The sequence below is a fragment of the Acipenser ruthenus genome, chromosome 6 (assembly GCF_902713425.1).
Source record: "Acipenser ruthenus chromosome 6, fAciRut3.2 maternal haplotype, whole genome shotgun sequence".
NCBI lineage: Eukaryota > Metazoa > Chordata > Actinopteri > Acipenseriformes > Acipenseridae > Acipenser > Acipenser ruthenus.
The window spans coordinates 55,394,709-55,608,075 of NC_081194.1; the positions used below are offsets into that span (position 1 = coordinate 55,394,709).

The following is a 213,367-nucleotide window of genomic DNA, read 5'->3' on the forward strand; positions in this document are numbered from 1 at the left end:
TGCACACCACTAGTGGTAAATAATATCTTGTTTTAAGAGGCTTAGTTGGCAGTCCTAGTAAATAATCATATAAAAAGAAACAGCAGCAGAAAAATATACAACCCAAGAGTATCCCATTTTAATGATTATGTTCTCCCTTTACATTTTTCTCTCTATACTGTATTTGGCTCTATCTGCTATAGAGTTTGCTATAATAGGCAAATACTTGTTTTACCACTTTCTGTTCAACAACAGGAAATGTTAAAACTATTTAGAACTGCTGTCTGAAAGTTGTAACTGAATATTTGATATTGGAGATGTGTTTTGTTTTATTTAAGTAGTATAGTATCATCTTGTTTAGTTTCCTTTGTTGTATTTAATTACACTTTTAGTAGAATAGGCTTTTTTTAGACTGTAATTGGTACTTAAAGGCTAACTGATATTATGACCAGGCCACGTGGACCCCAGCTGTTTATTGTTCAAAGAAAAGCTTTTGAAGCGGTTTGGTTCATGTTTTGTTTTCATATGAATGTGTGGTAAGTCTTCGGGGGAAAACCGTAAACATCAGAACACGATTACTGTTAACAGTGTGTTGGGTCACAGCCAGGACAGAGCAAATTCAATGTGAAAAGGCCAGAAGGTGTTTAAATGGTTCTGGAAGCATATGTGCTTCAGGAAGTTATGCAGGAAAGTCTGTTTTCCACAATGGTTGACAGAGTCATCATCATTATTATTATTATTATTATTATTATTATTATTATTATTATTATTATTATTATTATTATTATTATTATTATTTATTTATTTATTTCGTAGCAGACGCCCTTATCCAGGGCAACTCACAATTGTTACAAGATACCACATTATTTTTACATACAATTACCCAGTATGCAGTTGGGTTTTTACTGGAGCAATCTAGGTAAAGTACCTTGCTCAAGGGTACAGCAGCAGTATCCCTCACCTATGTTTGAACCCATGACCCTCCTGTCAAGAGTCCAGAGCCCTAACCACTACTCCACACTGCTGAATTTCCTTACAAAATCATCAGTAATTTTAATTTTACTATATAATAAAAAGTCTTTCAGGTCTGCTGTCTGGCACCGTGGTTAAGGAAATTGCCATTGGGTTTATGGTATTTGGATGAAAGACTTTGCACATCTTTCTTGACATTTTCTATGAGGAAAGAATGAAAGGTAATATGACACACAAAGAACAACATTTCTCCATCCAGGGGAGCAACCACTAAGAAAAGGTATGAAAACCAAAATTCAGGGTACATGGAAGCTGCTAGAGACTGGAAAATACTGGCAGATGTTGGACAACAGCTTATTTTCCCACCTGAGATTTGCCACCACTAACCTTCAACCTGAAATTGTCTTGTGGTGTGGATCAGCACAACTTGGTCACCATGTAGAGTTTACAGTGTCATGGGAGGATACTGTGGATGAGTCGTATGAAAGGAAGAAATTTTCAGTACGCTCAACTGACAGCTGAAGTGGAACAGCGAGGATGGAGAGTCCAGGTTTACCCAGTGGAGGTGGGTTGTCAAGGATTTGTGGCACACTCCATAACCCGGTTTCTCGGATTCAATGGTCAAGAGTTGTGATGCATAGTGAAGAACTTTTCTGAAGCAACCAAGAGGAAGAGAGGAGCAGCAACTGGCTCTGGTTGAGACAAAAAGATTCTGGTTGGGGACCTCAAGCATAGTAGAAAGAAAGCAACGTCGCTGTAAAGGAAGGTAAGTAAGCTGGTCTTAGCTGAGTGGGGGACGGAGGGGGGTGATGCTGGGACACAAGAATCACTGTCGAGCCCTCTTAAGGTGGGCTAGTTGACGAAACACCAAGGATGGAAGGTGCCCACTTGAAAACCCCAGAGAAATACCCTACTCAGTTCAGAAGGTTGTCATGCTGATGCGCTAGGGAGGCTGCACCGTGGTTGATCCCTGGAGCCAGCATTGCAGCCGTTATGTGTGCTGATGCACCAGGGAGGCAAAATAGGCTGACCCCTGGAGCCAGCATTACACTTCAGCCACCAACACCAGGCAGAAGGCTATCTACATCATCAGATAGAAGGAAACACAGGTGGATCACATTAGTAAAATATACAGTATACAATAAAATAAGCTACGTCTTAGTTGGTGCTTATCTTGGTGAGAGCGGAGTCCAATATCAGCATGAAGTTTTAACATCTACTGTCATGTAATGGAAATCTAAAATGATAATAAAAAAGAAGCAGCCCTTGATGTGTTTTGTATTCCGTGTGGAGTATTTGGTATGTTCAACTTCAGCAACAATAGCTGGCGTGTAGGCACTTTATCATACAAAGACCTCTTAAGTAGCTTTTCAGGGGTCATACATGTTCAGCCTGCAGAGCCAGGATATTTGGTGAAGGCTAGGAAAACAAACAAGCCTGCTGTTTTTATATAAAAAGGGAAGTATTTGCAGTACCTTTTTATCTCTGGGCAAAGTATTCAAAGTAAAATGACTAAAAATTGATCCTCACAGAGAGACACGTCTTGGTACTGTTAATAAATAAGGCTTAGTGTCTGGTAGTGAAAGGGGTTAGTGGTTCAAAAATCTGAGATACAGTTTAGAATGATGGAATAGAATTCACTGTAAGGCAGAGTATAAAAATGTTACTATTTAAATTGACATTTCATTTTTCTCCTATGGTGCATCCCAAACGCAGCGTGCAGAAACTTATGGTAGCTGTTAGTGAGAAAACATGATAAAATACAATTTATTTGCTATTGATATAAATACGTCTATGGCACTACCATAAAATTACTTGGTAGGAATAGTTCATTGTAGCACAACATTTCGATTTAATCCAGGCCGATGTCTAAAATACTGTCAAGTGTTAGTGACCAAACACATATTTTACTGTCATTGTGCAAGGTCGTTTAACGTACCTTTACTCCACTTAAATTAACATAGCATTTGTCTCACTGTTAAGCAGGTTTGAAGGCCTAAAGCTCAGCTCACATATCCATAACACTAAAAGTATAAGAGATTTACAGCACTAATGAGATTAGTAAGCAGGTCAAAGAAAAACATGTTTAATTACTAATGCTCAAAGCTGTCAAGCAAGCTAATCCTATTTTAGCATTTACTGGAGAAGTTTCAGTCCATTTGAAAATGCAAATTTAGCACATGTGTTTGCAGTGTCCTCTAAGCTGGCAGAGTGATGTGGAGACTGAAGTATTGTCCTAATCCTTGCTAACTTCCCATTCAGTTAAGGGACACTGCTTTGCTACACATATATGAACCATATTTCTAGATGGTAACATTGTGGTGTACTCTGTGACATGCAGAGTTTGTGATATGTAATTGAATGGTATCTTGAGAATATACACCCTACTCTGGAGGTTGCTTTCAGTTTCATTGCCTTTAGTCTTGTCTTTCAGAATGCGCTACGCTGTTATGATGACAGATTTGGTATTGGGGAAAGAACACTCAAGTTTGAAAAGATGATGCATCCTGCAAATTACATTGATCATTCTAGCATTTATTTTTTCCACGATTCCAACCATTTGTTGTTCCTCAACTTGGCAGGTGAATGAAGAAGGGGTTTAGAACATTCCCTTTGGAATTAATTAAATGAGGGAAATGTATTATAAGAAAATCATACATACAGATGCACACAAAATATATCAACAATATATCACTGTGAATTTAAAAAGTTAAAGATTGCTAAAGTAGTGACAGTGTGAGCCTCCTTACATTGCCCAGCAAGCATGCCTCAAACATGCCGTGGAGGGACTGGCCTCTCAGTTCAGTCACCATGGCCATCAAATCCTTGGCCTCCATTAGTAACTTCCAATTTTATCCAATACAGTGTATAACACTGTAGTCGTAAGCCATACATAAGAGAGCAAGTTATTGTCCACATTACAATGAGAATACAAGTGTTAGTGTAATGGCATTATGGGGCAAATGAGAGCCATGACCCTATTGCCTTATAACCTGTGATGCAGTGTAAAGGGCCACCTTAACGACTGAGGGGAAAGAGAGTAGAATTACAGCAAGAAAACGCTACAGAAGGTTGCACGTATAAAATATTTTATTATAAATAATATTTGACATCTTTACAAATACTCTCATTTGTGCTTAGTTAAAATTTGGATACAGCAAATATATTAATACAATAACATGTGCATAAATCACACTGTGTTTATATATATATATATATATATATATATATATATATATATATATATATATATATATATATATATATATATATATATATAGACACTGTACATAACATTCCAAAACAGTACATACAGTACATCGCTACCTGGCAGCTTTGGCTGACCACAAAAATAGTTTCTAATCATTTTTCATCATTCTTCATGCTCACGCAAATGTATTGAAGAAGTGCAACCGAAATCTGGTGTTCATTAGATGGAGAGGGAGCAGTGCTCATTACAGGGAGAGTCTGCTTCACAAAGCAAACGGTGCCAAAGGGATGTATAGTATCATACAGCTCATGCATGGTGACTAAATGCTGGTTACATGAGATTTTTTAATAGAACTGTAAAAACCTTTCTTACTGCAAGGCTCTGATAGAATAGCTATACTGAAAGATAACAAACTACTTTCCTTTAGCAGCAAGATACAGTATGTTTGTTCTTCTATTCAACAGATTGCAACCTATTATAAAGAATAAATTAATACTGGCCTAATAACTATTAACCATTCTCCAAACTGATTATACCAAATGTTTTATCATAATGTAAACATTACTGACAGTTTTTAAATTAACACAATTTTTCTTAACACTATTCTGATTTTTAAAATCAAGAACATTTTGAGAGTAAAATACACTGTAAAACATTCCTGCGTACATATGGATTTCTTAGAAATTATAAGCAATTCCATTAGAACAAAATCATGATGTACTAACTTTTTAACTACCTGTTCCTGGTGCAAAGGTACTAAACAGTTTTAACATCTAATAATCTTGTCTCTTTATTTACAACTTCTGGCACAAGAAGTAAAATCAACTTCGGACAACCTATGAAAAAAATAAGTAAAAAGCGGTTTACTTAAACTTGATTATCATCAATCTACAGGACCAAGTCATGATTTGAGCTCTGTGTTATAAGATATTCTTGGTGCATGTAATTAGATTAACCACCACTATAAGCTTTCAGTGGAACCAGTATTACATTTAGTAACAATTAGAACCACCCTTTTCACAAGAACCAATCAGGGGAGTTTAGAATGATGAGCCAAAGAAAAAAGTTTTATAGTTGTTACTGGCCACTTGTGCCTATTTTGTGGCTCTCTGATTTGGCCGGGTAATTTAGATAATACCCAAACAAAATGTCATTGCTATATTATGCAGATATAAAATAGCAAATGAGAGAGAATTAGTTATTACCGTAAAACTTCAAATAATCGCCTGTCTCCAATACGCGCCGGGTCTGCTGGGAAATATTGTACATAAAGTCTGGGTCTCTATTAAGCACCGGGTCTCTGTCATTGCCATTGAATCTGAGGAACATGAGGAGGAGCTTGAGCGTAATCAACTGCTAATAAGTGACAGCGATGAAAGTGACTCTCAGGATTAATAAATAATAATAATAGAAAATGTAATTTAAGGTAGGCCTAGCTGTAATGCATATTTGTTTAATGCAGTTATTATGTTATTAAAAGTTTTGATCATTTTAAGCATGCTGAAAGTAGGCCAGATACAAACCTTTTGGTGTATTTAACGTGTTTTGTTGTATTAACAAAGTTTGAGATTAAACAATAAATTATTTTTGATAATGATACTTATTGCTTTTAGTGTTCATTTTTAAAAACATTTTAGAAGTTTGTTCATTTCTGCGTGTTCATTTTCCAGCGTTTTGCATACCATATCCTTGTTAACCAGTGCATATAAATAGACTGTAATAATACTTTCGCTTTATACTTGAGGGTGTACAATACAATGTAATTTTGTTATAAAACACAACTGTTATTTAGTTCCCACCGACACACAACCTTTTAACAAAGTTGCTGGAATGTTTAAATTGAGTTACGAAGTTGCTACAAGGTTGTGTGTTAGCGGCTTCTCAATGACCTCATGAAGCATGTGAAGCTAGAGATCTAATATAAACGGAGGCGTCAAATAATCGCCGGTCTCCAATACACGCCGGGTATGCTGGCAAGTATTGTAAATAAATGCCGGAGGCGTTTAATTGAAGTTTTACGGTAGTTAAATTAGTGAGATCAGATATAATATTCATGAACAAAACTGCCACGATTCCACCCGTGTACCAGGCAACAGCATTCCATCTCCTGCAGTGACTTTCAAAGAGAGAGCTTTAGCCCTTTTAAGTGCAGCAAACACAACGTCAAGACAAAAATCAACAGGGCATACTCAACAAAGACCAAGTCTCTTTCATGTCCTGTAAGGGAACTGAAATAAACGAATGTTTGAAGTCTAGCTTTAGAAGGTTAAAACTCACTTGCTATGACCTAAAATAAGTGTACTGTGCCAAAAAGAAAATACATTTTAATTAGGGCCAAAATATAAAACATTTGATACCAAACTGTTTCCTACAAGACAAAAGAACTGTTCTGCTGTAATTGTGTTTACACTGAATAAATAAAAGATAAGCTTACATTTATAAGTTCTAATTATTTCTGTAGTTTCAAACTGTTACGCCTGTACTTATAACAAAACCTATTCTAGTATGTTCATTTTAATTTGGTTGATTAGTGTCATTAGTCCTGGTTAAGTGTTCCACACTGAATTATACGTGATGTATAATTTTATCCTTCTAGAAGAATGGTTAAATCAATTATCTTCAAATTATAAACAACACAATTCTGTCTACTGTGCTTCAGTTTCACCACCAGGCTCAATTTCAAATTCTTGGTCAAATGTAAAGCATTATGAAATGTGATATATAGTCATAGATACATTTGTAGTTGCAGCAGATTTTACTCAACAGACAGATGTAATAATAGTCTTTGTGTTTTCTGTTTTATATTGCTGGTACCTAAATGTTAATAGCACTATGGCTATTAACTGAAGAGTAATACAACATATATATATATATATATATATATATATATATATATATATATATATATATATATATATATATATATATATAATGTATTTTGAAAAAGGTCTTCTCTGATAGTGAATAGTTAGTCTTGTATCGTACATTTATTTTCATAATCTGTAATTTCTTATCTGGGTAATTTAAGGAGGTTGCAATACATACAATGTTAATTTAGACATGAAAATCTTTATATATATATATATATATATATATATATATATATATATATATATATATATATATATATATATATCTTCGTAGATACTTAAGGGAAGAAAAATAAAAAAAGCAGGAATGAATATACAGTACATCAACATCTATTTAAAAACAGCCATACATGCAGATGAAGGATGTGCATTGGCCTTAAGTAAGGAAGCATGCGATCAGTATGGGAAAATGCTGATGAGATAAGGTTTGACGGAATACCGTTGATCATCATTAATCCACATTTAATTTTGAGACCTGAGGTCAGGTGGATAAGTATCCTCACCACAGCAGAGAAAGCTAATTGTTCCAACTCAAAACATTTCTAAAATATAAGGACTCATTTAGTTAAGATTTCTAGTGCAAAATCACATCCAGGTTCTCGTTCTGATCACAACCTAGCAGAATTCAGCTGTCAGAAACAATACATGTCCGACCAGGCTCATACTGAAAAAACATAGAGGATCTGAAAGGACTAAGACATCCCTAGAACAGGACATAATCAGCAAAGAAAAACACTGATGTGATGATATGACAGTAGTTACATTTTGCTTGTGCAGTGTTGTGGTGCTTGTGTGATAATCTAGAGAAGTTAATAAGTAACCACTCCTGGGGATCAGGGGCCAGTTTCATAAAAGCAATTTGCGACAATTTGCAATCGTAAGCAACTTGCAAATAAAAAAATTGGGTTTCATAAAGCAGCTGCAAGTAGCAATTTTCAGGGACATAACTAATCTTAGGGTGGTTAGACGTATTTTAGATTTAAACAGAAACAAGATCAAGAAATGTGCCATAGATGGATCTCAAATTACAATTATGTGCACCATGCAGAAAAGGTTTTAATTCTGTTCATTTTCAAGCCATCTCATATGCCAAAATGTCTGTGTTAGATACTGTCATTTGATACCCTGGGTATGCAAACAGTAGTTTCATTTGGGCAAATTGTGATATTTGCAGATCGCTTTGCCAGTGGAGATATTGGTGATGAGATACTGGAAGACAGTCAGTAAGATAATAATAAAATAATAATAATAATAATAATAATAATAATAATAATAATAATAATAATAATAATAATAATAATAATAATAATAATAATAGTGCAGTTTATTAACAAGTGTGTAACATAACTATCTATTTTCATTATTGTTTACTTAGATGGATAACAAAAGACACTTTGGGTTAAAGGCAGCAGGAAGAGCTATCTGCTTTTCTTTTTTTTCTTTTTTTGCTCTCAATACCGCAACAGCTACTTCACCAGTTATATTTAGACAATCTTTCCTCCTCATTTGAGGTATTTTTCATCTCCCTTCTTTTCCCTTATTTAAATTCCGTACTTGCTAGATCTCTCCATTTTTTTTCTTATTTCAGATACTGTTCTCTACACCCTTAAAGCATTTACTACATCCGTGATTATCTGCCAGTTTGTTTGTTTTTTCTTGTCTTTGATAGTTAAACTTCCAAACAACTTGCCAAATGGAACAGATTTGTTTTGGCCAACCAATTCTATAATTGTGTCAATTTCTTCTTTGGAAAAATGTGTTCGCTGAAAAATCGGTCACTGGTGGATTACCGAGTTACTGATTTTTTTTAGCACAGACCGCTAAAGAGTGATTTATAAGTGCTTTATAAAACGTACTGTATAAAGTCGTACCTCTGTGTCCTTTCAACCGAAGGACTTTTATGGAACGGGCCCCTGGTGAATAGAACGTGAACTATGAAACACGTATCTACCTTGATCCATGCAGGATCATTAGACCATACTCAGTATTATGGTCTTGAGCACTTGTTCATTTCATTTATTGTTTTTGTTGCCATCAAATAAAAAAAATGTGGATGACATCCCTGTTTATCCAAAAAGGAGTGAAACATGATCTTATTTTCTAGATGTTTTGATCTAAAGTAAAGCAAATGGGGCTATTTTTTAATTGAAATGATTCTAAATGGGTTATCTGTTAGAAATAGAGTCTAGTTAATAAATATATAATTCTGCTCTCTTGCATTTTTAAACTACAAAAAAAGACCTGTTAGATCTCAGATATACAGCAAAAGTACACAGGAAATCAAACAGAAATACATTATACTGTACTCTCATATAATTCCAGACGCAATAATAAACAACTACTACAGCATATGCTGTCTACCATACAGTACCAGAAGCAAAAACAGCTCTGTGCCCAGTTCACCATTGTTACTAATAAATTGTTTGATTCAATGGCTTTAGTCTTTTCTCATACAATATTTAAATAAACCTTAGAGAAGCTATATTAACTTTTTGTTCCCTGTACTATTAGAAATACCCATTGTAAAATGTGGTTTTATTACATAGTCCATGCACCTCTTCCAAGGCATACATTGAAGTCCAATTACCAAACCATGTACAAATCATTAAAAAATGTCATCCTTGTCTGATTCGGGGGATCCTGGTCTTGATATTTCAAACAGATGCTGGGGTGAATTTAGTGATTTCCTAGATTTTAGTATTCTAAGAATTTCAGCAAGTTGGTTTTCTAAGGAGGCCATCCTGTTGTTTAGGGCTTTGATGTCCTCCTTCAGTTCATGCTTTAGCTCTGAGATTGAAGCCTGAATGGTTTGCTCAGGAATCGGTAAAAACGTGTGTTTAGCATCCACCTGAACAGGACTTCGGTCTTGGGGGCTCCGAACCTCTCCGACGTTGTCCAACCGCAAGTCACTTTTTGTAATGCCGCTGTCACAGGAATCAGTTTTCTTTAAGGAAGTCTCCTCGGGAACCTTAGTTCTTTCTGGTAGCGTCTCCATGGATTCTGCTTTTGAGACTTTGTTCCAGTTGTCTGCTTTCCCGACAGGGTCTTTGAATCTGTTCCAGCCTTTTCCTTTGGTGCTCTCAGCTGATTTGCTGCCTGCATAGTTTGACACTGTGGGGGCTTGCAGTTTTGCCCGGTCAGACTCTCTTGAAGTGGACGCATTAACCGATACTGAAGGGACCGGGGTGGCGGGACTCTCTGTAACCGTGACGATGCTGGTGGTGGCAATCATGTCCTGCCGTGTGTGCTCCACCTGGACTGACCCCTTTTCCACGTCAGGCTCATCCTGGTCCTTGACTCGTTCAGCAGCCAGCCGGGCCTCCTTCTGTTGTCTGAACCTCTGAAAGAGCCGCCGCACAGGGTGGTCCAGCGGGAGGTTCAGCGGGGCTTCATTCTTCCTCCTCAGTCGATCTTCTTCCTCACGCTTCACATCGCTAATTTTCCGGAACACAATCTGAAGGAAACACAAAAGGAAAATTGCTGTAAAGGCTAGTTTCTAATAAAAATATATATATATATATATATATATATTTTTGCGGTAATAAAAGTTGCAATTTAGCATTCAGCATTCATTGAGTGAAGAACAGTTGTGTATTAAATGTTCTGAGTGTCTTAACAGATATGAATTTCAATTGTTGGCCAATACACACTTGAAGCAATTCTTAAATAGCTTTACAGATTATTTAATTTAGTTTAATCAGCATGACATTTTACACATTTAGACAACTACATGAAACATACTTGGTGCCACTGTATTTTGTAGGTTTACATTTTAGTATTTAGGACAAACATTTCCTTGGTCTAACAACAATAAACATGCTTGGAAAGCCAGGATGACAACACTGAATTTCTTCAGCACTGTGGGTAGTTGGCTTTACCTGTCTAAAGTACCAGTAATGTGATATCTGTATAATGTGAAATAATGTATAATGTGTATAATGTAGTATCTTGTAACAATTGTAAGTCGCCCTGGATAAGGGTGTCTGCTAAGAAATAAATAATAATAATAATGAATCAGGCCTTGGAAATTCTGGCATGTGATTGGTTAAAACCTCATCACATGACCAAAAATAGATAGTAAATATTGGCGCCGGGACAAATATCTGAATATTCTAATGAACATTTTTTGACGTGTATTCAGATACAAAAATCAGATGTTCGTATTTGCTAGAAATGACAAAAATGCACTTATTTACCACCTCAGCAGAAGCTGCGCAACAGTTTCAAAAATGGCAAATGAAAAAGAGCTCAGTGTGATATGTGAGATTAATATATAAAAAAAATTAATAAATACATTTAAACAAACAAGATTATGCACGCGCACGCACAGCGAATAATAATTTCCTCACATTACATTTCTTTGAAACGGACCATATGAAATTGTTATTCTAATATTTTATACTAAATATTGTAATATGAATATGTTATAAGACATAGTTAAGCAATCAGCCTTAAATCTATATAGTTTTAAATACTTTCATATTTTACACTGATTAAAGATGGACATACTAATAAGTGTGTTGTGTTAAAGCAAATGGGCTTTTTTAAAAAAAAAATACATAATTGAAAAATGAAACGTAATATGAGGAAATGGCCGTTTTTATACTGTTTTGATGTCTAAAAACTACATTTTGTTTATACTGAAAGTTCACAGTTAAACCAAGATGATGAAAAAATTAATAGCGTAAGAAATTACACAGACAAAATTCGATGAGAGGCTGACGCATTCACATATCTCAAAATAATGCAAAATCCAGCATGATAAGGGGAGATGAAGAAAACTGACTTTTCCTGCATTTTTTAAACGCTAGCCTGTGAACGTGAGAGTTTATCTGTACAGTTTTTTTTTTTTTTAAACACTTGCCCACAGGACTACTGAGACACAGACATCAACTAGTCCTCATCAGTTTTAATTCGGGAAAACAGGTGAGCGTCAGTTTCATATAAAATCCATATAAACACTGAATGGGATTAATTTCCTTGTTGGAACAGGAATTAAAATGATGACATTGGAGGATGTGGTGTATTGCTGTATGCTTTTTGATGTGCATTTACTCTGCTAATTAATTACAATTTAGGAGTGTAGAATTAAGTATGAGTTAGGAAGATGTCCAGAATTATACAATATATTTTGATGCATCCACAATGCTGTACTGTACGTCAAAACAAGCAAACATCTATTTTCAGCATTGCAAAACTAATGATGTGTGGCACTGCAAGCTTTCTCAGTGGTAGAATGTATTACAGTCTGAAGCAGGGGTTATAATGAAAGGGCAAAACATCAAGAAACCTTTGGCCCACAGCTCCTGTACAACACAGTCAATTTATATGCAGTACAGTATGTTGTTTTTGTTAGTGCTTGATAGCATTACCTACAGCTCTGCATCCCTTGTGGGGTCTTAAGTGCTCTTGTCAACAGAATACATGTATATTCATTCTCCAGCTTGCTGTCTGCTTCTAATTGTATATCTGCTGGTGTAAGAATGACTTACCTCCTTACTTTTATCTCTTAAGATGGCACAGCAAGGAAAACCACTTTAATTACAAACAAACCTCCATTCATTATACTCATGTCTGCTTTTGAAAACCCCTCTGATGGTTAAAGATCATTATTATCTTAGTGAATTAGGGGGGAGATTTAACAGCTTGATTTGCTTGAGGTTCTCATACCAACAAACAGTTTGATAATTAAAGAAAGACTAATTGAAATTTCACAGGGTATTACAAGCTTTATTCCACAAGAAGAAAAAAAAGAAATATTATTAAAATGGTTATTAAAGTTTTTTTTTTTTTTTTCTGAGCTTACAATACAAATTGAGATACAGCATTGAAATCACAAATGTATTTTTTCTTAAACGTTTATTAGCATTTCCACTAGCGTTTTTGGAAGCCTGATAGTTGCTACAGTAATGAACCCACTTCCTTCCCCTGAGAAACTGCTGCAACTAAAAAGGCCAACCTCCTCCGCCACAGAAAAGAAGGTTCTCAAGGCACAACGACATCAAAGAACTGTGAGAAGCCAACATCACAGACTGCTTTATAAAATACCCTGGGATTTGTAATTTAGGTTGTCTTTGTGTTTGTCATCAGTGTTGCCTGGTGGTGTCAAAAACTATCAGGTATCAAGCTTCATTGTGGCTTGTCTGATTGTGAAGACTGTGGGGCTTGATTACAGTATGTCTGAACTGAGTCATTCACCCAGGGATCAAGCACTGTACTGTATGTCTGATGTGACTGCTCTCGGGAGAACACATTACACTTGGTTAGGAAATTAAATTAATAATGGGATGTGGCTTGGTTTCATGAATATTGCTGAAGCAGAGATTAGCCCGTGCACATCTAACATATATAATTAGTTTACCCAGAAATAGAAAACATTAACATAATGTTTGTGGAATGAGTTTAAATTCTGGAGATTAATTTGTGGTTATATTTTTATGTTGTGAATAAAGCTTTGTGGTACAGTTTTTTTTTTCTCCTAAAAATTTACTGAATAGCCCAATTCCTCCGAGTTCTACTTTATTTTTAAACAGATAAATCATATGTGACATTTCTGACTAGCACTGCAATAAGAATGTATATATCATTATAAAAAAAAAAATGTGGCTAGGTACCATACAACTTTAGGCCAATGATTTTTGTTGAGGCCACATGTTTACAAGATAATATGATTGTTTCAAATATGATATACCCCCAAATTATGTATATTTTCTGACTGCATTTATGTGCTACTCATTAAATGAAGGCTGTAAGTTTTGCCTTAGAGCCATACCAACTCTTAATGTTTTGTAATGATGTTTCAGTGATGTAGTACAAGTAGCAATATTTAATGTGTTAAATTGATACAGCAGCTTTTCAGCCTGTAAAGCCTCTTTCATTAGCAGAGTCTTACAATAGCTAAGAAAAGCATTTTCTTGGCAGCAGGCAACAGGATACATCCCAGACTGTTATCGATTCCTTACATAAGAAAAAAAAAATCTCAAGATGCAACACAAAACTGTCTCGCAGTGACAAGGGGAGTGCTATCAAGGTCATGCACATCATGCCAGTGGCAACGATGGGTCCCAAGCTGTCCCGTTAATGCCCTCCCAGCCTGGAGTGAGCAATCTGCTGCCTCAGCTTTCCTTATAGTCTTCACACGTTCTGTCCTTTTGACTGCTGATTGTGTGTCAAGTTGGGTTAAATGGTGTGCTTTTTTTTAAACCTGACTCAGGTGACTGCCTAGAATATTGCTACAAACATAACACTTTTTTTATATAAAGGCACCAAATACCTCATCATTTTAAAATTACTTTGGTCATACTGACTTGACAGCCTGTTAAAAATAAAAGGCTGGAAGCAAGAACAAAAATCTAGTCTTTGTTCCTATTTTTTCACTTTAGTGCAGAGATAATAGCTGATGCATTGAAAGCTGCAATATACCACAATAACGTTCAACCTTACTCTGACTGTGTTATTGACTGTTTATGACGTTAGTCCTCAAAGGTTGAGTCCTCCCTCTTGAAATTTGCTTGCTACAATGACAGTCCCAATCTGCAGCAGGAGGTGGTTTATCTTTTTTTTATAAATGTGTTATTTTTATACCAATAATATAGTGTACGGGAAATTATTTTAGAGCTCGTAATTTCAACATCACACTTATAAGGCCACAATTTTCCTAAATATGAGCAGTCAATGTAAATAGAAGCATATGTATTTAACCAGGTTTTACGAGACTTACCTGGTGGCTTTGGCATATACATACATATAAACATTCATTCATACAAAACATCTATACATACATTACAATAGTAACAGTAATAATAAGGTAAGTAAATGTTAATAAAAAGCAGTCAGTGGAATAAATATGAGACATTATATTATTTATACATGTCCCATTGTCACTGTTTATGTACAGTATCTAAGTGTTTGTATATATATGCACCACACATTCTTTTATATACTGTAAAAGTTAGAAAGTAATTATCTCCTGGGAGGAAAAGAAAAAAAACACAGAGCTCTCAAGCTTAGCGTGACTGAAGCTGCCAGTCAGTTCTGACTCTGGGGAGAACACAGCTGTGGAGTCTCAGGTTGTGACGAGGCCTGCAGCTCCTCTCTCATCAACCTCCCCTTGAACAGACTGGGGGAGGTGGCTGCAGTACACACAGTGCATCCCAAGAAAAAAAACAACCTTTTAGATACATGTAAACCATCACATACTCGCACATAAACTGTGGTTGTTATTGCCGTGGATAAAATCACCTTACATATTAACACATACCTTAAATGCTAATCTCAACAAACAAACAGTATATTCTACATGTAATAAATCTGTATTTCACACTTCAGTTTTACTTACAGCACATATAAGAAAAACACTTGTTATACAACTGTGAACCACTTTAGAACATTCTTTGTGCACTTATTGAGAGTATCAGACTATCTGTATTTGCTTGTCCATCAGTGTTTACATACGTTTGCATCTCGCACTTGCATCTTTGATCTTATCCAATGGTGATAAAACCTGCAACATTCTTACAACAGCCAATATGTCTTTATAGTATCAAGAACCATCTAGTGAACACCTTACTCTTCATTAAAGCAATCCTAAAGGAAACTAACCCCACAGTAGGTGTCAACTACTGTAGATGGCACTGGTGATTACTAACATAAAGAGCTAGCCTGTGTTAAAAAGTCTGTGGCTAGTAACTAGAACTGAAGAGCAGCTTCTGAACCCAGACCAAAGTACCTTAACACAGACTCAAATATATTTGAGCAATTACAATATGAACCACTCTGAACAACTTCAAACATCATAATAAGTTATGGGGACATTAAAAATATATATATATATATATGAAAATATAATTTGAAGTTACTTGCAGTACTCTTTAATGATTGACTGTTTAACTTTGTAATTAGAATTTGTAATTTCTTAAGATGCTTTTTCATTGCCCCCCTAAGAATAGCACACAAGACATGAGAGTAACATTGAATCTGAATGGATTGGCCCTTGAAGATTTGAGTTGCCGATCCCTACTGTATATACAAGAGTTGGATACGATGGTGAATAAATTGTACAGGAGCGATACAGTACTGAACTATACCTGTCTCTAACTCCTTAGGGAAGTTGATAGTCTGTTTTGAAGCAGGCACGAACTGAACATTTGAGACAGTTCCTCATATAATATATATATATATATATATATATATATATATATATATATATATATATATATATATATATATATGTGCAGCATACCTCCATCAAAAACATGATACATTAGACTTCAATAGAGTCTCCTTTCAGAAAACTTTGATTTCTAATTAGGAGCATACTCGGATGAAGACCTTCACTGGAATCTCTAATGCACATTACACTTTTCTCTTTGCATACAAGAGTGCATCATAAGCAAAATACACATTTGGCTCTCATCCTGCATATACAAAGTAAAAGCCATATCCCATCTGCTTGAGGGCTTAACAACCACATTGCTCGGGATGCTGACAGTCAGCATGCTTATAAGTTATTGTAAAGACAATGCTGCCACTAAAATCAGGTAAATCAAGTATGGTAAACATGGCATAAACATGGTGGACCATGGTAAGTTTACTATGGTAAATGTTTTATAACTAAAAACCTGTTGGCGTTAGAATTTTTGTATTACAGGTAATAAAGTTACAGTATTTTCTGACATGTTTAATGTTGTTAAAAATACAACAAATCTTTTGGTAAAGCCTTGAAGCATCACTGTAAATGTGAACCTTAACATAGCATTATTTCATTTAATACAATATATGTCATGGCAACTCAGTTAATTTTACAATTAAAATTGAAAATATAAATTAAAATAATGATTCAGTTACATGCCCTGTATACTGTACTTGGTGTTTTGCAAATTATATACAGATATTTAGTTGTATAGCTTTCCTCCTAAAGCGATTTCAAATATGTATTGCACAAGCCTCTGCATGTGTGTGTGTGTGTGTTTGGTGGCTGGCTGCTATATAATTTGTGATTTTCTATTGCAGCATCATGCTGCAGATAAATACATTATTGTAACACTATATTTCAAACCATGTGTGTTAATGTGAAACTGCAGTTTCTACAGTTGCTAATTCAGCTATCCTAATTCATATAACACTGAATATTTAACCTGTTTTTATTTGCAGCTGCATTCCATACTGTACAAAAAGTCATTAAACCTAATACCAGCTCAACCTGCAAATTAAAGACTAGTGGTGTTAATGAGAAGGCAGCTTATGCACAGTCCGTATCATTTCTATTGAAGCTTTTAAAAAACAACAAAAAACGTATCTCTGTGTACAGGCATTTCATCGTGGTTAGGCTTATGTCACTGTGCAATGTTTTATTTTATAATCTGTGCTAAATTGTTCAGCGCTTTGAGATGCGTGCATTTAGGCACTATACAAAATAAAGATTATTATTATTATATTATTATTAATTCCAGTAATTCAATTATTCCTTGTATTAACAGTGAACCACCAAGTGTGGCCCTGGGGGTACTGTTTAACTCAAACTGCTCCAGTTATGCAGGCATTACTATGTTAACAAAATAAAGTTATTTGGGTATTGCTTCTAGATACTGACCAGGGAAAAGTAACTATTAAAAATGCTATTGCACTACAGAAGCGCTTCCGATCAGCTCAGGAACATTCTGTTTTATTTACTCACTCAAAGCAATTTCATGATCACAGGTCATAGAAAAATTATAAAAACTATGTATTTGTAGTTTTGAATAAAAACTTTATTCAAGCAGTTGTTTTAAAGAATGTTTTGTGAAGTGCTGTTTTTAAAGCACTTTTTGATTATTAACTTTGTAGTTCAAAATATTTTTCATCTTCAGTTTTAGAGACTTTGTTCTTGACGAACAGTTTAACCTAAGAGAATGTTTATAAAGACTCTTGAAAAAACTTTCCTTATAACAGTCTTTAATATTTTCAGTTCCTTAGACGAGAGGTTTCTTCATTTTACTCTTGTCATAAAAAAAAGCTGTAACGGTATGTGCAACCTACTAAAAATAAGTGTGGTCCTCTTTAGAAACACACCGCTTCCGTCTGGTGACGTGTTTTGTCCTTGTTAGAAAGTTGAAATCTTGCGAAATGTCATAGCCAATCAGGTTTAATGTAGGAGTTTTTAAAACACAGATACACAAGGTAACCAAACGGCTTATCTGAGGATTATTTTACAGCGATCAACTTTTTTTTTTTTAAATATAACCCTTAGAATCACACATTAAAACTCATCTTTCTTCAAATGGGATTTGTTATATACATATGTGTAGACGATCAGAATATCAAAGCGTTAGCTGGATATTCTGATCGTTCCTGTTCTTACATAATTACTGGAGTGTTTTCTCTTAGATTATATTAACAATGTGATGTTATGTGTGTGAAAGGATAGCGTCACAGTCAAGGCTGGTAAATGCCAGGAAGCAGACCCAGAGACAGAAGCAGCAGTTTAACGGTACTGTGGCACACTTTTATTTACCAAATGAACAAAGGAAAAAGCAAAAGGCCAAAACACTTCAGGCTTTGCATTCACCTTCATCGACTAATACACAATTTAGCCCCAGTACAACATAGCACAACACACAGCACACAGCACACAGCACACAGGTTACTCACCCAAACAAAGGATTTATAGCTGCTTACATACAGCCGTGGCTGGAGCCTAACTAACCATCAATTTTTCACTCCAGCCACATTATCATGTGGAGTTTGCAGGAAGAGATGAACTCCTTCTCTGCCAACTAAACACAAGCCATGTGCAGGGCCTCTGCCCTGTCACAGCGTGTTTGTAAAATGCTTTAACATTTGTATTTAATAAATGTAAAAGTGGCATTTTCATCACTGCACGCGGGAACACAAACATTAGTTACCATCAGTTCCAATCAGAAAAAGTGGAGGTCATTTTACAGTTTTCTGCTATTAAAAAAAACAAAAAAAAACACACTTTCAAGTAAAGGCCTTGGCCTTGATGAATCTGGCCCAGCATCTTGTGAGTTAATGGGAAAGCAATGCTGTGAGAGACATTAAGGAGCTAGAGAATTGACTGTCCAGGCAAAGCTTTCTGTGACTGATGACTCAGTGAACACACAATCTAGTGAGACACAGAAGGTATCTTTTACCAGCTGGCTGCTCGAGAGAATGAAGACTTGACAGTTTTTTTTTTCCCCCAGTGCTTTAGCTGCATGTGTTGTACAGGTCTATCCCTACAGGCATGCCTGAAAGCTGACAGCTGTCACCCACCATAGTTATACACAGCTGAATCAATTAAATAAACTGTGCACACTTCCACAGACAATATCCAATTAGACCAGCCTTTGCTTTAAGGAGCACAATACACTCCCCTTCAATCAGGTCCAAGGTGAGGGGCAGACCTTTCAAATGGGGCAATCAATTTTCCTTACTTTTAAAAGAATGCAAAACAATAATTGACTGAAGTGGAGAGATACTGTCTTAAGTAAATACCGGTTAACATTATAAGCAAACACAAAATAATAATTTGTTATAATTTAGATTTGACCTTTGCAAATTGACTTAAGGGGAAAATCTGTATAGTACTGTACATATACAGTACATACAAGACAATAACAAATAGCCTAATTATGAAGGCCCACATCTTTTTTTTTTTTTTAAACGTACATGAGCCTACAAAGACCTGGCAAGCTAGTTAATGTTGGGGTGTCGGATCAAACTCTATATGCCTAATTTTAATATTAAAGTGCAGTCTTCAAATATGATGCTCGATCAAAATATTCACAAAGAATATCAAACAGTTGATACTGAAAAATGTTAATATTGAGGCTGACTGTAGTTATTTCCATAATAGTGTCTAATATAAAAAAAATAGAAATTGGAGTTTTTGTGGGAGGATAAAACAATGTGGCAGTGAAATGGTTCATTTCTGCTGGCTACTCCCTGTTACGGAACCTTTGGCATGCAGTTTTTATAGAACCCAGCAAATATAAAGTAACCACCTCAAATGTTTTATAAAATAACTGTCATGAAAGGATCATTTTTGTCTTGTACAACAACCATGGTTGAATAATACAGCCAATAAATAGTATAAATCCACTAATTTGAAGTGTTAGGTCTTCATCATTAGGAATGAAAAAAATGTCCTTGACCATAGTATGTCGACCATCTTAGGTAACAGGTAAAAGTGAAAAAAGATTGGCAAACTCACACAAGTTTAAATATATTACTATCAGTGATTATTTCATGCTTATAAATCTATTTTTAATCAACCACCATTTGATAAGCAAAGGTACAGATGATCACTAGTTTTAAGGACAAGAATCTGAACTTGTTAAACAATATAGTAATTGTACAGTGGATTGTAACATTTGTTGGAAATGTCAGTTTTATTGGCATTCAACTACTGTACCTTAACCTGAATTTGAGGAATGTTAAACCCTCATTTTCTGTTGGGTTTAGCATGAGTCCAATGCACCACAACACTGAGGGATGATTAAAATACAAAAAGCATCAAACCTGATAGCATCAGAATATCTCTTCCGCATCTGCCAAGTGTTATCTCAGCAGCAACACTTAATCTTGTTTACTATATCAACCAATTAGTAAGGTAATCAATGACATAATTAGGTTGACCTTACGGTAGATTTGTTGGTTTGGTGTTGTTTTCTCAATATATGTCACACTTCACTGTACTGTGTACCACAAGCACAGAACCAGACAGAAAATGTCAAGGCATTAAAATCACAAATACATAAAAATAGCACCAAAAACTGAATAACTCAATCCATTGTTCCACTTCAGCAAAGTATATGGTGTTCATCACCCGTTAAATTCAACTACAATTAGGCCTATACATTCTTAATAGCATTCTGTATTACAGAAAAGTCAGGTAGCACTCAGGTAAACTTCGTTTTTTGTGCTTGACTGCAGCTTTATTTCAAAAGCTGCATTTTGCAAGCAGTACATTCAATACCTGATGGAAATCTAGTTTTTAACAGAGAAAAGAGGGGAATCACACTGCGTACTGAATAATGTGATCAACAGTAAAAAGGATTGTTAATCTGATGTTACGACAACTCTAAATGTAGTTTGACCGTTTGTAAGGCCCCAATTATTTTAGACCTGCTGTACATCATTATGTTGTGTATTAATCCCAAAATTACCAGGTTACTCCAATTTTATCAGTGCTTCTACTGTGTCTGGACTTCTTAATGTAGATGCCTAAATTATCTAAGCCACTTGAAGCAGAAGGAAATAGGCCAATTGAATCAACCTAGTGAGTCAAGTGAGGGTAAACATCCATCATCAGCCCTGAACTGTTTGGAAATTCGAGATGTTTGAGTTGGTTCCTTAAGCCTATGACAGACAGGCAAGGTGCGGCACTCGAAGCATTTTGCCGCCTGTATCGCTAACATTGCTTTCGTGTGGTGTTGCACAGATCACAGCAGGACGATACAAGCTAGTCCCACGATGATGCTGAGCGGTACCGCTCAAACCAAAACCAGAGCGATTTTTTCTGGCTACCGCGTGGTACCATCGTTTAACCAATTACAAGTGCAGACAACACGTGCTTGCCGGGAAAAATCATGAATGAAACGGTTGTCTACGGAGCCAAGCACCCTGAAGTGTTTGATCCCTCCCATATTTCATACAAGGACAGGCAAGTCAGTATTTTATACATCACCCCTGATAAGCATCCTTCCTGATTTTTTTAATTATTTCTGTAGTTCACTACTATTTTTTACTAAATAACTAGCTGTAAAAGGATACATTTTCTAACACTTTAGTAGTAGGCTACTTGCTGTCAGCAACATATTGTATGTTTCTTTGCTAAGCTGATTGCTCATTTCATACACCTGCATATAGATGACAGAAAAACAATGTTGAAAAACAAACCAGTGTTTTTATTTAGTAGATTATATGGGGGGCATTACAGCCAAAAGTTTTGCATCATGCCCTGTAGAATTATTAATGTTACTTTGACATACTGAAATGACATATCGCTTTGTAGTTTTCCATAAATTGAAAAATGTGATAGTTTGAAATCTAACATGAAATACTGTCTTACTACTGTAGTTTCCGGTAGACTTTTGAGATACCATTTTGTAGTTTCTTAGATTGCACAATTTTAAATAGAATATCGAAATTATGTTCATATAGGTTTTTTTTTTTTTTTAATTATGTCTGCATATATTCTACTAGGTGATGCAAAACTTTTGGCCATATATGTAAATTATATTTGAGTACACAGCCTACGGTGTGGTAGTGCATACTGTAGTGCATACTGTAGTGCATACTGTTCCTGTGTGTCCAGGTGCATACTCGTGGTTCTCTTGGGCTTTAGTGTAAAGTAGCTAGGTGAAAATACTGACCACATATTGACTTGGGCTGATACCACGGTTCTGCATAAAAGATGAAAGACAACTGAAGATCAGTGGTTACAGACAAACCACTCTTGACTTCAGGCTGTAAAAAATATCAGTTTTCAGAAAGGATTGAGATTAGATTAGTCAGGCGTTTAGTCTGTGCCTGTCTACTCATGTTTTTTTTGTTTTACATCGCTGATCTTCTTAATCACCAGTTGCCAAAATCCTCTCATGTTCCTCAAGACAATACCTCTCTTTACTGGTGGAGCAATGAGCCTTGGACTAAATGAGCCTTGGGGATTTCCACTACACTTACTCATCAACATACGCTAAGCATAGCATTGCTCAATAATGTGATACAGCACATAACAAAAGCACCCCACTGCTTTGACATAAACAGCTGACATAAGTAGAGTTTTAGCCAAAGCCAAAAAACACAGCAGGATACCTTATACTGTAAATTGTGAGATCACGTGTGGTTACAAAATCCCACATGAAGCAAGGGCATAGGATCTGTATAAGATGTGTGGCACCTTTTAACAATTTACATAGCAAACAGCCCCCTCATAGGCATAAACTAAAAAACATGCACAGCCATGTGACGCAAGTGACTTCAGCCCAAGAACGGCTCCCTAGTGTATGCCAGTGCATAAGCACCTATTGACCTGGAGAAGGACATTCGGTTCATTAAAATGTTTTTTCTTTTCTTTGACAAGAATAAGAGCAATTTACAGTGCTATCCCAGTTTGGCATTTGACAGTCTTCTTCCATTCTACAGCAGTGGATCATAAGGGCTTTATTTTGATTTATGCAGTATATCTAAACATTTCACCATAGAATTTGACACAAATTAGATTCAAAGCTTACTTCTGCTACAGTTCAATCTCATCTGCGTTTCCTTTTATAGGAACTTTAATGACAACATTAGAAAATGGATCACAGATTTCCTTTAACCTGAATGGTCAACATGAGGTCCCTAATCTGTGGTAAATGACTTTGAATTATATCTTTCAAACTATGTTTAATCTCTGTTCCAAATCAATCTGCCAGAAAATATGTAAATACAGTATTGATTTATGTAATTTTTTCTGCTTATTGAAAGGAACTCGCCGTTCTAGTACATGCCCTCTGAATGTCTTTCAATATAGACTAAAGTCTGCTTCCTCGCTGTTCTGTATGTTCAGTCTATTTAAATTTAGTATAGCAAATAAATAAAACAATTCAGAATAGTGTTTGCTGTCATCAGCAATATACAGTAGCAACCACATCAGCAATAACAACTAGTCTCTGGTTTGAAGGACAAGTTGTAGAAATCAAAACAACTGGATGTAGACTGACTACTTTCAACAAATTTATTTCAGCATATCATAACACCACAGGCACCATGTTCGTTTCACTAACAAAGCTAAAAAGTTACTAAACAAACAGCACGATCAGCATTAATATTAGACTACTAGTTATTTTTTATTACTAAAATTATTATTATTTTCTTTTTTTTTGCTTTCGCTAATATATAAAAACTTACACAAATACAGGAACCTGCACCCAAAAAAAACAGATCACAAAACATGTTCAACTTTGTGTCGAGGTGCCTGAACTGGTTTTTTGTTTAGTATTATATTATTTTTATTAGAAATACTCACAACACAACATCATCCACCGCTGGTAATTTAAAGTTTGACACAGCACATGACCCTGAGATTAACAACCTCGAAAAAAATATAGTAAAATACAGGTGAACTCAATACAATAATCCATCGCGTATCTGACTGCGGTGGGACCAGAGTAAAGACGGATATGTAAAAAGATGGATAAATGAATCCTGTTTTAAAAAACATTACACACAGCTGTAACAATTACTACATTCACACAATTATTGTTTTGAGATTCAGTTTTTAAGGGACCTCTCCCTTGTTTAGAAAGATACAGGGTAACAGGGTATTAATGCTTGTGACTGAGTGGACGTCTGCAGGGTGGGTGCGTGCATTCGCTGTTGAGTGAGAGGCAGGAGATCGAGACGGAGGTTGAAGTTGATACACCCCGTAGGTGAACAGGATTTATTTACATATCAGCACACTGAACAGCTCACGTGACACTACCAGCAATTGCAGCGCACGGATCACATACAACACAGTGTACAAAAACTTTGGTAGGATCTACAATCTCTGAACTAATCTTCTCTGTTCAATAATAAACTAACGCAGCTGAACAGATTGATCATGGCTGATAAACGGTTAGGGCAGATATGTGACTGGCGGATATGCGGTGGATTACTGTATTGTAAACGCCTCAGAATTAACCATTTCAACTGGGATAATGATGCCTGAAGGCTACCAGATCATTGAATTCTGAGAAAACCGCATTACTCATGGAATATTGAGGAAAGCATTTCTATTCATTAGCAACTAAAACTAGTGTTGCAAAAAGTCACGAAAGAAAACCTCAGAAAAAACTTTAAATGTTAATTTATTTTAACGCAGCCATTTTCTCATGGCAATAGAACCCAAAGAAGAGGTAAGGTCCATCTTGTTATGTTAAATGCCCTTGCCTTCAACTCAGGACATTTAACTGCACAAGGCTGGTCTTAACAGATGGTAAAGCCCTCTTTTTCAGGTACTATTGTTTAATTAATGCACCTGGTAATGGGATTCCTTTGCAGCACCTGAACTAGTGCCCATTGCTCCTTTCAGTGTGTGTTGTATTGCCTTTGAAAACCACTCAGCAAAACGGACACTGTTTACAACTAACTCATCCAACGGACAGTAAAGTATTTCAATGGGCTCAGACTTATTTGGCAGTGTTGTGCAGAAAGTAAAAGGCATTTACAACAGTAATACAGTAACTTGAGTAGACAGTACACCATTAGTTTTCTTGCCTCTATAGTTTTTGAGAATTTTTTGTTAACACAGCAGACATGCTATCTCTAAATTACACTCGTTGTGCTAAATAACTCTACCCAAATATGAAAAGCCCTGCAGCATCTAAAAAACAGGACACTTCCAATGTAATGCAGATTGGCATGACCATCTTGTAATATATTTAACACTGAATATATTAAATATATATCAGATATGTCAAACGATTAAAACAATTAATCACAATTAAATCTTGAGATTAAAAAATAATCAGTTAATCTTGGTTTTAATCGCATAGTTAATTGATACAATTACTTCATCCATCTCATTTAAGTTTCTGGATTCTCTTTATAGTTTTGTATATATACAATCATGCATTGTTGTTAAATTGTTTGAACCAACTGCTAAATCCAATGGAGTCAGTGTATTACTCATCTTACTGCATTTACAATTATCAGTTTCCTTTACTCATGAACTGATGTTTTCCGTTGCCATTTAAATAATAATGATAGTAATTATTATTATTATTATTATTATTATTATTATTATTATTATTATTATTATTATTACACTATGTAACACATTTTTTGTTCCTGGGTAGTAAGTGTTATTTCCCAATTGCTTATGCCTCAAAAGTATAGAAAATGGCTATTATTCCCCACAAACTTTGCTTTTGTGACCAGGACAGTGATATTTTGAAATGTACCTATTTCCAATGAGAAAACGGGCAAATTTGTGTCTTTTCGTTCACATAAAGTCAGAAAAAAACAACATATGAATCCAAATTAACATGTATTTATACTAAAGTAATACAAAAATGACTACAAAAGATTTAGAAGTGAGTAGTTTTTCGAGATTTACGATTATACTGTAAATCACTTTCACGAATCAGCCCCCAAATGTAGTCTCCCATCATGTTCTCGTTATACTGTCCTTGGTAGCGGCGTTCAAAGTCCAGTATATCCTGGTGGAAGCGCTCGCCTTGCTCCTCCGAGTACGCTCCCATGTTCTGTTGTGCCATAGTTCTTCACCAGACTCTCAACCAGCTCCACATAGTTTTCGGCCTTGTGATTGCCCAGGAAACCCCGAACCACTGCGACAAAGCTGTTCCAAGCCACTTTCTCCTTACTAGTGAGCTTCTTGGGGAATTCATTGCACTCCAGGATCTTCTTTATCTGTGGTCCAACGAAGACACCGGCTTTGACCTTTGCCTCAGACAGCTTAGGGAAGAAGTCTTGAAGGTACTTGAAGGCTGCCGACTCCTTATCTAGAGCTCTGACAAATTGTTTCATAAGGCCCAATTTGATGTGCAGTGGTGGCATCAGCACCTTCCGTGGGTCCACCAGTGGCTCCCACTTGACGTTGTTCCTCCCCACAGAGAACTCGGTCCGCTGTGGCCAGTCCCGCCTGTGGTAGTGCGCCTTGGTGTCCCTGTCCCAAAGGCCATATCCTTGATGCTCATCTTGATATATTCAAGGAGAACATGGGAGCGTACTCGAAGGAGCAAGGCGAGCGCTTCCACCAGGATATGCTGGACTTTGAACGCCACTACCAAGGACAGTATAACAAGAACATGATGGGTGACTACATTTGGAGGCTGATTCGTGAAAGTGATTTACAGTATAATCGTAAATCTCGAAAAACTACTCACTTCTAAATCTTTTGTAGTCATTTTTATATTACTTTAGTATAAATAAATGTTAATTTGGATTCATATGTTGTTTTTTTCTGACTTTATGTGAACGAAAAGACACAAATTCGCCCGTTTTCTCATTGGAAATAGGTACATTTCAAAATATCACTGTCCTGGTCACAAAAGCAAAGTTTGTGGGGAATAATAGCCATTTTCTATACTTTTGAGGCATAAGCAATTAGGAAATAACACTTACTACCCAGGAACAAAAAAAAAAAAAAAAATTGTTACACGGTGTTATTATTATTATTATTATTATTATTATTATTATTATTATTATTATTAATAATAATAACTTGAAATTACCTAAATAAAACAAAACATTCAATTAGTAATGGTTATATCCTCCATAATAGTAAATAATATTGTTTAAAAATAAATGTGGTTGTTGAACTAAAATAAAGCTGCAATATGAATGGGTCTGCAGTCAGTAGCTATGCAACAGCACTGGTTATAGTATCGTGCTTAGATTGATTCATGGGTTTGCAGCGATCCTGATTTTCTAAAAGAGTACTATACTGTACTGTTGTTGTATTGTAGTTGTCTGTGTATTTTGAGAAGTGAAAGCATGTTTAGCATGCAGGTGGTACAGCAGACTAGATGCACTTCTGCGATACTGGAACTCAAGACAAGAGTGCGAATCACATGCGATTAATTGACAGCCCTGGTATATATACAAGTGCTCTAAAATGAGGAGAACATTCTAAGTATATACTGTATACAGTATAATGACTTGGATTCAACTAATGGCTGGGATTCAAAGTCAACTCGTTGTGCTTTTGTCAAACTATACAAACTGGGATATATGCATGACGCGGAATCTCTGAGTTTTAGAAAAGCGCATACCTATTTGTGAAAACAGAAACTATTACTTTCTCCAAATGATTTTCTCTTGGTGAAGTGTAATAGCCACTGTAACTGGGGCTCCTAGCACAATGTTAATTTATTTTAACTAGTGCCGTGTTATTTATAGCTGTACAGTTCATGGAGGATACAAAGCAGCTTTCATAATAAAACCCTCATAACTTCCCAATTTGCTGACTGAAAATCACACAACTATTTTGAAGCAAGTGCAAATGAACAGGCAGTGGAATAAAACATGTAGCGGTATCAACCAGCTACTGGAGAACCTCCGTTCTGCTCCATCTCTCACTGCCTTCCGCTGCCTCCTCAAGACATCTGTCTCCACTTGTAGATTTCTTGGTCTACCTCTCCCACTATGTACTGTATTCACCTGACTTAAGCACCATGTTACTCGATCCTCAGCTGATGCATTATCCTTACACTATTGCACTACTGTTGTGTCACTGTAGAGATACACTGTTGTAATCCTAACGTGATGCATCTTATTTCATATTGTATTTTAGTAGTATAATTTACACTTACTGTAAACTATACTGTATTTAAATACTGATTTTGCATCGTAACCCTGTACTGCCCTGTAACGCTTGTAATTATTACCTGTTTTATTTTCGCACTTTTGGGTTTATATTCATGGCAAACTTGTCAAGCTTAAATTTGAAAGCTGTACCTTTCATTCAGTACAGAAACATTCACCCATCTGGCCTAACATGAAACAAAGATGAGGCTAACAAGGAGACTTGTATCACACTCACCTATAAAAGTGACTGTGCATGGGGCTTATTGTGCAGTTACCAAGATATTTTTATATAGTGACAAGCCCAATGAGCAGTTCTCATTTGGTCACATGAGATACTTTCCAGAGACAGCTATGTAGAACGACGTTCCTCCCACGGGTCTGAGTCCGCTACAGCGGCCCTTATTATCAAGGGGCCAGTAGCTCAACCACATCCATTGTCTCTTTGGTGAAAATTGGCGTAAGATGTGATTCATATGGCAGTGGGATTCAGTTTTCCTGAGCTGTTGTGGGGTTGCTCCGTTGAGGGAACATAATTAGACATTAAAAATTGAGGAGAAACAAAAGTAAAATAATTGGGAAATTAAGGAAGAATAGGAAGAGAAAGATCATTGTTTAGGGAGGAGGTGTGTGTGTGACATGCATATGGCCCACAACTCCTAATTACTAAAGATGCTCAATTATGAAATCAATAAGCACTACTTGAAACGTATATAGAAATATATATATATATATATATATATATATATATATATATATATATATATATATATATATATATATATATATACACACACACATTACAATTGATAAACACAGGGTTGTTGTGTACAGTATGTGTGCGTTGGGGTGTGAGGTTTCAAGAAGTTTTATTGCATTATTTTTAGGGAATTAAATAAATCTGTCATCTATTGTGAATTTTGTTTCCTGTCATTCTCACTCTGATTTTCTACATCAAGGTACCTTTTATACGTACATCTAATTGAAATGATGTAACTATTATGTTGAGTCATCAATGACTAAGCAAATACAAGTGTGTTGATTTTGTGTATTAAAAACGACATGGCTGGCTTACTGTATCTCAGGATTTAGACAATTACCTTCATCTCAGTTCAAGTGTGGGATAAGCCGTTATGGCTCTGAGCACCTCAGTAATGAGTAACACAATTACTGAAACTGCAGCTGGGAAACAGTCAACACTTCAGCAAATTTCAAATACTGCACATGTTCTTTAATTTACTTGAAGTCTGTAATTTCAGCAATGAATCACCTGATGAGATGGCAATAAACATTTCTTAATATATAACGAACAGAGACATTATTATTATTATTATTATTATTATTATTATTATTATTATTATTATTATTATTATTATTATTATTATTACTACATAATGGTGCATAATCAAGCATTTATACAAGTCAACTTAACTATACATTCATGTTTATAAAGAGATAGAAGTAAATACTGAGTAGTGCATAGACTGCTTACTAAAGAGCAAAAACATTTTGCCGCTTTTCAGTTCTATATGAAGTCGTTAAGGAGGTTGTCTACTTCATCGGTAAGGTTCTTTTGAACGTGCAGAACTGCCAAGTGATTTAGTCATTCTTTGCTCAAATAGTGGTTCGTAAGTCTTGGCAGGCCGACTAGCAACACGGTCTGTGAAAGGCTTGTGCGAATGACTAGGGCTCAGAACTTTCACTTTTAACAAAGGAGAAATAACGCTGATTTCTCTGTTAAACTAAACTGATGTGAAATGTTATTCCATAGGTACACTGTTTCTTATGTACTATACCATAATGAGGTGGAATTTTAAAAACACATCCTGTATAAAGATATCGTTCCCATTAAAAGGCACGTCAAATTCATATGAGCTCAAACATTGGTGTTGCTGGGCCCACATTGGAACATGGACTTCACAGGCCCATATAACCCAGCGTTTATGCCTTTTTCTTATTAAAAATTAAATGTCTCCCTCTTTCCCTCACACAAAAACAGGGCAGACTGTCTAACAAATCTCCACAGTATAGTAATAGCTCCACAGTATCTCAGCTGCCCAGACACTGCATTTGTAAAGACCACAGTCAAGAAACCCTGCCATTACAATGATTAACACACATGTTTATTGCACATCCAAGCAGAATGGGATGTTGTGGCTTCAGCTTAAATTGACTATTTGTGAAAGCAGCTGATATCAGGCTGATGCAGTCTGAAAATTAAGAGCCTATAATTCATCAAATACAGAGGTTTACAGGACAGGCATTCATGCCGGAGGTTAAACCTCTGGAAAGGGTAATGATACCAGTGATTTATACTAAAGTATATAAGTGGCACTGAAAAACCAGCATACTTCTCCTGGCAATAAATATGCAATATGACATACAAACAGTGGCTAGCTCTTTTATGTTGCAAGAATAGGGAAGTATACCTGTAACCGAAGCACAGTCCACTTGACTGATGCTAATGCACAGCTTCAATTTGCAGGCACAGGTGGTGCGTAACCAGTTTTAAACACTGCACATGCAACCAATTATAATTCTCTTTTGTAAAATCAATTGTTTGTTCTAAATTACAATTCAAAATGGTTGATGCAATCCAAGCAGATTCCTCAGTACTGTCAAAAACCCAGTTGTGGCTCATTCCAGAAGCGTACAGTTTGAGTTAATCAGCCTCTCACTTCCCCCTAATACCACTTATTGACTATGGCTTATACTTTCTCAGACATAAGGGCTGGGACCAAATCAAAACTTTGACAACCCGCTAATTGCACTTAACAAAACTGTATTTAATAGTGTTTTCTTTTTATGAGTAGAAGAAATAAGATACTTACAGAAAAAAAGAAAACGCTATTAAAAACAGGAATCTAAGGTGCATACTGAATTATGTAGGTTAATTATGTATTTCCTTATATAAAATTGTCAATTTATATATTTTATATATATAGTCATGATATATATATATATATATACACACACACACATTCCCATATAATGTTGTACTGAAAATGCCGCTATAGTGATGTGCAATATGAAAAATACATTTCATCTAAGGAGCAAAATATGAAACAGTTATAATTCCACCTTTTTTTTTTACTAAATAAAAATGTCATTCCTTACCATTGCATCAAAGTGGAAGGGCCCAAAATCTCAAAAGTATCAATTTTGTTTATCAAAAATGTTTCAGTATGTCCCTGGGTGTTATCTATGGAGTGCCAACATTTAAGACAAGTAAACTGTGATTCTAGGAAAACACAGAACCTTCAAATGTAAAATGTAAACAATATAAATTTGTCCTGAAGCAAAAAGTAACCATTTACAAGACAGGCATGCTTAATTAACTGTCACAGCACACCTCAACAGCACTTGCTTTATTTTTCTTGGTACACCATCCAATGGGTATTTCATTGTTATTGATTTTGAAAGTAGCGACCACAATACAATAATGCAAATGATCACACCAGCTTCCACATTTATGCACTGAAAACTGACAGTGGCAATAAAAAGAGACTTTGCTACCTGTGACTTGAGTAATAATGAAAGGAATATCAGTACTAAAAAAGGCTTTCTTATTACCATTTCTTAATATGTTTCTCATAAGCAGGGTTCGATTTGTCAAATTTCCAGTGGGGGGGACAAAATACACAAACAACAAAACATCATGGCAAGCCTTGATACATGTGTAATACACAATTTAAACAGTAAAGAGAATCACTAGGCTACTTATTTATTGTACCGAATCAACTGCTAAAATCTTTAAGAATCACACATTTGCCAAATCTGCCATCATGCAGATAAATGCAGTTATTTTTAATGGATAGGGTCATACTTGCCAACATTTGGAAACTGTTCAGCGGGACGCTGATCATATATATTATCATATAATATATGTATCCCCCAACTCAACACCACACGGCCATCATGACAGTAAAAATAGACATAATGAAGCGTTCTTTATATAAGTTAGTGATCAGCAGATGTGTCAGCCAAGAGCACAGCGTGTGGTTTTCACTAACTGCTGTGCAGAATAAATGATTTTTTTTCTACGGATAAATATCGGGACTTTCTTCCTATGCATCGGGACACAGGACATTTGCTAGGAGACCGAGATTTTTTTGAAGTCAGTTTGTATAAAAATGATGCAGCATAAATTTATCATTTTAAATCGGTTTAAAATTTTCAAAAGAAATCATTGTTAATTCAAAATCTTTTATCAGGGGGGATAAATGTATCCCTCCCTGGGATGACAACTGAAAGTGCAGAGCCAGGGATAAAAAAAAAGCAGAGCCAGGGAAATCCCTCCCATCCCTTCCATCAAATCGTACCCTGCTTATAAGTGAATCATTGTCATTATATTGACCTTATTGATTTTCAAGACTTTTTCCTGGTACAAAGCCACACATTTACTTATTGTGTTATAGGTATTAGGACGTGAGCCTTGTACTCCTGTTTTAGCTGTAACACAAATTGAACGGGGAGAGTTTTACACCTGACTTGAGAATTTTGTTAAGCAAATGAGATTTAAGATAATGTTTTACACCCTTGGTAATGGCTTTGAAAAGAATTGTTACCTCTTGGATTTCCCAGAACTCTGATGCATTTGCACAACTAAAACTGAAACCAGTGCTACTAAATATTCAATCCACTTCTTTACTTCAGAATATCTGGGGTAACAGTAATCTAGTGGAAAAACTATTTATCAAGTAAATATTCTCCAAGGCGCCAACATTCTCTTTGTAAGCCACACAAAAGCATTTTGAGACATTGTGCTTCCGAAAGCATGTCATTGTATTGCACAGTACTGCAGTTTACACTGTTGACTGATCACAATTTATTTGGTAGTCACAAAGAAACTAACATCCACTGGGTGTAGATATCACTAAAGCTGACAGCTAAGCAGACACAAATACCACAGGGACTACGTGACCTTACATCAACTCTCAGGAAAACTATCAACACTTTAAAAAACAGTTTTCCAAAGGAGATGGTTTCCAGTAGCATGCGCCTTCAGTGCAGATCTTGTGCCAACTTTCCCTTTATCAGCCTGACCAAAACACAAAGCTCTGCAGTTGTGAGAAACCATATCCTTACACACTAAGAAAAAGAGCAATCCTGCAACTTATAGGATATTTGATGTTAATCGGTTGAAACAAATTGGATGCATGATATGGGTCCAAAAAATGTGGGTCATCAGCTGAAATCCAGTCTGGTCAAAAGTGAAAGCCATTTCCTTATACCTGTGTTTAGGGATCGCAACCTAGCTTTTACAAATCTCCTATAAGATTGCATGAGCATTGTATCTGAATTATCATCATCATACAGCGTCCCCAACAGTGATGTCGCTACCTGCCCAGCATCCTTAAAGAATGACACCATCACAGCTATTTGATTAATAGTAAAGTTTGAAAAACAGCTTTGCTATAGCCTTATAAGCTAAACCTATAAGATTGATTATTGAGCGGTTAAATATATGGATGAAATATCAGCATAACAGAGGGTTTGTTTTCCCAAAGAAACCATGACAGACCCAATTGCCCAGTGGTCTGGATAGAGAAGAACATTGGTACCGATATGGTACTGTGGTACTATGCAACTGACTTCCAATGTCAGTTGGTTCATACCAAAACATGAAAATGTAACCAGTGCAGTATCATTCTACCAATGTCTCATATCATTCAAATCGGGGTTGTTTCTCTTAGCACAAATATATTGTATTGCTATTCCTGTGGCACTACACTGAAGTGATTTGTGTAATGTCCAGTAGGTGTGTTTGAAGTCCTGCCCCAACCATATTACATTGTACAGTGCATCTCAGCATCCTGTGAATTTGATATAAATTATTAAGCACACTGTGACAGGATTGACCGAGGTTTGAGACTCAGAGACAGTATAAAGTTCAAAAATAAAGTTTTTAATAAACAAAAATACAAAATAAACCAGCACGAGGGCCAAACAAAGAGATTTAAACACAAAATACAAACACAAAACAAAAACTTACAAAATAAAGTTTCCAGGCTGGGCGTTGCCTTCACTGGAACCAAAAACTTACAAAGACACAGCACAAACAAAACACTCCTCTTCTGGAACTCTCTTTCTCCTACTCTCTCTCTTAGCCAGGGCCTCTCCCCTGGCTTTTATTCCCTGTGGCTGGAGCCCAATTAATCAATAATTTCTAATTAGTCAATTAGGGCTCCAGCCACATTCTCACATGTTTTCCTGGCAGGGAGGAATTTTAACCCCCTCCCTGCCAGTCCCAACCATGATCATAAAGACGGGGCAGTACCCCATCACATATCCCCCCCCTTGTGCCAAGCACAACATGGCCTAAATGGCCACCTCCCCCCTCAGTCTCAGTCCCGGAAGAGGGGGAAGCACAGTGTCCATGAGGGTGGCCATGGTGGGACGTCCGGCACCACCCAATTCTTCATGGCCAGCAGCTCCCTCTTCCGGGGCTCCAGCCACACACCATCTTGCCGCGAAAGTGCAGCTGGGGGAGCTGGTCTCCTGACCTCCCTCCCCCTCTTCATGGTCAGCAACTCCCCTCCGTGGGGCTCCGGCCACAGTGTAGCGACCCCAGGCGAAGCAGGATCCCCGAAGACCCCAAGAGACGGCAGCAGCAGCGGACCCTCGGGAGGCGACGGCAGCAGCAGCGGACCCTCGGGAGGCGACGGCAGCAGCAGCGGACCCTCGGGAGGCGACGGCAGCAGCAGCGGACCCTCGGGAGGCGGAGACGGGAACGGCGGCCCGGCTCCCTCTGCTGGCGGAGACGGGAACGGCGGCCCGGCTCCCTCTGCTGGCGGAGACGGGAACGGCGGCCCGGCTCCCTCTGCTGGCGGAGACGGGAACGGCGGCCCGGCTCCCTCTGCTGGCGGAGACGGGAACGGCGGCCCGGCTCCCTCTGCTGGCGGAGACGGGAACGGCGGCCCGGCTCCCTCTGCTGGCGGAGACGGGAACGGCGGCCCGGCTCCCTCTGCTGGCGGAGACGGGAACGGCGGCCCGGCTCCCTCTGCTGGCGGAGACGGGAACGGCGGCCCGGCTCCCTCTGCTGGCGGAGGCGGGAACGGCGGCCCGGCTCCCTCTGCTGGCGGAGGCGGGAACGGCGGCTCGTCTCCCTCTGCTGGCGGAGGCGGGAACGGCGGCTCGTCTCCCTCTGCTGGCGGAGGCGGGAACGGCGGCTCGTCTCCCTCTGCTGGCGGAGGCGGGAACGGCGGCTCGTCTCCCTCTGCTGGCGGAGGCGGGAACGGCGGCTCGTCTCCCTCTGCTGGCGGAGGCGGAAACGGCGGCTCGTCTCCCTCTGCTGGCGGAGGCGGGAACGGCAACTCGTCTCCCTCTGCTGGCGGAGGCGGGAACGGCAACTCGTCTCCCTCTGCTACAGGTCCCTTCAGCCCTAGGCCTGTGGGCTTCCCCTTCTCGGGCCGTGGACGCACCGACTCCTCCCGCTCGGGCCGTGGACGCACCGACTCCTCCCGCTCGGGCCGTGGACGCACCGACTCCTCCCGCTCGGGCTCCTCCCCCTCGGGCTGTGGACGTTCGGGCTCCTCCCTCTCGGGCTGTGGACGTTCGGGCTCCTCCCTCTCGGGCTGTGGACGTTCGGGCTCCTCCCTCTCGGGCTGTGGACGTTCGGGCTCCCCCTCTCTGGGCGACGGCAGCGGCCCCCATTCTGGCTCTCGGGACGGCAGCTCCTCCCCTTCTGGCTCTCGGGACGGCGGCTCCTCCCCTTCTGGCTCTCGGGACGGCGGCTCCTCCCCTTCTGGCTCTCGGGACGGCGGCTCCTCCCCTTCTGGCTCTCGGGACGGCGGCTCCTCCCCTTCTGGCTCTCGGGACGGCGGCTCCTCCCCTTCTGGCTCTCGGGACGGCGGCTCACCCCTCTCTGGCTCTCGGGACGACGGCTCCTCCCCTTCTGGCTCTCGGGACGGCGGCTCACCCCTCTCTGGCTCTCGGGACGACGGCTCACCCCTCTCTGGCTCTCGGGACGACGGCTCACCCCTCTCTGGCTCTCGGGACGACGGCTCACCCCTCTCTGGCTCTCGGGACGACGGCTCACCCCTCTCTGGCTCTCGGGACGACGGCTCACCCCTCTCTGGCTCTCGGGACGACGGCTCACCCCTCTCTGGCTCTCGGGACGACGGCTCACCCCTCTCTGGCTCTCGGGACGATGGCTCACCCCTCTCTGGCTCTCGGGACGACGGCTCCACCTTCTTTATTGGAATGATTGGGGCGTCTCCCATATCTACCGCCAGGTAATTAACGACCATCAGGGCCAGCTCTGCGAAGGACGCCGGGTGATGCTGTTCCTCCCACTTTTCCCACCTCCCCCCATCTCGACGCCACAGCGTGTTGATAACTATGGGGAGGTCGTGGAAGAGGTCCGCCTCAGGGTGCATCAACCAGTCCCATATTTCCTGGGATGGTGGTGAAGGCGGTGATGTAGGAAGTGGTGGGGTGGCTGCTGAGGACGGGGTTTGCAGCTGCTCCTGGTCCCGATTGTGGGGGCATCCTGCCCAGTTGTGGCCATCCACCTCACAGCGCCCACACCAGTCAGCTGGTGGCCCATCTGGACAGGACCTCCACCGGTGATCCACCTTCCCGCACCAAGAGCACCAGGGGAAAAGACTGGCTGGGTCCTCCAGCTGGGGTGGCTGTTGTTGCAGCAGCCTACATTTCTTCGGCTGCTGCTTCTCCTGCCTTTGCCGCTGTCTGCTCTTCCCCATTTTCCCAAAAAAAAAAAAACTCCCAAAATTCAAGAAAAAAAATAAATAAATTACTGCTCTGAGCCTCCAGGTGGCGCTCTCCCGTTTCTGACACCAACTGTGACAGGATTGACCGAGGTTTGAGACTCAGAGACAGTATAAAGTTCAAAAATAAAGTTTTTAATAAACAAAAATACAAAATAAACCAGCACGAGGGCCAAACAAAGAGATTTAAACACAAAATACAAACACAAAACAAAAACTTACAAAATAAAGTTTCCAGGCTGGGCGTTGCCTTCACTGGAACCAAAAACTTACAAAGACACAGCACAAACAAAACACTCCTCTTCTGGAACTCTCTTTCTCCTACTCTCTCTCTTAGCCAGGGCCTCTCCCCTGGCTTTTATTCCCTGTGGCTGGAGCCCAATTAATCAATAATTTCTAATTAGTCAATTAGGGCTCCAGCCACATTCTCACATGTTTTCCTGGCAGGGAGGAATTTTAACCCCCTCCCTGCCAGTCCCAACCATGATCATAAAGACGGGGCAGTACCCCGTCACACACACATTACAACTAAAGGCTTCAAGTAGAATGTAAAGCAAATAAAAAGTAGAAAAAACACTGTTAAAGTACACTGTTAAATTCATTTGACTGTGAGTAAGGCTGAGCTTTGCTTTAAAAAGTACAATCCATTCACTGTATACTTATTATTCCTAATTTTCCATAATGTTTTGCTTTCATTTAAACAGGCTTTTTAATAAATGTTAATTTATTAACAGCTTACACTGTACTTTAAACATGTTCAATTGAATGTTTTAACACAACTTTTACTGTCATCTTGTCCTCCGAATGATAATAAAAAAGACTACAATTAAGAATAGGGGTGGTGAAGAACAGAGGTAAACGACAGCTTTTGTTACCTTTGAATGCTCCTTTTTAACAACACGATGTTCAGTACACATCAACTTGTATTACACAGATAATAATTAGTGTTGTTATGCATTTTAATTACAAAGCAGAAGTAACAAGGACAGTGGTGAAATTAAACTAGATTAATGGCTGTGCTGCATTTGTTTCTGCTCTGACTAAGAAAAAGGGAATATGGAAAAAAAAGACAAAGTTAATCTTTATAATCCAGTTTTGTTTTTTCTTAGTAGGCTAAACCCCGCAATAATGGTGTAGAGTTTAGCAGTATGCCAGAATACATGATGACCTTCCTAATGTAATGTATACGTATGATGAAAAGGATACCTTATTAAGTTAGATTTCAGGTTTAATCAGGGTGTATGAGATACAGTAGAGTAGGTATTGAAAAGACTTGCAGATTAAAGCCGTGGTTAACACCCATTTAACACTAAACAAAAGGAACACCAAAAAGCATGTCAACAGGATAGTTACATTTCCCTGTACTATGAGGTATAGTTTCTGTGGAAACTGGTGATTGACAGTTGTTATAATGCCAATTGTATTCCAAGCAGTCAGCAGGTGGTGTAATAAGGGTAGACTAGATGCTCATGGCTAAAGCCCCTTTCACACTGGCACTCCTACCTGGGTCACAATCACGTGTCGTGTGAAACCCTGTACCTGGGTCCTACCCACCTCAGGATGTGGGTCGACACACTTGGACCTGGTTCGAGTGAGACAAATTGCATGATAGTTGTTCGTAAGCCGACAAAATAAACAATAGCCACGCCTGCATCAGGGTTTCACTTCCACAGCATTTCTGTTTAGCCATATTTTTGTTGATTGAGACACACCGTGAGCCAGATTGCAGCAGGGATGAAGAAACATTTGCTCTAATCAACATTTGGACCAACGATTCAATCCAGAGAAGCTTGGATGGAAGCGTCCGTAACAAGCTGCTTCCGGGGCATTGCTACGCATGTTGTGTATTTGCTACTGTCACCCAGGTCAACCCTGCTTTTTCAAAAGCAGTATGAAATCGCTTATCCGGCGCGCATGACACCTGGTCGTGACCCGGGTAGCGCGTGAAAGGCGCTTAAGATGCAAGTCTTGCAAATAGAATTTATCAACACTACTCCTTCTGAAATGGTTATGGCAGTCACTGGACTGTAAACATATTTGAAAGAGAAGAGGCAATCATTTAATTATATCATTTTTTCATTTTTTTATTAAATATCTGAATCTGAAGTGACTTGCCACTTTTTATCATGTTTAAAAACTCATTCAATGCATAACTACTGCCTCTTAATATAACTGCTAAAAACTACTCCTTACCAATTACCATCATTTGCATCTGAATGGGTTATTTTTGATTTAAGGGAAATTAAACCTTCGAGTTCCACAGTGCCATTCACGCAATTTTGATTTGCAATTCTAATGCTAAAACTAAGTGGTGTCTATTAATCAAGCACACACATGTACTTTAAAGAAGTGGTGATAAGAGCAGGACCTTCATTAAAGACACCTGCAGAAAGTAACCAGATGTACTAAACCGCTAACTGCTGGAAGTTTTTATTAGATTTTTGTTAAGTGACTTTATTGTCTGTGGCAACTGCTCTCAACAATTATTTTAGATTTGTCATTACTGCATAATCATGCAAAAAGACACCTGTGCTGTTTATATGCAAGTTAAGTAAACTGTAATACCTCGTTTCTAGAGTGCGCTTGAATTGGTCTCAATTCTCCCAGAAAAAGGTGAAAAAGGTGACGTTTCCATGCTTTTCCGAGTTACTCGAGCTGTCACGTGAGTTGGGCAGGAAATACTATCGATTTCCCCCAGAAATACTTGCGAGTTAAAGGTCAAGAATCGTCACCGATTTTTTAAAAGATAAATCTATCTAGATATTCTTTCGCATTTGTTTCACTTAGTACATATACATCTGGCAGACTGGTATGCAGAATAGGGAAAGAAGTGCTGGACAAGGGAAATAATGTGTCAGATGTCAAAGTGGATATGAGAATGGCAGTGATGAAGAAACATTAAAATTAGACCGGACATTTCCATCAAAGGATTTAAAAAATCTGGAATTGATGATGCAATCAGAAACCCAGAGGCAATGTAAACTGTGCCTGCAACTGACATGACTGTTCTTTTTTATGTTAAGCATTTTTCTTTTACAAGGGTTTAACCAAGTAACAGCCAAACTTGTTTATGCCAGACTTGTTAGAAAGTCTGTAACATCATGTTTGATTGTGTTTGTCGATACATTGTAGATATACGACTATTACTTAAGACAGTACCCACCGTGCAGCTTTCGCAAAGTCCATAAACAAAATAAAAGGTTGAAATAAATGAATTCTGCACAATATAAATTGGAGCTGATTTTGCCAGTGCTTGCTAGACTATTAACCAGTTTTGGCTTTATTGTTAAAGTTTTCAAAACGTGGCAATACTGCCCTACAATTACTACATGATGCTGTGATCATTCCACTGTGTTATGTTGTGAACCACAGCTAAGTTTTAGAACTGAGAGATAGCAAATGCTTATCATAAAAGTTTACTGGTTGTTAAAATTAAGGGCCATATAAGAACGATAAATACTGTAACTGATTAGAAGGCCTTCTTTGTTGTTCTCCAAGTTGCTGCAGTTACATTGTAGATGCTATACTGTAAATGAGTTACTGTTTTAGCAGACAGATTCCATTAAGTAAGCATTTAATTTAATGTTTTTGGAATGAAAAGTATAAATTCAAAACTGTGTTGCGTTTTTCTTTGTGAACTTGCCAATTGAAAAGCGCCGATTCAAAAACAGTCAAAATCCCCCAAGGTAGCAAATCTGCCGAATTTAATACCAGCCAAAATGTCCCGTTATACCGTATGTTCCCCGTCCCTACAACATTTTTGATTGACACTTAGTGATGTAATTTCCTCCTAGCCCTAATTCAGACTTTAGAATTCAGGCCAGCCTAAGGACTGAAATCAGACCAGATAATTCAGGCTCCTGCCCGAATTGGGAGCCAACTCGAGTAATTTAAAAAATATACATATGTTAACGGAGGTGGGGGGAGCAACTCAAGCACGTACCCAAGTTATGTGGTTCATGGAAATGTGGTATAATATAGTAATTAGTTCAAGGTATTGGACAAAATACATACAATAGATAAAATCTCAAGCACTGTAAGTTCCAGAGTACAAACACAGACCAGAGGTAATTGAAGCAAATTACGAGTTGTTTGTGGACACTGCTGTGTGTGTCGACTATGGACCCTTAAGTCACCATTTTAAACAAACCCAAAGCTACAGAACTGGAGCAGGTGCTTTTTAAAAGCTGTAAAGAATTTCAAGATTATTTCCAAGAGGTTCCAAGGCAAGTTTCTACTGACCCATTTTTGTTGAAAGACTGGAAAAAACGAAAACAATACAAAACAGACAGAAGAAAGCATACCTCTAAAAAAATTATGAAGCAATTCCCATAAGATACACAGAGAAATGCTAATGGAACTGACTGAGTGATCAAATTGGTGTACCATTTAAGGAATTATTTCTTTTTTTTATGCAGTAAATGGCGTGCATTGTCTGTCAAATTCGCTTTGCACTTGAAATAAATAAATGAGCATGGCTCTTGGGTATCTTTGGCATGTTTTCCTCCTCAAAATGTTAAATATAGGAACCAATGACAGCAGCACAACATTTGATCCAAAACTGCTGACAGCTATTTTATTTTGAGAGGATACAAATAATCTGCAGTGCCAGCGCTTGTTTCCTAACTCTCAATGCTGAAGACAAACAAGCCCGGTAACCATAAACCCTCATTTCCAAGGCTGAGGGCAATGAGTTTAGTTTCTTAGATGTGTTATCATTCTTATAAATGTATAATAATAAGCCCCTTTCACACTGGCATGCTCTACCCGGGTCAGAAACTACCCGGGAGGGACCCGGTGTCATGCGGGTTGGCTATGTGATTTAACACTGCTTGTGATAAAGCAGGGTTCACCTGGGTGACAGACGCAAGTGCATGATGTGCGTATCAATGCCCAGGAAGCAGCTTGTTACTGACACTTCCATCCAAGCTTGCCTGGATTGAACCGTCGGCTGATTAAAGCAAAAGTTTCTACATTATTAATAAATAATAATGATAATAATAATAATACATCCCTGCTGCAATCTGGCTCCTGCTGTGTCTCATTCAACAAAAATATGGTTAAACAGAACCATATATATATATATATATATATATATATATATATATATACAGTGCCTTGCAAAAGTATTCAGACCCCTGACCAATTCTCTCATATTACTGAATTACAAATGGTACACTGAAATTTCGTTCTGTTTGATATTTTATTTTAAAACACTGAAACTCAAAATCAATTATTGTCAAGTATTCAACCCCTGTGCTGTGGAAGCTCCCAGTTTACAGGAGGGTGACAACGGGTTCTCAAGATGAAGTACACCATGGTACCTTGACCAGGTTCAATAATGCTGTGAAAGCATGAGTAACATAGTGTAACATAGGCCAAAGTGGAAGGGGCACTCACCCGCCTGGCCAGCGTGGTGAGTTATTGCCAACCCCCCCATGATGAAAGCACAGACAAAAATGTGGCCCTCATTCCCCAGAGGCAGGTTCAATCCCATGTCGGGGACACTGCTGCTGTACCCTTGAGCAAGGTACTTTACCTAGATTGCTCCAGTAAAAACCCAACCGTATAAATGGGTAATTGTATGTAAAAATAATGTGATATCTTGTAACAATTGTAAGTCGCCCTGGATAGGGCGTCTGCTAAGAAATAAATAAATAAATAAATAAATAAATAAATAAATAAATAAATAATAATAATAATAATAATAATAATAATAATAATAATAATAATAATAATAACAACAACAATAAGAGGGTGCTAAGAATCACAGGGTTACGATTTTAGACTGCCACAGAACACTGACCCTGGCCACGTACAACTGCAGATCTCTTTCAGGTGAAGCAAGACTTCATGATTTGGAAGAAGAACTTGGAAGAATCAAGTGGGACATCGTAGGACTAAGCGAAGTACAGCGATAAGACGAAGGACTACTCAAGAGTGGGCATCTTCTCTTCTACCGAGGCACTACAGATGGACGAACAGGAGGCATTGGATTCACTGTCTACAAGAGAATCAAGAATAACGTAGTAGAGATTGACAGTGCATCAGAGAGAAGTATGAACTTCAGGTCATCCAAGTATATGCACCAACAACAAGCTATTCATATGAAGAAGTCGAAGTACAAGAACTACATGAAAATGGGATGAGCCACTATAAGTTCATCATCAATGACTTCAACGCCAAAATAGGAGCCCAGCAAGAAGAAGAGAATTCAGTCAGCAAATTTGGACATGGTGACAGGAACGAGAGGGGCGGCAGACTAGTTGAATTTGCAGAGAACAAGAACTTATTCATCATGAACACCTTCTTCCAGAAGAAACCCATCAGGAAATGGACATTGAGAGGACCCAACCGAGTGAAGAATGAAATTGACTACATACTCGCCAACAAGAAACACACCATACAAGATGTCTCAGTATTAAACAATTTTAACACCGGAAGTGACCACAGACTTGTAAGATACAAAATACACCTAAACACAGCACTGGAGAGAGCAAAACTCCTGATGACAAAATCCAACACAATCAACATAGAAATGCTCCAGAAGCAAAGCCTGGTGTTTCACCTCGAACTGAAGAATAGATTCAGCGTTTTTCAAGATCTGCAAAAAGCTGAAGCAATCAAGGTAAACAAAATCTATGAGGAGGTGACGCAAGTAACTGCAGAAACAGCAAAAAACATCACTGGAACACAGAGTACAAAATGCGACCAGAAGATCATGCAAGAGACAATGGGGAAGGGAAATATAACAACCAGTATCTCTGAAGTCAAAGATTGAATATATTGAGCTCTCCAAGACAGTAAGAAAGCACATTACTGAGGATATACGGTCGTTCACCTGTAGGTTGGTAGAGAAAACTACTGAAAACAACTGAAGCATGAAGAAAGCAAAACAAAAGACTAATTGTTGGGAAAAAACAGATTTTAGCAATCAAATAAGAGGACGGGACTGTCATCAAGAACCACACATTGATTTTGAAGAGAGTCGAAGACTTTTACAGAAAGTTATATCAAGATGAAAAGAGCAACGTAGCAGATGACGAAGAAGAGACGGAAAACACGCAACCCGAGGAAGAAGTACCAGACGTTCCACCGGAAGAAGTGAAACATGCTCTCAAACATTGTATTAAGCAAAAGAAAGTGCCAAACGACTGGAACAACACATCGGTGATACTTTTATATAAGAAAGGAGATAAAGAACACCTCAAGAACTACAGACCTATTAGCTTACTTCCTATAAATTTGACTCGGCACAATCAAATGAGCAAGCAGGATTCAGGAGTGGATTTAACACAATGGATCATCTTCATGTTGTACAGCAAGTGATTCAAACCAGTAACGAGTACGAAATACCACTTTGCTTGGGATTCATCTACTATGAAAAAGCCTTTGACTTTTTACACAGACTATTTACACAAGATCTGTGTTAAGCTCTCTGAAAAAACAAGGAATTGAGAAAACGTACAGAGACTTGATCCGCATCATATACAAGAATGCAACATCATAAAAACATAAAAACAGTGACAGAGTCAAGATTGAAAAAGGAGTTTGTCAAGGAGATACAATTTCCCCAAAGCTCTTCACCTCCACCCTAGAAGACATTTGCAAAACACTGGATTGGGAAAATAAGGGGCTGAAGATCAATGGAGCCTACTTGAATCACCTACGACATCCTCATATTTACAACGTGCCCAGAAGAATTACAAACAGAAATACACAAGGCTAGCATCAAAGTGGGTTTGAAAATGAACCTGAAGAAGACTCCAGTCATGTTCAATAAATATATCACTCCACAGGCAATTGAAGTAAATGGGATCAAGATTGAAGAAGTCAATAACTATGTATACTTAAGAACCAAATGTGCAAAATAAACAGAAGAGCAAAGAAGCACTTGAGTGCCTTTGGAAGATTAAGCATGGTTCTGAAAGGGAAACTACCCTTATGCCAATGCGTGCTGCCAGTGCTAACTTATGGATGCGAGACCTGGACCCTCAATGCAAAAATGACTCAAAAATTACAAACGACTCAACGGAGTATGGAAAAATGCATGCTGGGAATAACAAGAAGAGACAGGAAAAGGAAGGAATGGATAAGAGTGCAAACAAAAATTCTGCAATGTTATCATAAGAGCGAAAAAACTGAAATGGCAGTGGGCCGGACATATAGCAAGAAGAAAAGGCCATCGCTGGACAAAGGATATACTAGACTGGATCACAAAAGATATAAAGCAACCAAGAAGAAGACCTCCAGGAAGATTGCAAGATGAAATTAGGAAACACGCTGGAGCAATGTGGATGAGGGACGCAGCAGACAGGATTTTGTGGAAGAATCTTGGGGAGGCCTTCATCCAGCAGTGGATTGAAAAAGGCTGAAGATGATGATGATATATATATACAGTGCCTTGCGAAAGTATTCGGCCCCCTTGAACTTTGCGACCTTTTGCCACATTTCAGGCTTCAAACATAAAGATATGAAACTGTAATTTTTTGTGAAGAATCAACAACAAGTGGGACACAATCATGAAGTGGAACGAAATTTTTTGGATATTTCAAACTTTTTTAACAAATAAAAAACTGAAAAATTGGGCGTGCAAAATTATTCAGCCCCTTTACTTTCAGTGCAGCAAACTCTCTCCAGAAGTTCAGTGAGGATCTCTGAATGATCCAATGTTGACCTAAATGACTAATGATGATAAATAGAATCCACCTGTGTGTAATCAAGTCTCCGTATAAATGCACCTGCACTGTGATAGTCTCAGAGGTCCGTTTAAAGCGCAGAGAGCATCATGAAGAACAAGGAACACACCAGGCAGGTCCGAGATACTGTTGTGGAGAAGTTTAAAGCCGGATTTGGATACAAAAAGATTTCCCAAGCTTTAAACATCCCAAGGAGCACTGTGCAAGCGATAATATTGAAATGGAAGGAGTATCAGACCACTACAAATCTACCAAGACCTGGCCGTCCCTCTAAACTTTCAGCTCATACAAGGAGAAGACTGATCAGAGATGCAGCCAAGAGGCCCATGATCACTCTGGATGAACTGCAGAGATCTACAGCTGAGGTGGGAGACTCTGTCCATAGGACAACAATCAGTCGTATACTGCACAAATCTGGCCTTTATGGAAGAGTGGCAAGAAGAAAGCCATTTCTTAAAGATATCCATAAAAAGTGTCGTTTACAGTTTGCCACAAGCCACCTGGGAGACACACTAAACATGTGGAAGAAGGTGCTCTGGTCAGATGAAACCAAAATCGAACTTTTTGGCAACAATGCAAAACGTTATGTTTGGCGTAAAAGCAACACAGCTCATCACCCTGAACACACCATCCCCACTGTCAAACATGGTGGTGGCAGCATCATGGTTTGGGCCTGCTTTTCTTCAGCAGGGACAGGGAAGATGGATGGAGCCAAATACAGGACCATTCTGGAAGAAAACCTGATGGAGTCTGCAAAAGACCTGAGACTGGGACGGAGATTTGTCTTCCAACAAGACAATGATCCAAAACATAAAGCAAAATCTACAATGGAATGGTTCACAAATAAACATATCCAGGTGTTAGAATGGCCAAGTCAAAGTCCAGACCTGAATCCAATCGAGAATCTGTGGAACTGAAAACTGCTGTTCACAAATGCTCTCCATCCAACCTCACTGAGCTCGAGCTGTTTTGCAAGGAGGAATGGGCAAAAATTTCAGTCTCTCGATGTGCAAAACTGATAGAGACATACCCCAAGCGACTTACAGCTGTAATCGCAGCAAAAGGTGGCGCTACAAAGTATTAACTTAAGGGGGCTGAATAATTTTGCACGCCCAATTTTTCAGTTTTTTATTTGTTAAAAAAGTTTGAAATATCCAATAAATTTCGTTCCACTTCATGATTGTGTCCCACTTGTTGTTGATTCTTCACAAAAAATTACAGTTTCATATCTTTATGTTTGAAGCCTGAAATGTGGCAAAAGGTCGCAAAGTTCAAGGGGGCCGAATACTTTCGCAAGGCACTGTACATACATACATACATACATACATACATACATACATACATACATACACACACACACACATCAGGGATGGAAATAAGACTCCTACTGTTTTACTTACTCAATGTGAAACTTGTTGCTGGTGCTGAGCAATAATTCTGTCAAGAATTGGATGTATCTTCGCCAAGCACACACGCATGTCATGGTCAATGTCCATCCTGGCTCAGTACTTTGTTTTCATCGATGTCATGGCTGGAAATCCAGTTTCGCACAAGTAGGTTGTACTGAATGGGACCAACACTTTCAGTGCTGCAGAAGAAGCAGGGCTGTATTCATCGGAGCACTCACACCAAAATGTCTCCAGCGGCATTTCACTGAACTTGGTTCTGAGGGAGCTGTCTGAGGAAATGTCAATGAGCTCTTCTAACAGCTTTGATGGAACAGAAGGTGGCAGTTTAGCGTCAATATTATCAAAAATGGGGTTTGTAGCCCACAGGTGTGTAGTGGCTTGTTCCGTTGTGAGTTCAGGAAATTAAATTTTAAATTTAAATTTGTTGAGTAGACGAGACGAGACAGATGCGTCAATTCTTCCATACTGGGCAATAAAATGAGTGCTCCCACCTTGCATAGTTTTATTCAGCTTATTCATTTCACTGAATATGTCTACGAGGCAGACCTGGGATAAATATAGTTATAAATATGGTTTGCGTAACTATTATTTGAAACTAATTAAATACATATTGGAGAAAGTAACTATTATTTGAAAATAATTAAATACAAATTGTAAATTACTATTGTTATTATTATTTATTTCTTAGCAGACGCCCTTATCCAGGGTGACTTACAATTGTTACAAGATATCACATTATACATTATTTCACATTATACAGATATCACATTATTTTTACATACAATTACCCATTTATACAGTTGGGTTTTTACTGGAGCAATCTAGGTAAAGTACCTTGCTCAAGGGTACAACAGCAGTGTCCCCCACTGGGGATTGAACCCACAACCCTCCGGTCAGGAGTCCAGAGCCCTAACCACTAAATAATTGAAAACAATTAAATACAGATTGCAGAAAGTAACTATTTGAAAATATTTAAATATAGTTTGTGGAAAGGATTTATTATTTGACAATATATAAATATGAGTAAAGTAGTTGAAATACATTGAAATTTAAACTCTTCATAAATATGTAACTGTAACATACAGCAGCCTAATTATTATCCTGCATTCTAAGCAGGTTAAGCCTTGTCCTATTTAACCACTCAATTATCTTTTGGAAACGGCTCTATTTCAATAAGATTTAATTTGATAAATTTATTGAAACATTTGAATGTTTTATTTCGGTGGGTAAATATCTGAAAACAATGAAATATCTTTAACCACTCACTGGTTTAATGGCATGTTTTGAAGTTATTGAATTGAACATGTTTAGAATTTTCCTCGTTAGAAATCCTTCTTAACCACCATGTGGTAATTGTAGGACTTGGTACATAATTATACATTTAGGGTAATAATTGGGTTTTAGTTTTTGGTTATTCATTAACTATTTGGGAATAGTTGAAGATATTTTAATTTTTTCTCAAATAACTTACATATATTTAAATATTTTCAAATAGTATTTGTTTTCTGCAAAAAAAAAAAATATATATATAAAAATATATCTCCACTTCCAGTCAAATAAAACCAAAATTCAAGTAGCTGTCTCCGTATTTCCTTAATTTTGCAGGGTTAATAACGGCTTTATGTTTTTCTTTTACTCACAACACCACCTCCTCTCTGTTCTTCGGCTCTTACGGTTGAACTTGTTGAAGGAAGTTCTGTATCATCATTCTGTGGGGTTTGTTGTTTTGATGCTGATGGTCGAATTAAAATGTATCCATATCTGGTATTTATTGTGTGTGTTTCCAATGATTTTTCCTCTGCTTTGTAATCTGTCATGCTCCCCCTGAAATAGCTCTATTGTGTGGTCCAGTGGTTAAAGAAAAGGGCTTGTAACCAGGAGGTCCCTGGTTCAAATCCCACCTCATCCACTGACTCATTGTGTGACCTTGAGCAAGTCACTTAACCTCCTTGTGCTCCGTTTTTCGGGTGAAACATAATTGTAAGTGACTCTGCAGCTGATGCATAGTTCACACACCCTAGTCTCTGTAAGTCACCTTGGATAAAGGCGTCTGCTAAATAAACAAATAATAATATGTTACCCGAGAACGTGTTATGTAACCTGAGAACGTGTTAATTTCTGCGCATTCTTAGGACATGCTGAAGCTAATATGTTTCAGCATGTAATAAGCATGCAGGAAAAATAACACATTCTCTGGTTTATTTTTGGAGGACCCCTTGAATCCTCCTCAAGGCCCCCTTGAGGGCTGCGGACTCCCAGTTGAGAACCTCTGATTTAAAGGACAGATCTCAAACCCCAGTGCACTAGAGCGGATATTTTGAAAAGAGCTTTGAAACAGACTTTAAAGTTATAAATGTAAAATGTTGTCAGGATGTTAACAATAGAAAGAAAAATCACAGGTACATTATTTAAACAGCTGTACCTTAACATCATTAAAAAAATGAATTCCCAATGTTCATATGTGTATAAATCTAACATTTCATACAAAGAAACTGGGCCTGAAGACTGACCCACAAGTAACCCATTCAGTTTCTTATCAATCAGTACAGTTCAAGTACTTTGCTGAAAATAAGTTTCCAATATTTTTGTTACAGTTTTATGTCATGTAAACATGAAAAAGTCAGAAATGACTTTTAAAACAGTCTTTAAGTAGCTCATGAGTTTAAGCTTTGAGAACAGTTAACATATTGGTAAAGTATAACACAAATTAAGAATATGACGTATACAATATGTGGACTTACAGTATATTGTACCTCTGTTTTAACTAGAGTGGCCAAAAAAAATAAAATCTTTGGAACAAACAATCTGCCTTTTTCTGCGTGTCTTGTGCTGCATTTTAGTCAATTTAAAGCCTGTTTAGAATCCAGCTGTGATGTTAAGAGTATGTGCATTCAAGGCAGAAGGGAAGTGTAGAATTCCACTTTCCATCAATTCAGCTCAACCGCGAGCTCGACAGGGAACCTTTCTCACTGTCTGCCTTCCATTCTCCAGCTGCTGTGATGAACATGTGGGATCTAATTTCAATTGTCATGGGTATTTTTCATATAGGAATATGTAATTGTCACATACTGTACAGTAGACTGCACCAGTATAAAAACCCACTGTTGGTTTCTTTCCATACTTCCCCTATAAGTTGGAGTAATCAAACTCATGACTGGTCACATTATGGGAGGCCTTTTCTAAAACCATAAGTAGCTTCAAATTAGTTTGTTTTTTTTACTATCCCCTTACCTTTATGATGTTTTCAGTTATTGTGAGTGGTTATTTACTCAATTATTTATTTTATTTTTTAAAAATATATTTAACCCAAGCTGTTTTTTTCATTTTTAGTTACTTGTCATACTGTATGTAACACAGGCTTGATCAGCCAAAGTCTTTAATGAAGAACAAGCCCGTGAACCACTGTACATTTTAGTGAAAACTGCTTTAAATCGAGTTTCCTTTTGATAGCAATATTCTGCTGTGCATTAGAGGGTTCAGGCACTTACTAACATAAATACAGTTTGGTGGAACTAGAACTGAAGAGCAGCTTCAAACTCAAAGTACTGTTACAAAAAAACAATATTTGAGTAAATACAATGCCATTTTTATATTGACTATCGAATGTAAGCAAGGAGAGCAAATTAAATCCTTTAGGTGTAGCAAAGTAGCAAAGTAGTAATATATAATGAATTACTTTTTAATTTGAACTAACCCTATCTCTCAAGAATTATTTTCCTTCCAATAGGCATGACAAACTTAAATTTGTTCTCCCAGTAGATCTGCCAATTATTTTCAAAGCATCTGCAAGTACACAACTGTGAGCTGGTAGCTCAAATAACTGGGGTATTCTGACCAATCCTGCACAAATGAGTCCCGGATACCGTCATTTGATGAAACCGAAAGGAATGTTTATTTACAATAAATAAACAAATGGCTTAATAATAATAATAATAATAATAATAATAATAATAATAATAATAATAATAATAATAAAACCTAACCCAATTTCAGGAATTAGCTAAACTCACTTCTTGAGCCCTCAGTATTCTGTTCACTAATAAAAATCAAAACACTACAAGGACTGGAAACATAAAAGTTTGTTTGGGAAATCTCTCTAAATGAACAGGAAGTAATTTCCAGATATCTTAAAATGAATTTGAGATATCTTTAAATAGACAGGAAATCATTTTGAGATATCTTAAATTGAATTTCAGATATCTGTAAATTATTTAAAGATATCTCAAAAACAAATTTATTTTAGACATCTTAAAATAATTTAAAGATATCTCAAAATGAATTTGAGATAGCTCTAAGTGATAATTTGGCTTGCCATACCTGATAGATATTACACTTAACGAGGCTTGATGATGTTAACGTAGTGGGAGTATTGTGAAAGAATTTTTAAGAAACACAATCCCTCAATGTATTCATTCCATCTGACTTTAGGACAAGCAATCATATCTGTCAACTGTTTTGAACTGTTTGTACTGTTATTGCTTGTTATTCTAAAATATCAGCCTAGAGAAACCTGAAATCCGATTCGCTGACATGTTATAGTATTTTTTTTTTCATATATATCTCTTATACATGTATATGTGTATGCGTGTTTGTGTGTAATTATATGATAAATAGTGTCAATGCACAAGTGCCTCAGAAATAAAACATGTTACAACCAGCCAGGTCCCCAGAAGATACACAATATTTCATCTACATTGATCTAACATATGAATATAACTCCAGAAAACAAAACTGAAAAAATAAATAGAAATTATTTTCTTGGAAATCAAAAATACAGATTTCTTTGAAATCAGCTGCATTTCATCATGGGAGCACACAAAGGCATGAGCTACTTTCAGCACCCTGAACTGGGCTTTTAAAAATAAAAATCAATATCTCTCCTGCAGTTGCAAGGAAAAGATTTATAGCCCACCTTGCAATTATATTTGCGGGAAGTCCAATCAGTATTTTACGCTCGGGTGCACGTTTTCTACTGCCTGACATTTCCCTCTTTGACAGCTACATGGCTCACAGGGTCCTGTATCTGCCATGTGAAAGAGAGCAGGAACATTTTTCAAACCAGTCACTTTCACATCGCCTGAATAATTAAGCCTTGTTTAATTTAATATAAAATATAAGCTGCAATCTATTTTTTATCACGTACTGTATAACATTATGAATGTAATATTAATATGACAATGGAATATCTTACAGTGACCAATTGCATTGCATTGAGCAATAAGAAAATATATATATTTTAGGTGCTATATTTAGTTCAGCTATGGATTTATATGCACCCATGTCAAAGCCTGTGGTTTTACTGAATCAGACTTTGGCTTGCTGAACTCTGATCTGCTAATTCCTTTTTAGTTTCCTGGAAAGGTTTATTGTAATTGGTGGTCCCATAACATTTTCACAACAGATAAAAACAAATTGAAAAATATAAGGTTTTGGGGAGACAAAATAGTGGTCTATTTTAATGATCTTTGACCTCCTTCCATCAAATTTCTACTGTATTTGGTGTTTTAAGAGTGTCAATAAACTAGGCAGAAGAAACCAGCAGGATTAATATAGATATAGAATATTTCATACCAGAAGGCTGATTGTAGGTGTTCAAATGGTAGATGCTTACTTATTCTAGACTATAGGAGGCTGTGTGGTCCAGTGGTTAAAGAAAAGGGCTTGTAACCAGGAGGTCCCCGGTTCAAATCCCACCTCAGCCACTGTGTGACCCTGAGCAAGTCACTGTGTGACCCTGAGCAAGTCACTTAACCTCCTTGTGCTCCGTCTTTCGGGTGAGACGTAGTTGTAAGTGACTCTGCAGCTGATGCATAGTTCACACACCCTAGCCTCTGTAAGTTGCCTTGGATAAAGGCGTCTGCTAAATAAACAAATAATAATACAAATGAATGCTGTTTCACCGGTAGCAGTCTCAAAAGGTATGACTTTGTGGGCCATTCTGGAGAACCTCTCCACCACCAACTTGGTTATACACCCCCTGGAATTTATGCCAATTTTATGGCTCACTCATGCACCAAATGAATCCCCCGTTGTACACAAAAATTGCACATACATACGCATGCAATCATGCATACACAAACACAAATATCTACTGAAGAATGCACACCCACGCACAAATACTGTAGCACAGCATACAATGCAAAAACAATGAATTTAGGAAAATGGATCAAAGCCTACTATGTATAGTAATGTAACAGCTTAGAAAAGAGCACAGGGATTCCAAAATCAACTGAAAAAAGAAACCCTAATGCCCTGAATTGTTCCATGCGTTCCTTTCTAATTTAAATAAAGATGTGGCTTCACACATATCTTAGCTAACTATCACGATTACACTTTATTACAAGCTGTAACCAAGAGGTCCCCGGTTCAAATCCCACCTCAGCCACTGACTCATTGTGTGACCCTGAGCAAGTCACTTAACCTCCTTGTGCTCCGTCTTTCGGGTGAGACATAATTGTAAGTGACTCTGCAGCTGATGCATAGTTCACACACCTTAGTCTCTGTAAGTCGCCTTGGATAAAGGCGTCTGCTAAATAAACAAATAATAACTACATAAAAAAGCTTTACACTATAAGGTAAACTTTCCATAAGTAACTATCAGTGTAACTAACACATTTTGTCTGCCAACACAAAGGAAACGTGGAGTGCATGGGACACAGAGTCTGCACTGACTGTTTGTAAAGGGAATGCAGTGCAACATGCTAACTATTTTGCTGTGATATGAATGCTTTGAACTTCAGGATCAAAGTGGCTGGAGCTCATCTTCCTTGGGGATGGGGGATTTATAATGCTGTCATCAACATAACCAGTGCAATTTGCTGTTACAAGAGCAGGCATATTGTGCATTTTAAAACACACACGTGTATCTTTTTTCTTTCATTTACGAGTGAACAGTGTGCACTAAAATGTCGTTGAGACGTGAAAAAAAAAAATCTACATGGGATATTAGTGTATGATCATCTACTGTGCAATATTGTCTGTTTATTTCATTGAGATTGATTATTACACTCCTTTAAATGAGGATTCAGGCCACTGTCCTTTGTTTGTTTGTATACTGTATATATTTATATAAAACATTCTTCCTATCATATACCAGGGAGGTCACTTTACATACATCACTGACCAATAAACATTGGGACACATGGGACGAAACCTTTATACACTAAGCACAATTTTATTGTGAACGGAAAAATAGCCAAATACAGTTATAAAATGTGTAAGAAACAACTTAAAAAGGAGTTTAAAATTGGAGGTTATTAACTCAATTGCCTCTGTATAAAAGGGGGAGGCGGATTACCAGAGTGGAGAGAGAGGGGAGCTGATACTGTAAGAGGTCTTGTGAGGCTACAACTAACGTTCCATTACCAGAGGTCACAGCCACATTGCTTTCAACTCAGTCTTTCTTTTTGGGAGCAAGTTTCTGAAGGTGTTTTGAAGTACCTCTGGAAAACACGCAATGCAGCTGCTCTTTCACAATTTTACCCATTGAAAAGAAATCCTAGGATTTCTACTCAAATGCATATCTTACAACACAGCAAGGATTATTTCACATTTCATTCTGTCCAGCTTTGCATCAATAATTCTGCAAGAAGCACTTTCAGCTCCCTTTGTTATAGCAAGAAGTTTATAATGAGAGAGCATTTCTGTAATGTTATGATTTAGATCTGTTACCAAAAAAACCTTTTCATTGCCGAAGACGAAAGGCTAGAACTCTTGGCATTTCATAGTGTCTTCCAAAGTACCAATCATGAGAAACCTTGACAGGCATTTTTTTGTATTAATATTTTAATGTGATTTCATTAGGAAATGCAAAAAAAAAAAAAAAAATTAACATACCATATAAAGTGTAGAGTGTATCGTGCCATACAAGCGGAGGTGAAGCAATGAAAAGTGGATGCAATGATAGGAAAAACCTCAAAGGTTTTTTAAACAGATACAAGCACAATGCCAGAGGCCTTTTCTTTAGAAGTTGACATGGAAGTGTTCCAGTTGAACCCATTGTAGTAATAGGACAACATGATGATATAACGTGAGTCCCAGGGAAAATCCAGCATGTACTTAAACCTCCAGTTGAGTTCCTGGTATAATTCATTATTAAGAGTGCCAAGTGACAATAAGAAATAAAGCTCTCTGTCTCAAATGTGGTAGTGAATCCATTTCCATAATGTAATAAAACATGATGTTTTTTTGCCTGCTGCAGGCTTTTCATTCCCCCTGTTTTCAATTGACTTTATTGGTTTCCATTTATTTCGGTCTCCAGCTGTTAAGAGAGCTCATGTAGAAAGCTGAGTAATAAAGACTTGCTCACCAGCAGTGAAACCAATGCTGATTGTTTTACATTGCTCTATCCATCACTATGCATTAGGATGCCTTTTGGTGAAATACATTAACATCAGCATACCATAACTTAATACAGCGGTTCACAACCTGGAGACTGTGTCAAACTTTCTAGGGGGGCACAGGGAGCGTTCTAATAATACAGTAATTATAGTAAAAATAAAACATTTCTAAATAAAATGTTACACATAAATCAAAATGTGAATTTTACAAACTTGCAAATGTTTTGTATTATTAGTATTTGTTATGTTTATACCTAGATACCAGCAGTTAAGTCTGGAACACAGCGCTTAATAAAACAAAGACCAAACGACAGACGATTTTGTGTTTAAGAATCAGTGATCAAGATTGGTTCATCTCAACATGACTTGGAGATGACGAGTGTCTTCTCTGACAGTATTTCAACATGGCAATAAATCATATATACCAGGCATCCAGTTCCTTCGAAATTGACTCAGGGGCGTACCCACGTTCCACCCAAATCTGCGCCTATGTGAATGCCAAGTTTAAGTAAATGTATAATTTATTCTTTTTTTTTTTTTTTTCAAACAGTGCACCCCGAAGGCGAGAGCTCAAGTTTAGGACAAACAGGCTATAGAGAAAATGTCGCAGGCTTTAGCCAATCAACGCAAAGTAGTCATTGTGATGCAGTGTTTGGGTGGGATCTTCCTCTTACACAACAAATCATGTGCAAGCTGCGTTTGATTTACAGCTTGTGAGGCAGTTGGCGCAGATCTGTTAAGTCCCAGACGTTTCCATATTTCAACTTTATTTAAAATGTGCCGTTTTGTTAAGCAAACTTGCAGGCTAATTAGTAGTAGTGCAGCGGTCAATATGCCAAAACAAATTAGTTTTTTTTTTTTTTTTTAAAGACAACACACAGATAATGAAGCCACAAAAGCAACTCGCATATCATACTCTTCCTCAGAATCTGCAAATTATTCATTTAAATCTATTTCAGCAGTGGAAATGGCAACATGTGAAAATAAATGTCAGAAGAGAAAATTGCCAAATCGACTGGATGATTTGTTTGTTACTTTAGGAAAGTCAACCAGGGAGCACTCTAATGAAGATTTGAGAGCAATGTGGAATCATATTTTACTAGATTGTTAACTTTGCAAATTGAACAGCCACTTTCAAAATGACACATATGAAAACCACATCTGCATGCTTGCCAACATCGGACACATTCGGCAATAGAGAAAGTCTACTACTGGCATGTACTTTGTTGTACAACGTTAATATGGATGAAGCTGACGTCTTTAGTCTTCATTCAACAAATAAAGCGCAAATCGACTGTGGGGAAAAATGATCCAACACTGATTTCAGTTTGAGATGATTGCCACTTGATTATCTTTCCAAATATGCACACACTTTTAAGGCTCTTCTCCACTATTAACAGGACTGACAAGTCGCTTGACCATGCTGTCTCTCCTGTTGTTTGGAAGAGACCTGTGCGATTTTCTGGGCTATGACTCTATAATTGCAATATTCAGCAGCAAGCCTTGGCGACTTACCCTGTTACTAACTAGGCAATGGTAAGTCATTTACTAGCTAATAGTTTTATTTAATAACTGCTTAATGTAATATGACTGTTTTCTCGCTGGTTTGGTGATGCTGCCCGTTTGGTTTTTTAAAGCACATTCACTGTGGATATATGTAAATGTATTTTTGTGTCTACTTCAAACATTTTACATGGATTTACAGGGGAAATATTTGATGTATTCAGGGTTTTAATGGATTTAAATAATTTCTGCAAATTATTTCCTGTGACGTCAGACCTTTAGTCATTGCTCGTCCATCCTAAATTGGGGCCCAGCCAGATTTCCAAGCCTAGCTATGCCACTGAATGGACTCCCATACATTATCTTTCATCTGTATATTGATAATTGCGATGAGCATAAAGCTAAGGATATTTTCCACGGCAAGTATAATTCTTTCCTCCATCATTTTGGATACTGCTTCTCCCTAGTGGACTGTGCATTGAAGCTGTTCTGATTGCTCAACTCCTTAGTTGTCATGTGACAAAATTACAAAAAATAGGATTCAATCCTATTTATTTTGCGTCATTCCACTGTCACCCTGGTGTCGCCCCCACGTCGCCTGTGGTGTGAAAAATACTTACCAAAAGTATAGGTTCTATTTATTTTGTCGCATTGCTGCACATTTTCGCTTGTCATATCGCATCTGGTGTGTAGCGACCTTAATATATACTGTAAGTTTGGCATAATTCAAAGTGATTGGTTGATTTCTGGTGTTTAACTTATAATTCTGGCTATTGTGATGGGGGAGGTATGCTAAAGTGAGGCATGGTTCAAAAAAGGTTGAGAACAGATTTGAAATAATCTCTATCAGATTTACAGCAACCTTAATGTTACAGATGTACTTACTATATAGAGTGGAAAGAAGAACATTACACAACTACAACAATGAATGATGCCTGGATACCAAAAGTCATAAACAAACTAAATAAAACTAGTAGGGATAGCAGTTTGCTAAAAGTTCAATCAGGAACCTGCAAAATTGCATGTGTGACTTGTCACTTTCATGGTCAGCACCACATAAACACAACCCAGGCAGTACATTCTGAATACAAAATCCTTTGTGGTAATTGATAGCATCTGGAAGCGTGGCTGGCAAGCGCGCAGCACCAGAAAGGGGTCTGGTGAATAAAAGCTGATCTGGAGGGCTGCAGACTGGGACAGCTTGGCTTGGCCAGCACAGGTGCTTAAATGAGGTGCACCAGCCTGTTTTAATGACGGATTATGTAAAGTATTGCCATGCAACTCTCTAATTAAGCAACGACTCACTGACAGCTTTCAGCTTTGGTTTTTTGGAGAAAAAAAAGTTGCAATTAAAAAGCAACAGAACTAAATGAAAACACGACGTGGCTGATTACGTGTCACAGCAGATTAAAGGGTTTCTAAAATCAAACCTTTCAACAAGCTTTGCACCCTATCACGTTGGGAGCTGGTTTAAAGAACATGGACTTACAACAGCTTTAAAGAACAATGCTGAGAGAGGGAAAACCTTGAGATGGGAATGAGAGAGGACTGGTGTGTTGAGTTACAAATACAAGGGCCTCCCAACAGTTTCCCTATGTCTATGTATATGACCTTTCATAAATATTGCAATCTATACAAACCTGCTCAACTAGAAAGACTTTTATGCTTAATGGTTCTATGGGATACAATAAAAGGTACATAAATTAAGTAAATTGTATTTGTAATAGGATTAATTCACTATAAACCACAGTCATCCTTGCTTAAGACTATGTATTATGAGCTTTTTAGCTGGAGAGAAGCCCTTTTGTTTTTCTGAAATCACGTTTCCATTTGTGCACATTTTTCCATATCACACATGCAATGTTGCGTTTTTGTTTTGACTTCTACTTAATTATTTTATATTCTACATTTTTATTGAACATAAGAGTTGGAGTCCATCATGGAAGATCAAATCAAAACCCCTCATCTTTCCAGTTCACAACAATATTCCAGAGTTTCCTCCATTCAAATCTCTGCATTCATGTTTTAATAATAACCACATTTCAATGTTGGTTTGCTTCAACACGTGCTTAAGCCGTTTTTTCTTCATAACAATGGAATGGCCCTGGTGTAATCCCCAGGATGTCTGCAGACAGACAACCATCTGTATTCAAGTCTAAGAATCTTTATCACCCCTCTTACCAGAGAGGTGTAACGTAGTGTCTTTTGGAAGAGCTTTGAAGTAGGATCTTTGGTTTACAGACAATTTGTCCCTCGGCCTTGTAGACAGCAGACAGCAGTTAAAAAAAAAAAATCTAACTTTATATAAGCCCAATTAGTAAGGAGTTTTATATTCAAACATGCTATAAATTTTCTCCCACATGGACACCCCACTGAAAGCTAGAATGTACTATAGATGGTTGATTAAACTCAAATACAGTGCTGCCCAAAGGGATTTCATTAAATAGGTTTCCATTGGAACTCTAATTAAGCTTCTAATTTTTAACTCTGGAGACCATTTTGGATATCTAAAATCATTCAGCCCAGGCCACTGAAATCGTGTTATGCCCTGCAGGGACATTTTACATAATGTTAACATTTTAAAAGAAAAATGGATGAGGAGTAAAATGTGGTTGATGATGACATGCAATGCTATCTGAGTAACAACAACTGATATAACTTTTAAATATGATAAAGGGCCCTATTTTAATGATTGAAAAACAAGAGATGCACACATTTTAACTAACTGAATATTATTGAGTCTTCAGTGCAGACCTTTTGCTTCCAGGACTACAAGTACACTTGAATTCTGTCATAACAAATTTCTCAAGCAACACGGTACCTACTGACCATTCACACCATATTACTTACTGAGTAGCATTTTTTACATATCTCTACACAGCATTTTAACACACTGTACTGTCCTGCTTTCAAGAAGAGTGAGGCAAAATAGTAAACATCTATACATTCCAGTCGTTCTATTAAGATTAAGAATTGTTTCTGGCAAAGACTGATTTTAGAGCATGGAAACTGTACCTTTAAAGATGCACAGCAAGAAAGCACAGAATGCAGTGTTCAAGGCTGGAGGAACAATGGGATGCAGTACACATGAAAGATGATGAACCAGTCCCTTTCAGTTCAGTGAGACTGCTACAGTATCTCTGGCATACCATCTGCCCCCAATTACATACATCCCCTGTGTTATGTATGGGTTATATTTCATTACAACAGTTAATGTTGCATTCTGGTTAAAACAAGGGAACTTGGGATAGGTAGCGTGAAGTGGGAAGGAACTGGACTTTACATGAGAGTGGGCAAGTCACTGTGCTGAGAGGGATAATCAGCACCTTTGAAATGTTCTTGTACCCTTCTCCTGCTGTGTACCACTCTACCACTTCATCCCTGACTTGTTTTGAAAGCTCCTTGGTCTTCATGTTTGCTTTGTTGGATCACTATGTGAGTTGCAGCTTGAAAGTCTTTATATGCCTGAGGGAAAGTACCTACATGTTAAACCACGTTGAGTACACACAGGCTGAAACCATTTCACTCATCCTACTTCAAAACTCCCCCCCCCTTTGAACCCAAGCCCTCCCCCCAATAGTCCCCTTATGTCCCTTGGGTGGGCTATTTCAGCGGGTGGTGGTGGGCGGGGTTGATGTCGGATCCCCCAAGCTTTCTTCAATAGCGGGGGGCCTAGGACCTTCCAAGCACGCGAACACTGGCAGGGAACCTGGACCCTCCAGCAGGAGCAGCGCTCGTGGCACCTCTGTAAGTTTTGTTTTGTGTTTATTGTCTGAGTGTTTGAAACCTTTTTGTTTGGCCCTCGTGCCGGTTTATTTTGTATTTTTGTATATTAAAAGCTTTATTTTTGAACTTTTCACACTGACTCTGAGTCTCAACCTCTGTCATCCTGTCACACTTACTTATTTATATTCTATATGCATTTTTTAACTTTATCAGTGTGCAGTAGTTTGTGTAGATTCTACATGTAAAGTCTAATTTGAAAGCGTCATGGAGTGTGTGGCGGAGTGTCCCGCCCCTATTTATTATTATTTGTGTTAGTGTTTGCGGCGCGGGTAAAAGCGCCGCGTCTTTTATTATTATATTTAAAAACCCTGTGAGGATGCATGACTGATCAGCTACTGATTATTTAACTAGCTGACAGTCATGCATCCTTACCAGACGCGTGCAGACTCTGGCAGAGGGGTAATAAGATAATTAACAACTAGTTAAACCCTCGGCCAGAGTATAAGAACTGGCAGCTGTCCGTTCTGCAGGGGAAGTGTAGAGAGGAGAGTACGGGAGAGCGGAGAGAGAGAGCGCGAGAGCATATAAAATTAACAATTGCTATATTTAAAAATATATACTTGTTTCTATTTGTTTGGTCATCGCACCTTTTTGTTTTGTGTTTTGTGTTTTGTTTAAATCTTTTGTTTCTGTTTATTTACTTAATAAATCCACGCTGAGTGCAATAGCATTCAGCTTCACCCGCCCATCCACTGTTTTGGTTTGAGTTACTTCCTGGTCCGTGACATCATCAACCTCACCACTGCGAGCCAGACTGTCACAAGTGCCAACAAAATGTGAAAACTTTGCAGGGGGGTGAATACTTCTGCAAACTGCTGTAAATAAAAAGAGTGTGTGCAAATCTGACACTGTAAATTCAATTAGAGAAGTATTACAAAAAACCATGATGTATAGTATGAACACAATAGTGTAATAATAAGAAATGGCAATTAATAGTTTGATCAGGCCCAGCGTTATGGGTGGGCCTTAGGGGGCCTGGCCCGTCCAGTTTAGATTCTAAATTGATTCAGTACCGTCAGCTTCCAGTTCTAGCCGTAGATTCCCGCTGGAATGTCTCAGCACCAACTGTGAATCAAATTTAAAATCAATCCGCGCAAGTGCCGGCTTTTTCTTTTTGACTTGCTGTATTTTTAAGCGCAGTTCACTATTGGACAGTACATACTAAACAAAGACACAATTGGTCCAACAAAGCAAGACGCGGACAGTTCAGTAATATTGCTCCATTCATATGTAGATTCAAGAGAGAAAGGTTTTGGCTGAAAGTAGAAACATTGTGAGTTAGGAGGCATTTTAGAGTGGTATTTAATGACAGATTGTATTGGTAGTTCAGGCTCCATCGTACACAGACTGTCCAGTAACTGCTCCGTTCATTCCTTAAGCAATGTCCAGATTATAAATAGTGGTTTAAAACCCTAACAAGTTAATAAAACATTTAAATCGATTTACTAATTAAAAATGCATTGTATTTCTCTTTATATGTATGTCATCCTTGTTTTTTATCTAAATAAATGCTCGGGACTATTTTCTTAGAACGTCTTTACTCAGCGGAAAGGTACCCGATGAATCAGTACAAGTTCAAGGTAAATTTAGGTTTTAAGGTTTTTCTTTTCTTTTTTTTTCTTTTTTTTTTAAAGAAAACAATGGTTAAATAATGTTCTAATAGAGATAGAGAACTCTCGATGATGGCTCTACCGTGTGAACTTGACTTTCGTTAGCGAACTCGCCTTCAGCTCGGGACGCATAACTCCCGTCACGGTCAATTATCACACATAGAGCCATCATCAACGGGCACTATCACTTAAATAAACAAAAAAAACATTTTCAATGAATCAGGATAAATCAGGCAGCAACGTCACAGCGTGCGTCTCTTCCAATTAAAGCAACAGTAGCATAATATTGCGCAAACCACCAAATTATAATTTTTTGCTGTAGTGTATTCAGAATAAAATAACACCTATCATATAGCAACCTAAACATTCTACATCTGTTTAATTCTAACAATAATATTTATAAAATAATCTTAATAGTGTAAATATTGTAACCTGGCCAAAACAACAGAAAATACATTCCAACATTACAATAGTTTAACATTACTAATTACAACTAGGCATCAAGTACTGACATCAGATTAATCTGAGTCAAGTTATTTTGTTTATTCAATAACCTGTACATATTTCAAAACAAGGATACCTGGTTGTACTTTTAATGGTCAGTGCAAATGTTGACTCCATCCATTCAAAGAAAGTCAACAGTAGATGTTTTACATTGAACTGCAGTCCAGAGTTAAAAAAATAACTCCTTTCCAACTCCCAAGTATCTTGCCTTTTCTTATTAGTCACTGCGTTGTTCTGCTTAACATTTAGTATGTCTTTATATTCATCATAACGTTAAATTACCTTTATAATTTTAATGTTACCCAAGTTTGGATTACTTATTTTAGCACTTGCTATATACATTATTTTATTTCAGTTCACGCATTCAAAGTTGGCTGGTGCCATGCTCCTGGAAGCAGTTTCACGACAGTCATTACACAGAGGAACTCAAACAGGGATCTGGTAACATTAGCTAAAAACAAGGCAATAAAATTGGCAACAATTTTCAAACAGAATACAATTACTGTAGAATGTTGCTATACAAGCATTGCATAATTAATTAGGGTCCTTACGTTTAATATGCAAATAACAACTGGTTTAAGACTGACATAACATGTGTTACGCGTCAGCATTAAAAATAAATAAAATAAAGATGGGTTTCTACTAGTAGCTAATGTATAAGGCGTTGCTGTGACCATATGGAAACAGCTCGGTTACGGGTTTGCTTGTGAAAAAATATTATTTGTACACATAGATTTTAAAATCTTAATAGTATTTTAATTTAATGACAAGCACACAAATGTGTGCATGTTAAATGGATTAAGTAACATATATTGAAAGGCTTCCTTTAGCCACTTTCTTTTGAGACGTGGGCTCTCTTTGGTTACCATATATAGTTAGAGACATAGTGACATACTGAAAATAAAAAAATACTGAAAAACAGTAGCTCAGGGGCCAGTAGTTAAAATTCTAAACGTAGAGCCCTGGACATGCTAAAATATTTTTTTTAGAAACAATAAATAATGTATTTACTGTATGTGGAATAACTTCTTGTGTCCTCAAAATACATGTAAAAATGTAAGTCTGACATATGGACAAACATATAAACAAATGTACAGACAAACAAATTCCCACTGATACTCACAAAAATGCATACTAAATGTATTACCAAGTTTTTATCACAACTCAAAAAAGGGGTTTTCTATACACATGCAAACATGTAATTGTGACCGCATCCACAATATCCCTGTTGTCAGGCATTTCAAGTCCTGGCACATCAGCACAAGCAGACAATGATACTTCTTTGACAATTTTAGTTTTATTTGTCCTTCCTTAGTTAAAATCTTTTTTCTGAGGTAGCACATACATCCATTAAGAAATGATAAGTCATGCTCAGATTAACTTTAAATTTATTTTTTTTTTTAAAACAGACCTTTTTTCAGGAATAAATGGCTTTCGTAATGGAGTTGGCAGTGAGTTTGCTTCAGATCAATATTGCAGCATATAGTATGAGACCTTCAAATAATTAAATGTATTATTTGTATTAAAATTAATTTAAATTATCTTAAATGCCTGGGAACTAAATGGTACAGTGGATAATACTCTAGCCTTTCACCTCAGGAGACCACAGTTTAAATTCAGCGCAGGTCAAGAGTGAAATAACTGGTGGTCTTAACCCTTTGTAGTCCATTGTTTATGAGCAATGGTGGGAGGTGGGAGTGGGAGGTGGGGGGGGGGTAAGTGTATATTGTCACTGCTGGTGCTATCCCACCTCTGTGGATATACTGTGCCTTTCATGAGCACTAAAATTTGTCATAAAAAATGTAACAAAATAAAACACTCAAAAGTTTCTAAAGCATTGGTTTGATCTGTCTGGAAAGTAACATAATTCAGTATTTCAAGAAATATTTCTCTCATTGAGTCAGAAAGAGGTCAACCCCTTTGGGTTCAAATCTGCTCTTCAGACTCGCGCATTCAATATGAATGCTGTGGAGACCAGTGTGATGCCCTTTCTAACCCAGAGGGCAATCATTACAAATCTCTTCCAAGTGGAAAAGCAGATGTCTAGAGAAAATCTGTACCAGGACAAAAAATACAGAGATTTAACAACTGGCAAAACTGGACAATTTGGAATGTGGAAGCAAACATTTGTCTTCTGGTCCTTTTTAAAGATTATTTATGAGTGCTTAAATGATCCAGATTGTATATAATTCTCTAAGTCGTTCCAGCCAATAGCCACTTATTTGTAGTGCAGCAACAGCACAAATCAGACCCCTGCAGTTTGACCTAACCACAGATGGGCCATTTCTTGAAAATGACACAATGACAATGACTTCAACAGATTTCAGGCGAGGTTGCAGCAGTGCAGGATTTTGTCAAGCTGGACCACATACAATTGGGGGTTTCATTATAGGTGTGTTTTATGATGGTACCATTATTCATGATAGTGGAAACAGGTGAAAACGAAGAGTATTAAAGCATAGTGAGAGAATGGTACACATGGTAGAACCTTTGTAAACTGCAAAAGTAATAATGCAAATTTACCATGGTGAACATTTACAGGGGAGGCCCCGCATGTGCTAAAGCACACCTCATATGCCATGTCGGGCCAGGCTAGATGGCAGGCTGATATCATACTATAAGTAGCGCCTCTCGCAGCTCAGCTTGTTATACAGCTAAGCATTCGGCTACATTACAGCTGTGACAGATAAAAACAAATACAATGTGGTCATTTCAGCTGGATTAATTTATGTGACATCATGCAGGAATACAAAAACAATGATCTATTAGGGCAATTCAAACCAAAACTTTGTTCTGTACAAAGTCAATTAAATAAGTCTTAAGACTTCATGTGAAGGTTCCAATGGGGCCTCCAGAGTCTGAAGCCATGGCAATAGAAATACATAATGCACTTGTGAATCCTCCTTTGAAAGACTTATCAGCGGAAACCACTTCTGTAAAGGTCTTGCTCGAGGCTGAGGCTGCATTACCTGCAAGTGGCTTGTGACAGAACTGGCACGAGTGACTCCACTAGTTCATTTGTGAAAAGAGATATGAACAATCTAACAATGGTCAATGTGTTAGAAATACTATACTTAGCAGCATAACAGCATATTCCCCCCACTCTAATGACATGAACAACACAGAATCATGAAAATGTTACCATCACCCACAGTATATTGAATCCTAACATTATCCATTTATGTCTGGATCCATCAAAATTAACTTCTGCTAAAAAATACCTATATTATTATCAGGTCAAGATAGCTAAAAGTGTGACATTCATATGAACATGCATTCATCCATCTCTTGGGATATTCATCCACTGCAGGTGGATAGTAATTGATCACTTTCATAGCTTTTACCTGCAGTGCAAGAATTTCTTTCTGAAAGGAATAATGCTTTTGTGCACGACTTCTTTAAATGGAATACATGAGGTGTTTTTTTATTTAAAGGATGGCTCTCCTTTTAGAGTAAAATTGTACAACTTTTACATAATGTTACGTTGGTTGACTGACAGTAGACTTTTTAAACATGGTACATGGGAAGACAATCTGGCAACCTATTCCCTTGACTGTACAAAAGCTAGCATGTGTATAATTATGCAAACACAATTTGGCGCATTGCATGTACAAGGCATCTCGGAGGCGGAGTCAAGAATTTTATTAAACACAATGCTGACTAATGTTAGTAAAAGGCATTGGAACACCTAGATGTGTCAATAAAATTCCACTCAAGTGATTTCAGTGAGTCTGCGATGAGTTGACGCTGTGGTGCATAGTTTTGGAATTTTCACTGTATTAGCTGGAACTGCAATCCCATTGTTATCATTAATTGCATTTTTTTTATCACTGATTTGTACATGACAACTAATCCTCCTCAAGACCTGCCTGTTTCGACTGCACTTGATCTACCCCTTCTACTATGCACTGGACTTGCTTGACCTTGACCTATCACAGTAGGCTGTGTGGTCCAGTGGTTAAAGAAAAGGGCTTGTAACCAAGAGGTCCCCGGTTCAAATCCCACCTAAGCCACTGACTCATTGTGTGACCCTGAGCAAGTCACTTAACCTCCTTGTGCTCCGTCTTTCGGGTGAGACATAATTGTAAGTGACTCTGCAGCTGATGCATAGTTCACACACCTTAGTCTCTGTAAGTCGCCTTGGATAAAGGTGTCTGCTAAATAAACAAATAATAACTACATACAAAAGCTTTACACTATAAGGTAAACTTTCCATAAGTAACTATCAGTGTAACTAACACATTTTGTCTGCCACCACAAAGGAAACGTGGAGTGCATGGGACACAGAGTCTGCACTGACTGTTTGTAAAGGGAATGCAACATGCTAACTATTTTGCTGTGATGTAAGTCGCCTTGGATAAAGGCGTCTGCTAAATAAACAAATAATAATCCTAACTTCTTGCATCCTTATTGTATTTTAGTAGTATTATTTGCACTTCATGTAAACTACATTGTATTGAGATATTAAGCTGGCATTGTAACCCTGTACTGCCCTGTAACACCTGTAAATAATAATAATAATAATAATAATAATAATAATAATAAAATTATTCTCTACTCCCTGAGGTAAAATGTACCTCTCGTCTATGTCTCTTCTGAGGAATTCTTGCTGATTTCTTTGTTTTCTCATTTAAATATGATACATATCTCAAATGTTTCTCCTAAAACCATTAATTGAGCAACATAAATTAGACATATTTCAAATGAGAGGTACAGTATTTCAGAAACATGAGCAACAAAATAGAAATACATTCAGCTACAGGAACACATGCAAAGCAAAAACGATACAAAAGACACATTTTGAGTTTAAATTACAAAAATGTACCAGAAGACGTTTTGAACGCCATACAAAAATCAACAAATGGTTCAAGGCAGTTTATTTTATTAATATTAACATCTTCAGATAAATATGTTGCCCATAAACTGGAATACTGTACACACTCAAAATCTCTCAGTACACTCAAAATGGGTAAATGATGTTTGACTTTTCTGTGTGACTTTTTCACATCTGTCCAAAATACCAAAGGCTTTGCCACTCAATGCGGTAACTTTCAATTGTATTCCTCTTATCTGATTAGCTGCATTAAGCTGTGGCTGACTGAGTGGATGGAGGTGAACAATGCTGAGATCACACCAATTGGATGAGTGATAGACTACAATGAAACCTGCTATATTAGTATAGTTCTCCAATAAAGACCTACAGTAGAGGCCAGAAACACCTGTAATAATCTTAGGCCACATTTTTCACTGTGCTGTAATGATAATTGGCTTATTTCATTTTGAACGGTAATACGGTTTAATCACATTTTCTGTGATAAACCTGTTTCATATCGTCCTCATTTATTTTTCCTGTTGTACCCTTCAAGTGGGATATATAACATAACATATATAACATGTGCATATTTCAACAAATCTAGGTTCTTTTTTGAGAGCTTTTCCGATAAAGCGGGTTGTAACCTATTATTGACATCTGCCCACTCAATCAGGCACAGTGTGGATGCAGTTGATCAGATTCAGAGTAAACTGAAGGTTAACACATGACGTGGAAAAGACTCTGAAGACTGTACCATGAGCAGCTTTTATGTTTCAGTGAAGAGCACAAATACAGGCCAGAGGACGGGGGAGGGGGGTATTTATACATTCTCAGGCACCTGTTGAAATAAGCCCTAAATAGTTAAAAGCCATAGCTATACATTTGTAGTTCTAGGTCGTTGGAAAATACACCAGGGGTGTGCAATTCATATCACCCGACGCCCGGAACAAGAAGATTTGTGTGAGGGACAGCAAGTTTTACCGTTATACTTTTTTTCTTCTTTTGTCACAAGGTCCTGAAAATTCTAAACTGCGGAAGTCTCGAACATACAAATATATATTTTTTTAAATGCATAACTCTAAACCTCAAAGCAAAAATATATAGAGTACATAAATACACATATAATTTTAATTCACAAACAGTACCACACGTATTTAAATGAATGCAACAATACTATTCGATTGCCTGTGTCTGCAGTAGGAGCCCAATACAAATTACAAAAACCTTTAAACTATTTTATATGTAACAGTTTAGCAATGTATTTATTTTTTTTAAAAGCTACTTAATGTCGGGTGGTTGGCAGTAGGTTTTTAAAGCTATAGATTTTCTTCGTTTGAGCACCTTGCTATCAAACTCCCCTCTCCCACGTCCCTCAGCCTTGCTGTTATCTATCGTCCACCAAAGAACAACTCTGCTTTCATTGTTGAGTTTGTGGAATTCCTCTCCCTAATTTGCACTTCAACTGACAAAATTCTACTCCTAGGTGACTTCAACACCCATGTCGACTTGCCTTCTTCCCCCCTAGTGACCGACTTTGTCACACTCCTGGACTGTCTTGGGCTCTCTCAATCTGTCAACATCCCCACTTACACCCGTGGACACAACCTGGATCTGCTCATCACCAGGGGTCTTGACATCTCCATTCTCTCCGTCTCAGATATCTCTCTCTCTCTGACCATTTCTTAATCACTGCCAATATTAATATTCCTTCACCTTTAGCTACTACTGATACTGTTATTTCCCAAGAAACTTCTAAATCATATCACACTCTCAGAATGTATCTCTTCTTCCCCTCTGACTGGTACTCTACCATCTTCGGTTGACGATGCGGTGACCCTCTACAACACCACCCTTACTCACATCATTGACACAGTTGCCCTGCTTACAACCAGAACAGTGAAGAAACATCGCAACTGCCCATGGTATGCCTTCGAACTTCGACTGCTTAAGTCTACCTGCCGGAAGTTTGAGCGCAAGTGGAGGTTGTCCGGACTAACGGTTCACAGAGAGATCTGGATCGATCACCTCAGTGGCTACAGGTGTGCGCTCCTGCTGCCCTGGTGAAATACTTCTCAGAAATCATATCCATGGGACATGGTAAACCCAATATTCTCTTTAAAACCATTGACCAAATCCTGCATCCAGCTGCTGATAAATCCATCTCCCATTCATCATCCTCTCTTACCAGTCATGATTTCTCCTCTTACTTTCAGAACAAAATTGACACCATCTATTCTATGCTCTCCTGCCACAAACCCAGTATAGTACTCGACCACCTTGACTCCCCTCCGTTTGCCCCTCCTGCTCTCTTCTCCTTCTCTCCTCTCTGCCGATATCTCCAACTCTGTCCCTGGACTCTGGCTTGGTTCCTGTTTATGGAAGCAGTGCTGATGCAAACCTGGTCACTTGCAGTGTCCCTCAAGGGTCTGTTCTTGGGCCTCTTCTCTTCAACATCTACATGCTTCCCTTGGGTCACCTCATCGCCAACATAGCCTCATGTTTCACTCCTATGCAGATGACATCCAGCTCTACTTAAAACTAGACCCTGGCTGTCCCTCTGCCATGGTCCGGCTCTCAGCTTGCATCCAAGTCATCGAGGCCTGGATGTCTGCCAATTTTCTTCAGCTCAACACTAACAAATCTGAACAACTTCTAGTAGGATTGAAAACTCAGCTCAAGAATCTCAATATTGCTGCCTTGAACCTCGGATACTGTCTGCTGCTGCCTTCCCCCACTGTATGAAGCCTTGGTGTACTTTTGGATAGTAACCTCTCCTTTGATGCCCAAATCTCCTCTGTATTCAAATCCTCCTTCTACCACCTCCCACAAGCGTCATCGCCGTTCTTCTGGGTAATGTAGTTTAGAAACCAATCCTTTAACCCTTCCACTTCGGTGAACATTCTACCTGTTTCAGGTCTGACGGACATAACTTGACTTTCGGCTTGTGTATCAGGATAAATATCCACAGAAAGTATACCGTATTATACCTTTCTAAAACAGCTGGGAATTTGAAGATTATTAAGAGAATAATATTTTCACTCTATGATGAAATATACCCTACGATTACCTTGTTTGAATGTAAAAAATACGTTTTAAAATGTACTCTTTAAAATTTATTTTTCTTTAGAAATATAATTTAGTGATCCTAAAAACTGTAAAATTATCAGTGGTAGCCACAACTCTCAGGAAGTAGGATCAGAAAGAATTTTAAAATACCCCGTCTGGTTATCATTTTAGACCAAATTGTTTGACGGATGAGTAATGTGAAGTAGTTCATCATCAGATACATCTGTCAACTCAACAACATCTTCTGTAAAAAAATAATAATAATATATTTTCAGGTCAGTAAGCATTCTTGTATGTATGTAAAGCAATTTAGTGTGCTCTGCTGCACTTTAAAATCATGGTATACATGGTAATCAAAACCGAAACCTATAATATACAAAGGGATGCAATACATATTTAGAGAAGTAATGTTGAAAATTTTACCAGTTAATTTGCAAAAAAAATTCTCCTGTGGTTTGACTTAAGCATTCCTAATAGAATTGCAGCTTGCATTTGGCTATTGACCATCTGTCTTTGGCATATGTGCAATGCCATTGGCATTACAAATACAGTGAGTAGGCTCTTTAGGACTTGTAATATAAGTCAGTGTGATTGAAAGTATTAGTAGGTTATTGGCAGGTCACAGCTATCATAGCGAGCTTATTCTATCTGCAATATATCCCTTATTAACTGGCAGCATAGACATACAGTACAATCGTATCTTGCATGTTGCCACAAATTTTATTATTTCCCTAGTTGTTTTCTTGAAACAATATTTTCTAAATTTATGACAGCCACCTAGCCAGCTCCAGAATACTGTATAACAATAAAGTACTATTTTGATATTTTAATGGGTTAATTAAAGACATTCACTGCATATTTGCAGCATATTTATACAAACATTAAAGTTGTTAAGACTAATTGTATACTGCCATAAACTGCAACAGTTGTGCACGTCAACTTGCAATGCAGGTTTCATGTGTGCAGTTTTGAAAGAAGCACGTTTTAAAAAATGATATCTGGCACCAAAATAGCTAATGAATGTTACACTTGCATCTGACCTCAGCAATGTACTTGGGGTCAAAGCATGTTGAACATAAGAGGAAGCAGTTGGTTGTTTAATGATAGGAAATAAGGAGTGGAATTGTACTTAGGAAGTGTAAGTATAACAAACTAGGTGAAAGTAAGGCATGCAGTGAGCTTTCTTGAACCTCGTATGCCTGTATTCCCTAGGAGGCCATAACTATTTCTCATGATATTAAGAGAGTTTATCATTTAAACATAAACTCAGTTTAGAGGAAACCCTTTGATATATTAAGTCAAATCAATCTAGAGCAGAGGAGATGAAGAATCCAGGTGTTGTCTAAGAATGTGACATTTTGATGCATGGTGTAATCAGAATGCTACAGATATATAGTGTGTTGGGTCACCCAGTTTTCCTCGCAGACTTACTTGCTGATGCAGGTAAAAGAAAAAAAAAAAGCAAAGTAATGTATCTTCCGTACTAGGTTTTGCACAAAGGAATGACATTACAGAAACCAAACATGGTCCCTTGAGAAAGATATGTTAACCATAATGCAACCTTGGGATGTCAGATCTTTAATGCAAAGTATATTATACATAATGCCCACCCCCCCCAGAGCCAGACTGCTGCTGCACACATACCAATGCACAACAAGTGTGGGCTTTGGATAATGAAGATATCTACTGCTGCCAGGCCACTGTGATGTTACACTGCAGGCTCAATATTTCTGAAGGTTTTAAAAAAAAATCAGAACTTCATGAACAGGCTCTGCAGCTATATTATGAAAAGAGGCTTGTTGTATTACAACTTAAATTGTCCATTGCACAGTAGCTCAGAATTAGCTTGAAGCATACAGATTCGGAAGGGTCTTACCAGATTGTAAAGCCCTCATGAGGGTTCTATTGGCATTAGAAAATGGATATGTTAAAAAAAAAAAAGCATTTAAAGTTTTTCTGTTTGTTTTTGTCGTGATTTTATGCAGCACTAGTTTTTGTCACTCCTGAATGCAAACGTTTTCACCAATATTCCATGAGTAATGCAGTTTACTCTGAATTCCATCTGTGGTCTGGTAGCCTTCAGGCCTCATTATCCCAGCGGTGGACTATGTAATGTCATGCGTATTTCCAATAGCCTAAATAATACCTCAATACTAAAAAAAAAAAAATTCTACTTGCACAAAAGCGAACATGGTATGTCATTTTTTTTTTTTTTTTAATGAATTATGATTTGAATGTATTTGTGTAGTTTCAGTATTTAAATTACCGTTAGGGCCTAACACTTATTAGCGAAAAGTTTTAGTAATTAACAATATCTATTATTATATATATAAAGTTTATTCAAAGCCTCCTTCTCGATTTTTTATTGAACTGTATTTGGTATACTAAATTTAAATTGACAGATTGAACGTATAGGACAGCAAGGAAGCAGACTTAGACTTCATTGACAGACAACATTCAGAGGGTGTGTACATGAATACTGTATTCATTTGTAGTTTTTTGACTGCACTATTTTTGTTTGTTCAAATTTAAATGATACACAAATCTGTTGTATTTATTCTCATTTCTGGTCTACTACTCCAACCCTTCCTTATTTGCATTCATCTCCTTTACAGGGCAATATTTTGCAGAATAAACACAAATAGTACTGTTATACTGCCAGACATTTCATATACATGTATTAACACGTCTCTACACTGTAGACAGGCCTTTCCAAGACACCCATTAAAGGTACGCTAGCCAATCAAGGAACTGAATATCCAAACTCACATCAGCAATTTCAAGAAGAACTAATGATTCTGCCACCTGTGCCATCAAAGAAAACAAGGGATATCCACATCTGCACAGACTTTCCATCAAGAGGACAAATAAAAAAAACAACAAGTTAAGAAACCTGAAATTGAATTATTCTCCCCACACTGAGACACATTGTACACATTGAACTTTAAGTGGTAAACCTCTACTGAAAAAAAACATATTGGATTCAATGAAATGCAGATAAGGCTCCACAGTAACAGGCATACCAAATTGCTTTTTGCCTCCAACCAGGACAGCATCTTCTTAACACAGCTTATGTTATTAAAAAAAAAAAAAAAAATCATTGCTTCCAGTTCCTTCGCTGCATCCAATTACGTACTGAAATAATACAATCAATTCAACTGCCTGAAAGTGATATGGAAAAGAGAAGATAGACCTACCCTTTTTCTCAGGTTGTAGGTAAGCAGCAGGTTTCTGGAGAAATGGTTGGAGAAGGCTGTATAGAACTCAAGAACTTTTTGTAAGGCATCCCGTTTAATGACGTGCAGGTCGCAGTATGTGAGGGCTCTGACGTTGGCACAGGCCTGCGCCAAGGTGACTTCCTTCCAGAATACATCCCCAAACACGTCTCCCTTTCCTACAGAGAGAAGAACACATTGTTGTTATCACTTTTCATTTTCAAAATGAATCCTTGTGGATTCTCGCTAGAATCCCCATTAATGAAGCTAAACAATTAAATTAATATTTTACAACTAGTAGCATAATAGGAATAACCAAATCATGTTATATACTGTACTGTTAGACAAAATGTAACAATAACCAGTTCAACTTTTAATGTGGAAAGAAATGAAGTCATCACTATATATTGGAAATTGGCATTATGATGGTACTTGATGATATGTTATTATAAGTCCTACACAATATGATTGAATGAACATCAATTATACTGTAGTTACCAAGTAATTGCAGAATAGCAGAACAAGCAAAGAACAATCTGCCCACTATCAAATTTGTAGACAATTACTTTTTGATTATTTAAGTGCATGATTTGTTGTAAATATTTCAACTTGCATTGTATCTGCATTTTCCCCTGCTAGTACCTTTTTGTCAATCAGTAAAACATTATTTTAAATGTTTTATATGGTTTTTAAAATTCACAGAGGCTGCATATTGGGTCCATTTCTGTTGTGTACTGAAGGTTAATTATACATTTTCAGAAGAAAAAAAAAGTCATTGAATTTCAATACTCAGAATATTAAAAATAAACTCTCAGTACAGCTCTTCTAAATTAAGAAATCATTTCGAGTCCAATGCTTTTTTTGCTGGGAAAATGCAGGAGCCAGCTCTCACAGAAAATCAATATGGCTTCTGGAGAAAAGTCATGTGGATTACAAGAACAGTATTCATTACTGGTCATTATTGCATAGTTGAGCTTTTCATTGTGTTGGTAAAGATTTCAAAGGGATTTGCACTGCTCTTCCTGTCATTGTTAAGTAGAACTTGTCCTTGTTAAAGGTGCTGTTGCTAAGGTTTTAAAAGTAATGTTCTTACCTCTTATCACTGAATGCTACACTGCTCATCTCTGTATCTATACTAAGAGCCTAACCTGGATGTGGCTGAATTATGTGTGGTATGGCATTTCCTGACTCTTGTGGCTTGTGTAAATGGTAGTAATACTAGTATTTGTTATGTAAGCAATAACCTACCACATATCTTACCTCTCGCCAGGGTGCGTTGTGAGGAACGAGGCCCCACGCAGAGTGCCTTCAACTACACTCTGTCGTGGGTGAGTGTGCTTATAAATTTGGTCCATGTTTATTTTGCAAAAAGGAAAACAAAAACTATAATTTTTAAAACTTTAAATGAATTTGTATTGAATGTATCCTTCCACAAAAACGGATTACTGCTGAATTAACTGTTCATTTATTTTTGTGGCTACGCATTTGTATTTACTTATTTATGTATGTTTACACTGCTGCTGGAATGTATTGTTTTTCTGTAAATAAAACTACACAAAATGCACAGTAAAACTGCTTACCTACAAGTTTTTATAAACCCCAAGCCTTTGTGTTTGTCCTCACCATCAGTTAGGCTCAGGGACAGGCAGGCTTACTTGCTTGCTTGCTGGGTGTCACTCAACACAAACAAAACTGTTTACTGCACTTTAATACACACTGATGTCTGCAATGACTGTACTTTTGTTTACTTTATTACTTCTTGCACTGACTTTAAAATCATGCTCTACACCAGCCAGCGGCAACGCCAGGGGGAGGCGAAGGGTGACAGGTGGCACCCCTTAAATATGTCAACAAGGTGCAACATACTGGTTAAGAATTATCATACAAGTCTTTTTTTTTTTAATTTAGTCTTTGCCAGTTATTTTTTAATATTTTCTCCCAATTTGGAATGGCCAATTATTTTTTAGTCTCAGCTCACCGCTACCACCCCTCCACTGACTCGGGAGGGCGAAGACGAACACACTCTGTCCTCTGAAGCGTGTGCCGTCAGCTGACCACATTTTTATCACACTGCGGACTCACCATGCAGCCACCCAAGAGCTACAGCATCAGAGGACAACGCAGCTCTCAGGCAGCTTACAGGCAAGCCCGCAGGCGCCCGTCCAGACTACAGGGGTCGCTGGTGCGCGGTGAGCCAAGGACACCATGGCCGACCTAACCCTCCCTTCCCCCAGGCGCTCGGCCAATTGAGCGCCGCCCCCTGGAAGGTCCCATCCTCGGTCGGCAAAGGAATAGCCTGGACTCGAACTCACAATGTCCAGACTATAGGGCACATCCTGCACGCCACACAGAGCGTCTTTACTGGATGCGCCACTTGGGAGCTCAGAATTATCATACAAGTCTGAAAGACATAATAAAAGCAAAAGGAGGACACACAAAATATTAAAGCAGTGGTGCCTACACTTTTGTCATGAATAAATCCATCCATCCTTCCATTATCTGTAACTGCTTAATCCTATAGAGGGTCGTGGTGAGCCAGAGCCTAACCTGGCAGACACAGGGTGCAAGGCAGGACTACACCCTGGATGGGATGCCAGTCCATCGCAAGGTAACTAAGGGTCAATTTAGAGAGGCCAATCCATCTAGCGCATGTCTTTGAACTCTGAGAGGAAACCGGAGTACTGGGAGAAAACCCATGCGCACACGGGGAGAACATGCAAACTCGACAGACAGACCCCCGAGGCTGGAATCGAACCCAGGACCCTGGAGCTGTGAGGCAGCAGCGCTAACCACCGCATCACCGTGCCACCCCGTCATGAATAAATATTTTTTTACAAGGATTGTTTGTTAAACTACCAGAAATTGTGTAGTTTGGTCTTTCTCATATTAATGAGTGGCTAATGTTAACAAAATGCTTCTATTTAACATGTTTTCTTGAATTATCTTAAAGTGTAGGGTGTCAGTACTTTTTTTTAGCTACATCACTTTAGAATCTGTCAGTTTCTTTTGGCTTCACATTGCATGACAGGCGCTAATTTCTAGGTGATAAACATATCCTATGGTATTCAACATTATACAATAATGATACTTATGTATGGAATATAAAAGTATTAGTATTATGTACTGTATCCCATTATCAAATTGACTGTTTTACTCAGTGGTCCGCTGTATAATTCAGCTGTCTTCAGAGCAGCTTGTCATTTGAGATCCACTGCTTCAGCAATATGGAGTCTCAGAAAGATGAATTTGTATCCCCTGATGGAATCAAACAACTCTTAGTCTCTGTGTAGGTGTGTTCTTTATTACAGTATTTTCAGAAATAAAATGAAAGCTGACACAAGTGGCAGCAATTAATGAGGTTACTACTGGAGTTTCATCCTAGAAGTCAAGGTTAGGCCATATTTCTTCTAGGTTTTAATCAGCTGTCAACCAATCAGTGACATTTGACTTTTGTGTGGGAGGCTATTTGTGGTAGCAGGTCAAGCTAATTCGGTATAAAATCTCATGGTGAAAGGAGTATATGCTACAAACTGCACATTGGAAACCCCTTATAAATGCAGGAACAATGTGCCCTATCCACAAAATATTTATTCATTAAAAGAATGTTGCTGCAAAACATTATTGATCCAGAAAAAAACATTCTTAAAAAAAAAAAAACACACACATTAGTAGAACATAGGGAAAGATGTGGGCTGGGATTGGACAGCCAACCATGCGTACACTTCACATAATCAAGCCAAGTGGATAAGCTATGGTTCCTTGGCTACCCTGTTAGCCGTACATTATGTTGATGAAGCACATTGAACAACAGCGGTTCTCTTTCTTCCACATTATACTACAAAGTGTATGCCTTAACGTTGCACAGTTAATCTAGTGGCTAGGCTAGGATTGGATCCTTAGATCTCCTTCAGGTTCAGTTGCTAGACTTTGCTATCATTAATAATTTTACCATATTCACTTTTAAAAAAAAAAGACAAATACTGAACATTTTTGGGAGAAAACATTGAGCGCTTTTACTATTTTCATTTGGAAAGCGACCAAAAAAACATTTTAGCATTTTAAAAAGCATTTTATTCTAACACAGGCATGGGGAAGAACCAAAAACAGACAATAGGTCCTCAGGGACACATAACATTTTAAATTTCCCTTTGTCAGCTTTCAAAAGCGAACAAAATCATCTTGAAATTACTTAGGTGGCCATAAACACTATTCATCAATTAAAAAGGCAAGTGCCATTTCAAAGCATCTGTCTGATATTTACTCTTAATGTGTGACTGCACGTACCAATTAACTCCCACTTAACCATGCACATTAAATATACAGTATAAAAAGGAATTTGCAGATGCTTTAATAAGCAAAGAACTAAAAGCGATTCAACAGAAGGAAGAGGGGACCAGATATAATATTGTTGATGCTAAAAAGAGGGAAAAAAATAAAACATTTTTTGGGTTAGGACTTCTTTAAACAGACAAACCAAGCATCCATGGTTGTTAGAAGAGATTCATTTCAACAGACATCATAGACAGTCCTCATGTCTCCACCAGGGCTTCAGGGTCAAGCAACCCAATTAAGAGAATTAATTTGTATTGAACTATTAAGGACAAATCAGGTAAATGCTACAAAGCCATATACACCTCAAAAAGCTATTGTGCAATTCAAGCAGCACAGAGATGTATTCACTACATTGAATCAAAATACTCTTCTTAATGGTAAATCAATGTTTGAATCGTGGTCTGAATCAAAGCCACCACCCTCAACTGATATCATGTCAAGTTAGAAAGGTGGACTGTGAAAGGAAAACATAATAGCCATCAGCCAGATCGCCAATAAGGCAATTCACTTTTGAGTACACTGTATGATACTGATGTAGGCTCACAGGGTCACACATGTATAACAGAAAAATTTCTGTCTGGTTGATGTACTTTTAACTTATCTGTAGCAATCCATTTTTACAACAATTATTTTATACTGATCCATCCATAATCAAAATGGCTATACAAAGCTTTCTAAAGAAACTGTTACTGGTGGCTCTTTAGGGGGGGGGGGGGGGGGGGTCATTTTTTTTTACAAAGGTGTGTTACCATAACAAATATGACAGTAATCATGTGTTGAAAAATTAAAAATTAATACATGCATGTCAACCATTTTTTATACAAAACAGGTGACAGCCATTATCTAAACTGCACTGGTGTGCCTCTATCTCTTATCCTGGTCCTGTTTCATGATGCTGAACTCCAAAGGCAGGATATCCTCTGGAGACTGGCAGTGCTCTGATTGATTCATCCAAACATCTACTGTAATAATCCATTGTGTGACTGGGAAGTCTTAAACTAAATTAAGGGGGACTGTGTTTGTGAAGCTATGGTGAGAAACTGACTCTATGCTCTAATGAAAATAAAAAGCGTTCATCAGGAGTCTGAGGACTTTAGGCAACTCAATCTGGCAGGTAATGCGTACTGTTGAAGATTTTTTTTTTTCTTTACCGGATTGTATTGAGTGCCAAACACCAAGCCACTGTTAAAGGGAGTTTCAATACCTGTAACTTTATTGGCGCAATAACCAGTATATAGTATTTTGCCTTCGTCAACATAAAAAAACATTTTTTTCTTTAAGGTTGGTTCAATGTGCATTTAATCAGAAGAATGGTAATACACAATATGGCCCATTCCTGTCTGATTCTATTTTTTGCTCATGAGTTAAAGACAAATGTCAGTCAGGGACAATTACATCAGTGGGTTATTTTGGAAGATGCAGTATTTAAAAGAGGACGACAATATTATAATAAGATAAGTCTATGATGCGTTAAGTGTCTTTGAATACACAGAAAATTGTTCCATGGTAGCCTCAATTGTGGACAGCAAGCACCATAAATCAGCCCATTTATAGCATAGGAAATCTTACACTATTTTTTGCTTTCCAAAAATACAATTTAGTCAATGCTGAGTGCTTTAAGACCTTAATGCACTGTAGACAATATTTCCAAAAGGCACCAAGGCAATTACATTCATGAATCAATAGTCATGGGTCATTCACTGGTAATTATTTTTATTCCACAGTAGCACCAAATTTAATTCATGGTATATAGCATATTTTATCTGTTGCATTCACATTCAAATCAACCTCATATGGTTTAAACCCAATTCACCTTGGCAGTTTTGATTCTGGCCAGGATTAATAGTAAACAGAATAATAACAACAAATATATAATAATTAAAGCGACGATCTTTTGAATATTATATTGTTTGTTTCCCACTTAAAAATGATACCTGTATTTTGAATAATTACGAATTACATTTACCACAGATTATGCAAAGGAATGTTAGGTATCTGTGTCGGGGTACACACCACCCTTGTGTGTATGTTGTGTTACTTTGTATTGTATTATGATTTAAATGTATTGTTTAGTGTGTAAAAACACAATGTTTTGTTTATTATTTTACAGCATGGGTGGGATTAAAATTCCCCATCCATGCGACACTCGTGCAGAATGTGACTGTCTCCAGATTGATTAATTTATTACTAATCTGGAGACAGTCACATGTATATTTATGTGGGATACAGCGCCTCCACAGACTCAGGAACAGTACTGCGGGTGAATTATTTTTGAAGAAATTATTTTTTATGTGTTTTTTTTTTTTTAAAGGAGTGGAGAGAATGGAAGAGGAGTGGTACTACTGTGGGAAGGAGAACTACCACTGGTGGAAGGACTGCCCAGAAGTCCAAGAATGGTGTGGGCTGTGTGAGCATATCGGCCATTTATGGCAGAAGTGCCCACAGCCCAATGGGTTCTCCTGGGAGCCAGAGGAGGAGGTCTCTGTTCTGGAGGAAGCACGTCCGTGGTGCCTGCACTGCGCAGAGGTGGGACACTACACCGGAGACTGCCCCTTTCGGAAGGAGAGAGAAGTGCAACCTGCCCAGAGAAAGAAGGGGAGGAGCGGCGGTTCACAGAAGAAGGGGAAGAAGCAGGTGCCAGCTCCAGAACCCAAAACGGGGGAGAATCCAGTGCCCACGAGAGGGGGGCCCCCCGAGCATCCAGTGCCCACTAGAGGGGGGGGGGGGGGCAAGCGTCCAGTGTCCACGAGGGAGGAACCCAATTGTCCAGTGCCCACGAGGGAGGAGCCTGAGCATCCAACGCCCACAAGGGTGGAGAACGAGGAGTGAATGTCCTGGCGGAAGATGTGGGCCTGGATGATGGACCCTGGGGTGCTAGGCCCTCCCAGTGATGATCAACCTGTTGTGGGCCAGAGATGGAAAGCTGTGGGAAGACTGGGAGCGACAACATCGCCCAGCGTCCCTCCCAGACATAGCAGCCATGGTGTTCAATTACCTGGCTGCAGATATGGGAGTCGACCTACTGCTCCAACCTCCACAGGCAGTAGGCACGTCCACGCCAGGGCCCAGAGGAGAACCGCACCTGTCCCAAGCGACTGAGGGAGAGCCGCACATGTTCCCAGCAACCAAGGGAGAGCTACACCAGACCCCAGTGACCAAGGGAGAGCTACACCAGTCCCCAGTGACCGAAGGAGAGCTGCACCAGACCCCAGTGATAGAGGGAGACTACCTGCTGCTCCCGCCTCCACCGTCAGGGAAAGACTACCCGCTGCTAACAAATAAGGTAACTACCCGCCCAGTAACAAATAAGGTAACATGCACACTCTGTTTATTTATAGAAAATAACTTGTTATGGATTTCACACAATGCACTATGGAAAGCGCATTATAAATGCAGATGCTGTATTTGTTATAGGGAGCTCTGAGAGTGGAGGTTGGAGATAGGAGTGGTAGATTAGAACAGCAACAAGGAGGAGGGTCTCAGGCAATGAAATAATGCAGACCCTTTTACTGGAATCAACCTATATATAAATCCTAAGGGAAGAGCTTGGACACATTCCAGGAGCTGAGAAACATCCATCAGATATCAAATTCAAAGCTACAAGTACGAATGGGAAAGGGGGAAAAACACTCATGTTCACTACAGAAAAGACCTGGAACAACTTAAAGGGTACATCAGCACTACATGAAAAATAAAGCATAAAACTATCATTTATGCTTAAAAAAAACACCAGACCTTTTATGCTATTGAGAAACGTCTCATTTAACAAAACCACTTTATCATATTCAACATGCAACAAAACCACAGTTACCAACTGTCACAGGATGATACAAGTGGAAGGGCTGTCAGGCGGCAAGGTAGGGTGAAAGCGCTACAGTGCATATTTATTAAACAAAACAAACACAACAAAATAAACAGTTTAAACAAAAACAGATCTCGCACACACAGGATCCGAGATCTACACTCTCCAGAACCCTAACACCAACTAAACCTGTGCTCTCAGTGCTCCCTTATATACACACACCTGTGCAGCAATTTACACCCACTTAATCAATTAAACCCTCCACCACATTCTCACATGTTTTTAAAGTGCTAGTGAATTAACCCTTTAATTACCCACCACTACTACAAAACACACATATACAAAAATACACTATATCCATAGGGCAGTACCCTCATTCTGCCACATTCCTCCCCACTTATGTGCGTAACACATACAGGCCCTCAACGGGCCACCTCCCCCCCACCATTTCACAGGATTTGGGAGGGAGGGTGGGAGGAAATGTTGGGGACCAGCCAACCCCCGTCAAATACTAAACGGGCAGGGCCAGTCCTCTCCCCTTGTGAACCCTGCCGTCTGGAATCCGCTGGCGGGTGGCCCAAGGCGCTCTTGTATGCATTCCTGTCATTTCTCGAGAAAGTCAGGAGAGACAAGGTGACAGTTCTCCTGGTGGCCCCCAGATGACCCAGGAGAATCCGGTTTTCAAACCTTTGCCAGCTGCTGCGAGGCCAGCCCTGGGAGATCCCACTGCGCATGGATCTCTTCAGTCAGACTCCAACTGTGGTCTGGCTCCTGAATGGGACCATCTGTCCACCTTAGGGCTCTCAGACGCAGTCGTCAGTACACTGCAGAACGCTAGGGCCTCCTCCACAAGAGCATTGTACGTCTGTAAGTGGAAATATTTTCAAAATTGGTGCAGGACCAGAGGTCATGACCCCATTCATTGCCCTACAGCAACTGTTAGAGGCAGGTAGATCCCCTTCTACGTTGAAAGTGTACCTAGCAGCCATATCTGCATGCCATGTCCCCGGGTGCTTATATACTAGCAACCTGTTTTCTGAAGGGTGCTCTACAGTTACGTCCTTCTAAGAGTCTAGACGTGGTATTGGAGGCTCTCACTAAATGCCCCGTTTGAGCCCATACATCCCATAGAATTGAAAAATCTCTCCATGGAGACAGCCTTTCTATTGGCTGTCACCTCCGCTAAGAGGGTTACTGAGCTACAGGCTCTGTCAGTGCACAGTTCCTGTAAGCGTATTTGGGACAATGGAAACAGGGTATCGTTGCGCATGGACCCTGCTTTCCTCCCTAAGGTGATTACAGCTTTTCACTTGAATCAGTCAGTGGAACTGGAGGCTTTCCATCCCCCTCCTTTAGTGGCGGTGACGGACCGGAGATTGAATTCCCTCTGCCCTATTCGGGCACTGACAGGTTATGTGGATAGGATGAGAGCACTGCATCGGTCTTACCATGGTGAAAGGACCCTCGGTCAAGCCCTCTCCAAGCAGCAACTGTCCCATTGGATTGTGTCTCAACTGCGTACAATAATGCCAGCTTACCCCCACCTGGCTTCATGGCCCTCTTTAAATACAGATGAGTCCTATGATCCTAATAAGCTTAGAAATAGGCACGTGGTCTATTTTATCACATGGGGCTACCAGATCCCTGATAGTATACAAACCATTCATATTCCTGATAGAAGCCTGGAATACTAATCACTATTATCAACTTGCACCTTGTTGCTTCACAATTAGGCTACTTGAGACAATACCCAAACTCAGAAAACACGAGCAAAGACTCAACACATTATTAGTACATTGTACCTCACCTCAGTAAAACCACAAGCTGTCTCTGCAAGGCATAATTCTCTCCTCTCAAGTGAAAGACTGTAAGCTATTCAAACATGTTTTTATTACATTTCATATTTTTAATATATATTTTAAAAAATGTAAACACTTGGGAAATGACAGCTGAACCCCCAGCTATTTCTGATAGGAGTTAATAACAATATATGAAATAATACCAGAATATAATTCACATTAATCATTTAACCCCCTTTTGAATTTCTTTAATTGTATTTTACAAATCCGTAAAAGGCACTTGTCAGTAAATGGCACTTCAGTGCCGCAGCAGTGGGTGTTATTTTATGATAGTAAAGAAAGGGTTATACTAATATTTCAGATGTCAGTAAAAAAATAACCGTACCATTAATTAAACGAGCATTGCATCAAAAAGGATGCTTACAACGACTGTGTAAGATTGTAGAATGATATTATTAGACACATTCCAAATTTTTTCTTACCTAATTCAGTCCCTCCAGGATTATGTGAAAGAAAGCTAAATTATACGATATTTGTTACATGTTTTAGGTGTCAAAAATGAGAAATTATGCGACAATGTATGCAACATTAATTTATGGAATGTTTAAAGCATCTCTGTGCTGGCACTGTGCGTAAAAATTGAAATCAATAAAATAAATAAATAAATAAATAAATAAATCTCTAGCATAGTGCCCAATACAGAACAGCTTCACTTTGTTCTTACTGGTTGCATTGGAAGTCTTTATTTGTTTGGACAGTCAGCACTCGGATATCCGTTACCCAGATACACGTCAGTCGCATTTTACCGTCCTGGTATTAAGAATAAAATCAATCACCATTATAATGCACCTACCCGTCACACGTGATTTCCGACTCTGTCACCAGTTTTCTGATACAAAGCCCATCTCTTCAATGTTACAGTGTACTTGTTTATCCATCACAGCCCGCGTTTTCTTTTTTGTTTGTTTTCTTGCAATTTCACCTGACTAAAATGCAGCAAAAACAAAGCGAACGAGACAAGCTACTGTAATGTAAAAGTTAATCATTGAACAGGTTTAGATACTGTGATGCATTTTTTTTTTTTTTTAATTCTGTGCTCTTTAGGTGCTTTTGTGCATTTTCATTTGCAAGGGAACTGTGACATTAGGGCCTTATTTCAGCACTATAGTCTGCAACTTTGAATACTGACTTTGGATACTGTTTTAATTCTAGAAACCTGATATTTTTTAATCTTTTGCTAAGTATTGTCTTTTACGTTTTACGCATTTCTGTGCATGGGTAACTTTTTTATTTCATTTTGCTGTTGGGTCGTTAATGGGGAATTTTACATACTGCTACAATACGTACTTGATTTAAAAGTATGTACTGTATTACAGTCCACATGTCCACAGTCGTCTCTTTTGGAAAGTGATATTTTCAGAATCATATCTGAATTAAAATTCTTCTGTTGAAAATATAGTACTGTACCAGTAAAACCAACTACAGTACATCTAAATGGAAGCCTACTTATTTTAAAACACAGTCATTTCAGTTATGTATTTGACATTGTATCTATTTTGTGTTCCCTGAAAAAACAGATAAGGGTTGGAACGGGCCAAAATGAAATAATCAGATATGTGTCACACTCGTTTAACCGGTCGGATATTTGAGTTCTGACTGTATCTCTTTATTTGCAGCTTCATTATTTTTATGTGTACCAGCGATCGGGAATTATTTACCAAAAGAAAAAAAAAGAGCATTTCTTGTATTGTAAACTTGTTTGGCAGAAGTTTACAGTATTTGTGAACGCCAAGCACAGACGTGTTTTGTAGCCGAATGGCATTTATCAGTACTTTCTCTAACTGAAAATGTATCCATTTCAATAACTGCTACAGGCTTTCATATCAGTAACAGCTCACACAGTTCGGGTGCAATACAGTGTTTGTCATAGCAACAGGACATGAGTGGAGCACTGGGGAAGTGAGGATTGGGGTTCTTAAACCTATGAGGATCAGTGTCTTGCAAATGTTAAAATACAGTTTTCATACAGATACAAAATCTGAATAATTACAATTTTCAAAATGATGCGCAGGACAACAAATTGTATTTCTTGCTGGTACTTGTATTGTAACACTTGAAATGTATTTGCTTACGATTGTAAGTCGCCCTGGATAAGGGCGTCTGCTAAGAAATAAATAATAATAATAATAATAATAAATTATGCAAGGGAGTATTAATGATGTGATTTTTGTATGCAATCGCATAATCCTGGAGGGACTGCTAAATGTGGCCATCCAGGTTGACAGCACATGTAACTGGAGCGCTACTTGTACCCTCGGCTTTATGTTGCGAACTCCAGAGATGGTTAAATGTAATTATTTGTTACGTGTTTCCAATAAGATTGCATCAAATTGTGCCAATAGGCTATTGCTATGATTTCCATTCAAGTACTGTTAATATGTGTTTTGGTTACCCTTCCTCACTCAGCAATCTAGTATCATTAGCTTAACTGTAATGACTCAAGTTACAACAAAATATATCTGGTCAAAGAGAAGTCATATTTACTATAACTGTAATAAGAGAAGTACCTTTGTATTAAAAAACTTCTCAACAGCGGGATTGAATGCCATAATCTTAAGACTGTAAACTAAGGCTTTAATGACTGTGTTACATGTAGACTTCGGCTTGCTGACAGTGTAGGATTGTGGTTCAATTTCTTATAATTACAACATGCAGTCTCTTATTGTCATTATAAATGATTGTCAATAAATTATAATTAAGACTCGAATGACTCATAATTGAAACTTAACCAGATTCCATTTGTTTGATTCCAAAGCACAATCTTACACGTATTAAACTTCTGTTGTATTTAGTCATGTAAGGTGATCACTAGCATCAAACAGATTTAAGAGAATGGCCAAGTTAACTGTTTCTATTGGGAGCTGATGGTATATGACTCCTTCAGGCGGTTGATAAGAGGTTTGGATGTGTTCAGAATCGCAACTCGGGTCGTCTATATAACTACCCTTCTACTTATACTGAAACATATAGTTTAAAACAAGATGTGGCACCTTTTATCTGTTCTTATGGAATTGGCCATAAACCAATTTCCATGAAGACAGGTCATTATGTTTATCACCCAGCTATCATCTTATGATAAAATAGGTTAAATATTGGTCAGTACACATATATTCATCTGTCAAAACCATGTCTTGAAATTATCTTTCGTACATAGTTTACTGAGCACATAATTCAGCCTCACACAGCTCCCAATTATTCTCCACTAAGAGCTCTAAAACTCTCTCACTCCAGTGGCTGATCTATTTGGTGTTTTTATTATGGTTTCATTGGCCCTTGCATGATTTGTTTTAAAGTTGTTCGATAACTATTTCTTGAGACGAGGCTTGCAACGGGATTACAGAAGATAAGAGAGTATGTATATCTCAGTAAGATGATGATTCTTCCATTTGACTCTTGAATTTGGTGCATTTGTAGCCATGGAATGGTGTTCATCACACCAAACTGGCACTGGCCTATCCCCTTCAGTCGCTGTAAACATATCCAATTACTGTGTTCAAAATTCTAACCTGACATTGTGAACTAATTAGATGGGACTATAGACTTCGAGCCAGGAGAGTATGGTTCCAAATCCATGCTCTGCCACTCATTTATTGAGTCTCTTTTCACAATAAGACACACAGCAAAAATCCATTTATAGCAACAAAAACATTTAAAATTATAGCAAATAATAGAATAGTTTAGCTGTTGTAGCTTCTAGCTTTGGCATGAGAAGACTAGTATTCACACATTAAAGCTGGATCAAAATGATCGCATTATAACTCCCTTTACAACGTTGTTTTTATGAACTTATTTCCATAGATACCTGCCAGCATGTTTTTTTTTTTAAGCAACATACACGCTTACAAGAGTATGACCACTATTAACACATGTTGGGACAGTTGGGATGCAAGGGGTCTCAAGAATACGAAGACGAAACACACTTAAGCAATGGGAATAAAAAGATCAGGTTTGAACAACCCAAACTTACCCAAAATGGCTACAACTTCATCATCTTGTATTACTTCCAAGGACCCCGATACCACAAAGCAGAGGCTGTCTACACTTTCGCCTGCATGGTAAATCAGGTCCCCAGGGGCACAATGGATGGTCTGGAACTCCATGGCCAAAGCTCGTAAGCAGCCGTCACTTGCCAGTCTGAAAGCCGGGTGTTCTTTAAAGACTTTGCGGTTCAGGTGCACACAGATGTCCGCTCTCATGTCCTTTGGGCAGATCTGTAAAACCTAAAAGAAAACCAGAGACGATGAACTAAATGGAATATGACTTATATTCCACAAGTTGATTTTAGCCCATACCAGTGTTATTCCATAGCCATTTCTACGGTATATTAAGGCTGTTCATTCAGCACTTTTTCCAAATGTATATATACAGAATAAAATACTCTGTCCAGTTAATTTAGATCATTCTCCTGTATTAATCATTTTGACATTTACAACCAATTATAAGTCACAGCTGCAGCCTATACTATCAGGCTAACTTTACTTTAAAAAGAAAGAATGAATTGGTCTGCAAAGTCCTTTTAAGAGGGGAAAAAGCAGTTACTCACATTCATTAAAAGAAGACAGATACCGATGATGCAATTAGGGCATGCTTGGCAAATCTCTGTGACGTTCTAAATGATCAATCCATTGTTAACTTATTACGTATAGTCTTTGTTTTATTCCAGTTTTGTTATGAATTAAGTTTTATATTATTATACATCATTGGCTTTATTAGCAAGTGTCAAAAAAAGTTTGGTTTAGGCCCACAGTTACAGACTATATTTATGGGCCCGGTTTAATATCTGACAGCCCAAGTTTAATTTCAGGCAGACCTTCACGGGGACCCGGCGCTACTTTGATTAGAAAGCGCCAAGGGTATTTACAGAGCAAAACACAAAGATAAAAAAGCATTATATATATATATATATATATATATATATATATATATATATATATATATATATATATAATATCTGATGCGCTGGGGAGGCCAAATCAAGGCTGATCCTCAGAGTCAGCATTGCATGATAATATAAATATAAGTTTCTATAAAATAATGTTAATTAAAACAGATTTAAAGATATAAGTAAAAATGATGTCACAATATATAAAACACTATTACATCATGTAAGAATAAATCATGGATTTGAATATAAACAATAACAAGCAGTTTGTCATGCCGTCAAAAACCTATAAATACCGCCAATGTTTTGAATCAAACACATGCTCCGTTGAGAAATATATGTACAACATATTGAAACGTTGGGAAGCTGGCTCTTTATATATAGTCACCTCCAAAATTATTGGCACCCTTGATAAAGATGAGCAAAAAACACCCTTGTTTTCAGTACTTTGTGCACCCTCCCCTTGCAAGGATAACGGCACTGAGTCTTTTTCTATAATATTTAATGAGATTGGAGAACACATTGGGAGGGATCTTAGACCATTCCTCCATACAGAATCTTTCCAGATCCTTGATATCCTTCGGTCTGCGCTTATGGACTGCCCTCTTCAATTGAAACCACAGGATTTCAATGGTGTTCAAGTCCGGAGACTGAGATGGCCATTGCAAAATTATGTGTGCTTGGTGTCATTGTCTTGCTGGAAGATCCACTTGCAGCCAAGTTTCAGCCTCCTGGCAGAGGCAACCAGGTTTTTGGCTAAATGTCCTGGTACTGGGTAGAGTTCATGATGCCGTTGACCTTAACAAGGGCCCCAGGACCAGTGGAAGCAAAACAGCCCCATAACATCAAAGATCCACCACCATATTTTACAGTAGGTATGACGTTCGTTTCTGCACACGCATTCTTCTTTCGACGCCAAACCCACCACTGGTGTGCGTGGCCAAAGAGTTGAAATGTATTAACTTTACTGGAACAGGATATACTAACCTGACTACACAATCTAACTCACTGGTCTGCAGTAATGGCAGAGGGATTGAGATTATGAGGCCAACTACTCTTGCCTTGTTATAAAAAAAAGTCTTCTTTCTACCTATGCAGGTTACAAGACTAGCTCACTGGATCTGGCCTAGGTCAAAAACACTTAACCCACTAATTTCAGAGTTATTTTGAGTCTTTTCCTATCTTACAGACAAAACATGTGTCACAGATGAAATGTAACAGAGTATCCATTTAGGTAGCTCATTAATCCACAGGTTCTCTCCACAATAGGAGCTGATCTAAGATTTTTTTTTTTTTTTTAATTAACATGTATATTAACTCAAGCTATTCTGGGAGTATGAATACAGTACCTGCCTTGAAAGTAATTGCTGTTTCTCAATCAGGACAAGCAATTCCACCCCCCAAAACATTACATTAGAAATATAAAGTGGTTAAAGCTAATGAAATTTCCATTTTTAAGTTAAATAAATCTCTCAGTTTGAATGCCTTACGTCCAGGTAGTTTTGCACTCAGTTGTTTGCTGTTTTTTTTTTCAAAACTGTGAGACCTTGTGGCAAAGTGCCCCCCTGTGTATGTTATATGTTACGTGTTGTGTGTAAATGTTGGTGTATAGTCCTTGGTACACGGGATATAAACGGGTCTGCGTAACACGAGTGTTTAAAATGTATATTTGTATTTAGGCACGAGGATGGCACCGCACTTCACGTGCAAGTTAAATGTAATATGTGAGCACGGGGAATTGCACTTTATTGATTCACGTGCAGTTGTACCGCGACTCCAATTGAATGATTGATTAGCATTCGAGTCTCGGTACAACTGCATAAAAGCAGCATGTTTTCACTCACTCGGGGTTGGGTGTTCGGTGAGTGGAGAACGGGAGAGAGAGAAGGAGAAAGTAAAACCAAGTAAAGTAAATAATAAGTATCTGCTCACCGTGTTTGTTTGTCTGTCTAGTCCGTTTTGTTTATCTGTTTTATTTTGGCGTATAGTGCCGTGCCCTGTGTTTTCTGTTTGTTCAACCCTTTTATTTTCTGTTCTGTGTTAATTATTAAATGCTGAGTGCGATCACGCGCTCAGCTTCATCAAAACCCCAAGTCTCTGTTTATTTCCTGCTTCTGGTCTGACGCCACCCACTCCGGCCGTCTTTGTGACAGACCTCCATAGTGTATGAAGCACAACATGATTTTTTTTTTCCATTAATACAAATTTTGACAAAACTTTACAGGTCATTAGACATGCTCTACTGATCCAACCAACTCTCTTACTTCCCAAATCACCCCGAGACATATTTATTGTGTGACATATACTCTAACCCATACATTATTTCATTTACATAAGTGTGTGGTAAAATATACTGTACAGTATGCGTTGTCTTGCTGCCCTTAACCTAATGGTCAGACTCTAGGTCAAGGGTGTCAAACATATGGCCTGTGAGCCAGATCTGGCCCCCAGAGCAATGTCATCCAGCCCACATATGGAATATCGCAGGATATCATTTTTTTATTCAATAGGATACCAGACCTGTCAACCAGTGTTTTTTTTTTTTTTTTTTACAATGCTCCTGGACAACTCCTGGGACAGATTTTGCTCAAAACTACTGTTAAACCCCTTTATGTCAGCAAACCTTTAATTTCTGCAAAAGTCATGTACAGTATGTGATTACTGCAACCCCCGTCTGTATCTAGCAGGGTTTAGGACCCAGGGGACCCCTGTGGCAGGCATGCATCAGTGCACTAGACAAGCTCACATACTTGACCATCTACGATGGCTTTGCGTGCGATAAGCCCTGCTCGTCCAGTAAAAAAAAAAACTCACCGAAGCAACGCTGGAAAAGGGCATATTTTCTGTAAACTATGCAGGACTGATTTTAATGGTGGGAGTAAGAATGAGGTTTCTGGAGATCACATCTATTGTTGCCAAAGGAAAAACGGAGATCAAGAAAGTGACATATGCACAGACCTTTACATCTGTAGTAGACATGCTCCCAGACTCACAAATTGCAAAGCATTCTGCAGGAAAGTCTAAAAGTCACACAAATAGTGACAGCCGTTTCTTTTACATATTCAGCATCAACATTGCTTTAAAAATTTAGATTGATTGATAATGTGTTTATTTACAATACTAGTGCATTCATTTAAAACAGAAGATAGTTAACAATGAAATGTTTCTGACAGTGGTATTATTGATCCGCCACATAATGCAGTGTAATGAATAGCGTTGCAATCGACTTTTTTTTTTTTTTTTTTAATGATGACATTGAATTGAGGTTTTTTTTTTTCTTGTTATAAAGTAGGTGCCATTGCTCGTCCTTTAGGTGTGTTGTGTGATGAAAGTAACAATGTCAACTGTTATGTATGCTTTGCTGTCGTGTAAAATCAACTACAATGGACCTGTTTATAAAGTATTGTGGCTGCTGCCAAATCAGCCACCTACAACTACACAATAAGAACCACAGGGACCAAGAGAGAAAATGATTGTGAAGCACATCATGGTTGTTTTTTCTGTTTTGATATTTTTCCTTTTTAAACGCAATTAGAAAGAGACCGTATCACAGTCTATCATTCAGTAATAAAGTGGAGTAGTTGTATGCCTTTGTCTTATGTAGGTATTCACTTCAATTCAGGCCACTAAGATTTCAGTTTTATAAAAGCGCCCTTATTTTGAAAAACCCAATGTTGACATGTATGAGATACAGGTTTAAAAAATTCACAAAATATAAATAGATACAGATCCATTTTTTACTTAACACTCCCCAAAAGATAAATACAAAGAATATTAGTGACTGTTGCTGCTGCTTCCTGATACCTGGGACCTTTGCTTGAACCAGCGCATCAACACCTGGAGCAAATGACTGGGCTGAGGATATCTGGAGTATTGAGTTAAGCAAGTTGAGAACAAAATTTTGATTTGTTGATATTCATGACAAAGAAAGCTTCCTGCTCCTCAGGACACTATTTAATCAGCTTTTAGCAGCACTTATTCAAAAACCCCCCAAAAAATGTTTTTGAATAAACAGCTATTTCATGGGCAATCACATAGCTCGCCTTAACAGCAGCATCTCTTACAGATACATTACAAACATTTGTAAACATCGATTGCTGCTTTTTCAATGACTGTGCTAATTCAGAGAATTTATCTTCACATAACTTTCCTGTATATTTATCATATTTCTTGCCATGGTTTGCTTCATAGTGTCTTTTAATGTTGTATTATTTCACAACGGCTACATGCTGCTAACAAATTAAGCACTTTGGCTTTCCATTCATGTCCACTAAGAAACACAAAGTTCCCCATTTCTTTTGAAATACATGGCACTCGTGGTACACCTTTCTCTTCACGGATGAAGGCATGAGGAAACTTGTCACTATAGAACTTAGAAATCAGCACTAAAAACCCTTTTCTGGTATCACTGATGGCATAACTCGAACCTGACGCACTGCCGTCTCACCCACGTGGTTGGCGATTGACAGCAATTACAGCAACATGACAATTTGTGTTTCTCATGTGAAGGAACTCGCTGGAGACATGTTTGCCAACCATATGAAACTAGTTTGACACCCCTGCTCTAGGTTGTGAAAGGCATACTATGTTTAATTCATGCATCTGTACTATGTATCTGAATCCAAAAACACTGCTGCTGATTAAGTCTGTATTTTATTAACGGCCAGTATCAGCATTATTCAGGTTTCAGATTTTACTAAGAGAGCAAGAGCTGTTGTTTTGCAGTAAAATCCGCAGCACATCAGCTTTATTCAAGCTTTATCACTGCACTAGAAAAAGCAGTGCAATGTAGCGGGAAAAGGGTCTTATGTTTTATTTAGTCTTTTTCAATGCTGCCAATATACATAAACAATCTGACAGTGCCCTTCCATCCCATTAACCTTAAATTCTGAAACCAAGCATTCTGCAGTTGCTTTGATCACAAGTTTTATTTTTGAGAATCTGGTTCTTTATATATATATATATATATATATATATATATATATATATATATATATATATATATATATATATATATATATATATACACATACATACAATCAGGCCATTAAAACAAAGAAAGACCAAAGCACTTGTCATATAAAAGAGGCTTGGAGAGAATAGACTCCCTCGCTAGTAAAACATCCTTGACCTCAGATTGTATTTACTTGAAAGACTTGTATCTCCGCTCATCCAGTCCATGTGCCCCATAGTTATCCCTTAATTATTTAGAGGCCTGCTCTTTTTTGTTTGCCAAGACCTTTTCGTAGGACATTATTGTTCTTTAAATAAGTTCTTATTAATTTAAATTGAAACTGAGAATTTAAGTAATACTTCAGTGTTTTATCCAGGAATTCGAACCAGATTTTTTCCAATCCAGTTCGGCTCCAAACCGAACCGGAATTTTCGGCTCCAGTTCAAAAAGTTCAGAACAGCTGATTTTGTTCTGTTCCGGATCGAACAAAATGAAATACCGGTTAATAGCAGTTTTAGCCAAGTAGGCCATTGTATTGGTGTTCATAGGTCTTAATTTTCTCCAATTAAACAAAAAAGAATGAAATACAGTAAACTCCAGATAACTCGCCACTCAAAGGGAAAACGGTGTGACAAGTTATCCGTCTGTATAAATAAATGCACTCACATCCTGTCTATTGAAACAACTTAAAAGAAAATGACAGCAGTCTGCTTCTTTCTTTTCTCCGTTGCAACTTTCTTTTGCCTTGGTTCGAGTTTACTTTTTTTTTTTTTTAAACAATTCAAAACAGCGACATTTCCCAACAATCTCGGTGGGTTAGCGTCCTTACATTCAACATAATAACTTAATGTGATGTTTGTCTGAAATAAACTCTGCAGCACTTGCATTTTTTCTCTGTTCTGTTCCACCTTTCAACTTTGTGGTGTTTTTAATCAAATAATCTCAAGTCAACGGTAAAATGTTTTAACTCTTAATATCCAGGAACATAACTAGCAAACCTCTGATTATTAACAAAGTGCTTGACTCACACATACTTGTACAGCTTGTTTTCTGTGTACCTAACTTAATAATAAGTTAATAACAGTACCTGTTTACTTTGAGTGAATACAAGACTTATCACATAACGTGGATCCAGCATGTAGCTGACCACAAGGCGGAAGCCTGAACTGAAGGCAAATACAGTGCTATTTGATTCGCTGGCTGCTCTGAAAAAGCAATCTAAATGTAATGTTGAATTTCATTAGCTGGCTGTGAAATAATGCTTTGTTGTTGACCACTAAGGTGTAGACCACGGGAAGAGCGCTTTTTTCAAATTATTGTATGTTTGAAAACAATGGAAAGAGACAGAGAGAACAGGCTGAAAGGGATCGGGGGAAAAAAACCCTTATTAACCGACAAACAAAATCTTGAATATTGTTTTCGTTCCAGAACGTAATAAATTTATTTAGTTTAGTTTTTTGTTTCTGTTCCATCAAAACATTCTTTTTTTTTTTTTTGTTCCGGTTCCTGTTCTGTTTCAAATCCCTGGTTGTATCCACTCATTTTGCCTTCCATATTTAATAAGGCAACTAGAAAGTGTCTACATGAAGCAAAATATAGAGAAAGCTTTTTCAATGAAACTAATTGGGACCATGAGGTTAAAAACAATTGGCTTGGATAACTGAATTAAAATCGAAGTCTAATCAAGGTTTTACAGTGAAGTATATTATAGATCAGTATTATGTCCATTCTTTACACTACATTAGTAGGCCAAAGTGCCTCTTCATGATTGAGTTTGGGTGTACTAATGAGTGTAACACCAGGAAGGGAACTGAACAGCATGTAAAATTCACACTTAATTTTCAAGCTTAATTCAGCATCATAAAAAGGCACATTATTTACAGAATTACCGGTAGTCAAATACCCCACAAGACAGAAGTCAAGGTTAATCTAGAGCAGGGGAGTCAAACTCAATTTGATTCGCAGGCCTGATCCGATACCCTGGCGCTTGGCGCGGGTCGAGTGACAGTTATAAAAATACATAGACAAACCCAAAACCTCAAAATGATTGTATTTAATAGAAATTATCATACATAGCATATTTACATTCCCCTAAATAGCACATATTGATTACGTTTACTCACTGTCAGCTCTTAGAACACAAACATGCCTCCACCGAGTTCCTTCAGATGAGCAACACAAATTGTCATGATTGCTGCTAATCGCCGACCACGAGGGTGAGACGGCAGTGCGTCAGCTGGTTTGAGTTACGACACCAGTGATACCAGAAAAGTGTTTTTAGTGCTGATTTCTAAGTTCTATAAGGTGGACCAAGAGTGCCGTATGTTTCAAGAGAAATGGGGAATTTCGTATTTCTTTGTGGACATGAATGGAAAGCCAACGTGCTTAATTTGTTAGCAACATGTGTTTGTTGTGAAATAATACAACATTAAAAGACACTATGAAGCAAACCATGGCAAGAAATATGATAAATATATAGGAAAATTACATGAAGATAAATACTCAATTAGCACAGTCATTGAAAAAACAGCAATCGATGTTTACGAATGCTTGTAGCATAAGTGATGCTGCTGTTAAGGCAAGCTATGTGATTGCTCATAAAATAGGTGTTTCTTCAAAACCATTTTCTGATAGAGTTTTCTGATATTTTGCTTTTTTCTGTATCCCATTGAATTAAAAAATGATATTCTGCGATATTTCGTGGGCCTGATGACAGCGTTCCAGGGATGTTTGATGGCCCTGTTCTAGAGTAAATAGTCTTACAAAAACTTCAGCTTATGCCTTTGCACACACCACAATATTATTAATTACATTAGCCATCTGTGACGGGGTGCCCGCCCCCTTTTATATATCAATATTATTTTAATTTGTATTATCATTATTATTATTATAGATGTTTGTATGCGGGCGGACGGGAACCGTCCGTCATTATTATTTATTATTTGAGACCAGCGAAAAGCCGGCCGTATAATGTGTAGTTGGCGTAGATGGGGTTAAATTCCCATCCCTGTAAATCTCGTGCGAATGTGGCTGGAGTCTTAATAAAATAATTATTTGATTAAAAGGTAATTAAGGCTCCAGCCACAGAATATAAAGGGACCCACTCCGGGCTCATTGAAGGGAGAGCTTAGGAGAAAGCAAGAAAGACAGAGAGAGAGAGAGAGAGAGAGAGAGAGCGAGAGAGAGAGAGAGAGAGAGAGAGAGAGAGAGAGAGAGAGAGAGAGAGAGAGAGAAAATGAAAATGAAAATATGCGAATGCTACCACGACTACAAGGTTGAAAGGTACTCATTTTAGTAACGTTTGGTATTGTTTGTTTTGCTTTGGCCAATGTGCCCTTTTCTTTGTGTTTTGTAAACGTGTTTGTTTTATTATTTAATTAATATACGGCTGTGGCCGTTTCATCCCCGTACGTTTGGTTGTTTTGTACTGCTTCCTAGACGCTGACATCACCACCCATGCCCCTCAGAGCCATCCTTGCCACACCATCCAATTATTATTATATTCTGTTAAGATATTCTGTTAAGCAAATTTTGCAGAGGACTAACATTAATATCCAGGTGATGCCTTTAGGTGACTAAGATCTACCATGCAAAAATCAGCATGCAAGGTAATAAATGTATAGCTTACAGTTTGCGATACCTTTTCAGTATCTATGCCTCTGGACATGGACCAGGTGGAGGCAATGTAGTCCATGACTCGCTCGCTCAGACCTTTGGGGACCTGGTAGAGTTTCAGGAAGTCACGCACGCTGTTCAGCATCTCGTGGTACCTGTTGGTGTTGGCATACATTTGCTGGAAGATTGTGGTCACGTTACCAAAGATGGTTGCATACAGGAGAGCTGAAGAGAAAAAAAATGGAATGATTAATGTTTGGTCAGTGTTAGTGGTCATTTGGGATTCCAATGGGGTCCAATAACAAGGTCTGCTTACAGAGACTAAAGTCTACAATGGCTGGGCTAAAAGAAAACAGAATATTATTAATTATTCAGTGGACACTACAGTCCTGCAAAACATGTTACCATTTTATTAACACCATGTTATCAGTGGTGTAGTCAAGGGTATACGAAGGTAAACAGCGTTTACCCACTTTTAATTCGACCAATATAGCGTTTATCCACTTCTCATATAAGGGATACAGAGTTTACTCATTTCTGCTCTCCTGGGTTAAAGACAGGATGTTTCAACGGTGAGCGTCTGTGTTGTGTTGCTGTGTGTGAGACAGTCAGAACTGTGGCGTGAGCAGGGGGGCGTGGTCACTGGACCGCGTGTTCTGTATGTTTGTGTGAGTGTTCTGTGATTGGTTGTTTATGTACTATTAATGTTCTGTTGTTAGGCACACTGGACCTGCAGGGCAGTGCTAGTAGCCTTCAACCTAGCCCGCGAAAGAACGCTTACGAACTGTGAAGCGCACCGTCGGGTCTGTGACTGTACACATGTGAACGGCACCTGAGAGGGGAAATAACTGTATGGGGGGCTCTGGTTGGCTGATAACAATGTATGTGTTCATATTTATCTTTTCAATCTATCAGTTCAACTCCACTCCATGGCTCAAACTGACTCTCACTATTATTCCCTATTGTTAATGCAGTGTCTTATGACATTACTACAGAACGCAGCCTGTGAATGCAACTAAAACTGTGATGTTTGAAGGTGGTGCCATTTCATACATACTAGAGTCTATTCAATTGATCTAATCAGTATCGAATCATAGTACTGCAAATGTTTAAATAGTAATTAATTTTAAAGACACCAATACTCACATGGTTAGAGATTTAAACATCAGCAATATTTTGGTCCACTACCGTTTAGATCAATTGAATAGACCCAATGTGTAAAACATGATAGTAAAGCAAAGAGAGGCATGGCAAAAGTATAGTGGATCACATTACAGCAACATAAAGTATGTGGAATTATCACTGTGCTGTCAATCATAATTTTAAAGAATTAATGTTACTTTATGACTGAAAAGTGTTTGTTGCTAGTTTTATTTTCCTTTCACAATAAAATGGTGTGAAGATTTAAGCCTAAAGGGGCCATGAAACAAATGCCTCAGGGCCAAATGTATGTAGCACACCCCAGTGTGTTTAATATTTACAAAGGGTATTAGTTGAGTAAAAGAAAAAAATAGAACAAGGTAACTTTCATTAAAATATCAAACAATACCAAATATGCCTCAGTTAATTATTATAAAGGCAAAACTTTCAAAGTCCTGGTATTTTTATGTAAAATGTCCCATTTTACTGAATGTTTTGGTGGTGGAATGTTTTGGTGTTATATACAACATATACTGTATAATTTATCTATTAATCTATAATCACTTGCCCTGAATAATTAATTAAAAGAACATTAACATGAGTCAAAAGCCCCAATATTTACCTACAAAAATTAATGTTAGCATTTCAGACATTAGCATTTGAAGTTTAATCAGTGTCTTTTTTTTATTGGCAATCCCTACGGTTTCTCTGATAAGTACAGGCTTAGCACATTTTAGTAACGTGGTATTTTTTTAATCATGCTGTTCTTCTTAGTAGGATTAATGCATGCCCAAAATAAAATTGTGCTTATTAATTTAAAAAAAAAGAAGTTTTCAGGAATAAATTTAAATATTATTTTGGGAATGCACTTTTATTTCGAACAAGCATCTCACGAAGTAAAACTGTAAAATAACCAGACTCCAAAATTAAGCCATAGCATAATATTACATTTACAAAGACAGAAATAAAAACACAAACTTTACCAGAATGTATGCTTACTGGCACTGTAGGTCTAAACAACATTGAGGAGGTGATAAGAACCATCAACCAAAATTTTTTCACAGTAAAAAATACCTTATTTCACAGCCTAAAATAGATATTTCAAGATAGTTCCATGTACATTGTCACATTAAAAATGTATAATTTTCTCTAGAGTTATTATCCAATAAATGTTCCTAAATATTAAATGCTTACCTGCCTGAAAAACAGTAAATGCTAAATGGTTATTTTTTTTTATATCCACATTTTAAAATATATTGTATTTTCCCCAGCAGTGAATTATCAAACAAAATAAAAACATAAATAAATGTAAAAAATAAAAACAGGACACATGAACTGTTCCCTTTTTGTACTGGACAGAGCGATCTTTAGCAGAAATATTTCCCCTCTTAGATGCAGGAGGTGTCTTTTTCATTGAAGCAAACTAAACCAGCTTCCAGGTTAATAAATTCAGCGTAAGGTTTGCTGTATTTATTTTAAGCGATAAAAATGTGTATATTTACACTATTCTTTCAGAAATTGGAATTTTCACGGAAAATCATAAAATTTGTGTTAACCGTGAAAAGCTTTAGCCATGGGTGATCATATGTATGCCTATGCACTCAGCAGTAGCATCAGACATCGGGATTGTAAGGTAGGTTCTTATATGATATAATTAGCGCTTTGCTTTTATGTAGGATGCAGAGTATAACCGTAACTAAACATTGTGTGCGATACATGCAGCTTTTCCCCCAATGTGCACGTTTCTTTTGTCAAGTAATTTTTTTAAAAGTTTTAAAAGCTGGTTCCCCCAGCTCTGGCGCCCCAGACACCATGTACAAATATTAGCCAGAATCTGTCACGTGTGGCAGCCTACAGCCAGTCATGTTAGTGCTTATGTCTCTGAACACCAGCAGACAGCACACAAAGAGGACAGTGATGGCAATGGAAATCAATTTAAGAAGACATAATTTACAGCATTTTGTTTTTGTTTGACAGACACTTTGAGACCCAGAATTCCTTATGGCACAGGCTGTTCTGTGAAGCTTTTGTCTCCACTCCTCTGTCAGGAGAGTAAAGGGTTTGGAGCCACTGGGAAATTGGTACCACAATATTATATTCTGACATACTAATGGTACCATAATGTTATGAATCAATAGACACTGTTAATCCATTACAATACCAGGTACAATATCAGGACATGCAGGCTACCTGACAGGACATGTACGCTAAGGTAAATACACTGTCATCATTTTAGAATTGTATCCCATTGACTTTCAAACTTATTTTTTTAAACAGAGTATAGTACCTCAGCTTCAACAATCAATACATTTCTAATTTGAGATGGTAAACTATTAGAAAGCACTAACTATAACTGAAATTCTCTGCTATGAAAAAATTTTGGGCTGTGAGTCTCGTAAGGGCTTCTATTTACAAAATAGAAGCAAACTAAAAACATAACAAGGGTCATGTGTGCAGAACAAGGGTACAATCCAAATAAAAGCAGAAAAGAGGCAGTTATCGTGTTTAAGTAGTAATTGCTTTAGAGTTGTTTTTCTTATTTGCCTCCTGTGGTTTGTCGAAGATTTCCTGCAGTGAGGCCTGAAGTTGCACCATTTTTCTACCTCCAGGATCAGAATCACACTGTCAAATAATTGTTACAAAATGAGAATTGAGATGACATTTGCCACGTATGCCCTCGGTCAAATTCACATTGTTATTCAAGGCTGTCAGCAAAATATTTACTTGTATGTGTCTAAATCATTCTAACAGAGCAAACATCTCACTATATTATTATTATTATTATTATTATTTATTTCTTAGCAGACGCCCTTATCCAGGGCGACTTACAATTGTTACAAGTTATCACATTATACATTATTTCACATTATACAGATATCACATTATTTGTACATACAATTACCCATTTATACAGTTGGGTTTTTACTGGAGCAATCTAGGTAAAGTACCTTGCTCAAGGGTACAACAGCAGTGTCCCCCACTGGGGATTGAACCCACAACCCTCCGGTCAAGAGTCCAGAGCCCTAACCACTACTCCACACTGCTGCTATCTGCTATTAGATATTAGACTGAACCAGCAGGCCCTTTATAAAGAGGTGGTGCTCTAGAGTAGTTTTTATATAAAGCTGGCCTAATAGCTCTCTGTTTATAACTCTTAATGATTTTTGCTATAAAGGGTACATTATTACTGGTAGCTAGCTAAATAATTCTATACATCTTACTTGTTGTGCACTTCATGCTTCATGCTTCCATACCAGTTGTTTTAAAATAAAATATATGTGTGTTATATGGGGTTTACCAAGGAGAGAATATATTTTAAAGTTAGCACAGCAACTTCGCAAGAAGCATTTGGAACAGAGGGAGACTGCCAAGCGTGTACCCACAGCTGAAGCTGGCAACCCCGCTGAGAGCCGCAAGAGACGCCAATGCCAGGTTGGCAAGTGCAATAAAAATAAAACTTCTGTCAGCTGTGCCCTGTGCAGAAAGGCGGCGTGGAGAAGCGCATTATCTGTGTTGATTGTGAACCGCCTTAGACTCAAGGTAAAGGAATACCCTCTGATAATAAACCGATTGCTGTTGAAAAGTTAAAAATGTATTACTATCGTTTCAGTTTTATAAATATGTATGTTGTAAACCGATGTCTGTTCAGATGTTAATTTATTTACATTTTCTTGTTTTGATTTGTAAAATAAATGCTCATATACATTACATAACATGCTTCGGTTGTTCAGATGTTTATGTGACATACGCAATAAAAAAATAAAAATAATAATTACATCCGACTTTCTCCTTTCGTTATACTATTTACAGTGTTTTGAATACAGCCGTCAGAAAGACTGCTGCGGGGCTTCTAGGTATGAGTATATCTCCGGTCCTTCTAGTGTTAAGGCAAAAGTGTGTCTGTGTGGGGAGGGGGGGCACTGACTCAGGCAGGGGAGAAATTACAGGAATTACTGCAGAGGGAGTATTTTTAACATTAGATAGATAGATTACGTTTACAATGAGGCATGTAGAGCACAACACACAGTCACATTAAAGATTCAAAAAGTGCAGTTAACACTTTAATGACTGGTGAAATACAATTCAAAGCTGCTGCAGTAAGTCCGCTCTTTTGTCATTTCAAATCTTTTCACAAAACAAATATTAAACTATAAAGCTGCAGTGTCCAGTGCAAAGCCACATCATGAAAACACACATTTATTTGTGGGTGAAAAAATGTTCAATACAAAAAAATAGTGCCTGAGTTACAAGCTCTTGCCATGTCTAAAATAATTAATTAAAAAAAATCAAAAATATGGATTGTGGCGTAACAGGAAAGCGTAATCAATCGGACTGCCAAGTCTGTATCATCCGATCCAAAACTTCCGAACTTCACGTCTTCATCATCTGAACCGAAGATAAGCCTAACCCTGAATCATTCAAAGCACAGAGCAACTACTTCTAGGCAGTTTTTTCTATTCACGTGAGCCGCGATATTTCCCCATAGGAATTATTTGCGCATGGTTATTAAAAACCAGAAATGAATGGTGAAAATTTTACTTTCAGTTAAAAGTTGGGGTGGGGCGATCATTCAAACTGGGGCGTTGACTCGGCAAAATCCTGTAATTCCCTACATTCTCTTTGCAATACTCAAGCATTTGCATACCAATGTTCTCTAAACCGCACTAAAATCCTACAGTTCTCTCATTGATTTGGAGCTGAATTTACAAATATATTCAGAATGTATTTGTTAACATATACTGTTGCCAACATCCTTTGGATGTAATTACCTGTCAAACAGCATGCAAAGCATTGCAGTAGAAGAAGCCAATTAAGTCAAAAGTTTCACATCAGCATGTCCTCGCACCTTGCTGAGAAATACATACAGAGCAATAATAAATTATCTTCTGTTCACCTAAAGACAAGCAGAGTATTATTATTACTTATTACACAGAGGGCTCATCCATCAGCACAGATGGAATTGTAGGGCTGTAGGGTTTCTTTCCCCAGGCAATATGGAATAAAAACCATAGGACTCCAATTTGTATAATAAACTTCCTGTTGTAATCTCATGTCTTTACCCTTTGTCAGATGTTGCCAGGTAGCTGCTGATTATGGATGGAGAGAGCACACTGTTTCAGACCAGTGCTTTCTACTGAGGAGCTGGAGAGCTAAGACTTTAGAGTCGAAGTTCAAGTGTTGAACCAGTTCCAGACAGCCCTTATCATATTCAAAGGCAATGCAATGGTTCTGTACGAATGTTATCATAGCTACAATACTAGTATGAGCCATATCAATGATATTGCAATGCTTTATTAATAAACACATCGTCATCGCCATCGTTTCAGGGCCAATGTGCAATATTTAGCCTGCTGGAAATGTTATGTTGTGACATCATATTGGCTAGACAGAACCAATGTTGTACACTCTAGTTAATTTCTTCTGTTTGCTTTGCTTTTGTTGTAGATTGGGTCAAAACTGATTTTGATAACAAAGACAAAAGGCATATAAATGTCAGATTTCCTGTTATAACATACATCAAAAATGATTGCAAATAAGTAACAAACTTGCACATAGCAAGATTGACAATAGCATTATCTTTAAAGGTTCCGTGAACAGCTCCCAGCTCAGGCTGCTGTTTGCCTTAAATGGCATAGCTAGCATAAGCTTTTACAACGCACTTTCTGACCTGATTTAAAACAAGCAAAACATAGCAGCAAACTTATCAATCCATTTTGGTAACCTTGGTAAACTATAGTAAATGTATTGTATAACCGTGGGAAAAGCATGGGAAAACTGCACAATTACCACAGTACCCTTTTAAAAGAACAGCTACATCCTTTACAAAATAGCTGTAAATATAACAAATAAACTGTCCTTACTGTATTCAAGCCTCAGTGGTTTCCAGTAAAAAGTATTATTGATTTTGAAATCCTCCCCCACACCTCAGGGTTGTCATGGGTCGGTGCATGCAAGTCTCAATGACTTGGTGTCCAGGTATTCGCTCCACTATTTTTTGGGATCAATAGATGCCTATTTCTTTATCTGTTCAATACTAACCTTAAAAAGCCCTGAAAATGTTCTAAAAAAATTTTAAATGCTTTTAAAGTAAGTGAATGACCACAGGAGCTCCCCTGAAATAAAGGACTCTGTCTTATCCAAGTACATTTTCCCTCACTCTCTATGCTGAAACAAAATTCTTTGTTCTACCTTTCAAGATTAGGAATATTTAGTTTCAGATGACAGTTGTAATAGCTTGGTTCATGAAAACCACTTTAGAAATTCAAATTGTATTGCATTGAACCAATTTCTGCCACTTACTTTTTCCTTAAAAATGTTTTTACACATATTGTACATCTTCATAAATCACCTAATGCACAGCATCTATCATTATGTTACTATGGCAACCACTTTAGTTTATGCTTTATATTAGTTTTTTTTTAACTGATCTGAAGGTGACTCAGTTACTTTGCAGACTAGAAATATACCAGGATTGCTAAGTTATTTACACCACATTTACCTAGATGTTCTTGTATTCTACATGAAAAACAATTGAAATAGCGCTCTGATAGATGAAAAAGACCCAAAAAGGAATTCAATCGACTGTATGACCTGGTCGCACAGCTTTAGTACTGTAACTCACATGTTATTTAACAGATGGCTGATTTTATAAATAAAATACAATCTAATATTCACAGACATGTTTAAACAGTTGTTTAGGAAGTAAGCAACAGCCAAAAATGTTTCATCAATAGCAAGCGTTATTTCATTTTTCAAAGCAGACTTAACCTAAAGCTTTGAGATCCTATTGTTCAATCTTGTTATTTTTCGTGTCTCCATGTAGCAGTTAAAGACTTACGTAATATCTTAAAATATATTTTATTCTTGTGGAACTCAATAGACTGAAGTGAATCAACGTTTTTATAAAGCTGTCCAATAACATACATCTTTGACATTTATACAATAATAAACCTGTCAAACAACACCTTCAAATTTATTGGTATGACATTTCTCTTTAAATACAACAAAACACCTGTCCGTCTAAATTATTATGGTATATTAAATTGGCCAAAAAATTATTTTTTTTTGCTTCTGTGCGCTTAGATTTAGTGATTCCCTAATTAAAGACCAACATTCCCTTATTAAGCTGTCCTGAAAATGGTCTTTCATTTAAGTTAAATAACCACATTTTAGGGACAAGTGGTATGAAGCTAAAAGTAATTTAGGAGTAAAAGTATTTTTTACATTGTTAAATACAACAAGTCATTCCTTTTCATTGCAGCAAAGTGTTCCATAGCATAAGCACCAGTCTAATGAAAATCCCTGCCCAAGGATATCAGGATGGACATTCTTAAAAACACATACTAGAGGTCAGTCCAAGGCGAGAGCCTTGCAGACATTAGCTCTAGGTACATTGTATTTATAAAAATAATTAGAATGAACAAGAGGAGGCCAAAACGAATGGCTTATTGATCCCAGCGCAGCATCCAAACAGCTCTTGAGAGGATGCCAAGTTAATATATGGGTGTTCATTTTAGTAAGAGAGTTTAATAATTACTGACTACATAAATAAGCCAATTACTGTTTAAATGTGCCAGTTACTGCTGAAGTTTAATTGACCTGTTTTATTTTGCCTGCAGATACACTACTAAAGATTTAAACTACTAGCATACTCAGCTCCAATAAGCACTCCAAGACAAGCCCTGCAGCAAATATTTAAAATGAAAAAAATATCTTCATGGGATTTTTTGTCTGTAAAAGGTTGCAATATTCTATACAAAGAAATGAAACACAAAAGCATTAACCCTTGTGTATATCCTGTGTCTGTTCTACCAGACTGATATTATTTTAATAAAAAATATTAAAATATTTTATTATTTTATCTCTAGGCTGCCATACTGTTGGGGAAAGGTTTCCAGTGGATACTCTTCTTTGTTTATGGTGGAAGGATGCTATTCAACATTCAAAAATGCTTATTGTCCAGTCGTCTACAAAGAAAGCTGGGTCTTTTAATATATTTTTTTGACTCTAAAAGGTTATTATTACATTAATTGAATGCCTAATGAATAAGTACCAGCTACTGTGGTAACAGTAGTACATCTATTATTATTATTTGTTTATTTAGCAGACACCTTTATCCAAGGCGACTTACAGAGACTAGGGTGTGTGAACTATGCATCAGCTGCAGAGTCACTTACAATTACGTTTCACTCGAAAGACAGAGCACAAGGAGGTTAAGTGACTTGCTCAGGGTCACACAATGAGTCAGTGGCTGAGGTGGGATTTTAACCAGGGATCTCCTGGTTACAAGCCGTTCTCTTTAACCACTGGACCACACAGCCACACAGCCTATTACTCAAGAGATCCTAGAAGGTGGAGCTATATATTGACACAAAGGTCATTCAAGGTGATTTTGTTTTATGTTACTGCTGCTTCATTGAACAAGATCTGTACTTGTATTTAAAATGCCAAAGTGTGGGGTAGTATGATCATGCTTTGAGCCGTTTTTGGACCTTTTGAGTTTATATGGCTGAAAAATGTGTTCCGCCTGAGCTAAAAATGTTTAAGAAGGTTCATAATATTCCTTGTGTCCCTGAATGTTTAGTTTTTTTACCTCTTTTTTTCCTCTAAGAACTTCTATAACTTTCTGAATTTCAGAAAGGTCATTCCTTTTAGTGATAAATCTAGTGTAAACAGGCCCAGGACCATATATCATCCTCCTCCTCTCTGGCTGTGTTCTGTAAAGGTTTTTTTTGCAAGATGTAAGTGGTATAATCTAACCAGAATATGTTATTCGAAAAGCTCAGTGAGTTTCCATTGCAGAATGCCAAGTTTTATGTGCAAGGCCAGGATCCTAACAGCATGAAGCAAAGAGCTCTTCTACTAAATGTGACATGCTGGAAAACTGTCTCTCTCTCAATTCAAGGGAAACAAATTTTATTTACTGGTGTTTTTCACTACAGCCTTTTTAGACGCTCCTCTCAAGCAAAGTTTATTTGCAGTACAATGACTACAAAAGAGCAGAGAAAATGAAAACCATAGTATTCTATATTTACAAAACACACTATGACACATTTCAACAGGAATACAAAGATGTGTATTTAATAAATATTTGTGAAGGACATTTCAACTTTAACTACAGCTCTGGTTAAAATAAACTGTGTGTAAACTGTGTTGTCTACCACCAACTGCAAATGAATGGTTTCTGAACGTGAAATACACCCACCCCTCGTTATATCGCTCCTCACTATACTGCAGAATTGGATATATCGCGGTCCTGGAGTTGGCTCCCCATTTTTGCAGTCTAACTGCGCATGCCTTAGCTGCACTATACATAGACAATTTCATTTAGAATTACTGTTCGTATTATTTTGTACTGCACATCACATCATGTGTTACTTTTTATACGAAAAATTAGAAAAAGCGTGTTGTGTAGAGGACTTATATTGGACCCTGATGCCCCCGATAAAAACGAGGGAGTGGTTGTACAGTATTTGTTATTAGCCCATTTGTGCGCAACGATAACCTGTTCCCATTGTCCCAAATACGCATACAGGAACTGTGCAAAGACAAAGCCTGTAGCTCACTGATCCGCTTAGCAGAGGTGATGGCTAATAGAAAGGCTGCCCTCATAGAGTTATATTTCAGCTCTATGGAATGTATAGACTGAAACAGGGCCTTAGTGAGAGCCACCAATACCACGTCTAGACTGCATTCGGGGAGGATGATTACGCACTGAAGCGTCAATTTGTTCCATGCTATATCTTAATTTTAAATCCTTTTATCTATGCTAGTGAAAATCATTCCCATTGTATAACCCGTTAAATAATAATAATAATAATAATAATAATAATAATAATAATAATAATAATAATAATAATAATCTACTTACACCCAATCATCATCATGGCCACTGCAAAGATTTTCTCTCCATCGGTGGTTGGGGCGATGTTTCCAAATCCAATACTAGTGAGGCTGGTCATTGTAAAATACAATGAAGAGATGTATACTGAGTCTTTGTTTGGTCCACCTTCCCATTTTCCACTCCCCGATATGTTAAATCTATATGGCATCCCAATAGACTCTCCCAGCATATAAAGCCAACTTTCAGTCCGTAGTGAATTGGTTTCCTCATTGATGACCTCGTAGTCCCCAATGCTGTACCAGATACAGGCCAGCCAATGAGCAGCCAGTCCGAACACACACACCAGCAGCACCAAAACTGCAGCTCCATATTCAATATAGTGATCCAACTTGCGAGCCACTCGGCCCAATCGCAGGAGCCTGACAACCTTTAGGGAGCTGAAGAGGCTACTGATTCCCTGTGAGGGAGCAGAAAGACACAGAACATTATATTTTCTAACATTCATAGAAAAACCATGGACATTCCCGAATTAACTATTACAGTACTTCTAGTGTAGTTCTGCCATGTCAGTGAAATTAATCCAAGCACACACTATATAGCATGGATTTCTTTATGAACTAAAACTTTAAAACAGAAGGGATCACTTAAGGCCATTGATACAGTCTTAAAAATCTAACCAGTTTAGTTAATTGAGTGGTGCGAGTCTGCCACAGATAAGCTAACCATATTCAGTCCACGTTCTCTTCGACTCCTGTAGAACTTATTCTGTAGACTGTACCCAAAATGACGACAGGAACAAGGATATGCACATTACAGTAACAGGGATGTGTGTCAGCATAGCTGGAGGGAGGAACCACAACTTAATGTAAGATTTAGCAATACAAGTGGACAAGCACCAAAGAAAAAAAAATACACCGACAATACATACTGTCTTGTTTGAAAATCAGTAAACAAAGAAAAACACATCACTCACCAATGCATTTAACAACAAAACCTTGAAAGCAGTATTGTTTACTGAATATAATAGAACAGTCTGAGATTAGTGAGCACCTATATTTTCAGAATAAAATGTCTTACCTGTTTCCTTCTAGTACTGTATGTGTGTACTCAATGATTCTCCATTGCTGTTAGACCACTATTTGCCATGTTTACTGACTATTCCATCAAAAATTGCTTCTCAAAAGATTGTGGGGAAGGGAAAGCATGTTCTTTTTTCACGGTGCACTGAAACCCACTGATTAAGATATGTGCACTGAAGCCTATGCAACTCTGAATGCTTCACCACCTGAATGTTTTTCCACAATCTGCCTTGTTTTTTCAGAAGAATTTTTTTGCAGGAGTAGTTTGTACGCATGGCAAATGATGAGCTAAGCAAAAACAACAATAATAGGCAATCATCCATAACTCACATTATAAGATATTAAACAGGTAAGATATTAAATATTAGGGAAATTAAAGTGTCCCTTTGGGTAATTTCAGAATAATCCTGTGTCTTACTGTAACGCTTACTGTATGTTACAATGACAGGCAATTTTTTCTGGCATACCTTTAGTGAAAATGGACCATTGGATTGTTAAATTAATTAGTGTCTGTGTATCCAGTTCGTATTTACTGAATTGGTGATAAATATACTTTCTATAATTTTTTTGTCTTAGAACAGCAAATGCAAATCAAGATTCACATCTGAGCTTTTGACAGCTAAACTCTAGATTTTTTAAAATTAAAACTGTGAGGCCTACTTGAGTGACAGCTCGATGGTTCCAGTTCTTCCAAGTCCGAAAGGTAAACAGATGGAGGAGAAGCCATGCAAACAAAACAGAAATCAAAAGGAAACATAAAACAGTAACAATGATCAAATAAAAGTCAAAAGAAAAAATTAGAAAACAATAATGAAAATTAAAACTAAAACCAATAAGCAATCAAACATGAAAAATCCATCAGCTAAATTTGAATAATAAGAAAAAAAAACAGGAAAAAGGATTCAAAAGATTTAATAAAACGGAATGCTGAAATTAAATCCTTCAAAATTATGTCCATGGTGGATAATGTAGCAAATTTTCTGAGACATTTTATTAAAAAATGTTGATGGAATACTCCCTTTATCCCAGGGGTTTTCAACCGGGGTACGCGTACCCCAGGGGTACTTCTCAGGGTTATAGGGGGTATGCGGTATGCCTTAGAAATGAAAAATAAAAATAAAAATAAAAATAAAAGAAAATAATGATCTTGAATTGATTGTTTTAATGGTATTATATATTACCTCTAAACCACTGTGCATAAATATTTCATTTTTGTTTAGCAGCTCAAAGGTTAGTAGAGTATAGTTTCAAAATAATCATCCAGCTGTACGAGCGTTTGACTTTGATTGAGTGGATTTCCACTGATATTAGGGTGGGTTTCTGGCGATTCTGCCTATGGAGAGTGCTCTGTGCTGCATGAACTTTGCAGTTTAAACATAAGACTATAGACACAATACTCATACTTTGACATTCTATTTTATTTATTAGGCACAGATGCATTTTAGTAACAGTAATAGCAAAAATGGATACATTTCTTACTTGCAAAAGAAAAAAAAGGAAGAAAACACAAGAGTTTTCAGAAAGTGCAAAGCGACAAAAAGTTATACCGAATCCCTTTGGATAATTTTTATGTTGGCTTTGATAAAAATGTTATCATTTAGTTATCAGGGAGCCCGGCAGAAAAGAAAAGATCTGCCCGTAGATGCTCCTGTGCCTTTAACAATAAGGATTGATTGTGCTTCTAGCAGACTAGGGGCCAGACCAAATCAAAGTTAGCACTTTGCGAACGAGGACGCGAAAGCATTCGCGGTAACAAAACACAAGAAATATTCCAAGCGAAATCTCGCGGAACCAAAACAAGCATTTTTTGCCCTTCAAAAAACAGCTATCACTTGTTGACTACAAGTGGGTTGAGAAGGGGGAGTGGTTTGCTATCGCCCGACCAAATCTTCTCAATTCCAGCTATAAATTACCGGATTTTATAGTTAACTTCGAACTTGTCGAAAGCTATCGCATATTAAGCAAATAGTAAAAAAAATAACACTAAGCATCCTGATATTTGAAAAAAAAAAAACCAAAAAACAGCACATGCCTCAAGACGCCCCACTGACCTCATATATCGAACACTTGCACACAACACTGAATAATTTAAAATGAATAATTTACAGTATCAAATATTAGTATATGTATTATTGCTGTTGTGTTTGTTGCATGCTTAAACAAAACACGCACAAGACTTCTTTAGCCTACTTTTTTTTGTGCCACAGTTCGAGTTAAATGTTTAATAAAGCAATACGTATTATTTCTTTAATACATACAAACAATAAACTCTTTTCTACTCACAGAGAGGTTTGCTTGAAGCAGTGTCTCTTTCAGTGATGGTAAAGCTTTTTAGATATATTATCTTTTATTTCTTATCTTTGTAGTAAGCTACAACTTCAGACAGTACACTTTTTATAAATTCATGGACATATTCACACATCATCTGTGACCTCACTACCTCTGTTCAAATTATTAATTTCTTAAAAGGTACAGTGCTTCGAACTTCGATCAAACTCAACGCTACCAAATGTAAACAAACTAGAATACTAATAAAGAACATATGAATACTTTAACCACTTTAAAGATATTAACTTTTAGTTTTAAACATGGTTACTCTCATAATGTACTTTAACATGTTGGCCTACACAGAAACATGAAGCCCAAATTCTCGGCATGTCAGAACAAGTCCACCGTTCCAGTACACGGGAGCACATTTTGGCTATACCGTGTCAGCATGCCAAGCGGTCCCCTCGAAACGTATAAATCCGTGTAGATAACAAAATTACGTAATACCTATAAAGGTCATCTCAGAAGCATCAAAATGAAGTTTTTAAATTTGCTTTGGGTTTTCGACAGAAAATAATAATAATAATAATTCAAAAAAGCCTCTATCACTCCCCTCCTCAAAAAAACTACCCTCGACCCCACCTCCCTCCACAGCTACCGTCCTGTCTCCCTCCTACCCTTCCTCTCCAAAACCCTTGAGCGGACTGTACACCGCCAGCTCGCTGCTTTCCTGTCCAACCACTCTCTGCTTGACCCTCTCCAATCTGGCTTCCGCTCTGCTCACTCCACTGAAACCGCCCTCCTGTCTGTCACCAACTCACTTAAGTGTGCCCGAGCTGCCTCTCTCTCCTCTGTCCTAATTCTCCTCGACCTCTCTGCTGCCTTTGACATCTCTTCATCTCTTGCTGACCTGGGGATCTCTGGCACTGCTCTGGCCTGGTTCTCCTCCTACCTCTCCAACCGCACTTACCAGGTAACCTGGCGTGGAGCAACCTCCACACCTCACCCTCTCTTAACTGGAGTCCCCCAAGGGTCAGTCTTGGGTCCTCTCCTGTTCTCTCTACACCCGCTCCCTGGGCCCCCTCATCGCATCCTATGGTTTCTCATACCATTTCTATGCTGATGATGCTCAGATTTTTCTCTCCTTCCCTACCTCTGACTCCACCATCTCCTCCCGTATCTCTACCTGTCTGTCTGCTATTTCCTCCTGGATGCACTCGCATCACCTCAAACTCAACCTCTCTAAATCTGACCTCCTTTTCTTTCCCTCCTCCTCCCCCTCCTCTGATCTCTCTATCTCTGTTCCTCTGGAATCTACCACACTCTCTCCCTTTTCCTCAGCTAAGAACCTTGGAGTCACCCTGGACCCCTGTCTCTCTTATTCCCAGCACATCTCCACTCTGGTACGCACTTGCCGATTCTTCCTGAGCAACATCCGAAGAATCCGACCCTTCCTCACCAACTATGCTACCCAGCTCCTGGTCCAGGCCCTGGTACTCTCCCGTCTAGACTACTGCAACTCCCTCCTGGCTGGCCTCCCTGCATCCGCCACCCGTCCGCTCCAGCTCACCCAGAACACTGCTGCCCGCCTGGTGTTCTCTCTGCCTCGCTTCGCCCACGCTACTCCACTACTCCGCTCGCTCCACTGGCTCCCGATCACCGCTCGCATCCAGTTCAAGACTCTTGTACTAGCCTACAGATGCCTTGACCAGACTGCACCCAGCTACCTCCAGACCCTCATCTCTCCCTACACCCCCACTCGACCTCTCCGCTCCGCCTGCACTAGAAGACTAGCTCTACCTCCGCTATGCTCCCCTGCCTCCAGAGCCCGCTCCTTCTCCACCCTTGCTCCGCAGTGGTGGAATGACCTTCCTACAGATGTCAGGACTGCCCAGTCCCTGACCACATTCCGGCGCCTCCTTAAGACTCACCTCTTCAAACAGCACCTGTAGAACTCCTCTGTTTGTATCCTGGGACACTATCACCCTTCATGTAAATGTGCTTTATTTTGCTCTTATCTGCCCCCTATTTCACTGCATTTAATCCTGTACTTCAGAATACTGTAATCTGCCAAGTGTTTAACCTGTAGTACTTTGTATTTAATCACATCCTGATGTAACTATCACTATTTAATCATATCCTGATGTAACTATCACTATTATCTGCTGTATTATTGAATTGTGGTTTGTCACACTTGTACTTTGCTTGAACAAAAGTTATTTTATTTCTTGCTCTTATTGTATTACTTGTATTGTAACACTTGAAATGTATTTGCTTACGATTGTAAGTCGCCCTGGATAAGGGCGTCTGCTAAGAAATAAATAATAATAATAATAATAATAATAATAATAATAATATTTGTGGTTTGTCACACTTGTACTTTGCTTGAACAAAAGTTATTTTATTTCTTGCTCTTATTGTATTACTTGTATTGTAACACTTGAAATGTATTTGCTTACGATTGTAAGTCGCCCTGGATAAGGGCGTCTGCTAAGAAATAAATAATAATAATAATAATAATAATAATAATAATAATAATAATAATAATAATAATAATAATAATACACGACTACCCAACTCTGCCAGTTTAAAAAAATCTGCTATCAACTTTTTTTTTTCATTATTATTATTATTACTACTAGTCGTATTTGATTGAAATAGCATTCATTCACTGATATTCAAATGAAACAGTAGTACAACACAGACTTTTATTTGGGTTTTTTTCGGGCCTGGCTGTCTTCGCCTTCCTTTTCGCATGTTACCGCCTTGTTTTCACCCCTTCACATGGCTAGTTTTGGTTTTGGAAACTAGCAATATTATCGCATAAACACTCAAGACCGATAGTGGTTTGATTTGGTCCGGCCTAGATCAGTAGCACGTTGCTGGGTGAAAAAAAAAATCTTGGAACCACATGACAGCTGTGTTACGTCTTGACACAACATTTAACCAATCAGAGAGTTGAAGGGGCGAGTGTTCTGTGTTAAGCACTTCGAGAGGCTAAAACGTTAAAAATGATATTTTCAAAGCAAAAATTGTGACAATGAATGCAGGGGGTCAAAATAAGCCGGCGATCGGCTCAATCCACCGCCTAATACTATACTTGCGCCAACTTGTGAGAGATATTGGGGCTTCATTTATAGAGGCTTTAAGAAGAAAGGCACGATGGGGATATCAGCTGTTGTCAGCTGACATACAAATGCTTAAGTGCAGAGGTGCTGGATCATTACACTGCGGTTTCATGCAACAGTTATGAAGGTGACCAAACGTGTGTGAGTACTGTTGTGTAAAAAAATTGTTAAAATGAACAGTTGCATTAAAAAAAATGTAGAATAGCAAAAAACAAAAAGTAGACGTGCATTAACAAAATGAGCTGAAAACTTCAAGAAAATAATTTAAATGAAGCAATAAGCTCTATAATTAAGCTAAAAAGGAAGTGAAAAAGTTACTGTTTTTTTTATTTTTGTGAACTCCGATAACCCTATGTTATCTTTCCCCAGTCAAATCGTAGAGTGCCTAAATAATCACGGTAATTTACCATAATAAAAAACAGTAATGAAAAAGAAAATGCAGAACATAAAAAAACAGATATAGTCAACGAAAGACAACACGTTATTCAAATTATTTGTCATATTATATATTTAAGTTTATTTTTCCGTTAAAAGTGCTCCCGGCTACAAGATTCTGCCGCCGGGGTGTACAGAATTCCTGGGGAGAACCCTGAGTTATTATAGTTTTATCTTGAGGTTAATGTTTTTGATATTGTAAACATTTTAAATGGCACACATAATTGTGCTAAGATGCGAAGTAAATGGTAACGTGATACTATTTGGGATTATATTATAACTTTGCCGAATAGAAAGCGAATACGTGTGTTTCCAAAGAGATTCCCAAATACTGTCTTTGGATTCTGTGCATCTAGAGACTGTTTGGTATTCTGTCCTAAACCAGCAGTCTGTCAGTCACAAACTGTTGTGACATAAATGATATTTAAAATAAAACAAGAACAAATACATTTGTTAATCAGCTTATTCTGCCTTTTATTGCAACTGTAGTACCATTCAGTTGAGTGAAAATTGTAAAGGGGTACTTGAGCGCCAGACAGAAGGGATACAGTTTTAAAAAAGGTTAAAAACCACTGCCTTACCTGATCATTTCATTCTAGGCCCAATTGTCATTTTTTTTTTGTTTTTACATCAGGAGAAAATCAATATAACATCAACTTAACTATTCTTAAATGTACCTAGATTGTGTCTGCTAGTTTTATCTGGCAAATTTCTGCCCAAGAAAACAATTCAGTTTTTCCCAATTTTTTGTCTGTACAATGTTGACACAAATTTTATTTATATTTTAACTGTAGAAACCTTTCTTTGTAAATTACCATTATTCACAAATAAGTCAATGCTGAAGAGTCAATGCCTAATTTCTAAGGTTATACTCTCTGTGTGTCTCCAATTGGTAATATCAAAGGAAACAGTTAAAAGAGCATCTTTTACCTGTCAAGTGTGACATAAAAAATAGAATAATTGAAAATACCTTTAATAGTCTACGGGTCACCGCTAATCATGTTGAATTGTTCTTGACAAGCATGGCAAATAATCTGTCTCTTGGTGTAAGGTAGTATGTGCACTGTTAGTTAATATACAGCTCACTGTGACTTGACAGTCCATTCTCACTTAATGTGACTGCTGATATTTGTTTTAATGGACCCTAGTAAATTAACTGAAGGATTCAATAAGGAGACTTGGTGGCTGACCACAGTTTGATCTGAGGTTTTCGTGAAGTCAGCTCACTCACCTTTGGTCAATACAGTAAGCCTTCCTTAGAAAGCATGTTCCAGTATTAGCCTTTATTCAGGTCAGGCCTTAGACCCAGATAACAGGGAGGTTGAATAATCACTCATCCCGGAGGATTCCCTTCATTTATCATTGCAAGGAGGGACATCACCTGACCCCCATAAGACTGAGAATGCCTCTATAAAAATATGGATAACTTCCCCTAAATTGCTCGCCATATCTCTGAAGAAACTGGGTTTCTGATGGGAGGCTGTTTCCATGGAACTCGGTGAAGCCAACACATGGTATAAATAGATACCCGACACAGATTGCCTGTTCTTGTGTGATGCACGTGAAATGCTTTATGGTGCATCATGACTTGGTTAATCAAATCCTTCTATCTCTGTTGGTCACTTGTTTCAGCAAACCCCACAAAAGTGAACCACTCATTCTGATTGTCTTGGAGGTGCTCAGTGGTTAGCGATCAGTGATCACAGCTACAGGCACCACCTCTAAATGCCGGTTTACAGGTGCATGCACACCTAATGTACCCTAGCGTAATCTCCCTAGTTTTGAATTCTAGTGCCTTGATATATGTCTATAGACCTACACAATGCTTTTATCAGGTCTACCGTATTAGATAATGAGACACATTTCATGGGAATGTTTTTTTAAATTTTGACACTGGTATTTAAATGCAGATGAAAATGCCACAGATGGTCAAGTGTTTATAAGTAATTACATTCCTTACACATTCAGTGACATACCGTATGCAGCATTTTAGCCTTTAAATGCCATGCCAAGTCTTGTCTTACTGTCATAATTAACTCATAGTAGAAACCTTAATTATATAAGTGATTTGGGTTCTAATCTGTAACACTTCATTTACCAAAAAGGCTTTGCAAACATGCCCTATTATATGCGCTACACAGAAACAGCTTTCAGACAACAATCCGTTTTAGATCCATGAGCAACTGGTCTGTTACGAAACGATCGTAAATTTCTCAGTCATGTGCTACTGCAGCCTTACCAGGGTATGATGTGCTCAGAGGAATGATGTGTGACACCTGCACATTTCAAGCCTTATTCTACCAAACACAAATTGATTTTAAATGAAAATATGGCAGCATGCAACCTTGGATTTAATAACATGGGAACTGTATTGAATGGGCAAGTTATCAAGTAATTCTTACCGAGTTGCTCTTTTTAACAAATTATCGTCAATACTGCTGGGTTGTAACTCCCCTTCATCACTGCCACAGGTGATTGAAGAAAGACACTATATATTTAAATAAGAATTACCTGCAGCATCTGTCGGGGGATTTATTAAATAACGCTTCTAGTGATTTTCAATCAAAAATAACACTTTTTAAAAGTTAAACATTTGCTACTATTATTTTTGTTCCCAATTTTTTCCATTAACCAGCATCCTGAACTATAGCTCACTACTGTATGTTGGATTCCAGAACTGGATTGATAGCAAAATGCTATACAGTAATCCCTTTCTGCTGTGTATTGAGATTGTTTTTACAAGCAATAACATGATAGCAACACTGACAACAAAAAAAGGAGTTCGCTATTCCAAGGTGAAGAGAATTGCGTTACACTGAGCCAGTGTTGGACAATAACTGCTCTGCTTGTGTACAGCCTGATTTAACAAGATGTGAATCCCTCTTCGGCTGGCTCCCTGAAGGCAAAGCAGCAATTTAGAGTTAGCCCGCCCCTTCCCTCTCTGGCAGAACTCCCCGCTGGCCTACACCGAAGGCTTGAAAATGACAAATTAGTGAGAATGGCTTACAGTCAGGTCCAACACTAGGAGTGTAGACAGACTTCCAGAGACGGAGGCAGCTAGACTAGACATGAAGGGGGATCGAGCCCAATTATCAAAAACATATCAATTCTAAACCTCAGCCCCCTGTTTCTGTACATGGCAAGCCAACAGATTTTACCAGAACAGGATGTCTGGTTCCGGTACTAACCTCGTCCACGTTTTCAAAGGCGTTGATGACATCGTAGGGCAAGCAGGAAAGCAGGTCTATCACAAACCACGTCTTCAGGTAATTCATGCGGATAAGCTTTGGGTCTGAAATAACCTCCCCTGCTGGTCCGACAAATGTGGTGTGGAAATTGAGCACGATGTCCACCAGGAATATTACATCCACAATGCTGTCGACAACCAGCCACGTGACATTGTTCTGCTTGGTTTTAAAAGAAACGTTGTAAGGGACCATGATAGCAGTGTAGAAGGTTAAAATAAGGATGACCCAGTCCCAGGTGGTCTTAAAGGCGCAGTAATGAAGAATGATATGAGGGGGAGTCTTTGGTGTTTCTTGCTTGTACTGTGGAAGAATCTCAGAGCCAAGTTGCAACACCTGAGAAAGATTGTAAAGAAACAAATTATATTAAGAGCAAACATTTATATTTTTTAGCAATATATGAATTGTCGTGCTTATTAAAGGTGCTGGATTGAACAAAATTATCTACAGAGCAACATGGACAGCAGCAATGCTAGGGTAGAGCAGTGCTGTCTCCATGCCCATCATGTTGTCATTCACAACACATTCAGGTAACCTTTTTTAGACCTGTCAATTTAAGAGATATAAGTACTGTCAAACTGTCCTGGAGAACTTGGGAGTCATAAGGTTACGCTAATCATGAATCAACCACAGGCCCCCCAATTGCCGCCAATTACATATTATTGAATGGCTTATTCAGCATAGCCACCCCAGAAACTTAGCACTATATATATATATATATATATATATATATATATATATATATATATATATATATATATATACAGACGTGCTCAAATTTGTTGGTACCCCTCCACAAAAAACGAAGAATGCACAATTTTCTCTGAAATAACTTGAAACTGACAAAAGTAATTGGCATCCGCCATTGTTTATTCCATATTTAATAGACTTTGCTTTAGATTTTTTATTCAACATAATATTGTAAATAAGAAAACAAATGAAAATGGCATGGACAAAAATGATGGGACCACTAACCTAATATTTTGTTGCACAACCTTTAGAGGCAATCACTGCAATCAAACGTTTTCTGTAGCTCTCAATGAGACTTCTGCACCTGTTAACAGGTAGTCTGGCCCACTCTTCCTGAGCAAACTGCTCCAGCTGTCTCAGGTTTGATGGGTGCCTTCTCCAGACTGCAAGTTTCAGCTCTTTCCATAGATGTTCGATAGGATTCAGATCAGGACTCATAGAAGGCCACTTCAGAATAGTCCAATGTTTTGTTCTTATCCATTCTTGGGTGCTTTTAGCTGTGTGTTTTGGGTCATTATCCTGTTGGAGGACCCATGACCTGCGACTGAGACAGAGCTTTCTGACACTGGGCAGTACGTTTCGCTCCAGAATGCCTTGATAGTCTTGATATTTCATTGTGCCCTGCACAGATTCAAGGCACCCTGTGCCAGGCGCAGCAAAGCAGCCCCAAAACATAACCGAGCCTCCTCCATGTTAGACTGTAGGTATGGTGTTCTTTTCTTTGAAAGCTTCATTTTTTCGTCTGTGAACATAGAGCTGATGTGAATTGCCAAAAAGCTCCAGTTTTGACTCATCTGTCCAAAGGACATTCTCCCAGAAGGATTGTGGCTTGTCAATATGCATTTTAGCAAATTCCAGTCTGGCTTTTTTATGTTTTTCTTTCAAAAGTGGAGTCCTCCTGGGTCTTCTTCCATGGAGCCCACGGATGGTGCGATCAGAAACTGACGTACCTTCACCTTGGAGTTCAGCTTGTATCTCTTTGGCAGTTATCCTTGGTTCTTTTTCTACCATTCACACTATCCTTCTGTTCACTCTGGGGTCGATTTTCCTCTTGCGGCTGTGCCCAAGGAGGTTGGCTACAGTTCCATGGACCTTAAAACTTCTTAATAATATTTGCAACTGTTGTCACAGGAACATCAAGCTGCTTGGAGATGGTCTTGTAGCCTTTACCTTTACCATGCTCGTCTATTATTTTCTTTCTGATCTCCTCAGACAACTCTCTCCTTTGCTTTCTCTGGTCCATGTTCAGTGTGGTGCACACAATGATACCAAACAGCACAGTGACTACTTTTCTCCATTTAAATAGGCTGAATGACTGATTACAAGATTGGAGACATGTGTGATACTAATTAAAGAAACTAATTAGTTTGAAATATCTCTATAATCCAATTATTTATTATCTTTTCTAAGGGGTACCAACAAATGTGTCCAGGCCATTTTAGAATGTCTTTGTAGAATAAGCAATAATTCACCTCTTTTCACAACTTCTTTGCTTTATTCTATGACATACCAAAGGCATGCAAGTATACATGATAAAATAGCTTTTAATTTCATCACTTTTCAGGAGGAATGAAGCATTATTTCAATGAGCTATAAGGGTACCAACAAATTTGAGCACGTCTGTATATATATATATTTTTTTTTAATGGGCAGCCTGTCTAGCAGTGTGATGCTATGCAGTACGACAGTATGGTGTTTTGACTGGCAGTGTAAGCCTCGTTTTTCTTTTTGGCAGTCCCTAAAGCTGCTGGTTCATTGTTGATATTAAGGCACCAGAATGGATTGCTTAGTGCACTAAATCAACAACACTAAAAGACTGACCAAAACCAATACTCAGAAAGTAAAAGCCTTGTGATTGAGGTTCAGCTCCATATGTTTATTATTATTTCAGAACAATTGTCAATGTGTTACCTCAGCAACTTAATAGTGGTGACATGCACCGAGCCAAACTGTTCTATAATTAAAAGAGAGTGAATAGAAAACCATTCAATTAGTTCTTGGAATCGTTTCAAAATGATAAATGACGAGGAAGGCTCAGATGGTAGCATCTTGTTTTAATCAGTAAGAACAATTACTTCTGGTACCCATCCGGGTGAGTGTCCATAATTTATTGTTTTAGCAGTCATACATGCAGTCTAGAGATTTCTTTTTTAAAGCAAATACATGAATTACTTCAGAGCTAAACATCAACACACTACAAGCAATATGGTTATACACTACCAGGCCACTTTATTAGGACTTGTACCAGATATTGGGTTGGGTCACCATTTCCCCTGATCACAGCCTTGACACAACATGACACAGACTCCACAAGGTACTGTAAGGTGTTTCGAGGGATGTGAACCCATTCAGTAATTAATATTTCAGACTTGACAAGCCTCTCTAACCGTCTTTTCCCTCTGCTAACTTTGCTAACTTTCTGGCCACACCTGCGTCTCTTTGTGAACACTTTCCTGAAAAGATTAAACAAACCACAACCTAGGGCGATGGTTAATTAATTGATTATGTATAAGGGCCAGTGAGAAGGATTCAGAAGGAAATATGTGTGTCAATTTCTAGATCCTGTGAGTGACAAGACTAGATTTGCTCCCCCTCAGTGTTCTCTCCACTCAGCAGCCCATCGATGTGACACTGTAATTCCCCAGTGAATACTCTGAACTACTGCCACCAGAAATAGCATTCAAATCAGCAAGAGACTGGGGACATTTCATGCAGTATTGGTATTGGTACAGTAACTATACAATTATGGCATAGGCATTGGACAAGTTGATCAACTCTAATGCATTATCAATATCCTGAAATGCTTTGTAGGAACAGAAATAATAGACTTAGGCTTTCAAATCACTTGACTACATTTATCAAACAATGGGGTCTAATCAGTTGCTCTAAACAGTAACAAATCTTTATATCACAGTATGAAGAAGCTCACTTGCATTGTTAGAAGGGTTAGAACGAGTCCTTTTTGTTTGATTTCAGTCATGGCAGCATTAAATCAATTGAATAGACCCCATTATGTGATATAGCTAGGTGACTGATTTGAACTCCTGCACTACAGTGGGTCCTATTTTGACAAATAATGATCTAAACATGATTTATAGAAGTATGTACACTAAAAAACAACCAATTCTGGACATTTTAGACTAGCAATGCATATATCTTGTGTCTAAACAAACAGTTTCTGGCATTATGAGATCCAATCCTGTCATCTTTTTGATACTAGATACATAAATACATGTATACCTCGGCTAGTCTGGAGTGCTTGTGAACATTCTCTCCTTTGTGCACGGTTGGAGTGAGCTGCTGCAGTACTCCTCGACTGCTCGTTAGAGCTCTCGTCAGACGAGCAAATTTACCCCAGCCTAAGAAAAGAGACAGTTGTGCAATGTCTTTATGTTACCATGTAATAAATTACCATAATTATGTATTTATAAACTGATATGTGAACAAAAAAATATCACTAAACAACCCTGTTTAATACCCAGAGTAATTAGTAGTAACAGTTAAAAGTATTATTAATTTTAATCAACATACTCTACATAAAATATAAGTAATATTGTTCCCTTGATCGTTCCATTAATCAAAACTACTTTCATTTTTACACATATCTAAGGTCTGCTCTGATAAATTAAGCCACTTATCAGATCAGCGCTTAAACTAAATAAACATACCAAACTAACTACTTACAGATCTGTCGATCTGAAATGCCCTGAATGTGTGCAATTATTGTTTTCATCAGTGGAGAAAATCGAGATGGACCAACCTTTGGATGAATCATCTTCAATTGGCTGCTTAAAAGCTGTGATGTCACTGAAGGTGCACAGACATAATACCACTTTGTCCTGTTCATTTCGAATTGGGGCAATTTTGACAAAGAACCATACAGGCATCCCTGAAACAAACAATAATTGGGGGAGGGGGGTAATTTCATAGATAGAAATTGGAAAAAGAAGGCGCTGCACTTTATTTATTTCAAAACAGACAGAAAAACATCACTGCCTGTTTTCTAATATGCTCAGGAAATAAGTGCATTGCACTAGGTACAGTAAATTATTTTCTATCCAATCGTTACCCTCTCTGGGAGCCTACAGAAAAAGTCAGTTGTGATAGTGGTTTTGTGACACATGTCCATTAGGATCTGGGCTAGAACAATCACTCAGGTTTAGTCACACCAACAGGGACTGGAAAGATGGTGAAAGTTTTTTTTTTTTTTTTACAATTTACTTTGCAAACAGAAAGAAGAAAATGAGAGAATCTAATGATCAATTTATAAGATCGTTTTTTAAAAATAATACCAATACAAAGGGCACCTATCCAGAAAAGTACTGGCATACCTATAGTTGTCAGGTTCTGTTTCTGAGTACAATCCCTACTCCATGATCACTGTGCATATGTGTATGCTATTAAATGTATAGAATAAACAACAATATGTGTCACATATTTGAGGTGCATTTTCAAAGTCAATGTGTAATTAAAATATGACATACATAATAATTTCTAAATGAATTAAAAGGAATTACTTTTGGGGTTAAAATGCTATGAAAATAATCTCCCAAATTCCTTATTTCTGGACAGTCCACGCAGTATTCAGGTAAAGGTACTGTACCTCAAAGCAGGCCACTCATGTTTCTCAACACTTACTGTTTTTCTTATACATAAGTATTTCGAATGAGTTCATCTCATAGTTTTCAAAGGTTTGCCGGACTTTTTCACTCGTTTCCTTGTCCGTGAGCTCACCATACATAAAGCTGCAAATAATAATAATAATAATAATAATAATAATAATAATAATAATAATGTTTATTATTAAAACAAAAGACTAACTGTAATACAAATGTAATTATTGTTCTTAGTGAGGGAAAGAAGGCTGGGGAGATACACTTTACTAGCACACCTTGTTCATGCACTTAAATTAAAAGCACTGTAGTTAATTAAACTATTCGTGAAAGAGTATAAGAAAATATTACTAAAAGCAGACACACAGTACAACTATTACAAATGCTACAGCAGCAAAATCTAGACAACAGCAGAATGTTTTACTCGGTAAAATATCAACGGTTTTAGTGTTCTCTTGAAGCAACCTGGTGAGAATGTGAATCTGTTACATTCTCATTTGCATCAGCTAACCTTGTTAGGCTATTAAATGGCTTTTTCTGATGAATCAATACATGCCTTTTATAAAGCACAGTGGTGTAACAGTAACCAAATTCCACTTTCCTGCATAAAGCATTTAATTTGTCATGTACTGTAATTCGATTTTCTGTTTTTCTATGACTGAATCTTATAGAAATGCTTTCACAGACTCAGATTAGCACTACCCTACCTAATCTCTACGCCGTACTTGGTTAGACTGATCACTGCTGTGGTCCATATAGCTTGTTGCATGCAGTGCTTGGGTGACTGTTTCAGGTGTCACAATCTTTCTCGTTAGTCACCAGAGGGTTCCAGCCCCAATTAGAACAATCAGTTGCTGCTGGCTTGTTTGCCATTCCTTAAAGACGCGTGACACAGTGGTCCTTGAATTCTGGTTGCACTCTGGGATACAGCTGTTCCTACTCCTTTCAAACTCAAACCATTGTAGGCTACACCCAACAAAGTTTACAGTCGATCACTTGACACATCACTTTAGTCCGGCTCCATCACAGAACATTCTATCAAGACATGAATACTTCAGGTCCTAATGAGTGACCACACCTTGTAACTCAGCACCAGGCATATATGACATGGTATCTAGCTGCTACAGCACAGTTATATCAAAGCATGAGGAACAGTATTAGTACCTGCAAGTGCTGCTCTTTTGCATAACCTCGGCCCGATGGTATCCTGAGAGTTTGCAGAATCCATCATTGCTGTACACAATGGGCCAGTCTACAATCTGGGCATTACCCAATACAAAATTGGTGTCTGTTGAAAAGAAAAAATAGGGCAGGAAAGGGGGAGGGGTGGTTAATAATAATGATAATAATAATCAGTTCAACATTTTAAACTTAATAGAGAAAATTATCTTTTAATTGTTAAAGCATGAAAGCCACAACATGAAAAAGCATTACACCCCTCACTGGTGACTCACATCTTATATGTATGTACAGGATATATACATATACTTAAATGGCACTGTATACATATTTATGTATGGTATTTGTATGATTTACTTGTGCAAATAAGTATGGAAACACCCATTCTACAAGTCATGCTTATTGGGCATTCACAATTATTCAGCATCACAACCTTTCTAACCAATCAGATTGCTCCGTTTCAATTGATATATATAGAATAATAGATGGGCTGCATTGAATTACAAGGTTATGATTGCATCGAAGGGTTCTGGTGACACCTTAAACCATGGGTGGTTTATGAGGAACTCACCAGAACCCTGAGATGCAGTTATAACTTAAAAGCAATTCACTTCAGACCCATTTGTTATTTGTATAATATATGGATTCCACGACTTTGAAGGTTTATCTCAAAGGTAGTTTTCTTTGTTGTTTTTTTTGTTTTCTTGGTATCCAAAGAATGATTCTCTGGCTTACAGAATGATCGTTTCAAAATGGGCCAACATCTTCGGCGCTTGGAATTGTTTTTAACAAAAGCGTCAGTCAGCAGTTTAAAAGACAGAGAATTCCAAGAAAAACAGTTTGGAAAGTCATAAATAGGCAATGTGTCAACTGAGATACGATTACAGTAGGCTACTTATACCTATACTATAACACAATATGCAACTGTGTTTTGTGTGTTCTGTTTGAATGTCTCATGTTGCTTTTACGTAGATCGTTATTTGCCATGCGTACTAACTATTCCAGCACAAAATGCTTCTGGAAAGACTCCTGGTTGTGGGGAGATGAGGTGGGGAAGCATATGGGACTATGTTCAGAAAAAAAATATTCCACTGGGATAGGAAATAATTAACTCAGCAGAAATAACAAAATGGAAGAATCATGCAAAACACAAATCATAGGATGTTAAACAGCTCAACTAAATAGTTATGCAAAGGTTCACTTTAAGAAAATGTGCTAAATGGAACTGGTGATGATACATCTTACAAGTAAAAAGTATACAGTTGTAGTTCAATGTATTTAACTAGAATGTGCCTTTTGACAGAGGCTCTTTGAATAGAGAAGAATGAGCCGGCATGTTGTTTGTATGGCTGCTTACATAACTGACATCACAAGCTTACGCAATGTAAATACTGTACATATTCTGTATAGCATTAAAGGCTTAACTCAATGGGGAATTACTTTCCCAAAGTAATAATGTAAAACTACTTATTCTCGACTGAATAGAAATATAGAACAATAGATTATCAAACAAAACAATGCTGAAATGAGGTTTTGGACTAACAATTGTTTGCTATACTTGTCCCAGCTGTGAAACCACAGTTAGATCAGAGAGCAATGAAGTAGTAGAGAAAGTAGAGAAAGCAGCATACAACTAAAAACACACAGCACAGGTATAATACACTTTGCAACAAATCCTTAAAGTGTGCTTAATGTTTTACATTATTATCACATGACAGAATATGGAAATTGGAGATAGCAATAGAGATATTTGGTAGACATTAATAGCTAAAAACAGCATCAAAAAGGGCAAAAGATTTAGAACATTTACTAATACTGTAAAGACAAGCACAAAACAGTATGGTACAGTTGTAAGTTCCATGCCAACGTTTGTTATTTTACAATGGTTAAATACCAAAGCTTTTGCTGGTGAATAACTTTAAACACTGTCAAGTCTAAGATGGACAGAAACATTAGCATCCCAAAAATGTAATAAAAATATGTGAATGAATGAATGAATGAATAAATACATTTTTAAAAATCATAAAAAGTATAACAAATGTTTGTCTGAAAATATTTGAATATATTTACGTCATGAATACTTGTAAATTAACAGAAATTGGTATAGAACGATTGCGGGAGTAACAGATAATGGGAGAAATAAATATCATAGGCACAGAACACCACCGCAGAGCATGTTGAATACCTGTCTGTCTATGTGATAATGTCCAAACTGAAAAGTTAAAAAGAAAAGTTGTTAAAACATGTGAAATACAATACTAGAAATTAAAGAAAACAAATCTAACCCTCTTTAGCTCTATTTCTTTCATTAAGAGATTTACAAAGCATTTTCAGTTTGAAGTGCTACCTAAATTCTAAACAGCTCAGAAAGTTTAAATGAACCATGGGCCCTGTTCAGTAAAAGATAAGATTGTCTGGAAATCTACAATTAAATGTTTTTTTGTTTTTTTTTAGTGGCACCACTATCCCTTTGGAAGTAACAAAAGGAAAACAAACAGCAATGTGATAAATAGAATTGATGCCTGTTTATCTGTTTTAGCAGTTTAAGCACAGCATAATTACCTTAATCAGTTGTGTTATGTACTTCTTTAAAGCAGGTGTTACAAGTATAGCAGCACCATAATTAAAATGTAATCTATGCAGAAATACAGTCTGGTGATCCATGTTTCTTTGCCAGCACAATATAAAATTGTATTTCTTATCTTATTCAAAGGATTTAAATTCATTAATGAACGTCAATTTTGTTCCCTTTAAGAACAAATATTTAACTAAAATGTGTTCCAAAATATAAGACTTGGACTTAGCCGTACATTCTCTTATATTTTTTATTAAATTGAGTCATATGTGCTGGATAGCTATTACATTGAGAAACAACATTTTTATTGCACAGCAGTCCATGACAGCAAACTTCAAATGAATTTCAAAAACAAGCAGCACATATTACTTACCATATCATTTAAAGTGCTTTGTTCATCTTACAATACCTGATCTGAATTTAAAAATAGCTGCTGCACATTGCATGGGAATTATGCATTGCTACTGAAGAGGTCATGGGCACACTTAATTATTAATTATTGTATTAAATAAAACAATTTAAAAACTACTTTACATAAAAGTTCTGTTTGGTACGTCAAAAATGTATGTTAAGTAAATGCCTAAAAAAATCACAAAACGATAAGGCATTTGAGTAATAATATTATTAATATTTGTCAAACACAAATCTTACATGCGTAGGCCTACTGTTTATTTTGTTTCTGTGTACATTTGTTTCAGAATGAATTGAAGCCTGAGTATAACTAAACATCGGTGGACAACGGTCTGTTTCAATGTTAAGACAACGGTCTCTTTCAATGCTACTGAATGTCAAAGACACTTCTCAACAACATTTCTTTAGTTTTCAAGTTTTTAATAATTATATTACCACTTGGTCATGTTTTTCTTTACATAGAGACAATAATAATACAAAAATACGTGTTTCAAACAGTAAGGTCGCTGGAGTTCAAATCACACACTTACAAGTGCATAGATCATGTATAGTGTGCAAGGCAATAAATGTAAGAAACATAATTATTGTTTATAATTATAATAATGATAATAACAATTATTAAATGCAGTCTTTAGCAAGCATTTTGAATATATATTGAAATCGGTGTGGTTTGAACAAACTAAGTAGTAACGTGTACGGTTACTGTAACAATAATGGTAAACTTTACAGTCCTAAAGTATGGGCTGAAATGAATATGTTTCTACAATGTAAATTTAAATTGTTATATTTACCACCTGAAACTATTTTCCAGAACCCTGCACTGTGTCATTCTGATCAGAATCAAATGCTGGACAGAAGCAGGCGCTACATGTGAGCTAAATATATGAAATCTCTCATAAACTGCAAGCGTCACATATGCTTCTGAATTGTATTGTATTAATAAAATAACATAGGCATACGTGTGGTGTACCATAAAAACATCAACATTATTTATTGCACACGCGTCTCAAACATGCAATAAATGTGGCTGTTTTGAATACAACCTAATATATCATACTAATGTGGATAATTTGTTTTCGAAATGTTCTGAAATGTATATTAATTCTTAACCTATACTAACCACACGTGTTAAGAACGTCATTTTTTAACTTGCAGCTTTCGTACTACCAGTAATTACTAGCTATTGTGCTTAGTTTTTATGGAAAGTTAATGCATTAGCATCCCGCCAGAATGTGGTATATCGTCAGAATGTAGTACTTGTACCTGTTTAAAGCCAGAAAATGGTACAAAATAACACCACACCTGTGTAAAACACAGCTATTAATTAATTATGTTGCATTCTTGCCACTCGGGATGCAGTTTTATACTAACATACTATAGGGGACGGCTACATTTCATTACAGTATCTGGTGTGTCTGTCCATTCAAATCTAGGTCCGTAAATTGTTTGATTGACCTGGCTGCAAAATTAGACGCACAGGAACTCAATCAAAACACAGTTGCGCGTGACAGTCTGATAAGTCTACTCGGAGTGCGCTTTAAAATGCGGAACGTTTTATTTCAGTTTTAATTAGGCTGATATTTAAAGTTCTTAATATTTCAAAAGGACAGAAGGAACTTGATAATGGAAATACCCACGCTACAATATCCAAATAGTATCCATGCAGGGTAAACTATTGTTCTAGATAAGTTTTGGGTTTTTTTTTTTCCGCCTGCTACTGTATGAAGATTAGTAAAAACATTGCAGTACTGTACATTCATTCGCAATAAATAAGAATAATGCAATACTAATACGTGTCAGGATATTTTTCTTCACTAAAACGCATGCAAAGCCTGATATTGATTAATCTGAATTTGTTATTTCTTCTTTTTTATCTTAAATCAAAGTCATTATTTTAAAAATGCAAAAATACAACTTCCCCACAGTATTCTCTCCTTCCAACAAGTCTGGGTGTATGCGTGAACCACACGTTATAAATCCTGTAACATCAGGGTATAAAGTAAATAGACAGTTCTTACCATTAGACCTTCTAACAATATTTTCCAGGAAAGTGTTTTGAGGGGCCACGAGTCCTCTCCTTCCCCCAGCCATCCTGTCTCGTCATTCAGTCCGGTGTGTATGGACACGGTTCAGGGTTTTGGGGTGCTAATTACAATCCACTGGTCTGTCTTCCACGTCTGTTGTCTTCATGGTATCTGCTCAGAATGAGCTACTGTTACAATCTGGCTCTTCACATGCCACCCCCATCTGTCTCCAGCCCTGCTCCCTCTGTTGACCAAGGATGGTATCAAACCAGTAGGAAAAGCAAGAAGATGAAGAAAAATACAGTTACCAGCATACTGGGAAACTGAAACCTACAAGTCTTTTTCTCAAAGCAACATCGCCATCTGATGGTAATATATACGCAGTGCAAAAATAAAGTAATTTGGATTTTACAACAGTAACCTGTTCCCAAAGGTCGTTCTTTATACGTTAAAACAATGAAGGTGCAGATACACGGACCAATATATTATTTCGACTTTAGTTTATGTCAGGCCATTCATACTTATATAGTGTATTCGTTTAATATCAGGGTTATCTACACAAAATAGTGAGTGGACTCTACTAGGGTTACGCAATGTGGAACAACGATCCAATCCATGCAACTGCAGGGCGCAAATAAAAACTAAAGCTTAAAAAATCTGAGAATAGCCTAATACTTTTTACATACAATATAGTATCCCAAAGCGCTTTTACAATAAATTATATTAAATAACGTTCGCTTTGTATAGGCTTTCACAATTATTTTTAGCAAATCGAGAGATCTTGCTAGGAACGCAGGGTCATGAGAAAATGCGTTTTTCATCGAGTCTGTCGGATAGTGTTTAGTTTGTCAGTTTTGGAAGAAAAAAAAACAAGATCATCTGTTACACTAATTTTCAATTAGTTTACTTTAGAAATGGATTAACTGAGTCAGCACATGCTATTAATGTATGATAACATTCTTTAAAAACAATTAAATGTAATTCGGCGTCTAACAGTTGTCACGTTAATTTCAGTTCACTATGCTGCTTGTCAATTCCAGTGACTGTTTGGCCAGAGATCACAGACCCAATAAAAAAAGTAAAAGTTGCGTCTGGAACAACATTAAACGATGAAGTATTGGCAAGGTCGTAGCCAGCTATGAGGCACGGGCCTCTGTTAAAATCATACAAATAATTATTCATTTACGCTCTCTTACGCGTTGCTTAGCCGCAGTGCGTGGGCAAGTGCCTCGGTGATTTATCATGACTACTGCCCTGATTGGGGAGAAATAAAATAGGCTACTATTCAAGAGTCCACCCTTCCAGAAAAGTGAGTGGCCACCCGCGTCCACCGCGTCCACCCCCCAGTCTAATAAGGTTTAATATATTTATAATACATATAGAAGTTGACACAATGTTATTTTTCAGTAACCATGATGACACCACACTGCGAGATTCTGATGCACTGATGAACAAAACCACAAGCAATGAGACAGTTATTATTATTATTAGTAACAGTAGTAGTAGTCGTCGTAGTTGTTGTAGTAGTAGGATGTATGAATTAATTTATTTACTTAGGCAAATTATTTGGCTCTAGTAAAGTGATTTAGTAACATGACCTGAAGTAGGCCCTATCCACACAGGTCAGCAACAATACAGAGACACAAATAAATGTAGCAAGATACAACTATCTAAAACCAACAACACAATATACAATGAATAGAAAGTACCAGAGAGATATCTCGGTTCAGTCTTGAATTGCTTTGAAGCTGTTCCTAGTCTCGAGATCACTGAAACAATTCCACATTTGGGTTCAAGCATGTCAGTCTATATTAAAACGTATAGAAAAAATGGACTGTTATAAAACACATGTAAATTCATTGAACCTTTACAAATTCGTGGACACCAGGAGAACACAAACTTTAGCATCTGAGATCTGTCTGTTTTATAATATGCAACACATTCTAGTTGTGTTTCTCCCATCCCCACCCTGGTATATGACGCTGTGATGACTAAGGCTTTAGCATTACAGGTCCCCTGTTATTTTCCTGATTACTTTTTTATTTTCAAGAATTTCGTTTTCTTTTGACTCCAGGGAAGACCAGGTTCCATGCCTTTATTCGATAAATTGGACAGGAAGTATTTGTTTTTTAATAGGACCTCCATATGATCCTATAAGTGATCTCATGGCGGAAAAATTGTCAGTAAAAGTTGTCTTCACCTAAAAAAGATGCTGTTCTAAGGTTTGAGAACTACCAGAACTACCAAGGTCTTCATCACCTGACCAGACTGCCAAACTTCACCTTCAGCACCAAGTGTAGCTCTAACTACCCTTTTTTTTTGGCACAACTGTATATGTTTGGATGTTTTATTGAGTTTAACACCAAATATTTAAATAATTTACACCCCTGAAAAACAATCCTTATTATATTAAAATCATGACTTTAATTTATCCAACCATGAATACAGATAATTAGCCATGAACTGGTAACTCATTTGTCATTCCATGGGTAGCACTACCTTAATAATCAATATATTATTATTTGTTTATTTAGCAGATACCTTTATCCAAGGCGACTTACAGAGACTAGGGTGTGTGAACTATGCATCAGCTGCAGAGTCACTTCCAACAACGTCTCACCCAAAAGAAATGACGGAGCACAAGGAGGTTAAGTGACTTGCTCAGGGTAACACAGTGAGTCAGTGAATGAGCCAGGATTTGAACCAAGGACCACACAGCCCCCTATATTGCATAGCCAACATTAGCACACAAATTGCCTTTTTGAAATGCACTTTTGCACATAGTATTATTTTCAAATGGAAAACTCAATATTGTGGGGAAAAAATAGGCGCATACCGCAACAAGTAGGTGATGTAAACTACGGTATTTCTTTTTTTTAATAGTTCCAAAATAATATTTACTATTTTTATATTACTGACAACCTATGTTGTATTTGTATTTTTAAATGGTTTGTGGATCACTATTTTCTATTTAAATAGTTTCCTTGACTATGTGTTGACTATAAATAAATAAATAAAACAATACCCCCTCCCCCCCCCCTCCCCCCCTCCATTCTAGGTACCTTGTTGTTTTCATTATATATGCTACCGTTAGGTGACTTTATCTGCAGACATGGAGTGAAGTTCCACTGCTATGCTGACGATACCCAGCTGTATTTGTCCATAACGCCAGGAATTTCTTCTGCCTGGGTGTTATTAGCTACTTGCCTTACAGACATCAAGCATTGGATGTTATAGAATTTTCTAATGTTGAATTCAGATAAAACAGAGGTTATGTTAGTGGGATCACAGAACCAACAAAAGGAAGTGTGGTATTACATGAGCTAGACCCTTGCAGTCTCGCATCAAAACTTAAACTAGAAATTAAGAGTTTGGGGTCATCTTTGATCCTGATCTATCATATTAGGGAAGTTACTAAAGTATCTTTTTACCATTTAAGAAATACAGCCAAACTTAGTATTTCTGTATCTGATGCCAAGAGACTAATGCATGCCTTTGTTTCATCTAGAATTGATTATTGTAATGCACTTTTTTTCTGGTGTCCCAAAACATGTGGTATCCCTCTTGCAGCTTGTTCAGAATACGGCTGCTGGAATTCTGATTAAAACCAGGAAAAGTGAACATATTACCCGTTTTGGCCTCTTTACACTGGCTCCCACTGCAGTATAGAATTGATTTTAAGATTTTGCTTTTAACTTACAATGCCCTGAATAGTTAAACGATGAAGTTACTGACCCCGTATCTTCCAAACCGCAGTCTGAGATCACAGGATGCGGGGATGCTGGTTATTCCCATGGTCAACAAAAGCAACACGGGAGGTAGAGTTTTTTCTTGTCGAGCTCCTAAATTATGGAATGCTGTGCCTTTGTTTGTCAGGGAAGCTGGGACCGTTACAGTTTTCAAGTCAAGACTAAAAACACACTTTTCTAAAATGGCCTTCTTATCTTCATGGATTTTAATGTAACTTTAGAATCGCTGATTTTGTATTATGTGTATACTGTTATTTAAATGGTCTGACTTGGCAGTTGTATGTGTGACATGCTATACAAATGTAGGTGGTTTGTTCTTTTTTCTGCTATGTACAATACAGTTCTTTGCAATACTTTTGTATAAAAAGCGCTATATAAATGCAATCAATCAATAAATAAATATATCCTAGCAACCTAATCTACCATACTAGCACTAAAAGAAGCACACTCACACACTGAAGGTTTTAATGCAAACCAGCAACAGGAGACTTCAAACTGGCTTCTAATTTGATACACCAATATGTAATCAAAGCTCGGGAAATTTTTGCACCCCTAAACACTTTTTTTGGTTTTGCATCTTGAGTCACGAGTCATATTTGTCAAGTTATAAATACTTTCCTTTTCTAATATAATCGTCACTTTAAAAAATACCAAAATGACAACAAAAATATTACTTATCATACAGTGTTGGTCATACAAATCCATATTTGAAAAAAATCAATTTGAGCCATCGCGGTGATAATGCAGGTCAGCCATTTTGAACTTCCAGCGAGGCAGCTCTGAGCTTGACTCGCTACTGTTTGGAAACGCTCTCGGTGTGCAGGTCGTTCAATAGAAAGCGCCACATAACACTCTGGAGCTCTCTGCCTATTGAACTCACCCCTGATGAATGATTTAATTCAATAACTGTTTGAGTGTTTGCAATTAATCATAATTAACTCAGGTATAAAGGCACTCTGAGTTCAGGAAGTAGGGAAAGGTGTAATAGGAGTTGTGTGGGGAGTTTGTGTGGTTTGGAAGAAGAAAAAATGGCATTAAGGTGTGGTTTGAGAAATTTTTCAAAAAGGGTTTTTGTACAGGGAAACAGCTTAGCTGTCCTGTGTTAGTGGAAGATTCATTTGAAAAAGTTGAGTTCTCCTGTGTGGTTTTTCTTTGACTGTCGTGCTTAACTGTAAGTGTCATCTGCCTTGGCCATCAGTCACTCTACCACATCTACTATATATATATATATATATATATATATATATATATATATATATATATATATATATATATATATATATATATATATATATATATAACATTCATTCATTCATTTTACATTTTTAAATTACTACCAAACTCCAAAGAGTTTAGGATGCCTTACAATTTAGTGAACCAATATTTCATGATAGAGTGCCTTGTGAAATGTTTGTGATTCAGCTGGTTCAAATACAGCTTCAGGTGATTCCAATAGGAAATACATGAATACTGCATTTCTCAATTTATTATGACATTATGAGTGATTTTCAGAAGGGGCATTTTAATAGATCAAATAGTGGTCGCATTGTCACTGCAGGTTTTTTTGCCACCTAATTATACATCTCGATTTTCAACAGGGGCAGGTTCATTTCTTCTACTCACAAAGCCCTTTGCCACGCCAGCTTGTGACTGATTTAATTGAAACGACAATTGATTTTCAGGTTTTGGGACCTGAAGGGCTGAATGAAGCAAAAAAATTGCTAAACTCAATTGACATTCCAGGGGATATCACTAGAGAGAAATCCGTACCCTGATCAATCCAGAAAATGGATCTGGGATACATGATGGGGCAGATCTGATGGAATCAGAGAATACAACAGAAGTGGCTTCTCATACAGGTGAATATGTAAATGTGGAATGTGTGTTTGAGTCTGTTTATATAGGCTATATGTAATGTTGTGCACAACATAGTGTATGTAAATGCAGTGCTCAGTATAAAGTATTTAAAATAAAGGAAGCAGAGGTTTCACCCTCTACATTCCAGTCCTCCCAAAGTCAGGGTGAAAGTACTACTACACGTCGCCGTCACTTCACCAGAGAAGACCGCTTAAAAATGTCCTTGATAGAAATAAAAAATATAATGAAAAGAGAAACAAAAACCATGTTAGGATAGCAATTACAATTTTAGAAGAAATCAAAAGATGTCCATGTTTTAGTAGACAGGGGAATAGGTTATAACACACGTATACCCCAGGCGCTAGTCAGAACCAGTGCACTTCTGGAGCATATGGTAGTGGCAATGGAACAAAATTTCAACTCCTGCACTGCCTCTTCTGCAGTACCAACCAACACCTGCACCCTTCTGAGCTCAAACGAGGCCAACCACGTGGCAAGGGCAAGGCTCTTAGCATGGCACAGCAGAGAAAGGGAACCATGCAAATGATTAGCAGAATACAGGGCTATTTCATGAATGTAAAACATATTAATTGTATCATTGGAATGTTTCTATTTGTGAAAAAAAAAGTGCTAAACAATATGCGTTTCAGTATTTGTTTTAGCATGGTCATTTTTTTTTTTTAAATCTAAAAATATTTATCAAAAGTACCTTATTGCTTATAATAAACAAGTTCAATGAGCATACTTACCAAGTACTAGAAAAGGTCTTGGATGACTTGTTCACACAGTTGCCTTGCCTGTGGTCCATTGTTATGTTGATAATGGTCATGCTGCTTTTCATTTATGTCCCCTGGTAGCATTTACTCTTCATCATCCAGTACCAACTCCAGACCACGAAGATCAATCATCTTGCATACCTCACCAGGGTAGCTCACCAGTAGATTTATGATATTTCAATCTATATTATACCGCAAACATTAATAAATGTATAAAGATATTATTTTTTAAAAAATGTCTATTTTAATGTTAATAAAAAAGATGAACCGTGATAAATGCAACTTACGTAAAAGCCAGCATCCACTTAGAACCCCCTTTTAAAATGTTCTGAACAAGGCACTGTTCTCCAAGATCAACGAGTCGTGGCATGAGACAGGGTACTTTGCAACTACATCAGTGATAATACATTGAGCATCAAATAAAACTTGCATATTAAAAGAATGGTAATGTTTTCTATTTCGGGAAACAATTTCATTTTGAGAATCTGGGGATACTGCAACATGTGTGCACTCTATTACTCTATCAATGTATGTGTGGCATGATGTTCTGTAGATGGCGCTGGTTGATTCTGTGGTAGTAGAACCCCCCCCCCCCAGCTCATAATGATGTTTAATCCTTAATTTCATTAGATAGCGGACTCCGACAAAAGAGTTGTGCACAAATAAAGACAAACAAATAGAAAACCACCACAAGCACTCAAGATTTCAACAGAACTGTACAATAGATTGGAAAAGGAAACCTTTAGGCCACCGAAAACACAAGACTGATGAAAGTTAGGGTTTTTTTTTAAAAAATGTATGGATTACTACATGTTATAATACATAAAAACTGAACTTATATATAGGTAAAATAAACATTTAAAAAACTGTCAATTTGATTGAATTATTGGTAGGTTATATTTAAGACATTTTGCTTGTCTGGTAATTTTATTAAAGACTCATGACTCTTAACACATTTCAAGCGGAACATGCTGATGAAATTACACGCAATTGAAAATTAGAATGAGCAGTTGTCCAAGAAAAATTACTTTTATTAACAAATGAGTTGACAGGGCAGATGTCATTAGTGACCCAGTGGATTCCCTGGAGGAAATGTGCCAGAAGCTAAAGGAAAAAATTGGTTATTGGTGTTATGTCTTAATATCTGGACAATTTTTCACAGTAAGAAATGTTATAACCTGTACGTTGAAGGGCATATCAAAGCCTAACTTGTGGTTCCAGATTAATATGTAATTTAAAACAGTCCATTTACCGAGATGGAGTGAACGTTGCACGTCACACACTAATTTATACAGGCAAGTTAATAACGTTCACTCTATACACTGGTCTCCACACAGGGCTATGTTTCAGAATAATAATAATAATAATAATAATAATAATAATAATAATAATAATAATAATAATAATAATAATAATAGTTTCACGCAGAATAATGAGAGGTTTTTACTCAAGTAAACAAGTTGCGCTCCCTTCTGCTCTTGTTACACTCGGGTTCATCCACTTAGAGAAATACACAGCTGTACTCAGGTAAAACAATAAAACAACACTACTCGCCTTTTTAAAGTATTTCCACACAGGGCACCTTCTGATTCGTGTATTTACAAGCCGTTACCCTCGCAAACACCTCTTGGTTCCGCTTGTCTCTTGTATTGCAAACCACCCTGTTTTATTTGTGACTGCAACCGCGCTGCACACGCCAGACGCTCAAGCACCATCCACTGGTTCTCTTCCCTCAGACTGCAACACCGCGAATCCACTTCTAAGAACATAAGAACATAAGAAAGTTTACAAACAAGAGGAGGCCATTCCGCCCATCTTGCTCGTTTGGTTGTTAGTAGCTTATTGATCCCAGAATCTCATTAAGCAGCTTCTTGAAGGATCCCAGGGTGTCAGCTTCAACAACATTACTGGGGAGTTGGTTCCAGACCCTCACAATTCTCTGTGTAAAAAAGTGCCTCCTATTTTCTGTTCTGAATGCCCCTTTATCTAATCTCCATTTGTGACCCCTGGTCCTTGTTTCTTTTTTTCAGGTCAAAAAAGTCCCCTGGGTCGACATTATCTATACCTTTTAGGATTTTGAATGTTTGAATCAGATCGCAGCGTAGTCTTCTTTGTTCAAGACTGAATAGATTCAATTCTTTTAGACTGTCTGCATACGACATGTCTTTTAAACCCAGGATAATTCTGGTTGCTCTTCTTTACACTCTTTCTCGAGCAGCAATATCCTTTTTGTAATGAGGTGACCAGAACTGAACAAAATATTCTAGTTAAGGTCTTACTAATGCATTGTAAAGTTTTAACATTACTTCCCTTGATTTAAATTCAACACTTCTCACTATATATCCGAGCATCTTGTTCGCCTTTTTTATAGCTTCCCCACATTGTCTAGATGAAGATATTTCTGAGTCAACATAAACTCTTAGGTCTTTTTCATAATTTCCTTCTTCTATTTCAGTATCTCCCATATGATATTTATAATCCACATTTGTATTGCCTACATGCAATACTTTACACTTTTCTCTATTAAATGTCATTTGCCATGTGTCTGCCCAGTTCTGAATGCTGTCAAGATCATTTTGAATGACCTTTGCTGCTGCAACAGTGTCTGCCACTCCTCCTATTTTTGTGTCGTCTGCAAATTTAACAAGTTTGCTTACTATACCAGAATCTAAATCATTAATGTAGATTAGGAATAGCAGAGGACCTAATATTGATCCCTGAGGTACACCACTGGTTACCTCGCTCCATTTTGAGGTTTCTCCTCTAATCAGTACTTTTTGTTTTCTACATGTTAACCACTCCCTAATCCATGTGCATGCATTTCCTTGAATCTCTACTGCGTTCAGTTTGAGAATTAATCTTTTATGCGAGACTTTGTCAAAAGCTTTCTGGAAATCTAAATAAACCATGTTGTATGCTTTGCAATTATCCATTGTCGATGTTGCATCCTCAAAAAAGTCAAGCAGGTTAGTTAGACACGATCTCGCTTTCCTAAAACCATGCTGACTGTCTCCCAGGATATTGTTTCCATATAGGGAATTTTCCATTTTAGATCTTATTATAGTTTCCATAAGTTTACATATAATAGAAGTCAGGCTTATTGGTCTGTAGTTACCTGGTTCGGTTTTGTCTCCCTTTTTGTGGATCGGTATTACATTTGCAATTTTCCAGTCTGTCGGTACAACCCCTGTGTCAAGAGACTGTTGCATGATCTTGGTTAGCGGTTTGTAAATAACTTCTTTCATTTCTTTGAGTACTATTGGGAGGATCTCATCCGGCCCAGAAGATTTGTTTATTTTAAGAGCTCCTAGTCCCTTTAACACTTCTGCCTCTGTTATGCTAAAGTTATTTAAAACTGGATAGGAACAGGTCGACATGTGGGGCATGTTGTCCGTGTCCTCCTTTGTAAAAGTCTGTGAAAATTAATCATTTAATATATTTGCTATTTTTTTTCTTCGTCTATGATTTTGCCATTTGTGTCTCTTAGACATTAACCTCCTCTTTGAATGTTCTCTTGCTATTATAATATTGGAAAAACATATTGGAATTGGTTTTAGCCCCCTTAGCAATATTGATTTCTATCTCTCTCTTGGCCTTTCTAACTTCCTTTTTGACTTGTGTTTGCAGTTCCAGGTACTCTTTCTGTGTACTTTGTTTTTGGTCCCTTTTAAACGCTCTATAAAGTGCCTTTTTTCGCTGAATATTTTTTTTAATTGATCTATTAAACCATTCTGGCCATTTTGTTTTAGATTTAGATTTGTCTACTTTTGGGATATAATTGTTTTGCGCCTCTAGTACTACATTTTTAAAAAACAGCCATCCTTTTTCTGTGGATGTTTTCTCTATTTTACTCCAATCTACTTCTGTTAGTCTCTGTTTCATACCTTCATAGTTTGCTTTTCTAAAATTGTAAACCTTAGCTTTAGTCATTACTTTTGGGGTTTTAAAAAACACTTCAAATGAGACCATGTTGTGGTCTGAGTTTGCCAATGGCTCTCTGACCTCTGTTTTAGTTATTCTGTCTTCGTTATTTGAAAAGACTAAATCAAGGCATGCCTCCCCTCTAGTCGGTACCTTGACAAATTGCATTAGGAAGCAGTCATTTGTCATTTCCACCATTTCAATTTCGTCCGTCGTGCTCCCCACCGGGTTCTCCCATTTTATACGGGGGAAGTTGAAATCCCCCATTAGTATGACTTCTCCTTTTCTACACGCTTTCCTAATGTCATTGTATAACAGATTATTTTGCTTGCCGTCTGAATTTGTCCATTATTCTGACCCATATTGATTCTGCATTGTTTTCTTTTTCCTGATTTAACACCTGGGCTTCAAGACTATTATGTATAGCGCTACCCCTCCGCCTCTTCTGTCCTGCCTGTCTTTCCTATACAGTGTGTACCCACTAATATTATATTCGTCTCCTTAACTCTCAGACAGCCAAGTTTCTGTAACACCTATCACATCGTAGTTACTTGTTAGTGCAGTAGCTTGAAGTTCTAACATTTTGTTTCTGAGACTTCTAGCATTAAGATAAATACATTTAATAGTTGTCTTACCTGAGTTGTTGCCCTTGTTTTGATGTGGTCTCCCTTCTGTTTTTTTGTTTTCTCCCCCCTTCCTTTCTAGTTTAAATGCTTCTGGACCTCCTCAAGGATCCTTTCTCAGAGTAGATTGGTTACCTTTCTGTTTAAGTGCAGTCCGTCTCACTTATATAGATAGTCCTTGTTGTAGAATGTGCTCCAATGTTCAAGAAAGGTGAAGCCTTCCTGTGTGCACCACGATTTCAGCCATGCATTTTGATTTTGTATTTCCAGCTGTCCATATGGTCCTTTGTAAGGTGCCGGCAGTATCCCAGAAAATACCACAGTTTTGGTCTTGTCTTTTAATTTCCTTCCTAAATTTTTTTGCAGGGATCTTGGCCTGTCTTTTCCAATGTTGTTTGTACCGATGTGGACGACTACTACTGGGTTATCTCATGTTCGTTCTAGGAGCCTGTCCACTTTCTCAGTGATGTGCTTGACAGAGGCTCCTGGAAGGCAGCACGCTGTTGTAGTACGGGGGTCCAAACTGCGAACTGAACTTGCTGTGTTTCTCAATATGGAGTCCCCAACAATCATGACCTCCCTTCTTTTTGCTGCCTGGCCAGCACTGTTTATAGGGTCCTGGATGTTGTTCCTTTCTTTCTCTTGATGTTGGTTTTGGTCATCTAAATGTTGAAGTAGCTCAAATTTGTTGGATGTTTGGATTTCTGGTGGTTGTGTTTGACGAAGTTTCTTTTTTTCCCTACTTCTGCCTATCTGAACCCAGCTGTTTCGACTCTCTTCCTTCTCCGTGGTGGCTTTCAGTCTGCTAGGGGTGCAGGCGTCCATGAATTGTGGGTGTGTCAGCTCCTCAAGCTCCTGTTGCTGTCTCATTTCCTCCAGCTCCATTTCTAACAGACTTACTCATTGAAGCAAGTCCTGGATCGTGCAGCACTTTACACACACTTGGTTGAGCTCTGTTGGGGTTTCTCGGATTTCCCACATCATGCAGTTGTCACAGATTACTGGCTTGAAGACTATGTTTTTGTTTTGTTTTTTTGGAAGTTTAGTTTAGCTTCTGCAGCTGTCAACCTTTCAAACTGCTTCTAACTGTGATGTACTTGTCCACTCGTACTTCTCCCACGCTGTCGCTCACTCGCTGTTGCAGTGAACTCTCTCTTCCCTGGTTAATGCTCTGCTTCCTTTTATGTCCCATAATTCCTGACTTTCGAAACCCACTGGGATCATGGGAACTGAAGTTCACTTTCATAACACGCTCTTTACACAACTAACAATATAAATGTATTTTTAATGTCGAGGCAAGGCATCAATTTCCCCACGTCCTGATAGCTTCCTCATGCAATCAAAAGTGACAGTTTGTTACAATATATTTCACTCTTCCAGAATCTTGCTTGAGGAACTACAGCAAGGTCAAAGTTGGTGAAATTGAAGAGGCTATCGCGGAGACATTGAAGGGTGCCCTTAACAAGCCAGGAGGAAATAGATACAAGGTAAATCACCATTTCAGTTTGTCCATCCTGTCATTCCTCATTCACATGTCAGGCTTCACCTCTACTTGAGTCAAATGATAGGCATGCCCTACTTAAAGCTTAAATAACTTAGTGGAATGCTTTTGTACCAATGTGGCGGAGTGTCCCGCCCCTATATATTTGTGCACTGTTTTTGTATTATTGTTTGCGGCGCGGATAAAAGCACCGCGTCTTTTGTTATTGTTTTTGTATTTTTTAAAAGCTCGTGAGGATGCGTGGCTGATCAACTACTGATTATTTAACTAGCTGACAGTCACGCATCCTTACTAAACTCGTGCAGACTGTGGCCGAGGGGTAATAAGATAATTAACAGCTAGTTAACCCCTCTGCCAGAGTATAAGAACCTGCAGCTGTCCGTGCTGCGAGGGGAGTGTACAGAGGAGAGTACAGGGAGCGGAGAGAGCGAGAAAAATAAAATTAAACAACTGCTAAGTATCGTGCTGGGTTAAAACCAGCACGCTTATTTGTTTCTATTTGTTTGGCCAACGCAACTTTTTGTTTTGTGTTTTGTTATTTGTTTAAATCTTTTGTTTTGTTTTATGATTTAATAAATACGCTGAGCGCAGTAGCATTCAGCTTCACCAGCCCATCCACTGTTTTGGTTCTGTTACTTCCTGGTCCGTGACGTCACCACACCTCACCACTGCAAAAATAAACAATTTAAACATGTTTTGTTTCATTTGCAATTACATCTTAAAAGCACAGATGTTTGCGACTTTTATGAGATGTGTCTTTTTATGATCTCAGCGGAAGGCAACCTTTGGCACTTCCAATCTATTCCATTGCAGGACTTTGTTCCAACCAGGTCCTAAATTATTTAATCGACCCTGTTGGAGGTCAATTAAACAATTAAGGTGCCATTTAGAACAAAGTCCTGCAGTGGAATGGATTGGATGTGCCAAAGGTTGCCTACCCCTGATTAAAATATGTGTTTTTAATCTTACACGTTTCTAAGGTTATGTAGGACAAAACACAACCATGTGGAACAATATTGTACACAAAAATAATGCCTTCAGCAGTCAGTTTAGCTTTATTGGATTCAGAAGATGATCAATAAACTCAAGTAAATCTAAGAAATGATTGACTTAATGACAGAAGGATTCTTATTAAATCAGACTTTAGGCCAGTGCTCGCCCTCTGCAGTTTCGGAGGATGATGTGCAGGCAACTTCTTCACCCTGGATTGTCGCGTGTACAGTATTTTTCCTTTTGTTTTTTTGGAATATACTGTGTCTTCTGGGGACCGTAATCTCGAGGTGGATTATTTATTTTGTTATATATTATTATTTATTTGTTCATAAAGTGCAGTTCGCTGTCACCCAATTCCCTTCTCCTTCTGATTGATTAATTAATGATTTTTTATTAATTTTCTTTATTGGAATTTGTGTGGTGTGTCTGATGGTGAGTATCTAGGTCAAAGAACCTATGTAAGAAAGGAACCAGAAGGCATTAGTAGAAAGTTAAGGGAGTAGTAAAAGGTACCTATATCTTTTCACGGGACCTGTGCCCTTATGATTGCCACCAAGTGGCGTAGTACGGTTAAGAAAGTTAGTGAGCCGTTGTTGAGTATTGAGGTCACATGTACAGAATAGCTTACTCTATAAATACACTTGAAACAGTGAATGTCGCATGGTTATTGATGAACAACCCCCGAAAATCCGACATTTTAGTTCTTGGCAAATCACGGAATAAGCAATACAGATTTTGAGGTATGACACAGGCCAGGTTTTTGGGATGGAACCGCATAACAGTCTCACGTTTTGATTGGTCCATGTCTGTCACATGAATATGTCGTCACACGAGTGGAAAAGCGTGCAGGCATTTTTAACATTGTGATCAGATAGAGAGTGATCTGCTTTCCACAACCTTACCATTAAAATATAATGTGGTATTACACTGTACTGATATTACAAACTATGAGTAATTACTTTATATAAATTATCATGTTATGCACGAATGTAAGAATTGGCTTTCTGTGGTGGTGTACTTTTTTCTTTCAAGTAGCATATATCTATAATCGTTTTTGCGATATATTTTAATATAAAACATATACGCTATTGCAGTTTTGTTACAGGATACATTAGTTTATCTCTATTGTAATCACAGTTTTACATATAGACTGCCCCTGTTTTCATTTACGTCCCAAATTCTGGGCCGCTTTGCTTTTCAGATAATGTCCCAAATTCTGGGCCGCTTTGGTTTTTAGATAACGTCCCAAATTCTGGGCCGCCTTGGTTTTTAGATAACGTCCAAAATTCTGGGCCGCTTTGGTTTTTGGATAACGTCCCAAATTCTGGGCAGCCTTGGTTTTTAGACAACATCCCAAATTCTGGGCCGCTTTGCATTTCCGAATTCAGCCCAGTTTTGGGGAATCAGCTGACAGCCGAGTTTCTAAGTCATGCATGCACAGTTTACCATAAACTGGATCGTGAATTCATTTGAGAGTAACCCTTAGTACATTAATCAAAGTTCATATATTTTTTACTCTCCCCAGAAATCTTTTTTTTTTTATGAAAAAAACAAAAATGTAAATGTTAAAAAGCGTATTTCTTATTACATGAAGAAACTACATTGCACTGAAATAGATACATGGAAATTAATTTAAGCAGTCGTTTTCCTTTATTAAAGGCTAATATTAAAACACATTTTTGGGAAGGAACATGGTATTCCGAAAAAAGGACATCTCGTTTTCTTATGTAACGTCCATCAATATATTGTAGTGTTTCAGGTTCTTTTTGGACAGAAATGAGACTGCAACTGTGAGTAGATGAAGGCCGTTTATTTTGACAATAATTAAATAATCACAAAATAAAATCATAAAGTGAGGGAAAGGAGACTGGGAGTCAAAAGTGAAAATAAATGATTGTAGTAATTTTTCTTTTACCCTACCCTTCCCAGTCTTTTCCCTGCCCCTCTTGTGCGCAAAACCTGAACTCCAATTCCCCTCCACACACGTGTACCACCATGCAACCCTGGCACGCACACACCACCATGCAACCCCTGCACGCATACACCCACCATGCAACCCCTGCACGCATACACCCACCATGCAACCCCTGCACACACACTCCACCATGCAACCCCTGCACGCATACACCCACCGTAGCAATTCTTTGCAAAATATATTTTCGGGTATTCAGCCCATTCATGTCTATGGCAGTGTTATAAAACACATTTTCAGGCATATCTCTCGAACCCGAGCACGTAGAACCACCATTCAAAGTGATATAGACTCAGGGGAGCACCCCAAACCACCCCCTAAAAAGGTGTGGTGGTTCACCCAAAAACTCATGTCATGACGAAAAAAATCACTTTGCCAAGCCGTCCTGGCATTTGAACCATGAAAATGGTGACTCCTTGTGCGGGGCCCCATGGGGCCCCAACGCAAAAAAAAAATCAAGTTCCTAACCCCCACAGAACCCGAGATACGCCCTGTCAAAAATGTCCAAAAACTACCCTTTTCGGGGTCATATCTCCATGACCCCGGGGCCTAGAAACCGGGTTAAACTTCCAAGGGTCATGTCTGGGGGCCCTCTTTCACAGGGAGCCACCCATTTTCAAATGCTACATTTTCAACAAATTTTCACATTTTCAGCATGATGGCATGTCAAGGTTGCATTTCCAATAGCTTTTGAGCTCCAGGTTGGCAAAAAAAGTCTAAACTGGTGTCCTTTCTAGCTGGGGACACGTCACTTGGAGGGATCGACAGGGGCCCCGAGGTGGACCTCCATACCGATTTTCAAGTCTTGGGGACCCCCGGAACCCGAGATACAGCACCCTAAAAAATGTCTAAGGGAAATCCCATTATAAATTATAAAACCCCTTTGGGGCAACGCCCACCATCTGGCGGTGGGGTGGCGTTTGAACCCGTGGCTGATGTCTTTCTTTAGCTAAGACTCTTGTGCACGCAAAGAATGTCCTTCTGAGTTTGTTGGCCCAGGGGTCGTGGAGATACGGGTACGATAAGAGACCACCCCCTTCCCTATGGCAAATCCCATTATAAAAACACCATCGGGGTAAGGCTCAGCTAATAGCGGTCGTGGGTCTTACGAACTCGAAGGAACCCATTTTCTTTAGCTAAGATTGTTGTGCATCTAAAAAGAGTACAGAAGCACCTATTTAAGTCCATTCCAAGTGTTTTGTGATCACAGTATCAGCCTGAGTGTATCGGAGCACAGTTTTGCACCAAAAGCGAGAGGCGAAAAAAAGCACTATATACCCTATTCTTTAAGATATCTTAGCAACTTGCAAATTGGTACTGCAATTTAAAGGCCTGTAGTGTCAGACTGGTAGTGCCTAACTGATTCAAGTGTTTTTGGAATGATTCTTGCAAAGACTGATTTATAAGAAAAAAGAGAGATTGACAAACAGCATTTTGCTTTATATGCAGAAATGGGCAACTACAAGAGGGTGTCAAACAAGCTGTGAATGTCCCAGGAGGCTACAGAGTACCTCTGAGTATGAATCCAGATGCTCGCAGTATCTGTTTTTAGATGTCCGAAACCACTTTGCTGGGTATTGCAGTGTATGCTGGGTATCAAAAGGCCTTCAAACTTTTACAAAAGGCCGTCAAAGTTACAAAAAATAGGTGTGCTCCTAACCAAATACTTGTCTTTTTAATTCTGTGCATCCAAATACTTGTAGTTAAAAGTTTTAAGAATTAAGCTTACTGTTTGTTGTTCTGTCCTAAACCAGCAGTTTGTCACCCAGATTTATTAATTAAACGGGGGGTGGGGGGGGGGGGGGGTTGGTGGTCAGGGGTGGGGGTCATCAGATTATTCTCCATTTTATTGTAACTGAGGTACCGTTCAGTTGAGCGAAAATTGTAAAGGGGTACTCGAGCTGAAACCTCCAGATAGAAGGGGTACAGTTTCAAAAAAAGGTTGAAAACCCCTGACCTACAGTATAAATGATCAGGAATAGATAAGGGAAATGCTGACTAATACAATACAATAGGATTTATTTGAAGTTGTTGAAGGGCACTGGTCTCTTAAACCCAGAAGTTCTGATAAACCCCTATGCCTCACTATATATTGATGGACATTACATAAGCAAATGAGATGACCTTTTTTTTTTTGGTATACCATGTTCCTAAATGTTTTCTGAGGAGAGTAAAAAATATATGAACTTTGATTCATGTACTCTTAAATGAATTAACGGTCCAGTTTATGGTAAAATGTGCATGCATGACTTAGAAACTCGGCTGTCAGCTAAGCAGAATATCTCAAAAACTGGCCTGAATTCGAAAATGCAGAGCAGCCCAGAAATTGGGATGTTATCAAAGCGGCCCAGAATTTGGGACGTTATCTAAAAACCAAAGCGGCCCAGAATTTGTGACGTTATCTAAAAACCAAAGCGGCCCAGAATTTGGGATGTTATCTGCAAACCAAATCGGCCCAGAATTTGGGACATTATCTGAAAAGTAAAGAGGCCCAGAATTTGCGATGTAAATGAAGACACGGGCAGTCTATATGTAAAACTGTGATTACAATAGAGATAAACTAATGTATCCTGTAACAAAACTGCAATAGCGTATATGTTTTATATTAAAATATATCGCAAAAACGATTATAGATATATGCTACTTGAAAGAAAAAAGTACACCACCACAGAAAGCCAATTCTTACATTCGTGCATAACATGATAATTTATATAAAGTAATTACTCATAGTTTGTAATATCAGTACAGTGTAATACCACATTATATTTTAATGGTAAGGTTGTGGAAAGCAGATCACTCTCTATCTGATCACAATGTTAAAAATGCCTGCACGCTTTTCGACTCGTGTGACGACATATTCATGTGACAGACATGGACCAATCAAAACGCGAGACTGTTATGCGGTTCCATCCCAAAACCGGGCCTGTGTCATACCTTTATAATTGCATGCCCCGGTAGCTACGATATGGAGTCTTGCATGCCTCGGTAGCTACGATATGGAGTCTTTCCATCCACCTCCGGTTGCTTCAAGAGGTGGATGCAATTATATAGATATATATATATATATATATATATATATATATATATATATATATATATATATATATATATATATATATATATTTGCATGCCCCGGTAGCTAAATGCTTAGTTACGGCTCTGCGCAAAACCAAAGCCCATGGCCAGTATACAACATTTTTCTGTATGCATTCTTTTCTGTTGCGCACTACTAACACCGTTGAAGCGGTGAGTCTTAGGTCGCCTGCGGGTACATTAGTCCAATCAATGCGCCTGAACCTGGTGTTTAATCCTAGGGTAACTGCTCACTGTTAACACGTTTGAAGACGTTAATTTACGTTTTAAGTAATACAGTGTCCCCTTCAGACATGTTAAAGGAGAGATTCGGAAATCACATTCAAAACTATGCGCGAGTAAATACCATCCTAACTCCTAACATTAAAAAAAAAGAAAAAAAAATAACTATATATATATATATATATATATATATATATATATATATATATATATACATATATATATATATATAATTGCATACCCCGGTAGCTGCGATATGGAGTCTTGCATGCCCCGGTAGCTGCGATATGGAGTCTTTCCATCCACCTCCCATTGCTTCAACTGGATGTGCATGCAATTTATATATATATATATATATATATATATATATATATATATATATATATATTTGCATGCCCCGGTAGCTAAATGCTTAGTTACGGCTAATAACTGCTCCCACTGTGCCTTTTGTCCTGCTATGACTGTCTCTCACATCCCTGTTCTGTCCTCCCGTCCTCGTCCTCTGCCCTCCCTCCGCTACTGCTCCTCCAACCCCTCTAACCTAATTTCTCTGCCTCTCCCCCCCTCCCGCACACTCTCTGGTGCACTCTGGAACTGTCACTCTTCTGCTAACAAAGCTGATTTCATCTCTGCCTTTGCCTCCCACCTCTCGCTCGATTTCCTTGCTCTCACTGAAACCTGGCTGTCCCCTGATAACACTGTTACTCCTGCTGCCCTGTCCTCTCTCTACGTCCTGTCCCATACCCCGCGTCTCACTGGACGGGGAGGTGGGACGGGTCTTCTCCTCTCTCCCTCCTTACTCTTTTCTGTCCCCTCCGATCTCATCTCACTCTCTGTCAGTACCTTTGAATTTCATGCAGTCCAACTAACCTTTCCCTGTCAACTCCTGCTCATTGTTCTGTACCGCCCCCCTGGGCCTCTCACTCACTTTCTGGATGAACTCGACTATCTACTCTCCTCCCTCCCCTCCCTGTCTACCCCGACTGTCCTGTTGGGTGACTTCAACATCCATCTCTCCAACCCCAGCCACTCTGCTGGATTCCTCCCTCTCCTGCACTCCTTCGACTTCTGTCTCTCTCCGTCCCCTCCTATCCACAAAGCTGGCCGTCAACTGGACCTCACCTTCTCCAGGGCCTGCTGCCCCTCCACCCTCTCTGTCACCCCCCTGGACCTCTCTGATCACTATTTCATCTCTTTTTCTCTGTCTCTCCCCCCTCTCCCTGCTCCTCCTACCCCCACTGTCACCTCTCGCCGTAACCTCCGCTCTCTCTCCCCCTCTGTCCTTGCCTCCACTGCTCTCTCTCACCTCCCTCCTATCGACTCCTTTTCACAAGTCTTCGTAGACTCTGCTACCTCCACCCTCTTCTCCTCACTCACCTCCTACCTCGACTCCCTCTGTCCCCTCACCTCCCGTCCTGCTCGCCCCTCCCCTCCCCATCCCTGGCTCTCCTCTGCGCTCCGCTCGGCAAGAATCGCACTGCGATCTGCTGAAAATAAATGGAAGAGAACCAAACTCCCTGCTGCCCTAGACCTTTACCGCACTCTCCTCTCCTCCTTCTCCTCTACTCTCTCCTCTGCTAAATGTGCTTATTTCCAATCTGTAATCCAAGCCTCCACTAACAACCCACGTAAACTATTCTCTACCTTCTCCTCCCTCCTAAACCCTCCCCCCCTCCTCCTCCCTCCTCTATCTCCCCTGATGACTTTGCCTCCTTCTTCTCTTCTAAAATTTCAGATATCCGCAAACTCTTTAACACCTCTCCCTCCCCCGCACCCCCTCCCGCTCCAACTCCTACACCCACTGCAACCCCTACTAACTCACCCTCCTTCTCCACCTTCTTGCCCCTCTCAGACTCTGACCTCTCCTCCCTGCTCCAGGGTCACAAACCCACCACGTGTGCCTTGGACCCCCTCCCCACTCACCTCTTTCAAGCTGCTGCTCCTGCTCTACTCCCCTTCATCTCCTCCCTCCTCAACACCTCTCTACTTTCTGGTATCTTCCCCTCTGCCTTCAAAAAAGCCTCGATCACTCCCCTCCTCAAAAAACCTACCCTCGACCCCACCTCCCTCCAGAGCTACCGTCCTGTCTCCCTCCTACCCTTCCTCTCCAAAACCCTCGAGCGGACTGTACACTGCCAGCTCTCTGCTTTCCTGTCCAACCACTCTCTGCTTGACCCTCTCCAATCTGGCTTCCGCTCTGCTCACTCTACTGAAACCGCCCTCCTGTCTGTCACCAACTCACTTAAATGTGCCCGAGCTGCCTCTCTCTCCTCTGTCCTAATTCTCCTCGACCTCTCTGCTGCCTTTGACACTGTTGATCACTCTATTCTACTATCATCTCTTGCTGACCTGGGGATCTCTGGCACTGCTCTGGCCTGGTTCTCCTCCTCCCTCTCCAACCGCACTTACCAGGTAACCTGGCGTGGAGCAACCTCCACACCTCACCCTCTCTTAACTGGAGTCCCCCAAGGGTCAGTCTTGGGTCCTCTCCTGTTCTCTCTCTACACCCGCTCCCTGGGCCCCCTCATCGCATCCTATGGTTTCTCATACCATTTCTATGCTGATGATGCTCAGATTTTTCTCTCCTTCCCCACCTCTGACTCCACCATCTCCTCCCGTATCTCTACCTGTCTGTCTGCTATTTCCTCCTGGATGCACTCGCATCACCTCAAACTCAACCTCTCTAAATCTGACCTCCTTTTCTTTCCCTCCTCCTCCCCCTCCTCTGATCTCTCCATCTCTGTTCCTCTGGAATCTACCACACTCTCTCCCTCTTCCTCAGCTAAGAACCTTGGAGTCACCCTGGACCCCTGCCTCTCTTATTCCCAGCACATCTCCACTCTGGCACGCACTTGCCGATTCTTCCTGAGCAACATCCGAAGAATCCGACCCTTCCTCACCAACTATGCTACCCAGCTCCTGGTCCAGGCCCTGGTACTCTCCCGCCTAGACTACTGCAACTCCCTCCTGGCTGGCCTCCCTGCATCCGCCACCCGTCCGCTCCAGCTCATCCAGAACTCTGCTGCCCGCCTGGTGTTCTCTCTGCCTCGCTTCGCCCACGCTACTCCACTACTCCGCTCGCTCCACTGGCTCCCGATCACCGCTCGCATCCAGTTCAAGACTCTTGTACTAGCCTACAGATGCCTTGACCAGTCTGCACCCAGCTACCTCCAGACCCTCATCTCTCCCTACACCCCCACTCGACCTCTCCGCTCCGCCTGCACTAGAAGACTAGCTCTACCACCGCTACGCTCCCCTGCCTCCAAAGCCCGCTCCTTCTCCACCCTTGCTCCGCAGTGGTGGAATGACCTTCCTACAGATGTCAGGACTGCCCAGTCCCTGACCACATTCCGGCGCCTCCTTAAGACTCACCTCTTCAAAGAGCACCTGTAGAACTCCTCTGTTTGTATCCTGGGACACTATCACCCTTCATGTAAATGTGCTTTATTTTGCTCTTATCAGCCCCTATTTTACTGCATTTTAATCCTGTACTTCAGAATACTGTAATCTGCCAAGTGTTTAACCTGTAGTACTTTGTATTTAATCACATCCTGATGTAACTATCACTATTTAATCATATCCTGATGTAACTATCACTATTACCTGCTGTATTATTGAATTGTGGTTTGTCAAACTTGTACTTTACTTGAACAAAAGTTATTGTATTTCTTGCTCTTATTGTATTACTTGTATTGTAACGCTTGAAATGTTTTGCTTACGATTGTAAGTCGCCCTGGATAAGGGCGTCTGCTAAGAAATAAATAATAATAATACGGCTCTGCGCAAAACCAAAGCCCATGGCCAGTATACAACATTTTTCTGTATGCATTCTTTTCTGTTGAGCACTACTAACACCGTTGAAACGGTGAGTCTTTGGTCGCCTGCGGATACATTAGTCCAATCAATGCGTCTGAACCTGGTGTGTAATCCCAAGGCAAATGCTCACTCTTAACACGTTTGAAGACGTTAATTCACGTTTTAAGTAATACAGTGTCCCCTTCAGACATGTTAAAGGAGAGATTCGGAAATAACATTCAAAACTATGCGCTAGTAAATACCATCCTAACTCCTAACATTCAAAAAAAAAAAAAAAAAGAAAGAAAAAAAATAACAATAATATATATATATATATATATATAATTATATAATTGCATGCCCCGGTAGCTGCGATATGGAGTCTTGCATGCCCCGGTAGCTGCGATATGGAGTCTTTCCATCCACCTCCCATTGCTTCAACCGGACTGAGGTAATTTTTTATTTATTTATTTATTTTACTAAACCTGATGACGATAATCAATTGGCCTGAACTGAGAAAGGAAAAAGGTAATACTTATGATACTTCTGGGAACTTTCTGACGTAAAATGTTTCATTAAGTCTATTGTTTAATGACGATTTCTAGGATACATGAGTATTAAGTATGAGGTAAATATAAGATTTGCTTCACTGCTACGATTTCTCCGGCGGTTCTGGTACTAAAATAATAAAACACAAATTACTGTATCTTTTTCTCTTGACTAAATAAGACTTTTTTAACGACGTTTTTTTAAAAACATGGTGTTTAATATAATTTGTCACTCATGCAAACTGAAAACAATTTTATTTTAGTACTACTGTAAAAAAAAAAACAACGTTAAAATACAGTACTGAATAATAATTCCTGGTAATTGTGTGACAAAGCATTGTAGTTTACGGTGTCAATATATGACAGCGTCTGAAATGGTGCGCATCACTTGAACAGTTGTGTAAGCGTTCTTTCGCGGGCTAGGATGTAGGCTACACCGCCTTGCAGGTCCAGTGTGCCTAACAACAGAACATTAACATAACATTAAACACCAAATCACAAATCACAAAGCGCACACACACACACACACAGTCCAGTGGCCACGCCTTCCTGCTCGCACACAACATTATAAACATAAACATTTGCCTGCCGAGAAAAGCTTAGCTATTTTTCTGTTCGTATGTCACCAGGCATGTAGACAAAGACGTAAACACACAAACAGATTTAATAAGAAAAACAGGCACTACATATTATTTCTAACAGGGTTTTTCAATTACATGATAGAAAAAATCAATGTAATTCTGCATATGAAGTTAATTTGATGCATTGGTATTGGGAGACACAAGTACTGTACCTCTAATCAATCTGATCACTTTAGAGGAGGGGCAGTTTCAGTTGCCAACAAACAGCATATATCTTAAAGTGCAAAGGAAAAAAGTGAGTGATCCACAAATGTTTTCGGGAGTAATGTAAGCTTCAGGAAAAACTAAACACAATTTCAAGCCCTCCTTTTAACTAACAGACAAATATTCTTTCATGAAAAAAAGGTTTTCTTTCAAAAACTATTTTACATATCTTTCTACTGTCAATTCAACTGCTGTAGAGAAATATATATATATATATATATATATATATATATATATATATATATATATATATATATATATATATATATTAATTGGCTCACATAGCAGACTTTATTGACCATGTTGTTTGGTCAAGATGCATTATGCTGTATGATATTAAACAGCTGATCCTTTTGCTTGACTGGGCAAGGTGAGTATGGGCACATGTTCATACAATCCTTTGGCTCTAAGTCTGGGCAAGGTGGGGCTTGTTTTATCATGTCAAGCATGTGATCATTTTGCCTAGACATGGTCCATCTTACCAGTTTAATGTTACCAGGGGCTTAGCTAGGAGTAGATTTTTACTGAGGCAAAAATCAAATTTTTGTCTAAAAAACAAAACAAAATCCTGTGCATATCCTGTTCATGTTACGAAGGTGAAATTTATCATATTTTAATGCCTGGAGACTATTAATGCAAACTGCAAAGCGATACAACAAATTCCTAAAATTACCCTATTCACACTGTTAGAAATATGTGATATTAAAAGGACAAGAAGAATAGAAGTTATAGATATGAACACGTAGATGGGTTTATACCTTCATTGAGAGACATGCGTTTGGTTCACTGCTATTGAAGTTAATGCTGACACTGATGACACTGATGCTACAACTGGAACTGGTAAGACTGGTGCTGCTACTTCTGGAACTGATGCTGACACTGCTGGGACTGGCAGGACTGGTGCTGCTACTGCTGGAACTGGTAAGACTGGTGCTGCTACTGCTGGAACTGGTAAGACTGGTGCTGCTGGGACTGGTAAGTGGTTCTGCTACTGCTGGGACTGGTAATACTGGTGCTGCTACTGCTGAAACTGGTAAGACTGGTGCTGCTGGGACTGGTAAGACTGGTGCTGCTACTGCTGGGACTGGTAAGAGTGGTGCTTCTACTGCTGGAACTGGTAAGACTGGTGCTGCCACTGCTGGGACTGGTAAGACTGGTGCTGCCACTGCTGAAACTGGCAAGACCGGTGCTGACACTGCTGGGACTGGTAAGATTGCTGATACTAATGCTAAGACTGATCGGACTGCTGAGACTGTATGATGCCACAATTAAAAACTGATTTAGAAGACTTTACTTTAAATCAGGGTTTGCTAATCCTCCTATGGCCTGATCTATCGAAACGCTGTAACACTTCCTCCTGGGACATGTCCGGACATATTAGCAGGGCAAGGCCATTCAGTCTATTTTTACCCATACTGCTGCGAGACCAATCAAACATATCGAAACAATGCACTCAGTTAAACTCTTTCTCATCATGAACAGAGACCGTAAGAATCTGTTTGCTGCGGAAAACACGTACTGTCTATATGCTGTCAGAGAATATTTGGTTTTACACTTGGGGCGGGGCAAAAAACATGCAAGGATTTTTTTGTTTGTTTGTTTGAGAACCAAACTAATACACTTATCATATATAATCATGAACAAAGACAATGTTGCTTTAAATGTACATAAATCTACTTTAAACTGCTTCTGGTGTACAGAGGTCAAGGTTGAACGTGGCGCACTGTCCGTGTCTCATTCATGCTGGAACGTAGCTGCAGTTTACTTCAGTATCCAGTGCGTGGTTACCACTAAACAAGCTGTTTAAAGATGCTGAAAATGATTAATAAATAAATAAATAAATAAATAAATAAATCACCTGTATTAAAAACTTTGGATTTTTGTCTCTAACGAAATCATTCGGAATATATATATATATATATATATATATATATATTTTTTTTTTTTTTTTTTTTTTAACTGCTGTTGCCAAACAGTGAATTTATAAATAGAATTACCTCCAATTCTTCTAGCCCATGGCATCAAATACAATACATGAAAAGTATTAAAAACTAACAGCTATGAATTATTACATCAGGGGAGAGGGATGGTGTTAATTGAAGAATTAAGGGAATGGGAATATGCAAATAAAGATGATCACAATATAACGTAAGACGCTGCGTCAGCATTTTATTTTTAAAATACAGTGTAAGTGATTTATTTTTCTGTTTTTTTTTTTTTTTTTTTTTTTTTAAGGACCCTACAACTCCCACACCTGTCATTATCCGGGGAAACCCCTTCCATCTTGATACAAAAATTGGTCTGAGAATGAATGGACAACATCTACTTGCTGAGGAGGCTGTGTGGTCCAGTGGTTAAAGAAAAGGGTTCGTAACCAGGAAGTCCACAGTTCAAATCCCACCTCAGCAAACTGACTCATTGTGTGACCTTGAGCAAGCCACTTAACCTCCTTGTGCTCCGTCTTTCGGGTGAGACATAATTGTAAGTGACTCTGCAGCTGATGCATAGTTCACACTCCCTAGTCTCTGTAAGCCTTGGATAAAGGTGTCTGCTAAATAAACAAATAATAATAACCTGAGGCCCTCACCCAGAGATTTGGGCTTGTATTTTGTGTACAATAACAAATACCCACAGAGAAAAAACAGCCTAATATTATATTGAGAAATGTATTTTGGGTACTCAAAAAGATCAGAAAACTCCACCTAGTATAGTGGGAATAGTAAACTTTCTTTTGTCAGGCGCCAGGTCGGGAAAGCAATAAGGGTGTTGGTTGTGCTATAATAACCACAGGCCCAGGGATTACTATTTTTTTTTTATTTTTTTTTTTTTTTTAGCAGACACCCTTACCCAGGGCAACTTACAGTTGTATACAGCTATGCTGATGATAACCAGCTATTATCTGTCCCTAAAGCAAGGACATTCTTCTGCCTGGGTGTTATTAGCTACTTGCCTTACAGACATCAAGCATTGGATGTCACAGGATCTCCTAATGTTGAATTGAGATAAAACAGAGGTTATGCTAGTGGGCTCGCAGAACCAACTAAAAGGAAATGTAGGATTACATGAGCACGACCCTTGCAGTCTCTCATCAAAATTTAAACTCGAAATTAAGAGTTTGAGGGTAATCTTTGAGTCTGATCTATCATTTTAGACTCATACTAGGGAAGTTACTAAAGTATATTTTTACCATTTGAGAAATATAGCCAAACTTAGACCAACTCCCCAGTAATGTTGTTGAAGCTGACACCCTGGGATCCTTCAAGAAGCTGCTTGATGAGATTCTGGGATCAATAAGCTACTAACAACCAAACAAACAACTTTCTTATGTTCTAATTATTTCTGTATCTGATGCCGAGAGAATTATACATGTCTTTGTTTCATCTAGAATTGATTATTGTAATGTACTTTTTTAAATGGTGATTTTGCTGTTAACTTATAAGGCCCTGAATGGATTAGCGCCTCATTATTTACAGGAGTTACTGACACCGTATCTTCCAAACCACACTCTGAAATCACAGGATGTGGGGCTGCTGGTTATTCCTAGGGTCAACAAAACAACACGGGAGGCAGGGCTTTTTTCTGGAATGCTCAGCCTTCGTTTATCAGGAAATCTGGGTCCATTACAGTTTTCAAGTCAAGACTAAAAACACACTTTTATAAAATGGCTCGCTTATCTTAGTGGGTTTTAATGTAACTTTAAAATTGGTGCTTTTGTATTGTGTATACTGTTTAAATCTGTATTTAAATGGGCTGAGTGTAGCAGTTATATGTGTGACCTGCTATACAAACGGATTGTGATTTTTTTCCTGCTATGTACTATACAGTGCTTTGCAATACTTTTGTATAAAAAGCGCTATATAAATGCAATAAATAAATAAATAAAAATAAATGTGTTAATATTTTTTATAATACTGATGAGAAAAAGTCTGTCATAAAAATGTAAACACCATAAATGGTTATCATTTTGTACACGGTATTGAGAGGAAATCAAAGAGCAGATAATATTTTGCCAAATATTTAACTAGCATTTATAATAGTATATGTATGTATAACATGTGTATTGTAGTTTATTTCCATTGGTATCCATCTTGAACAGAACCTTTAATTGGATAAATATGTAGGAGAAACCCATAGGACGTTCAACACAATAATAAAACCTCAGGGCAAGATGCCCCTGCACAACACAATACAACCTAAATAAATAAATAAATAAATAAATAAATAAATAAATAAATTATGCTATCGCTGGCAAAAGGCTATTTGAAATGTTTTAACTATTAAATGTAGAAAAAGCGCGGTCCACGAAGAAATGCCCCAGCAACAGCGGTTGCCCTCTCAACCAATCAGCTGCCATCGCAACCCACAGCGCGAGGCAGGTGTTCAACGTTTCTGAATTTGGGATGTTATCTAAAAACCAAGGCTGCCCAGAATTTGGGACATTATCTAAAAACCAAAGCGGCCCAGAATTTGGGACGTTATCTAAAAACCAAAGCGACCCAGAATTTGGGACGTTATCTAAAAACCAAGGCGGCCCAGAATTTGGGACGTTATCTAAAAACCAAAGCGGCCCAGAATTTGGGACATTATCTGAAAAGTAAAGCGGCCCAGAATTTGCGACGTAAATGAAAACACGGGCAGTCTATATGTAAAACTGTGATTACATTAGAGATAAACTAATGTATCCTGTAACAAAACTGCAATAGCGTATATGTTTTATATTAAAATATATCGCAAAAACGATTATAGATATATGCTACTTGAAAGAAAAAAGTACACCACCACAGAAAGCCAATTCTTACATTCGTGCATAACATGATAATTTATATAAAGTAATTCCTCATAGTTTGTAATATCAGTACAGTGTAATACCACATTATATTTTAATGGTAAGGTTGTGTAAAGCAGATCACTCTCTCTATCTGATCACAATGTTAAAAATGCCAGCACGCTTTTCCACTCGTGTGACGACATATTCATGAGACAGACATGGACCAATCAAAACGCGAGACTGTTATGCGGTTCCATCCCAAAAACCGGGCCTGTGTCATACCTCATGTTATGTTAATGTTCTGTTGTTAGGCACACTGGACCTGCAAGGCGGTGTAGCCTACATCCTAGCCCGCGAAAGAACGCTTACACAACTGTTCAAGTGATGCGCACCATTTCAGACGCTGTCATATATTGACACCGTAAACTACAATACTTAATGCTTTGTCACACAATTACCAGTTATTATTATTCAGTACTGTATTTTAACGTTGTTTTTTTTTTTTACAGTAGTATTAAAATAAAATTGTTTTCAGTTTGCATGAGTGACAAATTATATTAAACACCATGTTTTTAAAAAAACGTCGTTAAAAAAAGTCTTATTTAGTCAAGAGAAAATGATACAGTAATTTGTGTTTTATTATTTTAGTACCAGAACCGCCGGAGAAATCGTAGCAGTGAAGCAAATCTTAAATTTACCTCATACTTAATACTCATGTATCCTAGAAATCGTCATTAAACAATAGACTTAATGAAACATTTTACGTCAGAAAGTTCCCAGAAGTATCATAAGTATTACCTTTTTCAATTCTCAGTTCAGGCCAATTGATTATCGTCATCAGGTTTAGTAAAATAAATAACTAAACCCGCATCATTAACAAAAGCAAAATAACCTTTTTTTTTATTTTACTCGTGGATGTTGTACAGCTGTCTGTACGTCTTTAGTTTATATGTTTTCATTCATTCACACAAATAAAGATAATTGGCGTTATTAAAAGGTTTTACTCACCTCTCAGTGAAGAAAGCTCTCCCGCCTGTGAAGAAACGTTGAACACCTGTCTCGCGCTGTGGGTTGCCCTGAGGTTTTATTATTGTGTTGAACGTCGTAGGGTTTCTCCTACATATTGATCCAATTAAAGGTTCTGTTCAAAATGGATACAAATGGAAATAAACTACAATACACGTTATACATACATATACTATTATAAATTCTAGTTAAATATTTGGCAAAATATTATCTGCTCTTTGATTTCCTCTCAATACCGTGTACAAAATTATAACCATTTATGGTGTTTAACTTTTTATGAGACTTTTTCTCATCATGTATTGTGTATTAAAAATTGCGATTTGCACATCAATATTGTAGAGCACAATTTAAAATGTATTGATATAAAGAGTTCTAAGATGAACCCTTTGCAATATTATATTAGACAGAGCAACCAGAGGTTCCCAAACGAACCCTTACTGAGAGAAAAACTTGCAATAGAACCCTAAGGTTCCCTGAGGAACCCTCAAGAACCCTTACTTTTTAGAGTGTAGTTTTGAATGTTATTTCCGAATCTCTCCTTTAACATGTCTGAAGGGGACACTGTATTACATAAAACGTGAATTAACGTCTAAAAACGTGTTAACAGTGAGCAGTTACCCTGGGATTACACACCAGGTTCAGGCGCATTGATTGGACTAATGTATCCGCAGGCGACCTAAGACTCACCGCTTCAACGGTGTTAGTAGTGCTCAACAGAAAAGAATGCATACAGAAAAATGTTGTATACTGGCCATGGGCTTTGGTGTTGCTCAGAGCCGTAACTAAGCATTTAGCTACCGGGGCATGCAATATATATATATATATATATATATATATATATATATATATATATATATATATATAAATTGCATGCAAGTCCGGTTGAAGCAATGGGAGGTGGATGGAAAGACTCCATATCGCAGCTACCGGGGCATGCAAGACTCCAAATCGTAGCGAACGGGGCATGCAATTATATAATTATATATATATATATATATATATATATATATATATATATATATATATATATATATATATATATATTATTTGTATTTTTTTTCTTTCTTTTTTTTTTTTTTTGAATGTTAGTAGTTAGGATGGTATTTACTCGCGCATAGCTTTGAATGTTATTTCCGAATCTCTCCTTTAACATGGCTGAAGGGGACACTGTATTACATAAAACGTGAATTAGCGTCTTCATGCGTGTTAACAGTGAGCAGTTACCTTGGGATTACACACCAGGTTCAGACGCATTGATTGGACTAATGTATCCGCAGGCGACCTAAGACTCACCGTTTCAACGGTGTTAGTAGTGCTCAACAGAAAAGAATGCATACAGAAAAATGATGTATACTGGTCATGGGCTTTGGTTTTGCGCAGAGCCGTAACTAAGCATTTAGCTACCGGGGCATGCAAATATATATATATATATATATATATATATATATATATATATATATATATATATATATATATATATATATATAAATTGCAAGCACCTCCGGTTGAAGCAATGAGAGGTGGATGGAAAGACTCCATATCGCAGCTACCGGGGCATGCAAGACTCCATATCGCAGCTACCGGGGCATGCAATTATATATATATATATATATATATATATATATATATATATATATATATATATATATATATATATATATAGTTTTTTTTTTGTTTTTTTTTTGAATGTTAGGAGTTAGGATGGTATTTACTCGCGCATAGTTTTGAATGTTATTTCCGAATCTCTCCTTTAACATGTCTGAAGGGGACACTGTATTACTTAAAACGTGAATTAACGTCTTAAAACGTGTTAACAGTGAGCAGTTACCTTGGGATTACACACCAGGTTCAGACGCATTGATTGGACTAATGTATCCGCAGGCGACCTAAGACTCACCGTTTCAACGGTGTTAGCAGTGCTCAACAGAAAAGAATGCATACAGAAAAATGTTGTATACTGGTCATGGGCTTTGGTTTTGCGCAGAGCCGTAACTGAGCATTTAGCTACCGGGGCATGCAAATATATATATATATATATATATATATATATATATATATATATATATATATATATATATATATATATATATATAAATTGCATGCACCTCCGGTTGAAGCAATGGGAGGTGGATGGAAAGACTCCATATCGCAGCTACCGGGGCATGCAAGACTCAATATCGCAGCTACCGGGGCATGCAATTATATATATATATATATATATATATATATATATATATATATATATATATATATATATATATATATATATATATATAGTTTTTTTTTCTTTTTTTTTTTTGAATGTTAGGAGTTAGGATGGTATTTACTCGCGCATAGTTTTGAATGTTATTTCTGAATCTCTCCTTTAACATGTCTGAAGGGGACACTGTATTACTTAAAACGTGAATTAACGTCTTAAAACGTGTTAACAGTGAGCAGTTACCTTGGGATTACACACCAGGTTCAGACGCATTGATTGGACTAATGTATCCGCAGGCGACCTAAGACTCACCGTTTCAACGGTGTTAGCAGTGCTCAACAGAAAAGAATGCATACAGAAAAATGTTGTATACTGGCCATGGGCTTTGGTTTTGCCCAGAGCCGTAACTAAGCATTTAGCTACAGGGGCATGCAAATATATATATATATATATATATATATATATATATATATATATATATATATATATATATATAATTGCATCCACCTCTTGAAGCAACCAGAGGTGGATGGAAAGACTCCATATCGCAAGCTACCGAGGCATGCAAGACTCCATATCGTAGCTACCGGGGCATGCAATTATAAAGGTATGACACAGGCCCGGTTTTTGGGATGGAACCGCATAACAGTCTCGCGTTTTTATTGGTCCATGTCTGTCACATGAATATGTCGTCACACGAGTCGAAAAGCGTGCAGGCATTTTTAACATTGTGATCAGACAGAGAGAGTGATCTGCTTTCCACAACCTTACCATTAAAATATAATGTGGTATTACACTGTACTGATATTACAAACTATGAGGAATTACTTTATATAAATTATCATGTTATGCACGAATGTAAGAATTGGCTTTCTGTGGTGGTGTACTTTTTTCTTTCAAGTAGCATATATCTATAATCGTTTTTGCGATATATTTTAATATAAAACATATACGTTATTGCAGTTTTGTTACAGGATACATTAGTTTATCTCTAATGTAGTCACAGTTTTACATATAGACTGCCCGTGTTTTCATTTACGTCGCAAATTCTGGGCCGCTTTACTTTTCATATAATGTCCCAAATTCTGGGCCGCTTTGGTTTTTAGATAACGTCCCAATTTCTGGGCCGCCTTGGTTTTTAGATAACGTCCCAAATTCTGGGTCGATTTGGTTTTTAGATAACGTCCCAAATTCTGGGCCGCTTTGGTTTTTAGATAATGTCCCAAATTCTGGGCAGCCTTGGTTTTTAGATAACATCCCAAATTCTGTGCCGCTTTGCATTTCCGAATTCAGCCCAGTTTTGGGGAATCAGCTGACAGCCGAGTTTCTAAGTCATGCATGCACAGTTTAAGGGAAATGCTGACTAATACAATACAATAGGATTTATTTGAAGTTGTTGAAGGGCACTGGTCTCTTAAACCCAGAAGTTCTGATAAACCCCTATGCCTCACTATATATTGATGGACATTACATAAGCAAATGAGATTACCTTTTTTTTTTTTTTTGGTATACCATGTTCATTTATGTTTTCTGAGGAGAGTAAAAAATACATTAACTTTGATTCATGTACTCTTAAATGAATTAACGGTCTATGGTAAACTGTGCATGCATGACTTAGAAACTCGGCTGTCAGCTAAGCAGAATATCTCAAAAACTGTCCTGAATTCGAAAATGCAGAATTCGGAACGTTATCTGAAAACCAGAGCAGCCCAGAAATTGTGATGTTATCAAAGCGGCCCAGAATTTGGGACGTTATCTAAAAACCAAAGCGGCCCAGAATTTGTACGTTATCTAAAAACCAAAGCAGCCAAGAATTTGGGACGTTATCTAAAAACGAAAGCGACCCAGAATTTGGGACGTTATCTAAAAACCAAAGCGGCCCAGAATTTGGGATGTTATCTGCAAACCAAATCGGCCCAGAATTTGGGACATTATATGAAAAGTAAAGCGGCCCAGAATTTGCGACGTAAATGAAAACACGGGCAGTCTATATGTAAAACTGTGATTACATTAGAGATAAACTAATGTATCCTGTAACAAAACTGCAATAGCGTATATGTTTTATATTAAAATATATCGCAAAAACGATTATAGATATATGCTACTTGAAAGAAAAAAGTACACCACCACAGAAAGCCAATTCTTACATTCGTGCATAACATGATAATTTATATAAAGTAATTCCTCATAGTTTGTAATATCAGTACAGTGTAATACCACATTATATTTTAATGGTAAGGTTGTGGAAAGCAGATCACTCTCTCTGTCTGATCACAATGTTAAAAATGCCAGCACGCTTTTCCACTCGTGTGACGACATATTCATGTGACAGACATGGACCAATCAAAACGCGAGACTGTTATGCGGTTCCATCCCAAAAACCGGGCCTGTGTCATACCTCAGAAACGTTGAACACCTGCCTCGCGCTGTGGGTTGCGATGGCAGCTGATTGGTTGAGAGGGCAACCGCTGTTGCTGGGGCATTTCTTCGTGGACCGCGCTTTTTCTACATTTAATAGTTAAAACATTTCAAATAGCCTTTTGCCAGCGATAGCATAATTTATTTATTTATTTATTTATTTATTTATTTATTTATTTAGGTTGTATTGTGTTGTGCAGGGGCATCTTGCCCTGAGGTTTGATTATTGTGTTGAACGTCGTATGGGTTTCTCCTACATATTTATCCAATTAAAGGTTCTGTTCAAGATGGATATAAATGGAAATAAACTACAATACACATGTTATACATACATATACTATTATAAATGCTAGTTAAATATTTGGCAAAATATTATCTGCTCTTTGATTTCCTCTCAATACCGTGTACAAAATGATAACCATTTATGGTGTTTACATTTTTATGACAGACTTTTTCTCATCAGTATTATAAAAAATATTAACACATTTATTTTTATGTATTTATTTATTGCATTTATATAGCGCTTTTTATACAAAAGTATTGCAAAGCACTGTATAGTACATAGCAGGAAAAAAATCACAATCCGTTTGTATAGCAGGTCACACATATAACTGCTACACTCAGCCCATTTAAATACAGATTTAAACAGTATACACAATACAAAAGCACCAATTTTAAAGTTACATTAAAACCCACTAAGATAAGCGAGCCATTTTATAAAAGTGTGTTTTTAGTCTTGACTTGAAAACTGTAATGGACCCAGATTTCCTGATAAACGAAGGCTGAGCATTCCAGAAAAAAGCCCTGCCTCCCGTGTTGTTTTGTTGACCCTAGGAATAACCAGCAGCCCCACATCCTGTGATTTCAGAGTGTGGTTTGGAAGATACGGTGTCAGTAACTCCTGTAAATAATGAGGTGCTAATCCATTCAGGGCCTTATAAGTTAACAGCAAAATCACCATTTAAAAAAGTACATTACAATAATCAATTCTAGATGAAACAAAGACATGTATTATTCTCTCGGCATCAGATACAGAAATAATTAGAACATAAGAAAGTTGTTTGTTTGGTTGTTAGTAGCTTATTGATCCCAGAATCTCATCAAGCAGCTTCTTGAAGGATCCCAGGGTGTCAGCTTCAACAACATTACTGGGGAGTTGGTCTAAGTTTGGCTATATTTCTCAAATGGTAAAAATATACTTTAGTAACTTCCCTAGTATGAGTCTAAAATGATAGATCAGACTCAAAGATTACCCTCAAACTCTTAATTTCGAGTTTAAATTTTGATGAGAGACTGCAAGGGTCGTGCTCATGTAATCCTACATTTCCTTTTAGTTGGTTCTGTGAGCCCACTAGCATAACCTCTGTTTTATCTCAATTCAACATTAGGAGATCCTGTGACATCCAATGCTTGATGTCTGTAAGGCAAGTAGCTAATAACACCCAGGCAGAAGAATGTCCTTGCTTTAGGGACAGATAATAGCTGGTTATCATCAGCATAGCTGTATACAACTGTAAGTTGCCCTGGGTAAGGGTGTCTGCTAAAAAAAAAAAAAAAAAAAAAAAAAAATAGTAATCCCTGGGCCTGTGGTTATTATAGCACAACCAACACCCTTATTGCTTTCCCGACCTGGCGCCTGACAAAAGAAAGTTTACTATTCCCACTATACTAGGTGGAGTTTTCTGATCTTTTTGAGTACCCAAAATACATTTCTCAATATAATATTAGGCTGTTTTTTCTCTGTGGGTATTTGATATTGTACACAAAATACAAGGAAAAAAGAAGCCCAAATCTCTGGGTGAGGGCCTCAGGTTATTATTATTTGTTTATTTAGCAGACACCTTTATCCAAGGCTTACAGAGACTAGGGAGTGTGAACTATGCATCAGCTGCAGAGTCACTTACAATTATGTCTCACCCGAAAGACGGAGCACAAGGAGGTTAAATGGCTTGTTCAAGGTCACACAATGAGTCAGTTTGCTGAGGTGGGATTTGAACCGTGGACTTCCTGGTTACAAACCCTTTTCTTTAACCACTGGACCACACAGCCTCCTCAGCAAGTAGATGTTGTCCATTCATTCTCAGACCAATTTTTGTATCAAGATGGAAGGGGTTTCCCGGATAATGACAGGTGTGGGAGTTGTAGGGTCCTTAAAAAAAAAACAAAAAAAAAAAAAAAAAAACAGAAAAATAAATCACTTACACTGTATTTTAAAAATAAAATGCTGACGCAGCGTCTTACGTTATATTGTGATCATCTTTATTTGCATATTCCCATTCCCTTAATTCTTCAATTTCAACACCATCCCTCTCCCCTGATGTAATAATTCATAGCTGTTAGTTTTTAATACTTTTCATGTATTGTATTTGATGCCATGGGCTAGAAGAATTGGAGGTAATTCTATTTATAAATTCACTGTTTGGCAACAGCAGTTTAAAAAATATATATATATTTTCCGAATGTTTTCGTTAGAGACAAAAATCCAAAGTTTTTAATACAGGTGATTTATTTATTTATTTATTAATCATTTTCAGCATCTTTAAACAGCTTGTTCAGTGATAACCACGCACTGGATACTGAAGTACACTGCAGCTACGTTCCAGCATGAATGAGACACGGACAGTGCGCCACGTTCAACCTTGACCTCTGTACACCAGAAGCAGTTTAAAGTAGATTTATGTACATTTAAAGCAACATTGTCTTTGTTCATGATTATATATGATAAGTGTATTAGTTTGGTTCTCAAACAAACAAACAAAAAAATCCTTGCATGTTTTTTGCCCCGCCCCAAGTGTAAAACCAAATATTCTCTGACAGCTTATAGACAGTACGTGTTTTCCGCAGCAAACAGATTCTTACGGTCTCTGTTCATGATGAGAAAGAGTTTAACTGAGTGCATTGTTTCGATATGTTTGATTGGTCTCGCAGCAGTATGGGTAAAAATAGACTGAATGGCCTTGCCCTGCTAATATGTCCGGACATGTCCCAGGAGGAAGTGTTACAGCGTTTCGATAGATCAGGCCATAGGAGGATTAGCAAACCCTGATTTAAAGTAAAGTCTTCTAAATCAGTTTTTAATTGTGGCATCATACAGTCTCAGCAGTCCGATCAGTCTTAGCATTAGTATCAGCAATCTTACCAGTCCCAGCAGTGTCAGCACCGGTCTTACCAGTTTCAGCACCAGTCTTACCAGTCCCAGCAGTAGCAGCACCAGTCCCAGCAGTGGCAGCACCAGTCTTACCAGTCCCAGCAGTGGCAGCACCAGTCTTACCAGTCCCAGCAGTGGCAGCACCAGTCTTACCAGTTCCAGCACTGGAAGCACCACTCTTACCAGTCCCAGCAGTAGCAGCACCAGTCTTACCAGTCCCAGCAGCACCAGTCTTACCAGTTTCAGCAGTAGCAGCACCAGTCTTACCAGTCCCAGCAGTAGCAGAACCACTTACCAGTCCCAGCAGCACCAGTCTTACCAGTTCCAGCAGAAGCAGCACCAGTCTTACCAGTTCCAGCAGTAGCAGCACCAGTCCTGCCAGTCCTAGCAGTGTCAGCATCAGTTCCAGAAGTAGCAGCACCAGTCTTACCAGTTCCAGTTGTAGCATCAGTGTCATCAGTGTCAGCATTAACTTCAATAGCAGTGAACCAAACGCATGTCTCTCAATGAAGGTATAAACCCATCTACGTGTTCATATCTATAACTTCTATTCTTCTTGTCCTTTTAATATCACATATTTCTAACAGTGTGAATAGGGTAATTTTAGGAATTTGTTGTATCGCTTTGCAGTTTGCATTAATAGTCTCCAGGCATTAAAATATGATAAATTTCACCTTCGTAACATGAACAGGATATGCACAGGATTATTTTATTTTTTTTTAGACAAAAATTTGATTTTTGCCTCAGTAAAAATCTACTCCTAGCTAAGCCCCTGGTAACATTAAACTGGTAAGATGGACCATGTCTAGGCAAAATGATCATATGCTTGACATGATAAAACAAGCCCCACCTTGCCCAGACTTAGAGCCAAAGGATTGTATGAACATGTGCCCATACTCACCAAAAGGATCAAGCAAAAGGATCAGCTGTTTAATATCATACAGCATAATGCATCTTGACCAAACAACATGGTCAATGAAGTCTGCTATGTGAGCCAATTAATATATATATATATATATATATATATATATATATATATATATATATATATATATATATATATATTTCTCTACAGCAGTTGAATTGACAGTAGAAAGATATGTAAAATAGTTTTTGAAAGAAAACCTTTTTTTCATGAAAGAATATTTGTCTGTTGTGTTTAGTTTTTCCTGAAGCTTACAGTACTCCCAAAAACATTTGTGGATCACTCACTTTTTTCCTTTGCACTTTAAGATATATGCTGTTTGTTGGCAACTGAAACTGCCCCTCCTCTAAAGTGATCAGATTGATTAGAGGTACAGTACTTGTGTCTCCCAATACCAATGCATCAAATTAACTTCATATGCAGAATTAAATTGATTTTTTCTATCATGTAATTGAAAAACCCTGTTAGAAATAATATGTAGTGCCTGTTTTTCTTATTAAATCTATTTGTGTGTTTACGTCTTTGTCTACATGCCTGGTGACATACGAACAGAAAAATAGCTAAGCTTTTCTCGGCAGGCAAATGTTTATGTTTATAATGTTGTGTGCGAGCAGGAAGGCGTGGCCACTGGACTGTGTGTGTGTGTGTGTGTGCGCTTTGTGATTTGTGATTTGGTGTTTAATGTTATGTTAATGTTCTGTTGTTAGGCACACTGGACCTGCAAGGCGGTGTAGCCTACATCCTAGCCCGCGAAAGAACGCTTACACAACTGTTCAAGTGATGCGCACCATTTCAGACGCTGTCATATATTGACACCGTAAACTACAATGCTTTGTCACACAATTACCAGGAATTATTATTCAGTACTGTATTTTAACGTTGTTTTTTTTTTTTTACAATAGTACTAAAATAAAATTGTTTTCAGTTTGCATGAGTGACAAATTATATTAAACACCATGTTTTTAAAAAAAGTCTTATTTAGTCAAGAGAAAAAGATACAGTAATTTGTGTTTTATTATTTTAGTACCAGAACCGCCGGAGAAATCGTAGCAGTGAAGCAAATCTTATATTTACCTCATACTTAATACTCATGTATCCTAGAAATCGTCATTAAACAATAGACTTAATGAAACATTTTACGTCAGAAAGTTCCCAGAAGTATCATAAGTATTACCTTTTTCCTTTCTCAGTTCAGGCCAATTGATTATCGTCATCAGGTTTAGTAAAATAAATAAATAAATAAAAAATTACCTCAGAAATTCTATCATTGACCCGCATCATTAACAAAAGCAAAATAACCTTTTTTTTTTATTTTACTCGTGGATGTTGTACAGCTGTCTGTACGTCTTTAGTTTATATGTTTTCATTCATTCACACAAATAAAGATAATTGGCGTTATTAAAAGGTTTTACTCACCTCTCAGTGAAGAAAGCTCTCCCGACTGTGAAGAAACGTTGAACACCTGTCTCGCGCTGTGGGTTGCCCTGAGGTTTTATTATTGTGTTGAACGTCGTAGGGTTTCTCCTACATATTGATCCAATTAAAGGTTCTGTTCAAAATGGATACAAATGGAAATAAACTACAATACACATGTTATACATACATATACTATTATAAATTCTAGTTAAATATTTGGCAAAATATTATCTGCTCTTTGATTTCCTCTCAATACCGTGTACAAAATTATAACCATTTATGGTGTTTAACTTTTTATGAGACTTTTTCTCATCATGTATTGTGTATTAAAAATTGCGATTTGCACATCAATATTGTAGAGCACAATTTAAAATGTATTGATATAAAGAGTTCTAAGATGAACCCTTTGCAATATTATATTAGACAGAGCAACCAGAGGTTCCCAAACGAACCCTTACTGAGAGAAAAACTTGCAATAGAACCCTAAGGTTCCCTGAGGAACCCTCAAGAACCCTTACTTTTTAGAGTGTAGTTTTGAATGTTATTTCCGAATCTCTCCTTTAACGTGTCTGAAGGGGACACTGTATTACTTAAAAGGTGAATTAACGTCTTCAAACGTGTTAACAGTGAGCAGTTACCCTGCGATTACACACCAGGTTCAGACGCATTGATTGGACTAATGTATCCGCAGGCGACCTAAGACTCACCGTTTCAACGGTGTCAGTAGTGCTCAACAGAAAAGAATGCATACAGAAAAATGTTGTATACTGGCCATGGGCTTTGGTTTTGCGCAGAACCTTAACTAAGCATTTAGCTACCGGGGCATGCAAATATATATTTATATATATATATATATATATATATATATATATATATATATATATATATATATATATATATATATATATATTATTGTTATTTTTTTTTATTTTATTTTTTTTATTTTTTTTTAATGTTAGGAGTTAGGATGGTATTTACTCGCGCATAGTTTTGAATGTGATTTCCGAATCTCTCCTTTAACATGGCTGAAGGGGACACTGTATTACTTAAAACGTGAATTAACGTCTTCAAACGTGTTAACAGTGAGCAGTTACCCTGGGATTACACAACAGGTTCATGCGCATTGATTGGACTAATGTATCCGCAGGCGACATAAGACTCAGCGCTTCAACGGTGTTAGTAGTGCGCAACAGAAAAGAATGCATACAGAAAAATGTTGTATACTGGCCATGGGCTTTGGTTTTGCGCAGAGCCGTAACTAAGCATTTAGCTACCGGGGCATGCAAATATATATATATATATATATATATATATATATATATATATATATATATATATATATATATATATATATATATATATATATATAAATTGCATGCACCTCCGGTTGAAGCAATGGGAGGTGGATGGAAAGACTCCATATCGCAGCTACCGGGGCATGCAAGACTCCATATCGCAGCTACCGGGGCATGCAATTATATATATATATATATATATATATATATATATATATATATATATATATATATATATATATATATATATATATATAGTTATTTTTTTTCTTTTTTTTTTATGTTAGGAGTTAGGATGGTATTTACTCGCGCATAGTTTTGAATGTGATTTCCGAATCTCTCCTTTAACATGGCTGAAGGGGACACTGTATTACTTAAAACGTGAATTAACGTCTTCAAACGTGTTAACAGTGAGCAGTTACCCTGGGATTACACACCAGGTTCATGCGCATTGATTGGACTAATGCAGAGGTTCCCAAACTGTGGTACGCGTACCCCCAGGGGTACGTGAGACGTGTTTAGGGGGTACGCGTGACAAATTGTGTAATGGCGAACATTTTTTTTTTAGTTTTTTTTTTTTTTTTTTTTGCATTTTCATAAGACTTGTCATACTCACACAAAACTTTAAAACGCATTGGAAATTCCTTTTAATTTCTGCCGTGAAATGGAGAAACAAACAAAGAGCCGTGCAAGACAATGTCGCAGCAGCGGGACACTTGGGATCAACGCTGTGGTATGCTCGTTTATTGCAAACCTCCAAGAGGTAACAATGAGAACAAGGATACACAGGGACAGTGACGTACAGAACTCTCACCACCAATAACTGTACAACGCGTATTAAATGTATTATATTTATGACGTATGTTTTTAGTTTTTTATTAATTACATTTTTTTGGTGCTTATTATGAGCTATTTTCGATTTTTATGTAAATCGTTTCTTCAGAGCTTTCGATTTTTATGTACTGTATGAAATTATTGTTTTCTGTTACTGTACTTTACAAAATGCTTTTTTTTCTGTCACAAAGTAGTAACTGTACAGTACCACACTTTGTACCTTCTTTCCTTTGTTGTCTTCCACAACGAAATCCCTGTGGTCATGGACACATTCTTCTGGGTTTTTTGTGCTTAGGCATTTTTTTTTACATTTCGCCACAATTTGCAATTCTGTTTTAAATCCTACGTATCGTAACTGTAATATAGCTTTAAATCCCGCGAACAAGCCTCCAGTCGAGAAAGTATTCAGAACTAATCAATACAAGTTAGGGAAAGGTAGTTTGTTTTTGTTTTTTATGTATTAGGTTTTTGAGTTATGTGAATTGAGTATTTTTCCAGTGTTTTTCTGGTGTTCAATATAGACAGATTTTATTTATTTATTTTTTTATTTTTATTTTTTTTGTGTATCAGGGGTGTTTTATCGGTTTAACCCTAAAATCAGAAGCCGTAATTATATTATTATAGTCATTTATATTGTAAGTATATTATTGTGTGTGTATAATATGTGTTATGAAAGCATATATTAAAAACAACATGAGCATATAAATCTGAATGCTAGGGGCACGCAGACAGGTGATAGGTCTGGAAGGGGTTACACGGCAATCAAAAGTTTGGGAACCTCTGGACTAATGTATCCACAGGCGACCTAAGACTTACCGTTTCAACGGTGTCAGTAGTGCTCAACAGAAAAGAATGCATACAGAAAAATATTGTATACTGGCCATGGGCTTTGGTTTTGCACAGAGCCGTAACTAAGCATTTAGCTACCGGGGCATGCAAATATATATATATATATATATATATATATATATATATATATATATATATATATATATATATATATATATATATATATATATATATATATAAATTGCATGCACCTTCGGTTGAAGCAACCGGAGATGAAGCAACCGGAGGTGGATGGAAAGACTCCATATCAAAGCTACCGGGGCATACAAGACTCCATATCGTAGAAACCACGGCATGCAATAGGAGTGTAGCTTAGTGGTTAGGGCTCTGGACTCCTGTCTGCAGGGTTGTGAGTTCAATCCCCAGTAGGGGACACTGCTGTTGTACCCTTGAGCAAGGTACGTTACCTAGATTGCTCCAGTAAAAACCCATCTGTGTAAAATAGGTAATTGTATGTAAAATAATGTAATATCTGTATAATGTGAAATAATGTATAATGTGATATCGTGTAACAATTGTAAGTCGCCCTGGATAAGGGCGTTTGCTAAGAAAGAAATAATAATAAATAATAGATATTATTGTTATTTTTTTTTTTTTTTTTTTTTTGTATGTTAGGAGTTAGGATGGTATTTACTCGCGCATAGTTTTGAATGTTATTTCCGAATCTCTCCTTTAACATGTCTGAAGGGGACACTGTATTACTTAAAATGTGAATTAACGTCTTCAAACGTGTTAACAGTGAGCAGTTACCCTGCGATTACACACCAGGTTCAGACGCATTGATTGGACTAATGTATCCACAGGCGACCTAAGACTCACCGTTTCAACGGTGTCAGTAGTGCTCAACAGAAAAGAATGCATACAGAAAAATATTGTATACTGGCCATGGGCTTTGGTTTTGCACAGAGCCGTAACTAAGCATTTAGCTACCGGGGCATGCAAATTTATATATATATATATATATATATATATATATATATATATATATATATATATATATATATAAATTGCATGCACCTCCGGTTGAAGCAACCGGAGATGAAGCAACCGGAGGTGGATGGAAAGACTCCATATCAAAGCTACCGGGGCATACAAGACTCCATATCGTAGAAACCAGGGCATGCAATAGGAGTGTAGCGTAGTGGTTAGGGCTCTGGACTCCTGTCTGCAGGGTTGTGAGTTTAATCCCCAGTAGGGGACACTGCTGTTGTACCCTTGAGCAAGGTACGTTACCTAGATTGCTCCAGTAAAAACCCATCTGTGTAAAATGGGTAATTGTATGTAAAATAATGTGATATCTGTATAATGTGAAATAATGTATAATGTGATATCTTCTAACAATTGTAAGTCGCCCTGCATAAGGGCGTTTGCTAAGAAAGAAATAATAATATATATTATTGTTATTTTTTTTTATTTATTTTTTTGGATGTTAGGAGTTAGGATGGTATTTACTCGCGCATAGTTTTGAATGTTATTTCCGAATCTCTCCTTTAACATGTCTGAAGGTGACACTGTATTACTTAAAACGTAAATTAACGTCTTCAAACGTGTTAACAGTGAGCAGTTACCCTGCGATTACACACCAGGTTCAGACGCATTGATTGGACTAATGTATCCACAGGAGACCTAAAACTCACCGTTTCAACAGAAAAGAATGCATACAGAAAAATATTGTATACTGGCCATGGGCTTTGGTTTTGCACAGAGCCGTAACTAAGCATTTAGCTACCGGGGCATGCAAATATATATATATATATATATATATATATATATATATATATATATATATATATATATATATATATATATATATATATGAATATATAAATTGCATGCACCTCCGGTTGAAGCAACCGGAGATGAAGCAACCGGAGGTGGATGGAAAGACTCCATATCAAAGCTACCGGGGCATACAAGACTCCATATCGTAGAAACCAGGGCATGCAATAGGAGTGTAGCGTATTGGTTAGGGCTCTGGACTCCTGTCTGCAGGCTTGTGAGTTCAATCCCCAGCAGGGGACACTGCTGTTGTACCCTTGAGCAAGGTACTTTACCTAGATTGCTCCAGTAAAAACCCATCTGTGTAAAATGGGTAATTGTATGTAAAATAATGTGATATCTTATAATGTGAAATAATGTATAATGTGATATCTTCTAACAATTGTAAGTCGCCCTGCATAAGGGCGTTTGCTAAGAAAGAAATAATAATATATATTATTGTTATTTTTTTTTATTTTTTTTTTTGGATGTTAGGAGTTAGGATGGTATTTACTCGCGCATAGTTTTGAATGTTATTTCCGAATCTCTCCTTTAACATGTCTGAAGGGGACACTGTATTACTTAAAACGTAAATTAACGTCTTCAAACGTGTTAACAGTGAGCAGTTACCCTGCGATTACACACCAGGTTCAGACGCATTGATTGGACTAATGTATCCACAGGCGACCTACGACTCACCGTTTCAACGGTGTCAGTAGTGCTCAACAGAAAATAATGCATACAGAAAAATATTGTATACTGGCCATGGGCTTTGGTTTTGCACAGAGCCGTAGCTAAGCATTTAGCTACCGGGGCATGCAAATATATATATATATATATATATATATATATATATATATATATATATATATATATATATATATATATATATATATAAAACGTGATTTTACGTCTTCAAACGTGTTATCAGTGAGCAGTTATCCTGGGATTACACACCAGGTTCATACGCATTGATTGGACTACTGTATCCGCAGGCGACCTAAGACTCACTGTTTCAAAGGTGTCAGTAGTGCTCAACAGAAAATAATGCATACAGAAAAAATATTGTATACTGGCCATGGGCTTTGGTTTTGCACAGAGCCGTAACTAAGCATTTAGCTACCGGGGCATGCAAATATATATATATATATATATATATATATATATATATATATATATATATAAAACGTGATTTTACGTCTTCAAACGTGTTATCAGTGAGCAGTTATCCTGGGATTACACACCAGGTTCAGACGCATTGATTGGACTACTGTATCCGCAGGCGACCTAAGACTCACCGTTTCAAAGGTGTCAGTAGTGCTCAACAGAAAATAATGCATACAGAAAAAATATTGTATACTGGCCATGGGCTTTGGTTTTGCACAGAGCCGTAACTAAGCATTTAGCTACCGGGGCATGCAAATATATATATATATATATATATATATATATATATATATATATATATATATATATATATATATATATATATAAATTGCAATTGAAGCAACCGGAGGTGGATGGAAAGACTCCATTTCATAGCTACCGGGGCATGCAAGACTGCATATCGTAGATACCGGGGCATGCAATTATATATATATATATATATATATATATATATATATATATATATATATATATATATATATATATATATATATATATATATATAATTATTATTATTATTATTGTTATTTATTTTTTTATTTTTTTTGTATGTTAGGAGTTAGGATGGTATTTACTCGCGCATAGTTTTGAATGTTATTTCCGAATCTCTCATTTAACATGTCTGAAGGGGACACTGTATTACTTAAAACGTGATTTCACGTCTTCAAACGTGTTATCAGTGAGCAGTTACCCTGGGATTACACACCAGGTTCAGACGCATTGATTGGACTAATGTATCCACAGGCGACCTAAGACTCACCGTTTCAACGGTGTCAGTAGTGCTCAACAGAAAAGAATGCATACAGAAAAATATTGTATACTGGCCATGGGCTTTGGTTTTGCACAGAGCCGTAACTAAGCATTTAGCTACCGGGGCATGCAAATATATATATATATATATATATATATATATATATATATATATATATATATATATATATATATATATATATATATATATATAAATTGCATGGACCTCCGGTTGAAGCAACCGGAGGTGGATGGAAAGACTCCATTTCATAGCTACCGGGGCATGCAAGACTGCATATCGTAGATACCGGGGCATGCAATTATATATATATATATATATATATATATATATATATATATATATATATATATATATATATATATATATATATATAATTATTATTATTATTATTGTTATTTTTTTTAATTTATTTTTTGTATGTTAAGAGTTAGGATGGTATTTACTCGCGCATAGTTTTGAATGTTATTTCCGAATCTCTCCTTTTACATGTCTGAAGGGGACACTGTATTACTTAAAACGTGATTTAACGTCTTCAAACGTGTTATCAGTGAGCAGTTACCCTGGGATTACACACCAGGTTCAGACGCATTGATTGGACTAATGTATCCACAGGCGACCTAAGACTCACCGTTTCAACGGTGTCAGTAGTGCTCAACAGAAAAGAATGCATACAGAAAAATATTGTATACTGGCCATGGGCTTTGGTTTTGCACAGAGCCGTAACTAAGCATTTAGCTACCGGGGCATGCAAATATATATATATATATATATATATATATATATATATATATATATATATATATATATATATATATATATATATAAAAATTGCAATCACCTCCGGTTGAAGCAACCGGAGATGAAGCAACCGGTGGATGGAAAGACTCCATATCAAAGCTACCGGGGCATACAAGACTCCATATCGTAGAAACAAGGGCATTCAATAGGAGTGTAGCGTAGTGGTAAGGGCTCTGGACTCCTATCTGCAGGGTTGTGAGTTCAATCCCCAGTAGGGGACACTGCTGTTGTACCCTTGAGCAAGGTACGTTACCTAGATTGCTCCAGTAAAAACCCATCTGTGTAAAATGGGTAATTGTATGTAAAATAATGTGATATCTGTATAATGTGAAATAATGTATAATGTGTTATCGTGTAACAATTGTAAATCGTCCCTGTATAAGGGCGTTTGCTAAGAAAGAAATAATAATAAATAATATATATTATTGTTATTTTTTTTTTTTTTTTTTTTGGGGGGGATGTTAGGAGTTAGGATGGTATTTACTCGCGCATAGTTTTGAATGTTATTTCCGAATCTCTCCTTTAACATGTCTGAAGGGGACACTGTATTACTTAAAACGTAAATTAACGTCTTCAAACGTGTTAACAGTGAGCAGTTACCCTGCGATTACACACCAGGTTCAGACGCATTGATTGGACTAATGTATCCACAGGCGACCTAAGACTCACCGTTTCAACGGTGTCAGTAGTGCTCAACAGAAAAGAATGCATACAGAAAAATATTGTATACTGGCCATGGGCTTTGGTTTTGCCCAGAGCCGTAACTAAACATTTAGCTACCGGGGCATGCAAATAAATATATATATATATATATATATATATATATATATATATATATATATATATATATATATATAAATTGCATGCACCTCCGGATGAAGCAACCTGAGGTGAAGCAACCGGAGGTGGATGGAGAGACTCCATATCATAGCTACCGGGGCATGCAAGACTCCACATCGTAGATACCGGGGCATGCAAAAGGAGTGTAGCGTAGTGGTAAGGGCTCTGGACTCTTGACCGCACGGTTGTGTCTTCAATCTCCAGTGGGGGACACTGCTGTTGTACCCTTGAGCAAGATACTTTACCTAGATTGCTTCAGTAAAAACCCAACTGTGTAAAATGGGTAATTGTATGTAAAATAATGTGATATCTCGAAACAATTGTAAGTCGCCCTGGATAAGGGCGTCTGCTAAGAAATAAATAATGTATATATATATATATATATATATATTATTGTTCTTTTTTTCTTTTTTTGGATGTTAGGAGTTAGGATGGTATTTACTCGCGCATAGTTTTGAATGTTATTTCCGAATCTCTCCTTTAACATGTCTGAAGGGGACACTGTATTACTTAAAACGTGATTTAACGTCTTCAAACGTGTTATCAGTGAGCAGTTACCCTGGGATTACACACCAGGTTCAGACGCATTGACTGGACTAATGTATCCGCAGGCGACCTACACTCTAAAAAGTAAAGGTTCTAGTAAGAACATTTTAGGGTTCCTTGGGTCGATACTGTGGAGGAACCTTTTAAGGTGCTTCGAAGAACCTTTTTACTAGGGTTCCATGAGGAACCTTACAAATAAGGATCTTTTAAGAACCTCAAGGTTCTACTTGGAACCTTTTATGTTTATTTACAAACTTACATGTGTAATATTATATATATATATATATATATATATATATATATATATATATATATATATATATATATATATATATATATAATATGCGTGTCTGCATAATTTGTCTGGTTAAATAACATGCTAGGAATTACTGGTTTGCAATACCAATAAAAACAAAGAAATACTTTTTTATAGAAACCCTTTATTACAGGTAGAGCAATAAAATAAATAAATACAGTATAGGAGTTATACTATTATAAGCAAAAACCTAACTTTAGTCACAAGTATTTTATAAAACAAGTATTATAAAAAATATTAACATATTTATTTGTTTATTTATTTATTGCATTTATATAGCGCTTTTTATACAAAAGTATCGCAAAGCACTGTATAGTACATAGCAGGAAAAAAATCACAATCCATTTGTATAGCAGGTCACACATATAACTGCTACACTCAGCCCATTTAAATACAGATTTAAACAGTATACACAATACAAAAGCACCAATTTTAAAGTTACATTAAAACCCACTAAGATAAGCGAGCCATTTTATAAAAGTGTGTTTTTAGTCTTGACTTGAAAACTGTAATGGACCCAGATTTCCTGATAAACGAAGGCTGAGCATTCCAGAAAAAAGCCCTGCCTCCCGTGTTGTTTTGTTGACCCTAGGAATAACCAGCAGCCCCACATCCTGTGATTTCAGAGTGTGGTTTGGAAGATACGGTGTCAGTAACTCCTGTAAATAATGAGGTGCTAATCCATTCAGGGCCTTCTAAGTTAACAGCAAAATCACCATTTAAAAAAAGTACATTACAATAATCAATTCTAGATGAAACAAAGACATGTATTCTCTCGGCATCAGATACAGAAATAATTAGAACATAAGAAAGTTGTTTGTTTGGTTGTTAGTAGCTTATTGATCCCAGAATCTCATCAAGCAGCTTCTTGAAGGATCCCAGGGTGTCAGCTTCAACAACATTACTGGGGAGTTGGTCTAAGTTTGGCTATATTTCTCAAATGGTAAAAATATACTTTAGTAACTTCCCTAGTATGAGTCTAAAATGATAGATCAGACTCAAAGATTACCCTCAAACTCTTAATTTCGAGTTTAAATTTTGATGAGAGACTGCAAGGGTCGTGCTCATGTAATCCTACATTTCCTTTTAGTTGGTTCTGTGAGCCCACTAGCATAACCTCTGTTTTATCTCAATTCAACATTAGGAGATTCTGTGACATCCAATGCTTGATGTCTGTAAGGCAAGTAGCTAATAACACCCAGGCAGAAGAATGTCCTTGCTTTAGGGACAGATAATAGCTGGTTATCATCAGCATAGCTGTATACAACTGTAAGTTGCCCTGGGTAAGGGTGTCTGCTAAAAAAAAAAAAAAAATAGTAATCCCTGGGCCTGTGGTTATTATAGCACAACCAACACCCTTATTGCTTTCCCGACCTGGCGCCTGACAAAAGAAAGTTTACTATTCCCACTATACTAGGTGGAGTTTTCTGATCTTTTTGAGTACCCAAAATACATTTCTCAATATAATATTAGGCTGTTTTTTCTCTGTGGGTATTTGATATTGTACACAAAATACAAGGAAAAAAGAAGCCCAAATCTCTGGGTGAGGGCCTCAGGTTATTATTATTTGTTTATTTAGCAGACACCTTTATCCAAGGCTTACAGAGACTAGGGAGTGTGAACTATGCATCAGCTGCAGAGTCACTTACAATTATGTCTCACCCGAAAGACGGAGCACAAGGAGGTTAAATGGCTTGTTCAAGGTCACACAATGAGTCAGTTTGCTGAGGTGGGATTTGAACCGTGGACTTCCTGGTTACAAACCCTTTTCTTTAACCACTGGACCACACAGCCTCCTCAGCAAGTAGATGTTGTCCATTCATTCTCAGACCAATTTTTGTATCAAGATGGAAGGGGTTTCCCGGATAATGACAGGTGTGGGAGTTGTAGGGTCCTTAAAAAAAAAAAAAAAAAAAAAAAAAAAAAACAGAAAAATAAATCACTTACACTGTATTTTAAAAATAAAATGCTGACGCAGCGTCTTACGTTATATTGTGATCATCTTTATTTGCAAATTCCCATTCCCTTAATTCTTCAATTTCAACACCATCCCTCTCCCCTGATGTAATAATTCATAGCTGTTAGTTTTTAATACTTTTCATGTATTGTATTTGATGCCATGGGCTAGAAGAATTGGAGGTAATTCTATTTATAAATTCACTGTTTGGCAACAGCAGTTTAAAAAATATATATATATTTTCCGAATGTTTTCGTTAGAGACAAAAATCCAAAGTTTTTAATACAGGTGATTTATTTATTTATTTATTAATCATTTTCAGCATCTTTAAACAGCTTGTTCAGTGATAACCACGCACTGGATACTGAAGTACACTGCAGCTACGTTCCAGCATGAATGAGACACGGACAGTGCGCCACGTTCAACCTTGACCTCTGTACACCAGAAGCAGTTTAAAGTAGATTTATGTACATTTAAAGCAACATTGTCTTTGTTCATGATTATATATGATAAGTGTATTAGTTTGGTTCTCAAACAAACAAACAAAAAAATCCTTGCATGTTTTTTGCCCCGCCCCAAGTGTAAAACCAAATATTCTCTGACAGCATATAGACAGTACGTGTTTTCCGCAGCAAACAGATTCTTACGGTCTCTGTTCATGATGAGAAAGAGTTTAACTGAGTGCATTGTTTCGATATGTTTGATTGGTCTCGCAGCAGTATGGGTAAAAATAGACTGAATGGCCTTGCCCTGCTAATATGTCCGGACATGTCCCAGGAGGAAGTGTTACAGCGTTTCGATAGATCAGGCCATAGGAGGATTAGCAAACCCTGATTTAAAGTAAAGTCTTCTAAATCAGTTTTTAATTGTGGCATCATACAGTCTCAGCAGTCCGATCAGTCTTAGCATTAGTATCAGCAATCTTACCAGTCCCAGCAGTGTCAGCACCGGTCTTACCAGTTTCAGCACCAGTCTTACCAGTCCCAGCAGTAGCAGCACCAGGCCCAGCAGTGGCAGCACCAGTCTTACCAGTTCCAGCACTAGAAGCACCACTCTTACCAGTCCCAGCAGTAGCAGCACCAGTCTTACCAGTCCCAGCAGCACCAGTCTTACCAGTTTCAGCAGTAGCAGCACCACTCTTACCAGTCCCAGCAGTAGCAGAACCACTTACCAGTCCCAGCAGCACCAGTCTTACCAGTTCCAGCAGTAGCAGCACCAGTCTTACCAGTTCCAGCAGTAGCAGCACCAGTCCTGCCAGTCCCAGCAGTGTCAGCATCAGTTCCAGAAGTAGCAGCACCAGTCTTACCAGTTCCAGTTGTAGCATCAGTGTCATCAGTGTCAGCATTAACTTCAATAGCAGTGAACCAAACGAAGGTATCTCAATGAAGGTATAAACCCATCTACGTGTTCATATCTATAACTTCTATTCTTCTTGTCCTTTTAATATCACATATTTCTAACAGTGTGAATAGGGTAATTTTAGGAATTTGTTGTATCGCTTTGCAGTTTGCATTAATAGTCTCCAGGCTTTAAAATATGATAAATTTCACCTTCGTAACATGAACAGGATATGCACAGGGTTTTGTTTGTTTTTTTTAGACAAAAATTTGATTTTTGCCTCAGTAAAAATCTATTCCTAGCTAAGCCCCTGGTAACATTAAACTGGTAAGATGGTCCATGTCTAGGCAAAATGATCACATGCTTGACATGATAAAACAAGCCCCACCTTGCCCAGACTTAGAGCCAAAGGATTGTATGAACATGTGCCCATACTCACCTTGCCCAGTCAAGCAAAAGGATCAGCTGTTTAATATCATACAGCATAATGCATCTTGACCAAACAACATGGTCAATGAAGTCTGCTATGTGAGCCAATTAATATATATATATATATATATATATATATATATATATATATATATATAATATAACATATATATATATATATATATATATATATATGTTTCTCTACAGCAGTTGAATTGACAGTAGAAAGTTATGTAAAATAGTTTTTGAAAGAAAACCTTTTTTTCATGAAAGAATATTTGTCTGTTAGTTAAAAGGACGGCTTGAAATTGTGTTTAGTTTTTCCTGAAGCTTACAGTACTCTCGAAAACATTTGTGGATCACTCACTTTTTTCCTTTGCACTTTAAGATATATGCTGTTTGTTGGCAACTGAAACTGCCCCTCCTCTAAAGTGATCAGATTGATTAGAGGTACAGTACTTGTGTCTCCCAATACCAATGCATCAAATTAACTTCATATGCAGAATTACATTGATTTTTTCTATCATGTAATTGAAAAACCCTGTTAGAAATAATATGTAGTGCCTGTTTTTCTTATTAAATCTATTTGTGTGTTTATGTCTTTGTCTACATGCCTGGTGACATACGAACAGGAAAATAGCTAAGCTTTTCTCGGCAGGCAAATGTTTATGTTTATAATGTTGTGTGCGAGCAGGAAGGTGTGGCCACTGGACTGTGTGTGTGTGTGTGTGCGCTTTGTGATTTGTGATTTGGTGTTTAATGTTATGTTAATGTTCTGTTGTTAGGCACACTGGACCTGCAAGGCGGTGTAGCCTACATCCTAGCCCGCGAAAGAACGCTTACACAACTGTTCAAGTGATGCGCACCATTTCAGACGCTGTCATATATTGACACCGTAAACTACAATACTTAATGCTTTGTCACACAATTACCAGTTATTATTATTCAGTACTGTATTTTAACGTTGTTTTTTTTTTACAGTAGTAATAAAATAAAATTGTTTTCAGTTTGCATGAGTGACAAATTATATTAAACACCATGGTTTTAAAAGAACGTCGTTAAAAAAAGTCTCATTTAGTCAAGAGAAAAAGATACAGTAATTTGTGTTTTATTATTTTCGTACCAGAACCGCCCGAGAAATCGTGGCAGTGAAGCAAATCTTATATTTACCTCATACTTAATACTCATGTATCCTAGAAATCGTCATTAAACAATAGACTTAATGAAACATTTTACGTCAGAAAGTTCCCAGTATCATAAGTATTACTTTTTTCCTCTCTCAGTTCAGGCCAATTGATTATCGTCATCAGGTTTAGTAAAATAAATAAATTAAAAAAAAAATTACCTCAGAAATTCTATCATTGACCCGCATCATTAACAAAAGGAAAATAACTTTTTTTTTTTATTTTACTCGTGGATGTTGTACAGCTGTCTGTACGTCTTTAGTTTATATTTTTTCATTCATTCACACAAATAAAGATAATTAGCGTTATTAAAAGGTTTTACTCACCTCTCAGTGAAGAAAGCTCTCCCGCCTGTGAAGAAACGTTGAACATCTGCCTCGAGCTGTGGGTTGCGATGGCAGCTGATTGGTTGAGAGGGCAACCGCTGTTGCTGGGGCATTTCTTCGTGGACCGCGCTTTTTCTACATTTAGTAGTTAAAACATTTCAAACAGCCTTTTGCCAGCGATAGCATAATGTATTTATTTATTTATTTATTTATTTATTTATTTATTTATTTATTTATGTTGTATTGTGTTGTGCAGGGGCATCTTGCCCTGAGGTTTTATTATTGTGTTGAACGTCGTATGGGTTTCTCCTACATATTTATCCAATTAAAGGTTTTGTTCAAGATGGATACAAATGGAAATAAACTACAATACACATGTTATACATACATATACTATTATAAATTCTAGTTAAATATTTGGCAAAATATTATCTGCTCTTTGATTTCCTTGTACAAAATTATAACCATTTATGGTGTTTACCTTTTTATGACAGACTTTTTCTCTCATCATGTATTGTGTATTAAAAATTGCGATTTGCACATCAATATTGTAGAGCACAATATACAATGTATTGATATAAAGAGTTCTAAGATGAACCCTTTGCAATATTATATTAGACAGAGCAACCAGAGGTTCCCAAACGAACCCTTACTGAGAGAAAAAAAAAACTTGCAACCTAAGGTTCCCTGAGGAACCCTCAAAGAACCCTTACTTTTTAGAGTGTAGTTTTGAATGTTATTTCCGAATCTCTCCTTTAACATGTCTGAAGGGGACACTGTATTACTTAAAACGTGAATTAAAGTCTTCAAACGTGTTAACAGTGAGCAGTTACCGTGGGATTACACACCAGGTTCAGACGCATTGATTGGACTAATGTATCCGCAGGCGACCTAAGACTCACCGTTTCAACGGTGTCAGTAGTGCTCAACAGAAAAGAATGCATACAGAAAAATATTGTATACTGGTCATGGGCTTTAGTTTTGCCCAGAGCCGTAACTAAGCATTTAGCTACCGGGGCATGCAAATATATATATATATATATATATATATATATATATACACATTTTTTTTACAATATATATATATATATATATATATATATATATATATATATATATATATATATATATATATATACTGTAAAAAAATGCTGTATTTTTAGGTGGGATTAACCTTAGTTTTTACATACATTTTTCAATTTTTTTTTTATTAAATGCAAAAGATTTCAATATTACTGCAAAATACTTTTTTTTTTTAAATATATACTATTAATTTTACGGAAATATACACTGAAAAGCATGTACGTATGTAATTTGCGTTACATTAAAGAAGATAACTTTTTAAAAAAAACGCACAAGCTGTATTTATAACGACACAAACTTTAATGTTAATGTATGTAACTGTTATTTAAAAAACTGTAAATTACTGCTAAATTAATTATTTAACAGGCTTATCTGAGTTGAATTAAATAATGAAAAAAGCTAAAAGTGTTTACTTTTTAATGTCGTTCAGATTTGTTAAAATGAGTTGTGCTGTAGTTTTCTTCTTAAAATAATAGGCCTATTTAATTTCAATGACTGGAAATAAACAAGAAAAGCTGCACATTTCAAACTCAATTCCCGGAGGCCATGTGTAGCCTACGCTTTTCGTTCCACCCAAGTCCTCAATGACTTAATTTGATTAATTATTGAATTAGCTAGATACATTTAACACCTATCCAGGCCCCAAACTAGTATATGAGGATCGGCAACTGTACCTTGAATCAAATGCACGTTTCAACCATCAATTTAAAATACCTCGCAATTTAAAAACAATGTGTATATGTATATGTGTCTATATATATATATATATATATATATATATATATATATATATATAATGTATGTATATATATAATGTATGTGTATATATATATATATATATATATATATATATATATATATATATATATATATATATATATATATATGTTAACTCGAATGAATAATTAGATCAATTAAGTAATTGAGGACTTGTGTCCTTGTGTCTGAGTTTGACACTCCTCTTTTAAACCCTTCTCTCAATAATGGTTTGTGGTCGCTCTGGTCATTTTATATCGATTTAAAAAGCGCTGCATTGATAACAAGCCAGCACTGCTGCACAGCCTGTCTGACAAAGCCGACGAGCTGACGAAGCTCTGTTTACCACCACCCTGTTATCAGTAACTTTCTTTTTTTTTTTTTTTTTTTTTTTTTTTAAATGTCATATTGATGATTCATTCATTCATTTCTAATATTAATTGTATCTGAATTATTCATTTAAATATAAATGTTAACTTAAGTTTTTAGAAAAACTTGGACTTTCTAAAATCTCGCGATACTGTCAAGTTTCGTTTGTGAGAAGCCATTTTATTTTTACCGATGCAAAACTCTGCTCGACAGAAAAACTTTAAAGGTGAGTTTGTGTTTGGCAACACAAAATGTTGTATGAATGATATTTTAATTGTACCGAAATGAAAAAAAAAACTCTGTATTTTAATTAGAGCATGTCAGGAAATATGAATTAAAAATAGTGGGAGATTTAGGGATAGCCATTATTCACACATTTATACAACTAAAGACAGTGTCCGTGCTTAGACGTGTTGTGTGTGTGTATATATATATATATATATATATATATATATATATTAGTTGAACACTTATAAGAGAAGGAAATATTTTAAACTGTGTATCCCTCTACAAAGCGGAGCATGTGCTCCCTTTGCCAGACTACTAAGTACAAGCCTAAGCAATTTTATTTGTTGCATCAGATCTACAGTAATGTAAGTGTGAAAGACTGACTAACCAAGCGGCATGTGTGGAAGTAAGACTTAACTGCACATTTTTATTTTTCTTGTGTACAAAATTTTAATGTACGAATAATACTGTAAGCCCAGGAGTATTTGCTAGCCTTTTATTACGCGAATTTGACATAAACATTTTTGGCGCGAATAATACTATTGTAAGTGCTTTCAGCCAGGATAACGGGTCGTCTTGTGTAATTCACCAAATATTTTGGCCACGATATTTCTGGACTTACAGTATTTAAATTTTACCCAATGAAGAAAAAAATACTACTGTGTAGGGCATGTTAAGAATTCTTGCATATTTAAAAAAAAAAAAAAAAAAAATCCTAATTTTAGGGAAATTATTTTTAGAATTTAAAGTGGTCAAACTTAGTTAAGTATATTGCCATGTCGTTGTAATGTGGGTGAACAATAAATAGTAAATATGCAAATATTTTAAAGTACAACTATTATTACTCTACAGAATGTTCTTGGGGATTCACAGCAGCGTGGAGATGTAGTACTTTGATAATCTTGTTCAGACAACGCCATTTTCTCTCGCGGGATGTGCTCCATTTTGTGGGCATATTAGGAATTCTTAAACTCTTATGGAGGTAATTATTCGAACATTTAAAGAGTCCACGCCTATATAAGTGTGTGTGTACATATAATATATATATATATATATATATATATATATATATATATATATATAGATGCATAGATAGATAGATAGATCTCTCTCCATTTGGTTGTATTGTTTTATGAACGATTACATAGTTAGGCACCCACTAAATGGCATAACCAAACATTTGAAATATAAATTGGTAGAAAATGATATACTGTAAAATGTAGAGAGCTAATATGTTTATTTATTACAGAATAGATATTTTTCAATCAAAATGCAGACGGTAATATACCCCACAAACACTTGCTTCTGTATTTTATTTTAATTGACAGATGGAACAGGAAAGCACTGGGGATTCTGTTTTAAACTCCCACATTAGTTCTGTGTTGCCAAACCTCACCACCTGTGTGCTCAATTCTGTTTTGGACACACTCAAAAACCTGGGTGTAGAAACCCTGGATGATTTCAGATTTGTAAAAGATGATGATCTCCTGATGGTCCTCAAGCCAATAGAAGTTCGAAAACTCCTAGCCAGCTTTACAGTCACATGTGAGTATATTACAGTTCAGTCAATTGTCTTCAAGTGCTTAATTGGCAGTAAACCTATTTATTTATTTATTGTGTATATATATATATATATATATATATATATATATATATATATATATATATCTATATCTATATCTATAGTGTATATATACATACATAAAACCTGCATTTTGTATTTTGTCTCTTGCCTATATCATTGTGTATTAGGGATGTGCACGACAAATATTTTGACTATCGATAATTCCACAGCTGTTGAGGTCGACTAATCGAATAGTCGCCCCCCCCCCACCCCCCCCCCCGCCTCCCATTCAAAATGAGACGTACATTAAATGCGAAATAATGCAAAGTGACAATTATTGCAATTGCAATAAATTCTGAACTTTATTTTAAAATACTTAGCTAACTTTGTTAAATAAACATTAGGCTATGTAAAAAATACCTTCCTATTAGGAAACATACAGAAATGCCATAACAGCAGCAATAACATAAGCATACCGTCAACTCTCGTGTGAGACTCTCGTATTTTGCAAGCAAGTGTTATTTTTTTTACCGATATTGTCACAAGCTTTTCCGTTAATTACAATTTCAAATGAACTATAAAGGTTGTGACAATTAAAAAAAAAAAAAAAAAAGTATAATTTTTATTCAATTATTAATTTAATTTTCATTCAATAATAGTTTAGCAATGTGAGCTGCGAGGCAAATGCCTTAACATTAGCATCCTTGTGGCAATAATGTTTTCCGGTCATAACAGCGAAATACAAAATGCATTAGACTATCTAGCTAGCTAATTTATACAATCCACTTAACTAAACGATTTACTTTTCCCACGTTTTCAAACCACACACAACATATAGACTACCGGTCTACGTTAAATCAAATCGGCAACATACCTGTGCGTTCGAGTTCCAGTGAATAAAAAATAAATAGCCTGTATAGGCAACAGCTTGCTATGTATGTAGCTAGCTTAATAATATTAATAAATAAATGAATGAACAAAAAGGCCTGAGTGGCATTAACGCACTAGCCTTTCATGCAAGCAAAAAAAAATCCTAACTAAAACTTTAGGAATAGTTAGGCTAGCAATGTCCATTATTATCATCATGTTCACTTATTCTTGTTTAATCAGCATGTCCATCAGGTCCGGCAATACTGCAGCAGACGGTGCTCAGGCAGAGTTGTTTGTTTTTGTTTCAACTTCAGAGCCTGAGTAGCTATTGCACTGTGATGAAAATGCGACACAAGACGGCTGGCCGCACCGACTACATTATGTATGGCACCAAGTTTAAAGCCATCGTTGAAGGCGAGCTGCAGAGTGTGTGCAAAGCACAAATTCGAGTCGCATTCAACAAACTCCGAAGATGATGTTGCTGGCATTGTCGTGAACACAGGCAGTGATTTCCCCCCTTAAACCCGAATGGTCTACAGCGGTGTTTAACACATTTGCGAGATTCTCTGCTGTATGCCTCTCTGGCGTGGCGCGAGTCTGTAGAACTACGTTTTTCATTTCCCAATCCTCAATGACGTACGACTCGGTATTCGGTGCAGTCCACGCATCTGTAGTAATCACCACCTTCTCAGCCTTTGACAGGTTTCTGCGGACAGACGCTGCTGAATCGGCATGCATTTTTTTCGAGTCGAGTGGTAATTGTTTTAGTGTAGGATTTTTCGTGCATGGATTGTGTATTCAGGTTCCACAAATTTCATCAACTCCCGAAATCCCTCACCTTCAACAAAACTTATGGGAAGCATGTCCTTTGCCACCATATTAGCAATAAGGGCTGATGTTTTTCAGCACGTACGTTGTCACACTGACGAGGCCTCACCGCAAAGGATGCAATGGCGGTTTGTTGCGGTCCTCTTTTCTTTTCTGTCGTTGCTAGCGTCACAGAAGGGTGTTTGGCTTTTAGGTGGGTTAACATACCAGTTGTAGATTTGTGGTAGTTTAATTGCGCTGCACATATTTTACACTTAACAGTGTTTTCATTTACTTTGTCAGAGTATTTCTATGCAGAACTTTTCTGTGAGTTAGCCGAGGTACGTTCTAGTTTAGCCAATCACAGACAAGAAATAACAAATCCCACCCTCCAGTCAATCTTCATTACCGCTACATAGAGAGCCAATCAGCAGTACAGGCTTTAAAATAAAATCAATATATACATTTTTTTTTTTTTTTTAGCTTTCGAATGTTGGATTCACTTGTCGATAGGTGCCATCGTTATCGAATAGTCGAATGTTCGACTATTCGGTCTCACCCCTATTGTGTATACTTTTATTTAGAATTGTTGAATGAGAGAAAATAATGTGGCAATTGAGGTGTCGTGGGCTAGTCGACGAAACACTGAGGATGGAAGGTGCCCACTTGAAAACCCCAGAGATGTACCCTACTTAGCTCAATCCAGACGGTTGTCATGCTGATGCGCTGGGGAGGCCGCACTTTGGTTGATCCCCGGAGCCAGCATCGCAGCCGTTGTGTGTGCTGATGCGCCAGGGAGGCAAAATAAGCTGATCCCTGGAGCCAGCATTACACTTCAGCCATTAACACCAGACAGAAGGATATCTACATCATCATATGGAAGGAAACGTAAATGGATGGAGACACATATGGATCACATTAGTTTACTGTAAAGCTACGTCTTAGTTGGTGCTTATCTTGGCGAGAGCCGAGTTCAAATCAGCATGAAGTTTTAACATCTACTCTCGTGTAATGGAAATCAAACATAATCCTTTAACAAATGACAGAAATGTTTACTGTTTGGATGTACATTCATTGCTTATTGCTAATTTAATTAATAAAAAGCCGGTTAAAATTAACTAATTGTGTATTACGGACAAACTTAACCAATTACAAAACCTCTAACAATTTTGTAAGTTTAAAAAAATCTGGAATGTGTGTTTTGGGGGGTGGGGTGGGGTGGGGTGGGGTGGTGGGGGTGGTGGAAAACAAAAGCAAAAAAAAATGAAATAATAACTTAATGTTTTTTTCTGTAATTCTGAAGGTGAAACCACGATTTCCAGCAGTCCGTGCTCATCCAGAACAGACCTCAACAGTCTCCAGCCCAGGGTGCTCTTTTGCACAGAGTTGTATCGAGTTGGATGAATCACTTTCACCTTTGGAAGCTGACTGGTTCCTTCGGTTTGAGATACCATGGGAAAAACTCCCTACTGACCTCCTTTACAAGTTAGAAAGGCCATCGCCAAAGCAACGCAGAGAAATGATACGACTCATTATTAATGAAGTCACAGGGGTCTGCAAGAGGCCTTCAAAGAAACATCTATATAGATATAGCAAGAAGAATTGTGGCAAAATATCCTAAATCTTTGCAGGATGTTATCGAAGGCCACATAGTTGGCAGTGGATATGATTCCTTGGTAAAACAGCTGCAGAGCAGATAATGTGAAACGTACACAGTTTTCTACCCCCAAAAGACAGTTTCAACACAGTAGTGGGAGCGACACGGAAGAAGTTCCTGCAAAGGAACAAGCTTTACCTCAAGACACTTACGGTTGCATAAACTGGGATCCTGAGCACCTGCCAATCACAGAGACACTTACAAGTCAAAAACAGCAACAAGAAGAAATGAAAACCATGTTCAGAGACAGAAACTGGGATACACAGATAATCACCAAAAAAATGATGGCAACGTACTACACTCAGAGAAAAGACATCATCCGAGGTATGGAAACTGAAAAAATAAGGAGGGAGCGGCCATTTCTGTTTGAAATGCCAGGATTACAAGCACACTTCAGGACACTTACAGGTGTACAATTAGAAGGGAATTTTTTTGAGACTGTAAAAAACAAATCGCACAGAATTCTGGCCTACATGGACACTCTCAACAATGAGAAACAAAGAAAAACTGCAAGAGTTTTGGCACAGATCGAAGTTGCAAAGAAGGACACAAAGTCTAAATTACTGCTTACTTTGGTGAAGACGACAAGCAAATGTTTTTCCAGGTGGATGACACTTGCTTACCTTCTGAAGTGCCAACATCTGATCTGCCTGCATCACCTTGCATTATTTTCTGTGGTATGTGTTTTGGTAATCCATGCATTTGTTTGACATATGCTCAGTAGTTTTATTTTATTTACTTTTGGCTGAGGAATAAGGGGACGAAGTATAATCTGAATTTAATTAGCATTTTTAGTATCCCAGAGAAATGACTGAAGAGAAATGCTTTGTGAACAATCTGCTTGCATCCAAATTCCATTTTAAATAATTGTGTAAGGTTCATGAGCAGTTTTCAGTGTTTTTTAACTTAGTTTCTTCTCGCATACTAAATAACTTGGTCCAAAAATCATATCCAGGTTCTTTTAAATACGTAAGTGTTTTGTACACAACTCTCTTGCAAGAATTACCTGGAGCATTATGTAAACTGCTAAGGAATGATTTAATATGAAATTTCAACAGCCCTAAGGCTTTCTGTAAATGATATGATTAATTGTAGCGGGTTTGAGTGTTTTTATGTACGTATGTTTGAAAATGTTTGTCTTCAGAATGAAAATAATGAAGTCAATTTAACAAACGTCTTGAATTTTATTTTTATATTTTTCCTGCTGCAGGAGATTCCCTTCTGACTGCATCCCGCTTAATGCTGAGCATTGATAAAGTTGTCGTTACAGAACAACAAACTAACTTTGTGGAAGCTTTGCTTATGATGTTTGCATCCTACTACTGCTTGAACATCCATTACCCATCAGAGTTGGGAGCAACACTTGAATTTCTTCAAAGGTACAGTATATAACACATGGATATGTACCTTGTTTTCGCTTTAACCTGTTTATAGTGGAGCGATTTAAACTTCTCAAATATTTGTGACACCAGTAATGATCAGTCTAATACAATGGTAATTTTCATATTTTGTATTTGAATGTTAAATTACCCACAGTTGACACTTCAAAGAGCATTTTAAGCATGTGTAAAATAAAAAAAATATATAAATTAAGCTATTCATTGTAAATACTATGCCCATGTTTTATCTTTTGTTATGGGTGTTTTAAAAGATAATGAATGTTCCCATATGTTGCTTCAACTGTTTAAGGTGTTAATTGTGTGGTGTGTGTGTGTTTTATTTTTTTTATTTTTTTACATCTCAACCACTTTACACTTTTGAATTGCAGCGTTCTCTTGTTCTGTTTCCAAGATGTCTTTGCATGGACTTGCATGTATTTCAGAACTCCATTTCCACATCATCCTCCCAATCACTGGTAAATCCATCTCATTCACATTTTTTCTAAAATACATGCGAGGCCATACAAAGCCATCTTGGAAACGGAACAAGAGAACGCTGCAATTTAGAAGTGTAAGGAAGTGTTTGAGATGTTAACATAATACACACACCTTACCTAAACAGCTGTAGCAACACCATGGGAACATGTAACACACACAAATAAAATACCCTTTGTTACCCTTTAAGAATATATAAGATATTTGCATTTTTTTTCCTTTCTAATAGATGCATCTTCAAAATAAATCCAGACAAAGGGACGAAGGTCGAACGGAAGCCACATAAGAGGCAATATGCTGTGAATCCAAGAGTTCTTTCCCTCATTTCTGCAATTGCTAATTTTGAATGGAGAGAATAAAATGCAATTGTTATGTCAAAAGTAAGTAATCTTGCAGTAAGCTGTAATGCTAGGTATGTCTTATTTATAGATCATATAAGCACTCTGAAATATGGGCTCCTGAGTGGCATATCTGGTAAAGGCCTCAACCTTGAGTGCAGGATAGGAGAGAGCGAGGTGGTCTCCTGTGCCATTGTCCAACATGGCAGAGAGTTTGCAGTGGGGGTGGCACACAATTGGCAGAGCATCGTTGGGGTAGGGAGGGTTTGAATCAACTAGGGCTCCCTCAATTCACAGAGCTCGAGCAACTCCTGTAGGTTCAGGGTGTTAGCAGTTTCCAGCTACATTGAATCCTTCGATCAAAGTGTTAGTTGGGCTGTGGCAGCTCTGGGCTTGCGGTGCGAAAAATAGGTATGGCTTTGACGTATGTACCGGAGGACACATGCTTTGTCTCATCCCTCATGAGTGGCACGAAGTAGTTGAATTGGTAATTCCAAATTAGGGTGAAAAGAGGGAGAACAAAAATTGCCGGTTATTTAGAAAAATTATTTATATATATATATATATATTTTTTTTTTTAATCTAAGCCGGTTTCATTTTTTTTTTCTCTTTTATACAGGTTTTCAGTCACCAGCATGTCAACTGCAGCACAAAGCAGCTTCTCCACATTTGACTCCTAGGCCGGGACCTGATCAAAACTTTGACGACCCACCAATCACACTTTACAAAACGGAATGTTATCGCTTTTTGGTTTTATGAGTAGGAGAAATTGGATATTTACAAAAACAACAAAAAGCGATAACATTCTGTTTTGTAAAGTGTGATTGGCGGGTCGTCCCGCCCTAGCCTGCTCAATCAAAAAACAGCAGTTTGAACACTATTTAAAAACAAAAACATCTGTTGTGCTACTAACTCCACTATTACGGCTGTGAAAGAACCATGGACTTGTTTGTGAGAACTGTCCGAGTCCAACAAGGCCTGGATCAACATTATTGCGGAAAACACTTGGTATCTGTTAATAGTTGATTTGTCTGTAGAAATATGCTAAGAGAAAGTGAGGGCACAGTTCGGTAGCCAGTTTTAGTATATTCAATATGGTTTTATTGTGTACTAGGCTTACCATTGTTGGTATCCTAGCAGCTGGTATGTTAACATTTAAAATAATAACTCAGCTTGAGGAGTGATTGAGCATTTTTTGTTAATTCCTGCATTTCCGAAAAGGTTGTATAGGGGCTCCATGACACAGAAGCTATCATGCCTCATGAATATGTATATTTTGTATTTGCTCAGTAAAATGCTCAATAAAAAGTTGTAATAAAATTCTGAAAGCTTAAGGAGTGCTTGTTAATGTTTTTCATTATTTATTTTCTGCTGTTTAACACTTAGTGTAAATTAAATAATAATTAAGCACATATTTGAGCTTTTATAAATCGTACACACTATAACCTGAAAATGAATGTATTCCATAGTAAAATGACTAAACTTAACATTAATTATAACATATATAAACCATCATTCCACAGTAGAAAACTGCTAAATAAAAGTATGCAACTTATTTAATAACTACATTTAACATTAATTATAACATGTATAAACCATCATTCCACAGTAGAAAACTGCTAATTTAAAGTGTATAACCTATTTATTAATGAAGATTGAAGTAAAATGATAGGGAAAAAGCATTTATTTTACAGTTTTTTCTCAATTAATTAACAATATAAGTATGTAAAACTAGGGTGAGGTAATGTTATATTATTGTTTTTTCAAGCAAATTTTACAAAGTTTTGCAGTAGAATCATGGAGAATTATATTTTTTACGTTTTTTTTACAGTACATTTACGGTTGTATACTGTAGTGTCTTAATGAAAATAACCATTTATTTTACAAATTCAATTTACGGTTCGGATTATTATTTTACAGTTATTCACCGTGCAGCTCGGCTGCCAGACAATTACCGTAAAATTACAGGGTTTTTTTTTACAGTGAATGTCTGAAGGGGACACTGTATTACTTAAAACGTGAATTAACGTCTTCAAACGTGTTAACAGTGAGCTGTTACCCTGCGATTACACACCAGGTTCAGACGCATTGATTGGACTAATGTATCCACAGGCGACCTACGACTCACCGTTTCAACGGTGTCAGTAGTGCTCAACAGAAAAGAATGCATACAGAAAAATATTGTATACTGGCCATGGGCTTTGGTTTTGCCCAGAGCCGTAACTAAGCATTTAGCTACCGGGGCATACAAATATATATATATATATATATATATATATATATATATATATATATATATATATATATGTAAATTGCATGCACCTCCGGTTGAAGCAACCGGAGGTGGATTGAGTCTCCATATCATAGCTACCGGGGCATGCAAGACTCCATATCGTAGATACCGGGGCATGCAATAGGAGTGTAGCGTAGTGGTTAGGGCTCTCGACTCCTCACCTCAGGGTTGTGAGTTCAATCCCCAGTAGGGGACACTGCTGTGTACCCTTGTGTAAAATGGGTAATTGTATGTAAAATAATGTGATATCTGTATAATGTGAAATAATGTATAATGTGATATCTTGTAACAATTGTAAGTCGCCCTGGATAAGGGCGTCTGCTAAGAAATAAATAATATATATATATATATATATATATATATATATATAATTGTTATTTTTTCTTTTTTTTTTTTTGGATGTTAGGAGTTAGGATGGTATTTACTCGCGCATAGTTTTGAATGTTATTTCCGAATCTCTCCTTTAACATGTCTGAAGGGGACACTGTATTACTTAAAACGTAAATTAACGTCTTCAAACGTGTTTTTTTTTTTTTTTTTTTTTTTTTAATGCATTTTTATTGAAATAAACAAAGAATGTACAGAAAGTAGAAAAAAAAAAAAAAAAAAAAAAAAACAGAATAGTGAACATATTATAATGGAAGCCAGGGGGTGGGCTTAATAAAATTACAAAAAAATATTAAATAGGTTACATACATGAAGTGTCTTCAAAGCTTTTTTATTATTGGACATCTTAATAACCTTAATGTACTGTTCCATTTCTTTTACAAAAAGAAAAAAGAAAGGTTTCTGATTAGAGAATTAACACTTGTGAATATGAAATTTGGCCATTAGAATAATCAAATTTATAATGTAATACTCATTATTTACACTGGTCTTATAGTTAGTGAAACCAAACAATACATTACCAATATGAAATTTAAGGTTTTTTTCTTTTTTAATATTATTGTTGGTGAAAGTAATTACATCTTTCCAAAAAAATCTGGAGTATCTGCAATTCCAAAATAAATGCAACATTGTTTCAGTGGAGTCCTTACAGAATGAGCAGCTCAGGTCGATACCATGTTTCAGTTTCTTTAAATAGTTTTTAACAGGATAACATTTATGTATTATTTTATAAGAAACTTCTTTAACTTTGTTAGTTAATAAGTACTTGTTGGATAAAATCCAAACTTTTTTCCAGTCAATACCTTCAATAAACCCGTCCCAATATGAAATAACGTAAGGGATGGATACTAGATCATTTTGGAAAAGAGATCTTATACGCTTATTATTTTTAGAATGATCTATTAAACAATATTTTCCAATAAAAGTTTCACAAGGGTCTATGGAAGGTGGAGGGCAAGATAATGCTTTCAAATCATTTTTCAGTAAAGTGATCACTCCTCTAGGGAGAGCATCAAAAATAATGGCAAACTCCTTTGCTGTAATAGGTAATTTAAAGGTGGACAAGAATTCTGTATAGTTAAGAAGATTACCATTACATTTAAACAATTGAGTAACTAATATGATGCCATTATTAAACCAATTGGGGAAAAATAAGGACTTATGCTTATAGCAAATATCCTTATTATTCCAAATGAAATATTTGTGTGGAGAAAAGTTATGTTTATAAATTAAAGACCAAGAAAGAAGCATTTGTTTATGAAAATTTGATAACTTGATGGGAATTTTTTCAATATTGTAATTACACATTAATAGAAAGCTTAGACCACCAAGATTATTAAAAATATATGCAGGAATAAAGTTCCAAGTTGAAAATGGCGTCTTCAAACGTGTTAACAGTGAGCAGTTACCCTGCGATTACACACCAGGTTCAGACGCATTGATTGGACTAATGTATCCACAGGCGACCTAAGACTCACCGTTTCAACGGTGTCAGTAGTGCTCAACAGAAAATAATGCATACAGAAAAATATTGTATACTGGCCATGGGCTTTGGTTTTGCCCAGAGCCGTAACTAAGCATTTAGCTACCGGGGCATGCAAATATATATATATATATATATATATATATATATATATATATATATATATATATATATATATATATATATATATAAAACGTGATTTTACGTCTTCAAACGTGTTATCAGTGAGCAGTTACCCTGGGATTACACACCAGGTTCAGACGCATTGATTGGACTAATGTATCCACAGGCGACCTAAGACTCACCGTTTCAACGGTGTCAGTAGTGCTCAACAGGAAAGAATGCATACAGAAAAATATTGTATACTGGCCATGGGCTTTGGTTTTGCACAGAGCCGTAACTAAGCATTTAGCTACCGGGGCATGCAAATATATATATATATATATATATATATATATATATATAAATTGCATGCACCTCCGGTTGAAGCAACCGGAGATGAAGCAACCGGAGGTGGATGGAAAGACTCCATATCAAAGCTACCGGGGCATACAAGACTCCATATCGTAGAAACCAGGGCATGCAATAGGAGTGTAGCGTAGTGGTTAGGGCTCTGGACTCCTGTCTGCAGGGTTGTGAGTTCAATCCCCAGTAGGGGACACTGCTGTTGTACCCTTGAGCAAGGTACGTTACCTAGATTGCTCCAATAAAAACCCATCTGTGTAAAATGGGTAATTGTATGTAAAATAATGTGATATCTGTATAATGTGAAATAATGTATAATGTGATATCGTGTAACAATTGTAAGTAGCCCTGGATAAGGGCGTTTGCTAAGAAAGAAATAATAATAAATAATATATATTATTGTTATTTTTTTTTTATTTTTTTTTTTGTATGTTAGGAGTTAGGATGGTATTTACTCGCGCATAGTATTGAATGTTATTTCCGAATCTCTCCTTTAACATGTCTGAAGGGGACACTGTATTACTTAAAACGTAAATTAACGTCTTCAAACGTGTTAACAGTGAGCACTTACCCTGCGATTACACACCAGGTTCAGACGCATTGATTGGACTAATGTATCCACAGGCGACCTAAGACTCACCGTTTCAACGGTGTCAGTAGTGCTCAACAGAAAATATTGCATACAGAAAAATATTGTATACTGGCCATGGGCTTTGGTTTTCCCCAGAGCCGTAACTAAGCATTTAGCTACCGGGGCATGCAAATATATATATATATATATATATATATATATATATATATATATATATATATATATATATATATATATATATATATAAAAAACGTGATTTTAAGTCTTCAAAGGTGTTATCAGTGAGCAGTTATCCTGGGATTACACACCAGGTTCAGACGCATTGATTGGACTACTGTATCCGCAGGCGACCTAAGACTCACCGTTTCAACGGTGTCAGTAGTGCTCAACAGAAAAGAATGCATACAGAAAAATATTGTATACTGGCCATGGGCTTTGGTTTTGCACAGAGCCGTAACTAAGCATTTAGCTACCGGGGCATGCAAATATATATATATATATATATATATATATATATATATATATATATATATATATATATATATATATATATATATATATATAATTGCATCCACCTCTTGAAGCAACCAGAGGTGGATGGAAAGACTCCATATCAAAGCTACCGGGGCATACAAGACTCCATATCGTAGAAACCAGGGCATGCAATAGGAGTGTAGCGTAGTGGTTAGGGCTCTGGACTCCTGTCTGCAGGGTTGTGAGTTCAATCCCCAGTAGGGGGCACTGCTGTTGTACCCTTGAGCAAGCTACTTTACCTAGATTGCTCCAGTAAAAACCCATCTGTGTAAAATGGGTAATTGTATGTAAAATAATGTGATATCTGTATAATGTGAAATAATGTATAATGTGATATCTTCTAACAATTGTAAGTCGCCCTGGATAAGGGCGTTTGCTAAGAAAGAAATAATAATAAATAATATATATTATTGTTATTTTTTTTTTTATTTTTTTTTTTTGGATGTTAGGAGTTCGGATGGTATTTACTCGCGCATAGTTTTGAATGTTATTTCCGAATCTCTCCTTTAACATGTCTGAAGGGGACACTGTATTACTGAAAACGTGATTTAACGTCTTCAAACGTGTTATCAGTGAGCAGTTACCCTGGGATTACACACCAGGTTCAGACGCATTGATTGGACTAATGTATCCACAGGCGACCTAAGACTCACCGTTTCAACGGTGTCAGTAGTGCTCAACAGAAAATAATGCATACAGAAAAATATTGTATACTGGCCATGGGCTTTGGTTTTGCACAGAGCCGTAGCTAAGCATTTAGCTACCGGGGCATGCAAATATATATATATATATATATATATATATATATATATATATATATATATATATATATATATATATATATATATATATATAATTCCATGCACCTCCGGTTGAAGCAACCGGAGATGAAGCAACCGGAGGTGGATGGAAAGACTCCATATCAAAGCTACCGGGGCATACAAGACTCCATATCGTAGAAACCTGGGCATGCAATAGGAGTGTAGCGTAGTGGTTAGGGCTCTGCACTCCTGTCTGCAGGGTTGTGAGTTCAATCCCCAGTAGGGGACACTGCTGTTGTACCCTTAAGCAAGGTACGTTACCTAGATTGCTCCAGTAAAAACCCATCTGTGTAAAATGGGTAATTGTATGTGAAATAATGTGATATCTGTATAATGTGAAATAATGTATAATGTGATATCTTGTAACAATTGTAAGTCGCCCTGGATAAGGGCGTTTGCTAAGAAAGAAATAATAAAAAATAATATATATTATTGTAATTTTTTTTTATTATTTTTTTATTTTTTTGTATGTTAGGAGTTAGGATGGTATTTACTCGCGCATAGTTTTGAATGTTATTTCCGAATCTCTCCTTTAACATGTCTGAAGGGGACACTGTATTACTGAAAACGTGATTTAACGTCTTCAAACGTGTTATCAGTGAGCAGTTACCCTGGGATTACACACCAGGTTCAGACGCATTGATTGGACTAATGTATCCACAGGCGACCTAAGACTCACCGTTTCAACGGTGTCAGTAGTGCTCAACAGAAAAGAATGCATACAGAAAAATATTGTATACTGGCCATGGGCTTTGGTTTTGCACAGAGCCGTAACTAAGCATTTAGCTACCGGGGCATGCAAATATATATATATATATATATATATATATATATATATATATATATATATATATATATATATATATATATATATATAAAAATTGCATGCACCTCCGGTTGAAGCAACCGGAGATGAAGCAACCGGAGGTGGATGGAGACTCCATATCAAAGCTACCGGGGCATACAAGACTCCATATCGTAGAAACCAGGGCATGCAATAGAAGTGTAGCGTAGTGGTTAGGGCTCTGGACTCCTGTCTGCAGGGTTGTGAGTTCAATCCCCAGTAGGGGACACTGCTGTTGGGTAATTGTATGTAAAATAATGTGATATCTGTATAATGTGAAATAATGTATAATGTGATATCTTGTAACAATTGTAAGTCGCCCTGGATAAAGGCGTTTGCTAAGAAAGAAATAATAATAAATAATATATATTATTGTTATTTTCTTTTTTTTTTTTTTTTTGGATGTTAGGAGTTAGGATGGTATTTACTCGCGCATAGTTTTGAATGTTATTTCCGAATCTCTCCTTTAACATGTCTGAGGGGGACACTGTATTACTTAAAACGTAAATTAACGTCTTCAAACGTGTTAACAGTGAGCAGTTACCCTGCGATTACACACCAGGTTCAGACGCATTGATTGGACTAATGTATCCACAGGCGACCTAAGACTCACCGTTTCAACGGTGTCAGTAGTGCTCAACAGAAAAGAATGCATACAGAAAAATATTGTATACTGGCCATGGGCTTTGGTTTTGCACAGAGCCGTAACTAAGCATTTAGCTACCGGGGCATGCAAATATATATATATATATATATATATATATATATATATATATATATATATATATATATATATATATATATATATATTGCATGCACCTCCGGTTGAAGCAACCGGAGATGAAGCAACCGGAGGTGGATGGAAAGACTCCATATCAAAGCTACCGGGGCATACAAGACTCCATATCGTAGAACCCAGGGCATGCAATAGGAGTGTAGCGTAGTGGTTAGGGCTCTGGACTCCTGTCTGCAGGGTTGTGCTGTTGTACCCTTGAGCAAGGTACTTTACCTAGATTGCTCCAGTAAAAACCCATCTGTGTAAAATGGGTAATTGTATGTAAAATAATGTGATATCTGTATAATGTGAAATAATGTATAATGTGATATCTTCTAACAATTGTAAGTCGCCCTGGATAAGGGCGTTTGCTAAGAAAGAAATAATAATAAATAATATATATTATTGTTATTTTTTTTTATTTTTATTTTTTTGGATGTTAGGAGTTAGGATGGTATTTACTCGCGCATAGTTTTGAATGTTATTTCCGAATCTCTCCTTTAACATGTCTGAAGGGGACACTGTATTACTTAAAACGTAAAGTAACGTCTTCAAACGTGTTAACAGTGAGCAGTTACCCTGGGATTACACACCAGGTTCAGACGCATTGATTGGACTAATGTATCCACAGGCGACCTAAGACTCACCGTTTCAACGGTGTCAGTAGTGCTCAACAGAAAATAATGCATACAGAAAAATATTGTAGACTGGCCATGGGCTTTGGTTTTGCCCAGAGCCGTAACTAAGCATTTAGCTACCGGGGCATGCAAATATATATATATATATATATATATATATATATATATATATATATATATATATATATATATATATATATATATATATATAAATTGCATGCACCTCCGGTTGAAGCAACCGGAGATGAAGCAACCGGAGGTGGATGGAAAGACTCCATATCAAAGCTACCGGGGCATACAAGACTCCATATCGTAGAAACCAGGGCATGCAATAGGAGTGTAGCGTAGTGGTTAGGGCTCTGGACTCCTGTCTGCAGGGTTGTGAGTTCAATCCCCAGTAGGGGACACTGCTGTTGTACCCTTGAGCAAGGTACGTTACCTAGATTACTTCAGTAAAAACCCAACTGTGTAAAATGGGTAATTGTATGTAAAATAATGTGATATCTCGAAACAATTGTAAGTCGCCCTGGATAAGGGCGTCTGCTAAGAAATAAATAATGTATATATATTATTGTTCTTTTTTTCTTTTTTTGGATGTTAGGAGTTAGGATGGTATTTACTCGCGCATAGTTTTGAATGTTATTTCCGAATCTATCCTTTAACATGTCTGAAGGGGACACTGTATTACTTAAAACGTGATTTAACGTCTTCAAACGTGTTAACAGTGAGCAGTTACCCTGCGATTACACACCAGGTTCAGACGCATTGATTAGACTAATGCAGAGGTTCCCAAACTGTGGTACGCGTACCCCCAGGGGTACGCGAGACGTGTTTAGGGGGTACGCGTGTCAAATTGTGTAATGGCGAACATTTTTTTTTTAGTTTTTTTTTTTTTTTTGCATTTTCATAAGACTTGTCATACTCACACAAAACTTTAAAACGCATTGGAAATTCCTTTCAATTTCTGCCGTGAAATGGAGAAACAAACAGAGAGCCGTGCAAGACAATGTCGCAGCAGTGGGACACTTGGGATCAACGCTGTGGTGTGCTCGTTTATTGCAAACCTCCAAGTGGTAACAATGAGAACAAAGATACATAGGGACAGTGACGTACAGAACTCTCACCACCAATAACTGCACAACGCGAATTAAATGTATTATATTTATGACGTATGTTTTTAGTTTTTTATTAATTACATTTTTTCGGTGCTTATTATGAGCTATTTTCGATTTTTATGTAAATCGTTTTTTCAGAGCTTTCGATTTTCATGTACTGTATGAAATTATTGTTTTCTGTTACCGTACTTTACAAAATGCTTTTTTTCTGTCACAAAGTAGTAACTGTACAGTACCACACTTTGTACCTTCTTTCCTTTGTTGTCTTCCACAACGAAATCCCTGTGGTCATGGACACATTCTTCTGGGTTTTTTGTGTTTAGGCATTTTTTTTTTTTACATTTCGCCACAATTTGCAATTCTGTTTTAAATCCTACGTATCGTAACTGTAATATAGCTTTAAATCCCGCGAACAAGCCTCCAGTTGAGAAAGTATTCAGAACTAATCAATACAAGTTAGGGAAAGGTAGTTTGTTTTTGTTTTTAATGTATTAGGTTTTTGAGTTATGTGAATTGAGTATATTTCCAGTGTTTTTCTGGTGTTCATTATACACAGATTTTTTTTTTCTTGTATCAGGGTTGTTTTATCGGTTAAACCCTAAAATCAGAAGCCGTAATGATATTATTATAGTCATGTATATTGTAAGTATATTATTGTGTGTGTATAAATATGTGTTATGAAAGCATATATTAAAAACAACATGAACATATAAATCTGAATGCTAGGGGTACGCAGACAGGTGATAGGTCTGGAAGGGGGTACGCGGCAATCAAAAGTTTGGGAACCTCTGGACTAATGTATCCACAGGCGACCTAAGACTTACCGTTTCAACGGTGTCAGTAGTGCTCAACAGAAAGTAATGCATACAGAAAAATATTGTATACTGGCCATGGGCTTTGGTTTTGCGCAGAGCCGTAACTAAGCATTTAGCTACCGGGGCATGCAAATATATATATATATATATATATATATATATATATATATATATATATATATATATATAAATTGCATGCACCTCCGGCTGAAGAAACCGGAGGTGGATGGAAAGACTCCATATCATATCTACCGGAGCATGCAAGACTCCATATCGTAGATACCGGGGTATGCAATTATATATATATATTTATTATTATTATTATTGTTATTATTATTATTATTATTTTTTTTTTTTTGGATGTTAGGAGTTAGGATGGTATTTACTCGCGCATAGTTTTGAATGTTATTTCCGAATCTCTCCTTTAACATGTCTGAAGGGGACACTATTACTTAAAACGTGAATTAACGTCTTCAAACGTGTTAACAGTGAGGAGTTACCTTGGGATTACACACCAGTTTCAGACGCATTGATTGGACTAATGTATCCGCAGGCGACCTACACTCTAAAAAGTAAAGGTTCTAGTAAGAACCTTTTAGGGTTCCTTGGGTCGATACTGTGGAGGAACCTTTTAAGGTGCTTCGAAGAACCTTTTTACTAGGGTTCCATGAGGAACCTTACAAATAAGGATCTTTTAAGAACCTCAAGGTTCTACTTGGAACCTTTTATGTTTATTTACAAACTTACATGTGTAATATTATATATATATATATATATATATATATATATATATATATATATATATATATATATATATATATATATAATATGCGTGTCTGCATAATTTGTCTGGTTAAATAACATGCTAGGAATTACTGGTTTGCAATATCAATAAAAACAAAGAAATACTTTTTTATAGAAACCCTTTATTACAGGTAGAGCAATAAAATAAATAAATACAGTATAGGAGTTATACTATTATAACACATAAATAAATGCATACAAATAAAACAGTCTGTATATGTTTCATTACTCTTAGAATAACAAATACACAAATAAGTGAAAGGCTGACAACATTTCTTGACAGGTAGATATATAAATATATTAATTATAACTAATCATAATATATTATCCATAATGTAATTAATTTAATTAGAAACAAAACAAGCAAAAACCTAACTTTAGTCACAAGTATTTTATAAAGCAAGTATTATAAAAAATATTAACATATTTATTTGTTTATTTATTTATTGCATTTATATAGCGCTTTTTATACAAAAGTATCGCAAAGCACTGTATAGTACATAGCAGGAAAAAAATCACAATCCATTTGTATAGCAGGTCACACATATAACTGCTACACTCAGCCCATTTAAATACAGATTTAAACAGTATACACAATACAAAAGCACCAATTTTAAAGTTACATTAAAACCCACTAAGATAAGCGAGCCATTTTATAAAAGTGTGTTTTTAGTCTTGACTTGAAAACTGTAATGGACCCAGATTTCCTGATAAACGAAGGCTGAGCATTCCAGAAAAAAGCCCTGCCTCCCGTGTTGTTTTGTTGACCCTAGGAATAACCAGCAGCCCCACATCCTGTGATTTCAGAGTGTGGTTTGGAAGATACGGTGTCAGTAACTCCTGTAAATAATGAGGTGCTAATCCATTCAGGGCCTTCTAAGTTAACAGCAAAATCACCATTTAAAAAAGTACATTACAATAATCAATTCTAGATGAAACAAAGACATGTATAATTCTCTCGGCATCAGATACAGAAATAATTAGAACATAAGAAAGTTGTTTGTTTGGTTGTTAGTAGCTTATTGATCCCAGAATCTCATCAAGCAGCTTCTTGAAGGATCCCAGGGTGTCAGCTTCAACAACATTACTGGGGAGTTGGTCTAAGTTTGGCTATATTTCTCAAATGGTAAAAATATACTTTAGTAACTTCCCTAGTATGAGTCAAAATGATAGATCAGACTCAAAGATTACCCTCAAACTCTTAATTTCGAGTTTAAATTTTGATGAGAGACTGCAAGGGTCGTGCTCATGTAATCCTACATTTCCTTTTAGTTGGTTCTGTGAGCCCACTAGCATAACCTCTGTTTTATCTCAATTCAACATTAGGAGATTCTGTGACATCCAATGCTTGATGTCTGTAAGGCAAGTAGCTAATAACACCCAGGCAGAAGAATGTCCTTGCTTTAGGGACAGATAATAGCTGGTCATCATCAGCATAGCTGTATACAACTGTAAGTTGCCCTGGGTAAGGGTGTCTGCTAAAAAAAAAAAAAAAAAAAAAAAAAAAAAATAGTAATCCCTGGGCCTGTGGTTATTATAGCACAACCAACACCCTTATTGCTTTCCCTACCTGGCGCCTGACAAAAGAAAGTTTACTATTCCCACTATACTAGGTGGAGTTTTCTGATCTTTTTGAGTACCCAAAATACATTTCTCAATATAATATTAGGCTGTTTTTTCTCTGTGGGTATTTGATATTGTACACAAAATACAAGGAAAAAAGAAGCCCAAATCTCTGGGTGAGGGCCTCAGGTTATTATTATTTGTTTATTTAGCAGACACCTTTATCCAAGGCTTACAGAGACTAGGGAGTGTGAACTATGCATCAGCTGCAGAGTCACTTACAATTATGTCTCACCCGAAAGACGGAGCACAAGGAGGTTAAATGGCTTGTTCAAGGTCACACAATGAGTCAGTTTGCTGAGGTGGGATTTGAACCGTGGACTTCCTGGTTACAAACCCTTTTCTTTAACCACTGGACCACACAGCCTCCTCAGCAAGTAGATGTTGTCCATTCATTCTCAGACCAATTTTTGTATCAAGATGGAAGGGGTTTCCCGGATAATGACAGGTGTGGGAGTTGTAGGGTCCTTAAAAAAAAAACAAAACAAAAAAAAAAAAAACAGAAAAATAAATCACTTACACTGTATTTTAAAAATAAAATGCTGACGCAGCGTCTTACGTTATATTGTGATCATCTTTATTTGCATATTCCCATTCCCTTAATTCTTCAATTTCAACACCATCCCTCTCCCCTGATGTAATAATTCATAGCTGTTAGTTTTTAATACTTTTCATGTATTGTATTTGATGCCATGGGCTAGAAGAATTGGAGGTAATTCTATTTATAAATTCACTGTTTGGCAACAGCAGTTTAAAAAATATATATATATATTTTCCGAATGTTTTCGTTAGAGACAAAAATCCAAAGTTTTTAATACAGGTGATTTATTTATTTATAAATCACCTGTGTCCTAATTCTCCTCTGTCCTAATTCTCCTCGACCTCTCTGCTGCCTTTGACACTGTTGATCACTCTATTCTACTATCATCTCTTGCTGACCTGGGGATCTCTGGCACTGCTCTGGCCTGGTTCTCCTCCTACCTCTCCAACCGCACTTACCAGGTAACCTGGCGTGGAGCAACCTCCACACCTCACCCTCTCTTGACTGGAGTCCCCCAAGGGTCAGTCTTGGGTCCTCTCCTGTTCTCTCTCTACACCCGCTCCCTGGGCCCCCTCATCGCATCCTATGGTTTCTCATACCATTTCTATGCTGATGATGCTCAGATTTTCCTCTCCTTCCCCACCTCTGACTCCACCATCTCCTCCCGTATCTCTACCTGTCTGTCTGCTATTTCCTCCTGGATGCACTCGCATCACCTCAAACTCAACCTCTCTAAATCTGACCTCCTTTTCTTTCCCTCCTCCTCCCCCTCCTCTGATCTCTCTATCTCTGTTCCTCTGGAATCTACCACACTCTCTCCCTCTTCCTCAGCTAAAAACCTTGGAGTCACCCTGGACCCCTGCCTCTCTTATTCCCAGCACATCTCCACTCTGGCACGCACTTGCAGATTCTTCCTGAGCAACATCCGAAGAATCCGACCCTTCCTCACCAACTATGCTACCCAGCTCCTGGTCCAGGCCCTGGTACTCTCCCGCCTAGACTACTGCAACTCCCTCCTGGCTGGCCTCCCTGCGTCTGCCACCCGTCCGCTCCAGCTCATCCAGAACTCTGCTGCTCGCCTGGTGTTCTCTCTACCTCGCTTCGCCCACGCTACTCCACTACTCCGCTCGCTCCACTGGCTCCCGATCACCGCTCGCATCCAGTTCAAGACTCTTGTACTAGCCTACAGATGCCTTGATCAGACTGCACCCAGCTACCTCCAGACCCTCATCTCTCCCTACACCCCCACTCGACCTCTCCGCTCCGCCTGCACTAGAAGACTGGCTCTACCTCCGCTACGCTCCCCTGCCTCCCGAGCCCGCTCCTTCTCCACCCTTGCTCCGCAGTGGTGGAACGACCTTCCTACAGATGTCAGGACTGCCCAGTCCCTGACCACATTCCGGCGCCTCCTTAAGACTCACCTCTTCAAACAGCACCTGTAGAACTCCTCTGTTGTATCCTGGGACACTATCACCCTTCATTTAAATATGCTTTATTTTGCTCTTATCTGCCCCCTATTTTTACTGCATTTAATCCTGTACCTCTGAATATTGTAATCTGCCAAGTGTTTAATCTGTAGTATTTTGTACTTAATCATATCCTGATGTAACTATCACTACTTAATCATATCCTGATGTAACTTTCACTATTATCTGCTGTATTATTGAATTGTGGTTTGTCACACTTGAGAATTATTGTATTTCTTGTTCTTATTGTATGACTTATATTGTAACACTTGAATGTATTTGTATTTGCTTGCGATTGTAAGTCGCCCTGGATAAGGGCGTCTGCTAAGAAATAAATAATAATAATAATAATAATATTAATCATTTTCAGCATCTTTAAACAGCTTGTTCAGTGGTAACCACGCACTGGATACTGAAGTAAACTGCAGCTACGTTCCAGCATGAATGAGACACGGACAGTGCGCCACGTTCAACCTTGACCTCTGTACACCAGAAGCAGTTTAAAGTAGATTTATGTACATTTAAAGCAACATTGTCTTTGTTCATGATTATATATGATAAGTGTATTAGTTTGGTTCTCAAACAAACAAACAAAAAAATCCTTGCATGTTTTTTGCCCCGCCCCAAGTGTAAAACCAAATATTCTCTGACAGCATATAGACAGTACGTGTTTTCCGCAGCAAACAGATTCTTACGGTCTCTGTTCATGATGAGAAAGAGTTTAACTGAGTGCATTGTTTCGATATGTTTGATTGGTCTCGCAGCAGTATGGGTAAAAATAGACTGAATGGCCTTGCCCTGCTAATATGTCCGGACATGTCCCAGGAGGAAGTGTTACAGCGTTTCGATAGATCAGGCCATAGGAGGATTAGCAAACCCTGATTTAAAGTAAAGTCTTCTAAATCAGTTTTTAATTGTGGCATCATACAGTCTCAGCAGTCCGATCAGTCTTAGCATTAGTATCAGCAATCTTACCAGTCCCAGCAGTGTCAGCACCGGTCTTACCAGTTTCAGCACCAGTCTTACCAGTCCCAGCAGTAGCAGCACCAGGCCCAGCAGTGGCAGCACCAGTCTTACCAGTTCCAGCACTAGAAGCACCACTCTTACCAGTCCCAGCAGTAGCAGCACCAGTCTTACCAGTCCCAGCAGCACCAGTCTTACCAGTTTCAGCAGTAGCAGCACCACTCTTACCAGTCCCAGCAGTAGCAGAACCACTTACCAGTCCCAGCAGCACCAGTCTTACCAGTTCCAGCAGTAGCAGCACCAGTCTTACCAGTTCCAGCAGTAGCAGCACCAGTCCTGCCAGTCCCAGCAGTGTCAGCATCAGTTCCAGAAGTAGCAGCACCAGTCTTACCAGTTCCAGTTGTAGCATCAGTGTCATCAGTGTCAGCATTAACTTCAATAGCAGTGAACCAAACGAAGGTATCTCAATGAAGGTATAAACCCATCTACGTGTTCATATCTATAACTTCTATTCTTCTTGTCCTTTTAATATCACATATTTCTAACAGTGTGAATAGGGTAATTTTAGGAATTTGTTGTATCGCTTTGCAGTTTGCATTAATAGTCTCCAGGCTTTAAAATATGATAAATTTCACCTTCGTAACATGAACAGGATATGCACAGGGTTTTGTTTGTTTTTTTTAGACACAAATTTGATTTTTGCCTCAGTAAAAATCTATTCCTAGCTAAGCCCCTAGTAACATTAAACTGGTAAGATGGACCATGTCTAGGCAAAATGATCACATGCTTGACATGATAAAACAAGCCCCACCTTGCCCAGACTTAGAGCCAAAGGATTGTATGAACATGTGCCCATACTCACCTTGCCCAGTCAAGCAAAAGGATCAGCTGTTTAATATCATACAGCATAATGCATCTTGACCAAACAACATGGTCAATGAAGTCTGCTATGTGAGCCAATTAATATATATATATATATATATATATATATATATATATATATATATATATATATATATATATATATAATATAACACATATATATATATATATATATATATATATATATATATATATATATATTTCTCTACAGCAGTTGAATTGACAGTAGAAAGTTATGTAAAATAGTTTTTGAAAGAAAACCTTTTTTTCATGAAAGAATATTTGTCTGTTAGTTAAAAGGACGGCTTGAAATTGTGTTTAGTTTTTCCTGAAGCTTACAGTACTCCCGAAAACATTTGTGGATCACTCACTTTTTTCCTTTGCACTTTAAGATATATGCTGTTTGTTGGCAACTGAAACTGCCCCTCCTCTAAAGTGATCAGATTGATTAGAGGTACAGTACTTGTGTCTCCCAATACCAATGCATCAAATTAACTTCATATGCAGAATTAAATTGATTTTTTCTATCATGTAATTGAAAAACCCTGTTAGAAATAATATGTAGTGCCTGTTTTTCTTATTAAATCTATTTGTGTGTTTACGTCTTTGTCTACATGCCTGGTGACATACGAACAGAAAAATAGCTAAGCTTTTCTCGGCAGGCAAATGTTTATGTTTATAATGTTGTGTGCGAGCAGGAAGGCGTGGCCACTGGACTGTGTGTGTGTGTGTGCGCTTTGTGATTTGTGATTTGGTGTTTAATGTTATGTTAATGTTCTGTTGTTAGGCACACTGGACCTGCAAGGCGGTGTAGCCTACATCCTAGCCCGCGAAAGAACGCTTACACAACTGTTCAAGTGATGCGCACCATTTCAGACGCTGTCATATATTGACACCGTAAACTACAATACTTAATGCTTTGTCACACAATTACCAGTTATTATTATTCAGTACTGTATTTTAACGTTGTTTTTTTTTTTTACAGTAGTAATAAAATAAAATTGTTTTCAGTTTGCATGAGTGACAAATTATATTAAACACCATGGTTTTAAAAGAACGTCGTTAAAAAAAGTCTCATTTAGTCAAGAGAAAAAGATACAATAATTTGTGTTTTATTATTTTCGTACCAGAACCGCCCGAGAAATCGTGGCAGTGAAGCAAATCTTATATTTACCTCATACTTAATACTCATGTATCCTAGAAATCGTCATTAAACAATAGACTTAATGAAACATTTTACGTCAGAAAGTTCCCAGTATCATAAGTATTACTTTTTTCCTCTCTCAGTTCAGGCCAATTGATTATCGTCATCAGGTTTAGTAAAATAAATAAATAAATAAAAAATTACCTCAGAAATTCTATCATTGACCCGCATCATTAACAAAAGCAAAATAACCTTTTTTTTTTATTTTACTCGTGGATGTTGTACAGCTGACTGTACGTCTTTAGTTTATATTTTTTCATTCATTCACACAAATAAAGATAATTAGCGTTATTAAAAGGTTTTACTCACCTCTCAGTGAAGAAAGCTCTCCCGCCTGTGAAGAAACGTTGAACATCTGCCTCGAGCTGTGGGTTGCGATGGCAGCTGATTGGTTGAGAGGGCAACCGCTGTTGCTGGGGCATTTCTTCGTGGACCGCGCTTTTTCTACATTTAGTAGTTAAAACATTTCAAACAGCCTTTTGCCAGCGATAGCATAATGTATTTATTTATTTATTTATTTATTTATTTATTTATGTTGTATTGTGTTGTGCAGGGGCATCTTGCCCTGAGGTTTTATTATTGTGTTGAACGTCGTATGGGTTTCTCCTACATATTTATCCAATTAAAGGTTTTGTTCAAGATGGATACAAATGGAAATAAACTACAATACACATGTTATACATACATATACTATTATAAATTCTAGTTAAATATTTGGCAAAATATTATCTGCTCTTTGATTTCCTTGTACAAAATTATAACCATTTATGGTGTTTACCTTTTTATGACAGACTTTTTCTCTCATCATGTATTGTGTATTAAAAATTGCGATTTGCACATCAATATTGTAGAGCACAATATACAATGTATTGATATAAAGAGTTCTAAGATGAACCCTTTGCAATATTATATTAGACAGAGCAACCAGAGGTTCCTAAACGAACCCTTACTGAGAAAAAAAAAACTTGCAACCTAAGGTTCCCTGAGGAACCCTCAAAGAACCCTTACTTTTTAGAGTGTAGTTTTGAATGTTATTTCCGAATCTCTCCTTTAACATGTCTGAAGGGGACACTGTATTACTTAAAACGTGAATTAAAGTCTTCAAACGTGTTAACAGTGAGCAGTTACCGTGGGATTACACACCAGGTTCAGACGCATTGATTGGACTAATGTATCCGCAGGCGACCTAAGACTCACCGTTTCAACGGTGTCAGTAGTGCTCAACAGAAAAGAATGCATACAGAAAAATATT

The 213,367-nt window shown here is 37.5% G+C and overlaps 1 protein-coding gene across 4 annotated transcripts; it reads right to left on the minus strand.

Moving 5' to 3' along the window:
- Window positions 1–8,258: 8,258 nt before the first annotated feature.
- LOC117411469 (potassium voltage-gated channel subfamily H member 1-like) lies at window positions 8,259–130,276 on the minus strand. Of its 4 annotated transcripts, none has more exons than XM_059025545.1 (12): window positions 130,114–130,276; window positions 127,295–127,321; window positions 125,095–125,218; window positions 123,956–124,062; window positions 123,078–123,206; window positions 122,558–122,676; window positions 118,511–118,903; window positions 108,440–108,869; window positions 97,454–97,653; window positions 87,945–88,197; window positions 73,967–74,163; window positions 8,259–10,486 (listed from the first exon to the last, which is right to left on the minus strand). In XM_059025545.1, the coding sequence occupies exons 1-12, from the start codon at window positions 130,184–130,186 to the stop codon at window positions 9,638–9,640; spliced, it is 2,901 nt and encodes a 966-aa protein (XP_058881528.1). In that variant the 5' UTR covers window positions 130,187–130,276; the 3' UTR covers window positions 8,259–9,637. The 4 variants fall into 4 exon arrangements, with proteins under 4 accessions (XP_058881528.1, XP_058881527.1, XP_058881530.1 ...); XM_059025544.1 differs by having other exon boundaries at window positions 97,442–97,653; XM_059025547.1 differs by lacking the exon at window positions 127,295–127,321.
- Window positions 130,277–213,367: the final 83,091 nt, after the last annotated feature.

Coding starts and splice junctions, on each gene's coding strand:
- LOC117411469 (XM_059025544.1), bottom strand. CDS start 130,186: ATGGCTGGGGGAAGGAGAGGACTCGTGGCCCCTCAAAACACTTTCCTG. Junction 125,219..127,294: donor ATTATCACATAGACAGACAG/GTATTCAACATG, acceptor TCTTTTCAACAG/ACACCAATTTTGTATTGGGT. Junction 88,198..97,441: donor CTGAAAAGGTATCGCAAACT/GTAAGCTATACA, acceptor GTTTTCTTTTAG/GTTTTACAGATCTGCCCAAA.